At 45.4% G+C, this 243,793-nt stretch overlaps 1 protein-coding gene and 2 pseudogenes across 1 annotated transcript; 2 read left to right on the forward strand and 1 right to left on the reverse strand.

Moving 5' to 3' along the window:
* Positions 1-14,901: 14,901 nt before the first annotated feature.
* On the reverse strand, positions 14,902-15,019 carry LOC134896263 (5S ribosomal RNA; annotated as a pseudogene).
* Positions 15,020-16,822: 1,803 nt separating this feature from the next.
* Positions 16,823-16,940, forward strand: LOC134896264 (5S ribosomal RNA; annotated as a pseudogene).
* Positions 16,941-109,639: 92,699 nt separating this feature from the next.
* Positions 109,640-240,878, forward strand: LOC135057426 (alpha-2-macroglobulin-like). The gene is made up of 27 exons (XM_063963319.1): positions 109,640-109,672; positions 114,637-114,795; positions 123,097-123,327; positions 124,572-124,629; positions 139,079-139,221; positions 147,479-147,628; positions 147,849-148,016; positions 173,002-173,122; positions 191,392-191,485; positions 191,960-192,191; positions 194,156-194,279; positions 196,157-196,275; positions 199,341-199,392; positions 203,909-203,992; positions 205,448-205,624; positions 206,470-206,551; positions 216,915-217,074; positions 219,240-219,314; positions 219,527-219,692; positions 221,205-221,425; positions 223,024-223,239; positions 225,714-225,838; positions 226,395-226,485; positions 226,921-226,983; positions 237,238-237,340; positions 240,021-240,079; positions 240,693-240,878. The coding sequence occupies exons 1-26, from the start codon at positions 109,640-109,642 to the stop codon at positions 240,062-240,064; spliced, it is 3,291 nt and encodes a 1,096-aa protein (XP_063819389.1). The 3' UTR covers positions 240,065-240,079; positions 240,693-240,878.
* The last annotated feature ends 2,915 nt before the right edge of the window (positions 240,879-243,793 follow it).

Below are 243,793 nucleotides of genomic sequence, written 5' to 3' on the forward strand. Positions count from 1 at the left end.
CGCGGGGGGTGGGCTAGGTTGAGAGCAGGTGTGAGGAACGTGGGTGAGGTCTAGGGAGAGCGCAGTTGAGAGGAACGATTGAGGAGGGCTAGGGAGAGAGCAGGTGAGAGGAACGTGTGGGAGGGCTAGGGAGAGAGAAGACGAGAGGAAGGCTAGGGAGAGTGCAGGTGAGAGGAACGCGGGGGGAGGGTTAGGGAGAGAGCAGATGCGAGGAACACGGGGGGAGGGCTAGGGGGAGAGAAGGTGAGAGGAACGCGAGGAGGGCTAGGCAGAGAGCAGGTGAGAGGAACACGGGGGGTAGGGAGAGCGCAGGTGAGAGGAACACGGGGAGGGCTAGGGAGAGAGCAGGTGAGAGGAACATCAGGCACCAAAAGGCTGTGTGGGCGTGCATGATCTGACGTCATGCCTGGTGTTGAGCACAGCTGAGGGGAGAAGGGATTGTTTAAGAGCATGCTCAGCCTCCTCCACCAAGATCAGCTGCTGCCAGGTGACAGTACTCATCCTCCAGGCTCCACACCGAGTCCACGCAGTAATACTGTTGAGCGGTGCAGCCCAGTCTGGGGTGGGGAAGGAGAAGGGGTATGTAGAGCACACCGTGCTCCTCGGCAGCGCTGCAGTTACTTAGCGGCGATGGGCGGTAGTGTGGCGTGCCCAGAGCTGGATTAAGACTTCGGGGGGATCTGGGGACTTAAGACAGAAAATTAAAACCATAATACAAATGCATACATATACAGTGTATTATATATATATATATATATATATATATATATATAGAAAGGAAATTGGCGCCCAAAGGTTATTTTAACCTATAAATACAGGGAACCCAGTGGGTTTCACAATTAACATTGATTTTAAAAAATAAACATGAACTGTTCTTTCATAAAAAATTATTAAAATGCAAAGAAGCATGTCCATCATATTACACAGACAGAATGATGTAATTTCTCTTCGAATACTCCATCTTTGAAGTTGATAGAGGAATATCGGCAACTTAGTGCAATATCTTTAATCTTCCTCATATGCTATTCAGAGATAACATCAAATATAACAACCAAACGCGTTCTTCTAGAAACTAGACTTCATCAGGGGTATGTCTAAACATGATAAGACAGCCAATCAATATTTATACAGTACAGTAAAATCATATAATAACAATAGTATGTTACAAAGAACAGTCAATGAACAATAGGATGTGCGAGACATGGTGAAACAGAGCAAAGCGAGAATAATTGGGCTATTGACAACAAAATGAGAACTCAATTAGGTGGTGATTATAAAACTCATATATATTATCTATTATCATTGGGTATTTTACATACCTTTTGGTGTTAACATTTATCAAAATGTGATCAATCAGAATGGACACTCAGGATTTTTCAAAGAATAACTTCAAAACATCAAAAAGGAGACTGCCGAAGCTTCAAGCCAGTCTAATTAAAAGGTAATTGATTCATATTACTATCAAAAAAATTAATTTATCAACCATTGTATGGTTCATAAAGTAGAAGCGTCACATACCTCATATATTTGATTGATCAGAATTCAGCTATTTCCTATGTTTCTAACTTTCAAAAGGAAGGTGAAAACAGCAAGATCCTGCCAAAAATGGACCTAACAAATCAACTGATTTTAATTAGTGTATATCTAAGCCAATCAAAACCGAGAGAGAAAAAAGAAAGAGGAGGGAGGGAAAGCTTGATTATCCACCCCCTCACTATTATCCTCTATTAGGAAAACACACATGCGTCTAATACATGGATCACAATATAATTGTCTAAATGGTCAGTGTAAGCTGACTCTTATACACAGAGTCTCCTGATAGAAATACACTATCAGGAGACTCTGTGTATAAGAGTCAGCTTACACAGACTAAAAAACAAAAAAATAGATAAATAATGAAAAATAAATGATGAAAAACAAATCAAAAGATCCATTGTATTAATCCAGAAAGATGCCATAATGTATGCCCTCATTCAGACCACGGGGCCGTATCGTGTCTAGTTGGTGGATCCACATTGCTTCACGCCGGAGTAGCAACTTAGCTCTGTCCCCACCCCTAATAAGGGGTGCAACTCGGTCAATTATCATGCATTTTAATGATGGCAGAGTGTGGTGAGCCTCATAGAAATGTCTTGCAACTGGTTTATCCGAATGTCCATCAGTCAATGCAGTCCTGATGGACAAACGGTGATTCGCCATCCTTTCACGGAATAGCCTGATGGTCTTCCCCACGTACATCAGGGAGCATGGACATACCAGTGTATAGATCACAAAGTCTGAGGTACAGCTCACCCTGTGAGGGATTTTAATTCTGTATCCAGTGTGTGGATGATGAAAATATTCACCTGATATCATACTTCTGCATCTCGTGCAGTTTATACAGCGGAAGCATCCGGTTCTCTGTGATCTAAGCCATGATTCATGTCCAGGTGTTGGTGACCTAATAGGTTGCATCAGTATGTCTTTTAAGTTACGTCCCCTTTTGAAGCTGATTAAAGGCTTATCTGGTAAGTGTTTAGAGAGTGTCGGGTCACTCTTAACCATCGGCCAAAGGTCCTTCACGGCATGCCTTATGGTAGGCCCTGCAGCATCAAATGTCGTAGTAACCACAAATGGAGTTTGTGCTTTTTGTGTTCTCCTCACATTGCCATTGGCAAAGATGTCTAGGGCTCTATGTAGGCATCTGTTGATAACTTGTTGGCTGTATCCCCGCATGGAGAACCTTTGTTTAATTTCTTCCAATTGTGCCTGTGAACTCTCAGGTTCAGAATTATTCCGCAGCACCCGAAGAATTGTGAAACTGGGAAACTCTGTTTGAGAGAACCAGGGTGGTAACTCCCAAAGTGTAAAAGCGTATTACGGTCTGTAGTCTTCCTATATAGCCTGTACCCATACCCCATCTCAGTGGCATAGACAGTCACATCTAGAAAATTGACCCACTCCCTGCTATATGTCATAGTAAACCTCACAGGTGATTCCAGGTGGTTCAAATAATCAACCATCTCCAGAAGGGCAGTCTCACTGCCTGACCAAATAAAGATAACATCGTCGATAGAAGCCGATACTATCTCCAAAAAGCGGGAGGATGTGCGTGTTTTCGTAGGCGTCCATATACAAATTTGCGTATGCCAGTGCTATGTTGCTACCATTCGCTGTCCCCGCCGTCTGGAGATAGTATTGGCCTCCAAACTGAAAATAATTGCATGTCAATGTAAGTTCCAAAAGTTCAATCAGAAACTCAATAGGTGGTAGAGTGGTATGTAGACGAGCTAACGCCCGCCTAACTACTGCCACACCCTCATTATGAGGTATAATCGTATATAACGAGGTAACATCCATCGTTACCAAGATCTTATGCTGTGATATAGGTAAGGTGTTGACCATCCTCAAGAAGTCACCCGTGTCCTGTAAATAACTCAAAGTATCTTTAACACAAACCTGATACATAATGAAAATAATGTTATATCACTGGCTATTATAGGCATCTATGTATGTATGTATGTCTGGCATTGGAAGGTTAATATTTTGGTATTGAAGTGCCCGATAGGTATTAGAAAGACCGGGTTGCCATGGGGACGCTTTCCTGATGCTTTACTCTGTAGTACTATGTACTTCCGGCCATGTGACCGGAAGATGCGTTCCAAATACAGGAAGTATGGCGCAGTGAAACGCAAACCGCGCTTCTGTGCTGTCTGAGTATATTACTGTGAGACATACAGTGTCAGGGAGAGAGAGAGAGAGAGATAGAGAGAGAGAGAGAGAGACAGTGTCAGGGATAGAGAGACAGTGCCAGGGAGAGATATTTAGGCAGCATCAGGGAGAGACAGTGTCACAGAGAGAGAGAAAGCTAGAGTGCCAGGGAGAGACAGACAGTGTCAGGAAGAGAGTGGGGGAGACAGTGTCAAAGAGAGAGGATTTGGGGAGGGGACAGAGAGACAGTGTCTGGGAGAGAGCGACATAGTGTCAGGGAAAGAGAGAGAGAGAGACGGAGAGGGAGCCAGCTGGACATACACTACCTGACTACAGTACAGGTATCTTATGGGGGCGGGCACTTCCCGGCATTAGGCTCCACTCCCAAATGCGTGCAAATCATGGCACTGCCACTGTGAGCCAACTAGGGCAGGTAGGACAGGGACAGATCAGGCTGGGTCAGGCTTGGTATCCCCTCTCTTGCTACATCCTCCATAGCTGCAGGGCTTCCAGTGTTTTGGGGTTAACCATGCCCCGTCATCAGGATAAATAACAAAGGTTCCCCAATACCTACGAAAATACATAAACAAATGGGCAAGACAAGAAAACAATGACTTAAGGCCAATACACACTTGCCGATAAAATGAGCGACGTTGCTCATTTCCCCCTCCCTGAGCGACGTCGCTCATTTTATCGGCAAGTGTGTATGCCGCCAGCGACGACCAATCCGCAGCCCCACGGGTCGGCAATGATCGTCGCTGTCGGTAGGGCATGCATTAAGGATGTGGACTGTCGTCCACAACCTGCATGCAGGGCTGCCGGAGGCGTGACGTCACTGAGCGATATGAGCGGTCATATCGCTAAGTGTGTACAGTCGGCCGCCGACCGGCCGGCCCAGGAGGTGAAACATTAGACGACATCGCTCAAAGAGCGACATCGTCTAATGTGTATGGACCTTTGCAGTACAAGACAATGTAGGACAAGTATAGGGTATATAAAATAGAAAGTATGAAATAGAAAATAGTCTATAAGAATTAAAATCACACGAAGGGAGAGTTTACAATGTATGTATATATATATATATATATATATATATATATATGTGTGCAAGGGAGGGTAGGGGTAATAGCGACTAACAGTGTCTACACTTTAAAGGATATATATATGAAAAAACTATAAAATACGTATTTCTACAAAATGGGGGGGTATTTATTTATAAAACAGACATTTGATAACAATAAAAAAATATATATATATTTTAGGATGATATAACAAAAGGTCAAGAAAAAAGAAAGGGGTTGGATTTTATCATTTAAAACATAAATTTAGACTAATTAAAACATAAAAACATAACTGGAACATATACCCAACGCGTTTCGTCCATCTGACTTCATCAAGACCCCTTGATGAAGTCAGATGGACGAAACGCGTTGGGTATACCTCAATTGACCTTCCATTTTTAAGATAAGCACCTTTCTCTTATCTGAAATACTTTTATATATTTTTATTGTTCCAGTTATGTTTTTATGTTTTAATTAGTCTAAATTTATGTTTTAAATGATAAAATCCAACCCCTTTCTTTTTTCTTGACCTTTTGTTATATCATCCTAAAATATATATATATATTTTTTTATTGTTATCAAATGTCTGTTTTATAAATAAATACCCCCCCCATTTTTTAGAAATACGTATTTTATCGTTTTTTCATATATATATCCTTTAAAGTGTAGACACTGTTAGTCGCTATTACCCCTACCCTCCCTTGCACATTTTTAACTAACAGGCAGCTTATCACTGCCTATCTTTTGGGGTCAGCTGACACCTTTTATCCTTAAAGGAGTGTCTACACCTCTGGCGATTACATTTTATATATATATATTTTAAACTATATAGCCGGCCTATACACCTATACTTGTGGCGCCATACTCTCACCACGCCATATATATATATATATATATATATATATATATATACACACATATGTGTATATATATATATATATATATATATATATTTCGCAAGTGCCGGCACTCCATTGCAAAAGCCATTACTTGCCTTGGTGCCCTCCTGCGTTTGCTGTACCCCAATCTATCCAGACAATGTAGGGTGGCACTCACAGGACTTGCAGTACATGAATAAAGGACTATCTGAGTCTGTTCAGTTCAACATTTCGGTTTATCACCTTTTACAAGTCCTGTGAGTGCCACCCTACATTGTCTGGATATATATATATATATATATATATATATATACATACTGCACTGCAAAGCACAAAGATGCTTTAACGCACATAGCGTTTTGGGGTACGTAACTATCATCAGGACACACCTGTTTGTATGATTTGGGGATGTCCTCCATTTCCTTAGGATACAGCAAAGTGTACACTGCAGAAAACCTTAAATATTTTACCTACTAGACCCTCCACAGCTGTCTTCATATGTACGCCGTCTGACCTCTTCCGGTTGCAGCGCTGGTCTGAGCAATCAGAAATGGTTTGACAGCGTACACATGGAGGCAGCTGCAGGGGGTCTGGAAGGTAAGATGTTTAAGGTTTGTTTTTTGCACGGTATACTTTGCTGTATCCTGAAGAAGGGAAGCACATCCCCAAATCATTGATGTATTAAAGAACAGATTTTTCCCCATCAAAAAGTCACTAAATGATTCCCTCCATTGCGGGTGTCGTCCACCTAGGAATTGCACCGATCCAGGATTTGTCTCCTTGGGGACTGCTAGAGTGTGGGATCCTTTGTATGGTGTGTGTTTACAGGCCCGCTGGCAAGGAGGGTCAAAGGGGACACGCGTCCCAGGCCTCACCACTGTGAGGAGCCCCAAGATCCAGCAGCAGCAGCAGCATGGCATGGATCCAGATTTAAATAATTATATAGATTGTGGCTTCGCTGCATTGTGCCAGCTGCGGCCCGCCCATTATGTAGTAAAAGGACATTTTGGTGGTTCAGCTGCAGCGGCACCCCCGTGGTCAAAACCCAGACCAGACCCAGCTCAGCTGTCTGAGGCTCCAGCAGCCAGTCCCTGTGTGCAATGACGTTGCATGGCTATACGTAAGACCCTCATCCTTCCCTCCTCTCCTCTCCACCCTGTCTCTGCTCTGTGAGGAGCGGCTGAGTGGGACTGTGGCTAGACAGAGTGCCAGCCCGGCGCGCAGACACTCAGGCAGGCTGTCACTCATTTTTTTTCTCTGGACACTGGGCCACAAACATTATCAGTGACTGAGCTATAGTGATGTATCAGATCTCTAGGAGGGATGTGTGGGTCTGAGGTCAAGGTGTTTCGGTCCACACAGAGTTGGGCTGGGTGGGGGGGGGGGGGGCGCGCAAGGTTTCTGTTGCCGGCCATGTGTGTGTGTGTGTGTGTGTGTGTGTGTGTGTGTGTATATATATATATATATATATATATATATACACAGTGGTCGAAGTGAAAATTTTGAAGTGGGGGTATGCAAAAGTGAAAGACGCAATTATGCGGTGCGCAGTCACCCAAAAGGGGGCGTGTCCAGTGTAGTATAACCCCTTAAACTATCTAGTACTGGTGCCCCTTTCACCTTATAGCACATGGTACGAGCTGAAATTCACATTATAGCACACGGTACAAGCCGAAATTCACATTATAGCACACTGAATGAGCCGTAATTCACATTATAGCACACTGAATGAGCCGTAATTCACATTGTAGCACACTGAATGAGCCGAAATTCACATTGTAGCACACTGAATGAGCCGAAATTCACATTGTACCAAACTGAATGAGCCGAAATTCACATTGTACCAAACTGAATGAGCCGAAATTCACATTGTACCAAACTGAATGAGCCGAAATTCACATTGTAGCACACTGAATGAGCTGAAATTCACATTATAGCACACTGAATGAGCCGAAATTCCCATTGTAGCACACTGAATGAGCCGAAATTCACCTTCTAGCACACTGAATGAGCCGAAACTCACATAGTAGCACACTAAATGAGCCGAAACTCACATTATAGCACACTGAATGAGCCGAAATTCACATTGTAGCACACTGAATGAGCCGAAATTCACATAGTAGCACACTGAATGAGCCGAAATTCACATTGTACTACACTGAATGAGCCGAAATTCACATTGTAGCACACTGAATGAGCCGAAATTCACATTGTACCAAACTGAATGAGCCGAAATTCACATTGTAGCACACTGAATGAGCTGAAATTCACATTATAGCACACTGAATGAGCCGAAACTCACATAGTAGCACACTGAATGAGCCGAAACTCACATTGTAGCACACTGAATGAGACGAAATTCACATTGTAGCACAATGAATGAGCCGGAATTCACATTAGAGCACACTGAATGAGCCGAAATTCACATTGTAGAACACTGAATGAGCCGAAATTCACATTGTAGAACACTGAATGAGCCGAAACTCACATTGTAGAACACTGAATGAGCCGAAACTCACATTGTAGCACACTGAATGAGCTGAAATTCACATTGTAGCACACTGAATGAGCTGAAACTCACATTGTAGCACACTGAATGAGCCGAAATTCACATTATAGCACACTGAATGAGCCGAAATTGTGACGACAGGGAGAGAGGGAGTAACGATAGGGAGAGAGAGAGTGACGGTAGGGAGAGAGAGAGTTACGACAGGGAGAGAGACTGTGACTACAGGGAGAGAGAGTGACGTCAGGAAGAGAGAGTGACGACAGTGACGACAGGGAGAGAGAGTGATGACAGGGATAGAGAGAGTGACAACAGGGAGAGAGAGAGTGACAACAGTGACGACAGGGAGAGAGAGTGACGACAGGGAGAGAGCATGACGACACTGACGACAGGGAGAGAGTGACAACAGGGGGAGAGAGTGATGACAGGGGGAGAGAGTGATGAGAGGGAGAGAGAGAGTGACGACCGGGAGAGAGAGTGACGACAGGGAGAGAGAGTGAAGACAGTGACGACAGGGAGAGAGAGTGACGACGGAGAGAGAGTGACGACAGGGAGAGAGCGTGACGACACTGACGACAGGGAGAGAGTGACAACAGGGGGAGAGAGTGACAACAGGGGGAGAGAGTGACGACAGGGAGAGAGAGTGAAGACAGTGACGACAGAGAGAGAGAGTGATGGTAGGGACAGGGACGGTAACGACAGGGAGAGAGGGAGCATTACCTCATTTGTTGCGGGTTAGCGGCGGGCGCTGGTGGCTGACGGCAGTGAGCGGTGGGCGGTGGTGAGCGGCTGATGGCGGTGAGCAGCTGTGAGCTTGTACAGCGCTCTACACTGCCGCCGGCCGCCGCGCAGGGATGGGGAACAACATGTACAGCAGGATGGCCACTTCCCTCGCCTCCTGCTGCACTTTCATTTGCTCATTTCCGGGCCAGTGGAAGAAGTGGCGGTATAACGCCCCACTTCAACCACTGTATACATATATATATATATATATATATATATATATATATATAGGATGAAAGAACGAGGCGGCACTCTGGAGACTTTGGCTTCACCAAAGTCTCCAGAGTGCCGCCTCGTTCTTTCATCCTATATACACAGACCACCGGGTCTGTTTGGGAGGGCACCGGAGCATGAGCCTTGCTCTATTAGCCCACGGGAGAGTGCCAGACATACTTCCTCTATCTATATATATATATATATATATATATATATATATATAGCACATATGTACATATGCGTAGACATACATATATACACACACATACACATCTTGCTTACAAGCACACGCACAGCATACATGCACAAAACATACATACACACTGAGTACATACGTACAGGCCCACAACCCCCCATACCCCCACCCCCACCCCCCCAATAACAGAAAGCCAAACTCCTTTTATAATAGACTGCCCACCCTGTCATATGTCATCCCCACTCCCTGTATGTGACACAAACCTGGCTTCCGCACAGTCACTGCCTCGCCTGTTCAGAGGCTGCGCCTCATACGAGGATCTGTGTTCAAGAACTGCTTGGGATGGGAGGCGCTGCGCGCGGCCACTGCAGCTCCCCCTACATGCAGCCAGTGCAAGCATCTCAGTGTCAGCCGCTGCCTCATGCCTGTGCCAGCAGCTCCGTTGAATGGGCGCCGGGGAGGGGGGTTTGTAGGTACTCACTCCCCCCCCCCTTCCTTGCATTCGCGTGTGGCCACTGTGGTTGGGTGTGAAGCCACTGAGGGGGAGGAGGCTTTCGGGACCACCTGAGAGTGACACCGAGGAAGCAGGAGGAGCAGCCAGCAGCGGGTATTCACCTGACCGTCTGGCGCTCCTCTGATTGGTAGATCGGCGCCTATCTCATCTTTGCGGGGGGGGGGGGGGGGGCGAGCTGCCCCCTTGCCCCCCCCCCCCCCCATTCCGACGCCCCTGCCTACCGGTAAATCCTTTTCTCAAAGTGCATAAGGGATATTGGGTGCCCACATCAGTGCGGTGACACTCCTGCTGGTTCTCTTTTCTGTGGTTCCCTGTTCAGCTGTTGCTGTTGTTATTTGCTCGTGGTGTGCTGGTATATAAATCTCACCACTTTTTGTCCTCATATTTCCTTCTCTCATATATGTCCTTTCTCCTTCGGGCACGTTTTAACTGCCTGTTGGAGGGTGCATAGAAGGGAGGAGCCAGCACACCCAGTGAAGAAAATTTAAAGTGCACTGCCTCCTTTGGACCCTGTCTATACCCAATCGTACTAAGTCTCCCCCAATATCCCTTATGGACTACGAGAAAATGATTTACTGGTAGGTAATTAAAATCCTATTTCTCTGACGTCCTAGTGGATGCTGGGAACTCCGTAAGGACCATGGGGGAATAGCGGGCTCCGAAGGAGGCTGGCCACTCTAGAAAGATCTTAGACTACCTGGTGTGCACTGGCTCCTCCCACTATGACCCTCCTCCAAGCCTTAGTTAGATTTCGTGCCCGGCCGAGGTTGGATGCACACTAGGGGCTCTCCTGAGCTCTTAGAAAGTAATAGTCTTAGATTTTTTTATTTTCAGTGAGACCTGCTGGCAACAGGCTCACTGCAGCGAGGGACTAAGGGGAGAAGAAGCGAACTCGCCTGCTTGCAGCCGGATTGGGCTTCTTAGGCTACTGGACACCATTAGCTCCAGAGGGATCGACCGCAGGCCCAGCCTTGATGTTCGGTCCCGGAGCCGCGCCGCCGCCCTCCTTACAGAGCCAGAAGCAAGAAGATGGTCCGGAAAATCGGCGGCATGAAGACTCTGTCTTCACCAAGGTAGCGCACAGCACTGCAGCTGTGCGCCATTGCTCCTCTCACACACTTCACACTCCGGTCACTGAGGGTGCAGGGCGCTGGGGGGGGGGGGGGGGGCTGAGGCAGCAATAAAAACACCTTGGCTGGCTAAAATACCTCAATATATAGCCCCAGGGGCTATATATGAGGTAAATACCCCTGCCAGAATTCCATAAAAAGCAGGAGAATAGGCCGTGAAAAAGGGGCGGAGCCTATCTCCTCAGCACACTGGCGCCATTTTTCCCTCACAGCTCCGCTGGAAGGAAGCTTCCTGGCTCTTCCCTGCAATCTACAGTACCAGTAAGAGGGAAAAGAGAGGGGGGGGCATTAAATTTGGCAGTATATATATTATATTTTATTGAAAAGCAGCTATTAGGGACATAACTCAGTTAGTCCCTGTATATATATAGCGCTCTGGTGTGTGCTGGCATACTCTTACTCTGTCCCCCCAAAGGGCTTTTTGTGGGTCCTGTCCTCTGTTTGAGCATTCCCTGTGTGTGTGGGGTGTGTCGGTACGGCTGTGTCGACATGTTTGATGAGGATAATGATGTGGAGGCGGAGCAGATGCCTTTAGAAGGGATGTCACCCCCTGGGGGGCAGACACCTGAGTGGATGAGCTTATGGAAAGAAATGAGTGCACGTATAGACTCTTTACATAAGAAATTTGACGACATGCCAACTGTGGGACAGCCGAGTCTTCAGCTCGTGCCTGTCCAGGTGTCTCAAGGGGCATCAGGGGCTCTAAAACGCCCGCTATCTCAGGTGGCAAACGTAGATGTCGACACTGATACTGACACCAGTGTCGACGAGGATGAGTCGAATCTAATGCCCGTCAGGGCCATTCACTGCATGATTGAAGCAATGAAAGAGGTGCTAAACATTTCTGATTTACATCCAGGTACCACAAAAAAGGGTATTATGTTTGGGGAGAAAAAAATTACCCGTAGTTTTTCCCCCTTCAGATGAATTAAATGAGGTGTGTGAAGAAGCGTGGCTTTCCCCTGATAAAAAATTAGTAATTCCTAAGAAGCAACTAATGGCGTTCCCTTTCCCGCCAGAGGATAGGTTACGCTGGGAAACACCCCCTAGAGTGGATAAAGCGCTCACACGTTTGTCTAAAAAGGTGGCACTACCGTCACAGGATACGGCCGCCCTTAAGGAGCCTGCTGATAGAAAGCAGGAGGCGATCCTGAAGTCTGTTTACACACACTCAGGCATTATACTTAGACCAGCTATTGCGTCAGCATGGATGTGCAGTGCTGCCGCTGTGTGGTCAGATAAACTGTCAGAAAATATTGACACACTAGACAGAGACACGATTCTGCTAACAATTGACCATATCAAAGATTCAGTCTTGTATATGAGAGATGCACAGAGGGAAATCTGCCGGCTGGCATCTAAAGTAAGTGCATTGTCCATTTCTGCTAGGAGATGCTTATGGACTCGCCAGTGGACATGAGATGCAGATTCCAAAAGGCACATGGAAGTTTTGCCTTATAAGGGGGAGGAATTATTTGGGGATGGTCTCTCCGACCTAGTTTCCACAGCAACGTCTGGGAAGTCAGCATTTCTACCCCATGTCCCCTCACAGCCTAAGAAGGTGTTAGGGTCTCCTGCCCTGTGCTGCCACGTCATCATGGCAACCGGGAGACAAGTGCTAGTGGAGTAACCTGAGCGCAGCTGATACTCCGATTCGGGTCTTTTGCTGTGCAGTGGTTATAGGCTCTGTGCACAGCAGGGGATCCGGTGCTGGTTTTTGTGCTCACAGTCTGTGAGGTCTGAGTGGGGCGTGGACAGCACCTGCTTTATAAGGCCTCTTTTCAGAGTAAGCAGATGCTGCTGAATCTTTGTTGGTTAGTCAGTTCATGAAAGTTAGCCAGTACTGTGTAGCTTTGTATTTGTTTGTTGCTTACTGCAAATAGGCCTGGGGATTTGGTATTACACTCTGCCAATCCAGACCTAGCAGTAAGACTGGAGTCAGTCGTTTAGCTTGCTGGGGTTCTGTTTCTACTCTGTGAACTTAGCAAGTTTGCGGCTGTATTCTAAGACTTGCCTGCCTAAATCCTGTCTCACTGTGCTAGGTGTCAGGGGTCAGTTTAGTGGCAGTAAGCTAAAACCTGTGCACTGCAAGTGAGAATTAGGATTGTGGAGATTCTCCTTGTGTCTATCATTCCATCTCTGACCAAGGAGTTTACTGCCACACCCGTTGGTAACCCTTTAGGGTTTTGCTGTTGCCCTTAGCAACAGCATTTCGGGTTCTCTACGTATTAAAACACAACATCTTGCTTTTCCATCTGTGCAGTTCTAATACAAGGGAGATACCCAGTTCCTTAGCCTCTGGGCTTCTCTGTTCACTTTGTGTGTATTTTGTTACCCTATCACCTTCTGTGTACGTTATGTCATATTCCCCAGTTTGTCTGTGAGTCCATTTGTTTCGCATAACAGTTCAAACACCAGTACATTCCTGCAGACACTGGAGTGCATAACAGTTCTGACACCAGTACTTTCCTGCAGGCACTGGTGTGCATAACAGAAGGCGCCATTTTATCAGGTTCAGTCCTTTCGGACACAGAAAAGCAAGCATGGAAAAGGAGGTTCTTTTCTGTCTAGGGGCAGAGGTTGGGGAAAAAGGCTGCAACAAACAGCAGGTTCCAAGGAGCAAAAGTCCTCTCCCGCTTCTTCTTCTAAGTCCGCCGCATGACGGTGGGGCTCCACAGGCGGAGCCAGGTACGGTGGGGGCCCGCCTCAAAAATTTCAGCGATCAGTGGGCTCGCTCACAAGTGGATTCCTGGATCCTTCAAGTAGTATCTCAGGGGTACAAGCTGGAATTCGAGGCGGCTCCACCCCACCGGTTCCTAAAATCTGCCTTGCCGATTGCTCCCTCAGACAGGGAGGCGGTGCTAGCGGCAATTCACAAGCTATATTCCCAGCAGGTGATAATCAAGGTACCCCTACTTCAACGAGGTCGGGGTTACTATTCCACACTATTTGTGGTACCAAAACCAGACGGTTCGGCGAGACCCATTTTAAATTTGAAATCCTTGAACAAGTACATAAAAAAATTCAAGTTCAAGATGGAATCGCTCAGGGCGGTTATTGCAAGCCTGGACGAGGGGGATTACATGGTTTCCCTGGACATCAAGGATGCTTACCTGCATGTCCCCATTTACCATCCTCACCAGGAGTACCTCAGATTTGTGGTACAGGACTGCCATTACCAATTCCAGACGCTGCCGTTTGGACTCTCCACGGCACCAAGGGTATTTACCAAGGTTATGGCGGAAATGATGATACTCCTTCGAAGAAAGGGAGTTTTAATTATCCCGTACTTGGACGATCTCCTAATAAAGGCACGGTCCAAGGAACAGTTGTTGGTGGGAGTAGCACTATTACAAAGAAATTGTATGGTTCCTGTATAGTGCAGGAGCCAAAGGGAAAAAGAAAGACTACACGTCTTTTCTGGGGCACTCTTCTATATTAATTTGTGTGATATTATGATATTAAAAAATAACTTTTATTAATATTCCTCTTAAAATGTAGAGCTATGAGGCAAACAAATATATATAAGTAAGTAGAACAAAAATGGAGTTGCTATCTATTGATTAAAGGATAATCCATTCAGTTTCAATAAAGTTGACTGTGTAAGATGATACAGATCAACAAAAAAATATATGAATAACCGGCTCCGTTTAGGCAAAATATGTATTCACATATGTGTCTCTCTGGTATTGAAGGTGCTGTGGTTCTGAAGTTGGTACAACAATTCTTTGATATAATTTCAAAACGAGTTGTGAGTGTAATCGTGTAGGATCACTCACTTGGGGTACTAAAACGGAGAGATAATTCTCAGTATAGTGCCGCTGGGCTCACCATGATCGTTTGAGTGAAATTTCAGTTTTGCTGGATTATGGTTAGTATTGACTGGTGCTTGGGCTCCAGGTCTACTTGCTTGTGGCAGGATAAAAATACCTGCAGTGCCAGGTATTCTCTGGTGGTCTCCCAACCAAGTACTGACCTGGCCCACAGTGCTTGGCTTCCAAGATCAGACGAGGTTGGGCATACTCAGTGTGGTATGACCGCAGGTGATTTATCCTGCTTTATATTGCCCAAAACAAGGTACGGTGTATGGTCAATTTATCAGGAACTCTTATAGTCCGGATATCATGGACTCCAGAAATTGGGAGTACAATAAAGTGAGTAAATGGTGTGGGGGAGGACTATTTAGATTAGTCCTAAACCACAGTTCAGTTTGATGCTGTCCCAAAAGCTTTTTATTGCACTGAATTGTTTTGGTTCCTAATCAGTCATAAATTGATGATAATATGATGTAGACTTGAGTTTGTACAGTGATCCCATAGAAATATGGAAAACCAGGTGCAATAATGAGAAATGTTTCACCTTTTCTTCGTATAAAAGTTTTTTAGGGAATAGTCACAGACAAATAGTATATGTAATAGCTTCTGTGAAATCGTAGGGATCCACAGTAATGTCTGAAAAAAATGATACAGCGAACGGAATTGTATTTGTTTTTTGAAAAAGAGATATTTGCAAGAGATATTTGCGGTTACTGAAATAGTAATAGTGATGAAATAATAGGTTGAGGCTTCAAAAAGTGTGGTATATTCCTACTGTTAGGTGGAGGGGTCAAGATACCCCCCTTGTTGTAGTTGTAGACGGGAGCAGTCACTCTGGATCCAGGGTGAGTGATGAGTCCAGTGGAGAGACACACACGCGCCGGTGTCCGCGGTCCGTCGACCGGAAGTTCAGAAACCGGAAACGGAAGTGATGCGACGTACGTTTCGCTCTTGGAGCTTGTTCACGGATTGCCTGCTCTCTGGTCCTCCATTACTAGCTTATAAGGACCTAGTGGGTCCTAATCATTGATAAGATGATTGCAATAATGTTTAATAAAATACTCAGAAGACGCTGGATTATAATGTCAATTGGCAAAATGCGATCAAAGGTCTAAATACACTTTGAAAAGTGTATTTAGACCTTTGATCGCATTTTGCCAATTGACATTATAATCCAGCGTCTTCTGAGTATTTTATTAAACATTATTGCAATCATCTTATCAATGATTAGGACCCACTAGGTCCTTATAAGCCAGTAACGGAGGACCAGAGAGCAGGCAATCCGTGAACAAGCTCCAAGAGCGAAACGTACGTCGCGTCACTTCCGTTTCCGGTTTCCGAACTTCCGGTCGACGGACCGCGGACACCGGCGCGTGTGTCTCTCCACTGGACTCATCACTCACCCTGGATCCAGAGTGACTGCTCCCGTCTACAACTACAACAAGGGGGGTATCTTGACCCCTCCACCTAACAGTAGGAATATACCACACTTTTTGAAGCCTCAACCTATTATTTCATCACTATTACTATTTCAGTAACCGCAAATATCTCTTGCCAAAAAAATCTTTTTTTTTTTTTTTTTTCCAAAAAACAAATACAATTCCGTTCGCTGTATCATTTTTTTCAGACATTACTGTGGATCCCTACGATTTCACAGAAGCTATTACATATACTATTTGTCTGTGACTATTCCCTAAAAAACTTTTATACGAAGAAAAGGTGATACATTTCTCATTATTGCACCTGGTTTTCCATATTTCTATGGGATCACTGTACAAACTCAAGTCTACATCGTATTATCATCAATTTATGACTGATTAGGAACCAAAACAATTCAGTGCAATAAAAAGCTTTTGGGACAGCATCAAACTGAACTGTGGTTTAGGACTAATCTAAATAGTCCTCCCCCACACCATTTACTCACTTTATTGTACTCCCAATTTCTGGAGTCCATGATATCCGGACTATAAGAGTTCCTGATAAATTGACCATACACCGTACCTTGTTTTGGGCAATATAAAGCAGGATAAATCACCTGCGGTCATACCACACTGAGTATGCCCAACCTCGTCTGATCTTGGAAGCCAAGCACTGTGGGCCAGGTCAGTACTTGGTTGGGAGACCACCAGAGAATACCTGGCACTGCAGGTATTTTTATCCTGCCACAAGCAAGTAGACCTGGAGCCCAAGCACCAGTCAATACTAACCATAATCCAGCAAAACTGAAATTTCACTCAAACGATCATGGTGAGCCCAGCGGCACTATACTGAGAATTATCTCTCCGTTTTAGTACCCCAAGTGAGTGATCCTACACGATTACACTCACAACTCGTTTTGAAATTATATCAAAGAATTATTGTACCAACTTCAGAACCACAGCACCTTCAATACCAGAGAGACACATATGTGAATACATATTTTGCCTAAACGGAGCCGGTTATTCATATATTTTTTTGTTGATCTGTATCATCTTACACAGTCAACTTTATTGAAACTGAATGGATTATCCTTTAATCAATAGATAGCAACTCCATTTTTGTTCTACTTACTTATATATATTTGTTTGCCTCATAGCTCTACATTTTAAGAGGAATATTAATAAAAGTTATTTTTTAATATCATAATATCACACAAATTAATATAGAAGAGTGCCCCAGAAAAGACGTGTAGTCTTTCTTTTTCCCTTTGGCTCCTGCACTATACAGGAACCATACAATTTCTTTGTATCAGTTTACTGAACTACCTCTGGGAGCACCACCAACCTAGTGCCGGTTATGAATTACTCAAACATACGGCCATATGTTGGTTAAACAAAATTATTCATAGGGTTACCCTATGCCAAATTAACTAGCAAGTTTTCATATTGAGAGATCCTGTGCAGACTCCACCACTCCCCGTTTCCCTTTTATAGGGAGTAGCACTATCTCAGGAAGTGGTGCGCCAGCACGGCTGGATTCTGAATATTCCAAAGTCACAGCTGGTACCGACGACACGTCTAATGTTCCTGGGGATGATTCTGGACACAGCCCAGAAAAAAGTGTTTCTCCCGGAGGAGAAAGCCAGGGAGTTGTCTTCTCTAGTCAGAGACCTCCTGAAACCAAAACAGGTATCGGTGCATCACTGCACGCGGGTCCTGGGAAAGATGGTAGCTTCTTACGAAGCAATTCCAGTCGGCAGGTTCCATGCCAGAATCTTTCAGTGGGATCTGTTGGACAAGTGGTCCGGATCGCATCTTCAGATGCATCGCTTGATAACCCTGTCTCCAAGAACCAGGGTGTCTCTTCTATGGTGGCTGCAGAGTGATCATCTTCTGGAGGGCCGCAGATTCGGCATACAGGACTGGGTCCTGGTGACCACGGATGCCAGCCTGCGAGGCTGGGGGGCAGTCACAAAGGGAAGAAACTTCCAAGGACTATGGTCAAGTCAGGAGACTTCTCTTCACATAAATATTCTGGAGCTAAGGGCCATCTACAATGCCCTAAGTCAGGCAAAATCCCTGCTCCTACACCAGCCGGTGCTGATCCAGTCAGACAACATCACGGCAGTCGCCCATGTGAATCGACAGGGCGGCACAAGAAGCAGGATGGCAATGGCAGAAGCCACAAGAATTCTCTGATGGGCGGAAAATCATGTACTAGCACTGTCAGCAGTGTTCATTCCGGGTGTAGACAACTGGGAAGCAGACTTTCTCAGCAGACACGACCTCCACCCGGGAGAGTGGGGACTTCATCCAGAAGTCATCCAAATGATTGCAAATCAGTGGGGTCGTCCACAGGTGGACATGATGGCGTCCTGTCTAAACAAAAAACTAGAGAGGTATTGCGCCAGGTCAAGAGACCCTCAAGCGATAGCGGTGGATGCTCTGGTAACACCGTGGGTGTACCAGTCAGTTTATGTGTTCCCTCCTCTGCCGCTCATACCAAAGGTATTGAGAATAATAAGAAAGCAAGGAGTAAACACAATTCTCGTGGTTCCGGATTGGCCAAGAAGAGCGTGGTACCCAGAACTTCAAGAGATGATATCAGAGGACCCGTGGCCTCTGCCACTCAGACAATACCTGCTACAGCAGGGGCCCTGTCTGTTCCAAGACTTACCGCGGCTGTGTTTAACGGCATGGCGGTTGAACACCGGATCCTGAAGGAAAAGGGCATTCCGGAGGAAGTCACTCCTACGCTTATTAAAGCCAGGAAAGAGGTTACAGCAAATCATTATCACCGCATATGGCGGAAATATGTTGCATGGTGTGAGGCCGAAAAGGCCCCAACAGAGGAATTTCAACTAGGTCGATTTCTGCATTTCCTGCAAGCAGGAGTGAATATGGGCCTAAAACTGGGCTCCATTAAGGTACAGATCTCGGCTCTGTCGATTTTCTTTCAGAAAGAACTAGCTTCAGTACCTGAAGTTCAGACATTTGTAAAGGGAGTGCTGCATATTCAGCCCCCGTTTGTGCCTACTGTGGCACCTTGGGATCTCAACGTGGTGTTGAGTTTTCTTAAAATCACATTGGTTTGAACTACTAAAAACCGTGGATCTGAAATATCTCACGTGGAAGGTGGTTATGTTATTGGCCTTGGCTTCTGCCAGGCGAGTATCAGAATTGGTGGCTTTTTCTTGTAAAAGCCCTTATCTGATTTTCCATATGGATAGGACAGAATTGAGGACTCGTCCCCAGTTTCTCCCTAAGGTGGTGTCCGCGTTTCACCTGAATCAGCCTATTGTGGTGCCTGCGGCTACTAGGGACTTGGAGGACTCCAAGTTGTTAGACGTGGTCAGGGCCCTGAAAATATATGTTTCCAGAACGGCTGGAGTCAGAAAATCTGACTCGTTGTTTATCCTATATGCGCCCAACAAGCTGGGTGCTCCTGCTTCTAAGCAGACTATTGCTCGTTGGTTTTGTAGTACAATTCAGCTTGCGCATTCTGTGGCAGGCCTGCCACAGTCAAAATCTGTCAATGCCCATTCCACAAGGAAGGTGGGCTCATTTTGGGCGGCTGCCCGAGGGGTCTCGGCTTTACAACTTTGCCGAGCTACTACTTGGTCAGGGGCAAACACATTTGCAAAATTCTATAAATTTGATACCCTGGCTGAGGAGGACCTGGAGTTCTCTCATTCGGTGTTGCAGAGTCATCCGCACTCTCCCGCCCGTTTGGGAGCTTTGTTATAATCCCCATGGTCCTTACGGAGTTCCCAGCATCCACTAGGACGTCAGAGAAAATAAGAATTTACTCACCGGTAATTCTATTTCTCGTAGTCCGTAGTGGATGCTGGGCGCCCATCCCAAGTGCGGTTTATCTGCAATACTTGTACATAGTTATTGTTAACTAAATCGGGTTATTGTTGAGCCATCTGTTGAGAGGCTCTGTTGTTTCATACTGTTAACTGGGTTTCATATCACGAGTTGTACGGTGTGATTGGTGTGGCTGGTATGAGTCTTACCCGGGATTCAAAATCCTTCCTTATTGTGTACGCTCGTCCGGGCACAGTATCCTAACTGAGGCTTGGAGGAGGGTCATAGTGGGAGGAGCCAGTGCACACCAGGTAGTCTAAGATCTTTTTAGAGTGCCCAGCCTCTTTCGGAGCCCGCTATTCCCCCATGGTCCTTACGGAGTTCCCAGCATCCACTACGGACTACGAGAAATAGAATTACCGGTGAGTAAATTCTTATTTTTTGTTTGTTATATTCAATTTCCCTTTTTCCAGAAAGCAAAGATCATTTCTGCTACAGTACTTATACAATTATGAGCTGCAAATAGTGTAAGTCCATGGTTTGTCGGACTGAGCTGCCATTTAATCCACTGTACCCTGTTACTAGATTCTAGTGCTGCCTTGTGCTGCTAAGTGCAGTGTAGCCAGTGTCTTATGCTGCATCAGTCCATCCAGTCACAGTGGTGGTGTCCTCTGCTGCCATATATCCAGTGTTACTGGCGTATATACTAGTGATATTGTTGTATAATTCCCGTGATATTGCAGTATAATTCCCGTGATACTGGCGTACAATTACAGTGATATTGCCGTATAATTCTTGGGATACTGGCGCATAATTCCTGTGATATTGCGATATAATTCCCATGATACTGGCATATAATTTCCGTGATATTGCTGTATAATTCTCTGAATACTGGCGTATAATTCCTGTGATATTGCTGTATAATTCCTGTGATATTGCCATATATTTCCAGTGATATTGCCATATAATTCCCGTGATACTGCCATATAATTCCAGTTATCCTGCAGTATAATTTCATATAAATCCATATAATTCCGTATATATCCAGTCCAGTGGTGCTGCCATATAAATTCAGTGGTGCTGTCTGTGCTGTATAATATTTACTCCAAATAAAGGGGTTATTAATATATAATACAAATAATTTTTACAGGGTTTGCCCTGTGAGGTGTAGGGGTATACTATCCTTTGCCGCATATTGTGTTATATAACTCCAGAAAAATAATGGAGAACAAACATTTGGAGGATAAAATAGGGAAAGATCAAGAACCACTTCCTCCTAGTGCTGAAGCTGCTGCCACTAGGCATGACATAGACGATGAAATGCCATCAACGTCGTCTGCCAATTCCAATGCCCAGTGTGATAGTGGAGGGCATGTAAAATCCAAAAAGCCAAAGTTCAGTAAAAAGACCCAAAAAAGGAAAATGTAAATGGTCTGAGGAGAAGCGTAAACTTGCCAATATGCCATTTACGACACGCGGTGGCAAGGAACGGCTAAGACCCTGGTCTATGTTTATGACTAATGGTTCAGATTCACATAATGATGGAAGCCCTCATCCTCCATTTTGCCAATTAATTCCAGTGATTTGGACGTATAATTCCAGTGATTTTGCCATTTAATTCCAGTGATTTGGACGTATAATTCCAGTGATTTTACCATTTAATTCCAGTGATTTGACATAATTCCAGTGATTCTGCAGTATAATTCCAATGATTCTGCAGTATAATTCCTGTGATTTGGACATATAATTCCAGTGATCTTGACATATAATTCCAGTGATTTGGACGTATAATTCCAGTGATTTTGCCATTTAATTTCAGTAGTCCTGCCATATAATAACAGTGGTACTGGCGAATAATTACAGTGAACCTGCCGTATAAATCCAGTGATCCTGCCGTATAAATCCAGTGATCCTACCGTATAATCACAGTGGTACTGGTGTATAAATCAAGTCCAGTGATACTGCAGTATATATATATACCCTGTTACAAAGCCGATTACTGAGGCCATAACAATTATGCTGGTGTTAGACGTGCTTTCGGTATCCACCTTTAGTCCAGGGGGACTGCAGTGCCAACCCTAGATGGGCCAGGTGTTTGTGCCGCACACTTGTGTCACTTAGCTTAGTCATACAGCTACCTCATTGCCCTCTTTTACTTCTTGGCATGATGTGCAGTTTGGGGATGTTTTTAAAGTGCTATCCTGTCTGACACTTCTGTATTTGTCCAGTGGTATTGCCATTTAATTTCAGTGATTTTGCTGTATAATTCCAGTGATTTTGCAGTATAATTCCAGTGATTTGGTCGTATAATTCCAGTGATTTTGCAGCATAACTCCAGTGATTTTCTAATTTAATTCCAGTGATTTGGACATATAATTCCAGTGACTTTGCCATTTAATTCAAGTGATTTTGCCATTTCATTCCAGTGATTTGGATGTATAATTCCAGTGATTTTGGACATATTATTCCAGTGGGAATTGTTTGTGTTGCTTGTCTTTGTCATACAGCTTCCTCATTGCACCTCTTCGACATCTTTGCTTGAGGTGCTGTTTGTGGCCTAGTTTTTGAAAAGTGCCATCCTGTCTGACACTGCCATATGAGTCCTGGGGTACTGCCTTATAAGTCCACCAATTGCAGAATTTAAAAAAATGACAGGGGCGTGCTGGAGATGCTGTCAGTGGACTGAACAATTGCAGCCAACTCTCGACATTCAGACACTGCGTGACACTACTAGATGGGCCAGGTGGTTGTGTCACAGCTTAGTCATACAGCAACCTCGGTGCACCTTTTTCTCTTCTTTGCATCATGTGCTGTTTGGGGCCTTTTTTTTATATCTGCCCTCATGTCTGCCACTGCAATGCCACTCCTAGATGGACCAATTTTTTGTGTCACTTGGCTTAGTCATACAGCTACCTATTTGCACCTCTTCTACATCTTTGCATGAGGTGTTGTTTGGGGCCTAGTTTTTGAAAAGTGCCTTCTCTAGTACATGCAGAGGAGTAACTGTGGGAGGCAACGGAGTCGGCTGCCACTGGGCCCCTGCTCTGTACAGGGGCATCTCTCCTCCTGTTCTGTGACACCATTCAATAAGGTTAATTGACAGCCACCACTATCTCTTCCATGGCCATCTCCATTCCCCAACTACTAGTCCCTGCACCTTACAAGATGCGCATTTTAAAAGTGTCATACCCGGGATTAGAATCCACAGCCTATTACGGGTGTAGTATGGCTGACCGGCGGTCGCCACGGGTTCTATTCCAAATCTATGGGTGTCGTGGACACCCACAAGTGGAAATAGTCCTAGTTGATCAGCATGCCGACCATCAGGATAGTGAGGGGTCGGGATTACACTGAAAGCAGGTACCTTACTGATGGAGCTATTTTCTCCTGTGTATGTGTGAGAATTCTAACTATATGAAGTTACTTTTCTGACAATTACACGTAACTTCATACAGTATAGTTAGAATTCTCATGCTTCCTATACAGGAGCAAATAGTTCCATCAGTAAGGTTCCTGTTTTCAGTATAATAGATTGTGGGTTCTAATCCTGGGTATGACAGTTGTAAAATAATTGTCAGAGAAATAATCAACATTGTGATTGAGTGAGCAGATCTATGTAGTGTGTATAGATTTGCCTAGTTGCAATTGTTTTGAATTGACAATCCTAAGTAGCTTCATATAATTAGAATCTGCAGATTTGTTATGCAGGAGCAAATTGCTTGATAAGTAATGTGCCTGACTTCTGTGTAACAGGTCATGGGTTCTAATTCTGTGTATGAATGCTAAGAAATGTGTAATTTAAAATAAATGAATGAAATGTAAATATATATAATTTTTGTTTTCAAAACACTCAATATACTCTCTCTCTCTCTCTCTCTCTCTCTCTCTCTCTCTCTATATATATATATATATATATATATATGACAGAGCAATGAGGCGGCACTCCGGAGACTTTTCAAATAATTTATTGCGGTGTTCTACGTTTCGGGGACACAGCCCCTTCGTCAGGATAAATGCATGTGACAAAAAACAGTGTTTAAATACCTAAATGGGATTACTCACGCCCGCCGCCTCCAGCCGCGTTGCCCGGTTTCCGGCCGCGTCCTCCCGGTCCCACCGGAAATGACGTCATGCCGGCCCGTCCGGCTGACGCGTTGTGGCTAGGAAGAGAGAAACTATAGCAACATATAAACAATATATAATATAAACAATTAATCTGCCTCCTTTCAGCCGTTGCATTATACGTCAGGCACAACAGAACAAGTGAATAAATAAGACGATCTGATATATATAAAAAACTATACACATATACACCTTGTAGTAATCAGAACGATATCAATGTGATATATTTACTAATAGACGATATTAATGCAACGAACCGCGGACTGCATATTAAAGTAAAAATAAAAAGTATAAAATATTAATGAACAATTAGTGAACAAGGGTGACATAATAAAATGTATCCATCAAGCTACCAAACTATTTTCATTGGGAATAAGACTAATTCTTACCAGTGCAAATAATTGTTGCATCACCTTTATATTAAAGCCCAGGGATCCATACTTGCTTGACAAATTTCTCATAAAAAAACATCTTAAATTAAGGGCTTCATTGAGCCCCTTGGGCGCAAGTGTATTTAATGCATGAATCCAACGGGACTCCAATTGTAAGAGTTTTCTGGATCTATCTCCACCCCTTAAAGATTTGGGAACCTGGTCGATGATTTTATATCGAAGTGTGGCCATGTTATGTTGTTTTTTAGCAAAATGACGGGCTACTGGTTGTTCACTATCACCTGCTTTTATGGCTTCACGGATGGCATACCTGTGTTGTGCCATCCTGATCTTAAAGGCACAATCCGTCTTGCCCACATATGATAAACCACATGGGCATGTAAGTAAATAGACCACAAACTTCGATTCACAAGATAGACACTGTTTGATGTTATATGATTTCCCAGTATGTGGATGCAAAAATTTGGTACCCGGTGTCATATAACTGCACGTTGTGCATCCACTACACCGGTAACATCCAGCTTTTATGCTAAGGAAGTGTTCCTTAACCAAATTAAATTGAGAGATGTCGGTTTTCATGACAATATCTCTTATACTGCTATTTCTAGAATAGCTAGGTAATAATTTAGATTGGAACACCTCACCTAACCCTTTATCAGTAGCCACGATAGGCCAGATTTGTTTGGTCCTTTTAGTCAAATGGTGACTACTAGAGTTAAAGCGGGTTACCCAAGGAAATCTACCCTGTAGCTGTTTAGGGGGTTTTTGTTCTAGTAGTTGTTCTCTTGTGAGACTCAAGGCCCTCTTTCTTGCTGTCATCAACAGTTTAATTGGATAGCCTCTATCTAAAAATCTTAGAGTCATGTTGTGTAAGGCTTGCTCCTTCTCATGTGGCTTAGTCGTAATGCGGCATACTCTCAAATACTGTGAGAACGGTAAACTGCGAATTGTAGATTTGGGGTGGGAACTATCATATCGCAACACATTATTCCTGTCTGTGGGTTTCACAAACAGTGATGTGTTGACCATCCCTTCATCAAGCGTGATGCAGACATCCAAAAAATTGATGGTTTTATCATCAATTGTTAAGGTTAGTTTAATAGGACTGTCTGTGGCATTATGTGTACATACTAGTGATTTAAGGTCATCTTGATTACCCCTCCAGAATATAAGGACATCATCTATATAACGAAAATATAGACTTATCCTATCAAATATTGCACTGTTGTGTAAAAATAAATCACACTCAACCTCCCACATGTATGAGTTGGCAAAGGATGGTGCCACCGCCGATCCCATTGCGCAACCTGTGCGCTGCAGAAAAAAGATCTTATCATAAAGGAAATAATTGTGGGTTAGGGAGAATTCTAACAGTGCTATGAAAAAATTGATATCGGGACCTTTATACAGTGGATTATTGGTGATTAATCTTCTGACAGCTTGTAGCCCCGCCCCATGCGGTATACACGTATACAAACTCGTAACATCTATGGTGGCGAGGCTAGTCTGCTCAGATAATTTACCCATTTCTAGAAATTTCCTGAGTAACATAGAAGTATCCTTTAAGTGTGTACTAGTATTCTGGATACATGGCTGTAAAAACGCATCACAGTACACAGATAATGGCTCACATAACGACCCCCTGGCCGAAATAATTGGTCGTCCCGGAGGATCCAGGGGATTTTTATGTACCTTAGGGATTATGTAAAACACAGGTACAACAGGGAATTCACTAGATAAGGCTTTACAGACAGACTGTGTAATAATACCTTGATCAACTGCTTCTTTCAGTATACTGTCTAATTCTCTCTTAAATTGCCAAGTAGGATCTTGGCTCAATCTAACATAGGTATCAGTATCAGACAGTAATCTTACACATTCATGTTTGTATTTATCAATATCAAGGACTACTAGGGCTCCCCCCTTGTCCGCATTCCTAATAATAATGTCCTGTCTCTTACCGAGACTTCTCAGGGCTGCGGATTCTTCCCGGGACATATTGGAACATGTTTTCTCACATGGTTCTTCCCCAAAACCGTCCATCATTCTACTGAAGGTTCTAATAGACGAATTTTGTGACATGGGTTCAAACATGGATTTCTTTAATTTCTTTAGCTGTGCCGGAATAGTAGATTCTGTTAACAGGTTAGAGTCCGTGTTCTTCTTGTTATAGTATTCCTTTAATTTAAGTGAACGCGTTAATCTGTACGATTCAATCTTCCACTGTAGCGGGTCCACCGAACTGGTGGGGATAAAGGACAAACCTTTGCTTAGTACCTTAGTTTCTATAGGTGTCAATGCTTTAGAAGAAAGATTGATAATCAGTTGCGATATATATATAGATCCCACACGTTGGAGGCACTCGGCGAAATAAACTGACAACACCACAGCCGGTAAAGTCAACGTTTCAGGGACTTCTCCCTTTTATCAAGGCACAACCAGCACTATCACAAATAGAAATATATATACATAATAGTATCTTACCAAACACCAATCAATGAGCAGCATCCGCTTTCCCACTGACATCGGCGCTGAACTCCACAGCTGTCTCACATCGCGCCGAGAGCAGCGTCCGTGCAGGGTGGGCGCGGCCTCCTCCTGCTGAGTACAGGTTGCCTAGCAACAATCATCCTCACGTCCTCCAGCCAACCACCGCAGCCCAAAGCCGCTGACATCACAGGCGCATCACTTCCCCCGTGGGAGCGGCCTGACCAGCGGCCCCTGACTGGCTCTCTCGCCCGAGGGGTTGCCTAGCAACCACTCTAAGCAGGAACTGGCCACGAATGCCAAATAACACCACATGTGCAAGTGAACACAAAACAAATACATATATTACACACATGCCTATAGAAGACGTTAAGGTATTCTGATCGTCCTCCATAGTTACATAGTGGAGAGCGGCCAGACGAATAGAAATATCACGGCTAATACATATCGGGCATGTAAATAGGAAAAAACTAATTATTTCAAGCGAATAATACTGTAGCAACTAGGAATAACATACTAACATTAATGCGATATTCTAAAGTAATTGCAAGTCTGAATTACATGGAATCCCCACATAAAGTGTATCTTAAATAACAAATCAGACCCCGACTCAGCCGATACCAGCTATACGATGAGATAATTACAAGAAGCAACAGAAGCTCAATGCTTCATTGAGGCCATGGGGATGCACAGTCTGCAATTTGTGTATCCACCATGCCTCTTTCTGTAGCAGGGTTTTTCCCCTGTTGCCCCCTCTGATGTTGTCCGGGATATGATCAATCATTTTGTAACGAATGGCCGCAAGGGAATGGTGGCAATTCTTAAAATGTCTTGCCACCGGCTGATCACTTCCTTTCCCCTCCAGTGCGGCCCTAATGCTGGATCTATGTAAAGCAATTCTCTCCTTAAACTGCCTCACACTTTTGCCCACATATAGCAAGCCGCACGGTCACTTAATGTAATACACAATGAATTTGCTGATACACGTAAGGGCATAATTAATCTTAAATGCTTTCCCTGATCTGGGGTGCAGAAACGTATCACCTGTTTCCAGGCAACTACAGGTAGTACATCCTGTACATCTGTAGTTCCCCGGTTGGCGTGTAAGGAAATGAGACGGCTTTTCTGGACCATGCTTAGAAATATCATTATGAACTACAAAGTCCTTCACGTTGCGTCCTCGCCTGTATGAAGCCATCAGAGAGGTATTTTTCAATGAGGGCAATTCTTTATCCCTAGAGATCACAGGCCAGATTCTCTTGGCCCTACTATATAGATATTTGCTGGCGGTAGTATAGTCCTGAGTCCACACCATCCGTGACTGGTCATCAGACCGTGTTTTGGTCCTGAGTGCATCAGATCGTGAGATGGCTAATGCTTTTTGCTGAGCTTTTTGAAGTGAATCTGTAGTATATCCTCTGGCTTTGAATTTTTCAGTCATGCAGGAGATCTGTATTTGGGCATCCTCCTCGTTGCTGCAGATTCGTCTTATTCGTAAAAATTGGGAAAACGGAAGGCTCCACTTCATGGATTCTGGATGAAAGCTGTTTGCTCTTAAGACCGTATTTCGGTCAGTGGGTTTGTAATACATGGTTGTATTAATACTGAAATCAGAACCTATTGAAACTGCTACATCCAGATAGTGGATTTTATCAAAACTGCATTCAAACGTGAATTTAATGTCAGAATCCTTTGCATTAATAGATGTCATCATCCCTTTGAACTCTGCTTCCGTTCCTGTCCAGACGATGAAGATGTCGTCTATGTAGCGACAAAATAGAAGGATGTTCTCAGCGTATTCCTGATTGTTAAAGAACAGCTGTTTCTCCACTACACATGAATGCATTGGCGAAACTGGGTGCCACGCACGATCCCATGGCACACCCAGTTCGTTGGCGGTAGATCTTATTATCAAACAGAAAGTAATTTCTTTCAAGAGTAAGACCAAGCAGAGTAATGAAAAAGCCAATTTCAGGACCACAATATTCTGGTTGGTTCCTCAGGAATGTTTCCATTGCCTGTAGACCCCTATCATGGGGAATACTGGTATACAGATTAATTACATCGACTGTACACAGCAAATGGCGAGTCGGTAACGGTGAAATGGACTGTAGTATTTGAATGAAGGCAGTGGTGTCCTTCAGACACAGTGGTAATTTTTGAATCAACGGCTGTAAATAAAAGTCCAAAAATTTAGAGAGATTATAATAAAGGGAGTCCCTTGCCGCAATAATAGGGCGTCCCGGAGGGTTGACCACATCCTTATGGAGTTTGGGAATGGTGTACACCGGAAGTATGGTCCATTGTTCACTCAATGCCTCCCTAATGTTGTCTGTGATGAATCCGTCATCCACTGCCTTCTGTAGAATCTTATTCAATTCAATTTGGTATTGTACCGTCGGGTCCTTATCGAGTAGTTCATAAGTCACTGGATTATCCAGTTGTCTGTAAGCTTCTGTTTTATAGGCGGTGAGGTCTTGCACCACTATGCCTCCACCTTTGTCCGCCGGCCGTATGGTGATGTCTCTGTAGCTTCCTAATTGTTTCAAAGCTGCAAACTCCATCTTCGAGAGGTTGTGCACACCTGTGTGTTGTACAGGGGTACTTTCTTCAATGTAAGTCTCCATACAAGTGGTGAAAGATTTAATGCTTTTATTTAATGACAGAGGGTTAAAGTTAGACTTCTTGTATATAGGTGTGGGTTCAGCTATCCTTGTATTGGTGGCAAAGTGTTCTCTGAGTTTGACCCGGCGATAAAGCTTAAAGAGATCAACCTTATTAGTAAAGACATCAGGCCCACACGTAGGGACAAAGGAGAATACCTGGATTTCTGTAGTGCTTAATACCCTTGGTGACAGGTTGAACACTATGTTTTCTTGGATACGGCTTTTGCTGGCTTCCCTTTTGTTTTGGCCCCCCCTGCGTGTCCAGGCTCTTTTTTCTGCTCGTTTTTTGAGCGAGTTTTTATTCCAGCAGGCTGTTTTTGGGAGGCGGAAGTAGATGCACATTCTGTATCACTCGAGGATAATGCCGTGCTTGATTGATCTGTTTCAAGTGCAAATTTCTTAGATTTTCTTTGAAATCTCGGTTTCCTGTATTGGGCTGATGCTTTATTGTATACCCAGCTGTATACCTGGTTCTGGTCGTAATCTCTATTCACAGTGATACGTTTGGACTTTTTGAAATTAATAAGATCTGTCTGATATTTATCAATTTGTACTGATAATTTTTCTAGCCAATCTGGCGGTGCTTCTGACTTAATTTTGCTTAAGTGAATACTTTCAAAAGTGGAGATTTTTTCTTTTGTGATTTCCAACTCTCTTCTAGATTCAGCCGCTACCAATAAAATCAAATCAAAAGAACACCGATTTAAAACGACTGCCCACTTTCTACAAAAATCTGGATTATGACGGCCTATAGTCGGTATGTTTCTGATTCTGAAACCTCTTGGGATCCTCTTATCCCTAAAATAATCAGATAAGGTCACACCATGCAGTAGAAAATCCACTTCTCTCTTTTTCAATTTGGTCAATGTTGCAATTAAATGTTCTATTGAATCCACATCGCTGCCTGTTATTAAATCATGTGAGAACAATATCGCTTCAGCCTCTGTATCCGTGTGTGTGAGGGTTTCCCCTTCAGGTAATGTAGGAACACAAAATCCTGGTACCTCAGTCAACATAGACATCTTAATCAAACGTGAATAATCAAAAAACAGTGTAATCCTCCCATTCACTGTGTCTGTCCAAATTCAAACTTAGATATGTTTAGCTGGTGCCATGACTACCAGAAACACCGTAGTGAAACTCTGTAGATAAATGTACAATATGTCTGGCACTCACGCTTAGAAGCATACAACGGGTCCGGTGCACAACCTCTCTTGACGAGTATATGGATCCCACACGTTGGAGGCACTCGGCAAAATAAACTGACAACACCACAGCCGGTAAAGTCAACGTTTCAGGGACTTCTCCCTTTTATCAAGACACAACCAGCACTATCACAAATAGAAATATATATACATAATAGTATGTATTAGCCGTGATATTTCTATTCGTCTGGCCGCTCTCCGCTATGTAACTATGGAGGACGATCAGAATACCTTAACGTCTTCTATAGGCATGTGTGTAATATATGTATTTGTTTTGTGTTCACTTGCACATGTGGTGTTATTTGGCATTCGTGGCCAGTTCCTGCTTAGAGTGGTTGCTAGGCAACCCCTCGGGCGAGAGAGCCAGTCAGGGGCCGCTGGTCAGGCCGCTCCCACGGGGGAAGTGATGCGCCTGTGATGTCAGCGGCTTTGGGCTGCGGTGGTTGGCTGGAGGACGTGAGGGTGATTGTTGCTAGGCAACCTGTACTCAGCAGGAGGAGGCCGCGCCCACCCTGCACGGACGCTGCTCTCGGCGCGATGTGAGACAGCTGTGGAGTTCAGCGCCGGTGTCAGTGGGAAAGCGGATGCTGCTCATTGATTGGTGTTTGGTAAGATACTATTATGTATATATATTTCTATTTGTGATAGTGCTGGTTGTGTCTTGATAAAAGGGAGAAGTCCCTGAAACGTTGACTTTACCGGCTGTGGTGTTGTCAGTTTATTTCGCCGAGTGCCTCCAACGTGTGGGATCCATATACTCGTCAAGAGAGGTTGTGCACCGGACCCGTTGTATGCTTCTAAGCGTGAGTGCCAGACATATTGTACATTTATATATATATATATATATATATATATATATATATATATTAGAGATGTGCACGGTACATTTTTTGAGTTTTTGTGTTTTGGTTTTGGATTCGGTTCCGTGGCCGTGTCTTGGATTCGGACGCGTTTTTTTGCAAAACCTACCTCAAAATTTTTTGTCGGATTCGGGTGTGTTTTAGATTCGGGTGTTTTTTTTTTCAAAAAACCCTCAAAAACAGCTTAAATCATAGAATTTTTGGGGTAATTTTGATCCCATAGTATTAACCTCAATAACCATAATTTCCACTCATTTCCAGTCTACTTTGAACACCTCACACCTCACAATATTATTTTTAGTCCTAAAATTTGCACCGAGGTCACTGGATGACTAAGCTAAGCGACCCAAGTGGGCGGCACAAACACATGGCTTATCTAGGAGTGGCAAAAATTGGCCCCAAACATCACATGATGCAAAGATAAATAAAAAAAAGAGGTTCAAGATGGAATTGTCCTGGGGCCCTTCCACCCACCCACCCCTATGTTGTATAAACAGGACATGCACACTTTAATAAACCCATCATTTCGGCGACAGGGTCTGCCACACGACTGTGGCTGAAATGACTGGTTGGTTTGGGCCCCCACCAAAAAAAGAAGCAATCAATCAATCCTTGCTCAAACTGGCTCTACAGAGGCAAGATGTCGTACTCATCATCATCCTCCGATTCCTCACCCCTTTCACTGTGTACATCCTCCTCCTCACAGAGTATTAATTCGTCCCCACTGGAATCCACAATCACAGGTCCCTGTGTACTTTCTGGAGGCAATTGCTGGTGAATGTCTCCACGGAGGAATTGATTATAATTCATTTTGATGAACATCATCTTCTCCATGTGGAAGTAACCTTGTACACCGATCGCTGACAAGATTACCGGCAGCACTAAACACTCTTTCGGAGTACACACTGGAGGGGGGGCAACTTAGGTAAAATAATGCCAGTTTGTGCAAGGGCCTCCAAATTTTTCCTGCCAGTATACGTACGGACTGTCTGACGTGCCTACTTGGATGCTGTCACTCATATAATCCTCCACCATTCTTTCAATGGTGACAGAATCATATGCAGTGACAGTAGACGACATGTCAGTAATCGTTGGCAGGTCCTGCAGTCCGGTCCAGATGTCAGTTTTTGCTCCTGACTGCCCTGCATCACCGCCAGCGGGTGGTTTTGGAAATTTGATCTTTTTCCTGGCAGCTCCAGTGGCAGTAGAAAATGAAGGAGGAGCTGTTGGCGGGTCATGTTCCGCTTGACTTGACAAGTGTCTCACCAGCAGGTCTTTGAACATCTGCACACTTGTGTCTGCCGGAAAGAGAGATACAACGTAGGTTTTAAACCTAGGATTGAGCATGGTGGCCAAAATGTAGTGCTCTGATTTTAACAGATTGACCATCCGTGAATCTGGGTTCAGCGAATGAAGTGCTCCATCCACAAGTCCCACATGCCTAGCAGAATCGCTCCATTTTAGCTCCTCCTTTAATCTCTCCAGCTGCTTCTGCAAAAGCCTGATGAGGGGAAAGACCTGACTCAGGCTGGCAGTGTCTGAACTGACTTCACGTGTGGCATGTTCAAAGGGTTGCAGAACCTTGCACAACATTGAAATCATTCTCCACTGCACTTGAGTCAGGTGCATTCCCCCTCCTTTGCCTATATCGTAGGCAGATGTATAGGCTTGAATGGCCTTTTGCTGCTCCTTCATCCTCTCCAGTGGCAGCAGAAAATGAAGGAGGAGCTGTTGGCGGGTCATGCTCCGCTTGACTTGACAAGTGTCTCACCAGCAGGTCTTTGAACATCTGCACACTTGTGTCTGCCGGAAAGAGAGATACAACGTAGGTTTTAAACCTAGGATTGAGCATGGTAGCCAAAATGTAGTGCTCTGATTATAACAGATTGACCATCCGTGAATCCTGGTTAAGCGAATGAAGGGCTCCATCCACAAGTCCCACATGCCTAGCAGAATCGGTCCATTTTAGCTCCTCCTTTAATCTCTCCAGCTGCTTCTGCAAAAGCCTGATGAGGGGAATGACCTGACTCAGGCTGGCAGTGTGTGAACTGACTTCACGTGTGGCATGCTCAAAGGGTTGCAGAACCTTGCACAACATTGAAATCATTCTCCACAGCACTTGAGTCAGGTGCATTCCCCCTCCTTTGCCTATATCGTAGGAAGATGTATAGGCTTGAATGGCCTTTTGCTACTCCTCCATCCTCTGAAGCATATAGAGTGTTGAATTCCACCTCGTTACCACCTCTTGCTTCAGCTGATGGCGGGGAATGTTCAGGAGTGTTTGCTGGTGCTCCAGTCTTCAGCACGTAGTGGCTGAATGCCGACAGTGATCCGCAATTCATCAGGCCAACGACAACATCTCTTGCACGCCCCTGTCATATTTAAAAAAAATCTGCACCACCAAATTCATTGTACAGTATGTGCAAAACATGGGACATGCTGGAATTTGCCCACATGTAATGCACGCACAATATTGGTGGCGTTGTTCGATGTCACAAATCCCCAGGAGAGTACAATTAGGGTAAGCCATTCTGCGATGATGTTTCTCAGTTTCCGTAAGAGGTTGTCAGCTGTGTGCCTCTTCTGGAAAGCGGTGATACAAAGCGTAACCTGCCTAGGAACAAGTTGGAGTTTGTGAGATGCTGCTACTGGTGCCGCCGCTGCTGTTGTTGCTGCGGGAGGCAATACATCTACCAAAATGGGCTGTCACAGTCATATAGTCCTGAGTCTGCCCTGCTCCACTTGTCCACATGGCATGGTTAAGTGGACATTGGGTACAACTGCAGTTTTTAGGACACTGGTGAGTCTTTTTCTGACGTCTGTGTACATTCTCGGTATCGCCTGCCTAGAGAAGTGGAACCTAGATGGTATTTGGTACCGGGAACACACTACCTCAAGAAATTCTCTAAGTCCCTGTGAACTAATGGCGGATACCGGACGCACGTCTAACACCAACACAGCTGTCAAGGCCTGAGTTATCCGCTTTGCAACTGGATGACTGCTGTGATATTTCATCTTCCTCACAAAGGACTGTTGGACAGTCAATTGCTTACTGGAAGTAGTACAAGTGGTCTTCCGACTTCCCCTCTGGGATGATGATCGACTCCCAGCAGCAACATCAGCAGTGCCAGCAGCAGTAGGCATTACACTCAAGGATCCATTGGAGGAATCCCAGTCAGGAGAGGACTCATCAGACTTGGCAGTGACATGGCCTGCAGGACTATTTGTGTTCCTGTTTATGGAGGAAATTGACACTGAGGGGCAGATGTATTAACCAGGAGAAGGCATAAGGAAGTGATAAACCAGTGATATGTGCAAGGTAATAAACGCACCAGCCAATCGGCTCCTAACTGTTAATTTACATATTGGAGCTGATTGGCTGGTGCGTTTATCACGTTGCACATATCACTGGTTTATCACTTCCTTATGCCTTCTCCAGGTTAATACATCTGCCCCTGAGGGAGTTGGTGGTGAAGTTTGCAGGAGCTTGGGTACAAGAGGAAGAAGGGATTTAGTTGTCAGTGGACTGCTTCCGCTGTAACCCAAAGTTTTTGAACTTGTCAATGACTTCTGATTAATGTGCTCCAGGTGATTTATAAGGGAGGATGTTCCTAGGTGGTTAACGTCCTTACCCCTACTTATTACAGCTAGACAAAGGTAACACAGAGCTTGACACCAGTTGTCCGCATTTCTGTTGAAATAATACCACACCAAAGATGTGATTCTTTTGGTATTTTGACCAGGCATGTCAATGGCCTTATTCATCCCATGGTCAACAGGTGTCTCCCTGGGTGCCTGAATTAAACAAACCACCTCTCCATCAGAATCCTCCTTGTCAATTTCCCCCTAAGCGCCAGCAACACCCATATCCTCATCCTGGTGTACTTTAACAGTGACATCTTCAATTTCAATATCAGGAACTGTACTGTGGGTGCTCCTTCCAGCACTTGCAGGAGGCATGCAAATGGTGGAAGGAGCCACCTCTTCCAGTCCAGTGTTGGGAAGGTCAGGCATCTCAACCGACACAATTGGACTCTCCTTGGGGATTTGTGATTTAGAAGATTGCACAGTTCTTTGCTGTGCTTTTGCCAGCTTAACTTTTTTCATTTTTCTAGCGGGAGGTTGAGTGCTTCCATCCTCATGTGAAGCTGAACCACTAGCCATGAGGAACATAGGAGAGGGCCTTAGCAGTTCCTTGCCACTCCGTGTTGTAAATGGCATATTGGCAAGTTTACGCTTCTTCTCAGATGCTTTTAATTTAGATTTTTGAGTCATTTTACTGAACTTTTGTTTTTTGGATTTTTCATGCTCTCTACTATGACATTGGGCATCAGCCTTGGCAGATGACGTAGATGGCATTTCATAGTCTCTGCCATGACTAGTGGCAGCAGCTTCAGTACTAGGTGGAAGTGGATCTTGATCTTTCCCTATTTTACCCTCCACATTTTTGTTCTCCATTTTTTAATGTGTGGAACTATATGCCAGTAATATATCTGGAATTAGACGGCAGTAATGTCTGGAATTAGATACCACTAGATAGATACCAGATACCACTGTGACTGGAATGATGATGACCTATGCACAGTGACAGGACACTATCACAGATGGCATACCATACAACTATAATTAAACTAACACATACTTCATTCACCTGTATTCAATGCTATTTTTGTAGGAAAATAGGTTCAGAAACTGTGGGTGTTTCAGAAGTGGGCGGTGATGTGGGTGGAGCTAACAAAGGGACGAGGTATCAATTGGTGCATAAACTTATTTTTAAAACACCCTCAGCCAGGGGTTAAAGTGAGCCGGATTGGGGCAGAACTGCGTTCTGTCAGTTCCATTTGTAGATGGGTAGCAGTTCAACCTCCTCCGGCTCACCTAACCCGATGTGTGCCCAGTGCTGTAGGGAGATACCGGGTGCCCGCTGAGTTTGTGTTACCAGCAGGCGGCCAGCTCCCTCTCCACATCGCTATCCAGAGGCAGGAGCTCACTACTGAGCTCTGGCTTACGGCTTTTGCATTGTGTGCAGCTGTGCGCTATGAGAGAGACGTTATTACATCTCTCCCATAGTTCCGAAGAGCAGGTGGTACGGAAGGAGTCGACGGCAGCGGTCGGATGCAGGAGCGAAGCTTAAGGTGAGTATATTGTGTTTTGTTTTTTTGTGTGTAAGCGGCACTATTACAGGGGGCAAAACTAAAGTGGGGGGCATATCAACTGGAGGCATTTCTACAAGGGGCATAACTAAAGGGGCCCGTCTACTGGGGGTAATTCTACAAGGGGCATAACTAAAGGGGCCATATCAACTGGGGGCAATTCTACAAGGAGCATAACTAAAGGGGCCATATCACCTGGGGGCCTTTCTACAAGGGGCATAACTAAAGGGGGCATATCAACTGTGGGAATTTCTACAAGGGGCATAACTAAAGGGGTCATCAACTGTGGGCAATTCTACAAGGGGCATAACTAAAAGGGTCATCAACTGGGGGCAATTCTACAAGGGGCATAACTAAAGTGGGCATATCAACTGGGGAAATTTCTACAAGGGGTATAACTAAAGAGGGCATATCAACTGGGGGCATTTCTACAAGGAGCATAACTAAAGGGGGTATATCAACTGGGGGGTATTTCTACAAGGAGCATAACTAAAGGGGGCATATCAACTGGGGGAATTTCTGCAAGGGGCATAACTAAAGGATGCATATCAACTGGGGCATTTCTACAAGGGGCATAACTAAAGAGCAATTTCAACTTGGGACATTTCCTCAAGGGGCAACTAAAAGGGACATATCTACTGGGGGCATAACTAGAGGGGGCATATCTACAGGGGGCATAACTATATGGGGACATATCTACAAGGGGCATAACTAAAGGGACATAACTACTGGGACGAATACTACATTTGAGCATTACTACTGGGGTCACTACTAATGAGGGCATTGTATAGGGGCACTTCATAAGGGGCACTACTACTGGGGACACTGCATAAAGGGCACCAATATTATGGGCTCTACATAAGGGGCACTACTACTATGGGCACTATTACTATTTGTATCATCTCGATTAGACTACTGTAATGCCCTCTACCTTGGTCTACCAGCAAAAGAATTGCAACGCTTACAGCTGGTGCAAAACACAGCTGCCAGGCTGTTAACCAACCAGCCCCGTTCTAGCCACATAACACCCATCCTCTACTCCCTTCACTGGCTGCCTGTAAGATGGCGAATCCTCTTCAAGATTGGCTTACTGAGTTTCAAAGCATTACATGACCAAGGCCCAAGGTACCTGAAACAGCTTCTGACCCCATACTGCCCACTCGATTACTGCGATCTGTAGATGAAGGACTTTTAGCAGTACCTAGAATCTACCGTAATTCATCTGGGGGTCGAGCTTTTAGTCATGCGGCACCGACTCTATGGAACTCACTTCCCCGCACAGTGCAAGAGGCCCCAACTATAGAATCCTTCAAAAGTAGACTCAAGACTTTCCTGTTTACTCAAGCATTTCCATAGTGTCTCTTAGTATCTTCATGCTTCTGTATTTTATGAAAATGTACTTCATTATTTTCTGTACTATATTATGCTATGTATCTGTTAAGCGCCTTGAGTCCTATTGGAGAAAGAGCGCTATATAAATAAAATGATTATTATTATTATTATTACAGTGGGAATTGCATAAGGGGCACTACTACTGTGGACGTTATGTGTATTTGGGGTGCTACTACTGTGGGCTTTCTGTATAAGGGGCACTAATGTGTGTCAGCATGAATAAGGGACAGTACTATGTAGTGTAATATGAATAAGGTTATGCTACTGTGCAGCGTAATTTAAATAGGAGATACTATTGGGTGACCATGTCCTTTTCTTTTTAAGACCACACCCCTTTTGTGGCACGTACTGCAGGTGCATGGGCGGTATTGGGGAGGTGAGTTCCACCACGTCTCAAGAACCACTTTAAGCACTGCCCTCAACAGTGCCGTATATACACAGAATGTCCCCAGCAGTGCCATATATACACATAATGCCCCCAGCAGTGCCAGTTACATATTGCTCCTAGTAATGCCAGTTACACACTGCCCCAGCAATGGAGTATATGCACATAATGCCCCCAATAGTGCTGTATATACAAATAACGCCCTCCGCAGTGCCATATATTCACAATGCCCTCAGCAGTGCCATATGTACACAATTCCCCCAGCAGTGTCAGATACACAATGCCCCCAATATCCCTAGTAGTGCTAGATATGCAATGCCCCCCAGAAGTGCCAGTTACACAATGTCCTCAGTAGTGCAAGATACATAATGTCCCCAGCAGTGCCGGATATGAAATGCCCCCAATACACCCAGTAGTGCCAGATACACAATGTACCCTAGCAGTGCCAGTTACATAATGCCCTCCAGCTGTGCCAGTTACACAATACCCATCAGATGTATCAGTTACACAATACCGCACAGCAGTGCCAGTTACACATTGCCCCCAGTAATGCCAGATACACAGTGCTCCCAGTAGTGCTGTATATACATATAATGCCACCAGCAGTGCTGTATATACTTTCATTGAGGCAAGGATTTCTAGTTCCACCTTTTTACCTGTAAGGCTTCTAGCATTTACATACATCCAATTATGATAAGTATTTCCCCTTGTGCTAGGGACTTCATTTTCTAGATGCAGTAATGATGACCCATAGTCGTCGTTAGTGTTTTGGTAATACCCATCTTAATACCCTTGCTGGCTGCTTTTTCCCTTCCCCCTTATCCACCCCCATTTCGTTCACTACCGTTATCCCCACTATTCTCAATGCATGACCCATAGATCCTAGCTAAACCCTCCCCCTAGGAACCTAGTTTAAAAACTCCTCCAACCTTTTAACCATCCTTTCCCCCAGCACTGCTGCCCTCTCCTCATTCTGGTGTAATCCATCACAACAAAAAAGATGGCGCCTGACTGAGAAGTCTGAACAGTGTTCCAGGAACACAAACCCCTCTTTCCTGCACCAATCCCTAAGCCACACATTTACCTCCCTAATCTCCCTCTGCCTCCCTGGGCTAGCGTGTGCCACAGGTAATATTTTGGAGAATATTACGTTAGATGTCCTTGCCTTTAGTTTCTGGCCTAAATCCCTTTAATCTTTCTTATGGACATCACATCTAGCACTCACTTTGTCATTGGTGCCAACATGCACCAAGAGTGACGGGTCTTTCCCAGCCCCTCCCAACAATCTCTACCCAGTCTGCGGTGTGCCGTACCCGAGCACCCAGGAAGATCACAGGCCGGTAGCAGATTTCCTTATCTATCTTCCTGATAATAGAATCCACCGCTACCACAATATGGCTAGGTACCTTGCTTTCTTTTACCATATTCTTGCCGGAGGGACAGCTCCTCCGGTTGCTGGAGGGAACAGTCTCCTCCAGCTCTGACATTTCCTCACTACCATCCTCCGAATCTATATCCAATCAGACACATTTATTTGGGTTTGGTAGTTCAGAGATGTCATGCATCCCCCTCTTTTTCTTCTTTCTAACTGTGACCCAGCTGGCTACCTGTTCATCCTCATCTACCGGTGTGTCCCCTGCAACTCCTCCACCGTTCTATCTAAGCTGCTCGAGATTGTAAATATCCCTCAGCTGCATAACGGTTTGCTCTAGATCAGTTACCTGGGCTTCTAGCGCAGCCATTCGCACACACTTCGCGCAGATGTATTTACACTGGGCCGGTTGCTCTGGGGACGCATATATCTTGCACAACATGCACTGAGTGAGATTCTCAATCACAGCCCCACCGATTTTCCGTGACAACTAGAGATGAGCGCCTGAAATTTTTCGGGTTTTGTGTTTTGGTTTTGGGTTCGGTTCCGCGGCCGTGTTTTGGGTTCGAACGCGTTTTGGCAAAACCTCACCGAATTATTTTTGTCGGATTCGGGTGTGTTTTGGATTCGGGTGTTTTTTTCAAAAAACCCTAAAAAACAGCTTAAATCATAGAATTTGGGGGTAATTTTGATCCCAAAGTATTATTAACCTCAAAAAACATAATTTACACTCATTTTCAGCCTATTCTGAACACATCACACCTCACAATATTATTTTTAGTCCTAAAATTTGCACCGAGGTCGCTGTGTGAGTAAGATAAGCGACCCTAGTGGCCGACACAAACACCGGGCCCATCTAGGAGTGGCACTGCAGTGTCACGCAGGATGTCCCTTCCAAAAAACCCTCCCCAAACAGCACATGACGCAAAGAAAAAAAGAGGCGCAATGAGGTAGCTGTGTGAGTAAGATTAGCGACCCTAGTGGCCGACACAAACACCGGGCCCATCTAGGAGTGGCACTGCAGTGTCACGCAGGATGGCCCTTCCAAAAAACCCTCCCCAAACAGCACATGACGCAAAGAAAAAAAGAGGCGCAATGAGGTAGCTGACTGTGTGAGTAAGATTAGCGACCCTAGTGGCCGACACAAACACCGGGCCCATCTAGGAGTGGCACTGCAGTGTCACGCAGGATGGCCCTTCCAAAAAACCCTCCCCAAACAGCACATGACGCAAAGAAAAAAAGAGGCGCAATGAGGCGCAATAAAAAAACCACGGTTAGGTGGTATATATTATAATAATAATACAATTATGGATGGACGGACTGCCTGCCGAGTTCCGACACAGAGGTAGCCACAGCCGTGAACTACCGCACTGTACACTGGTTGATAAAGAGATAGTAGTATACTCGTAACAACTAGTATGACACTATGACGACGGTATAAAGAATGGAAAAAAAACCACGGTTAGGTGGTATATATTATAATAATAATACAATTATGGATGGACGGACTGCCTGCCGACTGCCGACACAGAGGTAGCCAAAGCCGTGAACTACCGCACTGTACACTGGTTGATAAAGAGATAGTAGTATACTCGTAACAACTAGTATGACACTATGACGACGGTATAAAGAATGGAAAAAAAACCACGGTTAGGTGGTATATATTATAATAATAATACAATTATGGATGGACGGACTGCCTGCCGACTGCCGACACAGAGGTAGCCACAGCCGTGAACTACCGCACTGTACACTGGTTGATAAAGAGATAGTAGTATACTCGTAACAACTAGTATGACACTATGACGACGGTATAAAGAATGAAAAAAAAACCACGGTTAGGTGGTATATATTATAATAATAATACAATTATGGATGGACGGACTGCCTGCCGACTGCCGACACAGAGGTAGCCACAGCCGTGAACTACCGCACTGTACACTGGTTGATAAAGAGATAGTAGTATACTCGTAACAACTAGTATGACACTATGACGACGGTATAAAGAATGGAAAAAAAACCACGGTTAGGTGGTATATATTATAATAATAATACAATTATGGATGGACGGACTGCCTGCCGACTGCCGACACAGAGGTAGCCACAGCCGTGAACTACCGCACTGTACACTGGTTGATAAAGAGATAGTAGTATACTCGTAACAACTAGTATGACACTATGACGGTATAAAGAAAGAAAAAAAAATACCACGGTTAGGTGGTATATATTGTAATACAATTATGGATGGACGGACTGCCTGCCGAGTTCCGACTGCCGACACAGAGGTAGCCACAGCCGTGAACTACCGCACTGTACTGTGTCTGCTGCTAATATAGACTGGTTGATAAAGAGATAGTATACAATACATACAACAATATACTACTATACTGGTGGTCAGGCACTGGTCACCACTAGTCACACTGGCAGTGGCACTCCTGCAGCAAAAGTGTGCACTGTTTAATTTTAAATTAATATAATATTATGTACTCCTGGGGGCTCCTGCTATAACAACCTGCAGTGCTCCCCAGTCTCCCCCACAATTATTATAAGCTTTGCCTTTTATACATTGATGTGCAGCACACTGGGCTGAGCTGAGTGCACACAGACTGAGTCACACTGTGTGACTGGCTGCTGCTGTGTATCGTTTTTTTTCAGGCAGAGAACGGATATAGCAGAGAACGGATATATATTAAAATAAATAAAAGTTAACTAACAACAACTGCACTGGTCACTGTGGTAAACTCTGTCTGACTCTGCACAATCTCTCTCTCTCTTCTAATCTAATTTCTAATGGAGAGGACGCCAGCCACGTCCTCTCCCTATCAATCTCAATGCACGTGTGAAAATGGCGGCGACGCGCGGCTCCTTATATAGAATCCGAGTCTCGCGAGAATCCGACAGCGTCATGATGACGTTCGGGCGCGCTCGGGTTAACCGAGCAAGGCGGGAGGATCCGAGTCTGCTCGGACCCGTGAAAAAACCATGAAGTTCGTGCGGGTTCGGTTTCAGAGAAACCGAACCCGCTCATCTCTAGTGACAACTCTAGCTCCCTATTAGCTTTTACGAAAACAATATAAACAATTCAAACTATGCAATATGATATTATTCTATGGCCTAGCTGTGAAGAGAAACAATATTCACAACAGAAAGAAATAGCTAATTTAATCAAAGACAAGGACAAGGGGAGAGAGAAAAAGAGAAAAAACAATCACATACAATATAGTAGGAAGCTAATAGGAAGCTAATAATTATCTGCGGGGGCCCTTCTCCTTTTGCTAATATCCTTTCCACTTGCAGTTGCTCAGTCTCCCTGCACCTCCGTCCCCTTGCAGATGTGCGCCCGGCTCCCGTCACTGTCCGGAGGTACTGTAGCAGCAGCACCTGCTACCCGGTCTCAGCTCCCCCTGCCTCAGCGTCTCCATCCAGCCAGCTCCTTTCAGCTCCCCGGCTCATCACCGTCCAGCTCCCTGCTCCAGGCCCCGGATGCCCCGCTTGCAGCCCCCTCGATCCTGCTCCCCCCGCTTGCAGCCCCTCTGCTTACTGACTCCCTGCTTCCCCCTCCTACGCGTGCATGCGTGCACGCTCATCACGCACTCGTCGCTTCCGGATAGCGAATCTTGCAGCGTGGCAGCATCACAGACTCAGCGTGTCCAAGCTGTGTAAATCTGGCTCTGATACTAGCCAGTGCCTCCCCATCCATTCACTGCACGTCACTGGACAGTATACTGTAATATGGGCTTTGGGACAATTGGTTGAGGTAATGTCACAGTTTCCTAGTACATTGATAGGATGCAAATCAATTTTCGCCAATGGGTATCGATGCACACATCGTTTAGAATTTACAGTACAGCAAAACTTAGTATTGTCCTACAGTAAAAAGAAAAACTTCCTCCTAAAGCGCTGCAAATTGGGAGCAGCAAATAGACCGTACCCAATAGGTCACCAAACCTATAGAGAACAAATAAAACAAAAAATTGTACAATCTCACTTTCTATGCTCCAAATGTTCCTTCACTTGAGTAGTCCTCACACCGATGAGACTGTTACATGAAACAAAAAGATATTACACAATAGAGTACATTAATGACATTGGGGGTAATTCCAAGTTGATCGCAGCAGGAATTTTGTTAGCAATTGGGCAAAACCATGTGCACTCCAGGGGAGGCAGATATAACATGTGCAGAAAGAGTTAGATTTGAGTGGGTTATTTTATTTCTGTGCAGAGTAAATACTGGCTGCTTTATTTTTACACTGCAAATGAGATTGCAGATTGAACACACCACACCCAAATCTATCTCTCTCTGCACATGTTATATCTGCCCCTCCCTGCAGTGCACATGGGCCCTCATTCCGAGTCGTTCGCTCTGTAAATTTCTTCGCATCGCAGCGTTTTTCTACTTAGTGCGCATGCGCAATGTTCGCACTGCGACTGCGCCAAGTAAATTTGCTATGAAGGTAGTATTTTTACTCACGGCTTTTTCTTCGCTCCGGCGATCGTAGTGTGATTGACAGGAAATGGGTGTTACTGGGCGGAAACAGGCCGTTTTATGGGCGTGTGGGAAAAAACGCTACCGTTTCCGGAAAAAACGCGGGAGTGGCTGGAGAAACGGGGGAGTGTCTGGGCGAACGCTGGGTGTGTTTGTGACGTCAAACCAGGAACGACAAGCACTGAACTGATCGCAGATGCCGAGTAAGTCTGAAGCTACTCTGAAACTGCTAAGAAGTTTGTAATCGCAATATTGCGAATACATCGTTCGCAATTTTAAGAAGCTAAGATTCACTCCCAGTAGGCGGCGGCTTAGCGTGAGCAACTCTGCTAAAATCGCCTTGCAAGCGAACAACTCGGAATGACCTGCATGGTTTTGTCCAACTGCTAAAAAATTTCCTGCTGCGATCAACTTGAAATCACCCCCATTGTGTCATACAAATATCTACAATACTTATTAAAACTACATATATATCAGGGATTTATACAGAGACAAATTACAGAGAACAGACACTAAAGAGACGCTCAGTAGTTTTAAATATTTATGTTTATTTCTTCTTTTCTGTAAAATCACAGTGTTGTTACATCCTCACATTAACTATATACATTAGAGATGAGCGCCTGAAATTTTTCGGGTTTTGTGTTTTGGTTTTGGGTTCGGTTCCGCGGCCGTGTTTTGGGTTCGAACGCGTTTTGGCAAAACCTCACCGAATTATTTTTGTCGGATTCGGGTGTGTTTTGGATTCGGGTGTTTTTTTCCAAAAACACTAAAAAACAGCTTAAATCATAGAATTTGGGGGTCATTTTGATCCCAAAGTATTATTAACCTCAAAAACCATAATTTACACTCATTTTCAGTCTATTCTGAATACCTCACACCTCACAATATTATTTTTAGTCCTAAAATTTGCACCGAGGTCGCTGTGTGAGTAAGATAAGCGACCCTAGTGGCCGACACAAACACCGGGCCCATCTAGGAGTGGCACTGCAGTGTCACGCAGGATGTCCCTTCCAAAAAACCCTCCCCAAACAGCACATGACGCAAAGAAAAAAAGAGGCGCAATGAGGTAGCTGTGTGAGTAAGATTAGCGACCCTAGTGGCCGACACAAACACCGGGCCCATCTAGGAGTGGCACTGCAGTGTCACGCAGGATGGCCCTTCCAAAAAACCCTCCCCAAACAGCACATGACGCAAAGAAAAAAAGAGGCGCAATGAGGTAGCTGTGTGAGTAAGATTAGCGACCCTAGTGGCCGACACAAACACCGGGCCCATCTAGGAGTGGCACTGCAGTGTCACGCAGGATGGCCCTTCCAAAAAACCCTCCCCAAACAGCACATGACGCAAAGAAAAAAAGAGGCGCAATGAGGTAGCTGACTGTGTGAGTAAGATTAGCGACCCTAGTGGCCGACACAAACACCGGGCCCATCTAGGAGTGGCACTGCAGTGTCACGCAGGATGTCCCTTCCAAAAAACCCTCCCCAAACAGCACATGACGCAAAGAAAAAAAGAGGCGCAATGAGGTAGCTGTGTGAGTAAGATTAGCGACCCTAGTGGCCGACACAAACACCGGGCACATCTAGGAGTGGCACTGCAGTGTCACGCAGGATGTCCCTTCCAAAAAACCCTCCCCAAACAGCACATGACGCAAAGAAAAAAAGAGGCGCAATGAGGTAGCTGTGTGAGTAAGATTAGCGACCCTAGTGGCCGACACAAACACCGGGCCCATCTAGGAGTGGCACTGCAGTGTCACGCAGGATGTCCCTTCCAAAAAACCCTCCCCAATCAGCACATGATGCAAAGAAAAAGAAAAGAAAAAAGAGGTGCAAGATGGAATTATCCTTGGGCCCTCCCACCCACCCTTATGTTGTATAAACAAAACAGGACATGCACACTTTAACCAACCCATCATTTCAGTGACAGGGTCTGCCACACGACTGTGACTGATATGACGGGTTGGTTTGGACCCCCCCCAAAAAAGAAGCAATTAATCTCTCCTTGCACAAACTGGCTCTACAGAGGCAAGATGTCCACCTCATCTTCACCCTCCGATATATCACCGTGTACATCCCCCTCCTCACAGATTATCAATTCGTCCCCACTGGAATCCACCATCTCAGCTCCCTGTGTACTTTGTGGAGGCAATTGCTGCTGGTCAATGTCTCCGCGGAGGAATTGATTATAATTCATTTTAATGAACATCATCTTCTCCACATTTTCTGGATGTAACCTCGTACGCCGATTGCTGACAAGGTGAGCGGCGGCACTAAACACTCTTTCGGAGTACACACTTGTGGGAGGGCAACTTAGGTAGAATAAAGCCAGTTTGTGCAAGGGCCTCCAAATTGCCTCTTTTTCCTGCCAGTATAAGTACGGACTGTGTGACGTGCCTACTTGGATGCGGTCACTCATATAATCCTCCACCATTCTATCAATGTTGAGAGAATCATATGCAGTGACAGTAGACGACATGTCCGTAATCGTTGGCAGGTCCTTCAGTCCGGACCAGATGTCAGCATCAGCAGTCGCTCCAGACTGCCCTGCATCACCGCCAGCGGGTGGGCTCGGAATTCTGAGCCTTTTCCTCGCACCCCCAGTTGCGGGAGAATGTGAAGGAGGAGATGTTGACAGGTCGCGTTCCGCTTGACTTGACAATTTTGTCACCAGCAGGTCTTTCAACCCCAGCAGACCTGTGTCTGCCGGAAAGAGAGATCCAAGGTAGGCTTTAAATCTAGGATCGAGCACGGTGGCCAAAATGTAGTGCTCTGATTTCAACAGATTGACCACCCGTGAATCCTTGTTAAGCGAATTAAGGGCTGCATCCACAAGTCCCACATGCCTAGCGGAATCGCTCCCTTTTAGCTCCTTCTTCAATGCCTCCAGCTTCTTCTGCAAAAGCCTGATGAGGGGAAAGACCTGACTCAGGCTGGCAGTGTCTGAACTGACTTCACGTGTGGCAAGTTCAAAGGGCATCAGAACCTTGCACAACGTTGAAATCATTCTCCACTGCACTTGAGACAGGTGCATTCCATCTCCTATATCGTGCTCAATTGTATAGGCTTGAATGGCCTTTTGCTGCTCCTCCAACCTCTGAAGCATATAGAGGGTTGAATTCCACCTCGTTACCACTTCTTGCTTCAGATGATGGCAGGGCAGGTTCAGTAGTTTTTGGTGGTGCTCCAGTCTTCTGTACGTGGTGCCTGTACGCCGAAAGTGTCCCGCAATTTTTCTGGCCACCGACAGCATCTCTTGCACGCCCCTGTCGTTTAAAAAAAATTCTGCACCACCAAATTCAAGGTATGTGCAAAACATGGGACGTGCTGGAATTTGCCCATATTTAATGCACACACAATATTGCTGGCGTTGTCCGATGCCACAAATCCACAGGAGAGTCCAATTGGGGTAAGCCATTCCGCGATGATCTTCCTCAGTTGCCGTAAGAGGTTTTCAGCTGTGTGCGTATTCTGGAAAGCGGTGATACAAAGCGTAGCCTGCCTAGGAAAGAGTTGGCGTTTGCGAGATGCTGCTACTGATGCCGCCGCTGCTGTTCTTGCGGCGGGAGTCCATACATCTACCCAGTGGGCTGTCACAGTCATATAGTCCTGACCCTGCCCTGCTCCACTTGTCCACATGTCCGTGGTTAAGTGGACATTGGGTACAACTGCATTTTTTAGGCGACTGGTGAGTCTTTTTCTGACGTCCGTGTACATTCTCGGTATCGCCTGCCTAGAGAAGTGGAACCTAGATGGTATTTGGTAACGGGGGCACACTGCCTCAATAAATTGTCTAGTTCCCTGTGAACTAACGGCGGATACCGGACGCACGTCTAACACCAACATAGTTGTCAAGGACTCAGTTATCCGCTTTGCAGTAGGATGACTGCTGTGATATTTCATCTTCCTCGCAAAGGACTGTTGAACAGTCAATTGCTTACTGGAAGTAGTACAAGTGGGCTTACGACTTCCCCTCTGGGATGACCATCGACTCCCAGCGGCAACAATAGCAGCGCCAGCAGCAGTAGGCGTTACACGCAAGGATGCATCGGAGGAATCCCAGGCAGGAGAGGACTCGTCAGACTTGCCAGTGACATGGCCTGCAGGACTATTGGCATTCCTGGGGAAGGAGGAAATTGACACTGAGGGAGTTGGTGGGGTGGTTTGCGTGAGCTTTGTTACAAGAGGAAGGGATTTACTGGTCAGTGGACTGCTTCCGCTGTCACCCAAAGTTTTTGAACTTGTCACTGACTTATTATGAATGCGCTGCAGGTGACGTATAAGGGAGGATGTTCCGAGGTGGTTAACGTCCTTACCCCTACTTATTACAGCTTGACAAAGGGAACACACGGCTTGACACCTGTTGTCCGCATTTCTGGTGAAATACCTCCACACCGAAGAGCTGATTTTTTTGGTATTTTCACCTGGCATGTCAACGGCCATATTCCTCCCACGGACAACAGGTGTCTCCCCGGGTGCCTGACTTAAACAAACCACCTCACCATCAGAATCCTCCTGGTCAATTTCCTCCCCAGCGCCAGCAACACCCATATCCTCCTCATCCTGGTGTACTTCAACACTGACATCTTCAATCTGACTATCAGGAACTGGACTGCGGGTGCTCCTTCCAGCACTTGCAGGGGGCGTGCAAATGGTGGAAGGCGCATGCTCTTCACGTCCAGTGTTGGGAAGGTCAGGCATCGCAACCGACACAATTGGACTCTCCTTGTGGATTTGGGATTTCAAAGAACGCACAGTTCTTTGCGGTGCTTTTGCCAGCTTGAGTCTTTTCAGTTTTCTAGCGAGAGGCTGAGTGCTTCCATCCTCATGTGAAGCTGAACCACTAGCCATGAACATAGGCCAGGGCCTCAGCCGTTCCTTGCCACTCCGTGTGGTAAATGGCATATTGGCAAGTTTACGCTTCTCCTCCGACAATTTTATTTTAGGTTTTGGAGTCCTTTTTTTTCTGATATTTGGTGTTTTGGATTTGACATGCTCTGTACTATGACATTGGGCATCGGCCTTGGCAGACGACGTTGCTGGCATTTCATCGTCTCGGCCATGACTAGTGGCAGCAGCTTCAGCACGAGGTGGAAGTGGATCTTGATCTTTCCCTAATTTTGGAACCTCAACTTTTTTGTTCTCCATATTTTATAGGCAGAACTAAAAGGCACCTCAGGTAAACAATGGAGATGGATGGATTGGATACTAGTATACAATTATGGACGGACTGCCACGGTTAGGTGGTATAAAAAAACCACGGTTAGGTGGTATATAATACAATTATGGATGGACGGACTGCCTGCCGAGTGCCGACACAGAGGTAGCCACAGCCGTGAACTACCGCACTGTACACTGGTTGATAAAGAGATAGTAGTATACTCGTAACAACTAGTATGACGACGGTATAAAGAATGAAAAAAAAACCACGGTTAGGTGGTATATATTATAATACAATTATGGTTGGACGGACTGCCTGCCGAGTGCCGACACAGAGGTAGCCACAGCCGTGAACTACCGCACTGTACACTGGTTGATAAAGAGATAGTAGTATACTCGTAACAACTAGTATGACGACGGTATAAAGAATGAAAAAAAAAACACGGTTAGGTGGTATATATTATAATACAATTATGGTTGGACGGACTGCCTGCCGAGTGCCGACACAGAGGTAGCCACAGCCGTGAACTACCGCACTGTACACTGGTTGATAAAGAGATAGTAGTATACTCGTAACAACTAGTATGACGACGGTATAAAGAATGAAAAAAAAACCACGGTTAGGTGGTATATAATACAATTATGGTTGGACGGACTGCCTGCCGAGTGCCGACACAGAGGTAGCCACAGCCGTGAACTACCGCACTGTACACTGGTTGATAAAGAGATAGTAGTATACTCGTAACAACTAGTATGACGACGGTATAAAGAATGAAAAAAAAACCACGGTTAGGTGGTATATATTATAATACAATTATGGATGGACGGACTGCCTGCCGAGTGCCGACACAGAGGTAGCCACAGCCGTGAACTACCGCACTGTACACTGGTTGATAAAGAGATAGTAGTATACTCGTAACAACTAGTATGACGACGGTATAAAGAATGAAAAAAAAAACACGGTTAGGTGGTATATAATACAATTATGGTTGGACGGACTGCCTGCCGAGTGCCGACACAGAGGTAGCCACAGCCGTGAACTACCGCACTGTACACTGGTTGATAAAGAGATAGTAGTATACTCGTAACAACTAGTATGACGACGGTATAAAGAATGAAAAAAAAAACACGGTTAGGTGGTATATATTATAATACAATTATGGTTGGACGGACTGCCTGCCGAGTGCCGACACAGAGGTAGCCACAGCCGTGAACTACCGCACTGTACACTGGTTGATAAAGAGATAGTAGTATACTCGTAACAACTAGTATGACGACGGTATAAAGAATGAAAAAAAAACCACGGTTAGGTGGTATATATTATAATACAATTATGGATGGACGGACTGCCTGCCGAGTGCCGACACAGAGGTAGCCACAGCCGTGAACTACCGCACTGTACACTGGTTGATAAAGAGATAGTAGTATACTCGTAACAACTAGTATGACGACGGTATAAAGAATGAAAAAAAAACCACGGTTAGGTGGTATATAATACAATTATGGTTGGACGGACTGCCTGCCGAGTGCCGACACAGAGGTAGCCACAGCCGTGAACTACCGCACTGTACACTGGTTGATAAAGAGATAGTAGTATACTCGTAACAACTAGTATGACGACGGTATAAAGAATGAAAAAAAAAACCACGGTTAGGTGGTATATATTATAATACAATTATGGATGGACGGACTGCCTGCCGAGTGCCGACACAGAGGTAGCCACAGCCGTGAACTACCGCACTGTACTGTGTCTGCTGCTAATATAGACTGGTTGATAAAGAGATAGTATACAATACTACTAATATACTGGTGGTCAGGCACTGGTCACCACTAGTCACACTGGCAGTGGCACTCCTGCAGCAAAAGTGTGCACTGTTTAATTTTAATATAATATTATTTATCATGTACTCCTGGCTCCTGCTATAACAACCTGCAGTGCTCCCCAGTCTCCCCCACAATTATAAGCTTTATATACAATACATTGATGTGCAGCACACTGGGCTGAGCAGTGCACACAGACTGAGTCACTGTGTGACTGTGTATCGTTTTTTTCAGGCAGAGAACGGATATATTAAATAAAACAAACAACTGCACTGTCTCTGGTGGTCACTGGTCACTGTGGTCGTCAGTCACTAAACTCTGTCTGCACTCTCTTCTAATCTACAGTATCACAGCAATCTCTCTCTCTCTCTCTCTTCTAAATCTAATCTAAATGGAGAGGACGCCAGCCACGTCCTCTCCCTATCAATCTCAATGCACGTGTGAAAATGGCGGCGACGCGCGGCTCCTTATATAGAATCCGAGTCTCGCGAGAATCCGACAGCGTCATGATGACGTTCGGGCGCGCTCGGGTTAACCGAGCAAGGCGGGAAGATCCGAGTCGCTCGGACCCGTGAAAAAAAAAGTGAAGTTCGTGCGGGTTCGGATTCAAAGAAACCGAACCCGCTCATCTCTAATATACATATGTTTTTTAAATATTTCGCAGAAGTCAACCCATAGGACATGAAATAAAATATTTTACAATTTTTTTTTTTTTAAGAAATTAATTAAAAGTTTTATTTTAATAAAAATATACACGTCTGTGCATCAAAAACAGATCCTTTTATTTATTTCCTTTTTTTGCTATACTGCCTCCTGACAGTAAAGACTAAGGGCCTAATTCAGACCTGATCGTAGATGTGCTAAATTTAAGTTAAGTGACACAAGTGTGCGGCATAAACACCTGGCCCATCTAGGAGTGGCACTGCAGTGTCAGACAGGATGGCAGATTTCAAAAAATAGGCCCCAAAGAGCACATGATGCAAAGAAAAAAAGAGGTGAAAGATGGAATTGTCTTGTGTTATTTAAACAGGACATGCACAGTTTAATAAACCCATAATTTCAGCGACAGGTGGTTCCCCAGAAGAGGCAAGGGGAAGAAGACAATGTCAAGAAGTTGATTCAAAATTAGAGAGGCACACGCAATCAGGAACAACACACAGGCTTTTACCTCCACTCCTATATTAATGTGGAACAGAAAGGACTGCAACCAAACACATATCTAATTATTAATTACCACATCACTGGACAAACTGAAAAAACTAGGGGCCAAAGCCTCAAAAATTGTACCTCCTTCTCCATTTTAAGGGATTAAGATAATCTCAGATTTAATGCTGGGATGCAAATAAACTTGTGTATACCACAGAATCAAGATTGGATATTTTCCCTTCACAGAGACTAGAAACTTATTTTGTGAAATCCATTTTTTTATTGCATTTTTATTTACATATTTTGTGGCAGATGCTTTATTTTAGTTTTTCACAGCTTCCAGTTACCACCATGTGAGCATATATGTGTATCTTGTTTATTTTATTCATATTTTATTTTTAAATAAAGCAGGCCCTTAGATGTTTTAGCAGCCCCTCCTCAGCCCCTACAGCAGCCCCGGATGGGGCAAGTTGAGTTCGGGTGGGTTTGGTAAAGTACTAAGCACAATTGTGCAGTGAATTTTTTGGTTATTGTGCCACTGCCCTATTGGAGCTTACCACTCTACAGTACAAACTCATTTCATACTATAAGTAGAACTGTAGGAGGGAGCAATGCTAACCTCTGTGCTCACAGCATGCCTCAGCCTGGCAAGCCAGACATCTTCCTGGCTGGAAGCCACCATGAGACTCTATACTGGGCCTTATTCATTAACTGTTTGTGCCTCACAGGAGCTCCTGTCCCATCTAGTGCTGCAGTGCAATGGAAAGCTGATGCAATGCAAGATCACAGAAACTCTGTTCTTCTAACACCGCGAGATCTTGCGATAACCCTACTCAGCCCTTAGCAAAAGAAGATCCCTGTAAAACAAATGCGCATCTTCTAAATAAATGATCCCAAAATGTGGAACATCTACAATAAATCAAAATTAAGGTTGACTAATTGGAGCAATTCATTTAAGTGAGTCCTTAACATTAAATAATTGAGAAGAACCTCTCTCTAATGCTCGGCAGAAAACATAACTTTTACCTCTCCGGCAGTTGTGCCAGATTATGATTCAGTCTCTTCTGAGTCACAATGACTTTGGCCACAAATGTGATCTCTCCCCACTTTATTTAAAAACACTTAGTCAAAATAACAATTTCCATTTTCACCTTTGCGGCTGTGTTTTTACAAAACTATTTGTGATGTTGAAGCTTGTTTCATATCTGCTCTAGGCTTTCATTTAAACCTAGGATCAAGTACACCAGCACCCCTGGAATTATACAGCAGCACCCCTGGATTTATACAGCATAGGCAGCACCCCTAGAGAATTACACAGCACAGCAGACAGGCAACAGCACCCCTGGACTTAAACTGCAGTGGGGCAGCAGCCCTGGACTGATAGGTCAGAGGGGCAGCACCTCATATAGGGCAGCACCCCTGGAATGATGTGGCAAAGAAAAGACATGCAAGATGGAATTATCCTTAGGCCCTCCCACCCACCCTTATGTTGTATAAACAGGACATGCACACTTTAACAATCCAGTCATTTCAGCAACAGGTCCTGCCACTCGACTGTGGCTGAAATGATTGGCTTGTTTGGGCCTACACCAAAAAAAAAAAAGCAATTAATTACTCCTTGCCCAAATTGTCTCTACAGTGGCAAGATGTCACCCTCATCATCAGATTCCTCCACCCCCTCTCAGTGTTTACAGCCTCATTCCCTCAGGGAAATAATATTCAAACAAAACCACATCATTTAGGTGTTAATGGACTGCTTACGCTATTACCCAAAGTTTCTGAACTTGACAATGACTTATGATGAATGCACTGCAGGTGACGTATAAGGAAGGATGTTCATAGGTGGTCAATGTCCGTACCCCTACTTATTATGGATTAACAAAGGCAACAGATGACTTGACACCTGGATTTGTGGAAAAATAATTCCACACCAAAGAGGTGGCTTTTTCATCCCATGGCCAACAACTGTCTTCACTGGTGCCTTATTGAAACAAACCACATCATCAGAATCCTCAATATCAACTTCCTCTGCAGTGCCAACTACACCCATATCCTCCTCAAGTGCCTTGAGTCCTGTTTGGAGAAAGAGCACTATATAAATAAAATTATTATTATTATTATTATCCTGGTGTACTTCTACAGTGACATCCTCAATCTCAATATCAGCAACTGGACTGATGTTGCTCCTCCCAGCACTTGCAGAGGGCATGCAAATGGTGGTAGGAGCCTACTCTTCCCATACAGTGTTGTGAAGGTCAGGCCTAGACATCGTAACTGTGGACAGTGCCAGCACCCCTGTAGTTTCACAACAAATCTGTAATTTTACAGCATACAAGACAAGGCCAGTGTACATTTATTTTCACTGCACCCCTGTATTTTGACAGCATACAGGACCAGTATACTTTTATTTTAACAGCAGCACCCCTGTATTTTTATATCATACAGGACCAGTGTACCTTTATTTTAACAGCAGCAGCCCTATATTTTTACAGCATACAGGACCAGTGTACTTTTATTTTAACAGCGGCACCCCTGTATTTTTACAGCATACATGAACAGTGTACATTTATTTCAACAGCAGCACTGCTGTATTTTACCAGCATACAGGGCCAAAGTACATTTACTTTACTGCACCCCTGAATTATTACAGCATACAAGACAGGGCCAGTGAACATTTATTTTACTGTACACCAAAATTTTTGCAGCACACAAGATGGGCCAGTGTACATTTATTTCACTGCACCCCAGAATTTTAGCAGCATTCAAGTCAGGGCCAGTGTACATTTATTTTACTGTACCCCTGAATTATTACAGCATACAAGACAGGGCCAGTGTACATTTATTTTACTGCACCCTAGAATTATTACAGCATACAAGACAGGGATAGTGTACATGTATTTCACTGCACCCCAGAATTTTAGCAGCATACAAGACAGGGCCAGTGTATATTTATTTTAACAACAGCACCCCTGTATTTTGACTGTATACAGGAGGACATTGCCCTTGCCCCCTGTACAACACAACACAGTGACAGCCGGGGAGCAACGACACCCATGTAGAGCTGCAGCACCCCTAACAGCAAATGAAAAACCAGTAACATTCAGGCCTGTCAAGAGAAATCCTGGGCCCCGATACAACAACTTCCTGGGCCCCCATTCTCCCCCTGGAGGGGGTGTAACCACATCATGCTGGGGCATGACCACACCTTTTTAGGGGCATGCCTAGCACATGAGAAGCACCCACTGACAGGAGAATGGCATGCCTCCTAGCCATGGCAGTAGAGTGCCTGGCTGGGCCCAGGTTCTTTTCAGGGGCATGACCTAATCACAGGAGGCGTGCCCATGCTCCCATAGAAAAAAATAAAAAAATAAAATGTATTTTATGCACTTCCCTGGCCGCACTGCAGCCCAGCATACAGCAGCATGTGCTGGGCTGTGAAGAAGCACTGCAGCTGCTGCTACCATGTAAGAGGGGGGGTGGGGACCTGGGTCCCCACTGGGCCCCTCCATCAGACCTGGGCCCAGGTAATTTGTACCCTCTCCCCCCTCTCTCGGCACCACTGGTGACAGCCAGGACAGTACCCCTAACATCACAGTGACAGGACAACACCCCTAGAGAGCACATGCTGACCCCACCCAATGCCACCACCCACAGAGAGAGACAGAGCTCTGTCTCCCTCCCTTACTCTCCAAGTCCGTAGTGAAAATGACGGCGATGCACGGCTGTTTATATGGAATCCAAATCCCGCGAGAAAACTAAAGCGGGATGATGATGTTTTGCCTCATTCTGGTTTTCGAGTCTGGTGGGAAGTCCCAAGCCAGACTCGGAATCTGGCTCAGAATGGGATGTTCGGTGGGGTTTGGTTCTCAGAGAACCGAACCCGCTCATCTCTAGTTTGGTCCAGCTGTGTTTTTAAGTAGGTTTCACTCTAGATCTGACTTAGTTGGCTTTGGGAGCGATACCCTTCCTGCAGTGTTAGAAGTGACTGACAGTCACACTGTTAGCATAACTTATAGATGTCACTCATTGTAACCTAAATCTATATGTATGTGTTATCTCTTTACAGGCAATTTGCATTTTACATCCCTTGCCAGCTGCAGAGTGAGCAGACAGGTAGAGGATGTTTGGATGTCAGGCACCAAACTGCACCCATCAATGTTGATGCCTTCCTTGAGATTAATGGCGAAAACTACACCATCATCAATGAGGAGATCCCCGTAGCCTTCACCTTCAAATGCTATGACTTCCCGGTTAGTTCCAATGCACCGATTATATATATATATATATATATATATATATATATATACATACATTTTTCATGTACTTTCTGGTAATCCACGGGATTTAAAAGTAGGCGCAAACACCATAAACAAATCCTTACATAAGAGTCCTTATGGAAAGACAGGAGTGAAATCTCAATTCTATGTATTCAGTGTTCTGGAGTCCCTTGTCCACGCAGACTCAATGATGTGAAGTAATTCTTTCTCTCAATAAAGAAGAAAAATTCATAGTGCAGATCAGCTTGACAGGGACAACGGATTTATTTTACATAGAACACTCACAGGATTCATAATAAAACAAGCATATAACCACTGCAAGTGGATATCAAAGGGGTGCTGATTTCTGATATCTTCTAATTACCCTCCCAGGATGGTACAATGGGAAGCACTGGAGGTCCCGGACACCACAGCAGTACACAGGAAGTTGAAGAATCCGGATCAGTTCACCCACAGTCCAGGCAAAGGCTAGCACCACCTGCTTAACGCGTTTCGGACCCGTTTGGTCCTTCCTCAGAAGCAGATGCTTCTGGGAGGGTAATTAGAAGATATCAGAAATCAGCACCCCTTTGATATCCACTTGCAGTGGTTATATGCTTGTTTTATTATGAATCTTGTGAGTGTTCTATGTAAAATAAATCCGTTGTCCCTGTCAAGCTGATCTGCACTATGAATTTTTCTTCTTTATTGAGAGAAAGAATTACTTCACATCATTGAGTCTGCGTGGACAAGGGACTCCAGAACACTGAATACATAGAATTGAGATTTCACTCCTGTCTTTCCATAAGGACTCTTATGTAAGGATTTGTTTATGGTGTTTGCGCCTACTTTTAACATTCTTTTTATGCCATTGTCACTTTTTGGAATTTTGTGTGAGAGTTCCTCTGTTTTTAAGTGGGCTGCATATGCACCTGAGGCAGCGCATTTGTACAATAATTTATTTTTAAAATCCACGGGATTTACTAAATGACATTGCCACCCATCCCAGCAATACCAATTGCGGGCTCTGGACTTCGAGATTTTGGCCCCAGGCACTATTCTGCGCATGTGCAAAGTGACGGGTCTGCCACGTGGCATGCTGGGAGGGATGTGATGTAAGCCAATTCCATTGTAATGGACTATTATGTGCTTACATAGACCTTGTACTGCTGTGATTTCCTCCTTAGCAAGTCCTTGAGGTCACTTCAGTGGAGATATATCAAAGCTTGGAGAGAGATTATAAAAAGTACAAACCAGTCAGTTCCTAAATGTCACTTTCCAGGCTGTGTTTGAAAAATACTAGTAAGAAGCTGATTGTTACTTTGGGGTCTATTCACGACGCACTGAAAAGAGTTGAGAAGTGAGCCAGTGGAGAAGTTGTCCATCACAATCAATCAGCTTTTAAGCAACATTTATCAAGTGCTTTCTGTAAAATTATACGTAGCACCTGATTGGTTGCCATGGGCAACTTCTCCACAGGTTCACTTCTCCACTCTTTACACTGCTTCATAAATGGAGCCCTTTATCTCTCTCCAAGCTTTCATAAATCTCCCCTGGCTGCAGTACATAAGAGGTGGGATGCCGCCCTGGCTCCAAATGGCCGCTTTAGCCATTACCGAGGCAAAGCAGGAAGGTACATTGACAAGATGTAAGAGCATCTTGTCTGCTGGAGCATGGGAGTGAAAACTCCCCCCTCCGGTGATTCCCCCATGTGCACACAGCGTCTCAGCCTAGTGCTCTCTGCTCAACCATCTCCACTGGGCATGTGCAAGATCTCGCTACTATGGCGAGATCTCCTGTGTGGTTTGAAGCCGACAGCAGCCTCAGCCAGGGATAGCGCCATCCTGTTGTGATGTGTGATAGCTGCAGCTGTCGGAACAGTCAGTGCTATTGAACATTCATACATTGTATATAGATAGGGGCACCTGTCATTCAGCCCACATCACCACTGTAATACATGGTGGAGAAGGTGTATCAGCACACATAACGTGCGCTGATACCACTTCTTCCCCATTCTGACTGTATATCTACCCCATGGGCTTCTCTTTTACAAAATGCTGGACTCTCCTGGGCTTCTGTTCTGTAGGTATCCAGCTTTCACGGGACAGATATTTGTCCTTCATGTGGTCCTCTGTCTCTGGCCTTCATCGGGACACACAAAGGGACTGGAGACAGGAATCGGGCATGTGTGCTACAGTGCTACTGCATTTCAGGCACACATATAATGTGTACATTTGCCCTATGCTGAGTTGTAGGCATCTTGCTGTGTGCCTGTACCTATCTTTACGCAGGATAAGATATTATTATTCTTCATCTCTGCCCCCTTGCACCTACCCTATTCTACATCCAAATGATATGCCTGGATACAGCTCTCCATAGCCCACTGTTGTGTCTACATACCCTCACTGCATGTGGTCTTCCTGTGAGTAGTCCGTTACTACCCATGTCAGCCATATTGTAGATATGACTAATATGCCCATGGCCCTGCATTACTCTGAGTATGTGCAGTGTAGGAAATTAAGCAAGATTTCACTGCATTTCTGCAATTTTCCCAGTAGGTATATCCTGTTTCTGTGCTGTAAATCTAGATATCTCCAGCAGGGTCCACAGGTTATCCTCAAGATAACATTGGGATATGATGGAGCAACATCGGATTTGCACCAATCAGTCAAAGCTTTCAGGCCTCCCATATATCCCCGCCTCCTGGCTCAGGCAAATCAGTTTTTTGTTGTGTGTGGCAGGAGCCGGACTATGGTCAGAGGGCTGCTGGTTAGTTAGCAGCCCCAAGCCTTCTTGTTTTATTTTTATAGTCTTACTAACAGCGGTTTATACGCATATTGGAAAGAGTAGCTCCAACAACTCTCCACCGGGTCGCGACAACACTTACCCACGAGTAGAGTGCTGTTTCGGCAGGCGTCTGTGTCGAATATACTAGCAGGTCCAGGCTGTGGCCAGAGCACAGGGAAAAGGTAAGGCATCAGTTCCTAGTAGCATGTATGGAATACGGACACAGCCGCACTGTTTTGGGAGGAGACTACTAAACAGTAGCTGATGCGCCGCCACCACAGGTGCTCCAGCGCTAGGCCTTAGGGATCATAGGCCCCAGGAATAGCATGAGGCCACGATCCCTAGAGTTGATGTCAGCAGTGGGGAGTCAGACGCTCTCCTGGTCGCACCTCCCGCTGGTTCATGACTAATCTCCCACCATGAACTGTTTCCTCGCTTCCATCTCAGACGCTACCAGCTATTCTGGGAGCGAGGGGACCCGGTCGCAGCATAGGTGTCTGCGTGACCGGGGCGTCTGTGTTCACTGATTGCTACCACGAGGGGACCTAGTCGCAGCATAGGCGGCTGCGTGACTGGTGCGTCTGAGTTCACTGTGGGCCCAGTCGTAGCATAGGCGGCTGTGTGACTGGTGCGTCTGTGTTCACTATAGGTTCATGGAGTGGCAGTGTACTCTAGTAGCGTCTGGATCCACTCAGCGTTTGCTAACGTATTGATCGATCCTGGAAGCAAAGTGAGTCTCCCTGTATCCCACTCTACTGAGTATGGGCTATACAGCACTAAATCTCTATCTACTGTTTTGAGTATGAATCATTGGATAAGTGCCTATTGCATATGAGTCTGTATACCATTACTGTTGTTCAGGTCGCATTGCGTCTGAATACGTTAGATATGTTAAACAAGATTCAGTAAATGTGTTCTCCTACATACTTAAAATATTATTGTAGTTGACAATGTGCTCATATTGCTTAATATACTAATGTATAACATGTGACTGACTGCTAGTATGATGCTGACTTTGCTACATGTTTGTCAGTTTGTTTTACAGAACCTCAATGCTGGTGCATGAGTAGGATTGAATGGATATAATTTTAAAGAAAAAAGGTTAAAGATATACAGTCACAAAATTGTGCAGTACACTGTGAAAGTGCTGATTATCATGTAATAAAGCGGCAATGGTGAGGACACTCATACCACGTTTTGATGCTGCATTATCCTCTTATGATCTGTTTCGGGATGGCTTGTATGCATAATGTTTTAGCTCAGAAGGCAAGGCGGATGCAGGTACAAGTGTATCCACTTTGGGCTATATGTACACAAGCTTTAGCCAGTAATTTAGGTGAATAATCCCCCCAAATCCTGTACCAGGAATAGGGTTACAAGCCCTTATATACAGCAGCAGCTTCTGAGAACCAGTGGTAAGTAAACTTTCACCCTCGCAGGCTACACATTGTTTAGATTCATCAGAAGATGAGAGCCCAAATATTCTACTTCATCATATGAAATAGAGGTAGGTCTCAGCTCTCAAATATAGCTGAGTTAATTGAAAGCATTGAAGCCATCTTATCCTTAGAGGATACAGCAAAGCCTGTGTTAAAAACCAAGGCACCTGTGTTTAAACATCCCAATACTTGAATCCAAGATCAGCGGACGGAAATCATGGAAGAGGTTTGGGTTACTCCCAATAAAAAGTTAGAATTCCTAAGAAATGGAATTCCTATGATCTGCTTCCAGTTGGGGATTGTTTAAAAAAAGGGGAGATGGCTCCTAAAGTAGATAAGGAGAATCTACAATAGCTTTGTTTTCAGTTTTCCTGTCTAGGGCAGTCATAAGGCCAAGCCTTGGCTTCGGCTTAAATGGCAAAGGCAGTCATTGCCTGGGCTGATGTAATGGAAAGAGATTTTTCAGTAAAGCAAGACTCTCATATGGCTCATATAAAAAACTGCAATGTTTCTGGAAGCATTGAATATGGGCAAAATATTTACTCCAGGGCATCAGCCCTAACTATACCTGCTCATAGAGCAGTATAGCTGGGTAAGTGGAAGATCTACAGCCACACCAAACTGAATATGCCCAATCTCACCAGATCTTGGAAGCTATGCAGTGTGGGGCTAGGTGAGAAACATCTGCGAATACCAGGTGCTGTAAGTGGAATCATTGTCTTGTTCTGAAAATATTCATTTTTGGTAAGAATTGACAGATATTCTGGAGTCAGAAGCAGACTCCAAGAAAGTCAGGTTCTTTCCACATACAGTTGATGTGTGGTTATTACACTATTGATGAAGCCTGTCATTGGCTGAATCCCACGTCAGTGTGATTTGAGACCAGGAAACCATTGAGCTACCAGAAGATCTACAGTGTGGGCCTAGTTAGTACTCGGAAGGCTATCGGGGAATACCAGGTGCTGTAGAAAAATTAAACCATCAGCTGATGGTGTGGGCTTTGCCTGGGAGACAACAGGATTGGGGGGGCCGACTTCCTCAAGTCACACAGACCTGGCATGGTATCTCTAGTTATGTTTTCACCTTCAAGACAGCCTATCTCGGCCATAGAAGAAGCAGGTCAGAAATTTGCTTCGGTCAGGAATAGTCATTCCATTTCCTGTGGCAAACAAGGACAAGGTTTTACTTCAGCCTGGCTTAATCGAAAGCCAAATGAGGCATTTCAACTCATGCTCAATCCGAAAAATGCTGAGCAAATACATTTGGAAACATGGAATCATACGTTCTTTATGTGTGGCATGGAGCCAGGGGTTTTTATGTATCCCTGGAGATACAGGGGGCTTACCTACAGGTTCCTATACCATTGTCCATCAGTGTTATCCAAGGTTCTGCTATCCTCCAGAAAAGCATTTTTCAGTTTTAGGCTTTACCCTTTGGGTAAGCCACAGTCCCCAGAGTATTTACAGAAATATGGGGGTAACAACACCTTATCTCCGCCAGCAGGGGTTAAGGTTTTTCCCATACCCAGGGTCTTTTAATCCTGGCACAGTCACAGAGATTGCCCTTTGTCATCGGCAACAGCAATAACGAGTTTACAGGGGCAAGTGACTCATAACTTGGGGAAAATCGTCTCCAGTTTCATCACATCGGAGGACTCACATGGGTTCTGTACTGGATCACGTCTGTAGAGAGTAAATTTTTACCTCGTAACAATAAATCCAGGGTTCATTATAGGATTCAAGAATTGCCACACAGTCAAACGGTATCCATTCACGCAGCATGCGGGGATGGGTTTGATGGTATCTGCATCGACAGGAGCGAGTATGCACAATTCCACTCTAGATCTCTGCAGCGTCTGATTGTTACCTAGTAGAATCTACAACCACACCACACTGGATATGCCCAGACTTCATTGGATCATGCAAGATCAGCAGTGTGGGCCTGGTTGGTACGTGGAGGGACCAGCTGGGAATACAAGGTGTGGTAAGTATTAATGGATTGCATCAGATAATAAAGACCGACTATGGTACTTACGATAAAAGTAAGAAGGTCATTAGCCTGGTGGCTACAGACATCCCAGCGGGACAAAGGAAAATCCTTTTAATATCAGATTGGGAAGATTCTGACACTTGAAACCTCGGGCCATATACAGGGCACCGGTGTAGGCACGGGACAGTCTTCATGTAAAAACCAGTCCAGTGCCGCTCGGACAATGCAACGGCAGTAGGGTACCTCAACATCAGGGAGGAACTCTCGGCCGAAAAGGGCATGAAGAAGGTAAGTCACATATCTAAGAGGTAGGGTTTCATCATCCAACCTTGTCCGCCGTTCTCAGACCCAGAATCATAAATGGGGAAATGGACTTTTTTAAGTCGATACACCATTCAGAGGAGTGAATGGGCTCTACACCCAGAGATCTTCCGGACTCTAGAAAACAAGAGTTGCGTACTAGAGATGTATCTGAGAACATCTCGGCTGAACAACAACGTGCTCACATACGGGTCAAGAACAAAGGATCCCAGGGCAATCATTGTGGATGCCTTATCGGTGAGACAGGACCTCCATCTGGTGGATGGGTTTTCCTCTAATTACCCTATTACCCAGGGTGGTGAGAAAGTTTAAACAGGAAGATCAGCAGAGAATGGCAATGGATGTTCCACTTCTGCTCCCTCAATGTCCAGACCTACTAATGCAGGGTCCTGGTTATCACAGACATGTGGGTCAACTGTCTTTGACAGCGTGGCCATTGAAACCTCTATCCTCAGGTAAAGAGGATACTTTCAAACAGTTTTCAGAACAAGGAAACCTTCCTTAGCTTGCATTCATCACCAAATATGGCAAGCCTATATTCATTGATGCAGTGAAAGAAAATATACAGCCACACCACACTGGATATGCCCAATCCAGAGGCGCGCCTAAGGCGCGCCCGCTGAAAAAAAATGGGCGTGGCCACACACCAGAAGGGGTGTGGTTACGCTCCAGAATGGGTGTGGCCACTGAAAATGGCCCACAGTGCCGGATACAATGCCCCACTCAGTGCCGGATACAATGCCCCACTCAGTGCCGGATACAATGCCCTACTCAGTGCTGGATACAATGCCCCACTCAGTGCCGGATACAATGCCCCACAGTGCCAGATACATGCCCCACAGTGCCAGATACATGCCCCACAGTGCCAGTTACATTGCCCCACAGTGCCGGATACATTGCCCCACACAGTGCCAGTTACATTGCCCCACAGTGCCAGTTACATGCCCCACAGTGCCAGATACATGCCCCACAGTGCCAGATACATGCCCCACAGTGCCAGATACATGCCCCACAGTGCTGGATATAGTGCCAGTTACAGTGCCCCACAGTACCAGTTGCAGTGCCCCACAGTGCTGGATACAATGCCCCACAATGCCAGTTACATGCCCCACAGTGCCAGTTACATTGCCCCACAGTGCTGGTTACAATGCCCCACAGTGCCAGTTACAGTGCCCCACAGTGCCGGATACAGTGCCCCACAGTGCCGGATACAGTGCCCCACAGTGCTGGATACAATGCCCCACAGTGCCAGTTACATGCCCCACATAGATTAGACTTATTAAGGGGGTAGAGTGCACCTATTCTAACTGATCTCTGCCACAATTTTCTTCTTTGCATATATTTCTAGATCAGTAGGTAGCACCAACGTCAACATTATTTGAACGTTTAATGTAAATTTAACGCTTAACCCCTTGCATTGATATTCATATATCTACTAGTAGTTCTGGTGCGGGACTCTCTCTCTCGAACATGCCCCACAGTGCCAGTTACATTGCCCCACAGTGCCAGTTACATGCCCCACAGTGCCAGTTACATGCCCCACAGTGCCGGATACAATGCCCCACAGTGCCAGATACATGCCCCACAGTGCTGGATACAGTGCCAGTTACAGTGCCCCACAGTACCAGTTGCAGTGCCCCACAGTGCTGGATACAATGCCCCACAATGCCAGTTACATGCCCCACAGTGCCAGTTACATTGCCCCACAGTGCCAGTTACATGCCCCACAGTGCCAGTTACAGTGCCCCACAGTGCCGGATACAGTGCCCCACAGTGCCGGATACAGTGCCCCACAGTGCCAGTTACAGTGCCCCACAGTGCTGGATACAATGCCCCACAGTGCCAGTTACATGCCCCACAGTGCCAGTTACATTGCCCCACAGTGCTGGATACAATGCCCCACAGTGCCAGTTACATGCCCCACAGTGCCGGATACAATGCCCCACAGTGCTAGTTACAGTGCCCCACAGTGCCAGTTACAGTGCCCCACAGTGCTGGATACAATGCCCCACAGTGCCAGTTACATGCCCCACAGTGCCAGTTACATTGCCCGACAGTGCCAGTTACATTGCCCGACAGTGCCAGTTACAGTGTCCCACAGTGCCAGTTACAGTGCCCCACAGTGCTGGATACAATGCCCCACAGTGCCTGTTACATGCCCCACAGTGCCAGGCCCCCCTGTGCCGCCGCCGGACCCCTGTCACTCACCTCTTGTGAGGGAAGGAGAGCGCAGCGCAGCACCTCTCCTCCCCCTCGCCGCTTCAGGTCTCCGGACGCCGGCGCCTGTCTGGCGCCGGTTCGCTAGCCAATCAGAGCTCGCGGACCGGCAGCCAATCAGAAGCCGGTCCGCAAGCCCTGATTGGCTAGCGCCGGAGGCCGGACACGGCAGCGCTGCTAGTGCTCCCAGCGGCGGTGAGGGGAGGGAGAGACGCTGCGCTCTCTCCTCCCCTCACATTTAGGGTTAACGGGGCAAGTGGGGCATGATGCCCTGGACGCCGGCGGTGCCTCCTTCTCCTGGGCCTACCAGGGCGCCCAGGGCACGTGCCCCACTCGCCCCACCCTAGATACGCCTCTGGCCCAATCTCACCAGATCTGGGAAACTATGCAGTGTTGGGCCTGGTGAATACTTGGATGGGGATCATCTGCAAACACCAGGTGCTGTAGGTGAATGGGGTCCTATAATATTTTCAGAGTTTCCAGGGTCTTAGCATTCCTTCAGGCAGGAATAGATGGCTTCCTTGAGAAAAGCAAGGGTCGGTATCGACTGTAGAGTTCCAAAAGTAAATAACCAATTTACAGGATGTGTGTACCTTTTTTCCCGGGTATGCTGCGCATTTAACCTTTGGTTGTTTTTCCTACAGTGCCGTGGGACTTGTTAAGTCCTGAAAGTCCTTCAAGTTGCCCCATTTGAACCACTTAAAATATGGATTATAAATGGTTGACAACTAAAGTATCTTTTCTACTGACCCCCTTCCTCTTTGTTTGTCTACTGACTAAGTCGTCAGCTAGAAGAATATCAGACTTAGGGATTGTCATATTGGCCCTCATTCCGAGTTGATCGGTCGCAAGGCGAATTTAGCAGAGTTACACACGCTAAGCCTACGCCTACTGGGAGTGTATCTTAGCTTCTTAAAATTGCGACCGATGTATTCGCAATATTGCGATCACAAACTACTTAGCAGTTTTAGAGTAGCTCCACACTTACTCTGCCTGTGCGATCAGTTCAGTGCCTGTCGTTCCTGGTTTGACGTCACAAACACACCCAGCGTTCGCCCAACCACTCCCCCGTTTCTTCGGCCACTCCTGCGTTTTTTCCGGAAACGGTAGCGTTTTCAGCCACACGCCCCTAAAACGCCGTGTTTCCGCCCAGTAACACCCATTTCCTGTCAATCACACTACGATCGCCGGAGCGAAGAAAAAGCCGTGAGTAAAAATACTTTCTTCATAGCAAAATAACTTGGCGCAGTCGCAGTGCGAACATTGCGCATGCGTACTAAGCGGATTTCCACTGCGATGCGATGAAAAAGAACGAGCGATCAACTCGGAATGAGGGCCATTGTTCCTCATTTCTGATGTTTATCCAGATAAAGTAGTTCTCAGAACTAGATCTGGGTATCTTCTTAAGGTGATGACTAAGTTCCACCTTAACAAAGGAAATATTGTCCAGGCCTTTTAGGGTCTGGACCATTTCTGCGGGAAATGCATCGCTGGATGGGATCCGTGCATTAAGGATCTACATGGATTGTACCAGTGTCATCAGAAAAGCATATTCTCTTTTCATTCTCTATGTATTTCATAAGAGAGGATGACCTGCTGGTAGGCAGATGCTGGCAAGATGACTTCGAATGACGAAGCATATTTTTAAGCTGATCTCCCTGTTCCGGCTAATGTCTCTGTTCACGCTACTCATAGGGTAGGTCCTTCATGGGCAGCACAATGTGGTGCTTAAACAGAACAGATATGTAAGGCAGCCATATGTTCTTCCATTTGCACATTCATTAAGACATTAGGCCGTGAACACCTTTGCCTCTCACGATGCTGAAATCGGGTGAAGGATTCTCCTGAGCATCAGGAGCGTCCCCACCGCTAAACTACTTTGGGAAATCCCTTTGTTATCCTGTGGATAACCTGTGGACCCTGCTGGAGAAATATATGTTATGGTAAGAACTTACCGTTGATAACGGTATTTCTCTTAAGTCCACAGGTTCCACAGGGATCCGACCATGATGCATCTGATTTGAAGATCCTTCTACTCACTAACCTCTTCCTTTTTGTACGGAAGGATGTGCATGTGTGTTCTTCTCGCCTGATTAGGGTTCTACATAATGCTCCTGCCTTGAGCTTTGAAATACAACTGATTTGCCTGAGCCAGGGGGTGGGGATATATGGGCGGGCCCGTTGCATGCTGGCAGGCCTGAAAGCTTTGAATGATTGGTGCAAATCCGCTGTCGCTCCATCATATCCCACTGTTATCCTGTGGAACCTGTGGACTTAGGAGAAATACCGTTATCAATCTATCTGTAAAACAACAACATGTAATAATGATTTTACTCCCATATATGACTCAGTTTTTATTTTTTATTTATCTATGTAGGTACCTTCGGTGTCAGCGGCTGTTCCAGTGTTTATTACTATCAAAGCAACCGGTGGGGATTTCAATTACATAGAGCAAAGGGCTGTGGTGGTGGCCCCAAACATCAACGTAACATTTATTCACATGAATAAGTACATGTTCAAGCCTGGGGACACAGGTAACACTAATTATTTTCACTATTTGGCATTAAAGTCCTCTATACACATGGCGGAGGCAGCCATTTTGAGCTCTGAGCTGGAGACACAATCGAGGTACAGCTACCTCAGTGATGCTCCTAATGGCTGCCTTCTCTGTGTGTGTGAGACGGGTGAACTTTTAATAGGGAAATTTAAAATTAAATCTCAAATTCCCCGGTATGGGGCAGATTATCAGGTAGTTTCTATGAATGGTTTTAACAGAAGAAGCCTTAACGGGATGCGGTTAAGAAACTGGTTGTCGGGATCTCGGCAGGTGGAATGCCGATGCTGGCATCCCAACACCCGCCAAAATCCCTATGTCGGAATCTTGACAGCGTCAGAAGACCAATGCCAGAATTTTGACAGCCGGCATTCCAACTGTCAGTATGATGGGCAGGTTGGTGTTATGGACCGGGGCGGTGGGGAGGTTACCTTTAGGCACCACCTGGGGGAGTTAGGGTTAGGCAGCAGGGGGGGGGGGGGGGTAGGATTAGGCTGCAGCGAAGGAGGTTAGGGTTAGGCAGCACCATGCGAAGGTTAGGGTTAGGCACTAAGGGGGGAGGTTAGGGTTAGGCTTCAGGGAGGTTTACAGTTAGGCACTAAGGGGGGGGTTAGGATTTGGCTGCAGGGAGGGGGAAGATTAGGGTTAGGGGAGAGGGGATAGCATACTTACCTCGCCCCTTTCTGGATTTTAAAGATCAGAATGCTGGCATCGGTATTGTGATCTGCGGTATCCTGACCACTGGTCACACATATCTAACCCGCCTTAACAAATAATCGCTAGAATAAATAGGATATAGCCCCTCCCTTTTAAAAAATAGGGGCCACCGGGAAAACAACAAAGATGTATCAAGCTTCCTGAAGAAGGAAGAAGTTACCCATAGTAATCCTCAGCTTTTCTCTATAATTTTATGCCATAGACTTGATAAATGTTAGCTAGATGCTGGTTGGTTGCTATGGGCAACTTCTCTAATTCTTCACCCCTTTGGAGGCTTGATACACCACCACCAAAACTCATCTCAGATGGCCCTATGTAGATACAATTATCTCCTTCCTCTCCAGCTACTGTTCTCTGTCCTGGTTGGTGCGTTCACAGATTGTAGGAGAAAGTGCAGTGGTCACTGACCGCTCCTTCTGCAGGGGGCGCTGGCTAAGAAAGAGTTTTTATGATGTCTCTCACCTTTGTGTAGCAGTGGTGGAGGTGGATATATTCAGGTGATAGCTTGCCCAGATTCTCTACAGTAAGTGCACCCCAATCAATGCAAATTCAAAGAAATACAGCGAGTTCTAAAGTGTGGCGCACATGGGATCACAGCGCACAGCATTTATTCCCTGGAGACAGAGGAATTTTCCGTCATTGAGGAGGCATGCCTCCTCAATGACAGAAAATGGGGATGTGGCTCGCGATTTTGGCATTCCCATGAAGCCATGCACCCTTTTGGTAAGACCATGCCCCCATTTCAGGAGCGCACTCCTTCTGCGCGTGAGAAGTCCCAGATCCATTTTTAAAGATGTTGGGAGGTATAACTAAGCCACCACAGTTGCGAACTCATTGTGTTTCTCTTTGCTCATTAGTATTCATTTATTCCTATATGTAATAGCAATAATTATTTTATGGGGGTCATTACGACCCATTCGCACACAGCGGTTCTTCACTGCGGTGCGAATGGGTCGGAACTGCGCATGTGCGGCACCCACAATGCGCACGCACGTCGTAGCCCAGCAACAGCCGTCGTCGGGCAACGAACAGAAGAGAGAAGAAAGTAATCGCTAGCGCGATCGCAAGAAGATTGACAGCGGGGAGGCGTTCCGGGGTGGATACTCACCATTTTCCAGGCATTGGAAATCCGAACGCAGGCGTGTCCAGGCGTTTAGAGGGTGGTTGTCTGTCAATTCCAGGACCTTCAGCGCTGGATCTATCGCACAGAGCTAGTCTAACTGCAGGGCTAGTCTTGTTCTTCACAAAACTTTTTTAGCACAGCATGGCTGCACAAGCGATCGCAGCCCTGCTATGCTAAAATACACTCCCCCATAGGCGGCGTCTAAATGATCGCACCAGCAGCAAAAAGTTGCTATGTGCGATCAACTCGGAATGACCCCCTATAAGTGTTGCAATCATGCATGTGAAGACATGTATGAAAAATGATGCAAAGAGAAAATAAGTGGCGTTACCATAGCAGCCCATCCAGTTCTGTAGCACAGGTGGGAAAGTGCAGGAAAACGCTGTGACCGGGCCAAGCTGCCGTTCTCATTTTGTACCTACTGTATTTTCACAGATCCTTCATAGAGGCTTTTGTTTAGACCTCTCAGTCACACATCCTGTATCTGTTCTTTGTGTTCCGTTTATTATATTCTGTTACCACTAACGTCTGTTTCTTGTGCACAGTGCGCTGTTATGTGTTTACTCTACAAAACAACTTGAAACCGATGGAAGAGACGGTGAGTGCGGTTCCGAAATGTGTCGAGATCAAACCTGAGTCTTGTTTTTCCTGTTCCAGCTGTAAATCTCATGAAACAAAAAGAGAAATATGAGTGAGCAGACTATTCCGCCATTAAGAAAATAAATATACTGTGTACTAGAGTCAGTAACGAAGCCGATAATAAAACATCAGACACATGGGCTGCTTCATCTATAGTCCCACATTTAAGTACCGCTATATACATGTAATCTATATCGGTTTACATCATACTTGCCTACCTGACGCTCTCCATGAGGGAGAAAATGCTCTGTTCCTGGACTTTCCTGGTAATGTATGATTGCCATCACCTGTGGTGAAACACCTTTCTTATCAATTAACTAGCTCACCACAGGTGATGGCAATCATACATTACCAGGTAAGTCCAGGAACAGAGCATTTTCTCCCTCATGGAGAGCGTCAGGTAGGCAAGTATGGTTTACATTTAACGATCAATATTCTTTTGATAATTAAAGCAATCTACTTTATTCTGCGGTATGCAGGCAGATTTTTCACCTTCAGATTGTCAACAAATATGATGTCGACATAGTTAAAATGTTCTGAATGTCTACACTTGGAAATGCTGACATGGAAAGAATGTTGATGTTAGACTTAGGGGTTATGGATGCACTCCCCTTAAAATCACATTGGGCCTAATTCAGACCTGATCGCAGCAGCAAATTTGGTAGCTGACACCCAAAGCTAACTCTCTCTGCACATGTTATATCTGCCCCCCCCTGCAGTGCACATGGGGTGTCATTCCGACCCGATCACACACTGCAGTTGTTCGCTGCCCAGCGAGCGGGTCGGAACTGTGCATTCCCCGGCGCCGCAGTGCCTGTTGGCCGAATGTCGTCGTTACCTAGCGATCGTCTCTGCCTGACAGGCAGAGGCAGTCGCTGGGCGAGAGGGGGTGGGTGTCGGCGTTTGGCTGCCATTTTCGGGGCGCAGTCCGGCCAATGCAGGCGTGGCTGGACTGCGCAAGGGGGGGCGGACCACAGCGGCTGCATGACGTCACACGCAGCCGCTGTGACCTGGGGCAGCGACGAGTAACTCCCGGCCAGCCACAAGAGCTGCGCTGGCCGGGACTTACTCTTCAAGTACAAAAGCATCGCTGCTGTGCGATGCTTTTGTACTTGTGCGGGAGGAAGGCCGGACTTCCATGCGGGGCGGACTAACCCTGTGCTGGGCGTCCCCCGTCATGTCTGGGAAGATGATCGTAGCTGTGCTAAATTTAGCACAGCTACGATCAACTCGGACCCCCATGGTTTTTCCCAACTGCTAACAAAGTTGCGGCTACAATCAGATCTGAATTATGCCCATTGTCGTCAATCTCACCATGTCAATATTTCATCAATGTCACCATGTTCAATGCCGACATAGTGACCATGGGCCTAATTTGGAGATGTACACAAATCCAGTGGTTTTCGTACATCTCCAATGGTGGAGCGCATGTGTGGAACCCTTTCTGCATCATTGCGTGCAAAGACCCTTGTCAATCAGACTACAGCCATGTGAGCGCGGTGCCGGCTACCGTTACTGAAAACAGGGACACTTTGCCCATTTTTCTGGGGTTGCTGAAGACAGGATCTCCTGGCCTCGGCTACAGAGCGGCGAGGGCCAATCTGAGTAACCTCAGGGCCAGTGGTCTCACAGATGATCTGATGCTGCATCTTAAGTACTGGCAGGAGGCGTCTTTATCCCTCAGACGCCTCCTGCAGCATTAGCATATTTTCATGTCGCTGCGCAGTAGAGCTGTCCATCTGTAGTAGCCTCTGGCACTAAGCCAGAGTCTACTGCACCTCCGGAAGAGAGGAAGCCCGCACGGAGCCTGCACACGGGCCCCCTCCTCTGTTACACCGCCCCTGATTGCAGTGTATAGTTTTATCCTCCCTACCTCTTCTGCAGCTCTCATTTTGTCACATGCACCTTCTCCTGTATTACACTAATAATATATCCATAGTGTTCAAAGGGTGTTTTGGATTTTTTTGTGTTTTTTTTTTCTCTCTACTATGAGTAATAAAACTTTTTTTTCCCCTATTCTCTCCTCCCAGTATCCTACAATCTATGTACAGGTGAGCAATCCTAGATTTTGTATGCGTTTTGTCATACCTCCCAACATGACCCTCTCCAGGAGGGACACAATGCTCTGCTCCTGAACTTCCTTCTTAATGTATGATTGCCATCACATGTGCTGAAACACCTTTCTTATCCATTAACCTTTTCAACACAGGTGATGGCAATCAAACATTAAGAAGGAAGTCCAGAAGCAGAGCATTGTGTCCCTCCTGGAGAGGGTCATGTTGGGAGGTATGGTTTTGTGTATTTTGTATAATTTACATTCATTTTTGTAGATACTGACTAAACAGACCTGTATGCAAACATACATTTTATCAGTCTTTCACAGTCTGTAGATATACAATAGCTTATACCAGAGGTTCTAGAACACGGTCTTGAAAGCACCCCAATGGTCCAGGTTTTAGGTATATCCATGGCTCAGTCAGCACAGATTATTAAATGAAATTGACTGAGGTGCTAATTAGGTCACCTGTGGCCAAGCATGGATAAATTTAAAACCTGGGGTGCCTTGAGGACCATGTTTGAGAACCTCTGGCCAATACAGTCATTCTTTTTTTTTTATCACAAACCTATTAAGATTAATGCCTTAGCCATTGTTGTGTATAAATGTATTTTAGGCTATTTCTTTCTTTAGTGTACTTGCTTTGACAATGCAATGTATTTATATCCAACTTGCATTTAGGATTCTATTGGGAATCGAATGTTTCAGTGGGATAATCAGGAAGCAGAGAACGGCTTTCTGAAGTTAGAGATCCCACTACTCGATAACCAAGAACCTGGCCAATACACAGTAACAGTGGAAGGAGCCCACAGTGGAACCTCTTCTAAGACGTTAGTGGTTAAGGAGTATGGTAAGCTCATCTATAAGACTTTCTGAAGTAATCTACAGTTCTGACGATATACAATACCTTGAAACATAAATTTTTGTGTATAGGCTCACTCTAAACACAGGCCCGGCAACAGGGGGGGGGGGTCAAAGGGGACCCCCATCCCGGGCCCCAACATTGTGAGGGGCCCCAAGGTCTGCAGTGCAGCAGCTGCAGATCTATATCGCAGCACTGCGCCAGACACCCGCTGTGTAGTAGGTATTTGTACTACTGCAGCGATCCCCAGGTCAGGTGTCCGGATCCCCGTGTGCATTGACGTTGCGTGCCTACCCTCTTCTCCCCCGTGCCTGCCCTGTCTGCTGCGGCGCCAACCTATATGAGCGGTGGGATTGCAAGTGTGCGAGAGGATTGTGAAGGGGACAGATTGTAGACAGTGAGTGCTGTCTATACCTCTATCTGTCCATAATCAATATATGTCGGGGTGGGTGTTCATGGGAGGTGAGGTGCCTGCCAGAGTGCTGCTGCCAATGGAGCTCCATAATAAGTGTGTGGAGGATTGGGGAAGGGGGGATATGGGAGGTAATGTGCCTGTCTGTATACTGGGCTGTACCTGGCATAATGTGTGTAAGGGGCTGTTCCTTGTGTAATGTGTGTAATGGGCTGTACCTGGTGCATAGTGTGTAATGGGCTGTACCTGGCGCAATGTGTGTAATGGGCTGTACCTGGCGCAATGTGTGTAATGGGCTGTACCTGGCGTAATGTGTATACTGGGCTGTACCTGGTGCAATGTGTGTAATGGGCTGTACCTGGCGCAATGTGTGTAATGGGCTGTACCTGGCGTAATGTGTGTAAGGGGCTGTACCTGGCATAATGTGTGTAAGGGGCTGTTCCTTGCGTAATGTGTGTAATGGGCTGTACCTGGCGTAATGTGTGTAATGGGCTGTACCTGGCGCAATGTGTGTAATGGGCTGTACCTGGAGTAATGTGTGCAATGGGCTGTACCTGGCGTAATGTGTGTAATGGGCTGTACCTGGCATAATGTGTATACTGGGCTGTACCTGGCGCAATGTGTGTAATGGGCTGTACCTGGCGTAATGTGTATACTGGGCTGTACCTGGCGTAATGTGTATACTGGGCTGTACCTGGCGCAATGTGTGTAATGGGCTGTACCTGGCATAATGTGTATACTGGGCTGTACCTGGGGTAATGTGTGTAATGGGCTGTACCTGGGGTAATGTGTGTAATGGGCTGTACCTGGCGTAATGTGTGTAATGGGCTGTACCTGGCACAGTGTGTGTAATGGGCTGTACCTGGCGTAATGTGTGTAATGGGCTGTACCTGGCACAGTGTGTGTAATGGGCTGTACCTGGCGCAATGTGTGCAATGGGTTGTACCTGGCGCAATGTGTGTAAGGGCTGTACCTGGCATAATGTGTGTAAGGGGCTGTTCCTTGCATAATGTGTGTAATGGGCTGTACCTCGTGTAATGTGTGTAATGGACTGTACCTGGCGTAATGTGTGTAAGGGGCTGTACCTTGTGTAATGTGTGTAATGGGCTTTACCTGGCATAATGTGCGTAAGTGCCTATTGACCCCCAAATTGTACGGCTCCCTGTAGTTGCACAATTATGGTATTACAGTCTCAAATATTTGTCAATACATTTATTGTCACATGCAGGAAGGGATGTGTCATTCTGATGTCATGGGGGCCCCGCAGAGTTATCACTGTACCGGGCCCCAAGATTTCTGTTGCTGACCCTGTCTAGGCGCTGAAAAACCACGGGATTTATCACAGAGACAACTTTTTATATTATCAAAAATATTTATTACCTAAAAATACACAATAAAATATGGTCACAATGGGAATATTCAGACTGATTTGTGAAGAATTCATGCAATATCTAAAAGAACATATAAAGATATACAGTAATGTCATAATGTAACTGGTTAAAATTGATTCAAATGGCTTGAACAATGTATATTCAATAAAATCCCATACTAATGAAGTATCACACTGATAGGTATAACAAAGGACTGAGGATGTTCTTAAATAAAGTTCAGGATGAGTCTCACCATGCATTAGTGCTGCGGTGGGCTAGCTAGTATAGCAGGCAAGGTCCCGGGCTGGAATGCTCGGCACCACAGCAGACAGGTTATCCAGACCCTCCGATGGAACTGCTCCTTCTTCATCCACAACAAGAGCACAGTGTCCAATCAACGCGTTTCGGTGTCAAACACCTTTTTCAAGAAAGGATAAAGTGCTCATTCTCCGCCCGGTTTATAAACCCTATTGAATTACTCTTAATTGACTCCTCATTGTACTACTTCCAGCTTCTGGCTTACTTCCGCCGGAGATCACGTGTAGATGGTCCTTCGTTCTCCGCTCTATCCATGTTACAATGTCCTGCAATTTTGGTTCCGTGTTATCGAAACCGGAAGTGACGCAGTGCATTTCCTCGGTCACTTCCGGTTGCGTACGCAAATAAAGTTAGTGCAAATCGCAAGGTTTTATGCCACTTGCGATGTCGATTCGATACCGATGCGAGGTCCCACCAGGTTGGTATCGCAAGAAAAGATATACTGTGTAGGCAAGTCAATCCTTGCTAGATCGGTGTACTATCTAGTTCATCTCACATGTCAATGACATCTCACATAAGCCAAAATCTCATATAAGCCAAAATCGTAAGCAGACATAGTCCATATCTCAAGAAAAGTTAGTCAAAATCGGTGGTGCTGGGCTCCGGGGAGTTCAGGGGAAATCGCAAAGTGAAAATCGGGCATAGCAAGGATCTCACCGTGTGTGCACACCATTAGTTTCTCTTGAGTATCGCTGGATTATTTGTATAATAAATGATAAAACGAATCCTCCATAACACACAATCAACCCCAGGATAGTTTAAAAGTTGTTTCCAATCATTCTAGGTGGAATCCCAATCGCCATCTTAGGGATGGGCAAGTTATCTTTAATCCCAATAGCTTCCCAACAGTTGAATTGCCATCTTGAAAGTGGGATATCACCTTTCCTCCTAATACTTGTATGGGGAATGCATTATATGGATCGTTGTTTGTTTGTTCTTAACTTGTCCTTCCCCCCGATGAAATATGTGGGGAAGGGAAGTTAAGAACAAACCCTGACTCAATCAAAGGGAAGGACCATGTGGAAATACTAAGTAATATTAAGTGAAATTATATGTCACTTAGTAGGAATACTAAGTGACATTATGGGGGGAATTCAAATGTTTGAAAAATTGGTTGTGTGTCTGTTTTTTCCTGTCTATTAGATAGAAAAAAACAGGACGCCCAACTGACTTTTCAAACATGTGAATTCCCCCCTATATGTTGTTTGAGATATTGCATAAATTCTTCACAAATTAGTCTGAATGTCTACAGTATGTTTTTTTATTATTCCCATTGTGACCATATTTTATTGTGTATTTTTTAAGAATAAATATTTTTGATAATATAAAAAGTTGTTGTCTCTGAGAAATCCTGAGGTTTTCAGCACCCAAAGTGAGCCTATACACAAAAATTAATTTTTCATGTTTAATGGGAAACAAAGTGCTCATTGTCAAGGTGTACTAGGGCTGCGATAAAACCTCCAACTGCGCAGTAATTGGTGTATTGAACATTTTATTTTCGATTTACAATACCTTCTCAGAGATTGGTAGGGTCGATGTAAGGGATCGAATCCACTTTTCTAGAACCAGCCAGAGTTTTTGGATGTTCATGGCTGAACAACTCAGGGATAGGTGAATGACATGGGTGCACAAAGAACTACTGTATGACCCTGCTACCATCCTACATTTGAGTTGGTTGGTACATCTTCTCATTTGAGCCTAGTATTACTGTTCTAGGTCAGTCTTTTTGACGTCTGGAGTCTTTGAGTAATCTACAGTAGTAGTCAATCAGACTGTCTTCCTCGGATATATCTGGAGAGGCTGGAAAAGCTACTGTCAGGGCTGCACAAAGGACCTTTAGCAATCTGGATGGATTGGAGGATAATTACTGTACAGTCTGCAGAACTCCTAAAACCACTAATACTGAACCAACAACCCTGGCTTGCCATTCAGTATCCTGTTTATTTCTACCAAAATACTGTAAATATATTAATCACATATCTGTAGTAACCAGAATGGAATGGTTCTCCTTCAGCTGAGGAAATCCAAAATAGCTTTTAACAGAAAGAGACTTTAGTGAGGGGTGTAATAGCTTCTTAATATCATACAAGACGTCAGTCATTGAGTACATAGTGAGAGAAGGGAAGAAGTCCTATTAGGGAAAGCTCCTTCATATAACTAGGATGATACCAGAGGGTAGAATTACTACAGCTTCTAAAATGGGCAATTGGTGGTGTTGTCCATAGCAACCAATCAGAGACTACTGGATTCATTGCTATGGCAACACTATAATGTCTGTCTTTTAGAAGCTTTATTAAATCTAGCCTTATGAGTTATCAGCATGAGTCATTTTGCCTTGATCATCTGTGTTCCTGAACGCTATTAAAGAGAATAACTGTAGGATTCATATGGGGTAAAATATTTTAACATGGAGACTGTAGTAGAGCCATGAGGACAGTCAAGGTGCATGCTGAATACTGCTCTATATATATATATGAGTGTATATATATATATATATATATATATATATATATATATAAATATATATATATATATATATATATATACAGAGAGAGAGAGAGAGAGAGAGGGTACCCAATAGCGTAATGATGTAAAAAACCTCTAGATGAACCTCCTGTTAGTCAGGTTCAAACACAATAACAAAAAACAAATCTGAGGGTGCTAAGAGTGTAGTACTGTTTGGATAATTGCTTAACATTAAAAACAATTCATGATTGTAAGAACCATAAACAAATAATTATTCCTGAGAATACAGACTAAAAACATATACAATCTTTGTATGTTTTCACATGAGGAAGTCTTCAACAGTATCTCTTTTAACAATCTCTTCTTTTGTCATTAATTCCATATGGTGCGGAACAATAGATAAACCCAACGCGTTTCGTCCCTCAACGGGACTTCATCGGGGGTAATCAATCTAAACAGTAAATATGAACAATGAATACATGGACAGTACCACTCTATAGGATAACACATGTAGTTCATCAAGACCATACATACCGAATGCTCAAGATTGAAATGAAGAGAACTTGAAAGACACTTTATTTAGACCAGTTTATATGAACATGACACCTAATAGATAAAACAATGAATTAGTTTGGACTCATAGGCAGTGTATGATGAGGAATAGTTGGGTGGTGAGAAGGAAGATGGCAATACATACCAGATTGTAACTTGTATAATAAACCACAGAGTAATGTGGCTCAGTGGTGGATAAGGGTCCATTATAAATTGTGGTATATCCTTCCGATCAGTTAAAACTCTCTTAAGTTTATAGACATAATTTAAATACTATAAATGGAAAATTAATATCATAATTTCTATTTGTATATAAAGGTCAAAGATGTGATTTATACATACCAGTGAGGGAAATGACCAATATCGCCTACTGAACTTTTTGGCACAAAAAAGCGTCCTGGGCACAGCAATAGAGCAACCAGGGCCAGTTCTAGCCCTTGTGGCGCCCTGGGCAAAAAATAGGGGCGTGGCTTCCTACGGGGACGTGGTCAGTTATGCCCCCATTTGTGCCCCCTGTAGAGTAGCGCCGCTGAAAGAATTTTTTTTCAAATAAATGAATACTTACTATCCCTGCTCCTGATTCCCGACCGCTGCAGACCTCCGCCGTCGCCGCTCCTCTCCTCGGCTCTATGGGAGAGACGTCATGACGTCTCTCCCATAGTACAGCATAGACACTAGAGGTCAATTATGACCCCTAGTGTCTGTTCCAGTCCCACAATGCTGTGCGCGATGACATCACAAAACGCACCGCACAGCAAAGGTCCTCTCCACGAAGGGAAACTAGGTGGGTAGCGTCTAGTTCTCTTCACAGCGGGGGACCAGCAGGGGACACAGCGGCAGCGGGGAGCACAGTAGCGGATCTTGCCATGGTGCGGCACCCTCCAGATGGCGCCGGCGCCCTCCGGAAGGCGGCGCCACGGGCAAAAGTCCTGCTTGCCCATGGCAAGATCCGCTACTGAGAGCAACGTGCCTGTAGGATAAATGAATAGTATTTTATATAATCTCTTATCTGGCACAGGTTAGGAACTATAGTCTCTCATTAGAGAGAACAAACATAGTATATGGGTGGAGTAAATCATAAAAGTCATCCTAAGGATCCTATATGCATAATTATAAAACCCACATTCATATGGTGATGGACTATACATATAAGCTATAAGGGGTATTTGGTGCAATAATGAACACACATATATCATCCTCATATAACATAGGGCAGGATATATATCAATAACTAGGTGATTCTTCGCGCCCTAAGTGCGCTCTTCACACCGTCGTAAGGGGCTACGCCCCCTTAAACCTTGCACACCCTTGTGGCATGCTATGTTTTTATTATATGGAGTATTACATCCAATCATAATTGTGTAAGTGGTTACGTATTGCACGGACAAAGGGCGTGCAATGGTTAAGGGGTGGAAGCCCCTTGCAACGGCGTGAACAGTGCACGCAGAGCCTGATGAATCACCTACTAGGTGCTTTGGTTGGGGTAGTGGTGGATGCGGGGAAGATGTGTATGGGATCCTGGGGTGCCAGCGGAGGGGCGGTTGAGGTGGTGCCGCAGGTGGGGGAGGGACTGGTGCGGTGGTGCCGCAGGTGGGGGAGGGTGTGTGGGTGCCGCGGGTGGTGGTCCAGAGCCACTGCGGGTGGGGGAGGAGCAGTTTCGGGGGTGCTCCGGGTGGGGAAGGGGCAGGGTTGCTGCAGGTGGGGGAGGGGCTCCGGAGCTACAGCAGGTGGTGGAGGGGGTGTGTGGGGGTGCCGCAGATGGGGCCCAGAGTTACTTGAGTAGGGGATGGGCGAGTAATTCTTCGTCACAGGTACAGGGGGCGTTACGTGTGTAAGCGTCACTGCTACAGGGGGCGTTACGTGTGTAAGCGTCACTGCTACAGGGGGCGTTACGTGTTTAAGCGTCACCGGTTCAGGAGGCGTTACGTGTGTGTCACCGGTAGAGGAGGCGTTACGTGTGTAAACGTCACTGCTACAGGGGGCGTGGCATGTGTAAGCGTCTCTGGTACAGAGGGCATTACATGTGTAAGTGTCTCTACTACAGGGGGTATTATGTGCGCTGTGCGTTTGTAAAGTATGCAAGGGTGCAAATTTATAGTTTGTAGGGGGGCGTTGAACACCCTAGCACCGGCCCTGACTGCACATCCACTGCACTGCACAGCACTGTCACCTTTTACATTGATTCAGCGTCCAGACATTACCCTCCGCGATATCACCCTCTCTATCCGTTACATTAGCCATCTCGGGGCTTCCAGGCCGGCAGCCCAGGTGCTGTGTTGCGGATTCAGGGCCTCTGGTGATCTGGGCGTGGCTGTGGCTGGGAGGCACTTCTGTGACATCACGCGCAGAGGAGGCTCCGCAGTTCAGAGAGTATGTGGTGCAGGGAGGGCTATGAAAGCCTTCCGCTGCGCCGCTTTCATTCACATCTATGCCGGTGGCTGCAGCTGCTTTTGTTCCACCTGCGCTGCGGCTAGGGAGTGGGGATTGTTGATGGCGGAGGGGCAGGTGGACTGGCAGCAGCACATAGGACGCTGCAGTAAAAGTGTTTTTTCCCTATCTACAGAGACTTGCTGCAGATGCAGTGTTTTACCCTCCAGCTGCACCTTTTTGGCACGTACAGTCCCTTTTTTTATGGTCTGTACCGATTATTGACTCTCCAAGCTTCCATTGAAAGTATAGGAAAAGGGGCGTGGTCACGTGGGTGTACCCGTGACCACACCCCCTTTTCGCATTTGCATCAATGTTTATGTGTAAAGTGTTGGAGGGTGTGATGCTGCAGATGCAGGGGGACTATTTTGGGGTGAGGGGCTGGAGCTGCAGCTCCATCAGTCCCATTGCTAATCCTGCTCTGTGAAAACACAGCAGGCAAAGGGCAGAGCCTCCCATTGGATGTAACCTGTGTGGGAGGATGTTACTCACCCAATCAGCTGTGGACTGGGTGCGATAGACCTGCTGCTAACCCAATGAGAGCTCCTAGCCACGCCCAGTGTTAGAGGGCCAGGCACAATAGGGCTATTATATAGGAGATGTCACAATATGACTAACATACATTTCTACACTTCCACATGAATATTTAACATAGCCAGAAGTTCATTTTACATTATAGTAATACATCACAGTGTTTTGGGATTCAATTAGTATATCAGTATAATGAAACATCCCATTATTATGGGATTTAGTCAATACATCAATGCAAAAGATAGGAAAGCAATGAAGAACCAGAGATTCAGTAATACTCACAATCCGTGTTATGTGCACCTCTCAAAGTTCAGAAGACAACTGACAGAAGGCACAGAGCCACTCTATTTAAACCCATTCACTGAGTGACATCACTTCCTCAAACCATTAGTGTTGAGGTAATATAATTAAATAAAAAGGTGAATAATGTCTTATGGTACACACATCGGCCCTCATTCCGAGTCGTTCGCTCGGTAAATTTCTTCGCATCGCAGCGTTTTTCTGCTTAGTGCGCATGCGCAATGTTCGCACTGCGACTGCACCAAGTAAATTTGCTATGCAGTTAGGTATTTTACTCACGGCTTTTTCTTCGCTCCGGCGATCGTAGTGTGATTGACAGGAAATGGGTGTTACTGGGCGGAAACACAGCGTTTTATGGGCGTGTGGAAAAAACGCTACCGTTTCTGGAAAAAACGCAGGAGTGGCCGGAGAAACGGGGGAGTGTCTGGGCGAACGCTGGGTGTGTTTATGACGTCAAACCAGGAACGACAAGCACTGAAATGATCACAGATGCCGAGTAAGTCTGAAGCTACTCTGAAACTGCTAAGAAGTTTGTAATCGCAATATTGCGAATACATCGTTCGCAATTTTAAGAAGCTAAGATACACTCCCAGTAGGCGGCGGCTTAGCGTGTGTAACTCTGCTAAAATCGCCTTGCGAGCGAACAACTCGGAATGACCTCCATAGTAATAACCCATATTACATAGACTAAGTGAACACACCGCTACTGAACTAAGTGTTTAAAGCAAGTGTGGAACTAACAACAAGCTAATTTAAAACCTGTGGAATGCATTGACGCTGTGCATTCCACCAGCGGGAATGAGCTTCCGGATTAAAGCTATGCGTTCCACCGGCGGGAGGGTATTTACGGGTATGCGTTCCACTGTACTAGCGTCACAACTAGCCAGAGTAACCCGCTTCCAAAGGGGACATAAACATCTCAATCCCTCTATTTAGAGGGTAATTTCAGCTAGAAAAATAGATAAATTGGTTGCCTTTAAGCACTAAGCAAAAATAAAAGCTTATAATATATTAGAAGCAACGTACGGATATGCGTTCCAAATGGTGACAGAAGGGGCGTGCCACACGCATCAACTGATACCACAGTATCATATTGTGACATTATTGATATATATCCTGCCCTATGTTATATGAGGATGATATACTGTATGTGTGTTCATTATTGCACCAAATACCCCTTATAGCTTATATATATAGTCCATCACCATATGAATGAGGGTTTTTGTATATAATAACTTTTGACTATAATTATGCACATAACAAGTCCTTAGGATGACTTTTACTCCACCCATATACAATGTTTGTTCTCTCTAATGAGAGGGGTGTGGTATTGAAAGTCGACAGTAACTAGGTTGACAATGTCTAGGTCGACCACTATTGGTCGACAGTAACTAGGTCGACATGGTCAAAAGTTCGACAGGGTCAAAAGGTCGACATGTGCTAGGTCGACAGGTCAAAAGGTCGACATGAGTTTTTAATGTTATTTTGGTGTCGTTTTCTTCGTAGAGTGACCGGGAACCCCAATTAGTGCACCATGTCCCCTCGCATGGCTCGCTTCGCTCGCCATGCTTCGGGCATGGTGCCTTCGCTTCGCTCAGCACAGATTACCGTTCCAATCGTAGTCCACGTGGATCGTTAAGTATGAAAAGGTTAAAAAAAGAAAAAAAATTGTGAAAAACGCATGTCGACCTTTTGACCTGTCGACCTTTTGACCATGTCGACCTTTTGACCCTGTCGACCTAGTTACTGTCGACCAATGGTGGTCGACCTAGACATTGTCGACCTAGTTATTGTCGACTTTGAATCTGGATCCCAATGAGAGACTACAGTTCCTAACTTGTGCCAGATAAGAGATTACATAAAATAATATTAATTAATCATACAGGCACGTTGCCCTATTACTGTGCCCAGGAGACTTCTTGTACCAAAAAGTTCAGTAGGCGATATTGGTAATTTCCCTCACTGGTATGTATACATCACATCTTTGACCTTTATATACAAATAGAAATTATGATATTAATTTTCCATTTATAATATTTCAATTATGTCTATCAACTTAGGAGAGTTTTAACTGGTCGGAAGTATACGCCACAATTTATAAAGGCCCCTTATCCACCACTGAGCCACATTACTCTGTGGTTTATTATACCAGTTACAATCTGGTATGTACTGTATTGCCATCTTCCTTCTCACCACCTAACTATTCCTCATCATACACTGCCTATGAGTCCAAACTAATTTATTGTTTTATCTATTAGGTGTCATGTTCATATAAACTGGTCTAAATAAAGTGTCTTTCAAGTTTTCTTCATTTCAATCTTGAGCATTCGGTATGTACGGTCTTGATGAACTACATGTGGTATCCTATGGAGTGGTACTGTCCATATATTCATTGTTCATATTTACTGTTTAGATTGATAAACCCTGATGAAGTCCCGTTGAGGGACGAATTGCGCTGGGTTTATCTATTGTTCCGCACCATATGGAATTAATGACAAAAGAAACTGATTGTTAAAAGAGATACTGTTGAAGACTTCTTTATGTGAAAACATACAAAGATTGTATATGTTTTTATTCTGTATTTTCATAAATATTTTTTTTTATGGTTCTTACAATCATGAATTGTTTTTAATGTTAAGCAATTATCTAAACAGTACTACACTCTTAGCGCCCTCAGATTTGTTTTATATAAATATAGATGTCCCAGTGCTTTCTTAAACTTAACATACCTGAGCTGATCATCTTCCCACCTTCCCCTGCACAACCTCCTCACTTCCCACAATCTCATTATCTATTGATGAAACAATTTTTGTATCTCCTCTAGCCCCCGAGTACTCTCTCTTGGAGTTATTCACACTTTCAGAATCTCTCACAGTCCTGCCATTTACATCTCAAAAATATTCCCAGGACCAGACCCTTTCTCTGCATGGATACTACTAAAACCTTCACCCACACACTGGTCCTGTTAGCGCCGGGAGGCACGCATCCCAGCCATTGCTTAGGAGCCAAAACGCTGTGCCTACCGCTGACCAGCACCCAGCAATGAGTGGACGCTAGGCGCAATGTCTTCTAGTCCCCGCTCGGCGCCTAGCAACAGGCTGATGTCGGGTGCTGGGAGCCACTGGACTCCTAGCAACGGGGAAGCCAAAGGCAGTTGGCGTTACCCGTTGCTGGGTAATTACTCAGTACTCAGCTCTCTGCGACGTGCAGTAGGGCAGCTGCACGATATTGTTAATTAAGAGTCTCAGAAGGGATTGGTGAGGACTTTTGTTAAGTACTCTCCCTGTGTATGACTCAAATGCTGGTGATAGTCCCTGCTCTTGTGAGAACCTGTCAGCCTGCGAATCACGCATGAGTCTGAGACCCTGCCTGACTGATTTCCTGATCTGATGCAGCTAGGCTTATGTTCAGGTTTTGTGTGGAACTCCACACAGATTCTTGCCTTTGAATGTATTCATTATTCATACAATCCTGTGCATTGTTGCATGTATATACAGTCTTGTTGTTAATAACACCCTGTGCATTGTTGCATATACATATTGATTGTGTTAAGATTATAATCCAACCAGTGCATTGTTGCACTCACTTGCATTTGGTTATTTATCTTACATCCTAGAGGATGCTGGGGTCCATATTAGTACCATGGGGTATAGACGGGTCCACCAGGAGCTATTGGCACTTTAAAAATTTGAAAGTGTGGGCTAGCTCCTCCCTCTATGCCCCTCCTATCAGACTCAGTTTAGAAAATGTGCCCGGAGGAGCTGGTCACAGCCAGGGGAGCTCTCCAGAGTTTCCTTTGTAAAGTTTAGTTTTAGAGTTTATTATTTTACAGGGAGGCTGCTGGAAACAGCCTCCCTGCATCGAGGGACAGAGGGGGGAGCAGTGTCTGCCCTGCAGGGTCTGAGCCACTGTCTCCGCTGACTGGACACTGAGCTCCAGAGGGGATCGAATGTTCCCCGCCACAGCGGATTGCTCACCCTAGCAGCATGTCGCCACCCCCTTACAGAGCTTAAGATTGTGGCGAGTAAGTCACTGACCCCCCTAGCAAGTGGGGTGCCAGTGTGAAGATGGCAGCATCAGGGTAAGCACTCCAGAGGCTCAGCAGTACATAGTGCGGCACTGTGAGGGGCGCCCTGAGCCAGCGCCTCTACCTTACACTGGTCACACAACCTGTCAGGGTCCCCGGATCTCAGCCAGCATCAATCCTCATGCCAGTATAATCCTGTGAGGAGCAGGAAGACAGCGACATTTTGGGGGTGGAGCTTCTCCTCAGAGCAGACCCAGCAGCGTTTCAGTGCCATTTTCCTGCGTGCACAGCGGTCAGTGAAGAGCAAGTCCCTCCACAGCCACTCCAGCTATCTATCATGATACCAAGGGGTTGTAGAAGAGGGGGAGGCTGCAAAACGACTGTGTAACTTATTAAGGTGCACAGTCAACGCTGATAGGGGGTCTCCCTTTATATTAAAAGTGCTGTGTGTGGGTTGGCTCCAATCTCTGTGTCTTTCTTGCCATTCGTGGGGGTGAAACTGTCTGCCCTCCCCTGTGTGTGTGTGTGTGTGTGTGTGTGTGTGTGTGTGTGTGTGTGTGGAGTGTCTGTGGTCTCCATTAAGCAATGTCCAGTGACTCTTTATCATATGCTGCAGAGGATATGTCCTCTCAGGATGATCCCATTCCATGTAATCAGGATTGCACTGGTTTAGCACAGATTCCAGCAAGGGAGCTAGAGTGGTTATCCTCTATAAAATCTATGATTCTCAGATTTCTAATAGGGTTGCACAAAATAAATCTGCAACTCAGGCTTTACAGAACTCTATGGCTGTATGTCCCAGTTCTGGTACATCAGGGCTCCCCGCTGTATATTACCATAAACGTGCTCTTGCTCAGATCATGCAGAATGATACCCATACCAACTCTGATACTACAGATGGTGACAGGGATGTGTTGCGGGGGTCTGCATCACTTGCAAAAGGGGTGCAGTTGATGATAGAGGCTATTAGGGATGTGTTAAATATTGCTGATACAACACCCGAGCAGGTTGAGGAGGCTTACTTCACTGAATAATGAATTAAATGCTATATTTGAAAATGCTTGGGAAAACCCGGATAAAAAATTCCAGATACCTAAATGGGTTCTGGTAACGTTTCCTTTCCTGGTAGAGGATGGGAAAAAATGGGAAAACCTGCCTATTGTCAGTATCCAGACTCTCAAAAAAGGTGGTTTTACCTGTTCCAGGATCTGCTGCCTTGAAAGAGGTGGCTGATCGTAAAAGTGATGATACACTCAAATCCATGTACATGGCTTCTGGCGTGATACTATGTCCCAATATTGCTAGTGCTTGGATTGCCAAAGCTATAGTAAAGTGGTCAGGCTTGAGGATTTGGATACTATGAAGAAATCTGATGTTGAATTGTTTTTACGTAACATTCAGCATTCAGAATTCAGCAGGATTTCTGGTAGAATCCATGAAGGACCTGCGTTCCATGGCTGCGGGAATTTCCTCCATGTCAGTATCAGCTCATTGAGGGCTGTGGTTGTGCCAGTGGTCTGCCGACGCGGAATCCAGAAGAAGTGTGGAGACCCTACCCTACATAGGTCAGGCTCTCTTTGGCGAAACGTTAGATGTGTGGATCTCCACGGCTACGCCTTGCTAAGTCACCCTTCCTTCCCTGCTATACTGCTAAGAAACACTTTTCTTCAATTACGCCACAGTCCTTTTGGTCTAACAAGCCCAGAAAGGCAAAGCCATCCAACACCTTCTTTCGGGGAGGTCGGCCCAAGTTCAAGAAACCTGCGGCTGCAGGTTCCCAGCAACAGAAACCTGCTTCAGGGACACCAAAGTCCTCTGCTTGACGGTGGACTGAACGCATAGGAGGTGGGGCGAGACTCAGACATTTCAGTCATGTCTAGGTGTCCTCTGGCCTGGACCCCTGGGTACAAGATATTGTGTCCCAGGGATACAGACTGGAATTTCAAAATCTCCCTCCTCACCGATTTTTAAAATCTGGCTTGCCAGCTCTGCTGGCAGACAGGAATGTCCTGCAAGAAGCCGTCCAGAAGTTGGTGAAGGCACAGGTCATTATGCTAGTACCACTTCACATTCAGAACAAAGGTTACTATTCAAACATTTTTGTGGTACCAAAACCGGATGGTTCAGTCAGGCCCATTCTGAACTTAAAATCACTAAACCCCTTTCTGAGGGAGTTCAAGTTCAAAATGGAGTCCCTAAGGGCAGTGATATCAGGCCTGGAGGAGGGCGAATTCCTAGTATCCCTGGATATCAAGGATGCGTACTGTACCTCCACATTCTGATTTGGCTGCCGCATCAAGCTTATTTTCGATTTGCACTGTTGGACTGTCACTTTCAGTTCCAGGCCCTCCCATTTGGTCTCTCAACAGCACTGAGGGTTTTCACAAAGGTGATGGTGGAAATTATGTTTCTCGGCAGATAGGGGGTGAACATAATTCCGTATCTGGACGATCTGCTGATAAAGGCATCATCCAAGGAGAAGCTGTTACGGTCTATAACACTCACGACTCAGCTTCTCGGAAAACATGGTTGGATCCTGAATCTTCCAAAGTCACATTTGGAACCAACCAGAAGGTTGTCCTTTCTGGGAATGTTCCTTGACATGGAAGTGCAGAGGGTGTTTCTCCCAGTGGAAAAGGCGTTGTTGATTCAAACGATGGTCCGGGATGTTTTTAAGCCAGCCCGGGTGTTGATTCATCAGTGCATTTGCCTTCTGGGGAAGATGGTGGCCTCGTACGAGGCTCTGCAGTACGGGAGGTTTCATGGTCAGTCCTTCCAACTGGATCTCCTAGACAAGTGGTTAGGATCCCATCTACACATGTACCAGAGAATTCGTCTGTCACCAAAGGCCAGGATTTCACTCCTCTGATGGCTGCAATTATCTCACCTTCTGGAGGGCTGCAGGTTCAGGATTCAGGACTGGACCTTCTAACCACGGATGCAAGTTTCCGGGGCTGGGGCGCAGTCACTCAGGGGAAAACCTTACAAGGAAGCTGGTCAAGTCTGGAAGCCAGCCTGCCAATAAACATTCTGGAACTAAGCGCTATCTACAACGGTCTCCTCTAAGTGGCTCATCTTCTGAGAAATCGGGCCATTCAAGTGCAGTCGGACAGAGTGACAACAGTGGCTTACATAATCCGACAGGGCGGAACAAAGAGCAGAGCTGAGATGGCAGAGGTAACAAGAATCATCATCTGTGCAGAAAAGCACTCATTGGCGCTGTCAGCAATCTTCATTCCGGGAGTGGACAACTGGGAAGCGGACTTCCTCAGCAGACACGATCTCCATCCAGGGGAGTGGGCTCTCCATCCAGAGGTGTTCAAGGTGGTAACAGATCTCTAGGACATACCCCAGATTGACATGATGTTCTCTAGTCTCAACAAGAAGCTTTGACGATATTGTTCCAGAATGAGGGACCTGCAAGTAGTGGCGGTGGATGCCCTAGTGACTCCATGGGTGTTCCAGTTGGTGTATGTGTTTCCTCCACTTCCACTATTCCCAAGAGTTCTAAAGCTCATAAGGAGAACAAAGGTTTAAACGATCCTCGTTGCTCCAGACTGGCCAAGATGGGCTTGGTAAGGGGATCTTCTGGATCTACTGCAAGAAGAGCCGAGGCTTCTTCCTCTTTGGGAGGATCTGCTGCAGTAGAGGCCGTTCGCCTATCAAGACCTACTGCAGCTACGTTTGACGGCATGGAGGTTGAACGGTTGATACTAGCTCGTAAGGGCATTCTGAAAAAGGTTATTCATACCCTGATACAGGCTAGGAAAAGAGTAACGTCTAAACATTACCATCAAATTTGGAAAAAATATGTATCTTGGTGTGAGTCCAAAAGATTTCCTGCGGTGGAGTTTCAACTGGGACTGTTTCTCCTCTTCTCACAAGCTGGTGTGAATATGGGCCTAAAGTTGGGATCTGTGAAGGTCCAGATTTCAGCCCTATCCATTTTCTTCCAAAAACAATTGGATGCCCTCCCTGAGGTTCAGACCTTTTTGAAGGGAGTTCTGCACATCCAACCTCCCTTTGTACCACCTACGGCACCTTGGGACCTTAACGTGGTGTTGCAGTTCCTCCAATCAGACTGCTTCGAGCCTCTGCAGGAGGTTGAAGTCAAATTTCTTGCGTGGAAAGCTGTCACTTTGTTTTTAACTTCTGCTAGATGTGTGTCAGAGTTGGGGGCTTTATCGTGTAAAAACCCATACTTGATCTTCCACGAAGATAGAGCTGAGCTCCGGACACGTCAGCAGTTTTTTCCAAAGGTTGTGTCGGCATTTCATATCAACCAACCTATTGTGGTGCCAGTGGCTACTGACTCCTCAATTTCATCAAAGTCCTTGGATGTTGTAAGGGCTCTGAGAATTTATGTGAGGAGGACTGCTCGTCACAGGAAATCGGACTCTCTGTTTGTCCTGTATGATCCCAAGAAAATTGGGTGTCCTGCTTCCAAGCAGACGATATCTCGCTGGATCAGGTTCACTATCCAGCATACGTATTCTACAGCAGACTTGCCGTGTCCTATGTCTGTCAAGGCCCACTCTACACATATGGTGTGATCTTCTTGGGTGTCTCGACATTACAACTTTGCCGAGCAGCAAATTGGCCTGGGTCGAACACGTTTGCAAAATTCTACAAGTTCGATACTTTGGGCTCTGATTATCTGAAGTTCAGTCAATCCGTTCTGCAGGAGACTCCGCGCTCTCCCTCCCATTCTGGGAGCTTTGGTACATCCCCATGGTACTAATATGGACCCCAGCATCCTCGAGGACGTAAGAGAAAATAGGATTTTGGTTACCTACAGATAAATCCTTTTCTCATAGTCCATAGAGCAGGGGTGGCCAACGAGGCAGAGACAAAGAGCCAAGATATCTTGTTAGGTACGTCAAAGAGCCGACATTGAGCCAAAGGCGCATGTGCAAAAATGGTGTGTGGCTTTATGCCAGCTAGGACACACCCTTGGTATAGAATACATTGAAAAAGACAGATCCAGCATAAGATACATTTTAAAGCTAGATCGAACATAAAATACATTGAAATAGTCACTTTCACATAAAATAATTTAAAAAGCCAAATCCATATAAAATATGTTGAAAAAGCCAGATTCATATAATACACTTCAGCTCCCCCATGTGTCACTCCAACCAGCTCCAACATATTTCACTCCAGCCAGCACCCTCCCACAGTATGTCACTAGTCAGCTCCCCCATTGTGTCTCTCCTGCCAGAACACTCCTGTGTCACTCCAACCAGCCCCGACTTGTGTCACTCCAACCCACCCTCATATGTCACTGCAGCCCCCCAACTTGTGCCCAGGGGATGGCTGGGAAGGGGTGGGGGGAGTAATGTGCCATCTGACCCCTTGGCCAGTGCAATATAAGTGTTCCAGGCCACTTGACTGTAGATTTCCTATAAAAAATGGGGCCGCTTGCTTGAGTCTGCCCTCCAGGGTAAAGGTTGCCAAGCCCGTGATTGCAGCAGCCCCTTATGTGTCCTCTATTTGACAGTGGATGTCTCACCTATAGTATTTGGCTCCCACAGTTTTCACTCCCTGTAGTGTTGCTGCGTGTCTGGCTGGAGTGCAGCGGTTTCTATATCTGTTGTGGTCACATGACTTTGAGTGTTGGGAGCCACATTTGAGTAAAGAAAGAGCCATATGTGGCTCAAGAGCCACAGGTTGGCCACCGCTGCCATAAAGTATGCTCAGCGCCCGCCCACCACTTCATTTTCCTGTAATTGTTATCTGGTTCAATACAACTTTGTTTTTAGTTAAGTACTGCATTGTTACTTGGTATGTAATGTTTTCAGCGGTTGCTGATTTTCAAGCTAAATTAGCTTGATGTGCCTTGTATGTGTGAGCTGGTATGAATCTCGCCACTATCTGTGTTAAATCCTTCTCTCGAAGATGTCCGTCTCCTCGGGCACAGTTTCTAGACTGAGTCTGGAAAGAGCATCATAGAGGGAGGAGCCAGCCCACACTCTCAAATTCTTAAAGTGCCAATGGCTCCTGGTGGACCCGACTATACCCCTTGGTACTAATATTGACCCCAGCATCCTCTATGGACTACGAGAAAAGGATTTACTGGTAGGAAACCAAAATCCTATTTTCTCTCTGCCTGTGTGGTGCAGCGGTATCTAGGTGGTGTCCAGTGAACGTCTCGCTGTACTGCAATTTACTCTTGCACAGCCTTCAATAGTCACCTTAGCCATACATAAAGCCTGGGGGCATATGAGTACAGGGTGGACCAAATTCACCATGGAAAGGTAGCTGCTATAGGAGAAGCCTAGCATTGCAGGAGGCTAGAAGACTACTGGGCAAGGGTAATTGGGTGAGCATCACCAAGAACCACCATGTAGCCCATAGCTCACTGTAATCCATGTGACAGGTCCTCTCTAGGTTGGACTACTGTAATCTCCTGTGATCTGACCTTCCTGACAAATGCCTCACTCCACTCCTATCTATCCTCAATGCTGCTGCCCGGCTCATCTTAATCTCCAAATGTTCTACATCCTTCCCCCCCTCTCTTCCAAGCCCTACATAGGCTCCCCTTCAGAATCCAATTCAAGATTCTCACACTCGCTTATAAAGCCCTCACACATTTCTCTTCCATTTTCATATGTGACCTTATCCCCCTCTACTCTCCCATCCATCCTCTTCACTCCACAAATGCATGCCACCTCGCCTGCCAACTGAATATCTCTTCCCACTCCCACTTCCAAGATTTGCATGTGGTGCTCCCTATCTTTGGAACTCTCTACCTCTCCCCATCAGACTCACCTCTCTGCAAAACTTCCAAAGGGTTCTCAAAACCCACTTCTTCATTATAACCAGCAGTCTCTCATCCTAACCCTCTGTCCCAAGCTCACTGTCTAATCCATCTGTGTCCCCCCTGTCTGTCTGCCTTTCACATATAGAATGTAAGCTCTTAGGAGAAGGATCCTCTACCCTCATGTGCTTTTCCTTCTCTTACTTAGACTATCATCTACTCCATACTCACTATGGTGGCACTCATGGTGGTCACATATTACTGTGATTTCCATTATTTCAAATAACCATATACAGTAAATACCAGCATTAATATATACTGCGGACGCAAGGTGCATCTTATTACCATATACGATAATAGTGCACTGAACGTCGCAGCACTATGTCCCTTAAGAAAAAGCAAGTAGCCACACACATGGTATACTGAGGTCCAACACTCAGAGATATATATGTATTTGATATTAAAAGTTATGCATACAAAATAATATATGTACAGTATATCATTCAGTATAATATATATATATATATACATATATATCTATATATATGCCTAAGTAGGTGGTACAGAGTTATAGTTACATAAGAAGCAGTTACAGCCAGCACATATCACTCTTTGCTCAGTAGACAGTCATCTCCATTTAGAATCAGCACCAACTGAGCTTCCTGGGAGAGGGAAAATACTTATATACTGTGTATTGGAGAAAGTACATGTTTGGGGCTGGGTCTTCTGCTATTGGTCTAGGAGAGGGAGGTTTCTCATTCATTGTGTGTTATTGGTCAGTTCATATGTAAGCATTGTCAAATTTGAAGATGCAGGTACAGGGGTTAACCACTGGGATTCTGTTCACATGCTTTCTCAGGAAGTCCTTAGTTCTCGTAGAATGTGACTTTATATTCATACATTTGGTCATAACTAATCGTTGCAATGTGCTACAATTTACCCATGGCTATCAAATTAATGCACACATCCTCCTGACCATTTTGACACTAAGCATGATATAATTAACTTGTTCTGTCCCAATAATACATATTTGTCTGGTTTTACACTCTATTATATAAATACAATATAATACAAGTCTGGTACTGGACATTTTTTGTCTATGTGTAATTTATGCATTGTATGAATATGTGTTTGTGTGCGTCTTTATGGCGTTTCTCAGTGATTGTGGCTTTTACTGTATATACACCCACCATGCTGTGACACGCACGCCGTGCGACTCTATGCATGATGTACGGTAAAGAAGCATGGTGCATCCATATACGTCAATTGCATCCTTACGCCACCACTGAGAAGTGCCACTCTGTATGTGGTTTGTATTGTCTTTTTCCGACTTCGACATTACCAAATGTACAAGATTTGGCCACAGGAAATGAAAAAAATGTCCACCATTGTCATGTAACCTTTTTGAAACTGTTCACCTTTTGTACCTGCAATCTAATGCATGTCAACAATTTGAAGTCAACCTATTTTGACCAAAATACTGTAGATCTTCTACACCACATCCAAGACACGGTCCGTATTTGTCATGAACACCACCCTCTTCTGAAAACTGATTTAATCTTTTTGTTGCAAAATACTAACTTTATCAAATCATTGTGTTCCAGAGTTGCCTAAACTGAGTATAACTATTGATGCTCCAAATTCTATAACCATACTGGACAAGCATATGTCATACAAAGCAACTGCTAAGTAAGTTATCTAGATTGGAAATGTACAGGTTTAAAGATTTCTAGTTTATTATAAAGTTGGTTTTGGCTAAGATCTCTAAATCATATTCTCTTCTGGGATACCTTTGACTCTGAAGTGGTGCAGGAGTAAAACAAGCTCTAGCCCACAGGTTCTCAAACTCGGTCCTCAGGACCCCAAACAGCATGTTTTCCTGGTCCCTTCATAGAATCACAAGTGAAATAATTTGCTCCACCTGTGGATCTTTTAAAATGTGTCAGTGAGTAATGAGCAGTGCCGTAACTAGGTGTGTGCGGACGGTGCGTTGCACACAGCGCAAGTGCCCTGTGGGCGCAACCGTCCGCATCCACCAGCGATCCTCTTTGTATGCACAAGCTGCTGGGCCATTACTGCAGGAATCACTGCACTGCACTACTGGGACCGGAGCGGCAGCTGTGGTAATATGTTGAAGCCAGCAGGGTCTTTACAGCTGTCACCGCGCCGGCTCCCCGCACCCGCACTGAACAGCAGGGACCGGAGCGGCAGCTGTGTCAATATGGTGAAGCCAGGCAGGGTCTTTACCGCTGTCACTGCGCCGGCTCCCCGCACCCGCAGTGAACAGCAGGGTCCGGAGTGGCAGCTGTGTCAATATGGGGAAGCCAGGCAGGGTCTTTACAGCTGTCACCGTGCCGGCTCCCCGCACTGAACTGCACGGAGAGGCAGCTGTTAGTACGCCAGAGCCGGGAGCTTTACAGATGCCGGCTCCTGAACTGCACAGACAGAGTCTTGTTTTGTGTGCCGGCCGGAGAGGGAGGAGGGGCTGCTCTCCCTTCTCTCAGCTCTTCCCCCTGACTCGAAGCAATAATGCTTCTTGTGCCGGCTGGCCAGAGGGACTGCTCTCTTCCTACTTATTCCACACTCCAACGTACCATGACTGTTCCTGGAACCACCACAGCAGCAGCAGCCTCTGCTCGTCCATGCCACTGATGCCAGGCCAGAAATAAGCATCATACAGTAAGTGTAGTACAAGTGGCAAGTGCTGCGCTCAGCCACTATCTCCCTCTGCTCTCTCTCACTTCCTCTGCCCCCTCTCTCCCTCAAACCACCCCTCTCTCTCTCTCTGCCCTCTCTCTTTCGTGCCTTCTCTCATGGCCCTCTCTCTCCCATGCCCCAATCTCTCCATCGACCATCTCTCTCTTGGCCCACTCCCCCCCCTGCCCCTCTCTCTCCCCCCTCTCTCTCTCAGAACCTTTCTATCTCTGACCACTCTCCCTTCCTCTTTCTCTCCTCCATCGCTTACTCCCTCCATCTTCCCCCTCTTTCTTTCGCTAACTCTTCCTCTCCCCTCCTTCTGTCTCCCCTGCCCCTCTCTCCCCTTCTCCATCTCCTCTCTCTCCCCTCTCTCTCTTTCTCAATATACCCCTTCTGTCTCCCCCTCTCTCTCTCTCTGCTCCTCCTTCCATCTCCCCCTCTCTTTCTCTCCTTCTGTCTCCCTGCCTCTTTCTCTGTTTCCCTCCACCTCCTTGTCTCTCTCTCTGTTCCCCTACACCTCTCTTTATTTCTCTTCACCTCTCTCTCTCTCTCTCTCTCTCTCTCTCTCTTCGTCTCTCCCTCCCTCTCTCTACTCTACACTGGTACTAAGACGATTGCATATACTGGTGCATTGCATATACTTTATATAAGGGGCCTTAAATTACATATATTTTATAATAGGGGCTCTACTATGTGGTGTAATGTGAATTCGTAGTTTTCTGTGGTCATGTGCTTTCCCCATGAATTGTTTTTGGCGCATGCCTGCAGCACGCAATTTCCCTGTTTCGAATATGGGGGGGGGGGGGGGGCGCACCAATTGTATTTCTGGCACACAGCACCAAAAGGTCTAGTTACGGCACTGGTAGTGAGTACACCTGTGCACCTGCTAGGTGGCCTGGAAAACATGAACAGTTTTGGGTCCTGAGGATTAAAGTTGAAACTACTGCTCTAGGCAATCAGTTGATCCTTTTCTGCATCTTCTCCCTCCATGGGCTATCAGGGCCACCAATGTGTAGCATTAAGGACCACCACTGGGATTTAAAAAAAAGTTAAACAGTTATGGGGACAAGGTAAATGTGGGCAGAGTGCACCCATATAAATCATCAGAAGGAATTTGGTCTGCAGAGGGTAATAGGAGATCAAGAGATGCTCAGATGACACCAGGATCTACACTGCACCAGGGTGGGCATGGGTTACTGTATTAAAAACAAAACTGGCAGGTGTTGATTGGGTACAGGTAAAAATACAGCTGTGGTTGGTTTTGGTGTGAGATGATTTATTTTTGGACTGTTTCTCTAGTACAGTATATTGTACCACTTGGCACAGAATGTTAATAAAACCTAGACAAGCTTTTATTGTATGTTTCGTTGTATGCTAAACCTTTTATTTTGTGTTTATTTTTCCTAGGAACACTTATGGTCAGGGTGTCCCAGGAAAAGTCACAGTCCAAGTGTGCAGACCACCCAATTATAATGTCTGCAACAGGGATCCTGATGGTATTTGCTCTTACAACACTGGCGACGTAAGTTCCACCTGTGACCATTGTTAATGTCTCATATTAGCTGATGTCCTATGTAAGACCCATCACACCGGGGAATGTGTTTGCCTTCAGAAGGATTTTTTATCCCATTTTATGCAAGGTTACTCATGTCATTAACATTTCTCATGGCGACGGCATAATTGTATCGATCCAGTGTGATTGCCTGTAATCGCAGTTGTTCCTCATTTATTAATCTTCCTTTGCATAGAATTGTAGGGTGACCTCCTAACACACACGCACACTAAAAAAGAAAAATATAAGTTAATGTATTAATGTGTGTGATACAGTTTACTGGTGGTTGGGACTGATACTGGCAAGGGGAGGTTAGGGTTAGACACCAAGCTGGGGGAGTTAGGTTTAATTAGCGAGGAAGGGAGGGTTAGGCACCACAGGAGAGGGTTAGGGTAGGGGGCGGGGGAGGTTTAGGGTATTTTCAGGGGGGCTGTCATGATTCCGATGGTCAGGATGCAGCTGTCGCTATTCTGGCTGCCGGCATTCCGTCCATCGGGATATCATACTGAGTCCGGTCATACCACCAATCCTAAAGAAACCATGTCTACTTTGTCTCCATAACTACCGCCCTGTTTTTTCCTCCTTTTTGTTTCCAAACTATATTAGTGACATTTGTGCAACCTCGCATTCTCTACTCTCTACTTACTTCTCCCCTCTGTGCAGTGAAATTGAAAGGCACAGCAATGATTTAAAAAAAAAATGTGGATATGCAAATTAGCCCAGGATTGAAGGTGTTTGTGGGAAATACAGCGCATGTGATCTGTTTTGGCCAGTAGAAATGCTTTAGTACAATTTTGTCTATTTTGTGTTGATTTTTGATGAATATAACACATTTAGAACTTGCGTCCCACATCCATTTTTTAAAAGGAACTCAAAATCAATATTTAGTAAATGAGCAATTTGGAATAGAAACACTGTAGTTTATTTTATGGGAATGCTCATTCTGTTCTGGTCGACTTTTAAATTGACTTTTTGTAAATATACCCCCAGATCTGTGCACCCTACATATTCCAGTTGAGACCAATTTCAGTGTTACTCAGGACTATCTATTGCTTAGCTATTTGTTATACCACAGACAGTAACCATTGTTCACGTTAAGGGGAACCAAAGACGCAACAATTAAAGACTCAGGGATCTATTTACTAAGCCTTGAGTGGAGATAACATGGACAGAGATAAAGTACCAGCCAACCAGCTCCTAACTGTCATTTTTCAAATAGCCTGTAACATGGCAGTTAGGAGCTGATTGGCTGGTACTTTATCTCCGTCCACTTTATTTCTGTCCAAGGCTTAGTAAATAGACCTCTCAGTGCATGATAGCATTGTCTCTAAGGCTCAGATCACTGAATAGTTACTGAACAAGGCTTACCAATAGCCAAGCATGCATTCTGGAGTATACATGGGTATACCTGAGATTTAAGATGGAAAATGGGGTTGGGCAAATAAGTGCTTAAGAACAGTGTGTGGACAGTCAAGACCTGGTCAGAGGGGTATAATGTCTCAGATTTATGCATTGTGGTGTGTGGTGACTTTATCTAGACCTCAGTGATGTGTCCTCTCTCATACCACGATAACCCATACTGTAGTGGTTTGGCAGTGCCAATATGGCATATGGTAGACCACTTTCTCCACTGATGTCTGCTTTTTGTTATCTGCTTTACAGTTGGACATCAACGGTACATTTTATGGAGACCTTGACCTGACTCCTTTACAGCTTGATCGGTCTGACTACCAGATGACCCTCGCTATGCAGTTAACTGTAGCAGAGGATGGTACAGGTAAATAATTATTTGTCTAGATGTTCTCGTGCTGTTCATCTATAATCTTGGAAGGAAAATCTATAGACCACATACAGCAATACCACACTCGTTGGAGAGCTATAGCCTTCTAGTCCCATAATGACTGTCAGTGTGTCACAACTGAGGGTCTGTGCTGACAGGAGGAAGCCTCAGTTGTAGGGGCTGAGGTGTAGTTAAACTTAGGAGGTTTAATCAGACCCCTGGACATGTAAGTATTGTGTAGAAGGATTACCCGAAGGTGTGACCATGACAACCAGGTTTTAAAAGTCAATAAAAGTTTTATTAACAAACTCCGTATACACACAGCAGTGATTAATGAGTAAAATATGCAGTGTTTAAATGGTACAGTTCCTGGATCACTACGGACTTGGCTGGAGCCACAGGGTACTGGTAGAATAAGGAACAGATGTAAAAGTCCCAGTGATGGAGTGTCCTTACCAGACCTGTCTGTAGTAGTGAGGGAAGCCGAGGAACACGTCAGCAGATGTAATATGTGGAGCTGGAAACACTGTAGCTGAAAGGACTGCTGTGGTTGCTGGATGGGACCTGCCTGATGATGAGAACACGGAGTGGATGCTGGATGGAACCAGCCAGGTTGTAAGATGAAGCCAGGGAGCGTGGATACAGGAAAAGATGAGAAGTGGATACCGATGGTTTGTGGATACTGCTGGTATGTAGGTATCCGCTGGAACAACACCAGCACTTTAAGAAGACTGGATACTGCTCAAAGCTGACCGCTGGAAGCAGGTGGGTTTGTAGCTGGAAGCTGGAATAATCACGGAGGATTGCAGAGTCAGGCTGCACAGCAAGATTTAAAGCAGGTGCGGGTCTCTTAGTGGAGGCTGGAGATAGGAGCTGGAAACCTGGAGAAACAACCACAGGAGAGAGAGACTGGAACAAGGTTTTACAACCAAAGCACTGATGATTTCCTGGTTCTGGCACAGGATACTTATACCTGCAGCAAGGCAGGTATTGGCTGAGCAATTATGCAGATTTCAGCAGAGCAGCTAAATGATGGAAACTGAGGCATGTGACTGAAACCAACATGGCTGCTCCCATGTTAGCACTTGGTGGGAAAGTTAGTTTGAGAAACCATTTGGAGATTCAGCAGTAATGGCGGTGCAGGCCGTGGAGGGCAGGAGACGCCACACTGGCAACTTGCATACTGGAACCACATGGATGACAGCGGAGGCCGCGGCAGACATGAAACGCCACCCTGATAATCTGTAATCTGGAAACACAGGAGTGGAGGCGGAGGCCGCAGAGGGCTGGAGACGCTAAATATGATGCCGCTGTGACAGCGTCTCAGAGTGACAGGAGGGAGATGCAGAGCGTGGACATCAGTAACACAGGTGAGATCCGGCCCTGGAACGCTGAGCCAGCCCCAGGAGACATCTAAAAGGCAAGTAATGGCGTCCAGATACCCGGATCGTGATAGCACCCCCCCCACCCCCTTTATGAGTGGCCCCAGGATACTTCTTAGGCTTTTGAGGAAATTTAGAGTGGAAATTCCAGACCAAGGCAGGAGCATGGACATCTGATGCATTGGTCCAAGAGCGTTCTTCAGGACCATAGCCCTTCCAGTCAATAAGATATTGCAACTGACCGTAACGGAAACGTGAATCCTGAATCTTGGCGACTTCATACTCAACTCACCGTTGAGTCTGGACTTTAGGAGTCGGAGGTAGTGCAGAATGAAACCGATTCAGAATCAGCGGTTTCAGAAGGGAAACATGGAATGTCCTAGGTATTTTCAAGAAGGGGGGTAACTGGAGTCTGTAAGCAACAGGATTGATGACTTGTTCAACTTGAAAAGGACCGATGTAACAAGGTGCAAACTTCATGCTGGGAACTCTTAACCTCAAATTCTTCGTAGACAACCACACACGATCACCCTCCTTGAGAGCAGGAACTGCCCTACGCTTCTTATCTGCAAACTTCTTGTATCTAAACGATGCCTTGAGCAGAGCCGCTCGCACATTTTTCCAGTTATTTGAAAACTGGCGTAGGGTGATATCCACTGCTGGTACAGAAGTTGCTGGAAGCGGTTGGAACTCTGGAACTTTAGGGTGGAATCCATAGTTGATGAAGAATGGTGTTGAAGAAGATGAGGAATGATATTAGTTGTTATGGCTGAACTCGGCCCAGGGAAGGAGTTGAACCCAGTCATCTTGAGAGGAAGACACATAAATGCGGAGGAAGGCCTCCAAGTCCTGATTCACCCTCTCAGTTTGACCATTGGTCTGAGGATGGTAAGTTGTAGAAAACTTTAATTTGACTTGCAGGGCTTGGCACAAACTTCGCCAGAATTTGGCTACAAATTGTACTCCTCGATCAGAGATGATCTCTTCAGGAAGACCGTGGGGTCGGAAGATTTCTTGAATAAACACTTGAGCCAACTTGGAAGCTGACGGAAGAACGGTGAGAGGAATGAAATGTGCCATCTTGGTGAACCGGTCAACTACCACCCAGATGGTATTAAACTTGTTGCACATAGGCAGGTCTGTAACAAAGTCCATCGACAAATGGGTCCATGGTCGACGGGGAACGGATAATGGAACCAGTTGTCTCGCAGGCGACTGGCGGGATACTTTGTGTTGGGCACATTTTGGGCAAGATGCAATAAACTCCATGACGTCCTTCTTCAGAGTTGGCCACCAATAAGACCTAGAGATAAACTCAAGGGTTTTCTGAATGCCTGTATGTCCAGCGAAACGGGAAGCATGGGCCCAATGCATGAGCTTCTTCCTAAATACCGGTTTCACAAAACTTTTCCCTGGTGGGGGCGTAGAGTCCATCCTTACCGTGGAGAATGGCAACAGATTAATAATAGGATGCTTGTCAGAAGACTCCGACTCATTTTCTTGCTCCCATGAGCGGGAAAGGTCATCGGCCTTGCGATTCTGAGAGCCCGGACAGAACTGGAGTTTAAAGTCGAACCTGGAAAAGAAAAGTGCCCATCTGGCCTGACGAGGATTAAGACATTGTGCGCCTTTTAAATATAAAATATTCTTGTGGTCGGTAAGTATAGTGCAGAAAAAATGTGGTACTTTCAAATGAGCGCAGTGAGTATTAAAGTGCTGCCCAGGTCCAAGAACAAAGGAGACAAACACAAATCTCCAGGAATAGTTTCAAGAAAAGAGCGGTATTGAACCCCTGGCGCACTATGATACTAGATGCTATTTCTATTACTAAATGATGGAGTCAATATGTTGATTATACACAACACTGACAATGTTTATTAAAACACAATCCCCAGCTGGGAATAAACAAGAACAAACAAATATTGAACGTATACACACAAATGTGGTGAATGGGAGGGAACCCTAGTGCTTTCATAAAGTGCTTTCCGTGCTCAAAGTCCTTCTTAATTATAGAAGAAATCTCTCACCATATTGCATAGCCGCGGTGGGCTAGCTTTTTGAAGAGGTAGCTAAGGTCCTAGGCTGAATTGCCCAGCACCACCGCAGCAAGCGTGTCAGCTTCTAGTCACAGGTTCCCGGATCTCCACCACTTCTGTCCTTATCCAAATAACGCGTTTCGGTCTTTTATTGGCCTTTCTCAAAGTTGGATAAGGAATGTCCTCCATGCTGGCTTTTTATTTCCTTACTAATTACTGTATAATGAACAGTAATCCATTCCACCTGTGACTTCCGGGATCGTATACCGGAAGTGAGGTGGATGCGTTCCAAATGTCGGGGAGGAAGTTGTTTTTGCGTTCCACAACTAGTTCTGGCTTCCGTGATGCAGTGAATGCGTTCCAGATGCCGGATGTGGTTTTTTTGCGGTCCACCAGCGCTTCTGCCGTATCCTCCTCCGATTTCAGATGTTTAGAGTCAAACGTCATTGAAAGTGCGGTCCAAAGTCTCTCTTCCTTCGCTAGTGAACTCAATAGTTACACTTTGTATTATGTGTGGATTTAATAAGTTGATTTACCCCATCTCTACCAAACTAGGTGGTACTTCATTCCCAACCTGTCCATCCCTATTACCAAGATGGGGTAAACTTTGTTTCACATTTATATCCATTTGATCGATCCATATGTGGAAAGGAGGAAGAGATAAACAATGCATTAATACAGAATCAATATGAATTAAAAATAATAATAATTTTATTAAAAATTATTTTTATATTGTATAAAGCCTATTTTGACTAAAAATTATTAAAATAGTTTAAAAATGGTTAGGAATGATATTAATAAAAATGTTATAAAATGCTGAGGGGAATATGATGGAAGAAAAAATGAGATAATGAATCATAAGAACCATTTCAACTCAAAGTCAATGTTGAGGCCGTTTGGTCTAATGGAGTTTAACATATATATCCACTTCATCTCACTTTTCGCTAATCTAGTTTCTATGTTATTGCTTTTCCAATTTAGTTTGATATGTTGTATACCCAAATACCTCTTAATTTGACGTTCACATTTACCGTGAACAGTCCTAAAGTGTTCTGATAAAGGGTGTGTATCGAGGCCTTTCCGGATGTTATACACATGTTCTGCCACTCTCACCTTCAGTGGTCTAGATGTTTTTCCAATGTATATATACCCGCATCCACATTCCAGCAGGTAAATGACATTTTTCGAATGGCATGTTATAAAGTCATTAATTTTAAACAACTTGCCCTTGTGTTCAAATTCAGTAGTTTTTCTTGTAACATCTTTTTTTGTGGTGGATCTACACATGATACAAGACCCACAACGATGGAACCCTTTATTGCACGACCTCACTGTATTTTTTTCTTGTAGACTACTTTGTACTACATGGTCCTTGATAGACTTGGCTTTCTTGTAAATGAAAACAGGTTTGGGTGGAAGATGGCTTCCCAACACTGGATCATCTAATAGAATACGCCAATTGTTTTTGAATATCTTTTCTATCTTCTTATAATTACCACCATACTGAGTGATGAAGGCCCACTGGTAGGGATTATCCCCGCTGGCTTGTGGTTCCTTTTCTTTCAAAAGATCTTTCCTTTCGATTGAGTCAACCTTCTTCTTCGCTACTTCTAATAATGATGGGTCGTATCCTTTTTCTAAGAATCTATTGGACATTTCATCCATTTGTGAATTTAAGATGACAGGGTCTGTGCAATTTCTCTTTAGTCGTTTATATTGACCCACCAGGATATTATTGAGCCATCTAAAATGATGTTCACTATTAATGTGCAAATATGCATTTGAATCTGTCGGTTTACGATGCGTCTTTGTGCAAATGGTCTGATCTTGAATATATATCCTTAAATCCAAGAACACCAGTTCTTCTTTGCTCTGGGTGTATGTTAAGACAATATTGAACTGGTTGCTATATAAAATCTCTTTAAAAGCTCCCAAGGATTCATCATCTCCATTCCAGATCCAAAAAATGTCATCAATAAACCGCCACCAGCACACCAGGCCCGCTCCCTGTCCCCTTGCATGATCTATGGTAAGACTTTCCCAATAGGCCATGTAGAGATTTGCATAACTGGGAGCGAACCTGGTGCCCATGGCGGTCCCCTTTAATTGTAGGTAATATGAGCCATCAAAATAAAAATAATTGTTACGAAGGATAAAATCAATTGCTTCCATCAAAAAAGATTTGGTTTCCTCCTTAAATTCACTCTTGTTTAAAAAGTATTCAACGGCTATTTTTCCTTTGTCCCAATCTATTATTGTATATAAAGTGCTTACATCTGCACTAATTAAAGTGCTGTTGGTTTCCCAAGGTATCATTTCTAATTTTCTCAATATATCTCCTGTATCCTTCAAATAGGCACTGGTAGTAACTACCACGGTCTGTAAAAAGGAATCTACCATTGCAGATAGATTGGACGTTACACTGTTGGTCCCAGTAATTATCGGGCGTCCTGGAGGATTGTTTACATCCTTGTGTACCTTAGGTAACACGTAGATGGTAGGGGTGGAGGGATCACTCACATTGATGAACTCCTGCTCACTTTCTGTGATGGCTCCACTATCCACTGCCCTTTTTGTCAACACCTTTAGTTTTTCTATTATACTTTTTAGTGGATCAGATTTCAATTTCTTATACGTGTCCTGATCTCCAAGCTGTCTGTACACTTCCTTTAAGTAGTATTCTTTTGTCATTACTACAACTCCTCCCCCCTTATCGGCTGGTTTTATTACAATTTCACCATCAGATTGTAATGACTCCATCGCCTGGAATTCCTTTTTTGCAAGGTTCTTTTTCTTTGACCGTGGTATGGTTCTCAGCTCCTTAGATACAATGGAATTAAAGCAATTAATGCTTCCACCTTTTAAATGTTGAGGATAGAAGCTGGACTTCTTCTTAAATTTTGATACCTCAACAATTTCCTCCTTATCCGACGGTTCCTTACTTAAGAAGAATTTTTTAAGGGTGATCTTCCTGATGTACTTTTGGAGATCAATAAAAAGATCAAATGGATTTGGGTCACTGGATGGGGCGAATTTAAGTCCCTTCAGGAGTACACTTTGCTCATGGGGGTCAGGACATGGCCACTGAGATTAAATATTTTACTCTCAGTTTCAGTGATACACACAGTGTCTTCTGTTTGTGTGTTCACAATGTCAATAATTACTTGTTTCTTGCACTTTTTTGTGGGGTTTTTTGGGTTTTTTTTTACACCCCCTCTTTTACCCCTTTTACACGTGTATTAATCATTCCCTCCTTGGGGATCGCCGGCCCCTTTATAAAATACCGGCTATCCCTCGGGGTGGATGGGTTCTCTTGTGTTACATTATCCTCAATAAATTTCCCTTCTCTGTTGGTATTGCTCAGATTTTTATGCATATCTCTCCTTCTTGTTGTGTATTTTGGAGTTTGATGATAGTCACCCCTTTCGTTTGGTCTATCATTTCTCCTTCTTGTATCGAAACTAGGAGGAGGTTTATCAAATGTTTGCCTCCTATCCCAATTCCGATAATGATTCCTTTGGGTGAACCCACTATTTATATTGGTGGGGGTACCATGAAGTTTCCTTCTGGGACCAGTGGTTTTACCCCTCCATGCTGGAGTAGAAACAGCTTGTTGTGCTACCTTCTGTTTCTTAATATCTGGTCTAATGGGCTCAGATAAAAATCCCTCTTTAGGTGCATTGCAGTCTCTCTGAAGTTTACGTTTCTTCCTATTTTTTAACTCCTTAGTTTCTTTTTCTAGCTTATGTAGTATTTCTTTCTCTCTCTCCTTTACTTCTTTTGACTCTATAAAGGGGTCCACTAGTACTTTTAAGGATTCTATTTCCCTATTGGTCTAAGGGAAGTAACTGAATGAGAAACTCCCTCCAACAGGTATCTCCATTCTTCTAGAGCGAGTTTGATTGCCAGCAACTCCTGATCGCCAATGGCATAGTTGCGCTCAGCTAGGGAGAACTTACAAGAGAAAAAACTGCAAGGATGTAGATGACCATCTTTAGCTCTCTGAGATAACACCGCTCCTACTCCAACAGAGGAGGCATCCACCTCAAGGATAAAAGGAGAGTCGATGTCGGGCTGTTTCAGAACCGGTGCAGTGATGAAACGTTGCTTTAATAGATGAAAAGCTTGCGTAGCTTCTTCAGACCACTTGGACGGATTAGCACCCTTCTTGGTCAACGCAGTAATAGGCGCCACAATGGTGGAAAAATCTCGTATAAACTTTCTGTAATAATTGGCGAATCCTAAAAACCTCTGGAACCCTTTGAAGGTTAAGGGTATTGGCCAATTCTGGATTGCTTGTAGTTTCTCAGGATCCATCTCTAGTCCGGAACCGGACACAATGTAGCCTAGAAACGTAATGGTTTTGACTTCAAAAACACACTTTTCTAATTTGCAGTAAAGGTGATTGACACGGAGACAGGACAGAACCTCCTTTACCCAGAAACGATGTTCCTCTAGATTATTGGCAAAGATAAGTATATCATCTAGATAAACCACGACATGACGATATAAGATGTCTCTGAAGATCTCATTCACGAAATAATGGAAGACAGCTGGAGCATTACTTAATCCGAAGGGAATGACGAGGTACTCATAATGTCCATTACGGGTGTTAAAGGTGGTCTTCCACTCGTCACCCTCTCGGATCCAGGTGAGATTGTAGGCACCCCTCAAATCTAACTTTGTAAAGATGGTTGCTCCGCTAACTCTATCGAAGTAAAGGATATCGGTTCTTGACGGTAATGTCGTTCAAGCCTCTGTAGTCGATGCACGGCCGGAGGCCACCGTCTTTCTTCTTAACAAAAAGAAACCTGCACCTGCTGGAGAAGAAGAAGGTCGAATGAAACCCTTCGCCAGATTCTCTTTAATGTACTCCTCTATGGAATGCGTCTCTGGTAAGGACATCGGATAAGTTCGGCCTCGAGGTGTAACCTTCCCTGGGATGAGATTGATTGGACAGTCCCATTCCTTATGAGGAGGAAGGATCTCAGCAGAAGCTTTACTGAACACGTCCGTGTAGTCTTGATATGGAGGAGGTGGAATATCAGACGACCTGGAGGAGGAAGAACAACAAGGAAGCACTTTGGACAAACATGTCTCATCACAGGAGGGACCCCATGCCAGTATTTGCGTAGTCTTCCAGTCAATCGATGGATTGTGGAGACAAAGCCATGGAAGGCCCAAAACCACTGGATGTGTGGCTCTTGGAATCACTAGAAAAGAAATAAATTCTGAATGAAGAACTCCTACTCTCAGACGAACTGGTAGAGTCCTTAAAGAAATAACTGCATCAAAAATCTTACTGCCATCCACGGCAGTCAAGGAAATGGATGAGGGAAGTCTCTCGGTGGGTAGGGACCACGTTTAACATATGCTTCAGTTATGAAATTCCCAGCTGCTCCGGAATCCAGGAGGGCAATGACGTTCCTATAACATTGAGCAATTTGAAACGAGACTGGGAGATTACAATCATGAGGAGATGGAGAGGAGATCATTACTCCTAGCCGGCCCTCTCCTTGGCGAGCTAGGACTTGAAGTTTCCTGGATGTTTGGGACAGGCATTGATTGCGTGAGACGGAGCTGCACAGTAGAGACAGAGGGACTCGGAAAGACGTCTTCGGCGCGCAGCAGCAGATAGACGGGAACGACCAATTTGCATGGGCTCATCTTTGGATGGAGACGGTTGACGAGGGGGAGGAGCAGAATATTTTGGAGTAGATGACCTTCCCCGCTCAGTTGCTCTTTCTCTGAACCGCAGATCAACTTTTGTGCATAATGATATTAGCTCATCCAACTTAGAGGGCAAGTCTCTGGTAGCTAATTCATCCATGATGCGTTCTGATAAGCCATGCCAGAATGCAGCATACAGGGCTTCATCGTTCCATGCCAGTTCGGATGCCAGGAACTTGAACTGTATAAGGTAATGTCCCACAGTACGCGTTCCTTGGTGTAAATGGAGAATCTCAGAAGAAGCTGAAGTCACACAGCCTGGCTCGTCGAAGATACGCCTGAATGTTGTTACAAAGTCAGTATAGGAGGACAGCAGGGTATCGGACTTCTCCCATAAAGGTGATGCCCAGTCAAGGGCTGAGCCCCTGAGAAGGGAGATAATATAGGCAATTTTAGTACGATCACTGGGGAAACTGCCAGGTTGTAGCTCAAAATAGATTTCACATTGATTGAGAAATCCCCTGCAGAATCTTGGAGATCCATCAAATTTTGCTGGCGTTGGAAGATGAAGACGTGGAGCAGAAATGGGTAAGGTGGGTGAGGTTACAGCTGGTGTCACTGTGGTGGACGCACCGGACGTTCCTGATACACGGATGGTCGTTAGGATCCCATTCAGCCGAGTAGAGAGATCCTGGAGACAGCGGATGATGTGGCCTTGTGCAGCCTCCTGATGTTCGAGTCTGGCTGCCAGTTCTTGCATCGGCCTGGCCGTTTGATCCTGGTCTCCGGCTGGATTCATATGGTCAGTGCTTACTGTCACAACTAAGGGTCTGGCCTGACAGGAGGAAGCCTCAGTTGTAGGGGCTGAGGTGTAGTTAAACTTGGGAGGTTTAATCAGACCCCTGGACATGTAAGTATTGTGTAGAAGGATTACCCGAAGGTGTGACCATGAAAACCAGGTTTTAAAAGTCAATAAAAGTTTTATTAACAAATTCTGTATACACACAGCAGTGATTAATGAGTAAAATATGCAGTGTTTAAATGGTACAGTTCCTGGATCACTACGGACTTGGCTGGAGCCACAGGGTACTGGTAGAATAAGGAACAGATGTAAAAGTCCCAGTGATGGAGTGTCCTTACCAGACCTGTCTGTAGTAGTGAGGGTAGCCGAGGAACACGTCAGCAGATGTAATACGTGGGGCTGGAAACACTGTAGCTGAAAGGACTGCTGTGGTTGCTGGATGGGACCAGCCCGATGATGAGAACATGGAGTGGATGCTGGATGGAACCAGCCAGGTGGTAAGATGAAGCAAGGGAGCGTGGATACAGGGAAAGATGAGAGGTGGATACCGATGGTTTGTGGATACTGCTGGTATGTAGGTATCCGCTGGAACAACACCGGCACTTTAAGAAGACTGGATACTGCTGAAAGCTGACCGCTGGAAGCAGATGGGTTTGTAGCTGGAAGCTGGAATAATCACGGAGGATTGCAGAGTCAGGCTGCACCACAAGATGGAAAGCAGGTGCTGGTCTCTTATTGGAGGCTGGAGACAGGAGCTGGAAACCTGGAGAAACAACCACAGGAGAGAGAGACTGGAATAAGGTTTTACAACCAAAGCACTGACGATTTCCTGTTTCAGGCACAGGATACTTATACCTGCAGCAAGGCAGGTATTGGCTGAGCAATTATGCAGATTTCAGCAGAGCAGCGGATTGGTGGAAACAGGCATGTGACTGAAACCAACATGGCTGCTCCCATGTTAGCACTTGGTGGGAAAGTTAGTTTGAGAAACCATGTGCAGATTCAGCAGTAATGGCGGTGCAGGCCGCGGAAGGCAGGAGACGCCACACTGGCAACTTGCATACTGGAACCACATGGATGACAGCGGAGGCCACGGCAGACATGAAACACCACCCTGATAATCTGTAATCTGGAAACACAGGAGCGGCGGCGGAGGCTGGAGACGCTAAATATGATGCCGCTGTGACAGCGTCTCAGAGTGACAGGAGGGAGATGCAGAGCGTGGACATCAGTAACACAGGTGAGATCCGGCCCTGGAACGGTGAGCCAGCCTCAGGAGACATCTAAAAGGCAAGTAATGGCGTCCAGATACCCGGATCGTGACACAGTGTTCTCCTTCTTGATGGAAGATTATACCCATTCCCTCATATTTTGTGAGAGGAAATAGCCGATTAGGTCTATTTATGAGGCCCTGTGAGACATTTGATCATGGGACAGATCAAAGGGAGTTGTGGCATGCGGGGTCTCTGCTAGTTCTACTCCTTCTGGGAACTATTGTGCTTGTCTGCTGGCTTTTTGGCAGAGGCAACCCATTTACCTATATAGTGCTTGTATCGCTTAGAACTATAGGGGTCATTCCGAGTTGATCGCTCGCTGATGATTTTTCGCAGCGCAGCGAACAGGTTACTACTGCACATGCATATGCACCGCAATGCGCAGGCGCATCGTACGGGTACAAAGTGGATCGTTGCTGGACGTTGGATTCAACAAAGAAACCATTCGCACAGTCGATCGCAAGGAGATTGAAAGGAAGAGTGCACTTGTGGGTGTCAACTGATCATTTTCAGGGAGTGTTTGGGAAAATGCCCAAGCGTTTCCACCAGGGCGGGTGTCTGACATCAATTCCAGAATTTAAAAGACTGAAGTGATCGGAAGGGCTGAGTAAGTCCAGAGCTAGTCAGAAACTGCAAAAAACGTTTTTGTCCCGCTCGGCTGCACACGCGTTCGCACACTTGCAAACCGAAAATACACTCCCCCGTGGGCGGCGACTATGCGTTTGCATGGTTTCTAAAACTAGCTAGTGAGTGAACAACTCAGAATGACCCCCAATACCCCTTAAAGATGTAACCCGGAGGTATGCTTTCCATAACAGACATCCATTACAATAACTAGAACCTTTGCGGATGCACACTTATTTGTAATCTTTCTATTTATGTCATGTTTTTAATGTTTTACTCCTTTTTCTTTATTTGAGATTAAAGCTTTTAACATGACTTTTTTTTAAGTTGTCGCACGCTGCAGTATACTGTGCTTTTTTCTTCTTCCTTCAGTGGAGGAAGTTTGGGTTCATCACCTTATTAGTAGATTCTGGTGAAAGCTCTTTACCATAACTTGTACTGTTCATATACTGTAACATATCTGACATGACTGGTTGTGAGTCAGAGGGGACACTTGGCTATACATTTTGGGCAGAATATGTGACTCTTACTGCATAGTTGCCGAAAAGCTGCACTATTGATGGATTTTAGCCCTTTATTTGGGATGCGGTCAAGATCCCGCCGGACGGAAGCCCGGCGGTCGGAATACCGACACCGGAATCCCGACCGGCACAATCCCGACATATTCTCCCTCTGTGGGTGTCCATGACACCCATAGAGGGAAAATAAATTAGTGTGCCGAGCATAGCGAGGCACCGTGCCCTCAGCATGGTGAGCGCAGCAAGCCTGCAAGGGGCTGCGTTGCGCTCGCCCCCCTGTCGGGATTGTGCCAGTCAGGATCCCGTCTGGCGGGATTACGTACCAATTCCCTTTATTTGAATATGAAATCCTTGGAACTGAAACAATCTAGCTGAGGGTGGTTTAAGCATTCTATACTGTACTTAGAGGCATGACAAATTGTGCTCCAGCCAATCAGCTCATAACTGTCATGTGTTTGAAAAATGACAGGAGCTGATTGGCTAAAGCACATTTATCATTCGTATCGAGTGATAACAAGAATGTCACTCATTGTTGAATCTGTTCTTAGTTTGCATTAGAGTATGTGTTTGGCTTTTTAATTCAACAATACCCCAGTTTTAATATTTTGTACTGTATCTGTTTTGAAATTAAATAGGAACTCTGGGCCTAATTCAGAGTTGATCGCAGCAGCAAATTTGTTAGCAGTTGGGCAAAACCATGTGCACTGCAGGTGGGGCAGATGTAACATGTGCAGAGAGAGTTAGATTTGGGTGGGGTGTGTTCAAACTGAAATCTAAATTACAGTGTAAAAATAATGCAGCCAGTATTTACCCTGCACAGAAACAAAATAACCCATCCAAATCTAACTCTATCTGCACATGTTACATCTGCCACAACTGCAGTGCACATGGTTTTCCCCAACTGCTAACAAATTTGCTGCTGTAATCAACTCTGAATTACCCCCTATGTGCCCTCTTGCTGCCTTATATGAGCCAGGTCTTCTGTGCAAACGTATGCCCTCATGCACACTGGAATATCATCATTTTTATCATGGCAATCCAGCAGGGGCGGATCCAGAAGAAAATTAAAGGGGGGGCACCATGATAGGGGAATGGTAAGTTATATTTACATGCACATAAGGCAAGCGTGCTTCCAGAGAAGGGGTGTGGTATCAAAGGGGGCGTGGCCTTACATAATACGCCATCAGGTAATGATTGGCTTAAGGGAGCATCCTGGTTTATTGCTAATGTTTCACCCTGATGAAAAGGCTGATTGGGCTCTGAAATGTTGGTCATCTGTTCCATTAGTTATAGGAGCCTGGAAGGCACCCCAGCACAATATAATTATTAAGTATTAAGTTTTTAGTTGGTGGTGGCAGGTGCAGCATACCTTGTTTTGGGCACTGCACTGAGACACAGACTGCAGGACACAAACTGCCCATCTTTGATTAGCAGAAGCAGCCAGCTGGATCTCCAACAAGCAGCATAAGACATCTGCAGGACAGCCCTGTCACAATCACATGGGCCGCCTTCTCAAAGCTGAGGCTGAGTGTGACTACACCTAGCATGGTGGTAAAGGAAGTGGAGGAGGAAGCGCTGGGAAACTGTGCGGTGCAGTGAGGGCTAATGAAGCCTTCTGCGACGTCATAAGTAACAGTCTTACTCAGTGCTGGCATTTGAACCCCGCACCTGGGCTGGACTCTGGCCGGCTGGCAGTAGGGGAGGTAGGTTGTTGTGTGAGCAGGGGGAAGCTGGAGCTGCAGCTCCAGCCTCAGCATTAGTAACAACACGGACTTGCTGTTAGAGCCACGGCGGATCCTAGTGTCTGCCGGCTCTTATCAAATCTGACTGACGGAAATAGCAGTAGCTGCTGCTGCTGTTCTCCTTTTGAAAAAAGAAGTCAGAAACGACAGGGGGGGGGGGGCACGGTCCCGAGTTACCCCCCCCCCTCCAATAAAGGGATATGGTCATTAGGTCGACAAGACTTAGGTCAACAGTCATCAGGTTGACCACTATTGGTCGACATGCATTAGGTCAACATGGTCACTAGGTCGACATGTACTAGGTCAACATGGAAAAAGGTTGACATGAGTTTTTTTAATTTTTTTAAAACTTATTCATAGTTTACGATCCACATGGACTACGATTGGGAATAATAACCTGTGCCGAGTGCAGCAGTAGCGGAGCGAGGCACCTTGCCTGAAGCTCACGAGCCATGCGAGGGGACACGGTGCACTAATTGGGGTTCCCCATCACTTTACGAAGTAAACCACCAAAAACAGTAAAAAAACTCAAGTCAATCTTTTTCCACCTAGTACATGTCGACCTAATGACCATGTTGACCGATTGCATGTCCACCAGCAGTGGTTGACATAATGACTGTCGACCTAAGTCTTGTCGATCTAATGACCCATACCCGGCTGTCCTAGGCCAAAGTTACTTGTTGAGAAAATTGGAAAGAAAAAATATGAAATGAAGTAAAGTTGCACTTACCTGTCCTCCTTAGGCTCAGCTAATGTGGTGGTGGAGAGGCCACGTTGTACTTTTGTTTTCCCACATATTTTATTTTGACCATAAATAATTTGATTTGGTCCTGGACCACCAATCCGTGGCCCCCTCCCAATTTGGGAACCACTGATGTAGTGTATTTGGAATCTATTAACACTTCCGGTGGTATGCATGGAAATCTTCCGGGGGAGCCAGCGCTGACAGGGCTAGTCACCCCAGAAGATTTCCGAGCATACTACCTGCTTATTCCCTGGGGACAGCCGTGCAGCGTGCATGGGGCCCGGGAGTCAACATACTCCATTATGGAGTTAAGCCCGCCCCCCGGACTCCTATTAGGTGGGGGGCGGACTTAGCTGTATAATGGCTTATGCTGATTCCCGGGCACCGCAAGATGGCCAGGAATCAGTGCTGGGTCTGGCGATCCCCACGGGCGGTGTCCTTGGGCGATCACCAGGCGACAACCTCGCCCTGCCCTTTCACTCCCCCCCCCCTCATCTTTCCCCCCGCCACCACGCCAATTTAAAAACACCCCCCAGGGTGTGTTTTTAAATTGAAAACTCACCACTGAAGGGGTTAAAGTAAATCTGACATACTGTAACTTACTGTTTGTACTCCTCTGTCTACAATTTAACCTTTCTGATTTTTTTTCTATCCTTTTTGTTTCTTCTTCTCTATTACATGTGTTTTATTCTAAAAGGGGTCCAAATGACTGCATCCAAATACATCAGTATCACCTCCCAAATGGCCTCGGTCACTTTTAATCGCTATCTTATGCCGCTATATTACAAACAGGGACTTCCTTATCATATGGAGGTGAGACAATTCTGTTTCAGAAATATCCTTGCTCAATTTAGATGAGTGTATTTACATTTATTCATTGTTCAATGCATTATGTACATTTTCGCCCTCTAAAGTCTAAACCATTTTACCATGTTCTGTGACATCACCCAACCTTCATGACCTCTCAGTTTAGCTACCTGTATTACCATTTCCCTCTTGCATGATTTATCTTACATTTATACTTTGCAAACCCATAGATTGAAACAAAAGATAGTGTTGGACAGCCTTTAGCTTACCAAGCAGTAGAAGTGCAACTTAATGGACTGACCCTTCAGAATCTGACCACCGATGGGAATGGCACCGCACAGTATGATCTTGAAACATCTAGTTTAACAGATGCATTAATTAACATTCAGGTGAGTGGATGCAGGACGATTGCAGCAGCAGATATTACTCAAAGAGACCATTCCCCATAAAACATTACTTGAGCTGTAAATGTCCCATCTCATTTGTCCCCTGTCCCTATTTGCATAGTGGTCTAGAATTCTTCAGTTACTGTATAACCAAAATGGTTCATTCCCATTAAACTGTACATAAGGCACCCATAATTTTATTGTGTTAAACTTAAACACTTAAGCTAGCTTTTTTTTTTAACATAATTTTTTATTGAAGCAATATATGCAATACATACATAAACGTTCATTATATTTCAAATCTTTGATAGATGGGTATTATATGTTAACAGAGCAAGAAAGAATACAGTTGAGTCCTTAATCAAGGGACACATCCATTATAAGCAATCAACAGCATTGCATCTGCATGTAACAAGTCCCCGAAGATCATCTGTTCTACTGATCTGAAGTTCAGCTCAGTCGATTGACCCATAGTTGTACTTTCGAATACAAGAAAAAAAAGAAAGAGAGAAAAATAAATAATAAAAAATAAATAAATAAATAAAATATATATACTACCCGTAGCTGTACCTAATTTCCTCACCCACCAGCCCATAGCGCCCTAATTGTCTGTCAGTTTTAAAGCACAATCGGCGGATCTCCCGCAGCCATTCTAGTTAGAAACCATTCTATGTTGGACAACGAGTCGTGGAGCTGTTTCCTAACCGTTATCGACAAGGTCGTTATATAACTTTCCCAAACCTCAAAAAAATTATGTACCAGAAGATATTAGGGAAGTTAATTCCCCCATTCCCTGCAGTCTGCTGTAGTTTGATTAACGCTATACGCGGTCTCCCTCCCTGCCAAATGAATCTTCTAAAAAGAAAATTGAGACATTGAACGTCTTTAGGTAGAAGTGTATGCGGCATGGCTTGAATGAAGTACATCAGACGGGGGAATGATATCATCTTGATCAAGCTAGCCCTTCCCAAATATGATAAAGGCATAGATTTCCATGTCTCAAGTTCTGTTTCAATTGTTCGGATGGCGAGGTAAAATTTAGGGCATATAATCGCTCCGGCTTTCTCGGTATTCGAATCCCTAAATAAGTTATGTGATCCGAACTCCATTGTAATGGTAGATTCATCGCCCCCTGTTTAAAAAATGAACCACTCCCCAGTCTGAGTGCTACCGATTTTGCCCAGTTAACGTTGAAGCCTGAAACTTGTCCATAAGCCTGCAGTAACTTAAATATATGGGTCAGTGAAGCCTCTGGGTCTGAGATATATAGCAGAAGATCATCGGCAAAAGCAGTAAGTTTTAGGTTTCTGTGACCAACCTGAATTCCATGAAACTGATTATCATTTAATAGCAAACGATGTAGGGGATCTATGGCCAAGTTGAACAGCAGGGGAGACAAGGGGCAACCTTGCCGTGTGCCACGATACATCACCACCGGGCTGCTAATATATTCATTAAGCAAAAGGGAAGTCGAGGGAGAATCGTATAGGTAGCAAATAATATCAATAAAGTCTTCATGGAATAGTCTACGTTCTAGGACCTTGAATAGATGGGGCCAGAGTACTGTATCGAAGGCCTTAGTGGTGTCTAAACTGAGGAGTATATTTCTGGAATGGGGCGATTGAGCAGAAGCTATAACTGCCGCGATCGCCGCCCTAATTCCCTTAACCGAATGAGTATTGCGAACAAAGCCAAGTTGGTGGTTAGTTAAAGTATAGGGGAGAATAGTTTGCAGCCGGTCTGCTAAAATCTTAGTAAATAGTTTTATGTCGGTATTTAACAACGTAATGGGCCTATAAGAGGACACCAATTGTGGGTCTTGCGCGGGTTTAGGGATTAAAATAGTATGTGCTGTTGTGAAGTGGTGGAAGGGGGAGCGATGATGCAAAAGGCTGTTGAACACTTCTAGCAGAGTCGGAACTACATGAGGCTGAAGGATTTTATAAAATTCATTGGAGAGGCCGTCAGGGCCTGGAGACTTGTGCAATTTGAGTTTGGACATTGCCGAGACTAATTCTTCCTCGGTGATAGCTCTCACCAGTAAATACGACTGTGCATTCGTTATTGGTGGTAATACAGTATCTGGTAGGAGCGTGGTATGGGTAGATTCGTTGAAGGGGAGATCAGAGTATAGGTCAGCAAAGTAAGATTCAAAATGGTCTAATATGGCAGGGGAGTTGGTAAGGAGGTGTCCCGAGGCTCGGTGTTTAACAGCTGTTATGAATTTGCGCGTAGTTTTTTTCCTAGCCATACTGTATTTGCCAGTAGTCGACCGGATTTGTTTCCCCATCTGTAATATTTATGGTAAGAAAATACCACGTCATGTTTTGCTTGCGCTAGTAAGTGGTCGTTTAAGAGCTGTTTAGCCTGTAAATAAAGCCGCAAAGACTCCTCAGTCTGTAGGGTAAGGTGACGCTGCATTGCATCAGTTAATTCTGAGTGTAAGGTGGTATAAATTGCTACATTTTTCTTTTTCAATCTATGAACATATTCAATAATTTGACCTCTTAGAACTGCTTTTGCCGCACCCCAAAGAATATTTGGGCGGTCCCAATGTTCCAGGTTATCGTCTAAATAGTTGGCCCAGTTTGTTATCAAAAATTTCCTAAAATCATCACAGTTATAGAGATAGCTCGGAAATCTCCAAATCCTAGAGCCCCCCGACTGAAGAGTTCTTTGCAGCGTCAATGTCACAGGAGCATGATCTGATATCAGAATGTTGTGTATATCAGCTTTCCCGACTAGTGTCACTAGGGAGTCTGCAACCAAGATGGAGTCAATCCTGGACCAGGAGCTATGAACCCCGGAGAAGAAAGTAAATGATCTGTCAGAGGGATTGAGGAGACGCCAAATATCAGTAAGCTGAAGGGAGGTTTTCAATGTTTGGAGATGTGTCCAAGAAGAGGAACTGGAAGTACGCGGGATAGGGCGTTTATCAATAGTGGGATCGTCAACTGTGTTCCAGTCACCTCCAAGGATAAGTTGAGAATTATCGCGTTGAAGCAGTTGAGAGCTAATTTCTTGGAGAAAAGCAGCTGTCTCGCCATTTGGTGCATATACATTAACCAGTGTGTATTTGTTACCCCAAATTTCTACATCCAAAATTAAATAACGGCCCTCCGGGTCAGCAACAGAATTTAAAACAGTGTAGTGTAGGTGTTTGCTAAATAGAATTGCCACCCCCCTAGTCTTCCTCGTGTTATCTGCAGAAACACAGCTATCCAACCACGGTGCCCGAAGAGCAGAGGAGGCGCCCGCCATCCAGTGGGTCTCTTGGAGAAATATAATTTGAGGTCTAAACCGTTTCAGGTGTGTGACAACCCGTTTACATTTTATCGGGGAGTTAAGGCCGCCCACGTTCCAGGATAAAATTTTAAAGCAAGAATCTGCTGTAGAGGTCCCTACACTAGGATCGGTCATTGTCTATTAACCTACCCCCACCCGAGGGTGACACTCCAGCGGGAATATCATGTCACAACGTCGTCCTCCTCCTTCCCAGCGAGCGGAGAGGAACGATCGAAACCATATAGTACCATAGAGCCCAGGAGCAGATCGGGCGAGGAAGGCACGGCACGGGCAGAACAAAAAAAAACTAAGTAAAAAAAACACACATTGCTTCACATAACATTTTTCATTTTTTCCAAACCAAACTAATAACCACACAAGTGCTAAACCCTCCGGTAGCACTGGCGAGAAACCTATCAGAAGTATATGCAACATTAAAATTCAAGCTGAGTAGCATGTGAAGAGACCCAATGTCTTTTTCGTGTGGAAATGAAACCGACTCTGGCACAAAGTATTTAACAACATAATGTCTAGTCTTGGTGTGGTGGATTCCCAGGGTTCAACATGTGTGTAACATGGGAGTGTGCGGTGGCGGGATCAACAAAAATCAATGTGCGACCATTGTCATGAATGCGTAATTTAGCGGGATACATCAGTGCGAATCTAGTATTACTCTCATGAAGTATTTTACAAACATCCGAGAACTCCCTTCTCTTCTGCGCAACAGAGGCCGAAAAATCTTGAAAAATTAAAATACGTTTTCCCTGCACTACCAATTGCGGGAGTTTGCGATAAGAGCGCAATACATGTTCCTTCATTCGAAAGTCCATGAATTTCGCAATGACGGGCCTAGGCTTCATTTCAGCATCGGGTCGGACAGGACCAATTCTATGCACCCTTTCAATGTGTGATAAGAATGGGGCATCTGTGATTCCCAAAGCCTGGAATATATCAGTCGTTACAAAATCTGACAATTGTCTGTCCTTAACTGTTTCGGGGATGCCCACAAAGCGTAGATTCGATCTTCTGTCCCTGTTCTCAAGCTCATCTATTTTTGCCTGTAAAGTTTTAAGAGAGGAATCTTGAATGTCAGTGGAGTGCTGGAGTGTATGTATCTGATCTTCCCCATCGCTAACCCGCTGTTCTAATGAGGTGATCCGTGAGGTGTTATGGTCAATTTTCGCAAGTGTCGAATCGAGTAGTGTCTGTATCTGTTCAAGTCTTTTGTCGATTAAAGGAATATTCTCAAGCTTCTTGTCAATTTGGGGCACAAGGAGCCGGGAGAACTCCTGGGCCATATGTAGTAGCGAGGGTTGATCAGGAAGCGCCTCCACTTCCTGAGTTTGGTAACGGGAGTTCCCTGTCTCCGGGGGCGAGGGGGGGTTAGGCTTTCCTGTCGTGTTTTTGGTCTTACTCATTCTTGTAGTAACTGAGGACTGGGAAGATCTAACCGCTGGAGTTTTATGGACGTATTTGTCCATCCCCCGGTCCGTAGACCGCTAACTGTAGTAAGCTAGGGAATCTTATACCAACACACTGCAGTATATGATAATAAAACACCTCACGTAAGGGTTTGAGTCAGAAGATATGTCAGAGCTACTCAGCAAGGAAATAACAACAAAATTTAAGTAAACATTAATTTACACATTGTACAGATAGAGGCAGTGCAGTGGCACCATACGCTGAAATCTCCGGGTTGGAGCCTAGGTCAGGGCAAAGCAACTATAAGACAAGTATTAGGAGAGATATTATAAATTGCCCCTGTAAAAAGGCTTTATAAAAGGTAACAGTGGATTAGTGTAGCCAATGTATTATTTAAACTAGGTAGCCACCAGATGGCGATGTAACCTCAGAAATTTTTGCACAGAAATCTCAGCAGACTCATATATCAGCATCACATAAGGCAGCTACCAACATTACTAACAAGTACAGTAATAAAGGTAAGCAGATAGGGACAGAAGAAAAGTATAGCAATAAAGGTATAGAAATAAAAGGGAAGAGTTCAGCAAGATGCAGAAGGAGGATTATGAGAGAGGTCCAGGCTCTCACACCTCAATACCAACGGGGTTTAAGTAAGAAGGGGAGATTGAGCACCATACCAGGGAGTTGTATAAGGTCCTTGTGTAAAGTTGCAGTCTCTGGTAGCAGGACCACACAGCCAGCGGTCAACGACAGGCAGGAACCCAAACCGTCACCTTTCCGCAGAGTAGTGTTCACTCCGTCAGTAGATATCTAGAGGCAATTCCCAGCCCTTTATTCTCTCTTGAGGGGTCCACTCGAGCCGGCACAGGGCTCGTCCCAACACTCACCACCGTTGTACTGTATAGGGACACAGCAATCCGGGCGTCCAAACTCCGGCACCAGGATCAGAGGGCTGAAGAGGAGTCGCAGCACCCCGGGTGTCGAGGGCAGTAGCGACCACCCTCCAGGTATCAGGCAGCCTCGGCTCAGCAGGCGTTGAAAGATGCTGCCCAGGAGTCTCCGTCTCCGCTCCGCCGGCGCCCGTCACTGCAGCTGATCACCGTCTCCCAGGCTCTCCCCCGGCTACCGCAGCACAAACTTAACAGCAGGGGGGATCCAGGCCAGCGTCTTCCGCCTCAGGGGCCGTCTCCGCCACAGTGCCCCACCGTCGCCAGCCCGCTTTCGTCTTGCCTGTCGGTCCCGTCCCCAGACACCGCCGCACAGCCCCGGGAGGAGACGCGGTGGGGTGCCGGGTCAGGCTCACCGCTATAGAGGTCATAGTCCTCGCAGCGTTTCACCTCAGCCAGCCGCGGGAGTCCCCATCAGCATCCAGGGGCAGCCGAGCATCCGGGAGCGGGAGCCGCTGGGCCACCAGGATCACACGGAGCCTCCTCACCTCAGCAAAGCTGAAATATTACCAATTGGTTGCAGGTACCGGGGTGTCCCCACGTGAGCGGCAAGAGACGGGTATTGCCGGGCCTCCAGTCTTCGTGCCAGAACCCACGCCGGCGGTCATGCAGGCCGTCTCCTTGAGGGCCAAACTTCGGGGGCACATAAACACGCTCCTACCCTTGCAGGGTATCATCAGGTTCCCTATGCTGTAGGGATTGTTTTAAACTGTCTCTCAGGAGAGTAGAGGGCAATTAGCAGGGGATGTTAGTGGATTTTCCACCTGCAAGCCGGAGCCCAGCTAAAAAGCAGCCATGCTGGATGGCCCGCCCACCGGAAGTCCCACTTAAGCTAGCTTAACACTAAGATAACAACACAAACACAGATAGCTGTAGTTAAAGGTCAGATATTATTTATTGATAGCTGACCGTTTGTTAAACTAGAATTTTAAGATGAATGATTTTATGTTGGAGGAGGGCAAATCAAAAAAGTCGCTACAAGACGCCAGCTCCAGTCACTTAAATTGAAGTACAAAAAACTGAGGAGGGGACTAAACAACAACACCGCCTCCTACCTGCATAACCCGCATTGTGCAGGACTCACCACTCTTCTCTCTGGCAAATACTGATGTTCCCCCAGGGGAACGTCTAATTGTCCACCCGCAAGGTAAGGACACACTCACTGTCTTTCTAAAAGAGGGTGCCCCACAATGACCACTTATGCCTAGCTGACTGCTGGCTGGTAGCGACTTCCGCCACAACAAGGTTTAACTAAAACCACCACCGCCATCCAAAACAACAGAAACAAATGGAAAAACAACCCCGCTAATGGAAAGGACCAAAAACGCTATCCAAGAAAATGCTAACACCTGTGGAGAAAAATCCACAAATAACTTCAGCTGAAATACCGGACTCTCTGAAAAAAAGTGGTGTGGTTGTTTCAAGATGCACAATAAGGAGGCATTTATATATAAAAATGGGCTGCATGGTTGAGTCGCCAGAAAAAAGCCATTACTACGCAAATGCCACAAAGCATCCCGCTTACAATACTACAAACAGCACAGAGACAAGCCTCAAAACTTCTGGAACAAAGTCATTTGGAGTGATGAGACCAAAATTGAACTTTTTGGCCACAACCATAAACGTTACATTTGGAGAGGAGTCAACAAGGCCTATGATAAAAGGTACACCATTCCTACTGTGAAAACACGGAGGTGGATCACTGATGTTTTGGGGATGTGTGAGCTACAAAGGCACTGGAAACTTGGTCAAAATTGATGGCAAGATGAATGCAGCATGGTATCAGAAAATACTTGAGGAAAATTTGCACTCATGAGCCTGGAAGCTGCGCATGGGACATACTTGGACGATCCAACATGACAATGATCCAAAACACAAGGCCAAGTTGACCTGTCATTGGCTACAGCAGAACAAAGTTAAGGTTCTGGAGTGGCCATCTCAGTCTCCTGATTTCAGTATCATTGAGCCACTCTGGGGAGATCTCAAACGTGCAGTTCATGCAAGACAGCCAAAGAATTTACAGGAACTGGAGGCTTTTTGCCAAGAAAAATGGGCAGCTTTACCATCTGAGAAAATAAAGAGCCTCATCCACAACTACCACAAAAGACTTCAAGCTGTCATTGATGTTAAAGGGGGCAATACACGGTATTAAGAACTGGGGTATGTAAACTTTTGATCAGGGTCATTTGGGCAGTTTCTGTTGTCATTATGATTTAAAAAGAGTAAACACAGTTGTTTTTCAATAAATGGCTTCACCCAACCACTAACCATGAGTGAAAGAAAAGTTTGTGAGTTATCATTCATATTCTCTGACAAATGGCCAAAAAATCACAAATTCTGCTAGGGTATGTAAACTTATAAGCACAACTGTAGCCATTGCTGCATATGCAGTCATAATACCCACAAACAATGGAATGTGTTACTGTGAATAGGATAGGGTCAGAAGTAATAATTATGATCACTGGCTGGCAAACAATAGCTATGTCTGTGATTTGATTGAACAGCTCATAAAACGAGTTTCTAGGAGATCTCGTGAAAGTGTCCTTTGTACCTGTATATCCTTCTCAATTCACTTGCGTGGACCAGATATCTGCTATTAAGCATTTACCATTGTATGAGAATGTATGACTCTATCTTCACTCCCATCCAGGTAAATTACAAGAACCCAGAACAGTGCTATGACTCCAATGGGTTAATACCTAGTTACAGCAATAACTTTTTCCCAGTTACGCGGTTCTATTCCCGGACCAATAGCTATATTCAGATACAGACTCCTAAAGAAGATCTGCAATGTGGACAGATGTATGAGATTAAGATTCAATATTTATTTGGCAAAGATTCCCTGAAGGAAGGCGAAACCACTGCCAATTTCATCCACATGGTGAGTATCGGAAGAGCTTGGAAAGGAACATCTACATAACTGGTGATTTCGGTGGTGGCAGCAGCTGGTGCTATCATAGGAACCTTAACGAAGTAATGGGCCAAGATCAATGATCTTGGAAATAAATCATTACATGGGCTTTAGTTTGACTTTAATACTTATTATAAAACCTATACGTCCAACTTACAGCAATCATACTCTTTAAAATTCTGACTCAGAGTTGCGAGCAGGGCCGGCTTCAGAGGTGGGGCTGCAGGTCAGTAAAAATTTCAAGTAGGAGAGCTTCACCAACTGCCAGTGAGTCAGTTTGAAGTGGCAGTTGGTGACAGATGGTGTGGCTCCTCTATCTGAAAATTGAACTTACCTGCAGCTCTACCTCTGGAGCCGCCACTGGTTGCAAGCAAAACAAATCAAAGATAAAGCCATGTTGCAAGACAAGGCGGAAGGTGCAATTGAACATAGGGGGTCATTCCGAGTTGATCGCTAGTGAAAAATGTTCGCAGCGCAGCGATTAAGTGAAAAAGCGGCACTTCTGTACATGCGTATGGGGCGCAGTGCGCACGCGCAACGTACTTTTACAACGGCCGATGTATTTTTACACAAGGTCTAGCGACACTTTTCAGTCGCAATGCCAGCCGCAGAGTGATTGACAGGAAAAGGGCATTTCTGGGTGTCAACTGCCCATTTTTTTTAGGGAGTGTTCGAAAAAAATGCAGGCGTGGCTGTCTGAACGCAGGGTGTGTTTGTAAAGTCAACTACGAAACTGAACAGTCTGAAGTGATCGCAAGCTAGGAGTAGGTTTTGAGCTACTCTGAAACTGCACTTTTTTTTGTAGCCGCTCTGCAATCCTTTCGTTCGCACTTCTGCTAAGCTAAAATACACTCCCAGAGGGCAGCGGCTTAACGTTTGCATGGTTGCTAAAAACCGCTAGCGAGCGATCAACTCGGAATGACCCCCATTATTAGGGTAAGTAGCGGCTGCCTTTGCTTTGATGTGTGCATACAATTCCTTGGACAGCGCTATTTTTAAACTGCAATTTAGAGTTCGCTAAGAACACACCCCTCCCAACTCTAAATCTCTCTTCAGATTTGTAAGTGTGCCCTGCTTTAGTGCCGCATGGCTTTGCCAAGGTGTAAATTCTCTTTTTTGTTTGTTTTGTGTTTTGTTCCAAACCCTGAATCTGTTTCTGTTTGTGTTATTTTTAATTAACACTTGTCCTATAACACTATTACCGTTTTCTGTAGGTGATATCAAGATCAAAGATTCTTATTACTGGTGAACATCCAATAGACGTGACCACATGTAAGTTCCTCTGCCTACTTTCTTCCTTAGTAGAAAACCACTCACCACAGTAATTAATAGTAATTCCACCTTGATTTTTTTTTCTTCTCACCAAGAAAATCTATATGATTAGCAGAATATCTATGAAGTAATGAAAACGGTACTGTGCTCTCGGGAAGGAGAGAAGGGTTGGAATTAGACATGAAACAGTAAATAAACATGAGTGACATTTACACAATCCTCTATAGAAAACTAGGGGAAGATTTACTAAGCAGTGGGTTTGAAATCCTAGTTCTTTTGCTGCAGTTTACCAGTGGGATTCCATCCTGCAGATTTACTATGCTCGTACCTGCCACAAAACTGCAGAGAAATCCCACTTAAGAATATACTCTAATTGCACATCAAAGCGCCATCAGTATTTTTCCATTAGAAGTATAGAAACTCCAGATTAACTAAACAGTGTACTTAAAATCCACTGGCAATTTTTTTTTTTTTTTAAATGAGGTGGCTGTGACAGACAAAATAGCTCAAAAAGCTGATGAGTGAGCAACTATATGTGACTGATTAGATGGAGAGGAAGCACAATGCTCTGGTGATGAGGGAGACCATCATGCATTGAATAAGAAGGCAGATAACACGGATGGTATATATATATATATATATATATATATATATATACTGTATATTAATATTAGGGATGAGCGGGTTCGGTTCCCTGAGAACTGAACCCTACTGGACTTCACGCTCCGAGCCCGGATCTGAGTCAGGCTCGGCTTTTCCCATCTGACTCGGAAACCAGAACGAGGCAAAACGTCATCATCCCACTTTCGGATTCTCACGGGGTTTGGATTCCATAATAGGAGCCGTGCGTCCCCGCCATTTTCACTCCGGCATTGGAGAGTATAGAGAGAGGATGTGTCTCCATTTTCTCAGTGTCCTCAGTGTCTGTGTCTTGTGCTGAATCTGTCCAGTCACAGTAGTTGTGTCCTCTGCTGCCATATGTCCAGTGCTGTCCAGTGGTGCTGTGTTGTGCTGCATCAGTACAGTGGTGGTGTCCTCTGCTGCCATATGCCCAGTGCTGCTGTATAATATATTAAGAAGTCCCTTAAAGTGTTCCTGTGTTGTCCTTCATCAGACCAGTGGTAGTGTCCTGTGCATCAGTTTGTAAGTACAGTGACCATTCACAGTGGTGTCCTCTGCTGCCATATGCCCAGTGCTGCTATATAATAGATTAATAAGTCCCTTAAAGTTTTGCTGTGTTGTCCTGCATCAGACCAGTGGTAGTGTCCTGTGCATCAGTCAGTCAGTCCAGTCAAGATTCACAGTGGTGTCCTCTGCTGCCATATGCCCACTGCTGCTGTATAGGGTGCTGTGTTGTGCTGCATCAGTTCAGTGGTGGTGTATAGTGCTGCATCAGCCCAGTGGTAGTGTCCTGTGCTTCAACCATCAGTCATTCCAGTGACCAGTCACAGTGGTATCCTCTGCTGCCATATGTCCATTGCTCCAATGCCGCATATTGTGTTATATAACTCCAGAAAAATAATGGAGAACAAAAATTTGGAGGATAAAATAGGGAAAGATCAAGAACCACTTCCTCCTAGTGCTGAAGCTGCTGCCCCTATCCATGACATAGATGATGAAATGCCAACAACGTCGTCTGCCAAGGCCGATGCCCAATGTGATAGTAGAGGGCATGTAAAATCCAAAAAGCCAAAGTTCAGTAATAAGACCAAAAAAAAGAAATGTAAATAGTATGAGGAGAAACGGAAACTTGCCAATATGCCATTTACGACACGGAGTGGCAAGGAACGGCTAAGGCCCTGGCCTATGTTCATGACTAGTGGTTCAGCTTCACATGACAATGGAAGCCCTCATCCTCCCGCTAGAAAAATTAAAAGAGTTAAGCTGTAAAAAGCACAGAAAAGAACTGTGCGTTCTGAGATGGTATCACAAATCCCCAAGGATAGTCCAAGTTTATTGGTGGCTGCGATGCCTGACCTTGCCAACACTGGACAGGAAAAGGTGGCTCCTTCCACCATTTGCACACCACCTGCAAGTGCTGGAAGGAGCACCCACAGTCCAGTTTCTGATATTTAAATTGAAGATGTCACTGTTGAAGTACACCAGGATGAGGATATGGGTGTTGCTGGCGCTGAGGAGGAAGTTGACGATGAGGATTCTGATGGTGATGTGGTTTGTTTAAATGAGGCACCGGGGGAGACATCTGTTGTCTGTGGGATAAAGAATCCCATTGTGATGCCTGGGCAAAATACCTAAAAAGCCACCTCTTCGGTGTGGAATTAGTTCTCCACAAATCTGGACAACAGGTGTCAAGCCATTTGTTGCCACTGTCAATCTGTAATAAGTAGATGTAAGGATTTTAACCACCTAGGAAAATCCTCCCTTATACGTCACCTGCAGCGCATTCCTCAGAAATCAGTGTCAATTTGTGAAACTTTGGGTAAGAGCATAAGCAGTCCACTGAAACCTAAATCCCTGCTTCCTCTTGTACCCAAGCTCCTGCAAGCCAAACCACCAACTCCCTCAACGTCAACTTCCTCCTCAGACATGAACATCAGTAGTCCTGCAGGACATGTCCCTAGCAAGACTGACGAGTCCTCTCCTAACCGGAATTCCTCCGGAGGATCATTGGGTGGTACGCCTGCTGTTGCTGCCACTGCTGTTGTTGCTGCTGGGAGTCTATCGTTATCCCAGAGGGGAAGTCGGAAGACCACTTGTACTACTTCAACTAAGCAATTGACTGTCCAACAGTCCTTTGTGAGGAAGAAGAAATATGACAGCAGTCATCCTGTTGCAAAGTGGATAACTGAGGCCTTGACATTTATGTTGGTGTTAGACGTGCGTCAGATATCCGCCATTAGTAAAGTGGGATTTAGACAATTGATGGAGGTATTGTGTCCCCGGTACCAAATCCCATCTAGGTTCCACTTCACTAGGCAGGTGATACCGAGATTGTACTGAGACGTCAGAAAAAGTGTCACCAGTGTCCTAAAAAATGCGGTTGTATCCAATGTCCACTTAACCACGGACATGTGGACAAGTGGAACAGGGCAGACTAAGGTGGTCATTCCGAGTTGATCGCTCACTAGAAGTTTTTAGCAGCCATGCAAACGCTATACCACCTCCCACTGGGAGTGTATTTTAACTTAACAGAAGTGCGAACGAAGGATCGCAGAGCGGCTACAAAGTTTTTTTGTGCAGTTTCAGAGTAGCTCAAAACCTACTCAGAGCTTGCGATCACTTCAGACCATTCAGTTCCTGATTTGATGTCACAAACACGCCCTGCGTTCACCCAGCCATGCCTGCGTTTTTTCTGGCAAGCCTGCGTTTTTCTGAACACTCCCTGAAAATGGTCAGTTGCCACCCAGAAAAGCCCACTTCATGTCAATCACTCTGCGGCAGACAGTGCGGCTGAAAAGCATCGCTAGACCCTGTGTGAAACTACATCGTTTGTTATAATAGTATGTTGCGCGTGCGCAATGCGCCACATACGCATGCGCAGAAGTGCTTTTTTTTGCCTCATCGACCGAATGCAGCTAGCGATCAACTCGGAATGACCACCTAAGGACTATATGACTGTGACAGCCCACTGGGTAGATGTATTGCCTCCCACAGCAACAACAGCAGCAGTGGCACCAGTAGCAGCATCTTGCAAATCCAAACTTGTTTCTAGGCAGGCTATGCTGTGTATCACCGCTTTCCATAAGAGGCACACCGCTGACAACCTCTTAAGGAAACTGAGGGACATCATCGCGCATTGGCTTACCCCACTTAGACTCTCCTGGGGATTTGTGATATTGGACAACGCCACCAATATTGTGCATGCATTACATCTGGGCAAATTCCAGCATGTCCCATGTTTTGCATACACAATTAATTTGGTGTTGCAGAATTTTTTGAAAAATGACAGGGGTGTACAGGAGATGCTGTCGGTAGCCCAAAAAATTGCGGACCACTTTCAACATTCAGCCACTGCGTGCCAAAGACTGGAGCACCAGCAAATACTCCTGAATTTGCCCCGCCATCAACTGAAGCAAGAGGTGGTAACGAGGTGGAATTCAACACTCTATATGCTTCAGAGGATGGAGGAGCAGCAAAAGGCCATTAAAGCCTATACATCCACCTACGATATAGGCAAAGGAGGGGGAATGCACCTGACTCAAGCGCAGTGGAGAATGATTTCAACGTTGTCAAGGATCTCCAACCCTTTGAACTTGTCACATGTGAAGTCAGTTCTGACACTGCCAGCATGAGTCAGGTCATTCCACTCATCAGGCTTTTGCAGAAGCAGCTGGAGAAATTAAAGGAGGAGCTAAGATGGAGTGATTCTGCTAGGTATGTGAGACTTGTGGATGGAGCTCTTCATTCGTTTTGCCAGGATTCAAGGGTGGTCAATCTGTGGAAATCAGAGCACTACATTTTGGCCACCATGCTCGATCCTAGGTTTAAAGCCTATGTTGTATCTCTCTTTCTGGCAAACACAAGTGTGCAGAGGTGCAAAGACCTGCTGGTGAGTAAATTGTCAACTCAAGCGGAATGTGACCCGACCAAAGCTCCTCCTTTAATTTATCCCACCACTGGGACTGCAAGGAAAAGGATAAGATTTACTAGACCACCCGCTGGTGGTGATGCAGGGCAGTCAGGAGCGAAAGCTGACATCTGGTCATGACTGAAGGACCTGCCAACAATTACTGACATGTCTACTGTCACTGCATATGATTCTGTCACCATTGAAAGAATGGTGGAGGTTTATATGTACGTATACTGGCAGGAAAAAGAGGCAATTTGGATACCCTTGCACAAACTGGCTTAATTTTACCTAAGCTGCCCCCCCCCTCCCCCCTCTCCAGTGTGTACTCTGAAAGAGTTTTTAGTGCAGCCGGTAACCTTGTCAGCGATCAGCGTAGGAGGTTACTTCCACAAAATGTGGAGAAGATAATGTTTATCAAAATAAATTGTAAATTCCTCCAGGAAGACCTTGACCAGCAATTGCCTCCGGAAAGTACACAGGGACCTGTGATGGTAGATTCCAGTGGGGACAAATTAATACTCTGTGAGGAGGAGGATGTACACAGTGAAAGGGATGAGGAATCGGAGGATGAGGTCGACATCTTGCATCTGTAGAGCCAGTTTGTGCAAGGAGAGATTGATTGCTTCTTTTTTGGTGGGGGCCCAAACAAACCAGTCATTTCAGCCACAGTCATGTTGCAGACCCTGTCGCTGAAATATTTGGTTTGTTAAAATGTGCATGTCCTGTACAACATAAGGGTGGGTGGGAGGGCTCAAGGTCAACTCCATCTTCCACCTCTCTTTCTTATTTGCATCATGTGCTGTTTGGGGACTAGTTTTTTAAAGTGCCATCCTGTCTGCCACTGCAGTGCAACGCCTAGATGGGCCAGGTGTTTGTGCCGCACACTTGTGTCGCTTAGCTTAGCCATCCAGCTACCTCATTGCTTCTCTTTTACTTCTTTGCATCATGTGCTGTTTGGCGCTTAGTTTTTGAATAGTGCCATACTGTCTAACCCTGCAGTGCCACTCCTAGATGGGCCAGGTGTTTGTGCCGCACACTTGTGTCGCTTAGCTTAGTCATACAGCTACCTCATTGCACCTCTTTTACTTCTTTGCATCATGTGCTGTTTGGGGCCAATTTTTTTAAATCTGCCATCCTGTCTGCCACTGCAGTGCCACTCGAAGATGGGCCAGGTGTTTGTGCCGCACATTTGTGTCGCTTAGCTTAGTCATCCAGCCACCTCAGTGCAACCTTTTGGCCTAAAAACAATATTGTGAGGTGTGAAGTGTTCAGAATAGACTGTATATGAATGTTATTGAGGTAATACTGTGGGAGCAAAATTACCCCCAAATTCTGTGATTTTAGATGTTTTTTCAAAAATCATCCATATCCAAAACACGAAAGGGTGGATTTGGCAAAACCAAGCCAAAACACATGCAGGGATTTAGAACCAAAACCAAACACGAAAAGTGCCCACCGCACATCTCTTATTTAAAGTACTAAAGGGTCATTCCATACTAACAAATGTTAAATTGTGAAATATATTTCATGTATAATATATTTTTGGGAGCATATGTTTTGAATATTTTGTTCAAAGTAAATGTTGTTTGTGTGGTACATGATATGCTTTAATTTTGATGCACAGCTTGTCATGAAAACTGGTAACAAACGTTACATAAAAAGGACATTTTCATGGAATGACCCTAAAGCCAGTTTGTGCACTGCCCATTGCTAGCTTGTTTTGTGGGGGACTAAACAAACCAATCATTTCAGCCACAAGTGACAGTCCCTAGCGTTGAAATGATTTGTTTGTTAAACTTTGCATGTCCTGTTTAATATACAACATAACGGTGGGTGAGAGGGCCCAAGGATAATTCCATCTTGCACCTCTCTTCTTTGCATAATGTGCTATGTGGAGCATATTTTGGCATAGTTTATAAAACTGACATCCTGTCTGCCACTGCAGTGCCACTCCTAGATGTTCCACGTGTTTGTGCCGCCCACTACTGTTGCTTAGCTTAGTCATCCAGGTACCTCGATGCAACTTTTTAGCCTAAACTGGATGAAAACAAAATTGCGAGCTGTGAGGTGTTCAAATAGACTGGAAATGAATGTTCATGATGTTAATAATACTGCAGGAACAAAAACACATCCAAATTCTGTTATTTTAGCTGGTTTTACGATTTAAAAAAAAAAAAATACATATCCAAAACCAAAACCCGCAAGGGTGGTTTTGGCAAAACCAATACAGATCCAAAACACAAAGAAGATACAGATCCAAAACCGAAACCCCGAAAAATGGTCAGGCGGATGCAGACTGTCACAAAATTAGACTGAAGTAAGAAGTCTCCTTAATACATCATACGGCATTTCGAGGTACAACCCCGTTGTCAGGGTGTCCCTGACGACGGAGTTGTACCCCGAAACACCGTAGAATGTATTAAAGAGACTTCTTTCTTTAGTCTATTTTTGTGACAGTCTGCTTGAGTGCCGCTGGACTTTTGTTACTATATTGAGCAGCACAATCTGCTTACGGAGGGCACAGCAGCAAACAACTCTTGCATCCACTCTCTGTGCCGGGTGAAACGTTTATATATATATATATATATATATATATATATATATACACACACACGTACGGTCACCCAGCATTGCGCGGGTCCTATTTGCACTGTATATCAGTTTTTATATATTAGCAAATTATTTGGTAATATGTTCTTTAGAAAATATACAAAAGCTCTGGTTAGGGAAGTGAAAGAAAATTTTAACAGAACAACACTTTATTACAGTGAAATTATATTAATTTTATTGTGACTTAACAACCAAAAATTATGTTTTCAATATTTGGTGCTCCGTCGCTATTTTTCTAGACTAAATAACTGTAAGATCTACCTTGAGAGCTGTGGAATATATTTGCATACAAACCATCAAATGTATTTATATATACAGTATAGATAGATAGATAGATAGATAGATAGATAGTGTAACACTGTAGGGGAACAGGGTGCCTTCTCCTGGGGTAGACGGCAGCAAACAGCAGCTGAGAAATCATACAAGTCCAGTTTTATGGTACAACTGGCTGCATCCAGTTTTATTAAGCAGAAAATAAAATCAACATCAAAAGCAAATACCTTGCCTGTCCGGCACTAACTATACACTAGATGTTCCTGACTATCTCTAAACAAAACACAGAGTTATCCAGTAAATACTGTATGGCTCACTTGTATAAGGAAGCATGTTTCCCTCACAGAGGTTCTGCAGTTTCTCCCCAGGCAGTCTGCCCACACTGATCAGGCTAGCAGCCCTATAACACTCTTACACAGCTGAAAGCCCTGATTAGCCTGCTGTGAGGACAAAGACCAGAACTGGGCCCACTGTCTGGAACTTGCCTCTCTCTCTCAGGGCCCTTATCCAGATTTTCCAACAGACTAAAAAGCTGCTAACAAAACAAAACATTTTCCTGAAAGTTTTCCTATTCCTAAAACATGTAAGACAAGAACCTGGGATAAACATACCTGCCCTCAAACACTATTCCAGTGTTCTTGTCACATAATATCCCCCTCCCCTGTTTCGACCTAGGGGCCAGAACACTTGTAGCCCCTAAACAGAAGATGCGGGACAACGCATCTGCGTTGGCCAATTGTGTACCCGGTCTATGTTCGACAGTAAACTTAAAACCTTGCAATGCTAGAAATCATCTAGTTACACGAGCATTCTGACCTCTATTTACATACATCCATTTTAAAGGGGCGTGATCTGTCACTAGTCTGAACTGTCTACCCAAGAGGTAATATCTCAAGGTATCTAATGCCCACTTAATTGCCAAAGCCTCCTTTTCCACAATAGCATACCTTTTTTCATGCTCATTGAGTTTCCTACTCAAATAATTTATAGGGTGTTTGTCCCCATCTCTGGTTTGGGACAACACGGCCCCTATCCCTACCTCTGAGGCATCCATCTGTACAACACATTGTTTTGAAAAATCTGGTGTTATCAATACAGGTTGTGAACACAAAGCCACTTTTAGCGCTTGGAATGCTTTTTCTGAATCAGGGTTCCATTTCACCATATTTGACTACTTCCCTTTGGTAAGGTCTGATAACGGCACTGCTGTGGTCGCAAAATTAGGAATAAATCGTCTATAGTACCCCGTTATTTCCAAAAAAAACCTTTATCTATTTTTTATTCACTGGACGAGGCCAGTTTTGAATAGCATCAATTTTATTCAGTTAGGGTCTAATCAGACCTCTACCTATGGTGAAGCCCAAGTATTTAACCTCCTCCATTGTGAGGCAGCACTTCTTTGGGTTAGCAGTTAACCCTGCTTCTCTGATTGAATCCAGTACTGCTTGTACTTTAACCAAGTGGGACCCCCAGTCCGTACTGTGAATTACCACATCATCCAAATAGGCAGCTGCATACTTTCTATGGGGCCTCAAAATCTTATTCATTGCCTGTTGAAAGGTTGCTGGAGCCCCAAGCAACCCAAAAGGTAACAACTTATACTAGTATAGCCCCTCCAGAACCGAAAAGGCTGTTTATTCTTTTGCGCTATCAGTTAAAGGTATTTGCCAGTAACCTTTGGTCAGGTCCAACGTGGAGAGAAACCTGGCTATTCCCAGCCTTTTTATAAGCTCATCCACATGGGGCATGGGGTATGCATCAAATTTGGACACCTCATTTAACGTACAAAATTCATTACAGAAGCGTATGCTACCGTCTGGCTTCAGAATGAGAACTATGGGACTGGACCACTCACTGTTAGATTCCTCTATGACTCCAAGTTCTAACATGTTTTTAACTTCTTTATAAACAGCTTCTCGCTGAGCTTCAGGAATCCTATATGGCTTTAAATTGACCCTGACCCCTGGTTCTGTGACATGTCATATTTTATTATGGCCGTTCGGCCAGGCAGCTCTGAAAATATCTCCCTATTTTGGATGAGAAATTCTTTAACCTGATTGTTCTGATCAGCTGATAATGTCTCTGACAACTTTACTGCGGGAAGCAACTGAGGTGAAGACACAGAAGGGCAAGGCTCCGCTGACAGCGACAACCTATCTTTCCAGGGTTTGATTAAGTTAACATGGTAGATTTGTTCAGATTTTCTCTTTCCCAGTTGGTATACTTTGTAGTTAACCCCATTCACATTTTCCCTAATCTCAAATGGACCCTGCCATTTAGCTAGGAACTTGCTTTCCACAATGGGTACCAAAACAAGAACTCTATCTCCAGGAGCAAATTCCCGTATCTTGGCATTCCGGTTATATACCCTCTGTTGAGCAATTTGGGCCTGTTCCATGTGCTTTCTGACAATAGGTACCATGGCTGCAATCCTATCCTGCATTTGTGTTACATGTTTAATAATGCTTTTATAAGGAGTGGGCTGTCCTTCCCACGTCTCTTTGGCAATGTCCAACAGTCCTCTGGGGTGTCTACCGTACAACAAATCAAATGGAGAAAACCCCGTAGAGGACTGAGGAACTTCTCTGATGGCGATTAACAAGTAGGGCAACAAACAAACCCAGTTTTTCCCATCTCTATCAACAACCTTTTTTTTAACATACTTTTTAATGTTTTATTAAACCTTTTATACCAACCCATCAGTTTGGGGATGGTAGACGGACGTCCTTAGGTGAGTGACCTTAAATAATTTGCACAATTCTTTCATGACCCTCGACATAAATGGGGTACCTTGGTCAGTCAAAATTTCTTTTGGTATTCCCACTCTTCTAGAAACCTGCACCAGCTCCCTAGCTATCACCTTAGTTGTGATATTGCATAAAGGGACAGCCTCAGGATATCGAGTGGCATAGTCCATTATTACCAGGATATACTGATGGCCCCGAGCGGACTTTAACAAAGGCCCCACGTGTCCATGTCTATTCTGTCAAACGGGACCTCTATAATAGGCATGGGAACTAGTGGGCTCCTGAAATGGGGTCTAGGGGAAAAATACTGTCATTCAGGACAGGAAGAACAATATTCAGACACTTATTTATAAACCCCTGGCCAAAAGAACCTTTGTAAAACTCTTTCAGTGTTTTTTTCTGCTCCTAAATGTCCTGCTGTAATGTGACTATGAGCGAAATCTAGTACCATTCTCCTATAAGGCTGTGGAACTACCAGCTGTTCACCCCTTTTGACAATGTGGTACAAGATCTCATTAACAGATGGCCATGTGGGGATACGTAACCCTGTCACCTGATACCACAGGTTCCCCATTAACAATCTTAACATTCTCTCTAGCCTTTATTAAGGTAGGATCCTTTAACTGTTCAGACGCAAACAGATTCTTCTTTACCTCAAGGTCAGGCACTCTTTCAGTTCTAACTACTATGTCTATGTTCCCAGCAAGAGGGTCCTCACTGGACTCCCCATCTCTCATTTCCCCAGCCAAACTAGCAAAAGGTAAAGGGTCAGAAATTTCAGAGGAAACACGTACAGCCATAAAATCACTGGTATTATCAACTGGCTCTTTATTTCTCACATCTGTTGCTAAACGTGACTCCCACAGTTTCCAAAAATGATGAAAATCCCTCCCTATTATGGCCTCATGCACCACGGTGGGGACCAATCCTACTTTAACAATTGCTGACCCACAACAAGTTTCTATATTCACTTCAGCAGTGACATAATGTTGGGTATCCCCATGTGTGCAAGTTATCCCAATAGGTATTTGCTGGACCTTTAAGAGGTTCACTAACCCAGCTTTCACAAGGGTTACTAAACTTCCTGAATCTAGCAAGGCCTCTACCCGGTTACCCTCTAAGAACAAGTCACACATTTGTTTTTCCAGCTCAGGTGAACGTACCATAGTACGGCCTAACCTAGCAAAGAAAGACATTCTGCGACATTCAAAGGCAACATCACATTGCATGGGTTCTTGCGTAACTGGGCAATTGGCAATAACATGACCTGGCATACAACACCTAAAACATTTAGCCACACGATTATCAACCCGTTTGGGTGGCATAGACCTTTCTAGCTCCATTGGCCTGTCTCCAGGGCCAGTATTTACAGTCTCTCCAGTTTTGCGTTCTCTTAACCGCCCAGCAACATTTTCCCATGGAACAGTTTTGCCAGTCTTTACTGAAGGGCGCTGTCGAGGATCTATGGGTGGCTGGGTGGTCATCAGTATTTCCTCTGCCGCCAGATACCTCTCTACCATGTCCACTAACCAGTCAGCGGTATCCGGATTTCCATGGCTCACCCACTTGGGCAGGACCATGGGCAAAGATCTCAAATAGCGGTCCATGATGACTCAACCATCTGGGGACCAGTTAATGTCTTTGCTGTAACCATTTTTTTTGTTAGGTGAATAAGGTTGTGCATCTGGGAGCGAGGATGCTTCTCCATGGCATACACCCAACAGTGCACCCATTGTGCCCGTACTGACAGCTTTACTGCCAGGCGGGTCAGGATCTCAGTTTTTAGTTTGTCATAGTTCCAAGCCTCGGCAGGGCTTAAATCAAAGTACGCTTTTTTTGGCTCACCTGAAAGAAAAGGTGCTAGCAGACTGGCCCACTGTGCTTTCAGCCAGTTCTCACGCTCGGCAGTCCTTTCAAATGTTGTCAGATAGGCCTCCACATCATCAGCCTCTGCCATTTTCTGCAGGAAGCAACTGGCCCATATAGAACTAGAGCTGGTCGGAGCACTGGCAGCGACATCTCCAATCCGGGCTGCAAGGCTCTGCACCACTTCTGTCACGGCTTCTCTATCCTGATGCTGTTGCCTGTAAAGTTCATCCAGAGCCACCTGCTGTAGTCTCCTATTTTCCTCCATTGCCACCTGCTATTGTCTGTTGGCCTCCTGCTGAACCACTGTAGCTTGCAGCAAGGCTTTAAGAAGTTCCTCCATGTCAACAGATTTTTTGGGTGGCTTTGTAACTGCTTTCACCCAGGACATATATCGAATCCTCAGGGGTGAGTCTCAGCAACTTCATACTGGGCTGTATCTGCAAAAACCACAGTTTTCTGCAGGCCTCATAAAGCTGCTGCTTTCACTTATGCGCAGAACGGGTTGCTCGCATTCTCTACCAAGTTGTAACACTGTAGGGGAACAGGGTGCTATCTCCTTGGGTAGACGGCAGCTAGTTTTGTGGTGCAACTGGCCACAACCAGTTTTATTAAGCAGAAAATAAAATCAACATCAAAAGAAAATACCTTGCCTGTCCGGCACTAACTATGCACAAGATGTCCCTGACTATCTCTAAACAAAACACAGAGTTATCCAGTAAATACTGTATGTCTCACTTGTATAAGGAAGCATGTTTCCCTCACAGAGGTTCTGCAGTTTCTCCCCAGGCAGTCTGCCCACACTGATCAGGCTAGCAGCCCTATAACACTCTTACACAGCTGATAGCCCTCATTAGCCCTCTGTGAGGCCAAGACCAGAACTGGGTCCACTGTCTGGAACTTGCCCTCTCTCTCTCTCAGGGCCCTTATCCAGCTTTTCCAACAGACTGAAAAGCTGCTAACAAAACAAAACATTTTCCTGGAAGTTTTCCTTTTCCTAAAACATGTAAGACAAGAACCTGGGACAAACATACCTGCCCTCAAACACTATTCTAGTGTTCTTGTCACAATAGATAGATAGATAGATAGATAGATAGATAGATAGATAGATAGATAGATACTGTAGATAGAGATACCTGTATATTGCAGTATTAAGATTCGTAGATACAAATTCCATCTTCAAAACAATAGATCATTGCTATGTCTTGGTGGCATAGGTGGTGCATGCTGGCATGGGACTTAGTTATTGGCCATAATGGAGTGCGCAGCAAGTACGAACAAATAGGGCATCACATATAGGGGGTCATTCAGACCTGATCGCACACTAGTTTTTTTGCTGCGCTGCGATCAGGTCAGAACTGCGCATGCGTATGCACCGCAATGAGCAGGTGCGTCGCACGGGTACAAAGCGGATCGTTGCTGAGTGATAGATTTAATGAAGAATCCTTTCGCACAGCCGATCACAAGGAGATTGACAGGAAGAAGGCATTTGTGGGTGGCAACTGACCGTTTTCTGGGAGGGTTTGGAAAAATACAGGCGTGTCCAAGCATTTGCAGGGCGGGTGTCTGACGTCAATTCCGGGCCTGAATAGGCTGAAGTGATCGCAGCGGCTGAGTAAGTTCTGAGCTACTCAGAAGCTGCACAAAACTTTTTTGTACCGCTCGGCTGCACATGCGTTCGCACACTTCCAAAGCTAAAATACACTCCTCTGTAGGCGGCGAATATCTGATCGCAGCACTGAAAAAAATAGCTAGCGAGCGATCAGGTCTGAATTAGGCCCATAGACAGGGTCAGGCTCAGGTGTATACACAGAGAGTAACTGGGATGAGATACATGCAGACATTGCGTTTACATACAGTACAGTATGACTGCAACTGATTACACAGCTGTCCTGGCAACTGTCTCACTCCTAGCAAACAAGTCACGAGAATTTAATTGCTGTCTTAATGACAAATTGTGGGTCTATTTCATGAGCCTTGAAGAGAGATAAAGTGGATGGAGATAAAGTACCAGCCAATCAGCTCCTAACTGAGCGTGGCTACATCGCAGGCAGAGGCGAGCAGCGTGCCTTGGCGCGCCTGCACCTCGGCCCAACGACACTACCATTCACTTTGAATGGGGTGCATGCGCGTCTACGATGCTTATTCCCGGTGGTCCACCTCGCAGTGCGCAACTAGGCACAGACAGAGCCACAGTTAGCGTGGCTCTATATGTACAGCCTGTAACATGGCAGTTAGGAGCTGATTGACTGGTACTTTATCTCTGTCCATTTTAACTCTCTCCAAGGCTTAGTAAATAGACCCCATATGACTTAATCCAGACAGATGTAGATGAGGTGCACAGCTCATACAGACAGGCTTACCATACTATCCCTGTAGCACTACTGTATGTATTGAACTGTATTTTCTCTCCACATGGCAGCTCTGAAAGGGGAGTTTACCATCTCCTTGGAGGTAACTTCTGATCTTGCTCCTGACGCACAATTGATTGTATACTACATGTCAACAGAAGAGCTGGTGGCAGACATTTCTCACCTCGGCATTGAGAAGTGCTTCAATAACCAGGTACCGTCACAAATAAATGTAACCCACCAGACACAATCAAAATACAAAAAAAAAAAAAAAAGGTTGTTTTGCTTTTTAAATGTTTGCCCTATTAAACCATCAGCCACATTCAACTGAGACTCACTGATGCTTGCGCAGACTATTTCAATCACATCTAACATTGGCCCTCATTCCGAGTTGATCGCTACCTGCTCTTGTTCGCAGTGATTAGGTAAAAAAGCAGCACTTCTGCGCATGCGTATGGTGCGCAGTGCGCACGCACGACGTACTTTCACAAAAGCCGATGCAGTTTCACACAAGGTCTAGCGACGCTTTTCAGTCGCACTGCTGGCCGCAGAGTGATTGACAGGAAGTTGGTGTTTCTGGGTGGAAACTGACCGTTTTTGGGGAGTGTGTGTAAAAATGCAGGCGTGTCGGATAAAAACGCAGGAGAGGGTGGGGAAACGTAGGCGTGGCTGGCCGAACGCAGGGCGTGTTCGTGACGTCAAAACAGGAACTAAACAGTCTAAAGTGATCGCTAGCTAGGAGTAAGTCTCGAACTGCTCTGAAACTGCACAATCTTTTTTTGTAGCAATGCTGCGAACCTTTTGGTCGCACTTCTGCTAAGCTAAGATACAGTCCCAGAGGGCGGCGGCTTAGCGTTTGCACTGCTGCTAAAAGCAGCTAGCGAGCAATCAACTCGGAATGAGGGCCATAGACTCTGCCTGGTCCAAGCCGCCACTTGTGACACTAGTATCTGTTAAACACAAATGCATCACCGCTTGTACCTCTTCTTCTATTGGTTGGGTATAGAAGAAGCTGTTTCAATGCTGGGTTAATGACAAAATCAGAATACTAACACCAGAGGTAAATGCATCATTTCTACACTGGGGTTTTCCAATACTTGCTATAGAAACAAAGGTGGGGATCGAAGTGTTTATTGTGGCAACTACCACTAGATGGCACCCGATGGAGCAATTCAATTGTTGCTCCATTTGAGCATGAACAGGCGTCGGTGCTGACATTTATGCTTGAAATCCCCCCACCGGCATGAGTGCAGAGATGTTTGAAAAGTGACCCGCTTGGGCGCCCAAACAGCACTTTTCGCGCCGTGCCCAGCACTTTGGTAATTTTAAGCAGCTAAACCTGGTCTGTCTAAGCGCGACCTGGTCAAACGACACTCACGGGTAGAAGAGCCATGAGAGTACTGAAATGCAACATAAACAGTGCTGGAAGACAGGCTTACAGGGAAAGTAGTCACACTGACAGTGCGCACCCTCTTTCCCCTGGGCATCTGGCCGCTACAGATTTTCCTTTTCCCTGAGATAAATATTGGGAGCCTCCTAATTACATAGAGGAGACTCTCCGCACTTGGTTGGTCTGATCAGCTGCTTCCTCAACTAGTCACACCTCATCCCTCTGATAGCAGTCCTGTGCAGTACATAGATGAGGTGTACACTCATTTTCAGAACCCAGTGACAGTGAAGTTATATAATCATTTTCAGTATACAAGGGGGTTTCTGGGCAACAGGAATACCCCTCCCCTTGGGTACCCCTGAACACTCTCCCATGAAGTAGCATAAAATGCCTGTGATGACTTCAACAGGATTCTTATGTATTAAAATCAAAATGTAACTTTTTTTTTGGGGGGGGGGGGGGGGGGGGGGGTATGGGTGACCGGCGTTTGGGATTCCCGCCGGCCACCATACCGACGCCGGGATCCTGGGGTTTAGAATGCTGGCGGTGGGGGGGGGGGGGGGGCGCAAGTTCTATTCCCACTCTATGGGTCTCATGGACATGGGAATAGTCCTTGTTTGTCGGCATGCCGACTCTCTGGATGTTAAGGGATCGGGACTGCTGCTTTTGCACTGTACAATCTATCGTACCTCCACAATTGCTGGCAGCTGGGATCGACTGATCGTATGTGCAGCACATATGATCAGTTAATGTGAAGTATGTCCTGCGGGGCCGCGCACTGCATTGTATTCACACCCAAAACATTCACGATATGCATGCGTTGGGTCGAATGACTGGTCGATATCGTGTATTCGTACATGATATTGACCTGGTGTGTGACCAGCTCTAAAGAATAGCTGATAGTACAGTAGTATTCCATAACTCGAAAGAGGATAATTTATTTGACAATTTATTGACATTTAATTTGCGGCAGAGCTCAAGATTTTGTAACCTGCCATGGTCTGCAAAAAGTGGCTTGAAGAAATAATCTGTTGTGTGCTTCAATGGGATTCTGCGCTACATACTAACTTCTCTGAAGCCCTCTGGTCTAGGTTTGAGGCAAAAAGAATAGTGTAATCGTAGCTTCCATCATTCTGTGGCAGGGGGCAGGGCCACGATGAAACAAAACTGCATCCTTGAGCCCCAGACTAACCACTTCTCTGGTCTACTCTACCAGCTAATCTGCTGTGTGTAATTACTCTCCCCATTCCTCCCGTCCATGACAAAATCATTCACAGCATTCCCTAATATCAGCTTTGATATGCTCCTGCAATGGATAAACACCTGTGAGGGGCTGTACAGTATCTATTTTATGTTAACCAGATATTCTACTCGGGATGCGGTCAATTTACCTACAATCAAAATCCTGACGGTCAAATACAGACAACCATTGACCGACAGTCAAAATACCTACAAGGTCAAAATTCCGACATGGTCAAAATACCGGCATTTAATGTCAAAAGGTTAAATAGTCTACATGAGTTTTCCGTGATTTTTTCATTGAAACTGACTTGTTCATACTTTACCATCCCAGTGGACCTGGGGCAGAATATAATAGTGTGCTGAGCACAGCAAGCCATTCGAAGGGATGCGGTACACTTATACGGTGTCCATGTCAACCTATGTCGACATACACACCAAAAAACCCAATGAAAAACTTGTGTCGACTTTTTGACCTGTCAATATTTTAAATGTTGTTATTTTGACAGTCGAGATTTTGATTGTAAGTATTTCATACTAAACCCATATACTCTGACTGGAGTGGGTGTTAAAATTGTCTTAATAGAGTACTGTATGTGATTGGGTGAAAGTTGTCTACTGGGCAGCACGGACGGTGTAATGGTTAGCATTACTGCCTCACAGCACTGAGATCATGGGTTCGATTCCCACCTGTTATGATGACACTCAGTTCAGGTAGGTTTATGCAGTAGGTGGTACCTTATGACGCTCACGCAATTACCCACTGCCCAGCAGTCTATTAGTCTCCTGCAGCCAAAGACTTTGCCTGTAGCAGCTGCCTTTCAAGGGTGAATTAGATCCTCCCCGTACTCAGATGCCCCCAGGTTTTATATATATATATACAAGGCGACTTCCGGAGGCTGGGCAGGGGTAAATGCAGTACGGTGAGACGTCACCTGATACAACCTTACTACTGTGCTAAGACACAGACTGAGGAATATATGAGCAATGCACGTTCGTGCAACAATGCACAGGTTGGAATATAACCAAAATAAATCACTATACACAAGTAACAATGCACAGGGTATTATGAATAACAGGACTGTAAGTACAAATGATTTCAAAATGCAACCAATGCACAAGATGGATATAATAAAGAAATGCAGGCTAGTTTGGGCCTGTATGGAAACTCCACACCAAAACCTGAATACAAGGCTTGCTGGATCAGATCAGGAGGTCAGTCAGGCAGGGTCTCAGAATCACTGGCTAGACAGGTTCCCACAGGAGCTGACAGATTCTCACAAGAGCAGGAACTATCACCAGCGATTTGGGAGAGGTCAGGAAGGGAATATAAATGGTGCTGCACCAATCAGAACCCAGTGATCTTAACAAATAAACTCTATACAGCTGCTCCCATCATCCCCAAAGATGAGATAATAAATGAAAGGAGCTGCAGCTGCACGTCCACAGGTCGTAGCCAGACTAGTTGCCCAGCAACCGGGAATGCTGCCTTCATCTAGCGCCCCGGTTGCTAGGCGCTCGGCGGCTCCCAGTTTCCCCTGTGATAGTGTTGCTAAGCACAGGGCGGGACCTGGAAGCACCGGCTGATGGAAGAAGTGCAGCGTCCCGGTCGCTTGGCAATGGACCTGCCTCCTCCATGAGCTGCGCTGCAGCTTATAACACCACCATGGCCCTAGCAGTGTGGAGTTTGTATATTCTCCCTATGCTTGCGTGGGTTTCCTCGGGATGCTCCGGTTTCCTCCCACAATCCAAAAATATACTGGTAGGTTAATAGACTCTAACAATTAACCCTGTTGTGAATGTGTGTGTGTGTGTGTGTGTGTGTGTGTGTGTGTGTGTGTGTGTGTGTGTGTGTGTCTGTGTGTACATGTGGTAGGGAATATAGAGTGTAAGCTCCACTGGGGCAGGGACTGATGTGAATGAAGGGTCGGACTGGCCCACAGGGGAACAAGGGAAACCACCGGTGGGCCCCACTGCCTCTGGGCCCTCCTCCTCCTCTAGGGATTAGGTTTTAGACTCTGTCCTAGTGCACTTGAATTATGCATTATACTTATGTTACATTATACTTCACAAGAATACGGTTTATTATACTTTATTGTACTCTGTAATGGTTAGCCAAACCTCTGTGGTGGATGGCCACGCCCCAGTGGAGCCTGGCCACACCCTTAAGAATGGGCCCCTACAACAGCATTCCCCCAGTTGGCCCTTCATGCCCCAATCCAACACTGTGTGAATGGTGAAATATTCTCTGTAAAGTGCTGCAGAATATGTGTGCGCTATATAAATAACTAAATAATACTATCAATGAAATTGACAAAAGTCTTCTAAGAATTCTGGGAACAATTGTTGCTATTCCAACCATAAATCACTACAGGGCTATCAGATTTCATACAACTCAACTACACAATTGTCTCTTCCGCAGTTAGTCAGAGGAAATCAAAGCAAGCTCTCTTGGATTTTCTCTTATGTTAAGGTTATTGGCTTGTGGGGGATATGTATCAAGCCTTGGCGACAAATCTAGTGAGGAGAAATAAAGAACCAGCCAATCAGCTCCTAACTGCCATGTCACAGACTGTGGGGCTCATTTATCAACGAGTGATAAAACTCATTGGGGTTTATTTACTAAGATTCGTAATTTCCGTAAAAAGGTCAAAGTTCAATCACGAATGACATCGACAGTGTAAAACTGCAACTTTTTGAATTGATTACGATGGATTTACTAAGCTGTCGTATTCGGGTTTTTCTTTGCTTCCGATGTCGATGTCATTCGTGTTTTTTTACCTAATTTTACGGCAGTGATTAGCAAAACACTGCCGTTTTTTTTTACAATCAATCTCGGCTGGATCTGTGTGATCCGTGCTGGGGTTCGTATTTTTTTTAAAAAAAATTAAACAATGTTAAATTCCAAAAAAAAATGTGTGGGGTCCCCCCTCCTAAGCATAACCAGCCTCGGGCTCTTTGAGCCGATCCTGGTTGCAGAAATATGGAAAAAAAAAATGACAGGGGTTCCCCCATATTTAAGCAACCAGCATCGGGCTCTGCGCCTGGTCCTGGTCCCAAAAATACGGGGGACAAAAAGAGTAGGGGTCCCCCGTATTTTTAAAACCAGCACCGGGCTCCACTAGCTGGACAGATAATGCCACAGCCGGGGGTCACTTTTATACAGCGCCCTGCGGCCGTGGCATCAAAAATCCAACTAGTCACCCCTGGCCGGGGTACCCTGGGGGAGTGGGGACCCCTTCAATCAAGGGCCCCCCCCCCCCAGCCACCCAAGGGCCAGGGGTGAAGCCCGAGGCTGTCCCCCCCCATCCAATGGGCTGCGGATGGGAGGGCTGATAGCCTTTGTTGTAAAATAAAAGATATTGTTTTTAGTAGCAGTACTACAAGTCCCAGCAAGCCTCCCCCGCATGCTGGTACTTGGAGAACCACAAGTACCAGCATGCGGCGGAAAAACGGGCCCGCTGGTACCTGTAGTACTACCACTAAAAAAATACCCAAAAAAAGACAAGACACACACACCGTGAAAGTATAATTTTATTACTTACATACACACATACATACATACTTACCTATGGCCCCACGCAGGTCGGTCCTCTTGTCCAGTAGAATCCAAGGGTACCTGTTGAATAAATTATACTCACGAGATCCAGGGGTCCAGGCTCCTCTGCAAATCCAGGGTTAATCCACGTACTTGCCAAAAATAAAAAAACGGTGTCCCGACCACGAACTGAAAGGGGACCCATGTTTGCACATGGGTCACCTTTCCCCGAATGCAAGAAACCCACTTTGCCTTCTGGCTAAGTGGGTTTCTTCAGCCAATCAGGGAGCGCCACGTTGCAGCACTCTCCTGATCAGCTGTGTGCTCCTGTCTTCACTGACAGGCAGCACACGGCAGTGTTACAATGTAGCGCCTATGCGCTACATTGTAACCAATGATGGGAACTTTCTGCTCAGCGGTGACGTCACTTTAGGTCAACCGCAGGGCAGAAAGTTCCCATCATTGGTTACAATGTAGCGCATAGGCGCTACATTGTAACACTGCCGTGTGCTGCCTGTCAGTGAAGACAGGAGCACACAGCTGATCAGGAGAGTGCTACAACGTGGCGCTCCCTGATTGGCTGAAGAAACCCACTTAGCCAGAAGGCAAAGTGGGTTTCTTGCATTCGGGGAAAGGTGACCCATGTGCAAACATGGGTCCCCTTTCAGTTCGTGGTCGGGACACCGTTTTTTTATTTTTGGCAAGTACGTGGATTAACCCTGGATTTGCAGAGGAGCCTGGACCCCTGGATCTCGTGAGTATAATTTATTCAACAGGTACCCTTGGATTCTACTGGACAAGAGGACCGACCTGCGTGGGGCCATAGGTAAGTATGTATGTATGTGTGTATGTAAGTAATAAAATTATACTTTCACGGTGTGTGTGTCTTGTCTTTTTTTGGGTATTTTTTTAGTGGTAGTACTACAGGTACCAGCGGGCCCGTTTTTCCGCCGCATGCTGGTACTTGTGGTTCTCCAAGTACCAGCATGCGGGGGAGGCTTGCTGGGACTTGTAGTACTGCTACTAAAAACAATATCTTTTATTTTACAACAAAGGCTATCAGCCCTCCCATCCGCAGCCCATTGGATGGGGGGGGACAGCCTCGGGCTTCACCCCTGGCCCTTGGGTGGCTGGGGGGGGACCCCTTGATTGAAGGGGTCCCCACTCCCCCAGGGTACCCCGGCCAGGGGTGACTAGTTGGATTTTTGATGCCACGGCCGCAGGGCGCTGTATAAAAGTGACCCCCGGCTGTGGCATTATCTGTCCAGCTAGTGGAGCCCGGTGCTGGTTTTAAAAATACGGGGGACCCCTACTCTTTTTGTCCCCCGTATTTTTGGGACCAGGACCAGGCGCAGAGCCCGATGCTGGTTGCTTAAATATGGGGGAACCCCTGTCATTTTTTTTCCCATATTTCTGCAACCAGGATCGGCTCAAAGAGCCCGAGGCTGGTTATGCTTAGGAGGGGGGACCCCACGCAATTTTTTTAGCAAAAATAAGCACTTTCACACCCCTTCCCACTGATATACATGCACGGATCTCATGGATCCCTGCATGCATCTCAAATCACGGATAAAAAAAGCAGGTCTGTTTTTTTTTAGGACTTTTTTACGAGTTGTAATTTTTCACGGCAGTGTTTTGTGTTTTTTTGCTTTGCACTTCTTAGTAAATGACCGAGATTCATACTTAAACAGCCGCGTTTTGACCGATGGTGTATTCATTCGTAATTTTTTACCTGAACTAGCAAAAAATTACGAATGCCCTCATCACTGCCGTGATTAGTGTTTAGTAAATGACCGAGATTTACCGAGATGACACTTTGATGAAAAAACGGCATCTCGGTCAAAATCGGGAGCTTAGTAAATATACCCCATTGTGAGTGATAAAACTTGTGGCATATGGTAAATGGTGCTCCAGCCAGTCAGCTCCCAACTGTCATGTGTTCAGCTCCTGTAATGTGAAAAATGATGGGAGCTGATTGGCTGGAGCACCATTTATCATACATAATGAGTTTTATCATAAACAGTGAGTTTTATCAGTCACAATGAGTTTTTTCACTCAATGATAAATAACCCCTGTGTTTAAAAATGACAGGAGATAATTGGTTTGTATTTTATCTCTCTCCACTTTATCTCTCCCCAAGGTTTGATACATCTCGCCCTTTATGAGAATTGGGAGTATTCACACATTTCCTTGACAACATTCAGTTGAATAGAGATATTCTGGGTTCTCCAGCTGTATGCCAACTGTTATAAATGACTTGTTTCCAATGTGTTTTTTTTCTTTTCCCTTCTTCGCCTCCCCTAGGTGTCAGTAGCATTCTCTGAAGAGAAGGGAATTCCTGGCTCTGATGTCACCTTGGGTATAACCGCGGCGTCAGAATCCATATGTGCCACACGGATCAGGGATGCCAGTCTTCTGCTCATGGAGCAAGGAAATCCAATCACTCCTGACTCGGTACAGAGCTTTGGTGATAAGAATGTAATGTTGGGGGTGTGGAGGGGAGGGTTTTACATCGGGTGAGTGATCTGATACATCTGACAGCGCTGGAACTGTAGATACTGTAAAGGATAAAGAGAGTGAATTGAGATTTGGATGAGATCAGTAATGATGGTTGGAGCACTGTCTCATAGATCAGACTGTGACTTAATGGAATGCTGGTCTGCTTCTATTACAGGTGTATTCATCTTATCAGTACAGTGCTGAAAACTACTATGCAAATGGATATAACGTAGAGCCAGCTCAGCCTCCATGTGTTGATCCCAATCAACTTGTGACGATTAACGGAACCTACTTCAAACCCACTGACACTCCAGGAGATGCTGATGTCTACCAGTTGCTCAAGGTAGGTAGCTTAAAATTATAAATTGTGGACATATACAGGTGGGAAACATCTCAGTGGTGAAGTAACCTGGCTAGCTGATGGAAAAAGGGCCCTAATTTGCACACCTTAATTAGGTAGTGAGGTGCTACTCTGCTTGAGACTTAGTAAAGTGTACAGAGGGAAAAGGTAACAGGTGCACTATCTCACACTAGCTCAACCTGTAGTAACCAGAGGCACTTAGCATATTCCTGGCCAGGGCTATGAGCTTACCCACCGCATCAAGGTAGCCTCACATGGGTAAGCTCATAGCCCTGGCCAGGAATATGCTAAGTGCCTCTGGTTACTACGGGTTGAGCTAGTGTGAGATAGTGCACCTGCTACCTTTTCCCTCTGTACACTAGCTGATGGAAATCAGGGCCACTTGAGACATTAGCAGGCAAAGGTCACAGTAGTGTCCCCCACCCCTATAGCTTTGCAAAAAGTTAGAATTTACACTGCATATTTGTGAATGGGTGTAATGAGTTTGGAGTTTGGACACTTTTTAAAAAGGGCAATCATGTACAGCTTAGAACTCGGACTTTATTACACAATGTCAGATTGAAAAGCTATAAAGCTTATTCTCCCACATTTATAGGTGATTACTAGAGATGTGAGGCTGGCACTTTTCGTGTTTTGTGTTTAGGTTTTTGGTTCTAATTCCACTTTCGTGTTTTGGTTTTGGCTTGGTTTTGCCAAAACCACCCTTTCGTGTTTTGGATTTGGTTTTGGATTTGGATGATTTTAGAAAAAACATAAAAACAGCTAAAATCACAGAATTTGGGGGTAATTTTGCTACTACGGTATTATTAACCTCAGTAACATTCATTTCCACTCATTTCCAGTCTATTCTGAACACCTCACACCTCACAATATTGTTTTTAGCCCTAAAAATTGCACCGAGGTGGCTGTATGACCAAGCTAAGCGATACAAGTGTGCAGCGCAAACACCTGGCCCATCTAGGAGTGGCACTGCAGTGTCAGACAGGATGGCACTTTTAAAAACTAGGCCCCAAACACCACCACATGCAAAGCTGTAGAAGAGGTGCAATGAAGTAGCTGTATGAATAAGCCAAGCGACACAAACAATTCCCACTGGAATTATACGTCCAAATCACTGGAATTATACCTCCAAATCACTTGAATTAAATGGCAAAATCACTGGAATTAAATGACAATATCACTGGAATTATACCGCAAAATCCCTGTAATTATATGTCCAAATCACTGTAATTATACGTCCAAATCATTGGATTTATACGTCCAAATCACTGAAATTAAATGTCAAAATCACTGGAATTAAATGTCAAAATCACTGGAATTATACTGCAAAATCACTGTAATTATACGTCGAAATCACTGGAATTATACGCCCAAATCACTGAAATTAAATGGCAAAATCACTGGATTTATACTGCAAAATCACTGGAGTTATACGTCCAAATCACTGAAATTAAATAGCAGTACCACTGGACATGTACGGAAGTGTCAGACAGGATGGCACTTTAAAAAAATAGTCCCCAAACAGCACGTCATGCCAAGAAGTAAAAGAGGGCAATGAGGTAGCTGTATGACTAAGCTAAGTGACACAAGTGTGCGGCACAAACACCTGGCCCATCTAGGGTTGGCACTGCAGTCCCACTGGACTAGTGGTGGATACCGAAAGCACGTCTAACACCAGCATAGTTGTTATGGCCTCAGTAATCGGCTTTGCAACAGGGTATATATATGTGTATATATATATATATATATATATATATATATTTATATATGGTACTAGACCCGGCACTCACCCTGTTTCTTTATGCTCCGGTGCCCTCTGGAACCATTAACATACAACCAGTAGAGACATGCAGCGGCACTCAGAGACTCCTCCCAAATGATTAAAGTGCAAACTATATTTTAATGCATCATAAGATGAGAGACCAATGTTTCGGGTTATACCTTGACAAAGGGGCGACACAACCCCGAAACGTTGGTCACCCATCTTATGATGCATTAAAATACAGTATGCACTTTAATCAATTGGGAGGAGTCTCTGAGTGCCGCTGCATGTCTCTACTGATTTTATATATATATATATATATATATATATACATACAGTATATATATATATATATATATATATATATATATAATGAATGAAGAATAAGGGCGGCACTCACGCAGGCTGGTGCAGGTGTAGAAAAGGTCAGTTTATTTTTCCAATAAACTGACCTTTTCTACACCTGTACCAGCCTGCGTGAGTGCCGCCCTTATTCTTCATTTTATACACTGAGGAGAAACACCTCTGGGAGGGCACCGCAGCACTTTAAACTTGTACAAGAGGAGTGCCGGGATCTTTTGCATGTATATATATATATATATATATATATATATACGGCAGTATCACTGGCCTGGACTTATACGCCAGTACCACTGTAATTATATGGCAGAGTCACTGTAATTATACGGCAGGATTACTGAAATTATACGGCAGGATCACTGGAATTGAATGGCCAAATCACTGGAATTATAAATCCAAATCACTGGAATTAAATGGCAAAATCACTGGAATTATACTTCAAAATCACTGAAATTATACGGCCAAATCACTAGAATTATACGTCAAAATCACTGAAATTAAATGGCAAAATCACTGGAATTATACTGCAAAATCACTGTAATAAATAATAATACTGCAAAATCACTGGAATTAAATGGCAAAATCACTGGAATTATATGGCCAAATGACTGGAATTATACATCCGAATCATGGAATTAAGTGGCAAAATCACTGGCATTATACTTCAAAATCACTGTAATAATACTGCAAAATCACTGGAATTATACGTCCAAATAACTGGAATTATACGTCCAAATCACTGGAATTAAATGGCAGTGCCACTGGCCATATATGGAAGTGTCAGACAGGATGGCACTTTAAAAATTAGTCCCCAAACAGCACATGATGCAAAGAAGAAAAAAAGGTGCACCGAGGTTGCTGTATTACTAAGCTAAGCGACACAACCACCTGGCCCATCTAGTAGTGTCACGCAGTGGCTGAATGTCGAGAGTGGGCCGCAATTGTTCGGTCCACTGACAGCATCTCCAGCACGCCCTTGTCATTCTTAAAAAATTCTGCAATTGGTGGACTTATAAGACAGTACCCCAGGACTAATACAGCAGTATCATACGGAAGTGTCAGGATGGCACTTTTCAAAAACTGGGCCCCAAACACAGAGCCAGCCCTAACCATTAGGATGCCCTAGGCAAGATTTTGGCTGGTGCCCCCTAGCACCACCGCTAGTTCCGCCTCTGACCCTGCGACCTTTTTCCTGCACCATCACCCCCCACCCATAGCAGTCTTTTTTTGGTTTTCCTACCCCCTGTAATTTAAATAAGAACAGTGTGCACATTCAGCGCACAGACCAAAAAGGTATGAGTTTTTGCTGGCAAGGGGCACGGCCACACATTAGTAGCCCCAATTCAAATTATGCCTCACAGTAGTGCAACTTTATTCACAATTTATCATACGATAGTATACCTTATTCACATTACATCACACAGTAGTACCAATTTACCTTATATACGTTACTTCTCACAGTAGTGCCCCTTATTCACATAACATCATACTGAATTGCTCCTTATTCTCATTACACCACACCATATTGCTCCTTATTCACATTACACTATACCATATTGCTCTTTATTCACATTAGACCACACAGTAGTGCCCGTTCTATACGTTACGCCACACAGTAGAGCACCTTATACTCATAATGCCACACATTGGTAATGTATTTATACACATAATACCACACAGTAATGCCCCATACACATATGGCACACATTATTAATGTCCTTATAAACAAAATGCACCTTACACATTATGCCAACCCTGTTAGGCGCCGAGGGTCCGCCCGTCAGTGCGGCCCGGCGCCTAGCAACTAGGGACGCCGCAGGCAGACAGCCGCTGGCTCCCTAGCAACGCTAGACGCCGGGCGCACGGAGCCGCTCTGACCATAGCAACGGGGACGTCACTGTCGGACCGCGTTCCCCGTTGCTAGGTCTAATGAATCAGGTCAAATTGCATCCTGGCCGTGCAGCATGCAGCTGCACGGCATAATTAACATTACCCTGTCTGGATCCGGATTGGAGGGGTTCTAAATAAAAGCACTCTCAGGACTTCTCACAGACGCCGGTGTTAGCTTCCTGTTGCTGTGTCTGTTACAGAGAGTTTCCAGTCCTGCTCCATCCGGTTGTTCCTGTCCTCAGTGATCCAGTACTCGGAATTTGTCATCTTTCCTGGAGTCCTACCGAGCACCTTTAACATCCAGTGGTGTTCGTGAGTCGCGGCGTAGCCGTGTGTTGCGGCTTGACCGCTTACTATTTATTATTTAGTTTTATTGTGTTCCGGAGCTTTTGCGGAGGATTCCGCTCCCACTAGTCCACTCTGGTATCCAGCGGTGCTGGATAGGAGTAACGGATCAGTGGATCTTTGGTTGTCCTTTTCCCTGGCGGTTTGTCCGCACATACTTTTGGTTAAGTTAGATAGCTTGTAACCCCTGGTCTGGTTGCTTAGTCAGAGGGCCCCTTGTTATCACCCTGTCTCGGATTTCCCTTTGTCTCCCATTAAGACCTGAGGGGGCATCGGGGTTGGGCAGACATAATCCGCCCTTCGAACGCGGCTGCCATGGGCTCAAGCAACCATAGTCTCGCAGGGGATTTCTGATAACACGGGCGAGACAACGGAGTTAGGGCGCCAGGGGTTACTAGGCTTTCCTGCTCCTGTAACCAGCATATCTTTCCAGTACTCAGACCTCTGCCATAAGATCTCATCTGGTCTGGAGTACGGGAATCATAACATTAACACCGGCCAGACTAAAATTTAAAATTAACAGGAGTTAATTTTTTCCCTTATTCAGTTGGGAGATTTTGTCAGCTTCATGAATCCCACCGGTGTTGGGCCAAATCCTGGCCAGCTTTTAGTTAGCCAGATCCAAGAGCTTACTCAGATGGTTCAGGATCTGTCCCTTCGGGTGAGGTCACAGGAAGATCTGTTACGGACTTCCCCGAGGGTCATTCCTGAACCAAAAATGCATCTGCCTGACCGTTTTTCTGGGGATAGAAAGCAGTTTTTTAATTTTAAAGAGTCTTGTAAACTGTATTTTCGTTTAAGACCAGTATCCTCAGGTACGGAATCTCAGCGGGTAGGAATTATTATTTCTCTGCTACAGGGGGATCCTCAGACCTGGGCTTTTGGTTTAAAGACAGACGATCCAGCTTTATTGTCTGTAGACGCCTTTCTGGGGTCCTTAGGGCTTTTGTATGACGACCCTGATAGAGAGGCATCCGCCGAGAGTCAGTTGCGTGCTCTCAGACAGGGTAGGAATCCCGCAGAGATTTATTGTACAGAGTTTCGCCGTTGGTCGAACGACTGTGGATGGAATGACCCAGCCTTGCGCAGTCAGTTTCGCCTCGGCTTATCCGAGTCTATAAAAGACAGTCTCCTTCAGTATCCCGCTCCTGAGACTCTCGATAAACTCATGGAGCTCTCTATTAAGATTGATCGTCGTCTCAGAGAGCGGAGGGCTGAAAAAGGAGCATCTGTCGGGTCTACTCCTTGTGTTTTTTCCATTCTTGTGGACATAGAGGAGCCCATGCAGATAGGCCTCTCCAAACTGTCTCCAGAAGAAAGAACCAGAAGGCAAAATTCTGGTCTTTGTTTATACTGTGGGGGTAAGGGACATTTTGCCCGTAGTTGTCCGAACAAGTCGGGAAACGCCTCGACCAAGTGAGTTGTGAGGGGGTTCACTTTGGTCTACAGCTTATCTCCTCAAATAATTCACTGTTGGTTCCAGCTAAAGTTTCCTTTGGCAGCCTCTGTTCTTCGGTCTCGGCTTTTGTGGACAGTGGAGCTGCAGGGAACTTTATGGATTTAACATGGGCCAAGGCCTTAGGTATTCCTCAGTTAGCCTTGGGTAGGTGTATCACCATGCATGGTTTAGATGGGAGTCCCTTGTCCAATGGGGTTATTTCTCTCTGTACACCTTCTGTTCTACTTTCGGTAGGAGCTCTGCATTCTGAAAAGATTGAGTTTTTCCTTACCCATTGCCCAGCAGTTCCTGTGGTTCTGGGTCACCCTTGGCTGGCCTTTCATAATCCCATCATTGATTGGCAGTTGGGGGAGATCTTACAATGGGGTACCATCTGTAATAAGGAATGTATTACGCTTCCCATCAGAATTGCTGCTGTCATTCCCGCACCCATTCCTGTGGTATACCAGGATTTTGTTGATGTATTTTCCAAGGGCAATGCGGATATTCTGCCTCCCCATAGGCCTTATGATTGTTCTATTGAGTTAATTCCTGGTGCCACTTTGCCTAAGGGAAGGTTATATGCATTGTCCGGACCTGAAACTGTGGCCATGAATGAGTATGTTAAAGAAAGCCTAGGGAAAGGATTTATCAGGCCATCTAAATCCCCTTTAAGTGCAGGCTTCTTCTTCGTGGAGAAGAAGGATGGATCACTCAGACCTTGCATCGACTTTAGAGCCTTGAATAAAATCTCTGTAAAGAATACTTACCCTTTGCCGCTGATTTCTGTCCTCTTTGATCAGCTACGTTCGGCGGTGATTTTTTCTAAGATTGACCTGAGAGGAGCATATAACCTCATCAGAATCAAGTCAGGGGATGAGTGGAAAACGGCATTCAGCACTCAGTCAGGCCACTATGAGTATCTGGTTATGCCTTTCGGCCTGTCCAACGCTCCGGCAGTTTTCCAGGATCTCATTAACGATGTGCTCCGTGAATTTCTTGGAAAATTCGTTGTAGTCTACTTAGACGATATTTTGATATATTCTGACTCTATAGAACAACATGTTACCCAGGTGCGTCAGGTTCTAAAAAAATTACGTGAAAATCACCTATATGCCAAGCTGGAGAAGTGTGAATTTCATGTCACGGAGGTATCCTTTTTAGGGTACATTATTTCCCCTCGGGGATTCTCTATGGAACCAAAGAAGCTCTAAGCCATCCTTAGTTGGGCGCAACCCACCAATTTAAAAGCAATTCAGCGCTTTTTAGGGTTTGCAAATTACTATAGAAGATTTATTCACTCTTTCTCTGACCTAGTTGCTCCCATTGTGGCACTGACTAAGAAGGGAGCAGATCCTACCAACTGGTCACGTGATGCGGAGTTATCTTTTCAGGCCTTGAAACAAGCCTTTGTCTCAGCCCCTGTCCTCAGACATCCCAACCCAGAATTGCCTTTCATTGTTGAGGTCGATGCCTCGGAGATTGGAGTAGGGGCTATCCTGTCTCAGAAGGATGCGGATTCCCTAGAATTACATCCTTGTGCCTTCATGTCCAGGAAATTCTCATCTGCTGAATCCAACTACGATGTTGGTAACCGGGAATTACTGGCTATTAAATGGGCTTTTGAGGAGTGGAGGCATTGGCTTGAAGGAGCCACTCATACCATTTCAGTTTTGACTGATCACAAAAATCTTCAATACATTGAATCAGCCAAACGGCTTAATGCCCGGCAAGCTCGTTGGGCTTTATTTTTTACTCGTTTCAAGTTCATTATCACCTTCAGGCCAGGTTCCAAGAATACCAAGGCAGATGCCCTATCACGCAGTTTTCTTCCAGTTCAAGACAACAGTCCTGTTACTCCCATACTTCCGTCTTCAGTCATTCGGGCAGGCCTCACACAAGATTTATTTACCCAGTTGAAGCAGCTTCAACATCAAGCTCCTGGTAATACTCCTGCTGGTCGTCTTTATGTCCCCGAGTTTTTGAGAGCAACGGTTTTGACAGAGTTTCACGATAGCAAAGTTGCCGGGCATCCGGGGATCGCTAAGACTTTTGAATTAGTTTCCCGCTCGGTATGGTGGCCTGGTCTTTCCAAAGACATTAAGGAGTTTGTTTTTTCTTGTCAGGTCTGTGCACAGCATAAGGTTCCCCGTTCCTTGCCTATCGGTCAACTTATGCCCTTGAATGTTCCTCTTAGGCCATGGTCTCATATTTCCATGGATTTTGTGGTGGACCTCCCTCTGTCAGCCGGATGCCGAGTCATATGGGTGGTAGTGGACCGTTTTAGCAAAATGGCCCATTTTATTGCTCTTCCCCGATTGCCATCTGCCCAGGGATTGGCAGTCTTGTTCCTCCGCCATGTTTTCAGACTCCATGGGTTACCCACTGATATTGTTTCTGATCGGGGTCCACAATTCATTGCACAATTTTGGAAGTCTTTTTGTGCCTCATTGAAGATGAAATTATCTTTAACGTCTGGCTACCATCCCCAATCCAACGGGCAGACTGAGCGAGTCAATCAATCATTAAAACAATATTTGCGTTTGTACTCGGCCAAACTCCAAAATGACTGGTCTGAGTTTCTTCCGTTAGCAGAGTTTGCTTACAACAATGCCTGTCATTCCTCCACCAATGTATCTCCATTTTTTACAGTTTTTGGTTTTCACCCTAGAGCTAATTCCTTTTTTCAACATTCCTCTGTCTCCTCACTGACCTTGACCTCTCATCTCAAACTCATTTGGAGAAAAGTGCACCTGGCTCTCAGAAAAGCGGCATTTCGGGAGAAAAAAATTTCTGACAGGCTCCGGCGGCCGTGCACTTTCAAAGTTGGAGATAGGGTATGGTTGTCGACTCGCAACATTAAACTTCGACAAACCTCAGCCAGATTGGGTCCTAAATTTATTGGACCATTTCAAATTATCAAAAAAGTCAATCCAGTGGCTTTCCGGTTACGGTTACCAAAAACTTTACGGATCGGAAATACCTTCCATTGCTCCTTGTTAAAACCTTATGTTTCGTCCAGTAAATTTCCTCGCAAGATCTCTCAGGGGAAATCACCAATAGACGTACAGGGTCAGCAGGAGTTCTTAGTGGAGAAGGTTCTCGATTCCAAGTTGTCCCGGGGTCGGCTTTATTTTTTGGTGCATTGGAGAGGTTATGGTCCAGAGGAAAGGTCTTGGGTCCTGGATGAGGATCTCCATGCCCCGAGGCTCAAAAGGGCGTTTTTTCGAGAATTTCCTCAGAAGCCTGGCCTTAGGGGTTCCTTGACCCCTCCTCAAGGGGGGGGTACTGTTAGGCGCAGATGGTCCGCCCGTCAGTGCGGCCCGGCGCCTAGCAACTAGGGACGCCGCAGGCAGACAGCCGCCGGCTCCCTAGCAACGCTAGACGCCGGGCGCACGGAGCCGCTCTGACCATAGCAACGGGGACGTCACTGTCGGACCGCGTTCCCCGTTGCTAGGTCTAATGAATCAGGTCAAATTGCATCCTGGCCGTGCAGCATGCAGCTGCACGGCATAATTAACATTACCCTGTCTGGATCCGGATTGGAGGGGTTCTAAATAAAAGCACTCTCAGGACTTCTCACAGACGCCGGTGTTAGCTTCCTGTTGCTGTGTCTGTTACAGAGAGTTTCCAGTCCTGCTCCATCCGGTTGTTCCTGTCCTCAGTGATCCAGTACTCGGAATTTGTCATCTTTCCTGGAGTCCTACCGAGCACCTTTAACATCCAGTGGTGTTCGTGAGTCGCGGCGTAGCCGTGTGTTGCGGCTTGACCGCTTACTATTTATTATTTAGTTTTATTGTGTTCCGGAGCTTTTGCGGAGGATTCTGCTCCCACTAGTCCACTCTGGTATCCAGCGGTGCTGGATAGGAGTAACGGATCAGTGGATCTTTGGTTGTCCTTTTCCCTGGCGGTTTGTCCGCACATACTTTTGGTTAAGTTAGATAGCTTGTAACCCCTGGTCTGGTTGCTTAGTCAGAGGGCCCCTTGTTATCACCCTGTCTCGGATTTCCCTTTGTCTCCCATTAAGACCTGAGGGGGCATCGGGGTTGGGCAGACATAATCCGCCCTTCGAACGCGGCTGCCATGGGCTCAAGCAACCATAGTCTCGCAGGGGATTTCTGATAACACGGGCGAGACAACGGAGTTAGGGCACCAGGGGTTACTAGGCTTTCCTGCTCCTGTAACCAGCATATCTTTCCAGTACTCAGACCTCTGCCATAAGATCTCATCTGGTCTGGAGTACGGGAATCATAACAAACCCTTATTAATGCCCTTATACACATCATTTCCCTTACACCTATGCCACACATTGTTAATGCCCTTAAACACATAATGACACACATAATGTCCCTTACACATATGCCACACATTATTAGTGCCTTTATACACATAATGACACACATAGTGCCCCTTACACATATGTTACACATTATTAATGCCCTTATTCAAATAATGACACATATAGTTCCTGGCGTGAGTCAACTGGCAGCTCTGCTAATGTCGGGTGCCTATTTATTATGAAAATGCATCTTATTTGCATTGCTATGTGACTAGGATGCACAAGCAGCTTCTGCTGATTAAAATGATATGCAGCATGCCTATATACTGTGTGCGACTGTGGCTGTGTCTGCACACGAAATGCTACACACAGAATATAGGCATGCCACATATCATTTTAATCAGCAGAAGCTGCTTGTGCCCCTATGCATACCAGATGCCCTAGGCAATTGCCTAGTTTGCCTATGCCTAAGGCCGGCTCTGCCCAAACAGCACCTCATCCAAAGATGACGAAGAGGTGCAATGAGGTAGCTGTATGACTAAGCCAAGCAACACAAACAATTACATTGGAATTATACATTCAAATCACTGGAATTATACGTCCAAAGCACTGGAATTAAATGGCAAAATCACTGGCATTATACATCCAAATCACTGGAATTAAATGGCAAAATCACTGGAATTATACTGCAAAATCACTGGAATTATACTGCAAAATCACTGGAATTATACGTCCAAATCACTGGAATTAAATGACAACATCTCGGTATAGCCTACCTAGTGAAGTGCAATCTAGATGAGATTTGGTACCGGGGACACAATACCTCCATCAATTGTTTAAATTCCACTGCACTAATGGCGGATACTGGACGCATGTCTAACACCAACATAACTGTCAAGGCCTCAGTTATGAGGGCTTCCATTGTCATGTGAAGCTGAACCACTAGTCATGAACATAGGCCAGGGCCTCAGCCGCTCCTTGCCACTCCGTGTCGTAAATGGCATATTGGCAAGTTTACATTTCTCCTCATACCATTTACATTTCTTTTTTTGAGTCTTTTTACGTAACTTTGGCTTTTTGGATTTTACATACCCTCTACTATCACATTGGGCATCGGCCTTGGCAGATGACGATGGCATTTCATCGTCTATGTTCTGGCTAGTGGCAGAAGCTTCAGCACTAGGAGGAAGTGGTTCTTGATTTTTCCCTATTTTATCCTCCAAATTTTTGTTCTCCATTATTTTTCTGGAGTTATATAACACAATATGCGGCACAGAAATGACTGATGGCTGATGGCCAGGACACTACCACTGGTCTGATGCAGCACAACACAACAACACTGTAAGGGACTTGTTGTTGTTGTTATTATATTATATATGGAAGCAGTGGACATATAGCAGCAGCGTATACCACTATGACTGCCTGGTCACTGGAATGACTGATGGCCAGGACACTACCACTGGTCTGATGCAGCACAACACAGCAACACTGAACTGATGCAGCACAACACAGCAGCAATGGACATATGGCAGCAAGAGGACACAAACACTGTGACTGGACAAATTCAACACAAGACACTACCACAGAGGACACTGAGGATGGAGACACGTCCTCTCTCTACACTCTCCAATGCCGGAGTGAAAATGGCGGGGACGCGCGGCTCCTTATATGGAATCCAAACCCCGCAAGAATCTACAGAGGGATTATGATGTTTTGCCTAGTTCTGGTTTCCGAGTCAGGCGGGAAAACCCGATCCTGGCTCGGAACCGGACTCGAATGAGGAAGTTCGGTATGGTTCGGTTCTCTGAGAACCGAACCCGTTCATCTCTAGTGATTACACTGTGGTGGGAGGGGATTCTTACATGTTTTACATATGGGGTAATTGTTGGACACTGTAGGATAGTTTTAGAGCTTTGCACTGGATTACAGGTATCAGTCTGGTTTGATTGTTGGGGTATGTGTTAAGTTAAAGGCTTCCTAAGGAAGTGTATAGGAATAGGACCTGGGACAATAGAGGGTTGGTTAGGGTCTTCTATTCATGCAGGCTTCATTTACTACTATAGATGGCAAATGATGTACCCAAGGAAATATTCCCTCTGTATCACATAAAATAAGATTAGATTCTGTGGTGAGCCTATCTACACTAAAGTTACACAATGACATCAAATGGATAGAACTCTAATGGAGTCTAGGAGCACACACACTTGTATATTTATATGTGTGTATGTGTATATATATATATATATATATATTTATTTATAATGAGAGAGAACTTGTAATACATTTTATGTATAAATGCATGGGACCAGAAGTATTTTGGAATATTTGCATACTGAATGGTTTCATTCGTTTCTTTGTTTTATAATATTAATCTCAGATTTTCAAAGCAAATGAACACAACAAGGTAGCGCTAATGGTCATAAATGAGAATAGAAGGTCATAAAAACAACACAATTTAATTAAAAGGAGCAAAAGTTAATATACAACATATTGTGCACTTGATAAAAAGAATAATTTCCTGTAAATGTAGAAGAGCGTAACTCCCACTAGGTATAATGGTATTAGATATAGGAAGATTCAAAAAACCTGTTCCATTGTGATTAGTCCCAAAGCAGTTCCATAGGAGGGTATTACAACACAGTTCGAAGAGATATATTTACCACCGATATTGGCAAGGTATTTAAGCGAAAACAGCGTCCGCAAAGGCAGTTCCTTGTTAGGTGGCAGCTTGTGTTGGTTGTCAGTTAAGACAGTCCTCCATCCAAAGGGTTCTATGCTTGGTAGCAGAGTGGGACTTGGTTCAGGTATCAGTCTTCCAATCGCTCGGTGGGAGTGAACAAACAGCAGCGGGTCTCACCGACGCGTTTCGTTGCGTTCACGCAACTTTTTCAAGGTACTCCTGACCCTGCTGTTTGTTCACTCCCACCGAGCGATTTCGCTTAAATACCTTGCCAATATCGGTGGTAAATATATCTCTTCGAACTGTGTTGTAATACTCTCCTATGGAACTGCTTTGGGACTAATCACAATGGAACAGGTTTTTTGAATCTTCCTATATCTAATACCATTATACCTAGTGGGAGTTACGCTCTTCTACATTTACAGGAAATTATTCTTTTTATCAAGTGCACAATATGTTGTATATTAACTTTTGCTCCTTTTAATTAAATTGTGTTGTTTTTATGACCTTCTATTCTCATTTATGACCATTAGCGCTACCTTGTTGTTTTCTTGTGTATATATCCTTGGGTCTGACCAACCCTTTTTTGTGCAGCAGCTGTGGTGAACCCCCTCATCTAGCGCCAGGTAACCACCTAGGTGGTATTCCCTTCATCTTTCAAAGCAAATGTACTATTATCTACCATTTACTGACTATGTACCTTTTAATAAGAAACTCTCAAAGATTGTACCTAGAAATATATCTTTAAAACCTAAAGGATAATTCTATTCTAGAAAGACTGTACAGCAAGATATATAAAGAGGAAGCATGTATTTGCATTAACAAGTGATCTTCAATAATATTCACATACAGTAACAATACATTGGGCGGTATTCAATTTTTTCCACCCCCTTCCACACCTGTTTTGTTTCTGTTGACGGGTGTAGTATAATCATTTCAGCTCACTACCCTCGGGGGTAGCGGGGACACCTAACCCTTTACGCAGCTAAATATGATTACTATGGGCGCAATAACGGGGATCAATTTAGAAAGGAGATTGGGCGTTATATATCATTTTAATACCGCCCATTATAAATTACCATACAATATTTTCATAGATTTAAAAACTATGGCAAATCCTAGATTTATTAGCAAATGCTGGGAAACATTTATATGATGAATCATCTGAGGGAAATATGTTTACAGTGTATAATACATATGCGCTGATTTCACTACTCCACCTCTATCATATATATATGTAGTTACACACCAATAGCTCAACAAACTGCAAGTATTGTATGGTGGCTAGGCTGTATAATCATAACATACAGATGGAGCCATGCTCATCTTGGCTTCTCTGCTTGGCTGCCTAGGTGCACCATGGATTATTAGCATAAGCCTTTCCTCTATTGTTCTCAGCTGCAATACAATACAGAGAGAACTATACAGCAGGGGAATAAGTCATTACAGCAGGGGATTTAGGGGGTCATTCCGAGTTGATCGCTTGCTTGCAGTTTTTAGCAGCCGTGCAAACGCATAGTCGCCGCCCACCGGGGAGTGTATTTTTGCTTTGCAGAAGTGCGAACGCCTGTGCAGCAGAGCGCCTGCAAAAACATATTGTGCAAAACAAAACCAGCCCTGTAGTTACTCTTCGTGTGCATTGATTCTAACGTTGGAGGGACTGCTTTTGACGTCACACACCCGCCCAGCATTCGACCAGCCACGCATGCGTTTGCCCTGACACGCCTGTGTTTTTCTAAGCACTTCCTGAAAATGGTCAGGACACACCCAGAAATGCCCTCTTTCTGTCAATCATCTTGCGGCTGCCAGTGCGAATGAAAAGTTAGCTAGAAACTGTGCAAAACCACAAAGCACTTTGTACCCGTACATCAATACGCATGCACAAAAATGCCGATTTTTAGCCTGATCGCTGTGCTGCGAACAACGGCAGCTAGCGATCAACTCGGAATGACCCCCTAAGTCCGACTGCTCTGGCTTAATTAATCCTTCTAAAGGCAAAGATGAAGAGGGCTCCATCTGTAGCTAGTACAGATGGGTCCTCCATTATCTTGGCTGACTGAGGTGTTAGTCACGATCAGGCATATGCAGCGTACCTGGGCGCAAGGAGGCGCGCCTAGTCGAAGGGAGGCGCACAGAGCGTTTGGCGTTACCTTTGAGTGTAATACCTAAGATCATCCACCAGATGCCGCTTTTTAAAATCACCAATGCGCAAGCGTGTGGTCCATTAAAATACAATACTGAACTACATTAGTTGCGTCTGCATACACAAGTGTTTTAACATGTTCATTTGCATCTGAATAAACAATTTTTTCTATTTTACTCTCTCCGTCTGACCATTGGTCACCATCTGTGTGTACACTATGCAGAACAGGACTGTATATTAACATTACAGTCGTCACTGACCATTTGCCAGAGCTTGTAGTGTAGATCAATCCACCACTATTCAAACTAAAGTACTGGATTAGTGAAGCATTAGCCACCCAGTGGTGGAGATGTGTATTGCATGCTGAGTATCTAGTCGTGCCTCAATGCGCCTGTCCGTGATTAAACTCAGCAACCTAAGCTATCGCCTAGGCATGACTAAACCTCCGTCTAGGCGCAGAAACAGTCAAGATAATGGAGGACCCATCTGTAATTCACAATTGTAGTCTATACTAATGGAACAAGCGCATGGCAAAACTTCTGTTATACCAACTACAGTACTTCAAGTATAATTCACATTGCTATCCATCTAAAACAGAGGTGGGCAATAACTGTCCCTCCAGCCATTGCTGAACACATCCCTGCACGCTATGGGGGTCATTCCGAGATGATCGTAGCTGTGCTAAATTTAGCACAGCTATGATCATTCACACTGACTTGCGGGGGGTTGCCCAGCACAGGGCTATTCCGCCCAGCATGTCAGTGCCGGCCACCCCACCCGCAGAAGTGCAAAGGCATCACACAGCGGTAGTGCCTTTGCACTTCAAGAGTAGCTCTGGACCTGCGCAGCTTTAGCGTACTGGCTGGGAACTACTCATCGCTCCCCGTCCTGCAGCGGCTGCGTGTGATGTCACACAGCTGCTGCGGCCCGCCCCCCGTTCGGTCCGGCCAGGCCTGCGTTGGTCTGACCATGCCCACAAAACGGCGGCCAAATGCCGCCGTTCTGCCTCCCGCCCACCGACCGCCTCTGCCTGTCAATCAGGCAGAGGCGATCGTAGCGGCCCGACGGCCTTCGGCTGTCTGCCATGCACCGGCGCACTGTGGCACATGCGCAGTTCTGACCCGATCACACCGCTGCGATAAACTGCAGCATGCGATCGGGTCAGAATGACCCCCATGGTTACAAGCACATGATCCAGCAATATATGCTCTATAAAACACACCAAAATCTGTTACAAGTTAATCCAATATAAATTACCATCCACCAACAAATACCATAAACACTAGACTACAGGTTGTCTATGGCCCAGCTATCATTACAGATTCGCAAATCTACAACAAACATGTTACCATATCACATCCTAAAACTACCATAAACCATATTTAGCCATATTACTGTATCGTATTTATCCCAATAGTGTGTTTCTATATAGCAGGGAGAGAGATTGTTACTTAGGGGCCAATTTATCACCAACCGCTTCCTCAGATGCGGATGTGAGCAATAAAATCAACCAAACTCTAAGTGCGATTATTGATTACATCGGATAAATGTATCAATAATTGCATGCAGGAATAGAGCTAGCAAGAAAGCGCTGTCCCTGCAATGCTACTTCACAGCATTATCAGATTATTATTATTTTTTAAATATTCCTGCTGCGCATGCACTGCCGCCATCTCTACAGCAGCTGCCGCATATCCCCCAGTGCAGCGACCATCCCGTCACTGTAAATACACTTACCAGTCCCGGGAGTCGCTGATCGTTGCTCCGTTGCGGGCCACCAGTCATCGGGTCTTCCTGTGTGCTACTATGACGCCCGGAGCTGTAAAGAGAGCTGCCATTTTGCATCATCACTTTACTGCACAGGGGGTCACATCAGCACACAGGAAGACGCAATGACTAGCAGCCTGCACCAGAGCACCGATCGCCGGTTCCTGGAACTTTTTTTAATATATATCTTTTTTTTAATTTTCAGGAATTTTCCATTTCAGGTATGGGGAATGCAATCTAAAAAAAAAGTGAATTAGAGGGCTTGGAGCAGGGTTTTTTTTCACGAAAACTGCTCCAACAGCCCTTTAGTACATTCAAGTGATACTAAAATAATGTGAGAAGGGTGTGAAGCCATTTTCCTGGTGAGGTACTGTAAGGATCATGATTTTGAGAGAGTGAGAGAACTATGTGTGCGATTTAGATGGTACAGTATATACTTCCTGTGGGTGGGTGTGTCTTCTAGAGGAAGTTGGTGAAAGCTATTGTATACAGGTAACATACCCTCGAACTGTACCTTTTTGCCTGTTACAGTACAGTTTTTTATGGTCTGTACCGGCCAAAAAACGAGATTTATGGTAAGAACTTACCTTTGTTAAATCTTTTTCTGCGAGGTACACTGGGCTCCACAAGGATAGACATTGGGGTGTAGAGTAGGATCTTGATCCGAGGCACCAACAGGCTCAAAGCTTTGACTCTTCCCAGAATGCACAGCGCCACCTCCTCTATAACCCCGCCTCCCTGAACAGGAGCTCAGGAGAAGTGTCAGCGGCTAATGCCATACCAACCCAAAGAAGCTAAGTGCGTCAGGGTGGGCGCCTTGTGGAGCCCTGTGTACCTCGCAGAAAGAGATTTAACAAAGGTAAGTTCTTACCATAAATCTCGTTTTCTGCTGTGGGATACACTGGGCTCCACAAGGATAGACATTGGGGATGTCCTAAAGCAGTTCCTTATGGGAGGGGATGCACTGTAGCGGGCACAAGAACCCAAAGGAAGCATCCTGGGAAGCAGCAGTAAGGAAGGCATAGAACCTTATGAACGTGTTCACTGTGGACCACATATCCGCCTTGCACAATTGTTTAAGGGTCGCACCATGGCAGGCTGCCCAAGAAGGTCCAACAGACCGAGTAGAATGGGCCGTAATGTGAGCCGACCGACCAGCCCTCACATAAGTATGTGCAATCACCATTCTAATCCATCTGGACAAAGTTTGCTTGTGAGCAGGCCAGCCCCGTTTGTGAAATCCAAACAGTACAAAGAAAGAATCAGATTTCCTAATGGAAGCAGTTCTCTTCACATAGATATGGAGAGCCCGTACCACATCCAAAGACCGCTCTTTGGGAGACAGATCAGGAGAAACAAGTGCCGGAACTACAATCTCCTGGTTAAGGTGGAACGAGCAAACCACCTTAGGTAAATATCCGGGATGAGTCCTCAGAACCGCCCGGTCACGGTGAAATATCAGATATGGGGAACTACAGGACAAGGCTCCCAAATCCGACACTCTTCTAGCTGAAGCAATAGCCAGCAGAAACACAACCTTAAGGGAAAGCCACTTAAGATCAGCTGAAACAAGAGGTTCAAATGGAGACTCTTGTAACGCCTCCAAAACCACTGACAAGTCCCAAGGAGCCACAGGCTGGACATACGGAGGTTGGATACGCAACACACCCTGAGTAAAGGTATGCACATCAGGTAAGGTCGCAATATTTCTCTGAAACCACACCAACAAGGCAGAAATATGAACCTTGAGGGAGGCCAGACGCAGGCCTAAGTCCAGGCCCTGCTGAAGAAAAGCCAACAACTTGGCTATACTAAACTTGGAAGCGTCATAATCGTTAGATGCACACCAAACAAAGTAAGAATGCCAGACCCTATAGTAAATCCGAGCAGAAGCCGGTTTCCGGGCCCGCAACATAGTTTGAATGACCACCTCAGAAAACCCTTTAGCCCTTAAGATGGAAGCTTCAAGAGCCACGCCGTCAAAGACAGCCGGGCTAGGTCCTGGTAGACACAGGGGCCCTGAACGAGGAGGTCTGGGCGTTGTGGAAGTAGAATTGGACGCTCTGACGATAGGCCTTGCAGGTCTGAGAACCAGTGCCGTCTGGGCCACGCTGGAGCTATGAGAAGCAGAAATCCTTTTTCTTGCTTGAACTTCCAAATTACCCTGGGCAGGAGTGACACCGGAAGGAACATGTATGGCAGCCGAAACCTTCACGGCACAGCCAGCGCATCCATGAATGCTGCTTGAGGATCCCTTGTCCTTTCTCCGAAGACCGGAACCTTGTGATTGTGTCGAGACGCCATCAGATCTACGTCTGGAAGACCCCACTTTTCCACTAGGAGTTGAAACACTTATGGATGGAGGCCCCACTCGCCAGAATGTACGTCCTGATGACTGAGAAAGTCTGCTTCCCAATTCAGGACTCCCGGAATGAAGATTGCCGATATGGCCGGTAGATGGCGTTCTGCCCAATGTAGAATCCGTGAGACTTCCTTCACTGCCAGACGGCTTCGAGTGCCGCCTTGATGATTTATGTAAGCCACTGTGGTGGCGTTGTCCGACTGCACTTGAACAGGATGGTTCTGAATTAAATGCTGGGCTAGGTTCAATGCATTGAAGACCGCCCGCAATTCCAGAATGTTGATCGAGAGGAGGGACTCCTCCTTGGTACACCGACCCTGAAGGGAGTGTTGCTCCAGCACCGCGCCCCAACCTCTTAGACTGGCATCTGTCATCAACAGGACCCAGTTGGATATCCAGAAGGGACGGCCCCTGCACAATTGTTGGTCCTGGAGCCACCAGAGCAGCGACAGACGGACCTGCGGAGTCAATGAGATCATTTGAGACCTGATCCGGTGAGGCAGGCCGTCCCACTTGGCTAGAATCAGTCTCTGGAGGGGGCGAGAATGGAATTGAGCATATTCCACCATGTTGAATGCTGATACTATGAGGCCCAGCACCTGCATCGCCGAATGTATCGACACTTGCGGACGAGAAAGGAAGCAACGAATCCTGTCCTGAAGCTTCAGGACTTTCTCCTGACACAAGAACAATCTCTGGTTGTGAGTGTCCAATAGCGCTCCCAGCTCACCATGCTCTGAGCAGGGATCGGGGAGGATTTCTTCCAGTTGATGAGCCACCCGTGGGCTTGTAGAAATCAGACCGTCATATCTAGATGACCCCTTGACGGCGGAGTACCACCGTCATCACCGCCATGACTTTGGTGAAGACTCACGGAGCCATTGTTAAACCAAAAGGTAATGCCCAAAACTGGTAATGGAGGTTGCCAATAGCAAACCTCAGGTCTTGCTGATGTGACGATGCTATAGGAATATGCAGGTAAGCATCCTGTATGTCCAGGGAGACCATGTAGTCCCCAGGTTCCAAGGCCAGAACTATAGAGCGAAGGGTTTCCATACGGAACTTGGAAACCTTCACAAACCTGTTCAATGCCTTGAGGTTGAGAATTGGCCGGGAGGACCCATTCGGTTTCGGGACTAGAAGCAGCGGAGAATAGTACCCCCGGCCCCTCTGCACAAGAGGCATCTGTACTACGACTCCTGTATTCAGGAGGGTCTGAATGTAGAGTGTTTGCCTTTGTCTGGTCCAACGGGACGTCTGCCTGGCAAAATCGATGAGGGGGTACGTTTTTGAAGGCTATGGCGTAACCTCAAGTGACGAATTCCCATACCCAGGCATCTGAAGTGGTCTTCAACCATTCCTGGGTATACCCTAGAAGCCGGCCCCTCACCCTGGGATCCCCCAGGGGGAGGCCCACCCCATCATGCGGCAGGCTTATCGGCCTTGGAATCTGGCTGACAAACCGCCAAGGCTCTTTTGGGCTTTGGCTTACCAGGTTTGGAAGTGCGGGCCTGCTTGTTGTACGCCTGACCTTTTGCTTTACCTGAAGGACGAAAGGGGCGAAAGGAAGTACCTTTAGCCTTCGAGACAGAAGGAGCGGTACTTGGCAGACAGGCAGTTTTGGCAGTTGCCAAGTCAGCCACTATCTTATTTAAGTCTTCCCCAAACAGAATATCTCCCTTTAAAGGGAGTACCTTCAGGGTTTTTCTAGAGTCCAGATCCACAGACCAGGATCTCAGCAACAATATCCGGTGAGCCAGGACTGACGTAGTAGAGGCCTTGGCTGCTAGGATACTGGCATCAGAAGCCGCCTCTTTAATATAGCGAGAAGCTGTGACAATATATGACAAGCATTGTCTAGCATGGTCAGAAGAGATTTCAGCTTCTAACTCCAAGGCCCATGCTTCAATAGCCTCTGCAGCCCATGTTGCTGCAATAGTGGGCCTTTGTGCAGCACCCGTGAGGGTGTAAATCGCTTTTAGACAACCCTCCACATGTTTATCCGTAGGCTCCTTTAGAGACGTGACGGTAGTGACAGGTAGAGCAGAGGAAACCACCATCCTAGCCACATGTGAGTCTACTGGAGGAGGCGTTTCCCAATACTCTGGTGCGAGGGGATAGCGAGCCAGCATCTTCTTTTGAGTCACAAACTTCGTACCCTGGTTTTCCCAGGGTTCCTGACGTATATCCCCTAGGTGGTCAGAGTGAGGTAAAACTTGTTTAACCACCTTCTGACGCTTGAACCTATCTGGTATCTTAGGAGGGACGGATGGCTCGGGATCATTCGTAATCTGTAGAATTAACTTAATAGCCTCCAAAAGATCAGGAACATCCACATGTGAACTACCCTCCCCATCTGCCGTATCTGAGTCAGAACCTGTGGGGTCAGTGTAAGTGCCGTCTTCATCAGACGAGGTGTCAGTGACAGCAGTGGATTGTGAGGAGACAAGCGCTCGCTTAGAGGACCCCTTGGACTTAGGCGAGCGAGGGTCAGACTTTTTAGTAGTCAGGGACTGGTTCAACTTCTTCAACTGGACAGATAAATCGTCCGCCCATGGCGGGTTAGCTGCAGGGACCACATACGGTTGTAGCGGCATAGGGGGTCCCATAGGGGGTGTTAGTTTATTAACTAGCATATGTAGAAGCGTGGAAAAAGTGGCCCACGGTGGGTCATTATGTACCTCCGTTGCCACAGTCCCACTGGGGGGCAAGGAGCCCCCAGAACCAGAGCCCACAGCTGCTATATTCTCCTCATAGGGATCTGTGGCTTCAGCAACACCGGCAGTGTGTTCAGCCCCAGAACCATTACCCTCAGAAGCAGACATGATATAACTTGTAGTATCAGGTAATACAGTACAATTGGCAGCAGCACAATACCTCTTACCCAAAACCCTGCACAGTGTAGTCAGCAATAGCAGAGATAAAGGAGAGATATGGTGACTAAAATCACAGAGAAAAATACGTATTAAAGTATATCTTTGTGAAAATCCTATATCAGGGCTGTTTCTAGCCAATTTGGCTCCCAGTGCGAGATTTAAAAATGCGCCCCCCGTGACATAAAAAAATGTGCCTCCCCCCCACACACACCTAGATGGGAAAAAAATGTGCGCGCGCACCCGGCAAGGGGGCATGGTCTCATTTAAATGGGCATGGCCTCGTCTGAAAAGACTACCTCACAATCCAGTTTTTGACCCTGCTCCAATAGATCACGACCACCACAGGAAAAAAAAATTCTACCATATTAAACCCCACACAGTAATGCCCCCTGCACCATATTATGCCACACACCGCAATGCCCTTGATACATTAAATCCCCACACTACGGCAGGCAAGAGTCCCCATTTCACACATTACGGCAGGTGTCCCCATTTTACACATTGAGAGAGAGAGAGAGAGAGAGAGAATACTTACAGAGGCGATTACCGCTCTTCGGCCCGCCTCACCAGTCGCTCCTCGCGCCGGCCTTTCCCTCTTCCTAACTTGGATCCCCCTCTGTACTCCGCTGGGGGGGGAGTTTCGTGGAGTGACGGGGTTGCGTCGTGAAGTAACGACGCAACCGCGTCATTCTGTGAAACTCCGCCCCCCGAGCGGGTTACTCGGGGACAAATAGGAGGGGGAAGCAGGGAGCCACAGTTAGTGCCACGGCGGGCGCCCAGTGCGGTTGCACTGCTCGCCTGCCCCAAGAAACGGCCCTTTCCTATATCAATATAAAACCTGACGCACCAAGCCCCCTCAGGTTATAGAATATAGGGATAGCAAGTTCAGTGAAAGACACAAAATGGACACCACTCAGCTATCTAATGCACACACAGATAGTCACAGTTTGTACAATGCAGAGGTTATTACTAACAATAATACTGCACTGGACTAGCTTATATTTATAGCTATATAGTCAATAGATATAACACTACACAGTAAGAACTGGATGTATATCACAGGGTAATTGTACTAGAAAACCCTGACTAAATGCAATCTTTCTTAACTAGCACTGTCTAAAAAGGCAGGTAGAATACTTAAGTGTCATGTAAAGTCACAGCACTGACAACCAGGCGGCTTTACACAGGAGGATTTGCCCAAGCAGTCCCAGGAACAGTGAAGCTGAGAGATAATGGCGCCCAGACACTGACAGTGAGTGAGGGAGAGACAGATATGCAGCTCCAGGGCGCGAACATTAGCGGGAAATGGCGCCCTGGGGCTGGGGGAGGGGCATCAGGTCTAAGCCTTATCCCCCTGCTGGCAAAACCACCGCGTACTGTCGGTTACTGAAAATGGTTTAGAGAGAAAACCTGACCTGCACCCATTGCCTGGTGATCTAGTGGGATCGCCTGTACTGCCACAGTGCCCACCGCCAGTGCGCGCGGCCCGCCTCCCACTGACCACGCCGGATCGCGATAAAGAACGGGTCCCGCAAGCGGGATCCACACCTCCCGAAGCGCGGCCACGCGATCCCGAAGAGCCCCCGTCGTGTGTGCCTGATGTGAAGAAAACTGGAGCCTCCTGCTGTAGTTACCCGGCAACCAGGGCTCGGGAGTGTACAGCGTCGCTGGGGAGAGTTGGAGCTGCAGCAGTGAATGTCTTCTGACATTTACCACCGCTGCTGCCCTTGAAGTCTTCACCTTTTTCTTAAAAAAAAAAAGCTCTTCTTAGGGCTGCCTGGAGCAGCCCCTCTGTTATGTGCCTGCTTACTGCAGCACCAACTACAAAACTGAGCTCCTGTGCAGGGAGGCGGGGTTATAGAGGAGGTGGCGCTGTGCATTCTGGGAACAGTCAAAGCTTTGAGCCTGTTGGTGCCTCGGATCAAGATCCAACTCTACACCCCAATGTCTATCCTTGTGGAGCCCAGTGTACCCCGCAGCAGAAAGGGGTTTGTACTGATTTTTTGACTCACCAAAATTCCATTGAAAATATAGGAAAGGGGACGTGACCATGCCCCTTTACCTGTGGCCATGCCCGTTTCCTAATTTGTACCAGTTTTTAAGTGTAAAATGTTGGAGGGTATACAGGTAACAGTGAGCTGGGCATGCTTTCCAATGCTAATCATTGTGGGGGGAACTCATGACCATGTGTTGATATGTTAATTAGTCTAGGCTATGGCAGGTGTGTGAAACCAGTTTAAACAGGTTACTACTAACAAAAACCCAGAACTTAATTATATGGGCAGGATTCATATGTTCAACCCTCCCTACCGCCCCCTATCGCCCCTGCCGGTAGTATTCTAATGCTACTGCAGACGAGCGCGACAACTTCATATCAGCTTGCTACCCCCGGAGGTAGCGAGCTGAAATGCGTGTTAATGGGCACCCACACTGGTCTCTTCACGATCGCGCCCATTACTGTAATGAGCGCGATCAGCGCGATAGCGGGATACATTTGAATATCGCCCCTCTATCTGCCATCACTTTAGACGGGAGATAGCGGGTGCGATATCATTTGAATCCGGCCCTATGTGTAGTATCAAAACATAATATCATATAAAATATATATCTCTAAAATGGATATGAGGAAATACCTTACCAATGGATATGAGGTAACAAATACCATAATGAGAAATTTCGGGGATGGGACCAAAGTCTATACACATAAAGCATTCATGTTTCATATATACCTTATACTCGTAGCCTGAAGGTAATAGTATACAATATTTGTAATCCCTTTGTGCATTAAGCAAATATTTCATATTTTGAAATTTTGGATATGGGAAACTTAACATATATATATATATATATATATATATTTGTATATCAGCACTCAGTGGTCCAAACAGTGGACCCACCAACCAAGTGGGAATACCGGGCGGGTGGTGGGCTTCCGTTCATCTGTAAAATGCTGGCTGTCGGTATTCCGCCGTTGAACTCCTGAACACTGGGATCCCGACAGCCAGAATTTAAAATGCATCCCATATAATATATAAATATTTCATAAATGTTTCTGTTGCTTTCAGGCCGTGTGCATACACTTTATTGGTCCAAATATCACAGTAAACAGACCACTGTTGTGTGGAAGTTCATCAACGTTTGCATCCATTTTCGCCCGACCATATAGCTCTATATCCTTTCTACCAGGTAACTCATTCAATTTAATTTATTTATGTTTTGGTCTCCACACAATGGGAACTGTGGATGAAACAATCATTTTATTTTTGCACAACATGGAGTGTCCTGAGCTAATTATTGCACTTGTGTTACAGAGGAGATCGGTAATGCAGCACTGTAAGGGGCTCCTGGGGACAAGACTTGGGGAACACTGAGTTATACTATATACATCGATAAAACTTTTCTCTTTCATCCACTAGGGGACACTGGAACAGCAAATACAGTAGGGGTGTGAAGCTTGCAACCGGAGGTGTGGCACAATCTAAAATTAAACATTGTCTGCACAGTTTGAAAAATTGTGCTAGGAGGAAAGAAGCACAGAAGAGAGCTCAGCTCCATAAAGATTTTTTTTATTTCTCGTCATTGATGACTGGCCCAATCCCCCTTAATTAAAAGGAGGGTGCAGGCTTTACAGTAGGTAAAACAGTGCCCAATCCCACCTAAATCAAAGGAGGGTGCAAGCTTTACCTAAAGACATTAGGCTACGTCAACCTAATAAAAGGTGGACAAGGTCTTCAGAGTAGAGAGACAAGGATCACAGCTAAAGGAATCTGCATCTCTCTACTGGAAAATCCAAAGCACAGAGTCAGGAAGGGATCTCATTTTAATGTGAGTACTGGTGAAAAAGGAAGAGTATCTTTGTATCTTTATAGATATAGCCCTCAGCTACACACTGCTGCCTTCTGTCTAATTAATTGATGGCCGGACAGACTAGCAGCGCAGGTTCCCCTGCCCCCCCTCCTCCCTTCACATGTAACACTGCAGACCACCCGCAGCTGGCAGCTGCTACATTCCAGCTCCTGGCGCTGCTCTTACAGCATACACCAAACGACTGAGGTACGCTCTCTCCCTCCACCGGCACTAAACTAGAAAACATTGCCTGAGGAGGAGGGAACATGCAGGTGTCCCCCGCGGCTGACAGCCGCAGTATCCCGGCTCCTGGCGCCACTCTTACAGCAAGCACCAAGAGGGCAAAGGTGCGCTTCCAACACGTTCCCTCCCTCCATGGTACAGATCAGTACACGTTTGGCGGAGACGGTGGGAGGATAGTGGGAGACGCGGCAGGGGACCCGGCTTAGCCTCACAGGGCGGCACATTATCAGTTAGGAGGGCAGGAGACCCAGAAACGGACACTGCTGTAGTGATGAAACAAGCCGCTCAGTGCAGCCTGAGTCCGGTATACAGAAGGACCCCGGTTTCACAATATATAGGGTTTATGAGTGCTGGGGGATCTTCACGAGGTGTACAAAAATTTTCAGTGGCGGCCATGTTTTAATATCTAAAAGGCGCCAAAAGGCTTAACAGAAAAGATACGCCCCCATCAGTGGAGCCAGGTTTCCTGGCCAGTCAGATCAAGGGGAAGGGTTTTATTATAGAGTAATTACTCCCTCTGCTGGTGGCTTGTAGGTTAGGACTTTGATGCAGAGGATTTTCTGTGTGTTTTTAATCAGACATATTATACTAAACAATTTTCAAGGGATTTCTAATGCAAAGATCCTGTGAAAATAGAGGGAACAACTGGATATCAACCCCGACCTCAGAACTGAATCACAGTTGGATGTGCGAGGGTTGCAAAGAGGCTATTATTAAAATATATAGATATATATTTTTATTTTGTTTAAATTTTTTTTTACATTTTTCTCTCAGTTAATCCACTCAGGTGAGTCCAGTATACATCTGTTACGCTGTTCCATTGTCTATTATGCAGATGAAATACACTGCAATATATTCTGTGGGGGTGCATTTTCAACAGCAAATGCACATACCAAGAACACTAATATTTCTTACCAGCACGGTAACCCCTGTTACCTTTGGCGTCCATCTAATTATACATTTATATATATATATAAGGGTGATTGCCTTAGACATAGTGGGTGGACAGGCTGTCGTAGGAGCACCCCCTGGCTGGGGTGGACAGCAAGTCCAAATAAGATCTCATATCCCATATCCCATGAATGTCAAAGACAAATGTAAGAGTTATACAAACACAGTTTTACACAAAGATTTATAATAAATTCCAATAAGTTTACAAAAGTTATGGACTAACGAGTGATTTCGCTGTCTGGGTGACTTTGGTGAGAGGGTTTTTTCCAGAAAACATCTACCGTTTTGTGGATTTCCAATCTGAAGGAATTCTAAAGATAAATAAGAGACATTATTATTCATCTCAGTGCTCCCCTTACAACTATTTCATCGATAAACCACTGGTTCTCAACTGGCAAGAGGACTTGTGTTGGGGATTAGCTGCCAATTCCTCCAAGGACTATTGTGCCTTAAAGACCTTATTCTTAGCACAACTGGTTATTGTTTTTGCTTTTGATAAATTTATATATATATATATATATATATACATAATGCCTCCAGTGGACGCTGCGGAACAGGTCCGGCGGAGGAGGGAGCATCAGAGATTGTCACCCAATTCAACTCTATCTGTATCAACAGTTGGTGGTCTTGTGGTTGACAGTTGAATGAGTATTTATATTAAGTAAAATTAATTATCTATTTTTTGACTAGAAGGGAAGAAGATTTCCAGCTGTTTGAAAATACTCTTCAGGGCTCCCAATATTTCTACAGCCTTTCTCCTATTCAAATAGGTGAAAGTCCGGCTGAGTGGTATGTATATGTTTATCTAAGGTAAAAGGACCGCAAGGATTACTTTGGTTGCTCAAGTAAATGAGCACTAAGGTTAACAGCCCTGGGGTGCGCAACAGTTGAGAATGGGCACACAACCAGGGGGCAGTTATCCGTCAGGGTTAAGAAAACATTACCTGACATATATTTCAACATTTGAGTATGGGCTGTGAGCCCATCCGAAATGGAGAAATTCATAGTTAGAATTACTCCATCCACACGGGTATAACAAAAGGACCGTAAACGGTGGTGAGACCCCTTCCTACCCTTGAGTAGGAGTGGAAAAAGGGCTGGCTCTCGTAACAGTGGGCATACCATTACTGGCGTAAATAACTAGAGGCGGCCAGTAAATGCTTCCAAATTCCCAAATACAATTTTTGTCTAGCGGAGCATATCCGAGAGTTAACCACGTATACTTATCAGGCTACTAGAGAGGTTAGCATCGCAATATTAGCTATTTCTCTCAATGGTTTCTGTGACTAACAGAATTTCTGATTCCACAGAAGGGGAAAGGATCTCATAACGATGGTGGGTTCACCCTTGCCTAGTCGATTAACGGGGCATTCTGAATTACTGCAGTCCCAATGAAAAACAAGACCATCTTGAACAGACCTAGGAGGTTCATGTTTCGGTAAAGAGGCTATAGTTACAGGTTTGAAAGGAGAGTTCCCTGGGAGGTGAAGCTTTCCTTGGTCCACAGAATTTTAGATAAGTGGAGAAGAATCATATCTTCTACCTACCAGTTATCATAGAACTATGCCAGTAAGCAGTGGAAGTGGCGCTGATCCATTATTCAACTAGTTTGGTTCTCACTCTCATGCTGAAAGAGTCTCGGATAACAGAGACTGTTCAAAATAGATAGTGGTCAGGTCTCTACAGAGACCAGGTCCGAGACTTGAATCAATAGGGTTTGTCTCCCTACATAAATAATAAGCTGTCATTCAGTTCAAAAGCGAAGGTTTTTCTGATGGCGATTCAGATATTGCTAACCAATACCAGACGATCAGACTGACACTCAGGTTAAGAGTTTTTCACCAGTTCTAACGGCCTACAGATTCAATATGGAATCAACCCAATTCGGCCATTGCAGGCCTAGAACAGGGGAGTTCATGGTGTCCTTCATATTCTGATTTGAACTAGAGATGAGCGGGTTCGGTTTCTTTGAATCCGAACCCGCACGAACTTCACTTTTTTTTTCACGGGTCCGAGCGACTCGGATCTTCCCGCCTTGCTCGGTTAACCCGAGCGCGCCCGAACGTCATCATGACGCTGTCGGATTCTCGCGAGGCTCGGATTCTATCGCGAGACTCGGATTCTATATAAGGAGCCGCGCGTCGCCGCCATTTTCACACGTGCATTGAGATTGATAGGGAGAGGACGTGGCTGGCGTCCTCTCCATTTAGATTAGATTTAGAAGAGAGAGAGAGAGAGAGATTGCTGTGATACTGTAGATTAGAAGAGAGTGCAGAGTGCAGACAGAGTTTAGTGACTGACGACCACAGTGACCAGTGACCACCAGAGACAGTGCAGTTGTTTGTTTTATTTAATATATCCGTTCTCTGCCTGAAAAAAACGATACACAGTCACACAGTGACTCAGTCTGTGTGCACTGCTCAGCCCAGTGTGCTGCACATCAATGTATTGTATATAAAGCTTATAATTGTGGGGGAGACTGGGGAGCACTGCAGGTTGTTATAGCAGGAGCCAGGAGTACATGATAAATAATATTATATTAAAATTAAACAGTGCACACTTTTGCTGCAGGAGTGCCACTGCCAGTGTGACTAGTGGTGACCAGTGCCTGACCACCAGTATATTAGTAGTATTGTATACTATCTCTTTATCAACCAGTCTATATTAGCAGCAGACACAGTACAGTGCGGTAGTTCACGGCTGTGGCTACCTCTGTGTCGGCACTCGGCAGGCAGTCCGTCCATCCATAATTGTATTATAATATATACCACCTAACCGTGGTTTTTTTTTCGTTCTTTATACCGTCGTCATACTAGTTGTTACGAGTATACTACTATCTCTTTATCAACCAGTGTACAGTGCGGTAGTTCACGGCTGTGGCTACCTCTGTGTCGGAACTCGGCAGGCAGTCCGTCCATCCATAATTGTATTATAATATATACCACCTAACCGTGGTTTTTTTTTCGTTCTTTATACCGTCGTCATACTAGTTGTTAGTAGTATACTACTATCTCTTTATCAACCAGTGTACAGTGCGGTAGTTCACGGCTGTGGCTACCTCTGTGTCGGCACTCGGCAGGCAGTCCGTCCAACCATAATTGTATTATATACCACCTAACCGTGGTTTTTTTTTCATTCTTTATACCGTCGTCATACTAGTTGTTACGAGTATACTACTATCTCTTTATCAACCAGTGTACAGTGCGGTAGTTCACGGCTGTGGCTACCTCTGTGTCGGCACTCGGCAGGCAGTCCGTCCAACCATAATTGTATTATATACCACCTAACCGTGGTTTTTTTTCCATTCTTTATACCGTCGTCATACTAGTTGTTACGAGTATACTACTATCTCTTTATCAACCAGTGTACAGTGCGGTAGTTCACGGCTGTGGCTACCTCTGTGTCGGCACTCGGCAGCCCGTCCATAATTGTATATACCAGTGACCTAACCGTGGTTTTTTTTTCTTTCTTTATACATACATACTAGTTACGAGTATACTATCTCTTTATCAACCAGTCTATATATTAGCAGCAGACACAGTACAGTGCGGTAGTTCACGGCTGTGGCTACCTCTGTGTCGGCACTCGGCAGCCCGTCCATAATTGTATATACCAGTGACCTAACCGTGGTTTTTTTTTCTTTCTTTATACATACATACTAGTTACGAGTATACTATCTCTTTATCAACCAGTCTATATATTAGCAGCAGACACAGTACAGTGCGGTAGTTCACGGCTGTGGCTACCTCTGTGTCGGCACTCGGCAGCCCGTCCATAATTGTATATACCAGTGACCTAACCGTGGTTTTTTTTTCTTTCTTTATACATACATACTAGTTACGAGTATACTATCTCTTTATCAACCAGTCTATATATTAGCAGCAGACACAGTACAGTGCGGTAGTTCACGGCTGTGGCTACCTCTGTGTCGGCACTCGGCAGCCCGTCCATAATTGTATATACCACCTAACCGTGGTTTTTTTTTCTTTCTTTATACATACATACTAGTTACGAGTATACTATCTCTTTATCAACCAGTCTATATATTAGCAGCAGACACAGTACAGTGCGGTAGTTCACGGCTGTGGCTACCTCTGTGTCGGCACTCGGCAGCCCGTCCATAATTGTATACTAGTATCCAATCCATCCATCTGCATTGTTTACCTGAGGTGCCTTTTAGTTGTGCCTATTAAAATATGGAGAACAAAAATGTTGAGGTTCCAAAATTAGGGAAAGATCAAGATCCACTTCCACCTCGTGCTGAAGCTGCTGCCACTAGTCATGGCCGAGACGATGAAATGCCAGCAACGTCGTCTGCCAAGGCCGATGCCCAATGGCATAGTACAGAGCATGTCAAAACCAAAACACCAAATATCAGTAAAAAAGGACTCCAAAACCTAAAATAAAATTGTCGGAGGAGAAGCGTAAACTTGCCAATATGCCATTTACCACACGGAGTGGCAAGGAACGGCTGAGGCCCTGGCCTATGTTCATGGCTAGTGGTTCAGCTTCACATGAGGATGGAAGCACTCAGCCTCTCGCTAGAAAACTGAAAAGACTCAAGCTGGCAAAAGCACCGCAAAGAACTGTGCGTTCTTTGAAATCCCAAATCCACAAGGAGAGTCCAATTGTGTCGGTTGCGATGCCTGACCTTCCCAACACTGGACGTGAAGAGCATGCGCCTTCCACCATTTGCACGCCCCCTGCAAGTGCTGGAAGGAGCACCCGCAGTCCAGTTCCTGATAGTCAGATTGAAGATGTCAGTGTTGAAGTACACCAGGATGAGGAGGATATGGGTGTTGCTGGCGCTGGGGAGGAAATTGACCAGGAGGATTCTGATGGTGAGGTGGTTTGTTTAAGTCAGGCACCCGGGGAGACACCTGTTGTCCGTGGGAGGAATATGGCCATTGACATGCCAGGTGAAAATACCAAAAAAATCAGCTCTTCGGTGTGGAGGTATTTCACCAGAAATGCGGACAACAGGTGTCAAGCCGTGTGTTCCCTTTGTCAAGCTGTAATAAGTAGGGGTAAGGACGTTAACCACCTCGGAACATCCTCCCTTATACGTCACCTGCAGCGCATTCATAATAAGTCAGTGACAAGTTCAAAAACTTTGGGTGACAGCGGAAGCAGTCCACTGACCAGTAAATCCCTTCCTCTTGTAACCAAGCTCACGCAAACCACCCCACCAACTCCCTCAGTGTCAATTTCCTCCTTCCCCAGGAATGCCAATAGTCCTGCAGGCCATGTCACTGGCAAGTCTGACGAGTCCTCTCCTGCCTGGGATTCCTCCGATGCATCCTTGCGTGTAACGCCTACTGCTGCTGGCGCTGCTGTTGTTGCCGCTGGGAGTCGATGGTCATCCCAGAGGGGAAGTCGTAAGCCCACTTGTACTACTTCCAGTAAGCAATTGACTGTTCAACAGTCCTTTGCGAGGAAGATGAAATATCACAGCAGTCATCCTACTGCAAAGCGGATAACTGAGTCCTTGACAACTATGTTGGTGTTAGACGTGCGTCCGGTATCCGCCGTTAGTTCACAGGGAACTAGACAATTTATTGAGGCAGTGTGCCCCCGTTACCAAATACCATCTAGGTTCCACTTCTCTAGGCAGGCGATACCGAGAATGTACACGGACGTCAGAAAAAGACTCACCAGTCTCCTAAAAAATGCAGTTGTACCCAATGTCCACTTAACCACGGACATGTGGACAAGTGGAGCAGGGCAGGGTCAGGACTATATGACTGTGACAGCCCACTGGGTAGATGTATGGACTCCCGCCGCAAGAACAGCAGCGGCGGCACCAGTAGCAGCATCTCGCAAACGCCAACTCTTTCCTAGGCAGGCTACGCTTTGTATCACCGCTTTCCAGAATACGCACACAGCTGAAAACCTCTTACGGCAACTGAGGAAGATCATCGCGGAATGGCTTACCCCAATTGGACTCTCCTGTGGATTTGTGGCATCGGACAACGCCAGCAATATTGTGTGTGCATTAAATATGGGCAAATTCCAGCACGTCCCATGTTTTGCACATACCTTGAATTTGGTGGTGCAGAATTTTTTTAAAAACGACAGGGGCGTGCAAGAGATGCTGTCGGTGGCCAGAAAAATTGCGGGACACTTTCGGCGTACAGGCACCACGTACAGAAGACTGGAGCACCACCAAAAACTACTGAACCTGCCCTGCCATCATCTGAAGCAAGAAGTGGTAACGAGGTGGAATTCAACCCTCTATATGCTTCAGAGGTTGGAGGAGCAGCAAAAGGCCATTCAAGCCTATACAATTGAGCACGATATAGGAGATGGAATGCACCTGTCTCAAGTGCAGTGGAGAATGATTTCAACGTTGTGCAAGGTTCTGATGCCCTTTGAACTTGCCACACGTGAAGTCAGTTCAGACACTGCCAGCCTGAGTCAGGTCATTCCCCTCATCAGGCTTTTGCAGAAGAAGCTGGAGGCATTGAAGAAGGAGCTAAAAGGGAGCGATTCCGCTAGGCATGTGGGACTTGTGGATGCAGCCCTTAATTCGCTTAACAAGGATTCACGGGTGGTCAATCTGTTGAAATCAGAGCACTACATTTTGGCCACCGTGCTCGATCCTAGATTTAAAGCCTACCTTGGATCTCTCTTTCCGGCAGACACAGGTCTGCTGGGGTTGAAAGACCTGCTGGTGACAAAATTGTCAAGTCAAGCGGAACGCGACCTGTCAACATCTCCTCCTTCACATTCTCCCGCAACTGGGGGTGCGAGGAAAAGGCTCAGAATTCCGAGCCCACCCGCTGGCGGTGATGCAGGGCAGTCTGGAGCGACTGCTGATGCTGACATCTGGTCCGGACTGAAGGACCTGACAACGATTACGGACATGTCGTCTACTGTCACTGCATATGATTCTCTCAACATTGATAGAATGGTGGAGGATTATATGAGTGACCGCATCCAAGTAGGCACGTCACACAGTCCGTACTTATACTGGCAGGAAAAAGAGGCAATTTGGAGGCCCTTGCACAAACTGGCTTTATTCTACCTAAGTTGCCCTCCCACAAGTGTGTACTCCGAAAGAGTGTTTAGTGCCGCCGCTCACCTTGTCAGCAATCGGCGTACGAGGTTACATCCAGAAAATGTGGAGAAGATGATGTTCATTAAAATGAATTATAATCAATTCCTCCGCGGAGACATTGACCAGCAGCAATTGCCTCCACAAAGTACACAGGGAGCTGAGATGGTGGATTCCAGTGGGGACGAATTGATAATCTGTGAGGAGGGGGATGTACACGGTGATATATCGGAGGGTGAAGATGAGGTGGACATCTTGCCTCTGTAGAGCCAGTTTGTGCAAGGAGAGATTAATTGCTTCTTTTTTGGGGGGGGTCCAAACCAACCCGTCATATCAGTCACAGTCGTGTGGCAGACCCTGTCACTGAAATGATGGGTTGGTTAAAGTGTGCATGTCCTGTTTTGTTTATACAACATAAGGGTGGGTGGGAGGGCCCAAGGATAATTCCATCTTGCACCTCTTTTTTCTTTTCTTTTTCTTTGCATCATGTGCTGATTGGGGAGGGTTTTTTGGAAGGGACATCCTGCGTGACACTGCAGTGCCACTCCTAAATGGGCCCGGTGTTTGTGTCGGCCACTAGGGTCGCTAATCTTACTCACACAGTCAGCTACCTCATTGCGCCTCTTTTTTTCTTTGCGTCATGTGCTGTTTGGGGAGGGTTTTTTGGAAGGGACATCCTGCGTGACACTGCAGTGCCACTCCTAGATGGGCCCGGTGTTTGTGTCGGCCACTAGGGTCGCTAATCTTACTCACACAGCTACCTCATTGCGCCTCTTTTTTTCTTTGCGTCATGTGCTGTTTGGGGAGGGTTTTTTGGAAGGGACATCCTGCGTGACACTGCAGTGCCACTCCTAGATGGGCCCGGTGTTTGTGTCGGCCACTAGGGTCGCTAATCTTACTCACACAGTCAGCTACCTCATTGCGCCTCTTTTTTTCTTTGCGTCATGTGCTGTTTGGGGAGGGTTTTTTGGAAGGGCCATCCTGCGTGACACTGCAGTGCCACTCCTAGATGGGCCCGGTGTTTGTGTCGGCCACTAGGGTCGCTAATCTTACTCACACAGTCAGCTACCTCATTGCGCCTCTTTTTTTCTTTGCGTCATGTGCTGTTTGGGGAGGGTTTTTTGGAAGGGCCATCCTGCGTGACACTGCAGTGCCACTCCTAGATGGGCCCGGTGTTTGTGTCGGCCACTAGGGTCGCTAATCTTACTCACACAGCTACCTCATTGCGCCTCTTTTTTTCTTTGCGTCATGTGCTGTTTGGGGAGGGTTTTTTGGAAGGGACATCCTGCGTGACACTGCAGTGCCACTCCTAGATGGGCCCGGTGTTTGTGTCGGCCACTAGGGTCGCTTATCTTACTCACACAGCGACCTCGGTGCAAATTTTAGGACTAAAAATAATATTGTGAGGTGTGAGGTATTCAGAATAGACTGAAAATGAGTGTAAATTATGGTTTTTGAGGTTAATAATACTTTGGGATCAAAATGACCCCCAAATTCTATGATTTAAGCTGTTTTTTAGTGTTTTTGGAAAAAAACACCCGAATCCAAAACACACCCGAATCCGACAAAAATAATTCGGTGAGGTTTTGCCAAAACGCGTTCGAACCCAAAACACGGCCGCGGAACCGAACCCAAAACCAAAACACAAAACCCGAAAAATTTCAGGCGCTCATCTCTAATTTGAACTCCTTACCAAGCATACTTATGAAGGATCAGTACCAGTTCGGGCCTTCCCATTCGGTGTATCATTTGCCAGAGAATTTCTACAAGGATCAGGGTGATAAAGGTTAGCAAGATTAGACTGTTAGGGGGTCACAATCATACCTTATCTAGACGATATGCTGATCAAGACCACCTCTCAGGGACAGCTGATCAAAGATGCTCAGACGACTCATCAATGTCTCACTCAACATGGGTGGTTTGTGAATTTCTAGAAATCCAACTTAATGCCAGATCAAAGCATTCAATCTCTAGGTATCCAGGACATACAGAGACTGGTGGCTCAAGTACTAGAGGCACAGACGGTTTCCCTACACCTATGTGTACAACTTCTTGGGAAGATGGTGCCGTCTTTGAAAGTTCTACAATATGACAGACTTCATTCCCGACCATTCCAGATGAACTTCATTGCTCAGGGAACAGGTTCGCACTGGTTTCTATATCACACGGCTTTCACACGGGTCCAAACTTCTCTAATATAAGTGGTCATATACACAAATCTCGCAGCAGGTAAGAGATTCGGCATTTGGAATTGGAGGATCCTCTCAACAGATGCCAGTCTCAGAGGTTGGGGTGCCGTCCTTAAGGAACATCAGTTTCAGAACTGATGGACGTCACGAGAGAGCAGTCTACCCATACACATGCTCGAGCTAAGTGCAGTTATAATGCAATTTCTCTTAGTGGAGTCCTCGTGATGGGTTAACACTTAAGGATGCAGCCAGACAATGTTACAATGACGGCATACATAAACCATCAAGAAGGAACAAAGAGCAAGTGGGTGGGCATTCAAAAAAGCCACAAAATACTTGTTGTGAGCAGAAAGGCACAACAACGTTCTTTCGGTATAGTTCATTCCAGGAGTGGCGAACTGGGAAGTAGATTATCTCAGTCACAGAACATGCATCCAGTAATCGAGATGGTGGTAGGGAGATGAGACCTACCTCAAGTAGCCCTAATGGCCTCTCGAAACAACCATCAGCTGCCCAGGTATGTGGCCAGAACGAGAGATCCGGCAGTGGATGGAGTGGACGCATTGACACTTCCTTGGTCTTACAGAAGTGTTTACAATTTTCCACCATTTCCACTCATACCCAGGGTACTAAAGAACGCCAAACGGAAAAAAGTGTGAGCAATTCTCATTGCACCAAACTGGTCCCGCAGGAGTTGGTACTCGGATTTGAGGAAGCTACTGGCAAAGATCCCTGGAGGTTACCTTTCAGAGAGAAGTCCTGCTATCACAGGGGCCGTTCCTCATCCCAGACCTTAAGAGGTTGCATTTACCTGCGTGGCTATTGAGACCTGGATCTTGAGAAGGAGAGGAATACCAAAAGTGGCTATCCCTACAATGATCGCAGCTAGGAAGCCGGTCACGGCCATGCACTACTACAAATTATAGAAGAAAACATGGACTGGTGTCAGGAACGGGGGTTGGATTCCAGGAGATTCCACCTGTCTAAGTTTTTACATTTTCTCCAGGCCGTTTTATCTGGAGACCTACATTTAGGCTCCTTGAAGGTTCAGATTTCGGCTCTCTCCATCCTTTTTTCAACAGCGCTTAGCATCTTTACAGGAGGTTCAGACTTTCTTACGGGAAATTCTAAAGATACAACCTCCTTTTCCATCCTCCCACTGCGCCGTGGGACCTAAATTTGGTGTTGGACTATTTCAATTAAACAACCTTTTGAGCCGGTAGAGAGTGCAGAATTGAGATATCTCTCGAGGAAAGTCACGCTGTTACATGCCTTAGTTTCGGCCAGACAGGTTTCTGATTTGGAAGCCTTATTGTAACATAGTATCTGAGGTTGAAAAAAGACAATTGTCCATCGAGTTCAACCTATTTGTGGTGTCCTATGCATGATGATTTGACTAAAATTTCTGACTGATGCTGCTGTCAGCCATTGCATTTAATCCCTATTTATAGTAACTATAATGCATGACTATGCACCATACCCCTGGATATCCTTTTCCAATAGGAATTTATCTAACCCATTCTTAAAGGTGTTGACAGATTCCGCCATTACAACTCCCTCGGGCAGGGAATTCCAAACACTTATTGTCCTTACCGTGAAAAAGCCTTTACGCCGTATTGTGCGGAATCTCCTCTCCTCTAACCTGAGCGAGTGTCCACGAGTCCTCTGTGTTGATCTAACCAAAAACAGGTCCCGCGCAAGCTCTGTGTATTGTCCCCTTATATATTTGTAGATGTTGATCATATCCCCTCTTAGTCTCCGCTTTTCCAATGTAAACATGCCTAGTCTTTCAAGCCTTTCCTTGTATTCCATCGTCTCCATGCCCTTAATTAGTTTGGTCGCCCTCCTCTGTACCTTTTCAAGCTCCAGGATATCCTTTTTGTAGTACGGTGCCCAGAACTGTACACAGTATTCAAGGTGTGGCCTCACTAGTGATTTATATAATGGGAGTATAATACTCTCGTCCCTAGCATTGTGTAAGAGTCCCTTTTCTGATTTTCCAAGAAGATAAGGCAGAACTCCGTACGAGGGCAGAGTTTCTCCCACAGGCAGTTTCAGGGTTTCGCGTAAACCAGCCAATTGTGGTTCTGTCTACTCAAGGAATTGCAGATGGGGATGTGTCTTTGGCCCTTGTAAGAGCTCTTCGGATATATGTGCAAGTTACATTGGCCTTCAAACAGTAGGACCATTTGTTTGTCATTTATGATGATTCGAAGAAGAGTTGGCCAGCATATAAACAAACTCTGGCAAGATGGATTCGGCTTACCATTATGCAATAATTATCCTGTGGTAAACGGGTTCCGGTTCAGGTTGGTGCCCATACCTCCAGATCAGTGGGTACCTCATGGGCGGCAGCCAGAGGTGCATGCTACTACTCAACGTTACAGAGTGGCAACGTGGTCATCAGCACATACGTTCGTGAGATTTTGCAGGTTCGATACTTTTGCGTCCAGAGTTTCAAAGTTTGGACGTCTAGTTTTGCAGGCCTCTGACAGCACTCCCACCCTTGGGAGTAACTTTGGGACGTCCCCTACTGTATAGGCTGTTCCAGTGTCCCCTAGTGGATGAAAGAGAAAAGAGGATTTTGGTAGGTACCGATAAATCCATTTCTCTGAATCCACTCGGGGACACTGGACGCCCGCCTCGGTGCTGTCAAACCTGCTGTGTTCAATGTACTTGTTGAACTGTTGGCGCAAATAGCGTTAGTTTTCTGTTAACAACAGAGTTCTTGGATGCTGTTTGATTAGTTGTACGGTAGGCTCCTCGCCACTGGTTTGTAGTCTCATGTCTTATTCTCTCTGTCAAATTTTCCAAATGAAGGTTGAGTGGCGTGAAGGGGGAGGAGCCAGCTGTGAAGAAAATGTTTCATTTTAGATTGTGCAACACCTCCAGTTGCAAGCTTCACACCCCTACCGTATATGCTGTTCCAGTGTCCCCGAGTGGATTCAGAGAAATGGATTTATCGGTAAGTACCAAAATCCTCTTTTTTGTTTTACTGTAAATATAATAAAAAGTTGGGCAGGGAGATACTTAATTGATATTACTGCATCTGTCTTTGATCAGCATTTGATTTCCACCAGCCCAGTTTGTGTGCTAATCACTGGTAAAATGGCACATCTGCCATTTCTCCCAGATACCCACTGTCAGTAATCGGGACTTGGTGTCACGGATCTTACCAGTGCGCAGCCTAGTCGGCTATCATCCCTGCCGGCCGCTGGTACTGGGCACTGTCATGTTGCCGATGATCAGCTGACCGAAACTCTACCAACCGCAGCTGTCGGTTCAGTACATGATTCTGCTGTCCAATCGCTGTCCAGCAAAGGGGATAAAAGGGCTGGACAGGGCTTTAGCAAATCGTCCAGAACAACTTAGCTTCTTAGCTGCGTCTAGACTCAGACTCCAGTATTCACTCCTTGTTCCCTGAAGTTCTTTAAACTACCTGTGTTTCTTCAGTTCCAGCAGTATTACCAGCACTGAAATTCCAGGTCATTGTATATCACTGTGATTTCAGTTCATTGCAGCAATACTAGCACCGTGATTCTAGCTCATAGTAGTTACACCTGTGCTGTTTTTCCTGAAGCTAAATAACCTTTCAGTGTGTCCGTGAGTGTGCTGCTACTACAGCTCAGTCCAAGGGGGTCATTCCGAGTTGATCGCACGTAGCAACTTTTGCTGCTGGTGCGATCAACTAGACGCCGCCTATGGGGGAGTGTATTTTAGCATAGTAGGGCTGCGATCGCTTGTGCAGCCCTGCTATGCTAAAAAAGTTTTGTGCAGAACAAGACTAGCCCTGCAGTTACTTACCCTGGCCCTCATTCCGAGTTGTTCGCTCGCAAGGCGATTTTAGCAGTATTGCACACGCTAAGCCGCCGCCTACTGGGAGTGAATCTTAGCTTCATAAAATTGCGAACGATGTATTCGCAATATTGTGATTACACACCTCGTAGCAGTTTCAGAGTAGCTTCAGACTTACTCGGCATCTGCGATCAGTTCAGTGCTTGTCGTTCCTGGTTTGACGTCACAAACACACCCAGCGTTCGCCCAGACACTCCTCCGTTTCTCCAGCCACTCCCGCGTTTTTTCCGGAAACGGTAGCGTTTTTATCCACACGCCCATAAAACGCCGTGTTTCCGCCCAATAACACCCATTTCCTGTCAATCACACTACGATCGCCGGAGCGAAGAAAAAGCCGTGAGTAAAAATCCTATCTTCATAGCAAATTTACTTGGCGCAGTCGCAGTGCGGACATTGCGCATGCGCACTAAGCGGAAAATCGCTGCGATGCGATGAAATTTACCGAGCGAACAACTCGGAATGAGGGCCCCTGTGCGATGAAGGTCCCGGAATTGACGTCAGACAACCGCCCTCCAAACGCCTGGACACGCCTGTGTTCCAATCTCCATGCCCGGAAAACGGTGAGTATCCGCTCCGGAACGTCTCCCCGCTGTCAATCTTTGTGCGATCGTGCTATTGATCACTTTCTTCTTTCTTCTGGTCGTTGCCCGGCGACGAATGTTGCTGGGCAATGACTCGCGTGCGCATTGCGGGCGCTGTGCATGTGCATTTTCAACCCATTTGCACCGCAGTGATGAACCGCAGCGTGCAAACGGGTCGTAATGACCCCACAAGTGCAAGCTAATCAGTGTGGATTAGTGTGTACTGCAGTTCCAGTTCCAGTTGTCTCTCTGGATTCCAGTTCTGTTCAAGCAAGCCAGATATTGCACTGATTCTTGTGCCAGTATTTCTTCATATAATCTACAATAAAGCATATCAGTATTAACCTAATATTCCTGTGTACTTCATGCGCAGGTCTTATCTATGCCCACCAAGTTTCCTGCACTGTGTGCCCACCACAGAACCACATATAGATTCTAACTTGGATTCACAAAATACCACAGTTCTGACACCCGCTCATATGCAGCAGAATCTGGCACAGTGACAGTCTACTCACAACTGCTCTACGAAGGGAAGAGGGGCCCTGGCACTACGGAGAGAGGAGGGTCCTTGCACTATGGAGAGAGGAGAGGGCCCCAGCACTACGGAGAGAGGAGGGAGCCAGGCACTACAGAGAGAGGAGGGGGCCTGGCACTACAGAGAGAGGAGGGGGCCTGGCACTACAGAGAGAGGAGCGGGCCCGGCACTATGGAGAGAGGAGGGGGCCAGGCACTATGGAGAGAGGAGGGGGCCAGGCATTATAGAGAGAGGAGGGGGTCAGGCACTATGAAGAGAGGAGGGGGCCAGGCACTATGAAGAGAGGAGGGGCCTGGGACTACAGAGAGAGGAGAGGGCCTGGCACTACGGAGAGAGGAGGGGTCTTGCACTATGGAGAGAGGAGAGGGCCCCAGCACTATGGAGAGAGGAGGGAGCCAGGCACTACAGAGAGAGGAGGGGGCCTGGCACTACAGAGAGAGGAGCAGGCCTTGCACTATGGAGAGAGGAGGGGGCCAGGCACTTTGGATAGAGGAGGGGGCCAGGCACTTTTGATGGAGGAGGGGGCCAGGCACTATGAAGAGAGGAGGGGGCCTGGCACTACAGAGAGAGGAGGGGGCCTGGCACTATGGAGAAAGGAGGGGCCTGGCACTATGGAGAGAGGAGGGGACCCGGCACTATGGAGAGAGGAGGGGGCCCGGCACTATGGAGAGAGGATGGGGCCCGGCACTATGGAGAGAGGAGGGGGCCCAGCACTACGGAGTTGGGAGTGGGCCCGGCACTATGGAGAGAGGAGGAGGCCCGGCACTATGGAGAGAGGAGAAGCCCTGGAACTATGGAGGGAGGAGGGGGCCCGGCACTATGGAGAGAGGTGGGGCCTCAACACTATGGAGAGAGGAGGGGGCCCGGCACTACGGAGAGGGAGGAGGGGGCCCGACACTAAAGAGAGAGGAGGGTGTCTGGCACTACAAAGAGAAGTGGGGATCCGGCACTATGGAGAGAGGAGGGGGCCCGGCACTATGGAGAGAGGAGGGGGCCCAGCACTACGGAGTTGGGAGTGGGCCCGGCACTATGGAGAGAGGATGGGGCCCGGCACTATGGAGAGAGGAGGGGGCCTGGAACTATGGAGGGAGGAAGGGGCCCGGCACTATGGAGAGAGGTGGGGCCCCAACACTATGGAGAGAGGAGGGGGCCCGGCACTACGGAGAGGGAGGAGGGGGCCCGACACTAAAGAGAGAGGAGGGTGTCTGGCACTACAAAGAGAAGTGGGGATCCGGCACTATGGAGAGAGAGGAGGGGGCCCGGCACTATGGAGAGGGGAGGGGACCCAGCACTATGGAGAGAGAGAAGGGGGCCTGGCACTATGGAGATAGGAGGTGCCTGGCACTATGAAGAGAGGAGTGGGCCCGGCCCTATGGAAAGAGGAGGGGGCCCGTCACTATGGAGAGAGAAGGGGGCCTGGCACTACGGCGAGAGGAGGGGGCCCGGCACTATGCAGAGAGGAGGGGACTCCGGCACTATAGAGGAGGGGGCTACGGCACTATGAAGAGAGGAGGGGCCCTGCGCAGAGGCTGCATAACTCCTCTTATTCTGTCCTTGCTGCCAGATGCTCTATATCCAAGTTTTAGCATTAAATGTACATAGAAAACTACAAACTTCAAAGAAATTCCGATCTGGGACTCGATTTGCCTCGGAACACTCAAAGTTTGCCTGTGTTAGTATTACATGAAACACCAACTGCACATCACTACAAAGAACATTGGTTCATCATGGCACTGTCCTATTGTTTAGTTCTAGTTTCACCCTTTGACTGGCCGTATGTTTTTTGAATGATGTCAATTTTTTTTTATAATTGCTGAAATCTATTGCACGCTGTTAATTATTTATTCATTAATTTTTGCATCCGAGCAAATACATGTAAAGTTTCTTCAGCTGTGATCTCACAGTGCTGGGAGCCTAAATCTCCATCACACATACTGCACAATAACTTTCCACAACGCGCATGCTTCCCGATTGTCTGCGCACAGAGTCACAGTACTTATCCTGATGTATCGGAATGTTGCTGGGTGGTGACAGGGAGGTGGCTACTCATATGCATGGAGATTGTGCGGGCATCTGAGTCCTTGCACTTTCGGGTACACGGCTGTATACCGGGGAAGGGGTTTGGAGGCATAAAGGGGCAGGGACGAACACACAAATTTAAAAAGTCCTGAATGTCTGCTTATTATCCTATTTTACAGAAAAAACTTTTGCAGATGTTGGTGCTGCAACTGCTATCGTCAGTGAGCGGAACTACTTTCCAGAATTATGGTATTACGATCTTGCACATGTTGGGTGAGTGTCTGATAACAGTGTGGTCACCAGTGGTAACACAGAAATAAACATAAGATGTGGAATAAACATAAGGCTCCCACACTTGCTCCAATGTTCTGCAGAGTGGGAGATTATGGACTGTATTTGGAAACCCCCCTCTAGAAATCCTGCATTTGCCACTGATCCCAACATGCCCTACCACAGTTTTCACATGCCCTAATAGCAAAACAGTGACAGGGCATGCTGGGATATGTAGTTCCACAGCAGCTAGAGGGGCCACATGTGCATTTCCCCTGGTGCTATAGAACTTCTATAATAATGTGGTATACGGTAACAGGCAATAGAACCTTAGGCTAAAGACAAAGCATAGAGTTTATAGCTAGGACCCAGCAGAAGTTGCATTGGCCTGAAGGTATATGGGTAAGGAGAACGCTTTATGGGCTTTAATACTTAATTATGGTATTCTTTAAAGGGTTTTGTTCCCCCCTCTCTCAGGGAAAGTGGTTCAGCCTCTGTGCCACTACAGGTCCCAGGCACCATCACCGAATGGAAAGCTGACATGATCTGTCTATCAAATCAGTCCGGGATCGGCATGACCAAACACCCTGCCAACTACACCTCATTCCAGCTGTTCTTTGTAGATGTCACCCTTCCTTCTTCTATTGTCCGAGGAGAGATCCTGTCCTTGAGGGCCTTTGCGTCCAACTACCTGGATAAATGTGCCAAGGTGATCATGGGCTGGGAGCTCTGTGTATACCCAATTGTTAGCGCTTTAATATCTGCATTTGTGTTACCTGTATCGCTGACACTCAGCGCAGATTGCAAACGTCATTCCTGCTTTTTGCAACAGGAATGCTATACTATTTTCTGAGTAGGAGTGCATACTCACTGGTGGCTCCTTTGTCATCCACCAACGTGGAATTGGTCTAAAATGTGCTGCTTTTACACATGGAAAAGGAACAGGGAGCACCTGGAAGTAACTTTTGTGCTGTGTATGGTAGTACTTGGGTATGAACGAGAAGAGTTTAATTAAGGGGGTCATTCCGAGTTGATCGCTCGCTAGCTACTTTTTGCAGCCGTGCGAATGCATAGTTGCCACCCACTGGGGAGTGTATTTTAGCTTTGCAATTGTGCAAACCCCTGTGCAGCCGAGCAGTACAAAAGCAGTCTGGACTTACTCAGCCGCTGCGATCACTTCAGCCTGTCCGGTCATGGAATTTACGTCAGACACCCGCCCTGCAAACGCTTGGACACGCCTGCATTTTTCCAACCACTCCCGGAAACGGTCAGTTGACACCCATAAACACCTTCTTCCTGTCAATCTTCTTGTGATCGGCTGTGCAAATGGATTCTTTGTTTAATCCATCGCCCAGCAACGATCCACTTTGTACCCGTACGACGTGACTGCGCATTGCGGTGCATACACATGTGCAGTAGTAACCTGATCGCTGGGCTGTGAAAAACTGAAGCGTGCAATCAGGTCGGAATGACCCCCAAAGTCTCTTGTCTTCCGCTCCACTGTGTAGCCCTCAGTGAGGAAATGGGCAAGAGCGTTCTATTCCAGTATCAGCGAGATTAAGGGGCCCATTTATCAACGAGTGATAACACTCGTTGTGAACGATAATACTCATTGCATATCAAAAATGGTGCTCCAGTCAAACTGCTCCCAACTGTTATTTTTCAAACACATGACAGTTAGGATCTGATTGGCTGGAGCACCAGTTAACACATGTAAAGAGTTCTATCAATCACAATAAGTTTTATCACTCCTTGATAAATGATCCCCTTAATTTGGATGCCTTAGAAACAAGGCTTGCGCGTGTCAGCAGCCACATGTCAAGGGCATTTGTGCTACCTGCTTATGGAAGAAGGTCAAGTTGAGCATGGACCAAAGCAGCGCAGGTTGCTGCTACGTATAGTCCTTGGTCTGTAAGAACTTTTCTTGGCTTTCAGAGAAGCTACTGTACATCTTGTCAGGGTTGTTATTATTATCTGCTGGTGTGGTGCTATCATGTTTCCAAAGGTTCCCTTTTGTTTATATGTTTGAGTTAGTGGGTGGTAGTCATGGTGCATCCAGTTCTTACTCACCACTGTTTTGGCAGAAGTATGTGGAATCTTTCTGTGCAGAGCTTAATTTTTCTGTCTCTATCCACATTAAGGGTCCAATGCAGCATTAAACACAAATTACCCATAACTGCTCCCGTATTACAGTAATAAATGAACATACAGTAGTAACCCATATCTGTCTATGTGACTGCACCTCCCCTGTACGTACAGCTCTTGTACCAGCCCTATACAAGGCGCAATAGATGTGTCTGAAATTAGACAGATATCTGCAGACACATTGATACAGCATAGCCTGCAATTGTCTCTACACGCCCTCACAAAACTTTCCTATGTTCAAACATCCCGTTACACCAGAGGTTCTCAAATAGGGTTCTCAAGGCCCCCAACGGTCCAGGTTTTAAGTATATTCATGTTTGGCCACAGGTGACTTAATTAGCACCTCGGTCAATTCGATTTAGCCATCTGTGCTGAGCCATGAAAATACCTAAAACCTGGACTGTTGGGTTTGGCAATTTCACAAAGTAATTTTAATAGACTGATTGTTTAACACTTACATGATTTGTTATCTTTGCATAACATCTATACTATATATTTATAAAACCATGATGCCCTCTGTTTATCCAGGTCCGTGTGACCTTACATTCGTCCGATGACTACACTGCAGAAGCCGTCAATGAGGAGAGCGAGCAATGTATCTGCTCAGGACAGAGAGCCTCGTATTCCTGGCAGGTGAATGCCACTTCATTAGGTACGTTACCATTTCAGTTACAGCTGTGATTGGCATAAATAGAACTTACACAACAGAAACATTTGGCTGAGACTTCCCTTTCTTATCTGTTCTGTTACAAGGAGACTCCGATCATGTTTGTCTGGAGTTGTACAATACAGTAATGCGGTGCCTGAGAGATGGCAGCTCTTCTTCTGCCGAGCATTACTAGGTTTTAAAACTTGTTTGGTGGAGAGTTGTTTAACTGGCCTCTGCGATAGGAAGACTTTAAGGAAAGCTATTGTGCTGAGATAAAGCCAAGTCTCCAGTATGTTGGTTGTAGAGGTCCTACTTTTTCAGATAATAACCTTGAAAATCATTAGTGCCCCTACTGGAGCTTGGACCATTTGATGGATTTAAGCCTCTGAAATGTTCTGGAGATCTTTACAGAAACTGGTAAACTGGTAATGCACAAATGGGCTATATCAAGTGGGGGAGGTCAGGTCTGTTTTTGCTAAGGACTTCATGTAGAGGAGAGTGTGGTGACCTGAAGAAGTTGTCTATGATGTATGCACAATCTGAGGCTGATTCTGAGTCGGCGACTCTCTACGTTCCAACGTGAACAGCTAGTTTTTGCATACAGTTCATGCGCAGAAGCAAATTCACGAGTTTTGCGTATGTCCATCCTATTCTGAGTTGGACTGAACTTGGCCAGTTTGGTCTTTAGAGTACATGGGGCTTTTCGGGCAGGAACTGGTCCCTGGCTTGCGCACTATTCATAGGTATATATCAAAGCTTGGTGCGAGTCGTGCTAGAGTAGCCTATTTCTGACATATATCTTATACCTAGGTTATGGCTGGTACAAGCGCAGCTACTAATGATGGCTATTAGCGCAACATCAATGGCAGCGCATCTTCCCGCTTCCAGAAGGACAGCCCCACTTTAGCTGTAGGGTTCCTGCATTAGGTAGTAAAACAGACGTCCTCGGCTGCTGCAACTACAGCCGCTTAAAGCCATGTTTTGCTATTAAAAGCGTTAAGCTTTAGAACACAAAGCTTAGGAAATAAATCCTTTAATCCAGAATCTCCTAAACTCCACCATTACAGTCTAGGTTTGACGGATATCAAGGCTTGAGCACAGTTGATCGGGATTTAACTGATCTGTGCAATGGGTCTGTGTTTTCTACACAACAAAAATAGTTCAAAATCTTGAGGTCAGACTTAGGGGTAGATTTACTAAAGCTTCTAAAACAGATTGATGCCCAATCAAATCAAATTCTGTCTCATTTTTTAGAATGCCATAGAGACATGATAGACAGAATGTGATTGGCTGCTATGGGAAACACAACCACTTGTAGTAAATCTACCCCTTAGTATCTGCTGAAAACATAATGGTAATCCAGTAACCTTTCCATCCTCTTTCTTCAGTCTCCCTGATAAGTATACAGCGTTCTGGCAGCTTCTGTATAGGAACGGTCTCTAATAACGCTCCGTTGTAGAGCTCAGCTGTGATAACGATTTGGGGGGTAATTCCAAGTTGATCGCAGCAGGATTTTTGTTAGCAACTGGGCAAAACCATGTGCACTGCAGGGGAGGCAGATATAACATGTGCAGAGAGAGTTAGATTTGGGTGGGGTGTGTTCAATCTGCAATCTAATTTGCAGTGTAAAAATAAAGCAGCCAGTATTTACCCTGCACAAAAACAAAATAACCCACCCAAATCTTACTCTCTCTACACATGTTATATCTGCCTCCCTTGCAGTGCACATGGTTTTGCCCAATTGCTATCAAAAATCCTGCTACGATCAACTTGGAATTACCCCCTTGATGTGGATTTCTGTTGCATCCAGTGGTATCTGTGTCCCTGAATTTAGAATAAAGCCTGCTGCACCTGTACATTTACTTGCTCCAATTTTGCAGGTGTGTTAAATATCAGTGTGACGGGTGAAACTATTCAGATTGGAGATTCATGTGATGGCCCCGCGGACTCTACCCAGCCATTGCGCAAGGATACTATAGTGAGAACCCTCATCGTGCAGGTGAGAACACTCATTATTTTACCTTGCTACTGAAGGACCTTGAAGATACTAGGGGTTCTATATGACACCCCACTTACCCAATGCCAGTTTCTGCATTATATACTATCGGGACTATTTAATAAAAGTCTAATTCTTCAGATATCTTGTATTAGGCTAAATGACACTATAGACAGCAGTCCCCACTATTCTCCATGCATAACACAGCATAAAGGGAAAAGGTAGCAGGTGCACTATCTCACACTAGCTCAACCTGTAGTAACCAGAGGCACTTAGCATATTCCTGGCCAGGGCTATGAGCTTACCCACCGCATCAAGGTAGCCTCTCATTGGGTAAGTCCCTAACACTAACTATAGGGGTTCAGGTCCAGGGGGCAGGGCACCCCAGAGCCACCCAGCCAGACAACCCCAGGGCATTGCAGGAGTGATAAAAATATAGGGTTAAAGAGGTAGGAGCAGCTGTTGCTGCATGTGTGAATAATGTGAGGAGTAAAAGAAAATTATGTGAAGGTGTTACATATATATAAAACAAACTATAGGTGCCATGGAGTGATGAAATAGTGTTAAATTGCGATGCCCCACGGACACCCAGCCACGGCAGGCACAGGGAGCCTCGCACCCCAGAAAATTTCCCCCATTATGGACTGCCATATTAAACAAAATGTAGGAGTCTTACCTCAGTGTGCTCATTCCAAATGTAAAGGCTAGAGTGTTGGACTATTTAAAATCAGAGGGGTGGGTGGGGCAGGGTGCTAAATTAGGGTGAAGGTGTCTCCTACCTTCAAAAATGTATGAATACATCAGTTACAGAGGGAAAAGGGCCCTAATTTGCACACCTTAATTAGGTAGTGAGGTGCTACTCTGCTTGAGACTTAGTAAAGTTTACAGAGGGAAAAGGTAACAGGTGCACTATCTCACACTAGCTCAACCTGTAGTAACCAGAGGCACTTAGCATATTCCTGGCCAGGGCTATGAGCTTACCCACCGCATCAAGGTAGCCTCTCATTGGGTAAGTCCCTAACACTAACTATAGGGGTTCAGGTCCGGGGGGCAGGACACCCCAGAGCCACCCAGCCAGACAACCCCAGGGCATTGCAGGAGTGATAAAAATATAGGGTTAAAGAGGTAGGAGCAGCTGTTGCTGCATGTGTGAATAATGTGAGGAGTAAAAGAAAATTATGTGAAGGTGTTACATATATATAAAACAAACTATAGGTGCCATGCATAACACGGCATAACCTGCAGTACCGTCTACACGCCTTAGCTTGGCTACATATTCATTCCTCCATTACCATCCAGTTACACCCATTCAACTGCAAGCAGAGAAGCAACAAAGTTACTTCCAGCTATGTACTGCCCACAGAGGAGTGCGCTCATCTCTGGAGCTTGTGCAGTGCAATGGCGTGTCCGATCCCCCTTGATAAATGGACCTGCATACAGCTCTGCTTCTGAGTGCAATTATGCATACTGTGTATCAATGACCATCTATGAGGTCATGAGTATAGCTACAGCAGTCCATGGAACTATTATGGGGTCCAGTAGCCAGGGCCGTAACTGCAGTCTGCACTTACCTGTGGGCCTAATTCAGATCTGTTAACTCGCTAGCTATTTTTTGCAGTGCTGCGAACAGATAGACGCTGCCCACTGGGGAGTGCATTTTAGCTTTGCAAGTGTGCGAACGCGTGTGCAGCCACCCGGTACAAAAACAGCTTGTGTAATTTCTGAGTAGCTTTAACCTTACTCAGCCACTGCGATCACTTCAGCCTGTCCGGTCCCGGAATTGACGTCAGACACCCGCCCTGCAAACGCTTTGACACGCCTGTGTTTTTCCAACCACTCCCAGAAAACGGTCAGTTGACACCCACAAACGCCCTCTTCCTGTCAATCTCCTTGCGAACGGCTGTGCGAATAGTTTCTTCGCTAGAACCAGTGCACTACAATGATCCGCTTTGTAACCGTACTGCGCGCGTGCGTAGTTACCAGGTCGCTGCACAGCAAAAAAACGTTAACAAGCGAACAGATCTGTATTAAGCCCTATGTCAGTGGCCCCACCCCTTGTCCTGATGTCATTGGCCATGAGGAGTGGCTAGCGATGTAGCCAGCCAAGGGCATAGTGCAGCCCTGTTATGTCCCTGCTAGTAACACAGGGTGCCCTGGATCCAGAGGGAAACCTCTCTAACAGGGAGATGTACTAAGCATTCAAGTTTGATAAAGTGGATGGAGATAAAGTACCAGCCAATCAGCTCCAAACTGCCATGTTACAGGCTTGTTGGAAAATTGACAGTTGGGGGTTGATTGGCTGGCACTTTATCTCTGTCCACTTTAGCACTCTCTCCAAGGCTTGGTACATCTGCCCCTAAATGTCTATCTGGCTACTTATTTAAGATCAGGATTTAGTTGCTGAGGATATTGCTAATATAATATACATGAGCTAGAGCACTACTACAAGGAAGAAAATGAACTAGAGCACTACTACAAGGAAGAAAATGAACTAGAGCACTACTACAAGGAAGAAAATGAACTAGAGCACTACTACAAGGAAGAAAATAAACTAGGGCACTACTACAAGGAAGAAAATGAACTAGAGCACTACTACAAGGAAGAAAATGAACTAGAGCACTACTACAAGGAAGAAAATAAACTAGGGCACTACTACAAGGAAGAAAATGAACTAGGGCACTACTAAGAGCACATGAACTAATGCACTACTATGCATATGGCACAGACAACACTAAGACCAGTGTGATGGGTGTGTGTCCCTTATAAGGTAGGTCGCACACAGGCATGACTTGTATCCTACTGGAGGACCTTTTGGTGCACGTTTCATTGTCTTTCCTTTATTTGGTAAAGTGGAGTTTATTATGGATTGCATCATGATGCAAAACAAATAAATACATCAATTTAGTAATGTTTTTTTTTTACATTGTTAATAAAGATCTGTATGTAAGATGCCTCTGTATTACATTTACTGTACTGTACATACAGTAGTAGTTTATAGTAGGACAGTTGAAAATGCAATAAAAAACACTGTATACTGTTCTGTTTTGTTTCTCTCTTCTATGTATAAGGCTGAGGGTATACAGAAAGAAGTAACCAGAAGTGACTTTATCTGTGTGAATGGTAAGTAGATGGTATGTTCTGATGTTGATTTACAGAGAAAAATAGGCTGCTGTAAACCTGTTACTTTACATGTGTATACTGCTGCCGTATACTGTCTCCAGATCCATAACTCTGATTACAATACGGCTGCAGCTTAAGAATAACTGTACTTGTTCCAACCTGTGGAGCAGATCAAGCAGCTACGATTGTTACAAATGGTAGTTACATTTGCTGTTTCTATGCTATAAACGGTATCTTTTTTAAGCACATTAAGCCGCTATAATTGTAGAAAGCTCACGTTTCAAACTGTGCCTGTTCAAGTTTCCTGAGCATACCAAACAGCTACAACTGTAACATATGAGTTACATTAACCACTCCTATGCTTTCTATGACAAAACTGTATAAACAAGGCTGCTGGACACCACTAATTTATCTGGTATCTACTTATTTTCAGTCACTGTAAAACCACATTTTTGGCTGTATTTAATTTAACTTATGTCTGTGTTTTAGGCTTATTCAGTGCCTATATTTAAACAAAAGCAAAGATACAAATGGAGTGCGCTGTCAACGGCAGCCTGTACAGGGAAGGTCAATTCCCTTATAAGAATGAGCAAAAAAAGGAATATAGGTACTGGAGCCGGCTGTAGTTCAAAGAAAATTAACTATACCAATATAGAATAAAAAATCTTAAGTTTAATTTCTACACATTCATAAAAGTAAAGGAAAAATATTACTTATTCCTCAATAGTAAAATACAATCAAGTGCAAATAGCTATGTATATAGGAACCACAGTTTCACCCTTTAAAAATGTATCATCCACAGTCCCTGGCTAGGACATTGGCCCACAGTTGTTTCACAAGTTCAATTGAATAAGGTTGATTACCAGACTCTTTTTCCAAATGGAAGTTCCCTAGGTATCCGTATTGCAATGGAAACCAGATAGCAGATGGGTGTGAGTCCGGATCTGTATATCCCTTGTGTGCAAAATTAGGGCTGATGAATGCATGAAAGTCCAAATATCGCCAGGAGGTGGATGGGGGTGCTGGTACTTGTGGTCCTTCAGATAAAAAGCTCAACGCGTTTCACTGGTCTTATGGGTGCCAGCTTCCTCAGGAGCATATTGGTATAGTTAATTTTTGACAATGTTAAATTCCTTTGTCGTATAAACAACCCTTAATGAAGTCTAAGAACACAGTACGCTGTTTACTTAAGAAGTACCGTAAGGGTACGCTAGTTGCGTAAAGATCGCTTCAGCCGTAGGCGAGACGCTCAAGCGTCACGTTCGCTCACGGCCCAGTGATCACAGGACAGCACGTTATTGGTGATGACTAGAGTAATGATTCGCTATGGCGTAGCGGACGCTCGAGACCACGAGGAGATCACCAGCGACGCAGACGCTCACAACGCTATACCTTTATGTCTAAACCTTTTATCAATGAAATACACAGAATACCTTAATGTGAATACAGGGTGTAAGTGCAACCTTGTGTAACCTGACTAACTACAAAGCTGCTTGAGCGTCACCGACGCTCAAGTGAACACTTAAAACTATAGGAAATACACAGATACTGGTTTAGGGTCCAAAGCCTATTATCTGTATTATAACTATTATACTTGCAAAAAGAATCACAGTACAAATGATACACTACAATATAACAGAGACTTCCTAACCGAATAACTATACAAGAAATACAATACAATACTATGCTGATCTAATACAATACAATATTAGTCAATGGGAGATACGAGAGAAAGAGAAGGGAGAGAGAGAGAGAGAGAGACGGAGAGAGAGAGAGATTGGCTCACAGTAAGACAATATGATTACGGAGAAAAACTTACGCACAAAGGGTATGATCGCATGCGCCTCTGGACATCCAGCTTCCCGATTATCAGCAATGAGAACCGTTTGATGAGAAGTGTAAGCTGGATGCCACAGGCCCGTCTTTTATGCTACTCACACAATGCAATCTAATGGTCCCTACAACCTCATTGTCCATTGGACGCAGGAATTCGGCTTCGCACTATAACAAAAGGTCATAGGGTGATTCATACAGGTGGGCTGTGACGATTTCAAACAGCTCAGGTGGGTGGGAAACTAGGTTTCCCGCCGCATACCTGAGTATGAGTAAATAATAGAAATGGACATAAACTTCTTATGTCCATAACTATCCGCACAAGCGATTAATACGCTCCAAACCAACACCGGAATATTGCTATTTAAATACTCTTCCGATGGGTACCAAACACTGCTGTATGATTCCTGTTAGACCCCTAGCACAATACAAAGAGGGATTCCTCCGTTCAGGGACATTCCATATTAACCAAACTTTCAGAATCTATCAAAGGGACCATGGTCTACAAACTACATTAATTGTGAAAATATGTAACGATTGGGTCGCACGCTACGACTACATACTCTTTACCGTAAATACGCATACCGATGCGAGCGGGTGCACGCATCAGCGGGTATGCGCTATCACGGGAAAGCGCACGCATGCGCAGCGCGGACCAGCGTGAGGTGCAAATATGGCAGCGTGTATAGGGATATTTTTCTGACTTTGACATTTTCTTTGAACTACAGCCGGCGCCAGTACCTATATTCCTTTTTTTGCTCATTCCTATATTTAAACAACCTTCACCTTGGATCACAAACAAACTAGGGATTAGCCTCTTCAATATCCTACCCGTTCTTCCTTTTTCAGGACTCTCACTGGTGATTTGAAGGACTCACCTTCCCACGGCAGCTCTCCAGCTGGTGGGATATTTGTCCATCACCTAACACCAAAAGCAGATCCTCCTTTTTCTTTTAGTTTGGACACTAGATTCGTTTCTGAAATCTCATCAATGATTCGGGAGAAGGGCAATTACAAACATCTCTAAGCCTACTATCATACCTCACTGCCCATGCCCAATACCGTCCGATCTTGGAAGCCAAACAGTTGAGGGTTAGGTTAGTACCTGGTGGGTAACCACCTGGGAATACCTGGTGCAGTAGGTTCAGAACAAGGAAACCTCCTGTCTAACATTGACAGCAGATTCACACTTTACTCTATCTCTTTCACCTTCATATTAGGCATCCCTGAGTTATTTCCAAGGATTGAGATTTGGGAACCACCATCAGCTCTTATTATTTATTATTTGTTATAGTCAGAGAGTATCCTTTAATACTACTCTGAAAGGATAAAATATACGTTATAATTGTGTACATGGATTATACATGCTTTCACTGCCAATCGCTGTTTTCATAATATTTGTTAATTGTTTGTAATTTTCTTTATCCTTCACTTTTGTTTTGTCAAAATGCCCTAGGGGCATTTAATGTTGTTTTGTCTCAGGAGATACAGTATAGGAATATCATTTTTTAAGGCAATATATTAACAGCTAAGTTTTAATTGACGAATCTGACACAGATTTCACATTAAAATTGTTTCATAAGAGTGCGCCCACAAAGAAGTCTACTTTCTTTTTCTTGTACATTAAGTTCCTCACATTATTAGGAGTATTTACCAAGTTCCTCTTATTTGTGGTCATTCCGAGTTGTTCGCTCGCTGCCGATTTTTGCAGTGCAGCGATCAAGTGAAAAAATGGCAAAAATGCGCATGCGCTAAGTACTTTCACACAAAACTTTGTAGATTAACACAAGCTCGAGCGACGTTTTTTCATTGCTGGAGTGATCATAGTGTGATTGACAGGAAGTGGGTGTTACTGGGCGGAAACTGCCCGTTTTCAGGGAGTGTGCTAAAAAACGCAAGCGTGCCAGGTAAAAATGCAGGAGTCGCTGGAGAAATGGGGGGAGTGCCTGACCGAACGCAGGGCGTGTTTGTGACGTCAAACCAGGAACTAAACGGACTGAGGTGATCGCAGTCTAGGAGTAGGTCTGGAGCTACTGAGAAACTGCAAGGAATTATTTAGTAGCAGTTCTGCTAATCTTTCGTTCGCTATTCTGCTAAGCTAAGATACACTCCCAGAGGGCAGCGGCCTAGCGTGTGCAATGCTGCTAAAAGCATCTAGCGAGCGAACAACACGAAATGAGGGCCATTGTTGGGGTTACCTACCACGTTCCTCACATTATTTGGAGTATCTAAAGAGTTCCTCACATTATTAGGAGCGCTTACCAAGTTCCTCACATTATTGGGAGTACTTACCAAGTTCCACACATTATTGGCATCATTGGGATTACTTCCCAAATTCTTCACATTATTGGGAGTACTTACCACATTTTTCACTTTATTGGGATTACCTACTAAATTCTTCACATTATTTGGAGTATCTAAAAAGTTCCTAACCTAATAGGGAGTAACTAACAAGTTCCTCACATTAAGTGGAGTACTTATCTAGTTCCTTACATTATTGGGAGTACTTACCAATTTCCTCACATTATTGGGAGTACTTACCAAGTTCCTCACATTAAAGGGAGTACTTGCCTGGTTCCTCACATTACAAGGAGTACCTACCAAGTTCCTCACATTAGTGGGAGTATTTACCAAGTGCGTCATATTATTGGGGGTTCCTACTAATTGTTTTTTTCCCCCTCAGACACAAGTGTTGTAATTCCAATCAATGTCTTCACTCCTGAGAACACTGTAAAAGATTCAGCAAAGGCGTCTGTTACTGTATTTGGTAAGTGCAATGACCCTTTGATTTTATAAGCAGCAGATTTAATGTGTCATGGTGGTCATCATTTCTGTACATGCTACGGTGCAGTCAGTCAGGGAGTTCCTGATGCTGCTTCAAGAATTTTAAGCTTTCTTATAATGAAGGAGTAAAGGCAGTTTCTCTTCAAATTTGTCTTATTAAAATAATTATACAGGTTACGACACCTTACTAGAATAACTCTTTATACCTGAACTAGGAGTTTCTCTGCCTGAAACCTTTCACTCTCCACCATTCCCCTCCATCCAACCCTTCGCCCTGACACACACAATTGCTGCAACTTGGCAGATGTATTTAATACACATTCTGCAAGCTCTATAAATGGACTGCAGTGCACTGACAGAGGGGTATCCAATTAGGGGTGATGTTTTGGCTGTACAAAAAACTTTGCGGACCTCGTGCCCAATTTTGGATTACTACAGCTATGCTGTATCCAATAAAAGCAAAACTGGGAAGGGTTTTTGTTGGGTTCACTACGGCTGGCCGGCGGTCGGGCTCCCGGCGACCAGCATCCCGGCGCCGGGAGCCCGACCGCCGGCTTACCGACAGCTTGGCGAGCGCAAATGAGCCCCTTGCGGGCTCGCTGCGCTCGCCACGCTACGGGCACGGTGGCGCGCTACGCGCGCCACACTATTTTATTCTCCCTCTATGGGGGTCGTGGACCCCCACGAGGGAAAATAAGTGTCGGTATGCCGGCTGTCGGGCTCCCGGCGCCGGTATACTGAGCGCCGGGAGCCCGACCACCGGCAAACAGAAGACCACCCGTTTTTGTTTGCTGCCAAAATCATGTGGGGCGAGGAAAAAAAAAGGTTGGATACTTACTGCTGTGTTCCGGCCGGTCCGGTGGTCTCCGCAGCTGCCAGTCATCTCCCCTCCATCTTTCCACTGTGGAGGAGGATGCTGGGAGATTTAGTTCTCCCTGATGTTGATTGCGGACACACACAGGGGTCATACACACACAGACACATGGGGTGTCACACACACACACACACACACACACACACACACAGGGTGTCACACACTGGGGGTCACACATCTGACAGGGGGTCACAGGTGTCTCACACACTCACACATAGTTACACTGTTGTAGAAGGCCAGCCTGTCAGGACCCGGAGGAAGAAGACACTGGTTCACAATGTGAGTAATTAAGGACCAATTAAGATAATAATAAACCAGTTGCTTTTTTAGTCATTAGAGGGGATACCGCAGGAGGTCCAGAACAAGTCCTGATTATTTTTCCTGGAATTAACGATCTGTTAGTGAATGTGGGATTTAGACCCTAAAACACAAAATCAGTCACAAACTGACTTTTAGTAAATATACCACTTGATCTTTCCTGCCTTCTGTATAATCTTGCCATGTTCCTATGTAATAGTAAACACTTTGTAATAGTGACAACTTTTTATGGTGACATGTTTGTAGGAGATATATTTGGCAGTGCTTTGACCAATCCGGAGTCTTTGAACAGAGAGCCCACGGGGTGCGGGGAGCAGACCATTGCTAGCCTGATGCCCATACCAATTGCTGTGGATTATTTGAACAAAACCGGACGTCTGACGGATGAGTTTGAGAAGCGAGCTGCAGAAAATATGGCAAATGGTAATACTGAAGCTGCTGTAGTCCCAGTATACAGTAACTGATTATTTTACCATTATTCACTGGGGTGATCTTTTACCTGGCTAGGTCTGTAACAGAAAAGTAAAATGCTTTAATTATGGCTTTAGAACTACTATGAGGGATCTGGAATAAGAAAGTGCTCTGTAGAGTAATGGCATCTCTTATATAATATTGTGGAGTCCGGGTGAGGGATAAGCCTGGGAGGCAGTTGCTTTGGGTTGGACATGGCTTATACTGGTATCAGACGAGTACTTGCTGAAAGTTAGTTTCTAATTTCCAAACAGAATATGTTACATGGTAAAGCTCCGAATTGTGTGCTCCCAATGAGAACCTGCTTTTCCAACTTCTCAATACAGAAAAACAACAACTTACTAAAATATAAAATTGTAGTAACCCTATAATAACTTCAGCATTGTAATAAATCCAGTAGGATGCTCCATGGGTGTTACTTATATTGTAGCTAGGAAACTATAGTTTACAGTAATAGTTGAACGTATCAGATGTTCTTGTTGGAAATCCAGCTAGAGTAAACCTTACACCAGTGCTCTGATATGTATGAGATCTGGGGTCGGGGGATAAGTGCAGACAGGTGACCCAAAACAAAACTGCACTGGAAGGACACTATGAGGCCATTGTATGAGACATGCATGATTCAAAATGTTATTCTACCTTTCTACAACTTATTATAATACAAATGGTAATAAAAGGTAAATGCTGCAATAGAGGCCACCCTGAGTACAGCCCAGTAGTACTAGTTTAGTGTTCTGTACCTTGAAGTGGTGCAGGTACTGTAACATGTAGGGTAACACCATCTTTTCCTCTCCTAGGCTACAGGAGAATGCTCATCTTCAGAAATTACGATGGAAGCTTCAGTGCTTTTGCACGATTAGTATACGGGGGGAGTTCATGGTAAGTTAGATAGACAAATGTCTGTACAACGACTGCATTATGTATGGAGGGGCTGACCCTGGCAAATCATTAATGTACAGCCACTGCATTATGTATGGAGGGCTGACACTGGCTAATCAATAATATACAGCCACTGCATTATGTATGGAGGGGCTGACCCTGGCAAATCATTAATGTACAGCCACTGCATTATGTATGGGGGGCTGACACTGGCTAATCCATAATGTACAGCCACTGCATTATGTATGGGGGGCCAACACTGGCTAACCAATAATATACAGTCACTGCATTATGTATGGGGGGCTAACACTGGCTAACCAATAATATACAGCCACTCAGAGCCGGCCCTAACCAATATGATGCCCTAGGCAAGATTTTGGCTGGTGCCCCCTAGCACCACTGCTAGTTCCGCCTCTAACCATGACCCCTTTTCTAGCACCATAACCCCTCACCCATAGCAGTCCACATTTTGGTGCTCCTACCCCCTATATTTTAAATAGGAACAGTGCGCACATTCGGCGTACAGCCCAAAAAGGGGTGTGTTTTTGCTTGCAAGGAGCATGGCCACACAATAGTAACCCCAAATCAAATTACGCCGCACAGTACTGCAACTTTATTCACATTTTATCATGTGATAGTGTTCCTTATTCATGTTACATCACACAGTAGTACCACTTTACCTTATAAACATTACTCCTCACAGTAGTGCCCCTTATTCACATTACATCCCTCTGAATTGCTCCTTATTCACATTACACCACACCATATTGCTCTTTATTCACATTAGACCACACAGTAGTGCCCTTTCTATACATAACACCACACAGTAGAGCATCTTATACACATAATGCCACACATTCGTAATGTATTTATACATATAATACCACACAGTAATACCCCTTACACATATGACACACATTATTAATGTCCTTATAAACATAATGCGCCTTACACATTATGCCAACCTTTATTAATACCCTTATACACATAATGTCCCTTACACATATGCCACAAATTATGAATGCCCTTATACACGTAATGACACACCAAGTGCACCTTACACATTTGCTGCACATTAATAATGCATTTATACACATGACACACATAATACCCCTTACACATATGCCGAACACTACTGCACAACCAACCCTCCCACAGACAGCACTCACACGGTCGCAAACACTGTGACCTCTGCCTCTGCTTGGATACAGATGTGTCCTCATAAATCTTGCCTCAATGCGACATGCAGCAGGAGATGCCTGGCGTGAGTCAGCTGGCAATTCTGCTAATGTTGGGCGCCTTTTTTTGATGAAAATGCATCTTATTTGCATTGCTAGGTGGCTAGGACGCACAAGCAGCTTCTGCTGATTAAAATGATATGCAGCATGCCTATATACTGTGTGCGACTGTGGCTGTATCTGCATACGAAATGCTACACACAGAATATAGGCATGCCACATATCATTTTAATCAGCAGAAGCTGCTGTGCCCCTAGGCATACCAAATGCCCTAGGCAGTTGCCTAGATTGCCTATGCCTAGGGCCGGCTCTGCAGCCACTGCATTATGTATGGGGGGCTGACACTGGCTAATCAATAATATACAGCCACTGCATTATGTATGGGGGCTAACACTGGCTAACCAATAATATACAGCCACTGCATTATGTATGGGGGCTAACACTGGCTAATCAATAATATACAGCCACTGCATTATGTATGGAGGGGCCAACACTGGCTAACCAATAATATACAGCCACTGCATTATGTATGGGGGGCTTACACTGGCTAACCAATAATATACAGCCACTGCATTATGTATGGGGGGCTGACACTGGCTAACCAATAATATACAGCCACTGCATTATGTATGGGGGCTGACACTGGCTAATCAATAATATACAGCCACTGCATTATGTATGGGGGGCTGACACTGGCTAATCAATAATGTACAGCCACTGCATTATGTATAGAGGGGCTGACACGAGCTAAGCCATAATGGGGGTCATTCTGACCAAATCGCACGCTGCAGTTTTTCGCAGCGTAGCGATCAGGTCAGAACTGCGCATGGCCGTCCGCCGCTGTGCTACGATTGCCTCTGCCTGATTGACAGGCAAAGGCAGCCGATGAATGGGAGGGGGCGAAACGGCAGCGTTTGGCCGCTGTTTCATGGGCACGGTCCGGGCAACACAGACGTGGCCGGACCATGCGGGGAGTTGCCTGCAGCGGCTGCGTGACGTCACACGCAGCCGTTGCGGGCTGGGGAGCATCGAGTAGCTCCCGGCCAGCATGCTAAAGCTGCGCTGTGCGATGCCTGTGCACTTCTGCGGGGGGGCGGCACTGACATGCGGGGCGGACTAGGGGCTTCCCCCCACATGTTTGAGTTCATGATCGTAGCTGTGCTAAATTTTGCACAGCTATGATCAACTCGGAATGACCCCCAGTGTACAGCCACTGCATTGTGTATGGAGGGGCTGACACTGGCTAAGCCACAATGTACAGCCACTGCATTAAGTATGGGGGCTGACACTGGCTAATCCATGGGATGCATTCAATATACCTACAATCAAAAATCCTGACTGTCAAAATTCCGATATGGTCAAAATACCAACATTTAAAATACCAACAAGGTTAAAATATGGACATTTAAAATGTCGACAGGTCAAAAAATCGACATGAGTGTTGCATGATTTTTTTTAATTGAAACCGAGTTGTTCATACTTTACCATCCCATATGTATGAGGGGGCTCAAGGCTGCCATTAGAATTTGTGGGGCCTAATACAAATAAAACCTGTAGGGCCCACAAGCAGAGGCAGACATTGGGCGGGTGCAGGGGCAGTTATAGGGGGAAGGAGGAGTGCTCACAGGACTCATCCTGCAGTGACTGCATGATAGACATGTAATCTGATTGGCTACCTGTCCTTATAGTGCAGTGGCCCACAGAGCTCTGTCTGCTCCGCAGTCTGTATAGCAGTGTAGTGATCACAGAGGCTCTTAGTCTGATGAGATTCCTGCTCAGCACACTACCATACAGACTGCACGGAGCAGTCACCACACTGAAATGACAGGCATCCAATCGGATTTGCTGCTAGGCTGCCTGCATTTCATGCAAAAGTCACTATGTGGGTACCGACGTTGTGATGCTAGCTTAGTCCCCACCTACTCCTATAACCTTTATGAACCTGAAGTCCTAGTTTGGTGGGGTGGACACTGTTGACCTTTTCATGGTCGACCCTATTCATAGGATCGACCTGGAAAAGGTCAACAGTGTCTAGGTCAGGTGTGGGGAACCTTTGGCCCCCCAGCTGTTGCTGAACTACACAGCCCACCATGCTCTGCAACAGTTTTAGCATGGCCAAATAGCAAAACTGTATCAGGGCATGGTGGGATGTGTAGTTCACCAACAGCTGGAGGGCCAAAGGTTCCCCACCCCTGGTCTAGGTCAACCCCAAAAGGTCAACTTTGACTAAAGGTCGACAAGGAAAAGGTCGTCATGCATTTTATGTTTGTGTGTTTACGCCGTAAAGTGACCAGGAACTAGAGATGAGCGCCTGAAATTTTTCGGGTTTTGTGTTTTGGTTTTGGGTTCGGTTCCGCGGCCGTGTTTTGGGTTCGAACGCGTTTTGGCAAAACCTCACCGAATTATTTTTGTCGGATTCGGGTGTGTTTTGGATTCGGGTGTTTTTTTCAAAAAACCCTAAAAAACAGCTTAAATCATAGAATTTGGGGGTAATTTTGATCCCAAAGTATTATTAACCTCAAAAAACATAATTTACACTCATTTTCAGCCTATTCTGAACACATCACACCTCACAATATTATTTTTAGTCCTAAAATTTGCACCGAGGTCGCTGTGTGAGTAAGATAAGCGACCCTAGTGGCCGACACAAACACCGGGCCCATCTAGGAGTGGCACTGCAGTGTCACGCAGGATGTCCCTTCCAAAAAACCCTCCCCAAACAGCACATGACGCAAAGAAAAAAAGAGGCGCAATGAGGTAGCTGTGTGAGTAAGATTAGCGACCCTAGTGGCCGACACAAACACCGGGCCCATCTAGGAGTGGCACTGCAGTGTCACGCAGGATGGCCCTTCCAAAAAACCCTCCCCAAACAGCACATGACGCAAAGAAAAAAAGAGGCGCAATGAGGTAGCTGTGTGAGTAAGATTAGCGACCCTAGTGGCCGACACAAACACCGGGCCCATCTAGGAGTGGCACTGCAGTGTCACGCAGGATGGCCCTTCCAAAAAACCCTCCCCAAACAGCACATGACGCAAAGAAAAAAAGAGGCGCAATGAGGTAGCTGACTGTGTGAGTAAGATTAGCGACCCTAGTGGCCGACACAAACACCGGGCACATCTAGGAGTGGCACTGCAGTGTCACGCAGGATGTCCCTTCCAAAAAACCCTCCCCAAACAGCACATGACGCAAAGAAAAAAAGAGGCGCAATGAGGTAGCTGTGTGAGTAAGATTAGCGACCCTAGTGGCCGACACAAACACCGGGCCCATCTAGGAGTGGCACTGCAGTGTCACGCAGGATGTCCCTTCCAAAAAACCCTCCCCAATCAGCACATGATGCAAAGAAAAAGAAAAGAAAAAAGAGGTGCAAGATGGAATTATCCTTGGGCCCTCCCTCCCACCCTTATGTTGTATAAACAAAACAGGACATGCACACTTTAACCAACCCATCATTTCAGTGACAGGGTCTGCCACACGACTGTGACTGATATGACGGGTTGGTTTGGACCCCCCCCAAAAAAGAAGCAATTAATCTCTCCTTGCACAAACTGGCTCTACAGAGGCAAGATGTCCACCTCATCTTCACCCTCCGATATATCACCGTGTACATCCCCCTCCTCACAGATTATCAATTCGTCCCCACTGGAATCCACCATCTCAGCTCCCTGTGTACTTTGTGGAGGCAATTGCTGCTGGTCAATGTCTCCGCGGAGGAATTGATTATAATTCATTTTAATGAACATCATCTTCTCCACATTTTCTGGATGTAACCTCGTACGCCGATTGCTGACAAGGTGAGCGGCGGCACTAAACACTCTTTCGGAGTACACACTTGTGGGAGGGCAACTTAGGTAGAATAAAGCCAGTTTGTGCAAGGGCCTCCAAATTGCCTCTTTTTCCTGCCAGTATAAGTACGGACTGTGTGACGTGCCTACTTGGATGCGGTCACTCATATAATCCTCCACCATTCTATCAATGTTGAGAGAATCATATGCAGTGACAGTAGACGACATGTCCGTAATCGTTGTCAGGTCCTTCAGTCCGGACCAGATGTCAGCATCAGCAGTCGCTCCAGACTGCCCTGCATCACCGCCAGCGGGTGGGCTCGGAATTCTGAGCCTTTTCCTCGCACCCCCAGTTGCGGGAGAATGTGAAGGAGGAGATGTTGACAGGTCGCGTTCCGCTTGACTTGACAATTTTGTCACCAGCAGGTCTTTCAACCCCAGCAGACCTGTGTCTGCCGGAAAGAGAGATCCAAGGTAGGCTTTAAATCTAGGATCGAGCACGGTGGCCAAAATGTAGTGCTCTGATTTCAACAGATTGACCACCCGTGAATCCTTGTTAAGCGAATTAAGGGCTGCATCCACAAGTCCCACATGCCTAGCGGAATCGCTCCGTGTTAGCTCCTTCTTCAATGCCTCCAGCTTCTTCTGCAAAAGCCTGATGAGGGGAATGACCTGACTCAGGCTGGCAGTGTCTGAACTGACTTCACGTGTGGCAAGTTCAAAGGGCATCAGAACCTTGCACAACGTTGAAATCATTCTCCACTGCACTTGAGACAGGTGCATTCCATCTCCTATATCGTGCTCAATTGTATAGGCTTGAATGGCCTTTTGCTGCTCCTCCAACCTCTGAAGCATATAGAGGGTTGAATTCCACCTCGTTACCACTTCTTGCTTCAGATGATGGCAGGGCAGGTTCAGTAGTTTTTGGTGGTGCTCCAGTCTTCTGTACGTGGTGCCTGTACGCCGAAAGTGTCCCGCAATTTTTCTGGCCACCGACAGCATCTCTTGCACGCCCCTGTCGTTTTTTAAAAAATTCTGCACCACCAAATTCAAGGTATGTGCAAAACATGGGACGTGCTGGAATTTGCCCATATTTAATGCACACACAATATTGCTGGCGTTGTCCGATGCCACAAATCCACAGGAGAGTCCAATTGGGGTAAGCCATTCCGCGATGATCTTCCTCAGTTGCCGTAAGAGGTTTTCAGCTGTGTGCGTATTCTGGAAAGCGGTGATACAAAGCGTAGCCTGCCTAGGAAAGAGTTGGCGTTTGCGAGATGCTGCTACTGGTGCCGCCGCTGCTGTTCTTGCGGCGGGAGTCCATACATCTACCCAGTGGGCTGTCACAGTCATATAGTCCTGACCCTGCCCTGCTCCACTTGTCCACATGTCCGTGGTTAAGTGGACATTGGGTACAACTGCATTTTTTAGGACACTGGTGAGTCTTTTTCTGACGTCCGTGTACATTCTCGGTATCGCCTGCCTAGAGAAGTGGAACCTAGATGGTATTTGGTAACGGGGGCACACTGCCTCAATAAATTGTCTAGTTCCCTGTGAACTAACGGCGGATACCGGACGCACGTCTAACACCAACATAGTTGTCAAGGACTCAGTTATCCGCTTTGCAGTAGGATGACTGCTGTGATATTTCATCTTCCTCGCAAAGGACTGTTGAACAGTCAATTGCTTACTGGAAGTAGTACAAGTGGGCTTACGACTTCCCCTCTGGGATGACCATCGACTCCCAGCGGCAACAACAGCAGCGCCAGCAGCAGTAGGCGTTACACGCAAGGATGCATCGGAGGAATCCCAGGCAGGAAAGGACTCGTCAGACTTGCCAGTGACATGGCCTGCAGGACTATTGGCATTCCTGGGGAAGGAGGAAATTGACACTGAGGGAGTTGGTGGGGTGGTTTGCGTGAGCTTGGTTACAAGAGGAAGGGATTTACTGGTCAGTGGACTGCTTCCGCTGTCACCCAAAGTTTTTGAACTTGTCACTGACTTATTATGAATGCGCTGCAGGTGACGTATAAGGGAGGATGTTCCGAGGTGGTTAACGTCCTTACCCCTACTTATTACAGCTTGACAAAGGGAACACACGGCTTGACACCTGTTGTCCGCATTTCTGGTGAAATACCTCCACACCGAAGAGCTGATTTTTTTGGTATTTTCACCTGGCATGTCAACGGCCATATTCCTCCCACGGACAACAGGTGTCTCCCCGGGTGCCTGACTTAAACAAACCACCTCACCATCAGAATCCTCCTGGTCAATTTCCTCCCCAGCGCCAGCAACACCCATATCCTCCTCATCCTGGTGTACTTCAACACTGACATCTTCAATCTGACTATCAGGAACTGGACTGCGGGTGCTCCTTCCAGCACTTGCAGGGGGCATGCAAATAGTGGAAGGCGCATGCTCTTCACGTCCAGTGTTGGGAAGGTCAGGCATCGCAAACGACACAATTGGACTCTCCTTGTGGATTTGGGATTTCAAAGAACGCACAGTTCTTTGCGGTGCTTTTGCCAGCTTGAGTCTTTTCAGTTTTCTAGCGAGAGGCTGAGTGCTTCCATCCTCATGTGAAGCTGAACCACTAGCCATGAACATAGGCCAGGGCCTCAGCCGTTCCTTGCCACTCCGTGTGGTAAATGGCATATTGGCAAGTTTACGCTTCTCCTCCGACAATTTTATTTTAGGTTTTGGAGTCCTTTTTTTTCTGATATTTGGTGTTTTGGATTTGACATGCTCTGTACTATGACATTGGGCATCGGCCTTGGCAGACGACGTTGCTGGCATTTCATCGTCTCGGCCATGACTAGTGGCAGCAGCTTCAGCACGAGGTGGAAGTGGATCTTGATCTTTCCCTAATTTTGGAACCTCAACTTTTTTGTTCTCCATATTTTATAGGCAGAACTAAAAGGCACCTCAGGTAAACAATGGAGATGGATGGATTGGATAGTTTACTAGTATACAATTATGGACGGACTGCCACGGTTAGGTGGTATAAAAAAACCACGGTTAGGTGGTATATATTATAATAATAATACAATTATGGATGGACGGACTGCCTGCCGACTGCCGACACAGAGGTAGCCACAGCCGTGAACTACCGCACTGTACACTGGTTGATAAAGAGATAGTAGTATACTCGTAACAACTAGTATGACACTATGACGACGGTATAAAGAATGGAAAAAAAACCACGGTTAGGTGGTATATATTATAATAATAATACAATTATGGATGGACGGACTGCCTGCCGACTGCCGACACAGAGGTAGCCACAGCCGTGAACTACCGCACTGTACACTGGTTGATAAAGAGATAGTAGTATACTCGTAACAACTAGTATGACACTATGACGACGGTATAAAGAATGGAAAAAAAACCACGGTTAGGTGGTATATATTATAATAATAATACAATTATGGATGGACGGACTGCCTGCCGACTGCCGACACAGAGGTAGCCACAGCCGTGAACTACCGCACTGTACACTGGTTGATAAAGAGATAGTAGTATACTCGTAACAACTAGTATGACACTATGACGACGGTATAAAGAATGGAAAAAAAACCACGGTTAGGTGGTATATATTATAATAATAATACAATTATGGATGGACGGACTGCCTGCCGACTGCCGACACAGAGGTAGCCACAGCCGTGAACTACCGCACTGTACACTGGTTGATAAAGAGATAGTAGTATACTCGTAACAACTAGTATGACACTATGACGACGGTATAAAGAATGGAAAAAAAACCACGGTTAGGTGGTATATATTATAATAATAATACAATTATGGATGGACGGACTGCCTGCCGACTGCCGACACAGAGGTAGCCACAGCCGTGAACTACCGCACTGTACACTGGTTGATAAAGAGATAGTAGTATACTCGTAACAACTAGTATGACACTATGACGACGGTATAAAGAATGGAAAAAAAACCACGGTTAGGTGGTATATATTATAATAATAATACAATTATGGATGGACGGACTGCCTGCCGACTGCCGACACAGAGGTAGCCACAGCCGTGAACTACCGCACTGTACACTGGTTGATAAAGAGATAGTAGTATACTCGTAACAACTAGTATGACACTATGACGGTATAAAGAAAGAAAAAAAAATACCACGGTTAGGTGGTATATATTGTAATACAATTATGGATGGACGGACTGCCTGCCGAGTTCCGACTGCCGACACAGAGGTAGCCACAGCCGTGAACTACCGCACTGTACTGTGTCTGCTGCTAATATAGACTGGTTGATAAAGAGATAGTATACAATACATACAACAATGAATATACTACTATACTGGTGGTCAGGCACTGGTCACCACTAGTCACACTGGCAGTGGCACTCCTGCAGCAAAAGTGTGCACTGTTTAATTTTAAATTAATATAATATTATGTACTCCTGGGGGCTCCTGCTATAACAACCTGCAGTGCTCCCCAGTCTCCCCCACAATTATTATAAGCTTTGCCTTTTATACATTGATGTGCAGCACACTGGGCTGAGCTGAGTGCACACAGACTGAGTCACACTGTGTGACTGGCTGCTGCTGTGTATCGTTTTTTTTCAGGCAGAGAACGGATATAGCAGAGAACGGATATATATTAAAATAAATAAAAGTTAACTAACAACAACTGCACTGGTCACTGTGGTAAACTCTGTCTGACTCTGCACAATCTCTCTCTCTCTTCTAATCTAATTTCTAATGGAGAGGACGCCAGCCACGTCCTCTCCCTATCAATCTCAATGCACGTGTGAAAATGGCGGCGACGCGCGGCTCCTTATATAGAATCCGAGTCTCGCGAGAATCCGACAGCGTCATGATGACGTTCGGGCGCGCTCGGGTTAACCGAGCAAGGCGGGAGGATCCGAGTCTGCTCGGACCCGTGAAAAAAACATGAAGTTCGTGCGGGTTCGGTTTCAGAGAAACCGAACCCGCTCATCTCTACCAGGAACCCCCAATTAGTGCACTGCGTCTCCTTGCGTGGCTCGCTTCGCTCTCCATGCTTCAGGCAAGGTTACTATTCCTAATCATAGTCCATGTGGACTGTAAAGTATGAAAAGAAAAAAAAAATGTTTTAAACTCATGTCAACATTTTCCTGTGTTGATCATTGCCATGTCGACCTTTTGTCCATGCCAACCTTTTGACCATGTCGACATAAAGCCTGTAGACCATTAGTGGTTGAATTATTGACTGTCGACTTAGCATTCGGATACCGTTTAGTACATGATCCCTGCCCTGTCCTACCAAAAAAAATATATTTGTATTTTAGATGTTGAATTGCTTTTGACTTTTTTGTGCTTTTTGATTTCTCTGTCAGGTTGACTTTCAGAGTCTTAGAAACCTTACAACGTGTTGCCCAGTACACATTTGTTGATAAGACTATAATAAACCAAGGCTTGGTGTACCTGGAAGGCTTACAGGATTTAACTACTGGTTGTTTCGAGCCGAAGGGAACGGTCTTTAACAATGGCCTGAAGGTAAATCTCCTCTTTAAAATCTGGTGGTGACAGCGTCCAGGGCTAGGCCCATTTTCCAGCATAATACAGAAGCCCACTCTGCATTGTATGGCCAACCCATACCTCCCAACATGACCCTCTCCAGGAGAGACACAATGCTCTTTTTCGGGACTTTTTTCTTCATTTATGATTGCCAGCACCTGTGCTGAACAGGTTAATGGATAAGAAAGGTGTTTCACTACAGGTGATCACAATCATAAATTAAGAGGGAAGTGCAGGAGCAGAGCATTGTGTCCCTCCTGGAGAGGGTCATGTTGGGAGGTATGCCATCCTATAGCTTCTGTTTGTATAGATCATTTATGCAGAAACCACCAAGAACAGGCAAAGTTGTCAATGACAACTGCAGTGATACGTGGTGCTGTACTGCTGTCATTCACTTCCATGAAGGACCCCCAACAGTTCATGTTTTCCAGGTCACCTAGCAGGTGCACAAGTGCATTCATTACTAACTGACACATTTCACTTGTAATTCTGTGAGGAGACCTGGAAAACTTAAACTGTTGGGGTTATTTGAGGACAGAATTTGGGAACCTCTGCTCTACTGTATAAACTAGTTACATTTACAGGGGAGATGTATGAATCCTTAAGTGTGGAAAAGTTACCCATAGCATTACATCAGCCAGTGGCGTAACTAGAAATTTTTCTCCCCCAAGCCAAAAAATTTGACTGGGTGGCATGCTCGTTGCTAAGAGGTAATGCTTGTTACCAGGGATTTCATGAGCTGAGTGTTGTGCTTGTAACCAGGGGGTAATGCTTGTTGCTAGAGCTGTGCTCCCAGTGCCACATATGCCCCCAGTGCCAGATATGCCCCCACAGTGCCAGGTACACATATGCCCCCAGTGCCAAATATGCCCCCCCAGTGCCAGGTACACATATACCCCCAGTGCCAAATATGCCACCACCCCCCCCAGTGCCAGGTACACATATACCCCCAGTGCCAAATGTGCTCCCCCAGTGTCAAATATGCCCCCCCAGTGCCAATTATGCCCTCCCCCAGTGCCAAATATGCACCCCTCCAGTGCCAAATATGCCCCCACAGTGTCAGGTAACCCCCTCCCCTCCCCCACTGCTGTGCGTTTTTTGAAGGAGGACACGGAGGGCACAGCGCGCGCCTCTCCTGTGTCTTCCTCCTGTGTCCCCGGTGGCAGCGGCGTGTCTGTTAAATGAAGTGCCAGTTCGTGAGCCAATCAGAGCTCACGAATGGGCAGTTCATTTAACAGACACGCCGCTGCCGCCGGAGACCCAGGAGGGACACACAGGAGAGGCGCGCACTGTGCCCCCTGTGTCCTTCCCAGCAGAAATCAGTAGCGGCGGCTAGGGCGCCCCGCAGCCCTGTGTGCCTCCAAGTGACCGCAGTGGCTGCGGACCCCGAGTTACGCCACTGACATCAGCTTACATCTATCCTTTTATAGATTCTACTTTATTAATGCTAGCTAAAAGTTTATTGGTTGCTTCTTCACTTGTCCACATCTCCAGTCTTTAGAAGGTTTGGTAGATTCCTCTCACTGTATGGTTATTAAAAGTATGTGTTTACTGTAGAGCACAGGTTCTCCACTTGGTCCTCAGGACACCACACAGTTCACTTTTTCCATGTCACTGTGTACGACCAACTGTCACATTTTAAAAATCAACAGGTGACCTGGAAAATGTGACCTGTGTGGGGTCCTGAGGACCGAGCTTGAGAACCACTGCTGTAGAGGATGTACTGCCTCCTGTGGTGTGTCTCCTTATTGCAGTTGTAGAGCTATGACTACATTCTCTCAGAATGTCCTTTTTGACCGTTATTCTTTAGGTGGCTTTAACAGTACCATACATCTAGAGTTAAAAATGAATTATTTCAGGGCTGACTGTATGGACTAAGAAAGTACCAGTCACCCAGGCTATTTGCTATGGGTCACAGGGACAAAGGTCAGAGAAATAGATATCTGACAAAAAAAAGTCTTAAATTATATGTCAAATTAGTTTGTGACTGTGTCTGTATTTTTTATGTTTTGTTTTAATTTAGTATTTATAAATAAAAACTTGTATTTGTTTTTGATCAGCCAAAATGACAGACCTTGCTTTTGGGACTCTTGTTTTAGTAGCAAACTTTTTTGTTAAAAAGAGAAAAAAAAACTCTGTTGCAGGGCGGTGCGGAGGGAAAAGTCAGCTTTACAGCGGCCGTGGTTGTTTTTCTGTCAGAGACCTACTATGCGGCAAGGGTAAGTGAATTAGCAGTATACAGTTGTGTGTCTGGGATATAGTTATGTGACCGGCGGTCAGGAGACCACCTCCCCCTACATCCCTCCCCCTGAGAATCCTGACGGTTGGCATGCAGGGACTATTCCCACTCATGGGTGTCGGTCGCCACCGAGCCCACAAGGGGCTTCTTACACTTACACTAGTTCTAGAATTCTTTTCTGTTTATTTAAAGGTAACACTGCTGCGTAATGCTCTTGACTGCCTGGTTGCTGCCTCTAAGCAAGAAGATCAGAGCATTTATAACCGGGTTATGATGTTCCATGCATTCCGAGTTTCGGGGGATGCGGAGCGGAGCAATGCAATGCTGCAAATACTGAAGAGCCAGGCAATTGTGGAAGGTACTGGCTACATCCTTAACAACCAATGCTCTACATGAACTTTTACTCTATCACCCACTCATTCCAGCATCTGTGCCACCAGAACAACCAAAGTCCAAAAAATTACTATTACGGAGATGGAATGGAAAAATACAAATTGACATCTCAAATAGACACATTGGTCCGAATGTAATGAAGTCAGAGTTGTCCGGAGGACTGAACTTGGAGGGTTTTTTATTTTAAAGCAGCATGCCCTAGGCAAAACTATGCCTTAAAAATGCTTGTTGCGTTAATAAAACGTCCATGTTTGGGCGGGAACATGCACCTCCGGCCAACTCGGACTTGAATACATCCGGCCCTAGATCTTGGAATCGTGTTTAATGTTTATTTATAAGACACTCGGCAGAGATGTATCAATCCTCCCAAGCAGGGTTTGACTGGTCCACAGGGGTTCAGGGAAGACCCCCAGTGGGCCCTGCTGCCTGGGGCCCCTTCTACCGCCAATACGGATCAGGTTCCAGACTGTGTACTTGAATTATACTGTACATATGTTACCATATACTGCACAGTACTATGGGGCATTTTCTAAGGTGCATTGCTGTTACTAATCTGGTACATTATCATGCATGCAGTAGCAGTATTTACTATACATACTGTATATATTTATTAAGGGGCCCAGCCCGTACACTCTATGAGGGTTAGACAAACCAATGTGACAGCTGGCTGCACCCCCTCTGAGACCATCCACACCTCTAAACATGGATCCTTACCACTGTATTCCCCCGATGGGCCCTTCACGCCCCAGTCCAACACTGCTCCTAAAGAGTAAAGACATGGACATTGGAAGTTACCTCTACCAATCAATTAGCTTTTTACTCATAATTAAAAAGGTAAAAGCTGTTGATTGCTAGGAGCAACTTTTCCCATTTGTCCACTTCTACACTCTTTATAATGCGTGATACCTCTCTCCATATCCATCCCACCCATAGACACTAGGGATTCCTCTCTCCTGCTGCTTTGGCATTACACAAAGTCTCCAGAAGAGGTCTTCTTTATATAATAAGTACTGTAGGCTGCTACCTATGCTAAGGTATAGAAGGGTAATTTAAGACAACTCCAGAACACCATTAATTCTTAGTGACTATTGCACTTTAATAACCTGCTAAGAGGGATATGTACTAAGTAGTGGAGTGGAGAAGTGAGTCAGTGGAGAAGTTGCACATGGCAACCAATCAGCACTGAAGTCACTTTTATAATTTGCATACTTTTAAATTATATAGAGCAGTTGATAGGTTGCCATGGGCAACTTCTCTACTGACTCACTTCTCCACCCTTTTCACTGCTTAGTACATCTCACTCTAAAAAAGAACAAGAAGGGCAGTAAGAAGGGTGAAGGGAATACCCCTCTCTACTTTGTAGATGTAATTGGTGTTATCCTGAACATGGACCTCAGAATGTGAAGTTTCTGCTAAAAAAAAATGTACTATGTACTTAATGCCTGAAACCTGTCCTTTACTTTCTCCCCTCTTACAGATGGCACCGTCCACTTGGAGCTTCTCATCGAACCCAAGCAGCAGCCCTCCTATGTGTTTGCTCCTCAAGCTTCATCAGCAGATATTGAGATGACAGCACGTTTCCTGCTGGGCTTGGCTGTAGGGTCTGATCACACCCCAGAGGAAATAAGCTACATGTCTACAGTTGCTCTTTGGCTTTCAAGGCAGCAGACCTCATCTGGGTCATACAGCTCTACAACGGTGAGATATTTAGTGGCTGTATTGTACCAACATGTCATACAGCACGGTAGACTTAAGATATCCTGGTGCAAAGAAATGACCTCTAATGGTATGACCTAAAAATGGTGGCCCTGTGGATTTAGATTACAATCTAAGAGAAGGGGGGTACACTGGAGAGATGAGGTAGCAGTTGGCGGGCATACATGTCCATGGATGCGGCACTGTGCCACTTTCTTGCAATTTATTTTATTATCAGAGCTGGCTCTGGGCATAGGCAGTACAGACATATTCCTAGGGGAATAGGGAAAAAGCCTAGGAGCATCTGGGCAGGCTGGCCTTCTGAGCTCCACCGCTCCAGCCCTAGATATCAGGCCGGTCTCCGATGGGATGTACAGGATTTCCAGCAATGCTGCGCAGTGGCCTGTCATGTTATAGGGCAAGCAGCAGCAGCAGAAATCCTGTACAGCCCAGCACCGATCGTACAACTCCTGCAGCTTCCAACAGAGTGACGCTGGCGTGACATAAGTTTTATATTATTACTTATTTATTAGTATTATTATATTGCTGGAGACACACAAGGGGGAGAGATTTGTTTGCTGGAGACACAAGGTGGGGGGAAACTTGATGGCTGGAAACACACAATGTTGAGATATTTGATAGCTGGAGACACACAAGGGAGAGAAGTTTGATACCCTCTGTCTTCCCAATCATCCACTGTCATGAGGCCACACCCCCTTCTCTTGCACAACAGTGCCCCCCCGTGTAGTATTAGCGGGGATATACTGCTGATTGGAGAGGGCTGCATCTCTGTAAAAACATTGCACTTAGTGGAGGGGTCCCTTCTGCTACTTGGTGAGGAATGGGATTATTGTATAGTTGCAATAATGCTTCAAACTGTTTTTCATTGAAGATGCAATAGTTTTAATGTCAAAAATATCCTTTTATCTTTGTAAACTTAGGACCTCATTCAGTAAGGATTGCAAAATTTGCAAATCGCAATATGGCCGATTATCGAACAACAGCGCAGCTTTTGCATTGTACATACGCTAGTAAAAGTGACAGAAAATGCGTACACTGTTAGCAAAAACTGCAGTCCTTAGTGAATAAGGTCCTAACACCGCAGTTTGGTTATAATATAAAGCACCTGCAGGTTATATCACTTGTAATGGGATCTTTATTACACCTTGGGGGTAATTCCAAGTTGATTGCAGCAGGAATTTTGTTAGCAGTTGGGCAAAACCATGTGCACTGCAGGGGAGGCAGATATAACAGGTGCAGAGAGAGTTAGATTTGGGTGGGTTATTTTATTTCTGTGCAGGGTAAATACTGGCTGCTTTATTTTTACACTGCAATTTAGATTGCAGATTGAACACACCACACCCAAATCTAACTCTCTCTGCACATGTTATATCTGCCTCCCCTGCAGTGCACATGGTTTTGCCCAACTGCTAACAAAATTCCTGCTGCGATCAACTTGGAATTACCCCCCCTTATGCACAAACTTGCAGCAGGCGGTGTATGCTACAACAGAACAGAAGTTTCCCTTTATGCTGCGCCAATCCCGGCAGTCACTGGCACCTACACATATTGGTTAATGCATTATTTATCTGTTTCCTCAGGACACTGTGGAGGTGCTGAAAGCGCTCTCTGACTTTGCTCCTTTGGTGTACCAGAAGATCACCAATAACGCTGTTCTAGTGCAATACGGAGATGAAGTCATCCGACAGTTTAATCTTGATGCCAACAATCGTCTCCTGATCCAGACACAGCCCCTGTCCAGCATACCTGGGAACTATAATGTAACCATCAGCGGCCGTGGCTGTGTCCTGCTGCAGGTAACAATGCTGCATTCAGTCCACCTTAATTGTGTCCTGCTGCAGGTAACAATGCTGCATTCAGTCCACCCTAATTGTGTCCTGCTGCAGGTAACAATGCTGCATTCAGTCCACCTTAATTGTGTCCTGCTGCAGGTAACAATGCTGCATTCAGTCCACCCTAATTGTGTCCTGCTGCAGGTAACAATGCTGCATTCAGTCCACCCTAATTGTGTCCTGCTGCAGGTAACAATGCTGCATTCAGTCTACCTTAATTGTGTCCTGCTACAGGTAACAATGCTGCATTCAGTCCACCTTAATTGTGTCCTGCTGCAGGTAACAATGCTGCATTCAGTCCACCTTAATTGTGTCCTGCTGCAGGTAACAATGCTGCATTCAGTCCACCCTAATTGTGTCCTGCTGCAGGTAACAATGCTGCATTCAGTCCACCCTAATTGTGTCCTGCTGCAGGTAACAATGCTGCATTCAGTCCACCTTAATTGTGTCCTGCTGCAGGTAACAATGCTGCATTCAGTCCACCCTAATTGTGTCCTGCTGCAGGTAACAATGCTGCATTCAGTCCACCCTAATTGTGTCCTGCTGCAGGTAACAATGCTGCATTCAGTCCACCCTAATTGTGTCCTGCTGCAGGTAACCATGCTGAATTCAGTCCACCTTAATTGTGTCCTGCTGCAGGTAACAATGCTGCATTCAGTCCACCTTAATCATATGTTACAGTTACCACATCCAAAATGAACACGCTTCTGTGGCTTCCAATGTATGGGTCGACGTGGTCAAAAGGCCAAAAGGTATACATTGATTAATAACAGGTTCAAAATGTCGACATGACAATTGACAATATAGGCGACACATGATTTTTATTTTAATGTTTTTTCAACTTTGGCTTGATTTACTAATCCACATGGACTACAACTGGGAATAGTAATCTTGCCCAAAGTGTGGCGGAGTGTGGTTAAACATACAAAATGACAACCAAAAAACAAACAAAACTTGTGTTGACCATTGCCATGTCGACCTTTTCGAACCTGTCGACTGTATCCGCTGTCTACCTTTTTCCATGACGATCTTTTGACCCTTCCGATTTAATGACTGTCTACCTATTAACTGTAGATCTTCTATACCAGTGGTTCTCAACTAGGTCCTCAGGACCCCAAACTGCTCACGTTTTCCAGGTCGCCCAGCATGTGCACAGGTGTACTCATTACTCACTGACACATTTTAAAAGATCCACAGGTGAAGAAAATTATTTCACTTGAGACTCTGTGAGGAGACCTGGAAAACATGCACTGTGTGGGGTTCTGAGGGCCGAGTTTGAGAACCTACAGTATGTTCTATGCCACACCCGCTTTTGTAAGGATTTTATATCCTCATCATAAAGCATAAGTCTGCAAACTTGGTCCTCATTACCCCACGCAGGTGCACAGGTGTATTAATTGCTCACAGACACATTTTAAAAGGTCCGCAGGTGGAGTTAATTATTTCACTTGTGATTCTGTGAGGAGACCTGCAAAACATGCACCGTGTAATGAGGACCGAGTTTGCAGACCTATGTCATAAAGTGAATATACAGCCTTTAACCAGTTCCAAGTCACATAGGAGCCTGTTTATGAACGGAATACTTATTGCAGTGATAAGTGCACACTTGTGTCATCACCAGTTATTTAGCTTTTTATTCTTTAGTTGGCTTTTACTTATTCTTATTCTATTTTTCTCTCTTTTCTGCTACCTGTTGGGACTAGGCTACGGGGCGATCACCACCACTTACTGTACTATGGATAGTGTTTGCGGTGGCAGTTGAGCATTACACATCTGCCAGACAGTACAGTAGATCTAGCATATTATATCGTGGCTACAAGTAACTTCTAATCACTGAAGCAAGGCAGCTGTTCTGCGGACTAGTTTGGAAAAGGCTACAGGGTAAATTTACTTTTTAGAACTGGTGATGTTGCTCATAGCAACCAATCAGATTCTACTCAACATTTATCTAGCTGCTTCTAGAAGATAATAGATAGAATTCGATTGGTTACTATGGGCAAAATCACTAGCTTTAAAAAAAGACTCCCACCTAAATTTACCCCTACTACTCTTTACTGGCCTAAAATAGCTTTACAAATTTATTGTATAAAAAAAGCTGTTCTAAAAATAAAGCCTAAGAATAAAAGGATAACTTTATATCTTCTGCAAATAATTTGGGGGCTGTCAATGGATCTTAGTTCAAAGCTAGAACGTAAAAAAAACAAAAAATTAAAATTAAAATAGCTGTTTCAAAATGGCTGGTTAGTCTTGGTTAATGGCAAATAAGTGTTCAGTATCACTAAAAGCATTTTACTTGAATGGATGATGAAAATGGCAGGTCGGAGGGCACAGCTGTTACCAGGCGTGTTGGTGCACCTGCATTTTCCTGCTGTATTTATTATATTTACAGAATATGTTCATAGACTACTTGGTAATGTGTATTTTGTTTCTTGCTGCAGACCACTGTTCAGTACAATATACCAGTCAGTCAGGAGAATGCGGCTTTCTCGCTGTCTGTCAGTACCCCATCTGTGAACTGTGTCAACGGAGTGGCCTACAAAATTCCTGTGGTGTTGAATGTGAGGTATGGAGTGCATGGCTGTTCATAATTATGTACTGTCCCCTTTCCCCTTATTGCACATAATGACCGATGTAGCAATCCTCCTCTTTGCTGCGATGCGGCTTTCTACATTGTGCGCCAGGCTGCGACTATTCACAGCCATGATCACTCCATTAATTCCTATGGACGTGTGTGTAAGTACGCATCAAGCAAAGATGAGCGTGACTACATCTGTAAGACAAGAGATGCACAAAATATCCGTATTTGCTTAGGGATCTGCTGCTTCCAAGTTGAAATTAAATAAATTACGTCTCTGTAGGACAGTCTTCCAGGAGATAATATAGGAAGAGGATTCCTTCGGGTAAATGTAATGGTTTCTGAGTTTGCAGAAGGTGCGGGAAGTCGGGCGAGAATGCTCTTTTTAAAGCGGCAATCCTTTGCAAAGGAAAACCATGTTGGCTTTGCTTTGTAAGTGATTGCGTGGTACTCTAAGGTGCGCTGTCCCGGTTTTGCGTCGATGTGCCCATTTGACAAACTTCATCTGACGTCTAATTTGTTTTCTCACCACAATTGTTTTCAGCTATCATGGATCAGGGAATGAGTCTAACATGGCTTTAATAAAGATGCCCCTGCTGTCCGGTTATCAACTGGATCAATCCTCCCTCAATCAGGTATCAAACAATCCATAGATTGTAAGTTTGCGAGCAGGGCCCTCCTACCTCTATGACTGTGTGTTATTTAACCAGTTTTGTCTCATCATTGTGTCCAGTTGTAATGTGCAACGTCATTTGCTGTGCTATATAAGAAACGTAATACTAATAAAAATAATAATAATAATAATAATAATAATAATAATAAAATAATAATTGTAAATGGGAATATTTGTGTAAGTGTGTATGGGAGACCCAGAAGAATCTTTCCTTTAATCTAATATGTAGACAGTATGCCCCCCACCAAGTGTACTAGTGCTGGGGGGTAAAGGAGGCAACACAACTGAAACCAGAATGGGTCAGGACTTGGATAATTTGGGTGCTACAAGAGTGGCAAAATATATTTGGAAATTATTCTGTTGTGTCTTTTTCATAATCCATGTGTTCTTTTCACAGCCAGGAAATAAGGTGTCCAAATTTGAAGTGAAGGACAACAATGTCATTTTGTACTTTGAGAAGGTGAGTCAGTTGAGCTTGTTTCTTTCTCCATCAGAGGTTCGCAGAGCACAGGTCCAGTGGCGTAACTCCCAGAGACAATAGAGACATTTGCCACCGGGTTCCAGCTTTCAGGGGGGAGGCGCAAAGAAAGAAAGACCGAGGCGGCTTTTGAACTAGAACAAATCTCCCTCCACTCATTTCATAGTGATTTGCTGCAGTCACTGCTGACGTGCTCAGAAAACCCTTTTGATGACCCCTTAAGCTGAAGAGTCTGGAATGTGTCTGATAACAAATCAAAGCATGTACAATGAGCAACCAGCTGAAAGAAAGGAGAGAAGTTATTATAATAAAGCTTTTAAGTGGGGTGTTTATCAAAGCTTGGAGGGAGATAAAATTATGAGAGATAAAGCACCAACCAATCCGCTCCTAACTGTCATTGTTCAAACACAGCCTGTAAAATAAAAGGCAGAAGCAGATTGGCAGGTACTTTATCTCTCACAATTTTACCTCTCTCCAAGCTTTGATAAAACCTCCTCTCAGGGCTCTATTTGTTATCATTTGCTGCCAGTAGCTGAAAATAAAGATTCCTTATCGCTACAGTGAGCTGCAACAAGGAATCTTTATTCTCCTAGATGTGTGTGTGTGTGTGGGGGGGGGGGGGGGGAGCACCTCCTTCTATATCACCTCCAGGTGCCAGGACCAAGGGGGTGCAGAGCACCGGTCCAAGGAAGTGCAGAGCACAGGTCCCAGAGGGGTGGTCTTTAGTTTGCCGGCTGTCGGGGCCCTGGCGCACAGTATACCGGCGCCAGAATCCCGTCAGCCAGCATACCGACACCGTTTCTCACTCTTGGGGGTCCACGACCCCCCTGGAGGGAGAATAGATAGCGTGGCGTGCATAGTGCGACACCGTGCCCACAAGGGGCTCATTTGCACTCGCCATGCTGTCGGTATGCCGGCGGTTGGGATTCCGCCACCGGTATGCTGTGCGCCGGGACCCCGATAGCCGGCATACCATACTACACCCGTCCCAGGGGGTGCAGAGCACAGGTCCCAGGGTGTGCAGAGCACAGGTCCCAGGGTGTGCAGGACATTCTGTATAAGGAGATGATTTATCTTCAACTGACTGTTTTCTAAAAGTTATATTCATCAATTAAAAAAAAGAAATTACATTAAAACAATAGATGTCCTGAAAAAACAATCACTGTTTAAAAATGATCAGTTTGATACACTGTTAGCTCCACCTATGTACCATATATAATTATATTTTATATATATATATATATATTAGAGATGAGCGGGTTCGGTTTCTCGGAAACCGAACCCCCCCGAACTTCACCCTTTTTACAGGGGTCCGAGGCAGGTTAGAACCTTCCCGCCTTGCTCGGCTAACCCGAGCGCGCCCGAACGTCATCATCCCGCTGTCGGATTCTCGCGAGATTCGGATTCTATATAAGCAGCCGCGCGTTGCCGCCATTTTCACTCGTGCATTGGAGATGATAGGGAGAGGACGTGGCTGGCGTCCTCTCCGTTTATTGTTGAACTTGATTGCTTTATTGCTTAATTGTGGGGAGGACTGGGGAGCAGCTGTTAGGAGGATTACAGTGCAGAGTTTTGCTGATCAGTGACCACCAGTTATCCGTTCTCTGCCTGAAAAAAACGCTCCATATCTGTGCTCAGTGTGCTGCATATATCTGTGCTCACACTGCTTAATTGTGGGGACTGGGGAGCAGCTGTATTATATAGCAGGAGTACAGTGCAGAGTTTTGCTGACAGTGACCACCAGTATACGTTGTCTGCCTGAAAAACACTCCATAACTGTGCTCAGTGTGCTGCTTTATTGTGGGGACTGGGGACCACCAGTATAATTAATATTATATAGGAGGAGTACAGTGCAGAGTTTTGCTGACACAGTGACCACCAGTATACTATATATAGCAGTACGATACGGAAGGCCACTGCTGTGCCTACCTCTGTGTCGTCATTAAGTATACTATCCATCTACATTCTATACCTGTGGTGCATTTTAGTTTTGCAGTTTGCTGACACAGTGACCACCAGTATACTATATATAGCAGTACGGTAGGCCACTGCTGTACCTACCTCTGTGTCGTCATTCATTAAGTATACTATCCATCTACATTCTATACCTGTGGTGCATTTTAGTTTTGCAGTTTGCTGACACAGTGACCACCAGTATACTTTATATAGCAGTACGGTAGGCCACTGCTGTACCTACCTCTGTGTCGTCATCCATTAAGTATACTATCCATCTACATTCTATACCTGTGGTGCATTTTAGTTTTGCAGTTTGCTGACACAGTGACCACCAGTATACTATAAATAGCAGTACGGTAGGCCACTGCTGTACCTACCTCTGTGTCGTCAAGTATACTATCCATCCATACCTGTGGTGCATTTCAGTTGTGCGCAGTAAATATAGTAGTAGGCCATTGCTATTGATACTGGCATATAATTCCACACATTAAAAAATGGAGAACAAAAATGTGGAGGTTAAAATAGGGAAAGATCAAGATCCACTTTCACCTCGTGCTGAAGCTGCTGCCACTAGTCATGGCCGAGACGATGAAATGCCATCAACGTCGTCTGCCAAGGCCTATGCCCAATGTCATAGTAGAGAGCATGTAAAATCCAAAAAACAAAAGTTCAGTAAAATGACACAAAAACCAAAATTAAAATCGTCTGAGAAGAAGCGTAAACTTGCCATTAAGCCATTTACGACACGGAGTGGCAAGGAACGGCTGAGGCCCTGGCCTATGTTCATGGCTAGTGGTTCAGCTTCACATGAGGATGGAAGCACTCATCCTCTCGCTAGAAAAATGAAAAGACTTAAGCTGGCAAAAGCACAGCAAAGAACTGTGCGTTCTTCTAAATCACAAATCCCCAAGGAGAGTCCAATTGTGTCGGTTGCGATGCCTGACCTTCCCAACATTGGACGGGAAGAGCTTGCGCCTTCCACCATTTGCACGCCCCCTGCAAGTGCTGGAAGGAGCACCCGCAGTCCAGTTCCTGATAGTCAAATTGAAGATGTCACTGTTGAAGTACACCAGGATGAGGATATGGGTGTTGCTGGCGCTGGGGAGGAAATTGACAAGGAGGATTCTGATGGTGAGGTGGTTTGTTTAAGTCAGGCACCCGGGGAGACACCTGTTGTCCGTGGGACGAATATGGCCATTGACATGCCTGGTCAAAATACTAAAAAAATCACCTCTTCGGTGTGGAATTATTTCAACACAAATGCGGACAACAGGTGTCAAGCCGTGTGTTGCCTTTGTCAAGCTGTAATAAGTTGGGGTAAGGACGTTAACCACCTCGGAACATCCTCCCTTATACGTCACCTGCAGCACATTCATCATAAGTCAGTGACAAGTTAAAAAACTTTGGGTGACAGCGGAAGCAGTCCACTGACCACTAAATCCCTTCCTCTTGTAACCAAGCTCCTGCAAACCACACCACCAACTCCCTCAGTGTCAATTTCCTCCTTACCCAGGAAAGCCAATAGTCCTGCAGGCCATGTCACTGTCAAGTCTGACGAGTCCTCTCCTGCCTGGGATTCCTCCGATGCATCCTTGAGTGTAACGCCTACTGCTGCTGGCGCTGCTGTTGTTGCTGCTGGGAATCGATCGTCATCCCAGAGGGGAAGTCGGAAGACCACTTGTACTACTTCCAGTAAGCAATTGACGGTCCAACAGTCCTTTGCGAGGAAGATGAAATATCACAGCAGTCATCCTGCTGCAAAGCAGATAACTCAGGCCTTGGCAGCCTGGGCGGTGAGAAACGTGGTTCCGGTATCCATCGTTAATTCAGAGGCAACTATAGACTTGATTTAGGTACTGTGTCCCCGGTACCAAATACCATCTAGGTTCCATTTCTCTAGGCAGGCGATACCGAAAATGTACACAGACCTCAGAAAAAGACTCACCAGTGTCCTAAAAAATGCAGTTGTACCCAATGTCCACTTAACCACGGACATGTGGACAAGTGGAGCAGTGCAGACTCAGGACTATATGACTGTGACATCCCACTGGGTAGATGTATTGCCTCCCGCAGGAAGAACAGCAGCGGCGGCACCAGTAGCAGCATCTCGCAAACACCAACTCGTTCCTAGGCAGGCTACGCTTTGTATCACCGCTTTCCATAAGAGGCACACAGCTGACAACCTCTTACGGGAACTGAGGAAGATCATCGCAGAATGGCTTACCCCAATTGGACTCTCCTGGGGATTTGTGACAACTGACAATGCCAGCAATATTGTGCGTGCATTACATCTGGGCAAATTCCAGCACGTCCCATGTTTTGCACATACATTGAATTTGGTGGTGCAGAATTATTTAAAAAACGACAGGGGCGTGCAAGAGATGCTGTCGGTGGCCCGAAGAATTGCGGGCCACTTTCGGCATTCAGGCACCGCGTACAGAAGACTGGAGCACCACCAAACATTCCTGAACCTGCCCTGCCATCATCTGAAGCAAGAGGTGGTAACGAGGTGGAATTCAACCCTCTATATGCTTCAGAGGATGGAGGAGCAGCAAAAGGCCATTCAATCCTATACATCTTCCTACGATATAGGCAAAGGAGGGGGAATGCACCTGACTCAAGCGCAGTGGAGAATGATTTCAACGTTGTGCAAGGTTCTGCAACCCTTTGAACTTGCCACACGTGAAGTCAGTTCAGACACTGCCAGCCTGAGTCAGGTCATTCCCCTCATCAGGCTTTTGCAGAAGAAGCTGGAGACATTGAAGGAGGAGCTAAAACAGAGCGATTCCGCTAGGCATGTGGGGCTTGTGGATGGAGCCCTTAATTTGCTTAACCAGGATTCACGGGTGGTCAATCTGTTGAAATAAGAGCACTACATTTTGGCCACCGTGCTCGATCCTAGATTTAAAACCAACGTTGTATCTCTCTTTCCGGCAGACACAAGTCTGCAGAGGTTCAAAGACCTGCTGGTGAGAAAATTGTCAAGTCAAGCGGAACGTGACCCGTCAACAGCTTCTCCTTCACATTCTCCCGCAACTGGGGGTGCGAGGAAAAGGCTAAGAATTCCGAGCCCACCCGCTGGCGGTGATGCAGGGCATTCTGGAGCGAGTGCTGACATCTGGTCCGGACTGAAGGACCTGCCAACGATTACTGACATGTTGTCTACTGTCACTGCATATGATTCTCTCACCATTGAAAGAATGGTGGAGGATTATATGAGTGACCGCATCCAAGTAGGCACGTCAGACAGTCCGTACGTATACTGGCAGGAAAAAGAGGCAATTTGGAGGCCCTTGCACAAACTGGCTTTATTCTACCTAAGTTGCCCTCCCTCCAGTGTGCACTCCGAAAGAGTGTTTAGTGCAGCCGCTCACCTTGTCAGCAATCGGCGTACGAGGTTACTTCCAGAAAATGTGGAGAAGATGATGTTCATCAAAATGAATTATAATCAATTCCTCCGTGGAGACATTCACCAGCAGCAATTGCCTCCAGAAAGTACACGGGGACCTGAGATGGTGGATTCCAGTGGGGACGAATTAATAATCTGTGAGAAGGGGGATGTACACAGTGAAAGGGGTGAGGAATCGGAGGATGGTGATGAGGTGGACATCTTGCCTCTGTAGAGCCAGTTTGTGCAAGGAGAGATTGATTGCTTCTTTTTTGGTGGGGGCCCAAACCAACCAGTCATTTCAGTCACAGTCGTGTGGCAGACCCTGTCGCTGAAATGATGGGTTCGTTAAAGTGTGCATGTCCTGTTTATACAACATAAGGGTGGGTGGGAGGGCCCAAGAACAATTCCATCTTGCACCTCTTTTTTCTTTCATTTTTCGTTGCATCATGTGCTGTTTGGGGACAATTTTTTTGAAGTGCCATCCTGCCTGACACTGCAGTGCCACTCCTAGATGTGCCAGGTGTTTGTGTCGGCCACTTGTGTCGCTTAGCTTAGCCATCCAGCGACCTTGGTGCACCTCTTTTTTTCTTTGCATCATGTGCTGTTTGGGGACAATTTTTTGGAAGTGCCATCCTGCCTGACACTGCAGTGCCACTCCTAGATGGGCCAGGTGTTTGTGTCGGCCACTTGTGTCGCTTAGCTTAGTCACACAGCGACCTTGGTGCGCCTCTTTTTTTCTTTGCATCATGTGCTGTTCGGGGACAATTTTTTTGAAGTACCATCCTGCCTGACACTGCAGTGCCACTCCTAGATGGGCCAGGTGTTTGTGTCGGCCACTTGTGTCGCTTAGCTTAGCCATCCAGCGACCTTGGTGCGCCTCTTTTTTTCTTTGCATCATGTGCTGTTTGGGGACAATTTTTTGGAAGTGCCATCCTGCCTGACACTGCAGTGCCACTCCTAGATGGGCCAGGTGTTTGTGTCGGCCACTTGTGTCGCTTAGCTTAGTCACACAGCGACCTTGGTGCGCCTCTTTTTTTCTTTGCATCATGTGCTGTTTGGGGACAATTTTTTTGAAGTGCCATCCTGCCTGACACTGCAGTGCCACTCCTAGATGGGCCAGGTGTTTGTGTCGGCCACTTGTGTCGCTTAGCTTAGTCACACAGCGACCTTGGTGCACCTCTTTTTTTCTTTGCATCATGTGCTGTTTGGGGACAATTTTTTTGAAGTGCCATCCTGCCTGACACTGCAGTGCCACTCCTAGATGGGCCAGGTGTTTGTGTCGGCCACTTGTGTCGCTTAGCTTAGCCATCCAGCGACCTTGGTGCAAATTGTAGAACTAAAAATAATATTGTGAGGTGTGAGGTGTTCAGAATAGACTGGAAATGAGTGGAAATTATGGTAATTGAGGTTAATAATACTATGGGATCAAAATGACCCCCAAATTCTATGATTTAAGCTGTTTTTTAGGTTTTTTTGAAAAAAACACCTGAATCCAAAACACACCCGAATCCCACAAAAAAAATTTGGTGAGGTTTTGCCAAAACGCGTCCGAATCCAAAACACGGCTGCGGAACCGAATCCAAAACCCGAAAAATGTCCGGTGCACATCACTAATATATATATATATATATATATATATATATATCTGTTAAAAAAGCATATATAGGGGGCGCTCCATAGTGCATAAAAGTATTTAATAAAAATAGACAGACGTACAGAATAAGATTAAACTCGTACCGCAAGGTAACCAGTGTGGGCTGGTTACCACATGATTTCACAATAATCTCCCGACAAAGGCTGGAACCAGAAGTCACCTAGTCCGTATTGGAATCCTCACCTCGCCGTTAGCTGCTGCCTTTTGAGGGCCGCGAGTAGGAACACATCAGCCGTGGACTTCGAGATTCAACAGCCCCAGCGAGTACATGCTTGAATCTAGCTAGACAAGAATCATTCAAATGGTGTCAATTTCTATCCCAAGATGTACCAAGGTACTCACCCTAGATGATCATGTCATAACAGCCTCAGCAGCCACACAATTACACCACTCGTGGCCAGCCTTTATATACCCCCTCACCGGAAGTGGAACGTGCACCACTGAAAAAGAACCCCTCTGTTTGAAAACTACAGGTACGAGAAGGCTAAATGCTCAGAAAAACACCACCACCTATTCAAAAGGTCTGCGCCTGTCGAGCGTTCAAAATCCACCTTGCAGAATATGCTGCCTAATACTGAATCTGAAAAACACCGTCAGTGGAACGCATTGCGTTCCACGGCCCTGTACCCGGAAGTGCCAGACGTGAAGACGGGAACGTCTCTAAGCGCCGCTGGTGGAGCGCATTGCGTTCCACGACACAGGAAACTGAGGTGTCGGAGGTCCTGGTGATAACCCGATGACGCGCACACAGCGCTCACCATAGCGACCCTGAAACGCATTGCGTTCCATAGCCGGGTATACGGATACACTCCTGTAAAAGAAGGTGGCCTGCAGCGCTGGTATAGGCTAATCTAACTTGAATAAGTAAAAGGAACTAGATGGATGTACAACACTGCTCACTGTGTACTTCAATAAAATCTGACGCGGGGGTATTAAAATCTGGGTCCTCAACTGAGCTATAAAAGTACAATGATTCGAAAAAATCTCAAAAAATCCCAATCAAGGGTGCAGTAGTAATCAAGGTGACACGGTGGCACCACCAACACAAATAATTTAATTTACAAATAAACAACACATTAAGACAAGGCATAATTAGTACGGCACAACCTGACATATCCCAGACCCATGTAAACACTCATATAGCCTACCCCTATAATGTCCTGATAAGGGCATAAAAATAATGATATGTTTATGATAGAGTAAGTACAGTGGTCATCAAGGATAAAATTGGTCTAGTTGTGTACAGGTGGTGTCGTTCACATATACCCCATAAATGATACGCTCCACAAACCCACAAGGTCCCTTGCCTCATAACTCCTAACTGTTTCATACTAATGGACTAATAATTGGAAGTAGTCTCGAGATGGTATAGTGTCGTGGGTGAACCAATTTACTGTATGGGATCTACGGGAAAAGAACTACTAAGGACCTGACTGCATAGGTGGTTCAGAGAAAAACATTCATAGCAGAATGTTCGTTAAGGCCTTTAGGCGAGACCGTATTAAGATGGGAAATCCAAAAGCTCTCCCGTTGTCGTAGAGCGAGAGTACGGTCCCCCCCATGTGGCAAAGGTGGGACCCAGTCTATGAGTCTGCATTTGATGTTTGCCACCTGGTGTCCTCTTTGTAGGTAATGTCTGGCAACGGGTTTATCCGTGATACCAGTTTGAATAGCCGTCCGAATGGACAGCCGATGGTTTGCCATTCGTTCCCTAAAACACCGGGTGGTAAGCCCTACGTAATATAATCCACACGGATATATATATATATTAGTCTGGTGTTCCTTAGTTGTCCCTTGGATGTGTTGTGGAGTTTGCAGGCCTGCCGATCAGGTCTTCTGAATTCTATGACTTGGCCACGTCACTTGCTCTTGCAGTGTTATATGGGTATGCAATTTTATTAACTGTTTGCCAGGGGATCCGGTCAGGATCCTGTTGTGTTTGGGATCCTGGCAGTCGGACTACTGACACCGGAATCCCAGCAGTGCTTGGAATGCAGACGCTGGCATACCAACATGAATCAAAGTACAGGCGCCAGAATCCCAATCGAGCTCTGCCGGGAGTCCCCTGTGGTACGCCATGGGAGTGGGAGGTTAGGTTTAGGTTGTGAGGGGAGGGTTAGTCTGCAGTGGGGTTTGGGTGGGGGCGGTTCGATATGGTTAGGCTGCGGGGTGGGAGGGTTAGAGTTAGAGATGTGCGGCTGGCTGACTGCCTCCAATATTTAGTCTGTTGTTCAGACTAAGAGAATTTCTTTGCAAGCATTGACATATTTTTTTGCAACATTCTCACCCACTCCGGCTCCTTCTGAGAGGGAAGGGCCACCACACTACCCTCTTGTGCATCTAAAATGGGTCCTTCCTGGGAAGAACCCTCCCCAATGTCTGACATGTTACACACACACAGACACACACACACACACACACACCCCTATCACACAGGGGAGCTATTGGGGACAGACCCACACTAAAGTCTGTCAGAGAGACACAGGGGGATTCGCCAGTCCACACACTGCGCCTTATAGTGAACTGTGGAAATATTACCCACTTACAGCGCATATACCAATAATAGTACCACAGACCTAATTATAATGAACACTCTCTGCCCCTTCTATAACACCCTGTACTTGTATCAGCGTTATCATGAGGAGAAACAGCATTCAGGAGCTTCACACTGGAGTTTCTTCAGGAGAAAATGGCACCCAGTGAGTGTTCTGGCAAGTCTGAGGAGAAGCCCCGCCCTTCAGCCTCAGCAATGTAATATTTATACTGGCTGGGGATGGCACATCAGCGGCTGTGCATGTATGTACCCTTTTTGCCAGTGAAAGTAAGGTTTTAAAACATGCCCTCAGAGTGCGCCCCCCTTCCCGCACTCTGCTCCCTTATGTTGAGAGACATGGCGTGCGGGAGTAGGGTTTAGGGTTAGGAATCCCAGGAGAGGGTTAGGGAGAGTAGGAGTTAGGGATAGATTACTCACCAAATACGTGTCTGGATCCTGAGCATCGCGATGCCACTGTCTGTATTGTGACTGTCAGTATCCCAGGTGCTGGGATTCCGATACCATCCGGTTGGCCTGCTCGGCACTATGTTGAGTAGCCAGCTTTCCCTATTTTGATTTGGCATGGCTTTCAGAACCTGGGTTATATTGAATAAGGCCCAACCATCCTGGTGATTGCAAGAATGCAGTATGACCCAACATGTTCTGTGAGATCTTCTAACCTTTATCTTCCTTGTGTCACAGGTCACCCATGAAACCCTCAGCATAGCTCTAGATCTAGAATTGATGGATCAGGTGTCTAATTTACAACCAAAAATTGTTACATGCTGGGATTACTATGATAAAGGTAAATGGTATAGTTCACCAAAGCTGGTGTATTCTGTGTGAATTGCACAGGAACATGTGGAATAACTTGTATGGCTGTTATATATTAGCATTTTATAGACTTCTATGGACAGCGTTTCTAATCACATAGAAACTAGATTGCAAAAATAGTCTTTATTTATGAGGCCCTCATATCCATTCAGTGATCAGTGGTCTGACCACCACGTGGAAATCTTATGATAGGCTTGGTATAATATCCCTGTAGTTAGGGGCACATGAACTATACAGGTTCTGTGGCTGACTGACTACAAGTCTATCAGCCAATATATGGAATTTTACCGCTTTCGTATCTCAATGCTGGGTCCCGCCTAGTAATCGGAAATGAGTCCTTCTCAGGTGGGACCCGGCATTGGACTTTTACACACTGGCTTCCCGATTCGGCAATATGCCGGTTCGTGTTACCACCACAGGCAGGGGGCGGAGCCGGCATCGGGGATGGAGGCAGCGCTGGGAGATGAGATCATCTCCACGCCGCCTCTGCCTATGCTGTGAACGGGTCCCGGGTCTTATCGACCTGGCAACTCGTTCACACTGCACCTGACCCGGCATTAAACCCGGGAATAACCCTTCTTTATCCCCGGGTTGAATTACTGGGTCAGGCGACCCAGGAATTCATCAGTGACCCCTTTCACACTGCACAGCGACCCGTGTCGACCCTGATTAGGGTGACATCACTGACTGATATAGTTGGCGATATCGTTCAGTCTGTATGCACTAAGGGCCTTATTCAGATTTGTCAGCAAAACATAAGATTTGGTGATTGGGCAACACCATGTGCAGATGTAACGGGATACGGCCCTTAGGTCGACAGTCATTATGTTGACCACTATTGGTTGACATGCATTAGGTCGACATAGTCATTAGGTCAACATGGGCATTTTGTCGACGTGGCAAAGGTCAACACATACAAAGTTCGACATGAGTTTTTCACAATTTTATTTCATTTTTTTAACTTTTTCATAATTTACGATCCACGTGGACTACGATTGTGAATAGTAACCTGTGTCGAGCATAGCAGTAGCAGAGCGAGGCACCTTGCTGAATGTATGGTGAGTGGAGTGAGCCATGCGAGGGGACACGGTGCACTAACTGGGGTTCCCAGTCACTTTACGAAGAAAACAACACAAAAACACCCCCCAAAAAAACTCATGTTGACCTTTTTTCATGTCAACCTTTTCCTGGTGTCAACATACTGCCTGTTGACCAATAGTTGTTGACCAAATGAGTGTCGACCTAAATAGGGTCGACCCAACAAACCATTTTCCGATGTAATATGTGCAGAGAGAGTTAGATTTGGGCGTGGTATGTTCAAACTAAAAACTAAATTGCAGTGTAAAAATAAAGCAGACAGTATTTACCCTGCACAGAAACAATATAACCCACCCAAATCTAACTCTCTCTGCATATGTTACATCTGTCCCACCTGCAGTTCAACAAGGTTTTGCCCAATAGCTAACTTTTGGGGTTTTCTAACAAACCAGAAAAACTCTCTATATTGTTTGCCTGAGAATTCAAGGGAAAACACTGGACTCATGGAGCATTTTGCCTAGTATGTATGTGGCTTAAAGTCACATTTTGGCGCTCCCTCCCCCGGCCCCCAGTTAGTTGGCTAAGTATGTGTAGCCTGATTAGTTTAATGTATAGACCACGGTACTTTCTATCTAGCTTGATACAGAGAAAATAATAATGGCTGTTACTGTAGCTTTTGACAGAGCAATTTAAACTAATAAGAAGCTGATATTGAGAAAACAATGTTTTGGACACCATGTACTGTACATGCACCTAGAACTAGATTTTACATTGCCATATTTTATTTTCCTCTTTACCTTCTAGGTCCATGGGTTCCTAGCAGGGGTGGCTCCAGAGGTGGGACTGCAGCACAGTCCAAAATTCAAATAGAGAAGCCACCAACTGCCACCCCACACACTGCCACACACCCGGCCGGAACTCACTGGCAGCTGGTGTGGCTCCCGTATTTGCCACCTTTGGAGCCACCTTTGGTTAATATACAAGAGGGTAATGGAAAACTAGGGGCAGATGTACTAAGCCTGGAGAAGTGATAAAGTGGAAGATGATAACGCACCAGCAAGTCAGCTCCTAACTGTCATTTTTCAAACCCAGCCTGTAACTTGACAGTTAGGAGCTGATTGGCAGCTGCGTTATCACCTTCCACTTTATCATTTCTCCAGGTTTAATACATCTGCCCCTATGGGAGGCTTCGAGGTTCCTGACAGATCTAAATATATATATTTTTTTTTGTAGTTTGGGGTTGACCATTCATTAAAACATGAAAGCTCCTTTCTGAATTTAGTCCTATTTATTTATTTACTGTGTATTCAATGTCCACTTTTTTGTCTAAAAAAATCAATGTTTATGCCGACCATCTTCCACCGATTCTTACTATTAGTTTGTAAGTTTGGCTAAAGATTTAATTTAAGTTCTATGGCAAGAATATTACAAAATGGTAGTAAATTAGGGGTAGACTGCTCTTAATATACCATAGTATATGCAACCAAATAATGGAATTCATCTGTTATGCATCGTTCCTAAAATGAGTTTTTTCCCCTATGTGTAGTTTGCAGAAAATGTACTTTGTATCTTATTATTTTTTTTCCCCCTTGTTATTTGATCTTTCCTTACAGGTGACAATGCGGCAGCCGTACTGCAGCCTCCTTGCTCTAACTAGTGAGTAGTTCGGAAGGTAAGATTATAGATCCTTTACCCAGGGACCAACTGTATATTTATAAAAGTATGTGTAACCTAGAATATTCTATTTAGGTTTTTTACTTTTCACTTTTCTTGAAGTTTTTAAAGTTTGCAGGATGTACGCTAAAGACAGAATGGGGGGGTATTCAATTGTTTGAAAAGTCAGTTGGGTGTCTGTTTTTTCCTATTTAATAGGCAGGAAAAAACAGACACCCAACCGACTTTTCAAACAATTGAATTCCCCCCCAATTAATTTTTCATCTGAAGTCTATGATATTTGTTACTGAGGGTAACTGTCGCCCAATGAGATTTGCAACTTTTTTTTTTGTCCCTACCAGTGGTGGCTCCAGAGTTGGGGCTGCAGCACAGTCCTTAATTATACTGGCCCAACACTAATGTACTATCCTTCACTCATCACTTATCAGTTTGAAAGTTGCTGTCTCTACTGTAGGTCGATTCCCTAGATCTACAGTACACTGAAGCCAGTACTGTGGTCTAAAAAACCTGCTATGGACTCCGACTACAGTGGCATTGCAGGAATTCTAGACTTCTTAGTAGGAAGCATTACTTGTTTGTGCATTGTTTGACTGTTCTGTTTCTGCACACAGGGAAATATAATTGAAGTTCCTTTCTAGTCTGACCCATGTCATCCACATCCTCCACCACTGGCTGTCTAACAAGTGGACATCTCCTGCTAAATGTATTATTACCTCTTTGACTTAGCTGGGCAAAAATACATACTCTTGCTTATGTGTTTAGGAAATAATACAAATAAAGCTTTTCATCTCCCTGTATGCGGTACTGTGAAGTCTTTCTTACTAGATCCATAATAGTGTACATACCCACAGATATTATCCCCATCTAGGGCAAAAGTGTGTAGCACCTACTGTCACAGGGAAATTTGCAAAACAAACATAACCTACTGTAGTAAATCCAAACAACTGCAATGGTTCCACGTATTCAGTTGGTCCTGTTTTTTTATGAAAGACCTGGAAAATTACAGTTTAGTAGACAGGAGACTTAAAATTTACATATGGCATTTTTTTTATTTTTTTTATTTTGTTTATTAAAGGATAAGAATACAGCACAATAAAACCCTCTGTCACAATCCAGAGAGATGCAAACAGTTATAAACATTTATAGTAGGCGAATCGGACAGAACATAATAGGCGATCCAATTTTTTATTTTTGCATAGAGAAGTAAGAAGAAGTAGAGAAAGAAAATAAAGAGGGGGAGGCAGGGGGGTGGAGCATCAGTGAGAGAAGATGAGGTTAAGGCAGATAATAACTAAGAACAAAGCAGCACATCAGGAAGCGAATGGAGAGGCGATCTGTTGAAGGGAAATCCATGGGTACCAAACAGAGTTAGATTTCTTGAAGGAGTTATTTATGATGCTCGTCATGTATTCCATATGGTACACGTACCAAATACGAGCTAATATAGAATGGATGGAAGGGGCAGCCACACATTTCCAATCCATCGCAATTTGACAGGTAGCAGCAGAGACCATATGCTGCATCAATTTATTCTGTTGCCTAGATAAGGTGGGGACATTCAAAGGCAAAAGAAAAAACTTAGGGTCAAATGGAATAAGTGTTTGTAGTAGAGTTGCTATGTAGGTGTGAACTTCTTCTTAGAGAGGCTATTTTGGGGCACAACCACCAAATATGTGAAAAAGAGCCCTCCATATCGCAGCCCCTCCAACACCTGTTGGAAGAACTAGGGTAAATTTTACAAAGTCTAGAAGGGACGTAGTACCATCTGTAGAGTAATTTGTAAGTGTTCTCCTTAATCTTAACACATAGAGAACAAGAAGCAGCATTGTTCCAGATCTCCGCCCACTCGTCTTCATCTAAAGAAGTGTTAAGGTCAGATTCCCAGGCCGCCTCATATGAAGTAGGCTGGGGTGAAGGGTCATCAGTGAGCAATGTATATATAAGAGAACTCAGACCTCTAGTGGAAGATTGTCTAAGGCATAATGCCTCAAAGGCAGTCAGGGGTCTTCTTGTAATTGCAGGGTGTATCGAGGAGTGAAAATGTCTAATTTGGAGAAACTGGAAAAAAAAATCTCTGAATCTGAGAAAATTGCGGAAAATGTGCTGTCGTGGAGATATCATTAAGGAGCAGAATACCTCTGATCTTCCACAGGAGGAATGACATGCATACCCAGAGGAAAAGCAGGGTTATGTAGTAGGGTCACAAATGAAGATGGGCTGGGGGCTAAGCTATATTTTTTATTTGCATAGTCCCAAATAGATAGGGAGCGAGAAATGGTCGGGTGGGAAGCTGTACTTTTGGGTCCGATAGATCTCGGAATCCATAAAAGGGAGGAGGCCGGTAAAAGCCCTAATTCAGCAGACTCAATATCGGTCCAGACCTTCCGTGCCTCAGGACTACACCATTGCATGCAATGTGCCAATTGAGCTGCAATATAATAATGTATAAAATCTGGTATACCTAACCCTCCATTGTGTGTAGAGTGCTGTGGCAATTGTAAATGGATTCTAGGGTGTTTGTTAGCCCAAATGAATTGAGAAGTCTGAAATCTTAAAAATGTAAACACATAAGAGGGAATGAAAATAGGGAGGGTTTGGAAAAGATAAAGACGTCTAGGTAGAGGACTTCCTGTGGGTGTGGCATCCAGCATGGCCGCGTTTTAACTAAGCTCCTGGCGGTGGCTTGTTCATCAGCTTCCATCCAGCCCAATTTAGCTGAATTACATGAAATCCCTGGCATAGTTGCAGAGATCTCTCTGCGGGGAACATTTCGAGACCACTACTGCCTGGGAGCGCCTACTGTGCACCGGAGTCTGGCCACCGTTACTGATGGCCCTCGTGGCAGCTTGAGATGCCACGGGTAGAGTTTCCTGGAGGCTGTTGCTGGTAATGTGACTGGGGCGAGTGGACTCCTACCCCCCACCTCCTACATTGTGGTGACTGAGGAGCAGTGGTTGCTGCTACTGGTGATGCGGTGAGCTTCCCTACGGCCCTTCCTCGCCCACTGCCTACATAACTAGCACAGAGAAGGTGACGTGGAATCAGAGACGCAGCGGACACATCTGGCGCTGCTTCTCTTACTAACGTCCCCCTTTTCATTTCTCGTATACCCCAAATCTTTGAACCTCCCCACCTCCTGTGTTACCCTTACCCCCTTCTTCCTCACCACCGCCATATATTCCCATTTACCTCATCTGTCTTCCCTGCTCTTGATCTTGTTGCTGTATGTACTAGACTTAGTGACTGTGCAGAGGCCACTCACCACACTCTGCAAACAATCTCTATTGCTGAACAACTGCTCACTTTACAGGGGTGGAACACTATCCTTTATTTTGATCAATAGTATAACCTGCTCATCATTAGACTGGAATACATTTACTCTGCTCTCACACTTATTGATTGCAGGATAGGTGACCATCCATCCGGATATGCCTTTCATCCTGCTGATTTCCATTGAAGCTTAATTGTGACGTTTACTATTTTTCTTCCATCAAAGGTTATTTGAGACATTTATTATTTTTCTTCCATTGAAGGTTATATGTGCCGTTTATTATTTTTCTTCAGTTGAAGGTTATATGTGACGTTTATTATTATTCTTTAGTCACTTCTATTCTATATTGCTTGACACCTCAGTCTGTTCCATAGCGCATGTTTCTCCATACACCTGGGTTAGTTGTAGTTTGTTGCTGGAGAGATTCCCAGGTGTTGCTAA

Source organism: Pseudophryne corroboree, chromosome 3, assembly GCF_028390025.1.
Source record: "Pseudophryne corroboree isolate aPseCor3 chromosome 3, aPseCor3.hap2, whole genome shotgun sequence".
Lineage (NCBI taxonomy): Eukaryota > Metazoa > Chordata > Amphibia > Anura > Myobatrachidae > Pseudophryne > Pseudophryne corroboree.

Coding starts and splice junctions, on each gene's coding strand:
- LOC135057426 (XM_063963319.1), top strand. CDS start 109,640: ATGGCTGCTCCCATGTTAGCACTTGGTGGGAAA. Junction 123,328..124,571: donor CTGCCAATTTCATCCACATG/GTGAGTATCGGA, acceptor CGTTTTCTGTAG/GTGATATCAAGATCAAAGAT. Junction 124,630..139,078: donor TCCAATAGACGTGACCACAT/GTAAGTTCCTCT, acceptor TCCACATGGCAG/CTCTGAAAGGGGAGTTTACC.